Source organism: Schistocerca americana, chromosome 1, assembly GCF_021461395.2.
Source record: "Schistocerca americana isolate TAMUIC-IGC-003095 chromosome 1, iqSchAmer2.1, whole genome shotgun sequence".
Lineage (NCBI taxonomy): Eukaryota > Metazoa > Arthropoda > Insecta > Orthoptera > Acrididae > Schistocerca > Schistocerca americana.
Genome location: NC_060119.1, coordinates 1,071,093,801 through 1,071,382,158, shown reverse-complemented (window position 1 = coordinate 1,071,382,158; position 288,358 = coordinate 1,071,093,801). Strand labels below are relative to the sequence as shown.

General features: G+C 43.5%; 1 protein-coding gene across 1 annotated transcript; it reads left to right on the top strand.

Moving 5' to 3' along the window:
- The first annotated feature begins 141,419 nt into the window (after window positions 1-141,419).
- LOC124617337 (early growth response protein 4) lies at window positions 141,420-284,494 on the top strand. The gene is made up of 3 exons (XM_047145256.1): window positions 141,420-141,457; window positions 242,634-243,044; window positions 282,940-284,494. Exons 2-3 carry the CDS (start codon window positions 242,681-242,683, stop codon window positions 284,346-284,348), a joined length of 1,773 nt encoding a protein of 590 aa, XP_047001212.1. The 5' UTR covers window positions 141,420-141,457; window positions 242,634-242,680; the 3' UTR covers window positions 284,349-284,494.
- Window positions 284,495-288,358: the final 3,864 nt, after the last annotated feature.

Below are 288,358 nucleotides of genomic sequence, written 5' to 3'. Positions count from 1 at the left end.
AACCCTTTCTGTGCAGTACGCACTACACAATGCCGTAAAATGTGTTCATATCGTTCCGTATTTAACATTTTCTTAAGCACATTAACATAATCACACCCTAACCATGCCGTATACCACCTCTTCCGTACTTCGCTACTGGTGCTACACGTAATACTAGATACCGTTGTCCACCTCTGGACCACGTGGTCCCGGCATCGATTCCCGGCCGGGTTGGGGACTTTCTCTGGCAGGGGACTGAGTGTTTGTGTTGTCCTCATCACTTCATCATAATCATTTGTGGCAGTGCTTAGATTGGACCGTGAAAAAATTGGATTGTGTAACAACTGGGACTTTGTACGGGCGCTGAGGACCGTGCAGATGAGTGCCGCACAAACCAAACATCATCACCACCATAACGTTCTCCGGGCATTCACCAAACCCGAACTATCCCATTGGATTGCCTCTCGTACTGCGTGGTTCGCTGCTCCACAGTACTTATCACAGTCCGCTGGCTTCACTGTTTACACCACCTACAGCATCGCTTAGCGCTGAGCATACAAATGTCTGGTTTATGAGGAGCTGCTCTACAATTGTGTTCAAATGTTTCAAATGTGTGTTAAATCTTATGGGACTTAGTTGCTAAGGTCATCAGTCCCTACGCTTACACACTACTTAACCTAAATTATCCTAAGGACAAACACACACACCCATGCCCGACTACAATTGTGCCCCATTCTTTTGAACTCCCTACGCATAGCCAGTGTGTTAGCTGGACTGCTGTGGTAGTACTTTGAAACTCACGAGTGATTCCTTCGTTCATTCCATGCGATTATTTACAACTATCCTCCTCAACCTGTCCCTCAATACGTGAGGTATGCCTGGCCTTGCTTTTGCTGTGGTCGTTTCTTCTCGTTTCCACTTCAAAATCACATCACCATTAATCGACTTCGGCAGTTTTAGAAGGGTTGGAATGTCGCTGATGATTTTGTTACTCAGGTTCGAAACTAATTCTGGGGATAAATAAGAAAATAAAATGTTTGCATCAAGGCTTACTCACAATTCCCATATTGTTGTTTTTCTATGCAACCACGAACCAAATGGAAGAGTTCAAAGATAATGTTATTATTCTTCTGTTCAAATGGTTCAAATGGCTCTGAGCACTATGGGACTTAACATCTGAGGCCATCAGTCCCGTAGAACTCAGAACTACTTAAACCTAACTAACCTAAGGACATCACACATATCCCTGCTCGAGGCAGGATTCGAAGCTACGACCGTAGCGGTCGCGCGGTTCCAGACTGAAGCGCCTAGAACCGCCCGCCACAACGGCCGGCTTATTCTTCTGTCGTAGTGTATGTTCTTGTCTTCAAATGTAATGAAAGATATATTAAATAACTTAAACTTGTGGATTATCACTATCTTCCCCTGAGCCCTTCATATTAGTACCCTCTAGGATCTTCATTTAATTAACTACCCAATGTAACGTAGAAACTACACCCAAACCAACAGAAACATGAAACAAACTACGAAAAGTGCAGATGAAATTTTTAGAAACTAACTCAGAAGCGATAATAATAAAAAAATTAAATATCACTAGGTACGTCCTCTTCATCAGATGAAATCCGTCACCAAACCAGGTTAAAATTATGATCATCTTGATGACGAAGCTCTTTTGTCTGTGTTTGCTGTAACGTGAACATATGTTTTTGAGTGGGGTCCGCCTTTAACAAAACACAATTTTGTTTTTTGTCCCAGACATGTTTCACTGCAGTTGCAGCATCATCAGTGGTTTTTTTATTATTATGGCTGTTAAACATAAGGAATGTTCTTTACTGTTTGAATACATATAAATATTAGTTTCTAAACTGCAATCTTCAAAAAACCTGTAATTACGATTTATAAACTAATATTTATATGAATTTAAACAGTAAAGAACATTCCTTCTATTTAACAGCCATAACAATAAATAACCCCGTGATGATGCTGCAACTGCAGTGAAACATGTCTGCGACGAAAAACAAATGTGTCTTTTGCTAAAGGCAGACCCAACTCAAAAACATATGTTCACGTTAAAATGATTTAACCATATCAAAAGAAAGAACCGAAGGGACCTGGTAGTTTTTGGCCTAAGAAATAAATTTCGGGAATAAATGAATTTTGGGAATAAATTTGTCTAGCTACATATTTAAGTGATTAAAATTCCAGGATCACAGGTTAATGTAACAGTGAGACAAGCCTTTGCAAATGTTAAATGCTAGTACATTAGTAAGTGGTGTAATCGGTAGAATGTAGAATATAAGCATGTAAACGTGCGTGCATTATGTTGTAGATGTTGCAGAGGTACCGTACGTCACTTTATGAGATAGAGTTCCGCGCCTGTGACACTTGGTCGCTCAATACAGGGACGGCTAATGTTGTTTGTAGATGACGCTGGAGTTGACGCCCTATGATGTCCCATATGTTCTCGATTAAAGGCATATAGGGTGATCGAGCAGACCAAGACAACGTGTCGGCATTATGTAGAGCACGCTGGGTTACAACAACGGTATGTGGGCGAGCGTTATCGTGTTGGAAAATAACACCTGGAATGAAAGTTTCTGGCAGATTAAAACTGTTTGCCGGACCGAGACTCGAACTCGGAACCTTTGCCTCTCGCCGGCAAGTGCCGCGAGAGGCAAGGGTACCGAGTTCGAGTCTCGGTCCGGCAAACAGTTTTAATCTGCCAGGAAGTTCCATATAAGCGCGCACTCCGCTGCAGAGTGAAAATTTCATTCTGAAACCCTCTGGAATGCTGCTCATGAATTGCAGCACAACAGGTCGAATCGCCAGACCGACGCACAAATTTGCAATCAGGGTGCGTGGGAGTGCTTCTGCTTTCACACGAAATCAAACACCAGATCATATATCCATGTTTAGGTCCTGTGTGCCTAGCACCCAGACAGGTTGGTTGCAGGCCCTCCTTGTAACCAACACACACCCATCACTGGCACCGAGACGGGACCAGCTTTCATCAGAAAACGCCACAGACCCCTGCTCTGCCCTCCAATGAGGTCTCGCTTGGCACCACTGAAGTCGCAAATGGCGGTGGTTTGGAGTCGGTGGAATGCACCCTACAGGGCGTCTGGCTCGGAATTGTAACTGAAGTAACAGATTTGTAACAGTTCGTACCGTCACTGAGGTGCCAACTGCCACCCAAATTGCTGCTGTAGATACAGAACGAATCACCAGACGAACGCCGAATACGATGGTCTCCCCTCTCGGTAATGCCGTGCGGCCGCCCGGATCCCGGTCTTATTGCGAGCGTACATTCTCGTGACCACCACTGACAGCACTCATGTACAGTGGCTACATTCCGGCAGAGTTTTTCTGCTGTATCGCAGAAGGAACATCCAGATTCTCGGTTCAAACTTAGTGAGCTGCTGAAGTGGTGCTTTTCCGCCTTAAAGATATTCGTGACCAACATCAACTCACGTCCAATCTCAAAGTAAACTAAAGCTCACGACCGTTACAGCATGTATTTGCAGGCATACCTTATGTGCGACCTCATAGTACCGTAGAACCTGTATAGACATCGTCTATCATATGTAGAAACACGTCTACCAACTTTCCTTTATGTCGCACAACTCTTTCTTGGTTTTGCGATTTTTATCCGTCGGTATATAACCAGACAATAATACACTACCGGCCATTAAAACTGCTACACCAAGAAGAAATGGAGATGATAAACGGGTAGTCACTGGACAAATATATTATACTAGAACTGACATGTGATTACATTTCCACGCAATTTGGGTGCATAGGTCCTGAGAAATCCAGAACAACCACCTCTGGCCGTATTAACGCCCTTGATACGGCTGGGCATTGAGTCAAACAGAGCTTGGATGGCGTGTACAGGTACAGCTGCACATGCAGCTTCAACACGATACCACAGTTCATCAAGAATAGTGACTGGCGTATTGTGACGAGCCAGTTGCTCGGCCACCATTGACCAGACGTTTTCAGTTGGTGATTGATCTGAAGAATATGCTGCCCAGGGCAGCAGTCGAACGTTTTCTGTATCCAGAAAGGTCCGTACAGGACCTACAACATGCGGTCGTGCAATATCCTGCTGAAATGTAGCGTTTCGGAGGGATCGAATGAAGGGTAGCGCCACGGGTCGTAACACATCTGAAATGTAACGTGCACTGTTCAAAGTGCCGTCAATGCGAACACGAGGCGACAGAGACGCGTAACCAATGGCACCCCATACCATCACGCCGGGTTATACGCCAGTATGGCGATGACGAATACATGCTTCCAATGTGAGCTCACCGCGATGTCGCCAAACACGGGTGTGACCATCATGATGCTGTAAAGAGAACCTGGATTCATCCGAAAAAATGACGTTTTGCCATTCGTGCATCCAGGTTCATCGTTGAGTACATCACCGCAGGCGCTCCTGTCTGTGATGCAGCGTCGAGGGTAATCGCAGCCGTGGTCTCCCAGCTGATAGTCCATGCTCCTGCAACGTCGTCGAACTGTTCGTGCAGATGGTTGTTGTCTTACAAACGTCCCCATCTGTTGCCTCAGGGATCGAGACGTGGCTGCACGATCCGTTACAGCCATGCGGTTAAGATGCCTGTCATCTCGACTGCTAGTGATACGAGGCCGTTGGGATCCAGCACGGCGTTCCGTATTACCCTCCTGAACCTACCGATTCCATATTCTGCTAACAGTCATTGGGTCTCGACCAACGCGAGCAGCAATGTCGCGATTAAACCGCAATCGCGATAGGCTACAATCCGACCTTTATCAAAGTCGGAAACGTGATGGTACGCATTTCTCCTCCTTACATGAGGCACCGCAACAACGTTTCATCAGGCAACGCCGGTCAACTGCTGTTTGTGTATGAGAAATGGGTTGGAAACTTTCCTCATGTCAGCACGTTGTAGATGTCGCCACCGGCGCCAACCTTGTGTGCATACTCTGAAAAGCTAATCATTTGCATATCACAGTATCTTCTTCCCGTCGGTTAAATTTCGAGTCTGTAGCACATCATCTTCGTGGTGTAGCAGTTTTAATGGCCAGCAGTGTAGATTTGCAGTTTCTTTTTTTGGGGAATGTACCATCGCTCAGTGTGTCGTCTTGTTCAAAAGAACCGTGGGATCACCGCCACGAATTTCTGCCCCGCTGTTCCTAATGCGTTTGGCAGCGGACTGAAGCGCGGCGTAAGTAATGATCCCTGCGGTAGCGCGGTTTGCCACTGTGTCCGCGCCGCCAGCGCCATTAATACGCCGTCGCGCCGCGCCAGCCCGGTAAAGAGATAGCCAATCTGTCCTCTCAGCCGGCTGTCCCTCATTAGCCGCATTCCTCTGCGGTCGCGTAATGTGATAGCCACGAAGTACACACCTTCATAGTAAATACTGCGTTCTGCACTGTAGTGACAAAAGTCATGGGAGAGCTCCTAGCCTCCTACTGTCCGGCGTAGTTCAAATGGCTCTGAGCACTATGGGACTTAACATCTGACGTCATCAATCCCCTAGACCTTAGAACTACTGAAACCTAATTAACCTAAGGACATCACACACATCCATGCCCGAGGCAGGATTCGAACCTCCGACTGTAGCGGTCACGCGGTTCCAGACTGTAGCGCCTAGAACCACTCGTGCACCCCAGCGTAGTGCAGCTACTCGACGTAGCACGGACTCCACAACTCGTTGGAAGTCCCCTGAAGAAACATTGTCATAACTGCGGAAGTGTTGCCGGAACAAGATTCTGTGCACGTACTGAACTCTCTATTATGTCTCATAAATGTTCGATGGGACTCATGTGCGGTAATCTCAGTGACCAAATCATTCGCTGTCCAAAATGCTCTTCAAACCAGTCGCTGTCAGTTGTGGTCAGGTGGCATGGCGCATTGCCACCCATACAAATTACATCATTGTTCTGGAACATGAAGTCAAAAATGGTTCAAATGGCTCTGAGCAGTATGGGATTTAACTGCTGTGGTCATCAGTCCCCTAGAACTTAGAACCACTTAAACCTAACTAATCTAAGGACATCACACACATTCATGCCCGAGGCAGGATTCGAACCTGCGACCTTAGCGGTCGCGTGGTTCCAAATGTAGCGCTTAGAACCGCTCGCCCACTCCGGCCGGCCAACATGAAGTCCATGAATGGCTGCAAATGGTCTTCAAGTAGCCGATCATAACCATTTACAGTCAATGATTGGTTCAGTTGGACGAGGGGACGCACACTACCCTACGTAAACACAGCCCACACCAGTATGGACCCATCAGCAGCTCACACAGTGACTTCTTGACAACATTGGTCCATGACTTCGTGCGGTCCGCGTTACAGTCGCACCCTACCATCAGTTGAGTCATCCATCTTCTGAATGGTTTCGTGCGGCCCGCCACGTATTTCTCTCCTGTGACAACCTCTTTGTCTCACAGAAGCACTTCCAACCTACCTCCTCAATTATTTAGTGGCTGTATTCCAACCTCTGTCTTCGTCTACTGTTTTCGCCCTCTACAGCTTCCTCAAATATCATGGAAGTCATTTCCTGATGCCTTAACAGATACCCCATCATCCTGTCCCTTCTCCTCGTCAGTGTTTCTCACAGACTCGTTTCCTCTCCGATTCTGCGGAGAACCTCCCCATTCCTCACCTTATCAGTACACCTAATTTTCAACATTCGTGTCAAATGCTTCGATTCTCGTCTGTTCCGGTTTTTCCACACTCCATATTTCACTACTATACAACTTGTAATATTGTTGCATTAATTGGTTCTGAAAGCGGTGTTGATGTTCAAAGTAATAAAAGCGGGTTAAAAGCTGTGAGCTGTCTGGGGAAGTTAACCTTGCATTACTGAGCAACTGTTTCACCAGGTATCCAGTCTAGCTTACCAAATTCCCAACCAGACTAACATTAATTATAATCTTTTTAATCGTCATACGACAACCAATGATATATATATATATATATATATATATATATATATATATATATATATATATATATATATATATAAAGAGAATTTAAATAAAAATAAATAAATCAGTTTATATTTGGAAATTTATTTTAACATTTATCATTGAAATTTCAGCATATTAAACTTGATTCCTAACTAAACTGGTGCCTTATTTAGGATTGTGAAAATGTGAGTTTGTAATCTTACAGAACACGTCAAATATGGAGCCAAGATTGGGAGACTGCATACAACACTGCATTCATAAAATAACACACAAAGAACGTTGAAACATATGCAAGAGGAAATTAACCACAACCAACCGATTCAATTTTCACCCAAAGAAGTTACGTTCGTAGCGCAATCCTGTCCGTCATGTAATTACTGGTATACTAAATTCATACTAACTCTCTGTGAAATCTTTCCAAAAAGAATAGCTGAGGGCTACTTTGATGATTACACCACATGCTTCACTTGGTCAACTTGGTTTACACAAAGAGTGAAACTCCACAATAATTGTGATAATTAAAATAAATTAGATCGTAAAGCAATTTACAAAAGAAAAACCTCAAACTGGTTACTATCGTCTTACGATTAACCTGATGGGTCAAACAATTGTATAAGCACGTGGCACTGGTCTCACAAAGTGCACCCCACGTGGGTTGAACATAAAGAAAAGTTGCTATATTGAAAAATATTGTCAAGACGAGACATTATAATCTCACGCACATCCGCATTTAAGATTGATGATCTTAGTTAGAGTTACTGATCAACACGTTGTTCCACTTTCCTCACAAAGTAGTGACAAAGCAACTACTGGAAGATATTCTGAACTTCACACTCGAAATACACTGCGATGCAATTTAAGATAACATTAGATATTTTAGAGCTAAACCTGAAACAAAGGTGATTAAATTTTCAGTTAGGCTGAACTTAAGAAATCCATTGTCCTACGGACTTAGCAGACATGCGCTTAGCCGGAGACCATACCACTTTAGACGCTCGCCGCAGACAGACTGACCTGGGCTCCTACCGAGCGTGCTTAACAGATACAATAGGAGGTGACCAGAGCGGCAGCTTCCTATGCCAACATGACAAAGTAGGACCATACTAAGAATAGAAACCTCTCTGCTTTTAGAAAGCGTAGCTACCTGTTCCGACGTTGGTCCTACTGTTCTCTAGCAGACAGGCTTGTCTGCTACCATCAAGTGTAGTTGTGTGACAGATCGTTCTTGTTTATGTGTAAAAGTAACACGTTTCAGTGCTCAGTCTCCTCCCAGATAGTCAGAAACACCACAGGAAATTAAGAGTGGAATGTATGCCGTAAATGACAACAGATTTAAGAAACGAACATGAAAGGAATCCAACAGAGACCTTTCATAACCCCAACGCTCCGGGAAAAGACTGTGCAGGGAATTTTCTGGCCATGCTAGGGCATTCCCAAGCAGGCTTCTCACACCCAACTTAAACCAAAATGTAAAGAAAAGGCAAAAGGTCACCAGCTGTTTGCTAAGACACAATAACTTCAGCACATCTTTAGAACTTACCAATTTCAAAGAGAAAAACAACTCAATCTGAGACACCTCTTTAAAAGATCGTGTAGACCTAATTCGGTCAGCAAGTAAAAACAATGGTCCCTGTGTCATTAATATGAAAACAATTTCTTGTTGTTACCCTTATGGAGTTCACCAGTATTTGCTCATTGCAAGAGCCAACTGATCACTGGAAAATTTATGACTGTTTATTAACAAGTAAAATTTATGGAAATAGCAAAGGTGCCACAGCAATTAAAAAAAACATGAAAATAACATCAGTATTATAAAGCAGAACATTACAATGCACAATCTGCAAAAGCAAAAATATGATAAAAGAAAAAAAACATGTTTTACAAACTGGTTATCGCAAAAAAATTCTATATCTTATAAAACTAATAATTTGCAGAATTAAAATAACTTTGTGGCACTAATTTAATCACTCTACTATATTTCAGTTAGTTAGAAAACAATGATCACTGTGTCATTATATTGAAACTACAATTAATTATGTGATTGTTACCCTTATGGGGTTCCTCACTATAAATATGCCCCATGAAAAGGCTAATCGATCACAGTCCAATGAGAATGAATAGCTATCTGACTGATAAACGAAGCAATGCCACAGGAATGAATTTACGAAACAAAATATCACAAATCTAATACACCACACAAGAACAAACATTGATCAATAAAACAGCTCTGAAAGTACAATAGTCAACGTCTAAAAAAAAACACCATTAAATAAAACACCTGCAAAATACAAGAGTCAGTCTAATAAAAAAAAAAACACCAATAAATCTACCCCTGCAAAAAACACGATCAAAGTTTCTCTGAAAGAACACACGTATATGCATTGGACTAAGAACCGTATAATCACTGTTCACTGGCACACTCAGTAGTTCCACTGTTCCGAGGCACAATATAAGAGGAGAGCGGGGGGGGGGGGGGGGGGGGGGGTTCGTCGCCGCAGCTGTCAGTAGGGATTTTTGTCCATCTTTTGCGTGCAATCCCGCCCTCTCTGCTCTCTCATGAAGTTTCTCTTGGTGGCCCGTGTCACGTACATCTCGGTTTGGTTCCATGTTTGTGTTGTCAAATTCATGCAGTATCCTCGTTTGACACGCCAGGTTGATATTCCTGGGCAAGATGACACTTAATGGCTCTTCTTTGTGCCACCCTTAGCGACCAGAGAACATTGAACCATGATTTACTGTCGCTTGACAGTGGGCATCCGTCAGGAAATGTTGATAGGCGTCTTTGAAGTCTGCCAATTTCTCTGGATAGTACGTGTCAAAAGGCTCCACACCCCTTGTGTTGTTAAATTCTTGATTTATTCTCAATTGGCTCGCCGGTTTGATATTCCAGGGCAAGGATGACACTTAGTGGCTTTTCTTTGTGCCACCCTTAGCAACCAGAGAACACCGAACCATGATTTACTGTCGCTTGACAATGGGCTTCCGCCAAGAAATGTTGATAGTCGTCGTTGACGTCTGCAAGTTTCTCTGGACAGTACCTGTCAAAAGGCTCCACGCCCCTTTATCCCCTGTCTTCTGTTGTTTCACCGCGGCCGTCTCGTCACGGTCACATGCGTGTGGTGCGTTGCCATTTGATGGATTTTCAGCGGTGGACCGCTCGGCCATCTCAGGTCATCGCCTCCACGAAGGGTCGCACTGGTGTGGCCGGCCATTAGCTCTGGGTGCAAGGGAAAGTGTTTGCCGCGTACCCTTCTTTTGTTGTCGACCGCGCTCTGGAAGTGGCCCGGTTGACAGTATGTCCCGCTTGGAAACCCGCCTGTTTACAACTAGTCCTCCTCCTCGCTGCTCCCGCTGCCTCGTAAGAGTTTAGCCGGTTCGTTTTCACGTTCTCAACTGCATTCACAGAAATTGTTCATCATAGTTATGTGATTACAAAATGTCATACATCACACCACAATTTTTAAGAAAAAAAGTGAGACTTAATTTTTTTTAAATGAAATAGTTACATGAATCGACAATATAAAAATAAAAGTTAAATGACTTGACAATATAAAAAGAAATAAAAGTGAATTGACTTGACGGTATAAAAAAATTAAATGAACTGACAATATAATATTTAAATCCACATCACTAATGTGGTTCACTTACGTTTTAATAAATCAAATGCTACTTATTAATTCACTAAAATGAATAGGATTATGCCTTGTGCAAGTATAGGTCAGGAAAGCATAGGGTTCACATGTTATTTACACACACACATGCACACCAGTTGTCTATTCTATAAACTAACTACCCATAAACATGAACTACTCAAAATTTTACTTCAATCAATTACTAGTTAATCCAACAAACTACTTCAATGGGCTACTTCAACACAGTGTTTATACCACTACAACATTGTTCTCATTCGTCCTCTTCTTGACGCTCGCGGCATATGTCTTGTCACATGATAAATATGGAGAAACTTTCCTTAAACATACACAGTAGAAAGAAAAATGGTTATTTACACGCCAAAACATTTATACCAGTTGACACACCTGATAAGAGACTCGCAATTATACATTTATCATACTCATATGTTCATACATAAGACAGTAAGACAATTTCATCTAAGATTACGTTATCACAAGAATTAATCACACAGATGACTCTGAGAAGGGTAAAAATATTTTCATTATACAGGTTATACTACATTTTCTTACCCATTTTGCTCCAATTTCGTTCCTTCTTTAAGTTACCTATCGCTTCCAAATCAGTTATTTCGCCTGTGGTGGTTATTCTGGATTCATTTCTCATGAATGGCAAAATTGTGGTCTCCTCTATTCTGTAAAACAGCTTCATCTTAACATCCTATTGAACTTACAACTGACACAATAGATCCAAATCATCCTGTAGTTTAAATGACAAATGTTTTGCTTCATCCTTATTACGTTAAACCAAGCTTTCCTTCGGCCTCTTAGTCAAAATTATTTAATCTTCCTCTACCGTCAAGAGGGAAATTTCCTCAGTACAAATTATACAGGCTGCAGTGCATCCCGCACCAGCGAAAACAGCAAGCTGTAATGCTCACAGCATCAGTAAAACACATAAACGTCACTTTCCTACGACAAGTATTAACGCAGAGTAACTTTTCAGGCTCTGGCTCAACATCAATCAAGACTACAAAAAGCATCCATATTTTTGTTCCATTCTCCATTTGCTGGCAAACTGCTCGTCATTTGACTATCATAATAGTGTTTCAGGGCCACGTAAATTACACAAACCACAACTCTTCTTTGACCCTGAAGGGAGTCAATCTACTTACGAAATCCACAGACAGCACTTTACGTACTCAGCTATAAAGAACAAAAAAGACATATATCATCAGTATTAACATATTAGCACATATTGGGAAGCCATTGGTTAAACAATCGTATTACTGCATCCTGTTTTCAAGATTCCAAACTTACTCATTCCTTTCTCAGAGTTCTCCTAGCTTAAAATATTCATACAGCACGCATACTATAGTAAGAGATCCTCATTTATCCTGACAGATATAGAACAGTAATAGATAGATAGTTGCACTGAAAGCAGAAAATCGGAAACAAGGCTACTAACAGCTGGGGACCTGGGTTTTCCAGACCCATAATACCCACAGATCGGATATTCCCCTGAGTTTTGCATTAATTCGACACAGATCTTGCTTCTCTCAGGAGCGACTCTTTTCAATTTACACAAAAAAACCATAAACAGCATTTCACTCGTTCACAAAGAAACCTTTTATCTTCACATTTGAATCAAACTAAATCCTAATTGCACAAGGAAAGGAAAAAAAAACTAAAAACATCACTTCCATCAATCACATAGAAACATCTTTGTCATTATTTTTACCAACATATTATTCAAAATACATATGTCACAAATGTAAACCAATCAATTCATTCTCCTCTCTATACACCCTATGTACTCATTTGCCATGTCACTCATTTGTTCCGATTGGGCGCCTTCTGCGCTGATCATTTGTCATTGCCGGTTTTGTTCATTTCCATTTGCTGGGTTATGTCTTGGGTTAGCCGGCCGAATTTCAACATCATGTGGTGCTCCGCCTACAATGCTATTGCCACCGTGTTCACCGTAGTATCGATTCTGGTTGCCATAACTGTTGCGTTCACGATCCTGTCCACGTCCTCGATCATTTCCGTTGTTCCACCTGTGTTCGCGACTGTTACCCCAGTTTCTATACGGCCGGTCACGATTATTGTTCCGTTCGCGACGCGACGACCAGTCACGCCGTTGATTAGTACTACGGCCACGACTGCGATCGCGCTGCTGTGCCCCGTAATAGCTTCGTACCTGATTAGGCGGGCATTCTCCTGTATTGTATTCCAACTCTTAGAGAAGTGTCTTAAACGTTTCCACGTCCTCTTTGCATCGTCCCGCAAGAATGACGTGGCGCAAGTGCATCGGCAATTTGGTGATGCATATCCTAATTAGTTCCGCAGGCCCGTATGGGTCGTATAGAAATATGTTATTACTTTACGAAGCACAGTCTGGCGACTAGGTGAACAATGTGACTCCCGGTTGTACGCTCTAGTCGTGCGACTTCTCACCCAGTCTTCGCGCGCAGCCTAAATTAAACGGTGAGCGTGCAGCAGGCGCTGTCGGCAGTCGGCGCACGTGGCGGGGCTGCGCAGGTGTGCGCGGATCTGGTCGTGGCGCGCTTCTTGATTGAGCGCTCGCTTCGTCTGTCAGCGGCGGCCGGGCGACAAAAACGAGCCGAGGCGTCGCCTGCAGAATACCAAGCGGTCCGCAGCCCGGACCACACTCGCGGTGGCCACCGCTCAGCCCACGCAGCCCACACGTCACGTCCAGCGGCTCTGTGGAGGCTCGACGAGCAGCGTAAAAACGGCCGACTCGATCGTAAACAAAAGACTCGATACATAGATCAGCGGGACAGGCCACGTGACAAACAGTAGGGCGCTTGCGGATCGCAAAAAAGGCGATGGGCGCAGCTATTGCTGCGCTTTAACGCGACAGCAGAGGTGGCCACAGCTACCGGGACAATACTCTCTTTGTGTTTGAGGACTGATAGCAAACGAAATCATCCTAATAACTCTACCGTAAGCATCTAATAATAATACGCGCGACAGGAATTCGGTATGCGAGTAGTGTGTTTTTTGACGTGGTTCAAAATGGTTCAGATGGCTCTGAGCCGCCTGTTGAAAAGACACAAGATCAAATCAGTCTTCAGGCCTCCAACGAAAATTCGTCAATTGCTGAGACCAGTTAAAGACGCAGTAGGTCTCAGAACACCTGGAGTCTACGAAATACCTTGTGAGTGTGGCCAGAAGTACATCGGACAAACAGTGCGCACTGTGGAACAAAGCAGAAAAGAACATGAGAGGTATTATCGCCTACGCTGTCCAGAGAAATCTGCGTTAGCTGAGCATGCGTTAGAAAATGGTCACCACATAAAATTTGACGATACCTCTGTCGTGGCTCGCACTAACGGCTTCTGGGACAGTTTAATAAAGGAAGCTATTGAAATAAAAATTACCGCAAACACCCTGAATAGAGACGGTGGCTTGCAGCTCAGCGCTGTGTGGGATCCAGCGATCGCGCGGTTGAAGAGGGCAGCACATCAAACGCCGACTCATAACATGCCCTTATATGGCAATGTCACGGGCACCAGTGATGTCACAGCCGGCAGCTATCGTATATAAGGGCGCACCAACAGCCCACGGGCAGTCATAACACTTGGAAATGGCCAAGGAGTGCTTGGCCGAAAGCTTGTGAAGTTTTAAACAATTGACGCGGTTGGAAACCCGAGAACATTTTATTCTTTCATTTTACGTTTCATTCTATTTAAAGTAACACTGTGAAGCGTTTCGAACAAATTTTTCTCGTTTTCAGGAGTTTCTCCATACAGAATAGATGCTTATTTACATAAAATTTACATTCATACTGCCAAAGAATTTGTGCAGCTTCTGGACATTCTGATGTTGTGATCGGGAGGTTGGAAAAACAGACAGGTCCAATTACACCAACTTTTGTTGGAATGACGTAGACCCAGAAGGCTACGTCTTGTTACTTGTATGGTTGAACAACACATCCTGAAAGAGACTCGTGTAGACATTGTTGCGTCGTTTATTAAACTGCGAGAACCATGTGATACATACTTATTATGTCAGTTGTTTGACTTTCTATTTTGGTGCACCTAACCTTCATTCCTCTCGCATTTCTAGCTATAATCACTAGATTGTATGAATGCGTAGTGTCTGTTCTTTCGGACATGTCCTAAAAAAGACACCAAGCATTCACATAATTGATTCGCCTAGATAGGCAATGGAGCCACCTTCTTCAGTGCGGATGCCCACGTTCTTCCGACCTCCCGCGGCAATCTCATACTGTAATACTCCATACTGTAAATCACGCATTTTGATGCGCTTCAAATATGTTGTAGAGACACTTACCCTAAGTACCTGGCTATCTGTTTTTTTTTTTAGCGACGGGCATTGGTTTTTGAAAAAATAGATTTTGAAGTTCACTACGCCCTGTATATATCCGTAACATTAGATGTATTTCGACCAAGTCATCGTAGTGCAGCGGTAGAGGTTCACGTCCACCGCGCTCGCGTACTTTTTTTTTCAAAACCTACTAAATTTTTCAATTTCATTTCAAAGAATATCAAAAAACAGTGTAAGGTGTGCGAAATTATAAAGATATATACGGTTATTAATTTTTCAAATATTCATTCCGTTTGTGGTTCGCAGTTGTAGTTCCAAATGTTCGTACAATGGTCACTTCTTGTATTACCTGAACTCGATCTCTCGTCCCCTCTCCTGTGGGTATCGTTAGCCGTAACGGGAACCCCAGCTCCTAGTTGCGGCCAATGAGGATGCGAGTTGCATTGCTTTACGTTCGCATCTAACTACAGCGTCAGTTGCTCGCAAAGCGTCTCTAGTGCCGTGTGTTAGAAAAATTCTGTTAAATGGAAGAACCAAGTGCAGTAGTGCAGCTAGACCAAGATCCACAAGTAGAGGAGTTGAACGAATAATCAAAAAGCGAAATCACAAATGCCATTAAATACGCCGAAGATCTACTCCGCGAGCAGGATTCGAACACGGTACTTCCAGCGCGGTAGCCCTGAACCGTTACCGCTGCGCTACGCTTACTTGCTCGGAATATACGTAATGTTAGGGATATACAAAGCGCACAATGAACTTCAAAGTCGATTTTCGCAAAAACCAAGGCTCGTCGCTAAAAAACCGGATAACCATGTACTCAGGGTAAGTTCCTGTGCAATATATTTGAAGCGCATCAAATTCAGTGATTTACAGTATGGAGCGTGCCCTTGTCAGAGTGACGAGCATGGAGGAAACGGACGCGGACTGTGGGTAGGTGGTGCTCGATGACAATGTGGGTCGGCCGTGAGGCGCGCAGAGGTACTCCGTTCGGTTGCGATGAACACCATGTGGAACGGTTAACGCACCTGCTTACTAAGCAGGAGATCCCGGATTCGAATCCGGGACAGCCACACAATTTCACTAGTTACCGCTGATTCTGCGTAATGTCCCGATGCAGCTGACGTAAGTAACACCTTTCCTTTCTGCCCCTCCACCTTCAGTTTACATTTAAGGGATCACTAGAGCTTGGCGCTGAATTTTATGAATTTCGCTGCATGACACAATTATTTACTTTGTAGCTGGTTGTATTCTTTCATTCACTGGTTGTATACAATATGGCAGACACGCAGTTTGCGACAGGATACCGACTATCGATTCTGTCGTCATCGATACCTACAGTATCACAGCAGTGTCATCATCTGAGGAGAAATCGATATTTCTGCAAAGGTTGGTCACAAAACTTGGAGGGAAAAATCTAGGTGTTAGAAAGGTAACTGTGTAGAAATTGTAACAGAGGAAATACGTCACTTAATCACCGAAAGAAGGAAAGACAAAAATGTTCAGAAAAACAAGGAAATGAAGCAATATATTGCACTTACGAATGAAATCAATTGGAAAAGCAAGAAACCTAAAGTGGAATAGCTGCACGAGTGCTGTAAAGTCATAAGAAAGAAAATAGTCATAGCAAGAAGATATTCACCACAAAGAACGTAATTTAACGTTAAGAAAACAAAATACATCAGGATGATGCTGAAGAGAGAGTGGATATGTTACAAATACTCGATTCGGGGAACTTATGGGATTTAGTACTGGAGTTTGACAGAACTTTGGAAAACTTGCGGTCAAACAAGGTAGAATGAATAGCTGAAATCGTAGAGGAAAGTGACAGCCAAACGATTGCTGAAATCAGTCTCTAGAATCTTTGAGACGGGAGACGAATCATTAGGGTTTCGAAAGAATGTGATTCTGACATCCCAAAGATAGATAGATGTGGAAATTATGGCACAATTTTTGACTAGCAATTTATGTGAGTTGCTGACCAGTATAGTATACAAAAGAACGGAGAAGACAGTTAATCCTTTGTTAGGTTGCAGTTATTTTCGTTTTAGGCAGGATCGGTTCGTTAAATTTTACCATAGAAGCAACAGATCATTTACCCCTCCCCCGCTCCCAGCCTCGTCACCCCACACCGCCATCTTTCCACATAAGCGACTTATTATCTTTTGTTGGTGCCCCCTTCTTTCTCTTCCTCTCTCATACTAATCATTAGTTGCCTTTTCTTGGGCTTCTAGTAAATAAAAAGACAGCTAAACCTAGTAAGGGCCGAAATTCGCTGTTTTAATACTAATTGTTATGCTACGTGTGTACAAATTGAGTATTAGGAGCGCTCCTGGAGCCCCAAACAACCGCTTGTGTCACTTGGGCGTAGACCGTCTCTGATGTTAAAAAAGTTAAAGGCACGAAAGGTGTAGTCCTGATATTGCTGTTGATGAAGGAAGCAACACTTGAGAAAAAAAAATCTAGATACTTACAGTATTCGCCGGCCGGAGTGACCGAGCGGTTCTAGGCGCTACAGTCTGGAACCACGCGACCGCTATGGTCGAGGTTCGAATCCTGCCTCGGGCATGGATGTGTGTGATGTCCTTAGGTTAGTTAGGTTTAAGTAGTTCTAAGTTCTAGGGGACTGATGACCTCAGATGTTAAGTCCCATAGTGCTCAGAGCATTTGAACCATTTTTTTGAACTTACAGTATTCGTCGACCTGTAAAAGAAATTTGCGAATATAATATAAGCCAAAAGAAACAAAAAAAAACTACGCACCACAAATGAATTACGTGAATGGGACGGAAATCAGTAGATGTGATGTTCATGTACACAAAAATGATTACAATTTTAAAGACTGAGTTTATTCAAGAGAAAGAGGTTCAGTTCAGGAAGACAATAGCGCGTTAGTCCACCTGCGGTCCTTAAGTAAGCAGTTATTCTATTCAACATTGACTGATAGAGTTTTTGGATGTCCTCTTGACGGATATCGTGCCAAATTATGTCCAAGTGCCGGTCGTAGTGGCCGTGCGGTTCTAGGCGCTACAGTCTGGAGCCGAGCGACCGCTACGGTCGCAGGTTCGAATCCTGCCTCTGGCATGGATGTGTGTGATGTCCTTAGGTTAGTTAGGTTTAAGTAGTTCTAAGTTCTAGGGGACTGATGACCTCAGAAGTTAAGTCCCATAGTGCTCAGAGCCATTTTTTATGTCCAAGTGGCGACAGGATTCGAACCTACGACAGTAGGGATTGCGCAGTCCCAGACTGAAGCGCCTAGAACCGCTCGGCCAAACCGGCCGGCAAAATCCCGAGCTGATTGGAACGCCCTACCCATAAAGCTCAAAACGTGCTCAATTAGGGAGCGACCTGATGAACTTGCTGACCAAGGCAGGGTTTGGCAAGCACGAAGACAAGCGGTAGAAACTCTAGCCGCGTGCGGGCGTGCCTCATCTTTCTGAAATGTAATAAACAAAATTCATTGTATATGTTTATTAGTTTCAGAAATACAGACGTGCCAAATCGAATGATTCTCTTTGATACACCCTGTATATTAATGTAACTGAGACGGACGAAATAAAAAAAAAATCCAATTTCCTCAATCTGAAATGCTTACTGAGACAGGATAGTCACATTCTGCAGCAGTTTGGCCTCTGTCCACTTTTTTGTGTGTGTGTGTGTGTGTGTGTGTGTGTGTGTGTGTGTGAATATGTCTTGTATTAGTGCGTGCGTGTATGATCCTGTGAGAACACGTACGTGCACATTCTTTCTGTCAGTATAGCTAAGCCAGATTACATCGACCATAGTTTACGACTTCATTAACTGTAAATGTAATTAATAATAAAGAAGGAGCGCCTTACACATAGCTAGGGCTTCGCGTGTCACGCGGTTTCGATTTGCTGGCTCGGAAAACGGCCCCTCAGCCGGTGGCTGCAGCAGAGGAGGACGATATGTATGCAAATGGGCGGCCCCGCGCCTCGGGCAGCGTTTCTTATTCCGCGTAACGACCCGCCTAGAAATGCGTACGCACCGCCTGATGCGAATCTCCGGCATACTTACAGCGCGAATGAGACAGCCCCTTATGCGTAAGTCTCTTTCTAGGAAATCTGACTCTCACTTCGTTTGAATGTTCATCGATCACTTCACAATTAGAGGTTTCCTCAATTAGAGCCTGCGCAATTTGATTGTCATCTTTTAATCTGAAAATAACTGCTATTCGTAGAATGCTGTTACTTAAGTACTTGTTTAACGTTCGATTTATACTTCGTTGACTAACAACTTGATACGTCAGCTAGACACCGTGCAGGTGTCACATCCCACAGGCTATTTTTATAGAATTAACTGAACTTACGTACTCTTACTGATGTCTGCATTCGGAATATGTGATATATTATTTGTGCTAGATCTGTGAAGTGCTCAAAGTTGCCATCAAATAACCTCCAGTTCCAGAAATATTTTACAGTTCACTAAGACAGCAACACAGATCGTAGTGTGATCTTTTGGTGCTGTAAAGTTTAGACAACAACTTAATGCCCTTTCACATGCGCACATACGTTATGAAAGCTGAAAAGTACTTCTTGAAGTATCAGAAAATTTTAGTAAGTAGGTAATCAATAACATTTGCGTGATCATTATGAATTACGGCGTTCAACTAACTCCAGTGGCAAACGCTGAAATAGAGGCATTGGGCATCACGAAGACGTTTGTTTACTGTTGAAATTCCGATAACGTGCGCTGGAAGAAGAGTCACACAACATATGACTTACTCCCAGCTACGTCTGGCAAAATGACCACGAGAGAAACTCAGATAAATTAGAGCTCACGCAATGGTTTCCCGAATGTCGATCTTGCCAAGCAACATTCGCGAATGGAAGAGGCATGGGGAGAAGTGTGTGGTGATGCCAGAAGTACCCTCCGCAATGCACCATAACTTAGCACGCTGAGTAGAGATGTAGATGTAGACAGATTAAAACTGAGAATGGCGTTACTTGTCTGGCGATATACGTTCAAATGTGTTCCGAGTGATCTGCTACTGAGCACTTTGAACTAAAATAATTAAAGAGTCAGCTGGAATCTCGAACCGTTGCTTATAAGGAGCGAGGAATAACAGACAATCCAAAAATCGTGCACGAATGAAATAATCGATGTGCTGTTAACGGATTCTACTATCGGAAGATAACTGCAACGTACTCTTAAAACAGAGCAATGAACAACTCGAAATCAGCAGAAACGTGGACTGAAGCTATTAAAAACATAAATTTTTCAAGAGCGCCCCGTATTAAACTGTGAAAGGAAGCTCTGCCGCTCCCGAATAGTATCGTATGGCTACTGCAGCACGAAGTAAATACGAGTACACGGTTTTGGGTCCAAACCTCCCGACCCACACATGTGGTCCTGTTTACAGAACGCATCTCATCCTCATGTGAATTTCCGAAGCAGTCACAAACCTCACGGCACTCTTTGTTTTATAAAGAGAGTCATCAATGGTCGTACAGTACATTTCGGAAATAATTATCACACAAAGTTAACTTGAACTTTGTACATGTTTACCATCTTGGTTACTAAGTTCTGCGCTTGTTAATTTCATAACTAATTCTTATTTTACACATAAACAAGAATAAGTCTGTGTGTGTGTGTGTGTGTGTGTGTGTGTGTGTGTGTGTGTGAAATCTTATGGGACTTAACTGCTAAGGTCATCAGTCCCTAAGCTTACACACTACTTAACCTAAATTATCATAAGGACAAACACACACACCCATGCCCGAGGGGGATTCGAACCTCCTGCGGGACCAGAAGAATAAGTCTGTAAACTGTGCTAATTCAAATTTAATATTAGGTAACGCAAGTGAAGAGCCTCATATTGCAAGGGAAATGGACTCAGAAGAAATTGGTTTCAGCAGGAGAGACAAGTCTCCGTTTTGAACAGCATAAATGAAGCCAATCACGATCCGCCGTTACTCTTTTGGGACCACGCACATTGCTATGGTGGTACAAATGTCACGAAGAGCGTACCTATAAGAGCGTCTACGCTGCTATTGATGTATACGACACAAATAATACAGTTAAATGTGCAGATAGTGAGTTAATGTAAGATGCGCGCCCCTTCTTCATTAGTTGACTAAAGGAGTGACTTCTCTGTAAGCACTAACGGAGCAGTTACGTTGCCTCGGGGCCGGCTTAACCCAACGGAAATCGACGTGGAGAGAGGACAGAGTTCTGTTCCCATGCTGTGTATGCGTTCGAGCTTGTCAATCCAACGTCTACCGTCTTCGGTGATTTTACCTTCAATTCCTACATCATTATTGCACTATTGCACATATTATGAATGCCTGCATTGCCATGCTCCACACTACATAAAATTTTTCCGCACATCTTCCTAGCGGCATGAAATAATGATTAACGAAGAGTGAATCTGCATATCTCTCTTTCAGCGTAACGTTTCCCTATAGTAGAAGATGTTGTTTGCTTAGAAAAGACCGCTCTAATGTAGCCTTCAGCTAGCATCTAGATCAGAAAACTTCAATACTCTCTCCTGAACGTACGTGGATGTCGAAGATTAAGTAACTTCTACTTTCTAAAAGCTCATTCGGCTGTTCATCGTGCACTTCAAACCCTTCTGTATACAGAGAGTAAGAGTTGGTGTTCTTCAGCGTATGCAGCAAGTTTTCTCCACTAGTACAATAAGCACTTGAAATAAAAAAGGCCTACGTAAGTGTGAGGCGGGGATCAGAGAAACACCCTTCCCCATGCTCCCTTCCGCACCGCACTGGTCTGTGTTATTGGCCGCTGAAAAAATATTACGTCACTAGAATATTTCACTGGTACATTGTTCTCCGTTTAAGGTATCCCAGTATCCTCTTCTTGTTTGTGTACAGGGCCAGTGAGAAAGAGGAAAACTCTAGTGAAACCTGAATCCCGACTTCTCGTCCACATTGCAAGTAAGAAACCTACCATTGGAGCTATTTTAACTGAATAAAACGAAACATGTATCGTGACGAATAGACAACGTCTCAGTTGCACACAGAAGTTGGTACGTCAGCCAATTATTACACACATATGGGGAACTTAACCAAGATTTATTCGGAAGTATAGTCACAGTAAAGGAATGGGTCGATTTAATATCCATTGACAGAGATATAAAATGTTACACCATCAAGAGTAGCCAACGATCTTTGTGAACTGTCACAAGATGTGTTTCCAGAACGGCAAGAGATTCCTCAAGATGACATTCGCAGTTTGTTTGTTTCCATGCAACAATTGCAAGAGTAGAATATTACAGTTGTAACGACGTAATTAAAATCGAATAAACAATTGCAATGGAACTGTGGTATAAGGTCGTCGAGAATATACTGATGATGACCTTAAACTACGGGGTTTCCGCGTTTATTTCTTACAGCTGTATTATATCTTACATCTTTTGACGGTGCCTATCTTGTCTACAGATTATGTTTTATGTAACATTCTATGGTGAAAGCTATATCTGATGTCGATCATATGGATGGAAACCGAAAATGAAAGGAAAAAGACTTGTTTGATATTCTATATGTATTGCACAACAAGCCGCGGTATCCTCTATTGTGCTAACACCACATATCGTGAACAACACAAGAGTGTACACCATTCGTCCAAAAAATTTCGAGACTGATCTTATTTCTGACGTGTAAGTGATATCAGTGCGGCAACTAAGTTGGCAGCTTGAAGTAACCTCTGTAAACAGCATACATTCATTAGAACGATTAGTTGAGAGCAGCTAGTGTTAAGCAGTGGGCGGGTGGCCGCAGTGTGGCAATGTTGTTGTGTCACAAAACGCAGTGAAGCAACGAACTGAACCTCTCTAAACCATGTGTTCACAACATTGTCCAGAACGTCTGAAGAAGGGAAAGGGCAAAATTTGTCCTGTAGATCTGTAATCCCGACAAAAAACAACAAAACTCTGCCGCCTGTCGCTACTTGATTGAAATGCAAAACGCAGACAGTTTTTTCTGGTAAAAATCGCCTCTGGGACCGAGACTTGGTGTTACCAATACAAGCAGACTACAAAACAACAAAAGTGCTGAAACTCACTCAAAGGGTAAACGCTTTGACGACATAACCGAGCCGGCCGAAGTGGCCGTGCGGTTCTAGGCGCTGCAGTCTGGAACCGCGAGACCGCTACGGTCGCGGGTTCGAATCCTGCCTCGGGCATGGATGTGTGTGATGTCCTTAGGTTAGTTAGGTTTAACTAGTTATAAGTTCTAGGGGACTAATGACCTCAGCAGTTGAGTCCCATAGTGCTCAGAGCCATTTGAACCATTTGACATAACCGACACTCGAGAAAACTACGGTCGCAGGTTCGAATCCTGGCTCGGGCATGAATGTGTGTGATGTCCTTAGGTTAGTTAGGTTTAAGTAGTTCTAAGTTCTAGGGGACTGATGACCTCAGAAATTAAGTCCCATAGTGCTCAGAGTCATTTGAACAATTTCTGTGCTGGATGATGATGGCTGGTGGCGTACAGGTACAGATCTGGGTGAGTGGATTTTCTGTAGATGCTGTGGCCAAGGCACCTATTTCGTTTAGGTGGACAAGGTCGTCGAGGAAGTGCAATGCCTTATCTTTTCCCACCTCCATGGTGAACTGGATATTACTGTTGATGCCATTGAGGTATTCCAAAAACTCGTCTACTTTCTCGCGTCCGTGTGGCCAAATGACGGCATTCATACTGTAAAATGAAAGGTCCGGCAGCAGTGTAAGACAAATAACAGCTCTATGAAGTGACTGCGGCTGAGTCTCATCTTGTAAGCTGGTCATGGATTCTCAGCTGGCACCCGATCCGTGTAAGACAGTAGCGAACGTGGGACGGCGATCCGTAATTCTGACCTGCTCCGTATAATTAGAGGCTCGGGAATTCCACCTGTACTGGCGTGTGTGCTTCGACTAGAAATGCGGCGTGCCATGTCTCACGCAGCGACGTGTCACTCGGGCCGGACGGCCAAGAGAAACACGCGGTTGTCCGTGTAATCAAATTACATCCATATTTACGTCCGCGCGCCTCGAAGCGGACGGACACGACGTGGCTACTCGTTAGCGATCAGCTGTGGCGCGGGCGTTGTCCGTGCGGGCGGCTGCGCGCCGTTCGTTAACGTCGCCTTTGTCGTCCATTAAGCGGGGCCCGGGCCGCGCTCTACGTCTTATTAATTAGTCCGGGCCTCGGGAGTCCGCCTCCTTCCAGCGTGTACCGTGTCCGGAATTTTGTCTGTTTAAATGAGAGGAGATAAGTTAAGCGACGCGCCCGCTGCGGCTATCACTCGTGAAGTTCCATTTAGAGGTCCGGGCGTACCTCACTCCGACCCGGGCACGGCTGAAGTCGATCCACGTAAATGACGGCCAGTTTATTTTTCTCTCTCCTGTCCAGCGTGAGGTATCGCCGCGTCCCCTGTTTACATGTCGCCTGCGAAGCAGGAATTTTAGCGTAGTCTATTACGCTCTGTAATGGTAATCACGCCTGTAGCGTTCGGTGGTATGCGTTTAGATAGGTAGCCACTTAACTGTATCGGTTTCGAAAAATTTGCTTGCGATCTTCCTTGACTGCCTTAATCCACTGAAGTGCTGAGTGCTAGAGAGAAAGGATTTAAAATTGATGCGATTGCAGTCATTCTCGGAGTATTCCAATGATGAATTCTTCTCGGGTTATCAGCCGAGTGGTGGGTCGTCTTGTCACAACTTCGACAGAAGATGATGGATACGAAACTCATCGAAACGTTGCGACGAGACGACGCCACCACTCGGCTGATAACCCGAGAAGAATTCATCACAGAATTTAAAATTGATTCCATACTTTTAGAGTTTCAGAAATCTTTTGACACCGTATCTCACAAACCGTTTGTAATCAAATGGCGTGCACACGGAGCGTCGCCTCAGATATGCGACTGGATTCGTGACTTTCTGTCAGAGAGGTCACAGTTCGTAGTAACTGACGGAAAGTCATCGAGTAAAACAAAAGTGATTTCTGTCGTTTTCCTGGGTATCATTATAGGCCCTCTCAACGGGAAACCACCACTGGAATCACTTCCCTAGACGCTCATGCGGTGGACCTCCCTGACGAGGCTTCCCCCATGACCAGACCTGCCGTAAGGCAGAACAGAAAGTTTTTATAGGCCCTCTGTTGTTCCTTATCTATATAAACGATTTAGGAGACAATGTGAGCAGCCGTCTTAGGTTGTTTGCAGATGATACTGTTGTTTATTGTCTAGTAAAGCCATCAGAAGATCAAAACCAATTGCAAAACGATTTAGATAAAACATCTGTATGGTGCGAAAATTGGCAGTTGATCCTAAATAATGAAAAGTGTGAGGTCATCCACAAGAGTGCTAAAAGGAATCCGTTAAACTCCGGTTACACGATAAATCAGTCAAATCCAAAGGCCGTAAATTGAACCAAATATCTAGGGATCACAAATGCGAACAACTTAATATTGGAAAAAACACATAGAAAATGTTTTGGGGAAGGCGAATCAAAGACCACGATTTGTTGGCAGGACACTTACATGCTACAGATCTTCTAAAGAGACTGCCTACACTACGCTTGTCGTCCTCTTTCGGTATGCTGCTGCGCAGTGTGGGATTCTTACCAGACAGGATTAACGAAGTACATCGAGAAACTTCAGAGATGGGCAGCAAGTTTCGTATTATCGAGAAAAAAGGGGAGCGAGTGTCACAGACATGATACAGGATTTGAGGTGGACATCATCAAAACATAGCGTTTTTCTTTGCGGTGGTAATTTTCTCACGAAATTTAAGTCACCAACTTTGTAGCGAATGGAAAAATATGTTGTTCACGCCCACCTACATAGGGAGAAACGATCCTCATAATAAAATAAGGGAAATCAGAGCTCGCAAGGGTGGTTCGATGAATCCCCCTGCCAAGCACTTAAGTGAGATTTGCTGAGTAGCCATGCAGATGTATATGTAGTTGAAGGGTAGCCAGTTACGTACCAGACATACTCAAAAAATTTTAATAATGACTTCCAAAAATATAAAATTAAGGATTAATTTTTTGTTTGTTTGCGATTACATGTCTGCGGCCCTGATAACGCAGTGAAACACTCTCGCCACAGTAAGGTAACACGCCGGCATAGAAGCCGAAACAAGATAGTGCAACCCCATGATAAGATGGAGAATGGCTGAGATAAGTGGCTGGACTGACGCATTTCATGTTTTGTTGGCATAGTGTACTTTATTTATTTGGTTCTAGTTCAATTGAAGCTAGTTGGTGTCAGCTTAGGAAGCAACATTCAGTGACTGTGGAAATTAGAACGTCAATTAACATCTTACTTCTCTCTAAGTACGTATATAGCGCATACAAAATTTTCTGCCGTTTTTGTGAATAGAGGATCCCAGACCAAGGCACTGCCTGGGAATCTCTTTTTTCACGGCGAACCGAAGTCCCGTTCAGCACTCAGGAGTGACTGCCCTTCGCAGCTTAAAGGCCAGGTATTGGGAGCACAAATGCGGTCGGGTGTATAAATTGTTCTCTCTCCGTCTGACAAGTAACGCCCTAGGTGAGAGGTCGCAAAAGGCCAAAGATTTTTACGGGATACGACGCCCCACATATTGTCTACCATGCAGCTACTATATTGCCTGCTAATGGCAACAGGTGGCGGGGTTCGAGGTATCCAGTGGTGAGCACAGAATGAAGCTACGGTGCGTAGTTGAACTGCTTGTTCGACGAATAAGTAACATCAGCGCTACAGTGCTAGTGGTGTTGGTACAAAACAGAGTATTGGCACGACAAACAAAGCAAACATTGCATTATATCTAGAATAGCAGTTGACATTTCATCAGAAACGAACGCAAGGCATATCGTAGAGTGAGAAAGAAGTGGCAGATGAAATATTAGTGTTTCTGCAAGATGAATCAGCCGAACGTGTGGCGTTGTATACGCTCGACTATGCAGACAATGTACATGATGAGTACAACGATTACGATACGTGCTTAACAAGTGACAGTGATACTGAAACAGGTGTGTGTAGTTCATCGTCCTTGTGGAACAGGTAATCATAAATCCCGTCTATAGTGAAACGTAGCAAACGACAATCTTTGTCCAAGAAGTGGGCACTAAACATAATTACATACATGGAAGATCATCCGCGACATAGTAAAAAAAAATTAAAAAAAATTATGAACAGATTTCGAATAAATAGGCAGCAATATGCCCCTCTAGTGTATAAGAAAAACCAGGGGTGTTCAAGGCAGGAAAAGGCGAACTTATCCAAAAGCTGGTGTTCACGCGGCTCAAGGATGCTCTATAAAATTTACAGAATCTGAGTGATAGTGACCTACTGCGTTATGCACAAAAAATTGCGCGCGACACAGATTACAGTGGATTTAGGGGAATCAATGGGTGGTCACATAACTTCAAACAGTGCTACGGAATTGGAAGATGTAAGGCAACGAAATTTCAAGCAATGCATCAACTTGATGATGCACAGAAAACCGCGGAATCGGCCCGAAAATTTATAGATGAGATAAACGAACTTATCCCATCTTTCAGTAAGCAATATGTTTTCAACTCCGGTCTTTCAGGATTTGAAGAGGAACCCTGGAATTTAGAAGTACCAAGAGAGTTATAACAAGGTCAGCTAACATTGCTGCGAGAAGTTGGAGGTGCTCTGCCCTGCCCTCTACGATTCTTTCTCGTGTGCGTGATCTTGCAAAGGCAGTAGAGGATATTTATGTCACAGCAAGCGAGAGTGGGAAAAGGGCGTAAGAGAACTACAGTTATGGTATCAGCATTGCTTTTGGCCAGTAAATGGTCAAAAAACTTGCCTTTGCTTGATTCCTGATCTGTGTATAAAATCCTACTCCTTTAGAGCTAGCTATCCGTCCCGAAAAGTGTATGACATTGCAGTTTGTACCACCTGGAACCACTGGAAGAATCCAGCCTCTGGATGTTTGATATTTGTTTTTTTCCTTCCCTATCCAACATATTATCGCACTATCTGCAGCTACGCCTTAAAGGATAGCCAGTTTCAAGAAAAGCTCCACGACATACTGTGTCGCATTTAGTTTAATGACATCACATTCCACTAGTTCTCGACACACCTTTACACCAATATGATTCTGTATGCATTTCTTAAGAGTGGGTACTTAGCTGAACTCCTGCACGATTTGCAAATCACGAAGAGTTCGCCTTCGATCTTGATGGTGCGAACCTTTGTGATCAATGTGGCGCGCTGTTTTTCATTCTGTTTTCGTGGTCTAAGTTAACGGTTTGTTTTGAACATTTCCTGAATATCGAAGTCCATTTTGTGAAGTGTAATACAGACATCGCGTGGACTCATTATCTGTTGTCCTCCTGATGCATTTGGTTTGTCATTAGCAGTTAATATTTTTCCGTGATAACTGTTAACACAAAATTTTCAAATGAGCCTCACTAAAGACTGCTCACACAAGGGGTTCCTTGTGAGCCTGGCCCCCAGCCTGCAGTGAAACTCAATGAGCTCACCATAACATATTTCGCACTAGGTGCAGTCCAGATGGCTTCGCAGAAAATCAGATCAGAGGGCAGCCGAACACTTCATTTCGGCCGACTCGCCAAGCTTAGCAAGTAGGTGCAGCCAGGCATAACTGTTAGACAAAAGAATTATGTTATCAAATTGGAAAGTCCTTTTTTAAAATAAATTTTATCCATTCGGAACAGTTGAGTTGATTCACATGAGCTTATGAAAACCCACCAAACAGTAGGAGCTGCGGGACTTTATTACGGCTCCTTTAGTGGGTGGTACAATTCTGTGACGCGGGGATTTCAGTGTGTACTATGACGGCAGATATGTTCTGCAAACAGTTAATTACGGAACTATTTTTTGAGGAGATTATTAAAACCTTATGATTACCTTTCATAGTGTAAGTATTTTGTGAAGCATTTGAAAACGAAGAAAAGTCTGGAACAATTAATTTTGTATTGCACTGATAAATCAGTTTACTTAAAGTTAAGTCGCTTTTCGCTCATTTATTTGGAAGTTTATTCTTTCATTTGTGAAATATATATTGTACCATAAAATAGCGCCCAAGTAACGTATTCCTAGTTCTTGTAGCTAAATGTCTGACTTAAGTCGTTATAATTATTTACATTACACTCTTGACAACAGAGGGAATCTTTGGAGCCTTTTGGTGTAAAACTGTAGTGGTCCGTAAACGAGTAGTCAAGACCAAAACGTCTCTTAATGCGTATAGTGAAAATACTAATACCTGTAGTGAACAAAGAATATAGACAGTAACTACACTTCTGAGCTTTAAAATTGCAACAACATGAAGGCACAATGTTATGAAGATCAGATTGCTATGAAATGACGACAAGCATGATATGGCAAATGATTAGCACTTCAGTACATCCGCACAAAGGAGTAACGCCATCTACAATCTACGACAAAAGAAAAAGACAAACAAATGATCAGAATTACATAAAAATTGGATGATTTATTCAGGAGAAAGAGCTTCACAAATTCAGCAAGTCCAAAAAGCTCCGATCTACCTCTGGCTCTTATGCAAGCAGTTATTGGCATTGGTTGACAGAGTTTTCGGATGTCCTCGCGAGGGATATCGTGCCAAATTCTGTCCAACTGACGGGTTAGATCGTCAAACTCCCGAGCTGGTTGGAGTGGACAGCCAATACTGCTCCCAACGTCCTCGGTTGATGAGGGATGCGGCCACCTTGCTGCCCAAGGTAGGGTTTGTCAATCACAAAGTCAAGCATAAGGAACTCTCCCATTTGGAGGACAGCGTGACAGCAAGTTTTGCTCTCGTGTACAGGTTGGAACCATTAATGCCTTTCAAAACCATTCGACGAAAACTGAACGCGATTCGAAGCAGCAACGGATACTTACGCTTTGTCAGCCCAACTGCATTCCGCTGTCCTGTGGCATGTTCACGACGGAATGCAGCATAACTTGTGAGTGAATGGTACTGCAAAGGGTCCTTCGAATACCCTCCCACTTCGGAACACCCTCGGTGCCACATATGCAACTTCATCGAGCACGTCACATATATACCTGTCAGAAACTTCAACACCAATTCAGCCTGGCGACTTTTCAAGCATCTGAAGGATAGGCAACCCCTTCGACATCCCTTGGATGGGTTTTGCTTGCCTTGAGGCGCTAGAGCAGCAGCGAGGCTCAACTGGTTTCCAACAGGTACATTTGTAACGTGCTCAACAAAGTTGAACCGATCATTGACAGTAAATAATTACATTAAACTACTTGGAGACAATTTTCAGCCATTCATTTCATGTATGACAGTGCGCCATGTCACCAGGCTACAAATGCGCATGACTGGTAGAAGAACATTCTGGACAATTCAAGCGAATGATTTGCCGGCCAGATCGCCCGATAAGCACCGCATGAAATATTTATGGGACATAATCGAGAGGTCAGTTCATGCCCAAAATCCTGCACCCGCTACACTTCCTCAATCACGGAAGGCTGTAGAGGCAGCATGGCTAAACACTTCTGCAGGGGACTTCCAACGATTCGTTGCGTCCGTGGGTCATCGAGCTGCTGCACCAAGCCGGACAAAAGGAGGTATCCCATTACCTTTTGTCACTTCAATGTACAGATTGCTTGTTCCAATATTGTAAAATTTCTCAAATATTCTGCGAATCTTTTGCAAGTTCTTTCTATATTACTTTTCCACACGCTCTGATCAAAGGAGAGAGGACGAAAAGGCTATAAGGGGAAGAACGAGACACAAAAAGAGTGACTATAAAGCAGAAGCCTTGACGCTCAGTCCACAATCGGCACTAGGATTATTTCTGCTAGATATAGCTTCGTTAATTTCTGTCAATGCTATATACAGGGTGTCTCACCTAGCTCTGCCACCTCAAATATCTCTGGAACGGCAATAGATATTTAAAAACGGTTTTCACCAGCATTAACGTGTGACAGGGGCTTAGGAAATCAAATACTATGCGAAATTTTAAAACGTAAACAATACTGTTTTCAACACAAGCTTGTGTATTTTTAAATGGATAACCCCTATTATTTCGTATGCAATCAATAGCACGAAAAATCACAAAAATAATGGCGTTGGTTGCATTGCAATACGTCAATTACACCCAGAGAAATTGCGAAGCGAAGTTGACGCTTGAAATAAATGAAGGGCACAGCTAGCGCAGGTGCTGAGACTCTAGCGTGCACTTCACGCTGCCTCTGTGAGGGGCTCACACAATGGGAAGGTATGCACAATCCACAAGTAACACGTCAAACGCAAAGTTACGTTTTTCAAATTGTAAACGTATGTTTATTCTAGGAAATGACAACTAGAGATATAATTAGAGATAGCACACTTGAAATCACTTTGCTAAACACATTTACTAGTGGCCTGTCACCCACAGAAACTGTATTGTTGTGCATTACATCCAGCATAGAAAATAAACCCACGTCTTGACCAATGAAACTGTGTGACGCCAACATCTGTTCGAAGTGCCCTCCTTTTACATCAATACTCGTTTGCAGACGGGTATCGAGAGAGTGTTGCACAGGTAGTAGAGTTTCTACAGGTATTGCCGCACACGCCGCAGTAATACGATAATGCATATCCTCTGTTGTCGTTGGGGGTTCTTGATACACTCTGCCTCTCACTGCACCATAGATAAAGAAGTCTAATGGGGGACCCTGCTGGCCAACGCACAGTACAACCTCGCCCCATTCAGCTATGTGGAAATTTCGCATCTAGAACGTCTCTGGCAACTTTTTCCTTGTGTGTGGGACATCCATCATGTTGAAACCACACTGATAGACGAGTTTCCACTCCTAGTTCCTCCATGAGGAGCGCTAGTGTGTGTTGAAGAAATGATGCATATCGCTGTCCATTCAGTCTTCCACGGTAAAAATAGGGACCTACAATACAGTTATCAATGACACCGCACCAAACATTGACACTACACTGTCGTTGATGAGCAACTTGGCGAATCCAGTGGGGATTTTAGACGGACCACTAGTGCATGTTCCGCAGATTCACATTACCATGATTTGTAAATGAAGCCTCGTCCGTAAACAAAGTATTGCTTAGGAATACTGGAATACCTTGCATCTGCTCAAGTACAAAACGACAGAATGCAATGCGGGATTCAAAGTCATTCCCGTACAGTTCTTGGTACAGTGAGATATGGAACGGATGAAACCGATACCTACGCAAGATTCTGCACACACTACTGTGGCTTATACCTACACCTCCTGCAATTTCTAGTACACCCAACTGAGGGCTGTGCGCTACAGCAGCCAGAACAGCAATTTCGCTTCCATTGCCAGTCGCTGGCGTCCTACGTCGACGTTTTGTGGGAGCCCAACTTCCTGTTTCCGTGAGTGTCTTGCAGATGTTGCCAATGGTTCGACGTGACGGACACCACCGATCTGGGTAGCGTTCAGCATACAGTATCACAGCTGCTGTTGCATTTCTGTGACATCCGCCATAAATTAAAATAATATCTAGTTTTTCTTCATTACTGAAGTCCTGCATATCGACTAGATGACGGCAAATGTAACAAGCCACAAGAAAACAAGTTTTAATGTGGCAACGTATGTGAATTACGTTACAGTATGAGAGCAGTTGAGCACACCAGATTAGGAGACACTTGTACACTGAAAGCAGAGCGTGCCGTGGCGATATTGGTATGTTTGCCGCAGGATAGAGGCGCCAGGGCAGGCAACCCCTGCTCTGAGCACAGTACTACATGCGATGCATTACGTCAGAAACTGTGACGTCGTTGCAATCCTTTACAAGCCACATATTTCGGAATTTATGAGGTTTAGAAACGTGAAACCAAGTGTGTTACCACAACCTCTAGTTGTCATTTCGCTACAATAAACACTATGCGTAGGACAACCATCATTCTGATACCACATTATTTGACACATTATAAGAGGTGGACCGGTTCGAGTAAGGTACAGCTCAAGAAGGGGCTAAACTATCCCCCTTTAGGAGCTCCATCAATGAAATATGGGCCAATGCTGTGTTGTCACACGATACTACACCACACATTAACACTCCACTGACGTAGTTCGTCAATCACATCACGATCACCGGCAGCGTGAGGTGCACGCTTGAGCCTCAGGACGTGCGCTAGCTGTGCGCTTCATTTACTTCAAGCGTCAACTTCGCTTCGCAATTTCTCGGGATGTAACTGACGTATTGCGATGCAACCAACTCCATTATTTTTTGTGATTTTTCGTGCCATTGATTGCATTCGAAATAATAGGGGGTGTCCATTTAAAAATACACAAGTTTGTGTTGAAAATAGTATTTGTTTACGTTTTAAAATTTCGCATAGTATTTGGTTTCCCAAGCCCCTGCCGTACGTTCATTCTGTTGAAACCGTTTTCGAATATCTATTGTTGTTCCAGAGATATTTGAGGTGGCAGAGTAGGTGAGACATCCTACACACACACACACACACACATATATATATATATATATATATATATATATATATATATACTCCTGGAAATGGAAAAAAGAACACATTGACACCGGTGTGTCAGACCCACCATACTTGCTCCGGACACTGCGAGAGGGCTGTACAAGCAATGATCACACGCACGGCACAGCGGACACACCAGGAACCGCGGTGTTGGCCGTCGAATGGCGCTAGCTGCGCAGCATTTGTGCACCGCCGCCGTCAGTGTCAGCCAGTTTGCCGTCGAATACGGAGCTCCATCGCAGTCTTTAACACTGGTAGCATGCCGCGACAGCGTGGACGTGAACCGTATGTGTAGTTGACGGACTTTGAGCGAGGGCGTATAGTGGGCATGCGGGAGGCCGGGTGGACGTACCGCCGAATTGCTCAACACGTGGGGCGTGAGGTCTCCACAGTACATCGATGTTGTCGCCAGTGGTCGGCGGAAGGTGCACGTGCCCGTCGACCTGGGACCGGACCGCAGCGACGCACGGATGCACGCCAAGATCGTAGGATCCTACGCAGTGCCGTGGGGGACCTCACCGCCACTTCCCAGCAAATTAGGGACACTGTTGCTCCTGGGGTATCGGCGAGGACTATTCGTAACCGTCTCCATGAAGCTGGGCTACGGTCCCGCACACCGTTAGGCCGTCTTCCGCTCACGCCCCAACATCGTGCAGCCCGCCTCCAGTGGTGTCGCGACAGGCGTGAATGGAGGGACGAATGGAGACGTGTCGTCTTCAGCGATGAGAGTCGCTTCTGCCTTGGTGCCAATGATGGTCGTATGCGTGTTTGGCGCCGTGCAGGTGAGCGCCACAATCAGGACTGCATACGACCGAGGCACACAGGGCCAACACCCGGCATCATGGTGTGGGGAGCGATCTCCTACACTGGCCGTACACCACTGGTGATCGTCGAGGGGACACTGAATAGTGCACGGTACATCCAAACCGTCATCGAACCCATCGTTCTACCATTCATAGACCGGCAAGGGAACTTGCTGTTCCAACAGGACAATGTACGTCCGCATGTATCCCGTGCCACCCAACGTGCTCTAGAAGGTGTAAGTCAACTACCCTGGCCAGCAAGATTCCGGATCTGTCCCCCATTGAGCTTGTTTGGGACTGGATGAAGCGTCGTCTCACGCGGTCTGCACGTCCAGCACGAACGCTGGTCCAACTGAGGCCCCAGGTGGAAATGGCATGGCAAGCCGTTCCACAGGACTACATCCAGCATCTCTACGATCGTCTCCATGGGAGAATAGCAGCCTGCATTGCTGCGAAAGGTGGATATACACTGTACTAGTGCCGACATTGTGCATGCTCTGTTGCATGTGTCTATGTGCCTGTGGTTCTGTCAGTGTGATCATGTGATGTATCTGACCCCAGGAATGTGTCAATAAAGTTTCCCCTTCCTGGGACAATGAATTCACGGTGTTCTTATTTCAATTTCCAGGAGTGTATTATTGGTGTTTTGCCCCTAAAGAGCGCAGTTGGACTAAACTACATGGCCAATTCCTTTTGCTGCCTTCCTTGCTGCCCAAACTTCCCTCATTTGCTCGCTGTGCTTCTGTTTCCGGTCCTCTGTCCATGCTTCTTGTCGGCTTCGTGTCTTCGGCTTCATCTTGATTGCCTTTTTGGTTGCCCATATTTCTTTCATCTTCCGGCTGTGATCTTGCTTGCGTTCTTCGGTCCATTTTACGCCTGTTCGTTTGTCAGAGTGTATCTCATGTAGTCTGCTTTTCTTAATTATGTTTCTGAAATTTATTGTGTCTTTTATTGCGTCTGCTGTTATGTTGAGTTGGTTCAGGTCGTCTTTTACCTCTGCCACCCATTTGTTGTTTCTAGTGGTTACCCAGTCAAAGATCTGTTTGGTCAGTCTGTGTGATGGCATTCTGTATAGGTGTCCATAGAATTATAGTCTGCGTTTTCTAATCTTTTCTGTGATTGTCTCCGTATGTTTGTATAGTTCCTCTGTAGGTTTCTTGATCCATATTCCATTGTTGTTACTTGCGCCAAATATTTTCCTAAGTATTTTCCGTTCTACTTTTTCTAGTTGTCTGATACGTGTATGCCCTAGGATTACTGTGGTCTCTTCTGAATATAGTGCCTCGGGGAGCACCACCGTGTCGTAGTGGCGTTATTTGGCTTTTTGTGAGACTTCTTGTTGTAGTGATTCCACACTACTTTGTATGGCTTGTCCAGTTTACTTTTTCTTTCTTCTTTTGAGTCTTTGTTATGTCCGCTCATTTGCAGTGTTTCACCAAGGTATTTGAAGTTTGCCGTTTTGTAAATCGTGCCGTACTTTGTTTTCAGAGATAAGAGTTTGTTAGTGTTCATAAACTGTGTCTGTTCGTAAGAGATCTGTAGTCCAGTTTTGGAAGCGATTTCGTATAGTTTTTCAATAGTGTCTTTTGTTTCGTTTATACCTTTCGTGACAATTGCCAAATCGTCTGCAAAAGCCAGGCATTTAATCTATAGGTTCACTAGGGTTATACCCTGTTGTGATGTTTCCCATTCTTTTATTACCAGATTGAAAAGGAGAGGTGAGAGGCCATCGCCTTGTCGGACACCTGTGCGAATTTCAAAGGGCTCTCATAGTTCCCCACAGAACTTTACATTTGGAGGTCGTGTTGGTCAAGGTTTGCTCTATGATAGTCCGTGTTTGGTTGTCTACTTTGTATTCTGCTAGAATTTTGAAGAGAGTTTTCCGGTCGATAGAGTCCTACGCCTTTTTGACGTCGACAAAGGTAATGATCAGGGTCGGTTTGTGTTGTAAAATCATTTTCAGGTTCCAAATTTGTTCCGCACAAGACCGCCCAATACTGACGCCTGCTTGGTATTCCCCAATCAAGTGGTCGGTCTGGCATTCTAGTCTGTTTAGTAAAGCTTTAGAAAAGATCTTGTATGTGACCGGTAGTAGGGATATTCCTCTGTAGTTGTTCGGATCAGTCTTGTCACCTTTTTTGTGTAGTGGGTGTATCAGGGCAGTTTTCCAGTCGTCAGGAATTTTCATGGTCTTCCAGATATCTTCCAAGATGCTGTGGATGTCTTTGGTGAGTTCTGGGTCTTGTAAATTCCAGATTTCCGCAATGATACCGTCTTCTCCTGGTGCTCTACGATTCTTGAGTGACTTGATTATTTCTTTAACTTCTTCTAGAGTTGGAGGTTCAATATCTGAATTTTACGTGCTCGTTTCTGTCATCATTTCTTTCATAGGGGGCTCCGTGTTGAGGAGTTTTTCAAAGTACTTTGTCAGAATGTCACAATTGGTTTCTAGGGTTCTATCCGGTCATCTGAAGCACAAGTTGGGTGATTATATATATATATATATATATATATATATATATATATATATATATATATGTGTGTGTGTGTGTGTGTGTGTGTGTGTGTGTGTGTGTGTGTGTGTGTGTGTGAAAAATGCGAACTTGCACAGTAATTCGGAGTCCACATTAAATTGCGAGTCTTTAAATAAGTGATTCATTGAATCTTTTCAAAGGTAGGAGCGAAGCAAGAGTATATCACTTCTAACACGACCACTATGATGTTCAAAGCAACCTTCAAATTGAAGAGAATTTTAGCTACTTGAAGTAGTCATATCGGAAAGGTTCTATTAAGAAAACCGAAACGTAGAGAGGAAGGAAAGGGTGGCAGAACGCTTGAAATATGTGTGACGGAAAGACATCATTGTAAGTAAATAAGTTAATAAATTCAGTGGCCGTTTGAGGCAATATTTTTTGCCTTTTGATGGCTCCATAAAATAAACATGATGCTCTGTTACTCTTAGAGCAGAGCTAAATACGACATTCGATAGGTTACTGTTGGCCACCCGATACGATAACTGGTTTAGGGAGGAGTTCTGAACTCGAATTACAGATGGCGATCAGGGACACGATAATTGGAGGAGGAACCTGTCTCTGACCTGTATCCGAGCGCCTGGCGCCGCGGGCGACGCGCCATTTGTGCCGAATTTACATCTGATCTGGCATCTTACGACTGCCGAGTCAGGACTCACCTGCAGTTAGTGGACTGTGGCACCGGCAGAGACAGCTGCGGAACGGATAGCCGGGTAGTCCTGCTCTCCGCTGTACGCAGAGCTAACGAGCAATCATTACAGCTTGCGGCGCTGAGGTCCGGGTTTGGGGCCTTTTATAATCGGCGGTAATTCGCGGCTCTCTAGCGTGGAATACTGCGAGTAGAGTGCACGGTCGCTGCCCCGTGCAAGAGGCCCTCCGGAGTATCGTGTTTCCAGCTTCGGTGAGTCACTGGGAGGTCGCAATAGGCCTCATTGCGTCTAATAGAATAACGACCAAACTGGATTAGTGCCAGGAACGAGCGGAGTGACACAGGGTGAAGCCGACAGGTCCGCAAAAACAGCGACACAGGTCGACCTCGCGTTACTGGAGCAACGGGGCGACGCTGCGTGCGCAGTACAGTGCTGCGCCCTGTCGGCGGAGCCGCCAACCTGCCGCTGCTCCTTAACCGCTGTGAAGCGCGCAACACTAGCGCCAAACGGTGCACACGTCCTCTTTACGAAACACTTTTCTACGTCTGGTAGTCCTTACCTACTGGACTGGACACCAGAATTTATAGCGTGGGTCTTGGGCAGTTTGAGGGGGCTGATACATCCTGCCAGTTCTGTTCAATAACCAGTAAAGATCTTGACGAAAACTACGTTCTACGACCGAATATGCAGAGCCAGCAGCCAAATAACTGTAGCGACAGTTTTTCCTAGTTTGTGCAGAAATATAGACCAACGAGGTTGTAACCTCCCAACAGATAAATAACATTTATAATAACCTCCCAACAGTAAAAAATTTAAGTATATAATTCACATTCAGCGTAACCTCCCACAGATAAATTCCGTAACCTAGGAACAATAAAATGTGACTAATCCCCTAATAAAAAATGTGACTCATAGATAACCTTTCAATAACTGACTGTGAATTTAAACTGGTAAATTTTGGACGTCAGCAGTGCTGCGTCATGGCCCTGAAAGATCATACTGAATAAATTGAAAATTCTTACCTCAGTGAAGTTGCCGGATAACGCATATACAGTGTGTTACGAAAAGGTACGGCCAAACTTTCAGGAAACATTCCTCACACAAAAAGAAAGAAAATATGTTATGTGGACATGTGTCCGGAAACGCTTACTTTCCATGTTAGAGCTCATTTTATTACTTCTCTTCAAATCACATTAATCATGGAATGGAAACACACAGCAACAGAACGTACCAGCGTGACTTCAAACACTTTGTTACAGGAAATGTTCAAAATGTCCTCCGTTAGCGAGGATACATGCATCCACCATCCGTCGCATGGAATCCCTGATGCGCTGATGCAGCCCTGGAGAATGGCGTATTGTATCACAGCTGTCCACAATACGAGCACGAAGAGTCTCTACATTTGGTACCGGGGTTGCGTAGACAAGAGCTTTCAAATGCCCCCATAAATGAAAGTCAAGAGGGTTGAGGTCAGGAGAGCGTGGAGGCCATGGAATTGGTCCGCCTCTACCAATCCATCGGTCACCGAATCTGTTGTTGAGAAGCGTACGAACACTTCGACTAAAATGTGCAGGAACTCCATCTTGCATGAACGACATGTTGTGTCGTACTTGTAAAGGCACATATTCTAGCAGCACAGGTAGAGTATCCCGTATGAAATCATGATAACGTGCTCCATTGAGCGTAGGTGGATGAACATGGGGCCCAATCAAGACATCACCAACAATGCGTGTCCAAACGTTCTAGTACTGTAGAGCAATGAGTCGCATGTCAACACAAGCACCGAAGTCAACTTTACCTTCCTTCAAATGAGCCAACTGGCGGTGAATCGAGGAAGTACAGTACATACTGATGAAACTAAAATGAGCTCTAACATGGAAATTAAGCGTTTCCGGACACATGTCCACATAACATTTTTTCTTTATTTGTGTGTGAAGAATGTTTCCTGAAAGTTTGGCTGTACCTTTTTGTAACACCCTGTATATCTGCTCTAATAATAAATTTTTCTGGCGCAGCCCAGTGCAATGCTGGCCGATAGATTTGTCATGTATAGAACGAAACAACTGCTTTTTCTTTACAATAATCGGGATGTCCATGGATTGGAGAAATTAGTAAATTCTTTAAATTGAATGATTGTCAAAAGTTAATTTTTATAAAAAAAGATTATTATTAAGAGATTTTTTAAAAAACATTTATATGGGACTTGAGATAACAATACTACATGTGCGCGAGGCTGCTTTTTACCTTACACAATAATGCTCAGGCTCCGGCATCGCTGCACCACGACCGGCCCAGCCAACACGATACACCAGACAAGACTGCTCGCTAGCAACAACTTACTGCTACAGCTACACAGTTCCTAATGCAGTCAACACTGCTCTTTGGTCTCAGATTCTCTTATAGCTTACATATCGCAGGCAGCGCGTGAGCAATCCATCGAAATTACATCTGCTCGAGTGCGCTAGCAACAAATTCCTTAATCATGGACCTCTTACAAGGTCTTATTATCAACGTCTGAGTTAGAAATTAAAGGCGGTTGTAAAAGGCAGTGTTTCATGTTAACTCACAAAATTTTAGAGAGTGTAACGTTATGTCGAACTACTTTTCTTTTATTGACCTATATTTCAACAAAAGAAGTGTGGCCTCATACGCAAAACACATACATAACAACATCATTGAAACCCAAGGTACATACGTTGAATGCTTTATTTTTGAAGCATCTATAGATGTGCTTCAACATACCCATGTACATGTAATTACTAATGATGAAAAACTATGAAAAATGCACCATCAAATTCATTAAAGAGGCAACGGAAAAAGATGCATAACATTATTGACACAGTATACTAATAATTCCAGTTTGTGCTGTAAAGTAAAATTATACAGTAATTACACACAGAATCGTTTCATTCAACAGAGTTCGCGTGTTTTCGGCAGGAGCATATTTACGTTAGTTGAAGTTCGAACATGTAGAACAAATACATTAATTCAATTGTTTTTACGTTGTGCTTGGAAAGAAAATGGAATATGACTGCGGTACCGAAATATGCTAGTACATATCGTTTAAATATCAAAGATAAACGGCAATATCAAAAACTATCGTGTAAATATAAACATTGAAATAAAGAGAAATACACCGTCAAGGACTACTGGGAACGATAAATAAATTTTATATACCCAATGTCGCATAACCTGCATATCATAGTAGAAAGGTTACCGTAGACTTATATTATGTGCATAGACATTCAGAAACGACATTGTTAAATGTTTCCAGTAGAGTTCAAGCTGTCAGAAACACGAAGGGTGGGCACACCCCATACCAAAGTCCACTAATAGGCGTCCGGATACTTTGAATCAGATAGTGTACACTGGAGAGCGGATTACGAAAGAATTTAAGAGTTCCTTTTTATAAACAACGCAACCGCCTAAAAATGAGAAGAAAAAAAAAAAACTTTTCAGTACAGACATACTAGAGCCATTTTATGGATCCTGTTACAAGCTCATTGCGATCATTTACGACATGGACGACTATAGTCTCGTTGGCCATTCCGAGACGTAAGGAACTGTTATATAAAGATATTTATTAGCAGTGTAAAGTAAGGTGACAGTGTAAGATTTATTTCCTCGTGTAAGAGCATTTTATAGCAATACGCATACTGAAGCGTTTCTTTTTACGGGCTGGTTTTGTGAGGTGTAATTCCCAGTAAAGTATTTTCTTTTTGCTGGCGACGGGTGATCAGTGAAGCTGCAAGTACGGTCGTTTGTAGAGAGCAGCATTGATGGTCAAACAGCCGGGTACGTCAAGTACCGGACCTCTGACATAAAGAGGGAGGAGCTCAAAATGTTACTCATGCGTCGAGCGACGAAACAGAAACGAAATTTCTATGAGCGTCACTAATGTGACGAAGAAAAAGAAGAATTATAAACCAAGTGGAATTGATGGATTACAAGCAGAGTCATTTAAGAGCCTTGGGAGCAGTGGTGTGAAAGAGTTAACTTATCTATGTTTTAAGATATACAAAAAAGGCGAATGGCCCTATGACTTTCTCTCGGCAGTAGTGAAACAGATTGAGAAGAAAAGCAATGCCAAGAAATCTTAAGATTTTGGAACCGTAAGTCTGATGTCTGATGCAGCAAAACTTCTGTTAAGGATGACAAATAGAAGACTTCACGAAAGACTGGAAAAAGTATTGCAGAGGAACAGTAAGGATTTAGAAGAGCGAAATGTACGGGAGATACAATTGGACTGCTGAGAGTTATAGGTGAGAGATACATTGAAAGAGGAAGAGAAGTTTATATTGTTTTCATTGACTTGAGGAAAGCCGTTGGTAGAGTGCAGTGGAATAAATTAATGGACATTCTGAGGAAGAATGGTATCAACTGGAGGGATAGAAGGCTGGTTAAGAATCTGTACAAACAACAGAAAATACTGGTAAAACCGCGCTTGTCGACAACGTCACTCAGCTACATTTCCGTAAGTTATTTGAACATTGTGTACGCTGGATGAAACTAAGGTCTCAAGAATAGAAGCATTTGAGATGTGGATTTGAAGGAGGATGGAAGGAATGAAATGGGTAGAGAAAGTGAGAACGAGAAGGTGTGGAGAAGAGTGGGGGAAGACAGAGAAATTTTAAAGGTAATCAGGACGAAGAGACACATTGAATGAGAAAAGATCGTTTACTGATAGATGCTATGGAAGGAACGGTGAATGGATAAAGAAGAAGAGGATGCAGGAGCTACCAGATGGTGGACAGTATAAGGACGGGAAACAATTATGAGAAAAGCAAGTGACAGGACTGCATGGAGAGCTACATGAACAAGAGCAGAACACTGATGATGATAATGATGATGAATGTGATGTGAGATATGATTATCACGCGCTCAGTTTTCTTCATCCGCTCCCTGGTCACAGGAGTCTTCCTTAACTCCTCACATGTAAATACCAATCATCATTCCATAACTGCAATTTTAGATCGAATACGCTCGGCATCTTCGCTGAAACTTTCCATAACACTAAATCTTTCGCCATATCTTTCCTTATTTAAGCCGTATGACTCTGGAACAAATTATCCTGTAACTTATGTCTTATCCAGAACCACTCTCCATTCAAGAGAAGAATGAAGCTCTGCCTCTTATCATCGGCGTAGCCTCTCCCTTGCAGGATCTCAACTGTTTTCTTTCTATCCAACAGTGAATCTGTATCGCTGTTAAATTGTAAACTATCCGTGATTTTCACATCGCTGACCATTTCTGTTTTCTCCTTTCCAGCTCATCCACTGGTCTTACCTTATTAATTCTCGCACTTTTTCTGACCAGCCAACTTCTTCCTCATGTTTAAATTCCTTCTCTACTACAGGCATACATTTGTTTTAAATGTCGTTACTCAGATCCAGCAAGAACGCAATAAGGAATTCCCTATCACAAGAATAAGAAAACTAACCATTTTTCGTTACTATGTAACAATAAGTAAATAAATATATGAAGCAAAAAGCGCTTTGGAAGAGCCTAGTTTTCAAACTCATGTATCTGAGGGAGAAAATAGTGTTATAATTGTGTAGAAATTATAGATTCGATGAAATTCTGGTGGTGATCGGTATTCTCTGATTGTATGAGACGTCTTTATGGTAGCAGAGAAGGACATTCGTTCTACCCCTCATTGTTTGTTAGTTACATGTTGTGCCCTAATTACTATGTAAGGACTTAATTACAGAATGCCAAGATGGACGTTTAACACTGTCTGTTGCAAAAGCCGCCTGACAGTTGATTTCTTCCTTTTTTTTCGGGCTAGCGGAAATTTTATGTAAATTTCTACGAAGCGATTCCCGAGTTCAAACTAATGGCCTGGAGGTTTTAGGTTAAAAGAATGATGTTATGAAGATATGTCTTATTATGTATACCAGTAAGATGCCCAATAGAGTATCAAAGAAGTTTAAAATGACATAATTTTCTCCATCGGGTGTACTACTTATTTCAAAAATCACTACTGCAATTACACCTTAGGACATTTTCAAGGTGCTATCAAGACTTCAGTAGCCAACCGTCATAAATAGAATGAAAATGATGTCAACTGCTATGGCTCGTGTCTGTTTTTCCCACATACACCTTTGGTATGTGACAGAGGGAATAAAAACTCACGAGTGCATGGCGAGGGGTACTTCATACAAGTAGCGATTAGCGCTCTAGTCATCCATAAGTTCTTCTCATAATTCGTACATGAGATACACACTATCCGATAGAAAGTATGATAGGTGTTAGTCGACATTGATGTGTGTCCAATCTTCGCCTTTAAAATGGCTGGAACTCAGCTGGGAATACTTTCAATAAACTGTCTTAGCCTCTGTGGAAGAGCGGCAGCCATTTCCTTATCAAGGGCTAATATCACGGAAGGTAAACTGACGCTGGGGTCTGAACTAAGTTAACGTCATAACTCATCCCGAAAGTGTTCTATTGGGTTCAGGTCTGGACTCCGTGAAGGCCAGTCCATTTCAGGAATGCTTCTGTTCGCAGACTACTGACTCATAGGTGCTCATTTACAACATAGTGGATTATCATGCTGGTACAAATAGCATAACGCTTAGAAATAGAAGTGCCCACCGACAGACTGGCCAGCGTTCGTTTGTGGCTGGCTGAAGTAGATTTCTACCAGTGCGGCTCGTAAGACACATTTAGAATTGTTGTTGCGTTTAGTTGTGTTTCCTGATGCTAAAGAATTTTTTATCAAAAAGTAACAGTGGAGTAATATTTTAGTGTGTGTTTGTAGACTTTTTTCGCAACACTAATCCCAAATATTTTAGCGGCAGTGAACACACCGAACTATTCACGAGAGATACGAATACCGTAATGTATCAGATGCGCCCAACTCTACAATACCAAATAACTCACTCAGCAATGTTTCCCCTTCAAACAAAACATTAAGTGACTTTTACCAAGACATTTGCTAAGTGACCAAAACATTGGCTCTTCAGATGTGATGGCTGTAATTCTATGCGTAATCGCAAGCCTTCAGTTCGAACTCCGGAATCACTTCGAAGAACTTTACATAAAATTTCTGGTAGCCCGAAAAAAAAAAAGCCTTGTCAAGCGGATTTCTCAGCACACAGGTGACAAACATCTTGTTATTCTGTACTGAAGTCCTTACACCTGAAACTTTACCGCGTTTCATGTATTCTGGCACATCTTCCAAGGAGTGTTAAGTATTGTGAGTGGTTGCTTAAAATGATTGTCGATGTCGAACTTCACCCGATATAGAGTTTTATGAGAAATGGTCATTTGAATAGAAAGATAAATCGCTACTTGTCCACCGTAAATCCTCAAAATACGCATGAAACTTCTGTCGACGGAGACAAATTTTCGAGAATTTCCACTCTCATTTAAGGGAATATGAAAGAGAGCACTGGTTTTTCCTGTAAGATAGAGCTGCATGTTGCACATCACAAGAATCGCGTCTCGTATTTACGAATCCTTCACAGATGAACGCAGAATAAGCCTAGTTGGCAGCACTTGTCGGGTTGTGATTTTCACCTTTGCGGATATTTCAAAGGAAAAGTGTTGGAAAATCACCCTAAACCAACTGAAGAAAAACATATACCGCGACACTGAAATTATCGATATTACGATTCTGCGTAAAGTGGGCCTAAATGTGATTTCATGAGCACAAAAATGCACGGAGATGAAGGGTGATTACTGTCAATACATGTTGTAATTTTTAAATTGTTTTACTGTAGGAATTTCTAAAAGTGTTTGTGATTTCAAATAAAATTGTGTCTATGATTGTATGTGCGTATTGTCGACGCGAGGTCGCTTTCATCTTGGACGTACTGTACTCCAGAAGTAGCAAAATCCCTCCATCTCTTGAACAGTCTCTTCTCCAACATTTGATATTCCGCATGTATGCATGCACACACAACTACCTTAGGTTTATTTTTTTATGTGCGTATTATAGCCACTAGATGTTGCGCGTTCCATTTCAACTCAATTCCTATTAACTGTCAACGACCACTGCTACGACACCAACTAACGGTACTTTCTGTCCGCGACAAACAATTCGCCCATCAGGACAGTCCTTTACTTCTTAAATTGTGTTTCCACTACACAAATAATTGAGATGAAAAATTTTACATCTGTTTTTAGATATTATTAGTTGTATCGTCGACCTATAACTGTTGTTATATATTATTAGTAGTATAGGCGACCTCCAACTTCGCAGAGCGCGACACACTAAAAATGTAAATATTGAGCGGCATCCCCGACAAGTTTTGCGGCTGAGACAAGTGTCGAGTGCTGCTGGTTGCATACCCGCTCACTGCTCAGGGAGAGCGAGTGGCCCTTGCAAAACACACAGCACACGGCACCGAGTATATTTGGTAAGAGGAACGCACGGCACTCTCCTTCTATTCTAATCTTTTAACAAGAACCTTCGAAAAGAGCTGCCATATGTTGGGTTTTAGCATGTTCTCAAGCAAGAGGTGCAGTGTAGTGTTTTCTTCTATTCTTTTAACAAGTACCTCTGAACAGAACAGTCACATGTTGAGCTTTGTGTTCGCAAGCATGGGGCATTTTAATAAAGTTTCAATTGTGGCGTTGCTCAGTTTGGGTATTCTAGTGGGGACCAAGCACGTATCGTTTTGTACTTCATTTTGGTATATGTGTCACACGAACAGGCTTGGAGAGTAATGTCTATGACACGAATTTGTGGTGACTGACGTAATCACTACATATTCAATCAAGTAACCAATTTAGTAACAGTGTGAAATGCTAGCCGCTGCTATTGGAGTGGATCTGAGTGGGAACCGTTAGTGGAAGAGACACTGATTGTGTAACGTTGTACGAGAACACTGTATGATACTGACTAAAAGCTGGACAATGTATTATTAGTGTTGGAACTACCTGTGTCACAGTAATTTATCCCGCTCTTTCGTTCAAAAAACGAGTGAGAATGGAACATGTTCTTGTAGATGTCTACTACTGTAGCATGTGGTTTGTTTGCTTTCAGAGTTACTGTTTATTATCTACAAGCCATAGAATTCTATAAGGAACATTTAGGAACATACGTTTACAGTACAATTTGAGAAGTAACTGACAGTTCAAGGGAAAACCCGTAGAATTATAGAATACAGTAATGACTATAATTAAAGAACTATCGAATAGACATTATTCAGAATTGTGGTGGAAACATGTTAGAAGTGATGTTTAAGGAGTTACTTGTTTTAACTGGACTTCACTGACATATTCACAACGTACATAACCCATATGGTTTTAAAATAATAGCAACGCGCAAGGCTATAACTCTAGAAGAAGAAATTACCTTCGATACTCATTACTAATACTGTCAGTGTCCAGGAAGAAGTTGCTTGTGAAGCCATAAAAATATTTGGTTATGTGCGGCACAAACTTTGAGTCTAATTGCAAATAATTTCTGGTGAATTATGCCTATTCCATAAGCGAATATTTAGTGAGGTATCCTTTGTTGTTAAATCTGTGATTAAGGTGTAACGTGAGCAGCGGCAAAGATTAATGCGTTCATTTTTCTGTTAAATAAATTACTGTATTATTTAGTATCCTGTACAGAAACAAATTATGCATGCATGGCCCACAGATTAACTGTTTCCATATCATTCCAACGTAAATCATACTAACTAACGGGTATGTAAATGGTTAGAGCTGCCATTCTCTGTGTCAACTCGAACAGTTATATGGCTAGGCCTGATAAGGTTTATAAAGGGGCATAAACAGCGTTAGATGTTGATTAATCACACAGAGATGGTGCACACACGTGTGAGACAGAGTTATCAGCACCTAACACAGTTTCAAAGGGACGTCGTTGTGGGTCTCCAATTGGCCGACTGGTCGAATCGTTCAGCCCACTCTGGTGTGGTAAAAGAAGATAAACAAAAGGAAGGCTGAAGTTTTAATTTCCGCGTTTAAGAACTCACTAAGATCGTATAGACGTATCACCGTTTGACCGTCGCACAGACTTCCGTATGGAGGACATAGTAACAGGTATCCTTGGCGTAGAGGAACAACTGAAGGAGTTGAAAGCAAGTAAGTAGCCAAGTCGGGAGGGAATGACAATTCCGTTTTACAGAGAGCGTGGCATTGGCTTCTTACTTAGCTTGCATTGATCTCGGACCTTTCGCCTAGCACAAAGTCCCAAGTGACGGAAAAAGTGCAGAAGGCTCTTTGTACGTACTTACAGCTGCCTATACGAAACCAACTTGCGAGACTATGTGAAACTACCGAATCTGGATTTCCAATGTGTATAGTTGTGTATGCATTATACATATATATGAAACCTACCAATCTAACCTTCTAGGTGCGATTGCTGTGCAGTTACGTTGTCTTTATGCATAATCTTTTTATTTTAACTGATACAGAACATTTATACAATCTTTTAACTGTACAACTTCAATATGTGTGTTAATCAAATCAATGTTTACGTAGGTAGCTGTGCAAGACTCTTGCGTCATGACTGAAATAATCGTAGAATATAACGTGGAGCTGTCCATTGATATGACTAAAGACAACAATTTTTGTATTTTTATTTTTTTACCACAAGTGCTCTGAATACAATACTACGTTTGGCCTAACAAGTGTAATCAAAAGACTTACTAGATAAAATTGTGCTGTAGCTGAAGGTAATCCGGATCTGTGCAAAATGAGAAAAAACTTACTATTCCTCAAACACACAAAACAACGTCTGAACCTGGGTCTAAGAAGGATATCGCTTATCTGTGTAACAACGGAAACGTAGTTCTGTTCCACTGTGCATGCCTACGTTGGTTATAATCACCTGCAACAAGATGAGTTGGAAGAAATCCCGCTGCTTTTGATATTACATAAATAAATCTCTCTAGGTTCAATGTGAGAAAAGCAAGCGCCATTAAACCGTTCACTAATTATCGGATCTTTCGAGCTGCAATGCGTGTGCAGATTATGGTTCTTAGAAACTTTTGAAAAAACAAGTGGAATGTAAATGCTCAATAAAGAATAATTGGATTTGTGTGTGCATTAACCGTGTACGACTAACATGGACAGAATTAGAAGATATGAAAATTTCTACATTGATTATCATTGTCATTATCAACTATTGTAATTTGGATATAAAATAGAAAGCTCATGTAATGAACACTTATGACAAAACTACTTCTTAGAATTCATTACTTTGAAAAGAAGGGGATAAAAGGGGACGTGATGCTTTCAGGAGTTCATGCATATTATGAAGTGCCTAAAGCGACAATGGTTTAATAGTCAAAACACAAGTTACAGTATTGAAAAGTTTAGATTGGAAACGCTCCCTAAACACGACATACCGGATTCTGCAACATTAGCGGCCACGAATGCATAGCCAGATACTACACCATTCGATATGTTCCAAGCTGCAGCAGCTGCATTCCGAAATCAAGGCTCCATACCACCACAGCCAAGGAAAACGCATCTAGTTCTACCAACACTCAACACAGCAATGCTAATCAGAACCGACTGACTACACGACAACAATGTCATCAACGTAAGTATTGGTTTCCAAAGAGCGTCTTCTATACCTGTTATAAGGAAATACGCCCTCTATGGCAAGTATCACCAAAAAAACTGCCACTTTTCATAATATGGAAACCTTACGAAATGAAATGGGAAGATACGATGAACAAAGTAGTACTGTCCACCAGGGAATTCACAGGAATTTGCCGTGTATAGACTGGTGAAGATTTCATTTCAGAAAGGAATGAAAGTCACTGTTACAAATATTTTGCTCGTTGTGTGAGTAACGCAGTTCCACAATCAGGCCCCGAAGATTAAGCGATGCCGACCGGGCGCCGTCTTATCCGTTACCTTAAGACGTCATTTGGATGCAGAGCTCTCACAGTCTCTTTCAACCCCCCAACCGACTGAATCGATACTTCTCATTTAAATAGCTCTCCAGCTGGCATTACGAGACTTAGTGCATCACGTTCCAGTCCTCCCACGTAAGAAATATCCCTGGTGGCACCTGGAATTGAACCCAGGCCATTCACATGAGAGACACTCTGACTGCTCAGTTACGAAAATGGACATTTGGTCACTTAAAAAATGATATTCAATTCTGGATGGACCACAAAGATCAATTTAGAAGTAAATGTATACAGTTTCTTTTGGGAAGCTCATTCCCTGCCATAGAAAAAGTTTATTCAGAAACTTGTAGATTATTTAGTGCAAAAGTGCAATATAACTGCTTCATTTAAAAAGTAAATTATGTGTTGCTGTGTAAAGGTACCGGAAACTCAGTTCTGATATTGCGGTTAATAATGAAAGCAAGACTGAAGAAAAATCAGGACAGGTTCATAGGACTTGTCAACCTGGAAAAAGCGTCCTACAGCGTCAAATAGCGGAAGATGTTCGAAATTCTGAAAACAATAGGGGTAAGCTGCAGGAAAAGTCGGGTATTATGTGTATGAGGTACAAGAGGGAACAATAAGTCTGGAAAACCAAGAACAAGCACTCTGATGAAAAAGGGTGTAACACAATCATGTAGTCTTCCGTTCCTACTGTTCAGTCTATATATCGAAGAAACAATGACTAACATGAAAGAAAAGTTCAAGAGTTGACTTAAAATTCAAGGTGAAAGCACAGCATTGCATGATGACGAAACGTGGGCTGCAGGAAGACCGGAACAGAACCAGTATCGAAACACTAGAGATGCGGTGTTACAGAAGAATGTTGAAAATTAATTTGAATGGTAATATATGAAGGAAGAAGTTCTCCGCAGAATTGTCGAGGAAAGCAATAGGGCCGGCCGGAGTGGCCATGCGTTTCTAGGCGCTACAGTCTGGAATCGAGCGACCGCTACGGTCGCAGGTTCGAATCCTGCCTCGGGCATGGATGTGTGTGATGTCGTCAGGTTAGTCAGGTTTAAGTAGTTCTAAGTTCTAGGGGACTGATGACCTCAGAAGTTAAGTCCCATAGTGCTCAGAGCCATTTGAACCATTTTTTGAAAGCAATAGGAGGAAAACACTGACAAGAAGAAGAGACGAGATACTAGAACAATTGCTTGGACGTCAGGGAATGATTTTCACGGTTCTAGAGGGAGCTGTAGAGAGTAAAACTATAGAGGAATACAGAAACTGAAACATGTCCAGCAAATAATTGAGGGCGTAGATTGCAATTGCTACTCTGAGATGACTAGGTTGACACGGAAGAGGAATTAGTGGTGGGTCGCATCAAATCAGTTCGAAGACTGATGACTCAAGAACAGAAAATAAAAAGTAAATTTATCTGTAAACGTTCAGTAGCCAGTCACATTTAAAGATATATTAAGTTAATACCTGTAAAGTGGCTCTTTCCTTGTTGTTATATTGTGCGAGTGATCCTTGTAACTTCGAACTACATACCAAACTCTCAAAAGACATGCAGTGAACATTCCAACTGTGCCATATTTCATATTTATTAAACTAAACTAAACTGGGCACTGTATTCCTGGCGGGGCAGTTTCCTCTCAACAGACTGCTGCTACACCTTTTTGCTCTATCGCATCACTGAGCGTTTCTATTGGAAAGTCTTATTATCAGCACTGTGCTCTCCCGATGGCTAATATCAGCTTTCGAAATCGGAGCTGCTGCTTTTACTTCAAATGGATACTTGCTTGGCTTAGTACGAGGGTGTGCTGAAAAGTAGTCCCTCCGAATTTTTTATTTTGTGCTTTTCGGCTGCGTTTCGCTCCCCCTCCCCCTCCCTCTCCTCCTCCCCCTCTCCCTCTCGTCCCCACTCCCCCCCCCCCCCCCAACACCCCCCGGGAACGTCCCACACCAGACGAGCGTAACACCAATGTTTGCGTGGTAGAGTGAATTATGACGTACGCGTACGTGGATAAAGTGTTTGAGCAGCAATCGCCGACAAAGTGTAACTGATGCGGAATAAGGGGAACCATCCCGCATTCGCCGAGGCAGATTGAAAACCGCCTTAAAAACCATCTACAGGCTGGCCGGCACACCGGACCTTGACACTAATCCGCCGGGTGGATTAGTGCCGGGGACCGGCACGCCTTCCCGCCCGGAAAGCACTGCGTTAGACGGCAGGGCTAACCGAGTAGGTAAACAAAAGTTAGTAACCTTCTACACCTTTATTTTTCATGTCTGCATATCAGTAGCAGTCTGCCACTAGAGGGCTCTGAGTTGTAGCGTGTAACAAGGCGGTATTTAATATAACTATGTCGGTGCGTAAAAAAACAGCGTGGTAAATTCAAGTTTGGAATTCGGAGAGTTCGTCCACACATGGAGTACCCTGTCCTTCAGCATGGCAGTGCCCGACCACACACGAGCGCTGCGTCACCAGTAACAAACCGACGTCTTGGGTTCACTGTCATCGATCATCCTCTATGCAGTCCTGATTTGGCCCAATCCGATTTTCATCTTTTTCCAAATCTTTAAGAACATCTACGAGGACTTCAGTTTGATAGGCATCAACCGATGCAAGCAGAGATGAGGTCGTGCCTCCGTCAACGAAAAGCATTCTACAGCGACGGCATCGACAAACTGGTTTCTCCTTGGGAGAAATGAGTTTGTCTCCAGGGCGATTATGTCGAGAAATAAATATGAAGACATTAAGAATGAAGATATGATATGCAGTGTTAATAAAGTTTTTTTATTTAAAAAGCTTTAAAAATTTTCATATAGGAGTCCGGAAACATTACTTATCAACACACTCTCGCAGAATCTGAATCTGTTCGTACCACGAAGGAAAAACTCTTGGTGGTGCTTAGGATCTCTGGGTCAATTCTAGTGTCTCATTCGGTTTTGAGCAAAGACGTCATACCTAAGGCAGAGACTCTATGTTGAAGAAATCTTTTAAAGCAACTGATCATATTCGTAAACAAACGAATGTAGCATGCGATAAAGTCACATTTCAAGTCTTTATTTACTTAGTCACTAATTATATCGAAACCAATTGACGATAACGAAAATGATTAACAAGAAGAATCAAAAACACATTTTCATGTTTGATAAGAATTCTTGGCTCTGAGCACTACGGGACTTAACATATGAGGTCATCAGTCCCCTAGAACTTAGAACTACCAAAGCCTAACTAACCTAAGAACATCACACACATCCATGCCCGAGGCAGGATTCGCACCTGCGACCGTAGCGGTCGCTCGGCTCCAGACTGTAGCGCCTAGAACCGCACGGACACTCCGGCCGGCCATTACGTGTCTACTGGCTTTTCTTTAAGAATTTAATGTGTCGGTTTCTCCGCATTTCATGCTACTGTTTCGTATTTGTTGTCATTCATTTCGTTTCCCTGTTTTTCTCTGACATTTTAGTTTAGATGGTTGAGTTGGGGAAGGGGACCAAACAACGACGTCATCGGTCCCATCGGGCTTCCTCCCAAAACCTCCACTTTCCTGCGCTTCTCCCGTTACATTCAATAATTAATAGTAAAATTAACACTATTTTATAATAGTATGACATCATCATCACTTCATTATAATGCAATTTAGAGGTTTTCTGCGCTTTTCTTCTCACATAAATTACTAGAATAATTTTTATCAGACATGAAAATTTGTTTTTAATTCTTGTTCTTAATTATTTTCGTTATCTTCAATTCGTTTCGATATAATTCATGACTAAGTAAATAACGACGTGAAATGTGATTGTAATTTTATCGCATGCTACATTCGTTCATTTACGAGTATGATCCGTTGCTTTCATAAACTGCCTATAAGTAGCGTCTTTGCCTTACATATGACGTCATTGCTCAAAGCCGACGAGTGGAATCGCACACTAGAATTTATCCGGATCGCTTTTCAAACGTACGTCGTGCACTTGAGCGCTCAGCAGTGGTGGAGGGCTTGATTGTTCCGTTGAGTGAACAAATGATGTATAATCAATTCGTAGCTGGTAGGTACTTATTTTCCCTTTCATTTCCGGGAATAAACTAGGATGTAATGGTTGCTAATGGCAATTAGTCATATCTCTGTCTCCCTGCTGTTGCAGCACAGTGAGAGATAAGCAGCAGCGAAGTTTCCTGGTTGCTTTGCCTGCTGCGCCCACTGGACTTTCCTACTGTCGTTCTCCTATACGTCAGTCTTATGACATCACCACAGGGTTTGCGGTGCTCATAAAACCTATAAAACAAACGATCTTACGACTACTCTGGTGCCTAGGTAATCATCACGGTATAGCCGTTGTGAGATCTTCGTACGGTAATACCACAACATGTCTTGGCGTAAACGAGAAATTGTTTTATTACGTCCCCAGCAAGAATGAGCTCCTTACGTCCAAAATACTGTAAAGCTGTTACTGCATAGCACTGCTAGAATGCCTGTTGTTTCCAAATGTTTCAGTGTAAGGGAAGTACAACAGAAGTTGTTTGAGCCTCCTCAGTGTCTGCCGGCCGGAGTAGCCGCGCGGTTCTAGGCGCTACAGTCTGGAACCGAGCGACCGCTCCGGTCGCAGGTTCGAATCCTGCCTCGGGCATGGATGTGTGTGATGTCCTTAGGTTAGTTAGGTTTAATTAGTTCTAAGTTCTAGGCGACTGATGACCTCAGAAGTTAAGTCGCATAGTGCTCAGAGCCATTTGAACCTCAGTGTCTGTTAATGACAACATGCTGTACGCATATAATCATGGACCGTATGAGTTTCGTTGAATACTAACTTCCTCCAAATGATATCGTACTTCATATCTAACAAGGATACATCAAATCGCCGTCGGACAAAGTGGAATACTATCATTTCCGTAGTGATAACGCAGAAACGATAAGGGCAGCCCATAAAAAGAAATGGCTGGAAGCATTTTTTCTACTTTCCATCCGCCAATGCCAAAAGAAACTGTGTTGTTTTTCACGCATACTTCTTTTTAAGATTCCCTGGTGCCCTCTCATACAAAGCTAAGTAGCCATGAAGCGACTCACATATAATACTGTCAGAATCTTCATTCAATGAAATAAAAAATAAGAAGCAAAGTATTTATAGCTGAATGTGTGCAAAGAAATACCATATTACACACGGAACGCTCTAAAACATTGCGAGGTACTCCCGTATAAAAGAGAAGGAAAATGACTAATAGGAAGATTTCCAAGTTTTATTTAAAAACTTGCTGTAGGTCCACGGCAATTTCAAGCTGCAAAGTAGTGGGATTTCGGAAAATATTCCCTACGATATACGGGTACCAGCGATGTGCAAGTAACTAACGACGAAAATTTTACATTGTACAGTGTACACAAGTTACGGCAAAAATAGTGAATGTTTGATATTTGGAATCTACATTACTTTTTGCAGCCATATATGTGCCGAACATTTATGGCGAGGAGTCTGTCAAGTAATAGGCCCCACGGAGAAGTAATACAATGGAACAATGCTGTTTTACGATGAAATTACAACAGGCCAGAATGAATTAATGAGAACTCAACGCATGTGTCTGGTGCAGTTTAAAGGTATGAAATGATCATATGACATTGTTGGCCGGGAGGCCCCATGCGGGGGAAGTTCGGCCGCCGTATTGCAAGTTATTTTTAGCTGACGCCACTTCGGCGACTTGCGTGCGTCAATGATGATGAAGATCACACAACACCCAATCTCACGAGGCCGAGAAAGTCCCTGACCCCGCCGGGAATCGAACCCGGGACCCCGTGCGCGGGAAGCTAGAACGCTACCGCAAGACCACGTAGGTTTAAAGGTTCTAGATAACAACTGAAGTGGAGCGCGAAACTATCAAGACAGATTTGGGTGCCGCAACAGGTAACATAATGAATGTAGTTCATTTTTGCGGATATGAAATTGTTTCCTTTACATTGCATCCTTTAACAGTGTCTGATGTCATCTGAAACAATTTGGTTTGCAGTACGGAATTTCTTCAAAGGGCGTTCATCTTGAAGACTATACAGAAACAGTGTGGTACATCTGACGCATCATTTTCAGTGACGAATAGACACTTTGTGCCACAAAAGATAAAACACACTTTGTACACAGACCTCTGCGAACCCTTCTGATTTACGTACTAGTTACGTGCGAACAACATTAGCGTCTCTGTCCCATGCTCAGAATTAATATTCTTCAGGGAACTGTTATTCATGGTAACCTCATTGCCGATCAGGATCTGCATCGCATAAGGCCCGTATGTCATATTAACTTACATATCCAGACTGCAGTCTACAAAGCAGATGTGTTGCGACTATATTTTTTGGTAGCTCCTCAGTTGGCCTGCGATGGTGTTCAACTAAAACCCCACAGAGAATGCACAAACACCCAGTGACAGTAACGGTCATCGTAGAGTTCTCAGGACTCAGGAGAAGTTGGTATCGAACAACTTGGTGCTATCAGCATAGAACCGTTTATGTGACACAGCTCGTACTGGCTGTTGTTGGATCGAGTACTAGCCCAAATTTCGAACGAATCGTTTTCAATGCTGATATGAGCAATGGAGACTCAGACTAATAATTACCTAAAGAATGTTTACTTGTCCTTATTGTGCCTCCAAACATTGAGAACAGTTATGCTAATGATGCCTTATTAGTGACACATTCAAGAGCTGTTACACGAGAGAGGCTATGTTAAGCACAAGGCTAAATCAGAAATTCAATCATGATTTAAGTTTGCCGTGACACGCATTTCTGGGAAAGGCCAGTGTACGGTGTAGGAACACATGTATGGGGTAAATCCACTGCATAGGAACTATCATGAACATCTACTGCCTTGCAAGTGAGAATTGTGTCTACTTTCTGCTGATGCCATAAATGCGAGCAACTAAAGGAATTGTTAATATTGTTTTTCAAAAAATTGATAAATGGTTCTCTGGAAATGGAATCCTCGTTAATTTCGGAAAAACGTAGTGGATACCATTACGTAGAACGAATGGAATAACATCAACAGTAACTATAGCACAAAACGGTGTCAGTGTAAAGGGTAGTGTATTTTAATCACTTTGACATATACATGTACATATACGGACATATATATTCCAGAATTGAAAACAAACAAAATGATATCTTAACGTTCTTTCTATATACACTGATGAGTCAAAAAAACTGATACACCTACCTAATATTGTGTAGGGCCCCCGCGAATACGCAGAAGTGCCGCAGCACGACGTGGCATGCACTTGATTAATGTCTAAAGTAATGCTGGAGGGAACTGACACTACGAATCCTGCAGGGATGTCCATAAATCCGTAAGAGTACGAGGGGCTGGAGATCTCTTCTGAACAGCACGTTGCAAGGCATCCCATTCATGTTCAATGATGTTCATGTCTGGGGAGTTCGGTGGCCAGCCGAAGTGTTCAAACTCAGAAGAGTTTCCTGAGCCACTCTATAGCAATTCTGATGTGTCTTCGCTAAAAACCGTGAAGTTTCTTGGTTCAAATGGTTCAAATGGCTCTGAGCACTATGGGACTTAACTTCTGAGGTCATCAGTCCCCTAGAACTTAGAACTACTTAAACCTAACTAATCTAAGGACATCACACAACACCCAGTCATCACAAGGCAGAGAAAATCCCTGACCCCGCCGGGAATCGAACCCGGGAACCCGGGCGCGGGAAGCGAGAACGCTACCGCACGACCACGAGCTGCGGACGTGAAGTTTCTTCTCATATCTATATTTGTCAGAGAGATATCGGTATAAACTTCGCATTTTCCGATGTAACTGTAGTAAATTCTGCTGCAAGTACTGTAGTCCTAAAAGAGACGAATTCAAAGGCATTTCAGTCTCACAACATCCGATTACTTGATTCGGAGTATTTCAAATATTTCAAACTTACGATTTATCTGTTTGGACGATGAAAACGATTACTGTCTTATACGTAATTTCATATCTCCTCGGATGAGGAGGAAACAGAATTTCACACCGCCGCGGTACCTTTACAAAGGGTGAGCGGAGGAGACGGGTACTGGGTTCGTTCCTCAAACAAGGACCAACATGATTTTATCTTCGTTACTTGCCTGGATAGACCCGATTTTCGTTTCTAATGTTTTTGTTGATGTACTAAGTTATTCATATTCTACGGATCAAGCGCAAATAAGTCTCTGGTCTGTGAAAGAGGTCTAGGAAATTCATTTTATGTAAGTGTAATACAGTGACATGATTTAATATTATGAATTATTATTGTTTTAGTGGTAATTATAATTGTAAGCTAACCCAACTGATTAATTTTAAGTGTTTCTAAGAAGATACTCATCAGTGATGTAGAAAGTGCTGCGCAACAAAAAGTTTATTAACTTCACCACGTAAACTGTTAGATATTTAATATGCCATAACACGTTGTTCAATACCTATTTTGTCATGTATCTGGCCCCTTTGTCTTCTAAAGTTACGCGTTTGTAATCTTTGGCCCTAGTTTTATGGTCATGCTTTACTTTATTTTTTTGATAGGAGATCAGTATTGGGAACAACGAAGCACATTAATGAAAGTAAGTGAAACAGTTTTTGGAATATCGTTTTCAAGGTCTGTCAGCAGGATCTTCTGGATTCAAGCATTTTCTGTAGCACGCTCCTGAATTCTGAAAATACTGTTACTGCGGGGTATCCCAGGATGAATGATCAATGTTCAGTGATATGACAGGAACGATCATTCGAGGCCAAAAATTCTAGTAAACATGGGCTGTAATATGCAAAGCTTAAGAGGTATGAGCACTACTTCATCTTCGATACTGTAAAACAAATCTCATCTATTGGGAGATATTAGGTTTCCATATTTCCGGAGGAGGTAGTATGGATCACAACAAGAAAAAAATGTCTAGTAAACACGGGTTCTAAAATGCGTACTTTCAGAGTTATTAGCATTTGTTCATCTTCACTGCCTGGTGAAATATATCTCTTATGTTGAACAAGTTCTAATACTTCTTAAAGTATGCATTCTATAGCCCAATTTTACGGGACTTTTTTTCTTATTTTAGTCGATACCACTAACCCTCAAAGTACGGCAAGCAAAGAACTTTCAGTGGAAGAGATCTCTTTCAAAGTGAAGAAAATGTAGAAGTGCTCGTAGGTTTTAATGTATCCATTTTACATTCCATGTTTACTATACTTTTCTGCTTCCAATGATCGTTCCTGTTATCTCTCTGAATATCGACCCTCCTAGGACACACTGTATATTTGGCTCAGAATGTATTATGGAAGTTTTTTTAACATTTTCATTTAGGTAAGAAACGAGGTTTAAGTTAGTTCTGGCTATCTAATTTCGATTACTTTTCGAAGTGACCGAACTGCCCAGTTTCAATTACTTTTCAAGATCGCCATTCAAAGGTACACGAAAATAAGATTATTTCAGGATTTTTGGGGGTATAACGAATATGTAAGAGCCGTTTTATGTTCTTCCATAAACGATTCCTTAACTCATTAGTGAAAAAGTAGTTAAATTACCTACAGCATGAATCATTCATACTGCAGAAGTAGATGAACCGATTCGCTTCATTAATTCAGAGATGCATATTTTCAAATTCAGGAAATGACCGGTCCACATTTCCTACAGTGTATTTACTTGTCCTGGTTCATTGCTTTCATTGCTTGAGTAGATTTTTTTTAGTAGCTCGAGGAGTTCTGTGAAAAGTAACGCATTATATGTGCTACTTAGTGTGAAAATTTAATAGCAATGCGTTTGTCTTGAACCATGTGTTACTTTTTTCAAATATCCCATTAGATACGTTTTATATACACAGATTGGCGTAGTGTTTTATTCCGGCATCGGTTATATCAGGAAAAAGACAAAATATCCATGTTGTGATAATGCACGTGGTGCATAATGTACGCATTCGGATAACTAAAGGGAGCCCAAGATGAAATGATGTTGGCCACTTTCGTTTGATTAATTCAGATTTTGATTGCTGTGTGACTGACATCGAGCGAGCTGTCAGTCGTTCATGTTATGTTTCGCATCGTGAGAGTTCAACGAAACCGTGAGCAGTAATGCCTTGGCATCTACGTGTACATGGATACTCTGCAAATCAAATTTAAGTGCCTGGTAGAGGGGTCATCGAACCACATTCACAATTCTCTATTATTCCAATCTCGTAAAGCGCGCAGAAAGAATGAACACCTATATCTTTTCGCACGAGCTCTGATTTCCCTTATTTTATCGTGGTGATCGTTCCTCCCTGTGTAGGTCGGTGCCAAAAAGATATTTTCGCATTCGGAGGAGAAAGTTGGTGATTGCAATTTCGTGAGAAGATTCCGTTGCAACGAAAAGCGCCTTTATTTTAATGATGTCCAGCCCAAATCCTGTACCATTTCTGTTACATTCCTTCCCATATTTCGCGATAATACAAAACGTGCTGCCTTTCTTTGAACTTTTTCGATGTACTCCATCAGTCCTATCTGGTAAGGATCCCACACAGTGCAGCAGTATTCTAAAAGAGGACAGACAAGCGTAGTGTGGGCAGTCTCCTTAGTAGGTCTGTTACATTTTCTAAGTGTCCTTCCAATAAAACGCAGTCTTTGGTTAGCCTTCCCCACAACATTTTCTATGTGTTCCTTGCAATTTAAGATTGTTCGTAATTGTAATACCTAGGTATTTAGTTGAATTTACGGCTTTTAGGTTACACTGATTTATCGTGTGACCGAAGTTTAACGAGTTCCTTTTGGGACTCATGAGGATGACCTCACACTTTTCGTTATTTAGGGTCTACTTTTCGCTTCATTCAGATATCTTTTGTAAATCGTTTTGCAATTTCTTTTGATCTTCTGATGTCGTTATTAGTCGATAAACGACAGCGTCATCTGCAAACAACCGAAGACAGCTGCTCAGATTGTCTCCCAAATCATTTATATAGGTAAGGAACAGCAAAGGGCCTATAAAACTACCGTGGGGAACGCCAGAAATTACTTCTGTTTTACTCGATGACTTTCCGTCAGTTACTACGAACTGTGGCCTCTCTGACAGGAAATTACAAATCCAGTCACATAACTGAGACGATATTCCATAAGAAGGCAATTTCATTACGAGCCGCTTGTGTGGTACCGTGTCAAAAGCCTTCCGGAAATCCTGGAGTACGGAATCGATCTGAAATCCCTTGTCAATAGCAGTCAACACTTCACGTGAATAAACAGCTAGTTGTGTTTCATTAGAACGATGTTTTCTAAACCCATGTTGACTGTGTGTCAATAGACCGTTTTCTTCGAGGTAATTCATAATGTTTGAACACAACATATGTTCTAAAATCCTGCTGCATATCGACGTTAACGATGTGGGCCTGTAATTTAGTGGATAACTCCTACTCCCTCTCTTGAATATTGGTATGTTACAAAACTTGGTACTAGCGTACAAGACGAGTAACCACCACTATTATTAGGGTTGACTCCAGCACGGTTTTACTCTGCTTTTCGGGAAATGACTCCGAGCTCTATATCGGCGTGACTGAGTCGCCAGAACATGCCGGATTTGGAAGCGGCGTTCTTGCCAATACTTATTTCCGCACGACCTCCCCGCAAGGGCGAAAGCCCATAACCCGTTCCGCGAAAGCGTCCGCCCCGTCCCCCCGTCGCCGCTGGTGAATCCGCGACTCCCGAGTCCCGGCCAAGCGGACGTCCGCAGATGACGCCGGCTCGCAGATGGACACGGCAAAAAATAGCGTCCGGAAAGCTATTTGCGTCTCGGCGGGAACAAACGGGGAACAAAGGCCGTGACGGCCGGCGTGGGTGTCGGCCGACGCGCGCATCGCGTGAGACAACCGAAGCGCCGGACCCTCCGTCACACGGCCGGCGGGGACTCTGCGTGCGTCGCAAAAGTCTGCGCGACCGATATGACGCTGCGCTCCAGGCGTCACGGATGACACTCCGCTGGCGGCTCTGACGGTTTGTTGCTTCACGAAGCAAGTGTTGGTTCCGGGAACGTTGCTTTGCTTTCCTCTACAGTTCAACGCAATTATCAGCGACATTACACGCGGCCGGGAACGAAAGACTGCTCTTTTCTACTTTCATTTCTTTAAAAAAACTAGCTGGCTTTCTACAGTTTTAATGATATCCTCTATCGTCTTCTAGCTTAACCTACTCCCTTCCATCTGCAAGTTGTGTAGTTTAATGATTTTTCTGACTGGTTAGAAAAGACCCGCCACGAATTCGTCTCCTGCGCCAATCTCTTCATCCCCCCGTAGCATTTCAATCTTACCTCCTCAATTATTTACAATACTGGCCATTGAAATTGCTACACGAAGAAGAAATGCAGATGATAAACGGGTATTCATTGGACAAATATATTGTACTAGAAATGACATGTAATTACATTTTCACGCAATTTGAGTGCATAGATCCTGAGAAATCAGTGCCCAGAACAACCACCTCTGGCCGTAATAACGGCCTTGATACGCTTGGGCATCGAGTCAAACAGAGCTTGGATGGCGTGTACAGATACATCTGCCCATGCAGCTTCAACTCGATACCACAGTTCAGTACAGTGACTGGCGTATTCTGACGAGCCACTTGCTCGGCCACCATTGACCAGACGTTTTCAATTGGTGAGACATCTGGAGAATGTGCTGGCCAGGGCAGCAGTCGAACATTTTCTGTGTCCAGAAAGGCCCGTACAGGACCTGCAACATGCATCTAATGAAGGGTACAGCCACGGGTCGTAACACATCTGAAATGTAACGTCCACTGTTCAAAGTGCCGTCAATGCGAACAAGAGGTGACCGAGACGGCACCCCATACCATCTCGTCGGGTGATACGCCAGTATGGCGATGACGAATACATGCTTCCAATGTGCGTTCACCGCGATGTCGCCAAACACGAATGTGACCATCATGATGCTGTAAACAGAACCTGGATTCATCCGAAAAAATGACGCTTTGCCATTCGTGCACCCAGGTTCGTCGTTGAGTACACCATCGCAGGCGCTCCTGTCTGGGATGCAGCGTCAAGGGTAACCGCAGCCATGGCCTCCGAGCTGATAGTCCATGCAACTGCAAACGTCGTCGAACTGTTCGTGCAGATAGTTGTTGTCTTGCAAACGTCCCCAACTGTTGCCTCAGAGATCGAGACGTGGCTGCACGATCCGGTACAGCCATGCGGATAAGATGCCTGTCATCTCGACTGCTAGTGATACGACGCCGTTGGGATCCAGCACGGCGTTCCGTATTACCCTCCTGAACCCACCGGTTCCATATTCTGCTAACAGTCATTGGATCTCGACCAACGCGAGCAGCAATGTCGCGACACGATAAACCGCAATCGCGATAGGATACAATCCGACTTTTATCAAAGTCGGAAACGTGATGGTACGAATTTCTCCTCCTGACACAAGGCACCACAACAACGTTTCACCAGGCAACGCCGGTCAACTGCTGTTTGTGTATGAGAAACCGGTTGGAAACTTTCCTCATGTCAGCACGTTGTAGGTGTCACCACCGGAGCCAACCTTGTGTGAATGCACTGAAAAGCTTATCATTTGCATATCACAGCATCTTCTTCCTGTGGGCTAAATTTCGCGTCTGTAGCACGTGATCTTCTTGGTCTAGCAATTTTAATGGCCAGTGGTGTATTTGAAGTATTTAGATGTATTCCAATATCTATCTTCCTGTACAGTCTGCACCCTTTACAGCTTACTCTAGTACCATAGAAGTTAGTGCATGATGTCGTAAGAGATGTCTTATCATCCTGTCCCTTCTTCTCCTCATTGTTTTTCGTCTGTTCTTTTCTTCGCCGATTCTGTGAAGAACCCCTCATCCACTATCTTATCACTGCTGCCAGTTTTCAACATTCTGCAGCAAACTCTTCGATTTTCCTCTGTTTTGTTTGTCCCGGTGTCCATGATGCCCTGTCATACAACGCTGTGGTCCAAACGGATATTCTGAGAAACGTTTTCCTCAGATGAAGGTCTATGATTGATACCAGTAAACTGATCTTGGCCCCGAATGCCCTCTTTGCCTCTGCTGGTCTGCTTTTTAAGCCCTCCGTACTTCGACTGAAATGCAGTACTTTGCTTTCAAAGTAGCAGAGTTTCTGAACTTCATGTGCTTCTTGATCGCCAAATTTAATGTTAAGTTTCTCGATATTTCTCATTTCTGCCACTTTCCACTACTATCTCCCAATTCACTATTAACCCACATTCTGCACTCATTAGACTGTTCATTTCATTCAAAAGGGTTCTGTAATTCTTCTTCATTTTTACTGAAGATAGCATCTTCATCAGCGAATCTTACCATTTGCGTCCTTTCACCGTGACTTTTTAAGCCCTCTCTTGAACCTTTCTTTCATTTCCGTCATTGGTCCATTCATGTAGAGATAGAACACTACGACGGAAATATTTCATTCCTGCGTTACACCCATTTTAAACTGAACACTTCGTTCTTCATCTTCTATTCCTACTGTTCCTTCTTCTTTTTTGTAGATGTCCTATATTAGTCGTCTGTCCCTACAACTTACAGCTATTTCTCTCAGAATTTGGAACATCTTGCTCTATTTTACACTGTATGGCTCGACAAATCTTTAGAGCTTGTAATGATTTTTCTTCAGTCTTGTTTGGCCTATCAAGCTCAACGTCAGAAGTGTCTCCTTGACGCCTTTATCTGTCCTAGAACCAGAATGATAGTCATCTAACTGATTCTCAATTTTCTTTTGCACTCTTCCGTCTGTTATTATCGTCAGCAGCTTGGATCCATGAGCTATTAAACTGATTTGCGACAGTTTTCGCATATATCTGCCTTTTATATCTTCGGAATTGTGTTGGTGATGTTTTTGCAAACTTTGACGCTACGTCGCAATTCTTATAGATTCTACACATTCCCGCTCACAGACTACAGCCTCATATGACAGCTCCTCCCTGTGCAGCCACCCTATCCCCTGCATGCTTCCAGTCACCATATCTGCAACAGTGCACAGGAAAGCAAGTCACAATCTCTTACCTATATGCTAATTCTATCTGGCCCATGCTAATACAATGCACAATGCACAAAAATACTTCGCTACTAGTTGTGGCATAGAATTTGGATGGAGTAGGTTTTGGGCTAGGGGTTGCGCAATGTAACCCCAATTTTAAAAATAATTTATTATACATAAAATATTTTTCTTGACAACTGAAAAAAGAGGTCAAACAGAACTTCATCTATAGCCCAATACAGTTCTTGAAAGCAGGGCTCAACAAGAGAATAATGAAAATAATATTTAAATAGTTTTTGCCACACTAGATAGGGCAACTAGACAAATATTGCAGCCGAGCAGTTCTAGGAGCTTTATTCCGGAACCGCGCTGCTGCTCCGGGCGCAGGTTCGAATCCTGCCTCGGGCGTGAATGTGTGTGATGTCCTTAGGTTAGTTAGGTTTTTTAGTAGTTCTAAGTCTAGGGATCTGATGACCTCAGATGTTAAGTCCCATAGTTTGAACCATTTGAAAATATTAAAATTGGCCACTAAAGCAAACAATGTTGGCCACTAAAGCAAACAGTTTGTGCTCCTCTTGTAATAAAGAGGCCTCTGTCTGCGTCTTCACTGGAATCGTCCTCCTCTCGCCTGAGGAAAGACATAAACTGCCTCACTGGGTTGTTTGGTCCACAAAGTGGCCATGTCCCATACTGCCCGTTAGGGAGATTCTGTAGATAGTTGCTTGGTGTACCAGCTTGGAGAAGTCTTCCCGCTCTTGGCTCTCCACCAGCTGACTGCAATCCCTCCGCTACCCGAAGTGCTCCTCGAGCAAAAACCGGACAGCACGAACGGTCCTGCTCTCGGCGCACACAGCGTCAGAAACAGCCCCTGCTGTCCGCGAGACAACTCCTGGCGTCCAGCCTTTTCAGCCAAAGGAATGAAGTCCTGCGAGCCGTCACTCTCACTTCAACGTCTGATTGCTTCGCCCAGCTATCCCGCTGCTCAGTACAAGACACTGGCTTGAAGGCGGCCAGTCAAAGGCTGTCAGCTCCCATCTCGTCTTGCCTTATCCAGGCTCAAAGCTGCGCCTGTATCACCACAATCGCCGCCGGCCCGAGTGGCCGAGCGGTTCTAGGCGCTACAGTCTGGAACCGCGCGACCGCTACGGTCGCAGGTTCGAATCCTGTCCTGGGCATGGATGTGTGTTATGTCCTTAGGTTAGTTAGGTTTAAGTAGTTCTAAGTTCTAGGGGACCGATGACCTTAGAAGTTAAGTCCCATAGTGCTCAAAGCCATTTGAACCATTTTGAACCACAATCGCCACCAACCACTCCACCTGCCCAGTCACTAGCGTGAAAGCAGCGTTAACGCAGCCGGCTGGGCAACGTGTGGTACAAGAGGTGCCTTGGATTAAAAGTTCACTGCGTAACTTGAACTCGAAGAAAGCAGTTAGGCTTTTACCTACCGTCGACAGAGAGGACATTGAAGACTGCGCACAAGCTTAGATTTGTGAAGTACAGCGTAAAACGTCGGCATATTTAGATAACTCACGGAAATTCTAAATGTGCTTGGCGGAAAGGGGAATTGAATAGCTGTTCTCCTCTTAAATTCTTTATAATGATTTCTATATCAGATTGCGAAAAAAAGTATATCCCACTACAATGAAAGTCAATCAATTTCTATGGAAATGAGCGAATGTAGGAACCTGGTCTGTGAAGCTGGGTAAAGGCGTAGTGAAGGTGGTTTGCCGCTAACTTCCAGTGGCCTTTTTTAATTTGTATCTGCCTGTATCTATCATAAGTGTTTGGGCAAAGTGTTGTTGTGCTTGTGTTGCTATGGACGAGCTGGTGGGAGTTGCAGGGAGTGAAACCTGCTGGCGACACATAGCCACGGACCAAAAGGTTATGACCACCAGCCACAGCAAGACTAAATGCCGCCTGGTGGCTTTGGGGACACGGAGCGAAGTAAGGGAAGTACGTAAGCGCAGAAGAAACAATTGAGGAATCATACAGTGACGTTACGGGCGATAAGTGGAGAATTTCATTAGCATAAACGATTGTTGGTTGCTACTGTAATGAGCTTTTACGGAAAGCGGTTGGAAGACGGTGAAACCACGAGTTGGTAACAAGCTGTTGGAAGTGCACATCTCACCAGAAAACGTGGAGGTTGCAGGCTTGCCCGCTCGGTGAATTACGATAGGTGGCGATCATTTGCAGATATGGCTACAGATTACAATGCTGGCGTTGACACTAGTGTCTCAGAGCATACCGTTCGTGGAACGTTGTTGAACAAGGCGTCCACAAGGTGTTCCACGTGTTCTCACGATGAACAAACGATATCTTCAATGAAAAATGGAGTGGGTGTGTGAGACTGGACCTTCGATCAATGGAAACGTGTCGCCTGGTCAGATGAATCACGTTTCTTGTTATACGTGGTCGGTGGTCGTATCCGGATACACCATCATAAGTGCAGCAGATGCAGCCTAGTGGAGATAGTGTTGTGTTATGGGAAACATTCACCCGTGTTTCCGTGGCACCGGTAGCAGTAATCGAAGGTACCATCACTGTGAACTACGCGGACGTTACTGTAGACCAGTGTTATTGAAGCTGTAGGTGGTGACCCCCTAGGGGGGGGGGGGCAAGGCCTTGCTCAGGGGGTCGTGGTCGCAGAAGAAAACAGTTGCAGCCTGGCCGGTAACCTATATTTCATGACGATCATCTGCTATTGTATAAATGTCACATGGAAGTGACTAGGTTTTGTGAAAGGACCTTGCAAATTCGCTCACGTTCAGAACTGGTACTTATTTATAACAATGAATACGCGTTTAATTTAAACCTGTTGAAGAGTTCAAATACGAACACACTTGCAGCAGTGAGAAGCAACACGACATCTACCGCTTTCTTCCCACTTCTGCGAAATGGAACAAGGGCGGCGAGAGTCACGAAGTCTTGTACAGATATTATTTACCTCTGAGAGGTTTGCAGGGAGAGGGAAAGGACCACATCAGCTGTAACGGCGGTGCAGTGGCAGCGTCTTGCGTATTACTGACAACTCAGTTTACGTGACAATCATCTGCTGTGATAAAAGTATCACACGGAACAAGAACAATTCATGAAAGCGCGTTTGAAAGGTGCTCACGTTCAAATGTGATACAAAGTGGGTGCGACAACACGCACACAGCTCACGGGGAAGATTTGGCACCACGGTTACTAGAATGCATTTCAATAACAAGCTTCGAACCAAACAATGGATCAATAGATCTCTAGGATTGGCAGCAGTGAGACAAGGCACGAAGTACAGCAGTTTCTACACAGCGGATCTAAGATGCCTGAGCCCAACTAAGACTTTAATTCACACACTGCATGTTGACGTTGTTTCTATTTTCCTGGTTCTGTGGCTTCATCTGGATTCTCATAGAACCGTCGTGGCTGGTTACCTGGTTAATTTCTCATTTCTTTCGTGTAGTTAATTGTAATTATTGCCGTGAAGTGAATCATTGTTTTTTTATAGTACTTTATGAAATAGTTGAAAAAGATCTTACAAAAAATTAGAACCATCTTTTGTAAAAATATATACTACACATTCGCGCAATTAATTAAAAAGAAATGTTGTCTTCTTTTGAAACTGAATGAAAGTAAATGAAATAACCATCCTGCTGCATATCTCAAAACCAGCGGTTATGTAGAACTAAAACATAGGCCTATAGAAAATTATATTTACTTTTTATTAAAATTACGTAATTCGTTGTTTAACATCAATTGTTGAGCACAATGCAGATTGTTTTATAATAAATACAACGTGTTAACAATAAAGAAACGCTTTCTCGTTGACACTGGATACTTAAAATCAGTTGAAAAGTATTGTTAAATCAGAAAAACGAATAAAAAATCAAAAACATTAATACTATTTTAAATTAGCAAATGGTATTACTATTTTATTACCTGAATCACAGTAGTTTGCTGCTGGTTAAGTGTTTTCAGTTTCTTTCCGAAAAAATCTAACGGTTTATCAGCTTCCTTGGAAGGTTTAGTTGAGAGGTGACGCAGAAGCTTTGATGGTTTCATACTCTCACATGGCAATACTTCACCAAAAATTACACAATAAGGTTTATTGTTCGTGACGGTAAAACCGTACTTCAGACAATTGTCATCAGAAAGTCTATTTTTTTCGATTTTGATTCGCTTCCGTCACTGCCACTTGTACCAGACGTGGAGGGCTCCACAAATTTTTTAAGAAACTTGTCCATTTCATGCTCCCTCAGAGCGAAGCGCGAAGACAGTAATCGCGTCCGTACTTCCTGGCGTACTCGGACAACTGATTGTTGTTGTTGTTGGGGTCTTCAGTCCAGAGACTGGTTTGATGCAGCTCTCCATGCTACTTTATCCTGTGCAAGCTTCTTCATCTCCCAGTACCTACTGCACCCTACATCCATCTGAATCTGTTTACTGTATTCGTCTCTTGGTCCCCCTCTACGATTTTCACCCTCTACGCTGCCCTCCAATACTAAATTGGTGATCCCTTGATGCCTCAGAACATTTCCTACCAACCGATCCCTTCTTCTAGTCAAGTTGTGCCACAACCTCCTCTTCCCCCCAATTCTATTCAATACCTCCTCGTTAGTTATGTAATCTACCCATCTAATCTTCAGCATTCTTCTGTAGCACCACAATTCGAAAGCTTCTATTCTCCTCTTGTCTAAACTATTTATCGTGCACGTTTCACTTCCGTACTTGACTACACTCCATACAAATAATTTCAGAAACGACTTCCTCACTTTTAAATCTATACTCGATGTAAACAATTTTTTCTTCTTCAGAAACGCTTTCCTTGCCATTGTCAGTCTACATTTTATATCCTCTCTACTTTGACCATCATCAGTTATTTTGCTCCCCAAATAGCAAAACTCCTTGACTACTTTAAGTGTCTCATTTCCTAATCCAATTGCCTCAGCACCACCCGATTTAATTCGACTACATTCCATTATCCTCGTTTTGCTTTTGTTGATGTTCATCTTATATCCTCCTTTCAAGACACTCTCCATTCTGTTCAGCTGCTCTTCCATGTCCTTTGCTGTCTCTATAGTGATCGAAAACGCGCGATATGCCCTCGCTGACCCCCACTCACCCCCACGCATCTACCGCGGCAATGAACATAATTATATCTCTGTCCGGAAAGCACTGCGATCTCTTTTCACATTGCACTTGATTTCTCGATAATTATAGTATCAAGAGAAAAAAATTGAATACGTTGCATTTGAAATATCCTGACATACTTTTATTATGGTTCTGGGGGTCGCCAGAATATTTTTACTTGGAAAGGGGTTGCGAATTCAAAAAGGGTTGAAAAACACTACTGTAGACCATGTGTGTCCTTTTATGCTTAATATCTCCCCTACGGCGATGGCATCTTACAGCAGTAAGTCCGGCACCACGCGGCTGCTACGGTTGCAGGTTCGAATCCTGCCTCGGGCTTGGATGTGTGTGATGTCCTTAGGTTAGTTAGGTTTAAGCAGTTCTAAGTCTAGGGGACTGATGACCTCAGATGTTAAGTCCCTTAGTTCTTAGAGCCGTTTGAACATTATTTTCTTACAGCAGGATAACTTTCATGTCACAAGGCCGGAACGCTGCTACAGAGGTTTTGCTGAACATGATTGCGGACACTTGCTGTTGCCTTTGCAACCAAATTGGCTTGGTATGAATCAAACTGAACATTTCTGGGACACTTTTGGGCGCCAACTCCGATCGCACAAAGCACTGGCACGTAATTTGAGGCAGTTGCGTGACCTGTACGTAGAAATTTGATGCCTCACAACTCCGCAAACCTACCAAGAATTTGTAGATGTGAAACCTTCCCTTAGAAAAATTTGTGAATGATTGTGCTGGTAAACCCCTTACGTTATTTGATTTTCAAACAGCCGAGCATAACTGAACGTACTCAGACATTTCTCTCTTCACTTATTCTGATCAACACTACACCGACACAATATTTTTCGCGCAACGCAATCTGACTTTCAAAAATCCCTACAAAAGAATGGCCCTGACTAACAATAACCTATACCTTTCATGAATCACTTACCTCACAAAAATCTTCGTTACTCAAACTGCTGCAATACAGCGTGCGCCAATACTGCCAGCTGAAAAAAAGATTCTAACTACTGAAGGCACTAACTACTGATAGGCATAATTAGCAAATGAAAGGTTTTGATAGAGAACAAACAATGTGTTTACCTTAATCGTGTTCAAAAGTCATATATCAATCAGTTCATGACATCCAGTCTTACAAATTTACTGTCTCTGATGGACACACGTCCAGATCACCCGCTCTCAAAACTCCGCCATCTCTCTCCCCACATCCACCACTGCTGGCGGCTCACCTCCATCTGCCCAATGCTACGCGCTGTTAACAGCCAACTGCCCAACACTAAATCTACAATAGCGAATATTACAACAATGCCAACCAGCCACAGACTGCACACAGCACAGCCAGTGATTTTCATACAGAGCGCTACGTGGCGTTACCAATATAAAAACCTAAACAGCCTACTTACAGATGCATGCTATGCAAAATCGATGCTGCATTGTTTACCAAAAGTGGACCACCATGCTACTAAACAGGTGTCCTAACGGTCTGACTCACTAGTGTATATCCTCCTCCTCTTGAATAGCACGAGGGGGTAGCCGAGCTTAACGTCCCGATCCGCCGAATTCATGCGTCGAACAGTGGCACACGAGACACTGCTAGGAAGTTTGCATTTTTACCCGGGGATCTGGCACAGTCGTCGTTGACTCTAAACTTCACACCATTACCGACGAAATTCTGATGCTGAGACTTCTTTCCACCATCGGTATTCAAATCGGTTGCATCCGAGTTGAGCCCTAAGACACTGGGTTCTTAAGCGATCTCTGTTATGGGAGGAGGGGATGCAGATAAATAAAAATGTAATATCATCAATATACCGCTAGAGACTTTAGATAGTTCATATGTAACGATAAAGAAAAAATTTCACAGTAATAATGACTAGTCAGTTTTACTGTTTGTATGTCGAGTGAGAACGTCTTATCTGAGGTGTTATTTGCTAGCGTGCTGCGATCTAAGTAAACATTTTATTGTCACGTACTTCTGAACAGTGTTTCAAATTTAGACGAGACTAGAATGAGATTTTCACTCTGCAGCGGAGTGTGCGCTGATATGAAACTTCCTGGCAGATTAAAACTGTGTGCCCGACCGAGACTCGAACTCGGTCGGGCACACAGTTTTAATCTGCCAGGAAGTTTCATATCAGCGCACACTCCGCTGCAGAGTGAAAATCTCATTCTGGAAGCATCCCCCAGGCTGTGGCTAAGCCATGTCTCCGCAATATCCTTTCTTTCAGGAGTGCTAGTTCTGTAAGGTTCGCAGGAGAGCTTCTGTAAAGTTTGGAAGGTAGGAGACGAGGTACTGGCAGAAGTAAAGCTGTGAGTACCGGGCGTGAGTCGTGCTTCAGTAGCTCAGTTGGTAGAGCACTTGCCCGCGAAAGGAAATGGTCCCGAGTTCGAGTCTCGGTCGGGCACACAGTTTTAATTAGACGAGACTGATGGTCAAGGCGTGTGGCAGACGAGCACATGAAGGAAAAATATATTACCTTACTGGGTACTGCCAACGGCCATGCCACAGTGGTGGCACTGGTTCCAGTCGGATCACCGTAGTGCACTGCCGGGATGGGCTAGCACTGGGAAGGGTGATCGTCCGGTCTGCGGAGCGCTGTTGGCAAGCGGGGTGCACTCAGCCCTTGTGAGGCAAACTGAGGAGCTACTTGATCGAGGAGCAGCGGTTCCGGTCTCGTAAATTGACATACGGCTGGGAGACCAGTGTGCTGACCACAGGACCCTCCACACCCGCATCCAGAAACGCCTGTGGGCTGAGGATGATACAATGAAACGTGCTGTCTTCAGAGTACTAACTATGCCAGAATCTGACTGTACAAGTAAACTTCAATTTTTAAAAGTAATGCCAGTACTTAGTAACCAACATTTGGAAAGCAGTAATGGTGTCTAAATACATGAGAAAACAGTGTTACTGTTGTTAGAAGTCCAACACTACGTAAAATAAAATAATGTGTGTAGTGTCGGCAGCAATTTAATAACTACCAACACTGTGTATCACTGGCAAGGCAAGGAACGTGAATCTAAAAACTGTTAAGCAGTGCAAGAGTCACGTGTTAACTTTAACCTGAGTACGTACACTAACTTCAAAGTGTGTATGCGTATTAACTGTTAACCACCAAAGACTACCTGAGAACCACTTCATTCCTTCTCTGTAACGTACACTTTCAAACACTAAAACCAAAATATTACATATAATTTTAATTAATTAGTTATGTGTGCATTTGTCTTACATTTCATTAGCTTTAATAAACAGTAAACTAATCACTTTTACTGTAACGCATTCATGAAACTGAAACAACTGTATCTCTCAGATACTCTCAGCACAATTACTACTTTAATTGGAGTCTGAACAAGTAATGTATGTACGAAAATAGTTACTTCTGACTTTAATGGTTTTGAGTAAGTGTAATCATGCTACATGACTGAAGGCCTTTGACAGGTGAACCAGATGTATAAAGTATGTAGATATAATCACTTGGGAATTTGCACACTATTCTCACTCGCTGTGAAGCAGTACTACGATTTACTTCGTTATCTATGTATACAATATTCGTTGTAATCAAACACTGAGTTACTTGAACTGAAAACATTAACAGGGTAATTTTCATTAAATAACAAACGTTAATATCTTCAAGCTTTATATTGTTGAAATAAGCAGACCATTTTCTAATTTCATCCTGTTACACTACAACATACACAAGTTTTAGATCTTAACTTGCAGTATTCGTGGTCGACAAGTTGTGTGCTCAAACCGTAGCTGCTCTCAATAGCGGCTCCATTTTATAATGATTACGTACGAGTAAGCATGTTACCGTCTTGAGGTGCTAATTCGTTCTTTGGTACTCCCCTTGCTGTCTACGATATGAACAGTTTATCGGAGGCTAGTAATTGGTGCCTGCAGCAGAAAACCTCTCCGATGCCTCTACTCTACTATTGTCCATGGCTCAGACTATAGATAAACCACACTTTTACGATAGCGCACGTCACAGTACTTTTGACGAGTAAAGTTTAACTTTAGATACAAAACACGATTACAGAGCACAGCTCAGTCTTTCACTGAGATACTACATATCAAATATTCTGCTGTCGGACTACTAAATGCTCACTGCATTATGATCACGCTAACTAGATATTGCTTCATTTGATTTATCGCTGTACAATATCTATAGCAACAACGACAATAGTACACAGCTGTATATAATTTGAATTTACAAGTAAATATGTAAATAAAAAACAAAATGAAAACTTTCAAGCACACAAGAAAATTTTGGGTATATTTTGTCGTTGTTTCAATGGTAAATTAGTATTTATCTGGCACACCTGCCCACAATTATTTCAAATATAATCCAAAGAATGATAGCAAAGAAACGTCCCAATCATGCACTTAAGTAGCTGGATACAGTCATCAATTTCTCTTGGTCATTGTTACATATTCATTTCAAGTGTGACATTCTATTCAGTTCAAATTCACAATTCATACAAAAACAGAAACTACTTTTACAAAACATTAAATTTCATATTCCTTATGCTATCATTTATCTAGTGTAACTGCCATATGAAATCTCAGTCCATTGTGTTATATATCATATTAATGAATTTCTACTCTACGCACATTTTTTGCAAAGAAAAACAAATAATGTTTCCAATATTGATTTACTTTAATTTCTCAGCACGCACTCTTACTAACCTAACTCGTCTCACACTGGTTAAAGTCACAGTGCCAATTTCTTAATCATTCTAGCTACTACAGTGTCCGATTATGACTCATACTTGAATTTATTCGCACCGTGTCCAATATCATCTTTATATGTTCCATACTACATTGGTTCATTCACATTACCTGAAACTTAAAGGTAATGTTAGTTTTTAACATTATTACACACTTCTTTACAGTACATATTAATATTCAGACTTAAATATTTGTAAGCACTTAATTAATTTTGACACTATTTGCAGTATACTGACAAAAAAGAGAAGCACCCAGAAAAGATGGTAGGATGACAATGCTACTTAGTGCTCGTACACACCATCGTCGGCTATGTAAATAATTAGAGCTGCAGTTCTCTGTGATACGTAGAACGGCCATCAGACAGCATTAATGTGGTTAGTGTTCAATATTGTTTCCAGGCAAGGTATACACTGAAGAGAAAAAGAAACTGGTACACCTGCCTAATACCGTGTACGGCCCCAGCGAGTACGCTGAAGTGCCGCAATACGACGCGGCATATGTCTGAAGTAGTGCTGGAGGAAACTGACACCATTAATCCTGCAGGGCTGTCACAAATCCACAAGACTACGAGGGGGTGGAGATCTCTTCTCAACAGCATGTTACAAGTCATCCTAGATATGCTCAATTGGTTTGGTGGCCAGCGGAAGTGTCTTAACTCAGAAGAGTGTTCCTGTAGCCACACTGTAGCAATTCTGGACGTGTGGGGTGTCGCATTGTGCTGCTGAAATTGCCCAAATCTGTCGGAATGCACAATGGACATGAATGGATGCAGGCGATCAGACAGGATCATTACGTACGTGTCACCTGTCAGAGTCGTATTTACGGGTATCAGGGGTCCCGTATCATTCCAACTGCACACGCCCCACACCTTTACAGAGCCTCCAACTTCTTGAACAATCTCCGGCTGACATGCAGGGTCTCTGTATTCATGAGATTGTCTCCACACACGTACAAGTCCATTCACTCGATACAATCTGAGACGAGAGTCGCCCGACTAGGCAACAGTCCAATGCCGGTCTTGACGGTCCCAGGCGAGGCGTAAATATTTGTGTCGTGTAGTCATCAAGGGTATACGAGTGTGCGTTCGGCTCCGAAAGCCCATATCGATGATGTTTCATTGAATGGTTCGCACGCTGACACTTGTTGATAGTCCAGCGCTGAAATCTACTGCAATTTGCGGAAGGGTTGCACTTCTGTCATGTTGAACGATTCCCTTCAGTCGTCGTTGGTCCCGTTCTCGCAGGATCTTTTCTTTCGGCAGCGTAAATGTCAGAGATTTGATGTTTTACCGGATTCATGATATTCACGCTACACTCGTGAAATTGTCTTACGGGAAAATCCCCACTTCATTGCTAACTCGGAGATTCTTTGTCCCATTGTTCGTGCGCCGACTATAACGCCACGTTCAAACTCACTCAAATCTTGATAAGCTGTAGCAGCAGTAATCGATCTAACAACTGCGCCAGACACCTGTTGTCTTATAAGGACGTTGCCGACCGCAGCGCCGTATTCTGCATTTGAAGCCAACTGCAAAACGATTCTATTGTCACCAACGAGCATTTCGCATGAGGACCACGAAGATAATAGAAATTAGTGCTAATACGGTGTAGAACAGAATTGAAGATGGTCATTACTGACTGAAACCGGTCATCATCGAAGTACTTTATATTGTGATCAAGGACTGGAAAAAAAAAAACATTTGCTAAACGGAAGCATATAGACGCTCTGTTTTCCTCGCTCTTCTTGCGAGTGGAACAAGAAAGGAAATGACTAGTAGCGTTACAAGGTAGCCTCCTCCATGAAGCAGACGTTGGTTGGCGGATGTGAATGTAGATGTAGCTGCAGATGGAGCTCCGCATCAAAGGACATCTACGTATTTCTATATTAACCCTACGATATAGTCGGTCACTATTGCAGTGGGTACGCGATCTTCGAGGTCGGACCGTGCATCAATGGAAACGTGTCACCAGGTTGGATGAACCACATTCTTTCTACACTAGGTTGACAGCCGTGTCAGGATGCGCCACCTTTCAGGCGAACAGCTGCCCGAAACGCACGGCACGATGGTCGCATGGCATGGGGGCAGTATTATGCTTGGGGGTCAATCACTAGGGCATCCATGGAAAGTGTTCGTAAAGAAGTCACCATATAAGTGCTGGCCTAGGTGAATATTATTTCGGCGATATATCTCTTCATGCTTAGTGTCTTCCCTGACGTAGAAGCCATCTTATACCAGAATAATTGTGTGTGCCCCAATGCCAGAACGTGCTGCTGTGGTTTGAGAAGCACCATACTGAGCATATGCTTACGTTTTGGCCACGAAATTCAGCTGATCTGAATCCCATGGAACACATCGGTTATAGTACGGAGTTCCAGCTCCGCGACGAAAAACCACCGCCCCTTAATCTATGGGAGCTGTGAGGTGTGTTGTACAGACATCTGATGCTACATACCTCCAGAAACTTACCAAGGACTTATCGACTCCGTGTCACGTAAAATCGCTGCAGTATTATGTTCCAAAGGTAGATCAATACGCTAATGTTTGGCTCATCAGTGCATATTACGAGGGGAGTTCAGTAAAGTAATGCCACACATTTTTTTCTCGGCCGTTTGCGGTTGAAAAAATGCTGACTTTCTAGTTTCATGAAATTCCGATAGTCGGTGGCGCTATACATTACCTTCAAAATAGCGTCTGTAACGGAGGTGTTTTCCAAGCAGAGAGCTGTCATTAGGTTTCTTTCGGCGGAAGAACGGAACTACGCTTTGATAGTCATACGCCTTTGCAGAATGTGCACAGAGGCCTGGCAGTGAACAAAAGACACGGTGAGCCGTTGGGCGAGGCGTGTGTCATCATCGCAAAAATGTCGCACAAATCTGTCCTATCTCCCACGTGCTAGCCGGTCGCACACAGCTGCGACTCCTGCAGTGTTGAAACGTGCGGACACTCTCATTCGTGCTCAAGCGTGCAAGCGATAAATCCCTGCAGTCGCGCTATTCATCTGTGTCCTCGGTGGCTCAGATGGATAGAGCGTGTGCCATGTAAGCAGGAGATCCCAGCTTCGAGTCCCGGTCGGGACACACATTTTCGGCTGTCCCCATCGAGGTATATCAACAACACCTGTCGGCAGCTGAGGGTTTCAAGTAATTATCATTTATTCTAAGAGAAGCTGCACGGTCATCAGGGGGGGGGGGGTTATCTGTTCTTTCGAGAACAGTTACTGTCTTCATATATAGTTAAAGGTTACCCGGCCATTGACCTTCGTCCGTGCGAATGCGAACAGCTTGCCTGAACTCTTACGGGAATCATCACCTAGTTGGCGCGAGTAATGAGTGGATGGGCAAATATCTGTTAGGAACATCACGTATGTATCTAGAATGAAATTTCCACTCTATAGTGGAGTGTGCGCTGATATGAAACTTCCTGGCAGATTAAAACTGTGTGCCGGACCGAGACTCGAGCTCGGGATCTTTGCCTTTCTCGGGCAAGTGCTCTACCGAATGAGCTATCCAAGCACGACTGAAGTTCGCAGGAGAGCTTCCGTGAAGTTTGGAAGGTAGGGAGACGAGGTACTGGTGAAATTTAAGCTGTGAGGACGGGGCCCGAGTCGTGCTTGGGTAGCTCAGTCGGTAGAGCATTTGCGCGCGAAAGGCAAAGGTCCCGAGTTAGAGTCTCGGTCCGGCACGCAGTTTTAATATGCCAGGAAGTTTTATTATGTACGTAGATTGTGGACAGTTGGGAATGTGGATCACACGGGAAGCGTGCAAGGGATAAATCCCTGCAGTCGCGCTATTCATCTGTGTCTTCGGTGGCTCATATGGATAGAGCGTCTGCCATGTAAGCAGGAGATCCCGGGTTCGAGTCCCAGTCGAAGTACACATTTTCGGCTGTCCCCATCGAGGTATACCAACAACACCTGTCGGCAGCTGAGGGTTTCAAATGGCTCAAATGGCTCTGAACACTATGGGACTTAACATCTGAGGTCACCAGTCCCTTAGAACTTAGAACTACTTAAACCTAACTAACCTAAGGACATCACACACATCTATGCTCGAGGCAGGATTCGAACCAGCGACCGTAGCGGTCGCGCGGTTCCAGACTAAAGCGCCTAGAACCGCTCGGCTACACTAGCTGGCTGAGGGTTTCAATTAATTATCATTTACTCTCATTCGAGGTGGTCGACGGATCACAATCCAACACCTCGCTGCTCAACTGCTCAACTGTTTGTAGTGCTGACACACTCAGTTGGGATACTCAGAAGTCTGTGTCCACTGGGTCCCTCGCCGCCTAACAGAAGACCATGAAGAACAGCAGAGGATTATCCGCGCGGGTTATGCGGCTGATGGGGTCCATTTTTTGTCGTAGGCGATGAAACATGGGTTCATCACTTTGAACCGTAAACAAAACCGTAATCCGTGGAGTGGTACCACACCATCTCTCCACACCACACCAAAGCCGCACTCTTAGCCGGTACAGTCACGGCGACGGTCTTTTGCGACGATGGAGGGGTTATTCTGATTGATGTGCTCCCTCAAAGTGTAACGATCAACTATGAAGTGTGTTGTGCTACTCTCAGGAAATCGAAGAAACGACGTCAGTGTGTTCGACGCCACAAAAATGCAAGCGAACTTCTCGTTATTGATGACAACGCGAAACTCACACAACTCTGCGCACCCGACAGGAGTACACAATACGTCATTAGGCTGTTCTTCCTCATCCAATCAACAGCACGGGTCTCGCACCTTCCGACTTCCTTCTGTTCGGCCCAATGAAGGATGTACCCGGCGGGATGGTGCTCGACAGGTGATTGATGCTGCAAGATGTTAGCTTTGACGTCGACCAGTATGCGGGCATACAGATCATCCCCAGTAAGCTGGTCCCGCGTCCAGGCATCCTGATTTAGGTTTTCCGTGATTTCCCTAAGTCGCTCCAGGTAAATGCCGGGATGGTTCCTTTCAAAGGGCACGGCCGACTTCCTTCCCCATCCTTCCCTGATCCGATGAGACGGATGACCTCGCTGTCTGGTCTCCTCCCCCAAAACAACCCAAACCCCCAGTAAGCTGGTGTAAGACCGCCACATTGGACCCAGATTATGGCGAAAAATAGGGTTTTGTAACCAAAAAAGTGGGTAATAATATTATGTATTGGAATCCTGAATTAAATCAACTTGCTTTCCGAAAAAAATTGTGTTCCTTTTCTAGTTGAACGGCCCTCGTAGAAAAAAAAAGGATTCGTTAAATCCAGGATCGAGTACCGTGAGGATCCATATTAGGCGGAGCTCGTGTGAAATGCTTCTGGGCTCTGAGAGGACCAAGTGAGTACTACTTGTTTTGTGCACCCCGCTCAGGCAGTCCGGGTGCCGTAAGTGGCGGCCGGCGGTGTGGGGACGCGGACGCCTAGCGGGCAGCCGCCGGGACGCCGGGCGTCGCGCCAACAGCTGTCCGACAACAAGACACGTCACTGTGACGTCGCCGCGCGCTGCCCACGCGCGGCCGCAAATAGGCGAGAAAGAACCTTCGCGACGGCGCGGGCCGCTCTCGGCGCAGGCCGCTCCCCGCTGCCCGCTGCCGACCATAAATAATGGACTCGTCCAGCCACGAGACCCCGCGACCTTCTCCGCCGTCTTACAAGCGACCTCCCCTCACCCTGACTTTTTATGTACTTCTCGTCGGTCAAGGAAAACACTCGCACTGGAGTTACTAGAGTCTCCTACTAGTTGGAAGCGAATTACACGATAAACTACGAGGGCTATCCACAAAGTACATTACGTTTTGGAATTAAAAATAAATATAGTATTGGAAATTTTTTTTATTATATACAGATGAAAGCCACACTTAAATACTACTTTTCTACATAGTTGCCATTTAAATTAAGGCACTTGTCGGAGCGATTGAGGAGCTTGGAAATTCCTTCGTCGTAAAATTCGGCCGCCTGCGCCTTCAACCACGTGGTTACCTCTTTTGGGACAGAAAAGGTGCCATTTTTGTGGATTTCCTGGAAAGAGGCACTACAATAACTTCTCAAAGGTATTGCCAAACTCTGCACAACCTCAGAAGAGCAATACAAAACAAGCGCAGGGGAAAGTTGGGCTCAAAGATCTTGCTGATTCACGACAACGCCCGGGCCCACACGGCATATGCCACTCGTGAAGTTCTCGAATCTTTTAAGTGGGAGTTGTTTCCTCATCCGCCGTGCAGTCCCGACCTGGCACCGAGCGACTTCCACTTATTCCCAGCAATGAAGAAGTGGTTGGCTATGCAGCGTTTTGATGACGACGCACAGCTTCAAGAAGAGGTAACCACGTGGTTGAAGACGCAGGCGGCCGAATTTTGCGACGAAGGAAAGCTCGTCCATCGCTACGATAAGTGCCTTAATTTAAATGGCAACTATGTAGAAAAGTAGTATTTAAGTGTGGCTTTCACCTGTATATCATAAAAAAAATTTCCAATATTTTATTTATTTTTAATTCCAAAACATAATGTACTTTGTGGATAGCCCTCGTATAATTTTACCAGTAACTATTTAGCCCTTTGCTGAATACCATACGTAATGCTCCTGGTACATACAATAGAATCGGTGAAAGATGGTCCCTGACAGTTGGAAACACTGTTGCCAACTTTCAGCTACGAAGTGCTAATGGCTGCGGGCAGAAACAGAATCTACAGAGCTCTGTTAGGTATGGCACCCATCACGAAAATCGGTCATCTGAAGGTCATCTCACCGACCTGCAGCATTGGCAGTTGGTGAAAATTTCAACTGTTAATAAAACTTCCGAAAAAATGTGAAACGTCTCTTTTTTTTCAGTCTAGAAATGCAAATAGTAATTTTCAAAAGAAAATTCATGTTACTTCTAAAAGAAATAAAACTAACGTTACAAGAAATTTTGAAGAAAAATATATTGTTACTTCAATCCGTGGAAAAAACAGAACCGCTAACATATTTGGACTGAGAATAATACATGAACATTATCAAAGATTATAGATGCATGTGGTGTACATTTTATCGTGAAAACATAGAAGAATTTCGAGATCAAAGGTAAAACCCCGTAAGATGTGTGAAACTGTTCCGTCTCTGTAATGGGAATTGCCGTCGCTGATAAATTTGCGTTCTGTTGGACCTGGTAGAAACGTCCAGCGAGAAAGTTGTTAAGGAAACGATGAAAATAATTTTGGTAACATCTCAGTCATCATTATGGTATCGTGTCACATCCGAACGCACTTTATTTACGAGACTCTGTGCGTGACAGCGAGCGGGTACTAGTGAGTCGCCGTCAGGATTTTACTTTCGACGGATTTTACTTGATAAGACCGCGAATATTCCCTACCTTCCGAAAACTGTTTAAATGTGTCTGAAATCTTATGGGACTTAACTGCTAAGGTCATCAGTCCGTAAGCGTACACACTACTTAACCTAAAGTATCCTAAGAACAAGCAAACACACCCATGCCCGAGGGAGGACTCGAACCTCCGCCGGGACCAGCCGCACAGTCCATGACCGCAGCGCTTCAGACCGCTCGGGTAATCCCGCGCGGTTTCCGAAAACTTATTTGCAGCTCTTACTGACCCTTCCTCACTACACAGATCACTCAAATCGCTGATATACGCTGTACAAAAGTAACTGTAGGTAATTTCAGTCATACATTGCCGTTGAAGTATGGTTTTGTAGGACCTAAGTTTTATCGAAGTACACTACAAAACAATTGTTCTCAGCACACAGTAAGTGATTTTTATACAAAACTTCGTTTTCGTTACTGATATGCCTCAGCACTCCTTTAAAAATTTTTGTCCATCGTTATACTTCCTGAATCAATAACCAAAGTGAGCGGAGAACAAAAAGAACGGAGGTCTCTGAGCCAGACTAATTAATTTTTTTCACAGAGATCACTCAGTACTTATCTAGCTGTCGGATACTCCTCTCTGTCGCACAGTTAAAGCGCATTCCTACGCACTAACTTTTTGTCAGAATAGTCAAATTCCGTAATCGGTTCGGAAATACCGTAAGGTTTTGTTGTCATTTTATGAACTTGTGCAAAATTTACACGCATCAAAAAGAGTTTTTCATCGCCTCGGTTCCGAGAGTTCCGGAAACTCTATAGAAAACTGGAATAGAGAGCAACATAAACATCATTTCCGCCGTTTTTATTGCTCATGAAACCCACACATTGCATGTTGTACCACCATACAACGAGACCTTCAGAGGTGGTGGTCCAGATTGCTGTATAGACTTGTACCTCTAATACCCAGTAGCACATACCCTTGCACTGATGCATTCCTGTATTCGTCGTAGCATAGTATCCACAACTTCATCAACCCTTGCCAATACGTCGACATTTCTCAGACGATATATCGATACTTATTTTCGATATATGGCGTGCCGATATTGACATTTTGTTAATTATCAATGTATCGGATGCCAGATATTTTGAAAATATCAGTAGTACTAATGGAGACGACAATCAGACTGACTAAGATCGGCAGCATTATGACCGAAAATTACTCTGTGTACATTTTCGTCAACTTTCGTGGGTGACATATTTTACGACTCAATCCCCTCTTATTAATATCGAACTGCATTTACTACAGATTTCTATAGCAATGTGGCGTCTTTTTCAATTGCTATTGGTGCCTATCTGAATTTTGTTTCTTAATTGTGAAGTGCTTTATTCATATAGTTCGGACGCTGTGGGCGACTGTACTATTATGAGCAGCGACTCCTGCTACGTGGGCCGCCTGTGGCTACAGCAGCTGCTGTCTAGCAAGACATCGGCATCGAACGCTCATCCTTCGCGCGGTTTATAAACGACTTGATTGGTTGCAATGAAACCTAATACAAAATCTTTCAATAAAATTGATTGGATAGGAAAGGGTTGCTTCCTGATGGAAATGTCCGAAAAAGAGTTGATGAGAGATATAGAGCGATTGTTTACTATATGGACTGCATCGTTTCCACTTGAATAACTCCTCCTTGACGGGCTAGAAATGATGAAATTCTCGAAAAGAGATGTAACGAGGCTTTTCATTGACAAACGTATGCCACATTACGTAGTTTACCATGCCTAAATAAAAATTTTCAACGTAACTTACCAATGCTTGAATAGTAGAAATGTGTGGTAATCAATTTCAGTTTCATAACGACGGTATTGTGTATCGGCAGTGAATCGTTTATCACGCAGATACTATTTTAGCTTTACAAAGCGTTGGCGATCGGTAAGCTGAACAGAAGATGACCCATCATCTTCCAGCTGTAGCGTCGAAGCTACTCACTTCTCTTGCTCCTTCAGTGAGACACACAATCAATTCCATCACTCCGAATTACAGAAATAAGAAACGTTAGTCGATCTAGAAAGTTTTCGAAGTTTGACGCTAATCTCATCTACTAGATAATCAGATTGGTACCTACTATAATCTGGGAACATTTGTGGAAGACCGATCATATAAGTGACCTGGAACAGCGCTTACTGTAGTGTTGACAGATTGCCAACACTACGCACATTATTTAAGGGAGGCGGCCATTAAGCAAGCAGGCGGACTTGATGGTCTGAAACAGGATACTTATTGAATGATATAAAGAAAAGTACGTTGCTTTTGGAATACTTAACTTTAATCTATCCTTGTTGTATACAGCGTTCTTGATGAGACATTTCATACGATAACTATCAAACTATGTAAGGCTAATGGCGTCTTGCTAGGTCGTAGCCATGGACTTAGCTGAAGCCTATTCTAACTATCTGCTCGGCTAATGAGCGATGCTTCGTCAGTGTAGTCGCTAGCAATGTCGTCCGTACAACTGGGGCGAGTGCTCTTCCGTATCTCGAGACCTGCCTTGTGGTGGCGCTCGGTCTGCGATCACACTGTGGCGACACGCGGGTCCGACATGTACTAAATGGACCGCGGCCGATTTAAGCTACCACCTAGCAAGTGTGGTGTCTGGCGGTGACACCACATTCCTCCCCCGCAAATCGGCGAACGGTCGTGTTATAAGGCTTCCGCCCGCCGTGGGGAGGACCCCTTGTTGACGTATGCGATGAGGTGGGGAGCCTAACAACAGGCGAGGCTGTGCCACCCGCACCCGGCCATTCGGTCCGAGGGGAGCTAGGAAACGCCTGAAAACCTAGTCCAGGGTGCACGTCAACATGCGGTGTATGCGCACGTAAAGAGACAGGAGGGGCCGAAGGGTCGACCTCCATTGCGTCGGGGTACCCGACGCGCGAAGACGCCATGTGGTCCGGAGCGGGCCAGAGTTCCACGGCGGAGGACGGCTGGTCACGGGAAGCGATCGGCGGCGCGTGACCCAGGGAGGCGCTTGGCGGCTGCAGCGAAGCGTCGAATGCGGGCGGCGCCGGCGGGAGAACAGGCGGCGGCGGCGGCGGCTGCGGCGGCGCGTCGCCATGGGGCAAAATGGAAGGCATCGTCGGTAACACCTGGGGATGATGCGAGCCAGTAGATGGGTCCCCAGGGCGCTGACCTGACGGCACCGTCGCTGAAAGCAGACGGGGAGCGGCAGAACCCGTGCGAAGACAGAGGCGCAGCTGATTGAGATGCCGACGCACCTCACCAGAGGCCCCCAAAACCAAATACATCGCGCGGCCGAGGCAGCGAAGAATGCGCCCTGCGAGCCAACGCCGTGAACCGCGATAGTTGCGATAGAATATAACGTCGCCTAGAGCAAAAGCAGAAGTCTGCCGCTGCACAGGAACCTGATGCGGCGGATGCAGCAAAGACATCAAGGTTCGATGAGGACGACCGTGGAGCAACTCAGCCGGCGAGCGACCATCTCGGGGCTGAGAGCTATACGATGACAAAAAGAGCAACAACGCGTCCTCCCGAAAATGCGACTCGTTCAACTTCAACGTCTGTGACTTGAAAGTCCGGACCAATCGTTCAGCGGCACCGTTTGACTGAGGCGAAAACGGCGCGGATGTCAGATGGTGAATACCATTGGCCTGGCAGAATGACTGAAATTCGGCGGACATGAATTGTGGGCCATTGTTTGAAACAATAGTGTGCGGAAGACCTTCAATGCAAAAGATAGCAGACAACGCTTGGATGGTGGCAGAGGACGTCGTGGAAGACATCCGGACAACAAAAGGAAAATTACTGAAGGCATCTACCAGAACCAACCATCGAGCATTCCAGAATGGACCAGCAAAATCAATGTGCAAGCGTTGCCAAGGGGAAATGGCTTTTGGCCATGCAAAGACTTTCCGCGGCGGTGCGGATTGTTGTTCGGCACACGCCATGCAAGAAGAACACATATTCGTAATCGCAGCATCGATTCCGAACCAAGTACAGTGCTGACGAGCAAGTTGTTTCGTTCGCACTATACCCCAATGTCCTTGGTGAAGAAGCCGTAAAACAGAGGACTGTAACGAACGTGGGACCACGACTCTGGACTGATCATTATCATAACGCAACAACAAAACACCACGTCGAACAAAAAGTCTCTCCTTGTGAGCAAAACATCGGCGAAGCAACGGATCCTCGATCCGAGACTCAGACGAAGGCCATTGCGTAGCAACAAAACGCAAAACGGTAGCAAGGACAGGGTCAGCAGCTGTGGCTGTAGCCACACGACGAAAATCAATCGGAAACGATTCGACCACTGCATCAGTTTCCGCATCAATGAACATGCAAGCAAGTTCGGAAGAATTGAATGCTCTATCCTCAGCAACAGGCAAACGGGACAACGCATCGGCTTTTCCGTGCTTAGCAGTGGACCGATACAAGATATCGTAGCGGTACTGCGAGAGGAAAATAGACCAGCGAATGAAATTCTGCGCTGTACGCGGAGGTACAGGCTTGTTCGGATGAGAAAGCGACGTCAAAGGTTTGTGGTCTGTGATGAAGATAAAGTGATGACCATACAAGAAATCATGGAACTTAGTAACACCAAACACGAGAGCCAAAGCTTCTTTCTCTATCTGTGAATAATTTCTTTGCGCAGACGAGAGCAATTTGGACGCAATGGCAATAGGGCGATCATGCGATCCATCTTTGTGCGCAAGCACCGCACCGATCCCGAAATCCGATGCATCTACCATGAACAAAAGGGGTTTCTGGGGATCGAATGGCGTAAGGCAAGTATTAGAAAGCAACGCCGATTTCAACTGGCGAAAGGCGCGTTCGCATTCCGTCGTCTAGACGAACGGAACACCCTTACGGCGTAAGCTATGAAGCGGAGCTGAGATGGAAGAGGCATTGCACAGAAAGCGATGACAATAGCTAATTTTACCCAACACACTCTGTAGCTGCTGCATTCTGTGGCGAAGGCAAATCTTGTATGGCACGGAGGTGCTCTGGACTAGGATGTATGCCTTGGGCATTGATGACATGTCCCAGGTATGGTAAGTCACGAGCAAAAAACACACATTTGTCCTTCCGCAAGCGAAGACCATTTTGTCGCAATACCTGAAATAATGTTCGTAGGTGTGCTAAATGCTCGTCGGCTGTCTTTCCGGAGATCACAATATCGTCCAGATAGTTCGCAGCAGTAGGGACCGACGCACAAACAGTTTGTAAATATTGCTGAAACAATGCAGGGGCGGATGCACACCCGAATGGCAGTCTTTTGAATCGGTACAAACCAAGATGCGTGTTAACCACCAAGACGCGCTGGAATTCGGCGTCCACTGGGATTTGCAAGTACTCATCTGCTAGGTCCAACTTCGAAAAGTATTTACCCGGGCACAGTGTATCAAAAAGGTCTTCCGGGCGGGGTAAGGGAAAAGTTGCAATCACGAGTTGTGGATTAACTGTTGCCTTGAAGTCCACACAAAGTCTCAGTTTTCCGGAAGGTTTTGGCAAAATTACTATGGGTGAGGCCCAGAGAGAAGCTTGCACTCATTCAATTACACCTTGTGATTCTAAATCATTTAATATTCTTGCGACCTCTTCACGCAATGCATGAGGAACATTGCGCGCTCGGAAAAATTTCGGTGGCGCGTTTACTTTCAGTTCCAATTGTGCTTCATAGTTTTTACCGCAACCTAAGCCCGGTGCAAAAATGTCTGCAAATTCTTCACATAGCCGAGCAACACTGTCTGAAGGCACAGTCTGATTCACTGATAGGACCTGATTTACGATAGACATGTTAAACAATTGAAATAAATCTAAACCAAACAAGTTCACTGCAGTAGAAGAACGAAGAACGTAAAATGACACAAGTTTTGTTTGTCCCTTATATGTTGCAAGAAGGCTGCACTGTCCTAACACAGGGATAGGCTGTCCGGAATAACTATGTAACTTAACATTTGCGGCACACAACGGAGGTGTGCGCAGTTGTTTGTACGTGTCGTGATTGATCAATGAAACTGCAGCTCCGGTAACGAGCTGGAATGTGATCACGTTGCCATTAATGTCCAAGTCTACAAAAAGTTTATTGTCCTGCTGGCGACAAGAGCGACTGTCTCGTGCAACGTGAACAGACACTGGTACAGAATCACTCGCGACTTGACGTGATTTCTGTCGATGTCGACGCACACTTTTTGTGTGACGAACACAGTCACTGTTGGAGAAAGTGGCACTGAACGAAGTGGAATTAACTCCATGAATGTGCATGGGCGAAGGTTCACGAGCCTGAGTGTTCGCGGTTCGATTCCGGCGCGAAGCAAAGGGCCTGGAATGATTGTGATTGTCTGATCGGAGCTTTTTCTGGCAAACACTTTGAACACTGCCTTTCTTATTACAGAAAAAGCAAATAGCTTGGCGTGACGGGCAATTTTCACGCGAATGTCTAGTAGCACACCGCGGGCATGATTTCACTGCATTTGTATGCTGGCGCTTCACACCTGGTTTAGAGCGTGGCGGCAGCTGCGTGGACGTGCGCGAGGGCAGTTTACCGGGCCGCGCAGCGCCCGGCGGGCCGGTTAATGTTACACACGGCTGGCGAAGTTGCAAATGATTCCTGTGCAAAGTCAAGCGTGTCCTGTCTATCTAATATGTCTATCACTTGCTGAAGGGAGGGATTAACTAGTTTCAAAATCTGTTCCCGTATGCAAACATCAGAAACGTTCTGTGCAATTGCATCACGTACCATTGTATCTGAATAAGGGAGTCCACATTCACACTCAAAAGCACAATCCCTTGTAAGGCCTTGCAATGTTGCAACCCACTCCCTATTAGTCTGACCGGCCGTACGTTTTGTACGAAAGAAAGTATACCTTTTTGCAACGACATTGACTGTATCTTTGAAATAGGCGTTCAATGCCAACAAAATTTCATCGTAGGACAGAGTCGCGACGTCGCGTCGGGGAAATAATTTCACTATCACACGGTATGTTTGCATGCCGACACAAGACAATAAGTGAGGCTGCCGGTCGTTACCTTGAATTCTGTAGGCGGCGAGATGAAATCCAAATTGGCGTGACCACTCAGTCCATGTCTCTTGGGTTGGGTCAAACTTGCGAAACGGCGGTGCAACTGCGAGTTGTGGCTGCGGTAGCGGTGAAGTGGCGGCTGCCGCATCGGTTTGAATGGCACGTTGACCCTGGACGAGCTGTCCAAGGGCATCCAATAACGCCTGCGTCTGCTGATTCTGCAAGCGATAAAATTCGGACAGTACATCTGGAGATTGTGGCGAAGCCATGACACAAGTAAAACAATCAAAGAGAAAGAAGGCGGTTTGTAACGTCGCCAGAAATTAGAGCAATACGAACGCGAAATCCTCTTTTAATCCCATCCTCGTCGCCATTTGTAGTGTCGACAGATTGCCAACACTACGCACATTATTTAAGGGAGGCGGCCATTAAGCAAGCAGGCGGACTTGATGGTCTGAAACAGGATACTTATTGAATGATATAAAGAAAAGTACGTTGCTTTTGGAATACTTAACTTTAATCTATCCTTGTTGTATACAACGTTCTTGATGAGACATTTCATACAATAACTATCAAACTATGTAAGGCTAATGGCGCCTTGCTAGGTCGTAGCCATGGACTTAGCTGAAGGCTATTCTAACTATCTGCTCGGCTAATGAGCGATGCTTCGTCAGTGTAGTCGCTAGCAATGTCGTCCGTAACAACTGGGGCGAGTGCTCTTCCGTATCTCAAGACCTGCCTTGTGGTGGCGCTCGGTCTGCGATCACACAGTGGCGACACGCGGGTCCGACATGTACTAAATGGACCGCGGCCGATTTAAGCTACCACCTAGCAAGTGTGGTGTCTGGCGGTGACACCACACTTACGATATTATATAAAGTTCCGCAGTGGAATATCAGACGTGTTTGAATTTTCCTACCCCTTCCGTATCTCGTAATTACACTATCTTAACTGTGGTACGAAACTTCACTAATCACACTATCAGTGCACCATTTAATGATTACCGCTGAATAATTATGCGCTCTTCTGTTCAGCCTCGTCAGCCATTTGGTATCTACTGCAGGTTAAAATCCTCTCCGGGGTTTCTCCGTTAAATACGGGCATCACCTTCGAGTGTCCAGACTCTGCTTGCTACCTAGAGTCACCTAGCCACCCTTCATTACGTTATCACCTCTCTGTTTTGTTATCTCTGGGAATCCAGCAAAGGACTTCTTTAGTCTAGTGCCATCCACTCTCTTGCCTACAACTGCTGCCCATCAGGTCACTTTTCATGCTGCTTCGTCTCCATATTTCTCAACACTATCTGGTTCGTTTCACGATTTCTGTTTTTACAGGAGAGCATACTTTATATATTTCACTGTTATGTCGTGGCTCGTGGTATTGGAGGAAGAGGCGCATTCGAGCGTAACGCAAACACTCGTCGATAAACTTTGTTCCTCTAGGTGTTACATTAATACGTACCAAATGGTTCAAATGGCTCTGAGCACTATGGGGACTTAACATCTGAGATCACCAGTCCCCTAGAACTTAGACCTACTTAAACCTAACTGACGTAAGGACATTACAAACATCAATGCCCGAGGCAAGATTCGAACCTGGAACCGTAGCGGTCGCGCCGTTCCAGACTGAAGCACCTAGAAACGCTCGGCCACACCGACCGGCAATACGTACCATGACGCTAAGTCCATTGGCTATCGATGTAACCAAGGAATTAGTAGGAACATTTGTTTTTATCGATGCTTACGTAGAAGAAATACGCGTCATGACGAAGCAATTGCGTCCTCATCGTAGCGGTTTTGTTAATGTCCGTAGCAGTTGTGAATATCTAGATTGCTCTGATTTTCCGCTCTCCCCAAATACCCTTCGCCGTTTGCTTGCTGCCCTCCACCTATCCCCAAGCCCCTTGTCTTCCCCACCTTTCCAAAGGCGGCATGACTCTTTCGTTAAGTGAGCAACTACGCTCACGTAAGGCAAGAGTGAGTTTCAAATCGCAGACCGGGCATTCTGATTTATTTCTTTTGGGCTTTCTATGAATCACTTGATGTGATTTTTTTTAACCCAAGACACGGCAAATTTCTTTTCTCACTGTTAATAATAATGAGCGTATGGCATTGGTGGCCGGGAGACTCCTCGCGGGGCGGTTCGGCAGCCGCTCCACAAGTTCTTTAACGCCACTACGGCGACTTGCGAGTAAATAAGGATGAAATGATGACGAAAGACACACAACACCCAGTCATCTCGAGGCAGAGAAAATCCCTGGTCCCGCCGGGAATCTAACCCGGGACTCCGTGCGAGGGAAGCGAGAACGCTACCGCAAGACCACGAGCCACGGACTTCTCATTGTTAATAATTCAGAAAGTATCTGTATGTCTACGACATATAAGCTGTTATTTTCCACTCTTCCTCCGGAATTTTTCAACTGAATACGTCAGTAACGCCGTCAGATGTCCCACGTTGATGGCACAGTGGATACTTCAGAGGACGCATACCCGGAAAAAGCGAGATTCAAATTTCCGTATGGTCATCTTCGTTTACGTTTTCCGTGGTTTTCCCAACCACATGAAGCTCATGATGGGACGTTTCCTAATACAACACAGCTGTCATTTTCCAGCTCATCCTTGTAAAATAACTTTTTGTTCCTGTCCAGCGACAAGGATGCTCGTTGTGATGTACCTTCTTTTCCCTCTGCTAAACAGGTTGCGCACCGTCTCTAGGGTCTTCAGAGCCGATGGGACGCTACAATGCCGCCTTACTTCCTTCTTTTTCGTCAAATGTTCCAGCAGAGAGAAAACAAGATTCCGAAATACGTAACGGATTCTAGTCCGAATTTTCATAACCATACGAAGAGAAGTAAATGGACAAATGGTCCGTCAGATTGAAAAGATTGTATATTTTTTTAAGAAAAGGTCTACAATCTTCAAATTAATCATACTGATTAAAAAAACGTTATTATCGATTTGACAGAAATATTATCCGAATTTTCAGGCAAAAGTATGAAAATATTTTACTATTTCGCCTTTTGTTTGGAACTTCCCGGGTTCCTCACACTGCTGGTATTTACTGTGTTTGTTACACCAGCACCACCAATCACGAAAACTACATTAGAGTTTAGGCGTGGCACTGATCACCCGTGACACTTCCGTGATTTTAACAAAGAGGCATGACTTCTTTTGTTTTAAGTGACAGGCCAGCCGTTGCGGGCGAGCGGTTCTAGGCACTTCAGTCCGGAACCGCGCTGCTGCTACGGTCGCAGGTTAGAATCCTGCCTCGGGTATGGATGTGTGTGATGTCCTTAGGTTAGTTAGGTTTAAGTAGTTCTAAGTCTAGGGAACAGATGACCTCAGATGTTGAGTTCAAAAGTGCTCAAAGCCATTTGAACTAGTTTTTTAAGTGTCAGCGTTATCGTCAAGCTATTGCAGCTTTCATCGATGATCAAAGCACCACAAGTCCGAGGAAACGCCACCTTGATACACACTGCTATGCTACACTCCGCTCGCTAAGCATCACTGCAATAATCACGCCCTAACTTAACGACAACGATCGTTTACAGCTCGGTGTAACAAAACTGCTGCCTTTAAATACACGTACTCCTGTAGTAAATGAGACACGACCTTGTCATATTCACATGTAATATATGGTGACAAAGCGTTACCACAAGACATTTAGGCCCTTTGCTGTTACTTATCTGTATAAACGATTTCGGAGACAACCTGAGCAGCCCTCTTAGGTTGTTTGCAGATGACGCTGTCGTTTATCGACAAATAAAGTCATCAGAAGATCAAAACAAATTGCAAAACGATTTAGAAAAGATACCTGTATGGTGCGAAAATTGGCAATTGACCCTAAATAACGAAAAGTGTGAGGTCTTCCACATTAGTGCTAAACAGAATCCGTTAAACTTCAGTTCCACGATAAATCAGTCAAATCTAAAGGTTGTAAATTCAAATAAATACCTAGGAATTACAATTACGAAAAAAAATTGGAAGGGACACACAGAAAATGTTGTGCGGAAGGCTAACCAAAGACAGCGTTTTATTGGCAGGACACTTAGAAAATGTAACAGACCTCCTAAGGAGACTGCCTTCACTACTCTTGTCCGTCCTCTTTTAGACTACTGCTGCTCGGTGTGGGATCCATACCAGATAAGATTGACGGAGTACATCGAAAAAGTTCAAAGAATGGAAGCCCGTTTTGTATTATCGCGAAACAGGGGAGAGAGTGTCACGAAATGATACAGGATTTGGGGTGGTCGTCACTGAAACAAATGCGTTTTTCGTTGCGGCGGAGTCTTTTCACGAAATTCCAATCACCAAATTTCTCCTCCGAATGCGAAAATATTTTGTTGACACAGACCAACAGGGAAAAACAATCATCATGATAAAATAAGGGGAATCAGAACTTGTACGGAAAGATATAGGTGCTCGTTCTTTCCGCGCGCTGTACGAGATTGGAATGATAGAGAATTGTGATGGTGGTTCGATGAACCCTCTGCCAGGCACTTAAATACTACTTGCAGAGTATCCATGTCGATGTAGACGTAAATGTAGTGTCAAATTATTTGGACATACTAGGGACGACTGCAGTTCCTCGCAGTAGTTGTACAAGTCAAGTTGGTACGATGAAGAAGTGTCTTGCGCTTGTCATGCATAGAATAGATGTTCGTCTTCCTACTTTCAAAGTCAAGTCAGCTTTAAATGAAAACACTTTTAATGACATATAATAAATGAAACACCTTAACGTAGCAATGTGAGCAGTTCTGAAGCCAATATTTCAGACACACATGTAGAGAAGATAAAACGTGGTGGATACAACAGACAGTAAGGCCTTTTCAGCTATCTTAGTGACATCTGTGTAAGACATACTCGAGCTCTGTATCAGTCCGACTTGACGACATCACTGTATTCATGGTCAATTGCATTGTAATCATCCTCGCAGTCAGAGATAACTTTCTCCACAGCCACATAAACATCCAAGTTCGAACAACTCGCACTTGGCAACTCTTGATCCAAAGCAAATAAAAACATGTCGTAGTACCACAAAGCTGGTACATAAATGTCATCGAGAGACCTACCACCATAGTTACTGTCACAATCTTTCTTCAGTTCTTTTCTAAATGAGCCCCGTAAGCCTTTTATTTCTTTTACAATAAAGTCACGATTCGCTTCGGGGAAAACTGGTTTGCTAAACGCAACCAAGTTATCAGTAGCTTCCGTCTTTAATTTCCTATTTTTGTAGTCTTTGGATCTTATTTGCCACAAGCACTCTTGGGCTTTGTGCTTATTTATGAGCTGCGTCAAGAAATCCTTGGTGCAGCAACGGGAATCTGCCATGACAGCGTGGCTTACTGTTGTTTACTGACAAGAAGAATCTGCGGAAGAGCGAACAACTTTCGCGTCGCGCAGTGTAGGCAGTCTGAGGTAGATCTGCGAGAGAGCGTACAGCAGCATGTGTAAGAACGTCACACTTCAGGAATGGACATCTAAATCCGCTGGCGGGCTGGTGCGGACATCAGACCGGCGTCTTAACCTCACATCAGCCCCCGTAACAACACCGCGTTCACACGGGCGTTCTCGAGCGCGGAACTGCGTAGGCTGTCCTGAATCGCGCGGCTAAGAGTGGCCGTGTGTGGACATCTTATCTCTGCACCTGTCGGACTGATACAGAGCTCGAGTATGTCTTACACAGATGTCACTAAGATAGCTGAAAAGGCCTTACTGTCTGTTGTATCCACCACGTTTTACCTTCTCTACATGTGTGTCTGAAATATTGGCTTCAGAACTGCTCACATTGCTACGTTAAGGTGTTTCATTTATTATATGTCATTAAAAGTGTTTTCATTTAAAGCTGACTTGACTTTGAAAGTAGGAAGACGAACATCTATTCTATGCATGACAAGCGCAAGACACTTCTTCATTTCCCTCTAGAGGCCTGCTGGTAAAATATTAGGTCTACGATGTAGTTGATTTCTACGGAGATGATGGATGCCGTTCCAAAGATGTTGCAGCAGGGCGATTTCCAAACGAGATGGCGGTGGGTATCGATAGATGACGTCCAACAGACGACATTCCATAGGTGAACGAAATGGTTGGTTAGTATGGAGACAGTAGACGCTGATCACGGGTGGTTTTCATTGAAGCGGCCACAAACATCGATAAAGGAAGCTTAGTAGAGAACGCTCCAAGGATGTAGTCCCAGTGTGAAAACAAGTGATATCCGATAATGTAAGTATTGATCTATAGTAAGTAGTTGTTGATCGTAATATGTTACCAAATAACAAAATGGCTCTGAGCACTATGGGACTTGACATCTGAGGTCATCAGTCCCCTCGAACTTAGAACTACTTAAACCTAACTAACCTAAGGACATCACACACATCCATGCCCGAGGCAGGATTCGAACCTGCGACCGTAGCAGTAGCGCGGTTCCGGACTGAAGCGCCTAGAACCGCTTGGCCACCCGCGGCCGGCACCAATTAACAACAAAAATGGTAAATTAATGAATTAATTTTTGACATTACTTATTTTTTACTCTTGGGTCTGCATCTATAGAGTGCTCTCTGCTAAGCTTCATTTATCGACGTTCGTGGCCGGTTCAATGGAGACCGCCAGAAATCAGCATCTACTATCTTCATATTAGCTAATTACTTCGTATATCTATGACATTTCGTCTGCTGGATACTGATACTCAATGGCATCTCTTTGGAAATCACCTTGCTGCTTCATCTTGGAAATGGTGTGCACCATCTCCATAGAAGCCAACAACATCCAGTAATTAAGAAGTACCTACACTGCTGTCTCGAGTAGTTGACTATCATTATTCGGCGGTGCCTGCTCCTTGTACAGCTATTGTCCGTCTGTGTGGGTATACCTATATTTTGAAATTTATAGCTAATTTTAAGTTCTTTTTATGTATCCCTCTAATTTATATCCTGTATCACATTATAGTTTTGCAAAACAAGTCACCTTGTAATAAACGTGCCTTTGCCGTCTAGACTGTTTAATGATTGATATCAACTGAGATTCCGGAACCTGTACAGAGAATTGGAATAGAGATCAACATAAACATCATTTCTGCCCTTTTTATTGCTCAATAAAACCACACATTGCATGTTGTACCACCATACAGCGAGACCTTCTGAGGTGGTGGTTCAGATTGTTGTACACACCGTTACCTCGAATATACAGTAGCACGTCCTCTTGCGTTGATGCATGCCTGTATTCGTCGTGGCATACTATCCACAAGTTCATCAAGGAACTGTTGGTCCAAATTGTCCCACTCCTCAACGGCGATTGGATGTAGATCCCTCAGAGTGTTTGGTGGGTCACGTCGTCCATAAGCAGCCCTTTTCAATCTATCCCAGGCATGCTGGATAGGTTTCATGTCTCGGTAACATGCTGGCCACTCTAGTCGAGCGATGTCGTTATCCTAAACGACGTCATTCACAAGATTTGCACGATGGGGGCTCGAATTGTAGTCCATGAAGACGAATGCCTCGCCAATATGCTGCCGATATGGTTGCACTATCATTCTGACGATGGCATTCACGTATCGTACAGCCGTTACGACGCCTTCCATGACCATCTGCGGCGTACGTCGGCCCTACATAACACCACCCCAAAACAGCAGGGAACCTCCACCTTGCTGCACTCGCTGGACAGTGGGCCTAAGGCTTTCAGCCTCACCGGGTTGCGTCCAAAAATGTCTCCGACGATTGTGTGGTTGAAGGCATATGCGACACTCATCGGTGAAGGGAACGTGATCCCGATCCTGAGCGGTCCATTTGGCATGTTGTTGGGCCCATCTGTACCCCGCTGCATGGTTTTCGTGGTTGCAAAGATGGACCTCGCCATGGACGTCGGAAGTGAAGTTGCGCATCATGCAGCCTATTGCGCACAGTTTGAGTCGTAACACGAAATCCTGTGGCTGCAAGAAAAGCTTTATTCAGCATGGTGGCGTTGCTGTCACGGTTCCTCCGAGCCATAATCTGTAGGTAGAGGTCATCCACTGCAGTAGTAGCCCTTGGGCGGCCTGAGCGAGGTATGTCATCGATAGTTACTGTCTCTCCGTACCTCCTCCATGTCCGAACAACATCGCTTTGGTTCACTCCTAGACGCCTGGACACTTCTCTTGCAGGCAGCCCTTCCTGGCACAAAACAACAATGCGGCCGCGATCGAACCGCGGTATTGACCGCCTCGGCATGGTTGAACTACAGACAACACGAGCCTTGTACCTCCTTCCTGGTGGAATGACTGGAACTGATCGGCTGTCGGACCCCCTCCGTCTAATAGGCGCTTCTCGTGCATGGTTGATTACATCTATGGGCGGGTTTAGTGAGATCTCTGAACAGTCAAAGGGAATGTGTCTGTTATAAAGTCAACGTCTATCTTCAGCAGTTCTGGGAACCGAGGTGATGCAAAACTTTTTTTGATGAGTGTCTATATATGTTCATGCTCGCAGCTTAATACCTACTGCCGGAGCTACGATAGTAAAATATATTCCATTCGTTTTTGTACGAAACATGGCCACAATTATCGTACTCGCCACGCACGCGCCACGTAATATTTTGCAACTGCTGAAGCTCCACAGGCCACGCTTTCGTGCTTAACTGCACACGGGATTCGTCTTTTACACGCAGACGCTTGCGTGTTGCACTCCTGACCGCCGACTTGCGGGCGGGTAAGAACTTGACCCTAAACTTGTCTCCCTGCGCTTGAACGCCACGGCTCTGCGCACTTTCAGGCGCAAGCGCAGATGCGCCCCACTCAGTCGCGAGTTTAAAAACGTAACTGCTAGGGTCCCTTGTATTGACTTGTTTCATGAGTCACGCAAGCATCAAGGTTATATGAAATAATTAGAAACGGATCTCTGTGACATTATGCTAACAGCATATTGAGAAAAACGGAGACGCTCAGAACCTCTTCATTTTATAATGCGTCCTCCTGCAACAGACGGAGTCAAGAAGCGAACCTAGACAATCCATGCGGAAGAAAGTAAGGGAACTCAGAATTTAACTTCCTATGTACAACGAGACTATTAGGGACGGTAACTAAAGGCGGCAGTCACTTAGTTACGGACATTATTCCACAAAGTGATGTGCAATGTACACTCATTATCCATATTCATCATTGGTTTCTTTTGTTATAGAATGGCACTGAGAAGTTTGGTGGCGTGGATGGAGCAGGAACTGAATTTATATAACTACATTACTCCTCATCATATCCTGCCCCCCCCCCCCACCCCAACCATAGACCTTGCTGTGGTGGGATGGAACCGCGCGACCGCTACGGTCGCAGGTTCGAATCCTGCCTCGGGCATGGATGTGTGTGATGTCCTTAGGTTAGTTAGGTTTAAGTAGTTCTAAGTTCTACGGGACTGATGACCTCAGAAGTTAAGTCCCATAGTGTTCAGAGCCACTTGAACCATTTGGTGGGGTGCCTTGCTTGTCTGAGCGATACAGATGGCCGTACCATAAGTGCAACCACAACGGAGGGGTATCTGTTGACAGGCCAGACAAACTTGTGATTCCCGAAGAGGGGCAGCAGCCTTTTCAGTAGCTGCAGGGGCAACAGTCTGGATGATTGACTGATCTGGCCTTGTAACATTAGCCAAAACGGCCTTACTGTGCTGGTACCGCGAACGGCTGAAAGCGAGGCGAAACTACAGCAGTAATTTTTCCCGAGGACATGCGGGTCCACGGTATGGTTAAAGGATGATGGCGTCTTCTTGGATGAAATATTCGGGAGGTAAAATAGTTCCCTATTTGGATTTCCGGACGGACACTATTCAGGAGGATGTCGTAATCAGTAGATACAAAACTGGCGTTCTACGAATCGGAGCGTGGAATGTTAGATCCCTAAAATCGCGCACGTAGGTTCGAAAACTTAAAAATGGAAATGAACAGGTTGAGGTCGGTATAGTGGGAGTTAGTGAAGTTCGGTGGCAGGAGGAACAAGATTTCTGATCAGTGAACACAGGGTTACAAATACTAAATCAGATAGAGATAATGGAGGTGTAGATTTAGTAATGAATAAGAAAATAAGAATACGGCAAGCTACTATGAACAATATAGCGAACGCATTATCGTACAAGCCAACACCCACCACAGTAGTAGAAGTTTATACGCTCAATAGCTCCGCAGATGACGAAGAAACTGAACAAATGTATGATGAGATAAAAGAAATTATTCAGATATTTAAAGGATGGAGGACTGAAATTCGGTAGTACGAAAAGGAAGAGAAGTGAAATATTATATGGCTCTGGGCACTATGGGCCTTTACTTCTGAGGTCATCAGTCCCCTAGAACTTTGAACTACTTAAACCTAACTAACCTAAGGACATCATACACATCCATGCCCGAGGCAGGATTCGAGCCTGCGACCGTAGCGGTCGCGCGGTTCCAGACTATAGCGCCTAGAACCGCTCGGCCACTCGAAATATTATATGAATATGGCCTAGAGGAAGGGAATGTAAGAGAAGTCCCCTGGTAGAATTCTGGACAGAACGTAATTTAATCATCGCTACTACTTGGTTTAAGAATCATGAAAGACGGTGGAAAAGAACTGGATTTTCAGATTGTTTACATTATAGTAAGGCTGGGAAGGGAGTGAGACAGGGTTGTAACCTATCCCCAATGTTATTCAATCTGTATATTGAGCAAGCAGTAAAGGAAACAAAAGAAAAATTTGGAGTAGGAATTAATATCCATGGAGAAAAAATAAAAACTTTGAGGTTTTCCGATGACATTCTGATTCTGTCAGAGACAGCAAAGGACTTGGATGAGCAGTTGAACGGAATGGATAGTGACTTGAAAGGAGGATATAAGATGAACATCAACATAAGCAAACTGAGGATAATGGAATGTAGTCGAATGAAGTCGGGTGATGCTGAGGGAATTACATTAGGAAATGAGACACTTAAAGCAGTAAAGTTTTGCTATTTGGGGAGCAAAATAACTGATGATGGCCGAAGTAGAGAGGATATAAAATGTAGACTGGCAAAGGCAAGGAAAGCGTTTCTGAAGAAGAGAAATTTGTTTACATCGAGTATAGATTTAAGTGTCAGGAAGTCGTTTCTGAAAGTATTTGTATGGAAGTGAAACGTGGTCGATAAATAGTTTGGACAAGAAGAGAATACAAGCTTTCGGAATGTGGTGCTACAGAAGAATGCTGAAGATTAGATGGGTAGATCACGTAACTAATGAGGAGGTATTGAATAGAATTGGGGAGAAGAGAAGCTTGTGGCACAACTTGACTAGAAGAAGGGATCGGTTGGTAGGACATGTTCTGAGGCATCAAGGGATCACCAATTTAGTATTGGAGGGCAGCGTGGAGGGTAAAAGTCGTAGAGGGAGACCAAGAGAAGAATACACTAAGAAGATTCAGAAGGATGTAGGTTTCAGTAGGTACTGGGAGATAAAGAAGCTTGCACAGGATAGAGTAGCATGGAGAGCTGCATCAAACCAGTCTCAGGACTGAAGACCACAACAACAACAACAACAACATAGTAAGGCAGAAATTTCGGAACCAGATTTTGAATTGTAAGAAATTTCCAGTGGCATACCTGGATTCTGACATAATTTTGTCGGTTACGAATTGTAGATGAAAAGTAAAGTAACCGCAAAAAGTAAGGACATTGAGGAGATAGGAACGTGATAAGTTGAAAGAACCAGAGGTTGTTGAATGTGTCAGAAGGGCCATTAGGTAAAGGTTGTTTGAAACTGAGGAAAGGAATACGGCAGAAGACATATAGCTTGTTTTGAGAGTTGAAATAGTAAAGGCAGAGAAGAACACATAGGCAAAAAGATAAGGCCTAACAGAAATCCTTGGATATCACAGGAGATATTAAATTTAATTGAGGAAAGGATAAAATACAAAAACGCAGCAAATAAAGCAGGCGAATGGGAATACTAACGTTTAAAAATGATGTTGACAGGAAGCGAAAAATGGCTAAGAACGAATGGCTAGAGGAATAATGTAAGGCTGTAGAGGCGTATGTAACTAGGGAAGAGACAGATACCGCCTATAGAAAAATTAAAAAGGCATTTGGAGGAAAGGGTAGCAGTTGCATGGAAATCAAGAGCTCAGATGGAAAATCAGTACTAACGAAAGACGGGAAAGCTGAAAGATGGAAGAATTACATAGATGGTCTATACATGGAAATTAACTAGAAGGCCATATTATAGAAAGGAAAGATACGTAATAAGGATGAGATAATAGGTATGATACTGCGAGAAGAACACTGGAAGACCTAAGTCGAAACAAGGCACCCGGAGTAGACAACATTTCTTCAAAATTATTGGTATTCTTGGGAGAGCTATTTCACTTGGTGTAAAAGATGTATGAGACAAATTAAATACCTACAGAGTTCAAGATGAATGTAATAATTCCACTTACACAGAAAGTGCGTGCTGACATGTATGAATATTACCGAACTATCATGGCTGCAAAATACTAACACGAATTATTTACAGAAGAATGGAAAAACTGGTAGAAACCGACGTCGAGAATGCTCAGTTTGGTACCCGGAGAAAGACGAACACGTGAAGCAATACTATTCCTACGAATTATCTTAGGAAAAAGGTTAAGGAAAGGCAAACATACGTTTCTAACTTGTATATTTGGAGAAAGCTTTTTGCAAAGTTGAATGGAACAGTATTTTTGAAATTCTAAAGGTAACAGGGATAAAATACAGGAAGTGAAAGACTATTTACATCTTGTGTAGATATCAGATGGCAACTATCATAAGAGTGAATGCTCATCCCATTCCGTGCCGAATGACTGCCGGTTGACTTCTCTTATAGAGTTTAATTTCTGGGTCTTCACTCGATACTTCCGCTGACGTAGTTGCTAAGACTAGTAGCTCTTGAAGGTATGAGTAAATTTCCTGCGATATTGTGGCGTAGGACAGTTTCTGTGCGGAAAATGCACCACTACTAATTTATGGGAACCATGACTTTTAAAAGTTAGAAAAACTTGTAAGCTTCCGACTTTAGACTTGTTGTGTGGCGTTTGTGGCGTCAATTCTGCAGTCGTTATTTATTTCGGTCTAAGGAGAAAATCGTGTAGACGGGGACTCTTGAGGTTCCATTTGAGTAATCCTACATTTCTGGAAATAAAGGAGGCAGTTTAATACGTGTTTGTCTCGTTTCTGACCAAGTGAATATACAGTGTTCTTTTAAGTATCTAAGGAGGTTAGTTTCATGAAATACGAAGTTCTTCCCTAATTATAAAACGAACAGAAACGTTGAATGTATGATCTTTGTCCGTTCTGAAAGACCAGAAGTTGAGTAGTAACTCAGATGATACCAAAGTTGCTAGTTGCAATACTAAACCGACTTTTAGAATTAATACGAATAAAAATCTTAAAACAAACGCTATTTTTTGTGCGTTGTGTTATAAATACCGAGAGACAACTTACCCTGAACCGTTGGAGTTGTCTCTCACGCTAATAACAAACTTCTCAGCATCTGGCAAAGAGCAGCTAGCGTTTTAATTACCCGCTTTCCTCAGATGATTATCTTATCTCAAGATAAACTTTTAAATACCGCGCGGCTACATTTTTTCCAGGTTTCTGATATCTATCAAGGAATTTTCCAAGCTGTTTGGCGAAACAGTTGTTACACAAGCCAAAGACAGGGAACTAAGGTCTTCTTTTAAAACCCAATGTAATGGGCCAATAATAGTAAAACAAAAGGTAATTGTTGCGCGCTTTTGAATCTTCTATTTCTAGCCATGCCCGGAATCGCGGAAAGTTACGCCAAGGACGAGTTTGGTAAGAAACCTTATTTCTTTTTTGCCAAGTATATCCACGGCAGAAAAATGTTTGATAAGGGTATTTTTACATTTTGCAGCATTTGGTACGTAATATTAATAATTCAATGATATAGAAAAGAAATAAGCATAGACTGTGTCCAAAGAGGTCAAACCAAGTGGTGAATATTAACGGAAGAACTGTGGTAGAAAATCCTCGAGGTATGCTGGAATTACTACCTGCCTTTTTCTTTTGTTGTAAGCAGCTTTTCTCGTACGGTAAACCTGCCTAATTCCGTGATTGCGGACATATTCCCTTTGCTGAAGGATGCTACACTCTCTGCACTGGGTTGCGCCCGATATCAGTAAATGGCAGGAATGTCTTCACACGGGGAAGACATTCTGAGCGAAATAGGTCTCCGGATGCATGACAGGTAGTTTCTTAAATTCACTGTTTGCTGTGTGGAAGGAGGCGTGTTGTTTGCCGGGTTGATGCTGCAGTACAGGTTCATTGCGGTTAAGTTTTTCAAACAATTCTCCAGACACATCTAGGCGGTCATCAGAGTTGAATTTAAATATATTTGTACTGAAATAATCGCTTAGGAAAACGACAACGGCTCTTACGTTTAGTGTCCATTTCAGACACAATGGCTCCAGATCTAAGCAAATATATGAAGAAGGAAAGCAGGAGGTAGCAAAAAATAAATAAATTTTGTAATCAAATATATTCAACAGAAGACCTTCGGGAAGCACTTCAAATGGTTTTGTAGGGAAAATGGTGGATATTCAAAGCTGCATTCAATAAACAAGCACTTTCCCCTCTGAGTTCTTATGAAGTTCCCAATGAAATTCTCACTGCATCGGGATCCACTGCAAGAACTATGACATTTAGGCGGGAGGTGAGAAAACTTGGACTTCATGGTCGAGCGGATGTTCATAAGCCACACATCACACCGGTAAATGCCAAACGACGCCTCGCTTGGTGTAAGGAGCGTAAACATTGGACGATTGAACAGTGGAAAAACACTGTGTGGAGTGATGAATCAAGGTACACAATGTGGCGATCCGATGGGAGGGTGTGGGTATGGCGAGTGCCCGGTGAACTTCATCTGCCAGAGTGTGTAGTACCAGTAGTAAAATTCGGAGGCAGTGGTGTTACGGTGTGGTCGTGTTTTTCATGGAGAGGGCTTGCACCCATTGTTGTTTTGCGTGGCACTATCACAGCACAGGCCTACATTAATGTTTTGAGCTCCTTCTTGCTTCCCACTGTTGAAGAGCAATCCGAGGATGGCGATGGCATCTTTCAACAAGATCTATCACCTGTCCATAATGCACGGTCTGTGGCGAAGTGGTTACACGACAATAACATTCCTGTAATGGACTGGCCTGCACAGAGTCCTGATCTAAATCAAACAGAACATCTTTGGGATGTTTTGAAAAGCCGACTTCGTGCCAGGCCTCACCGACCGACATCGATACCTCTCCTCAGTGCAGCACTCCGTGAAGAATGAGCTGCCTTTCCCCAAGAAGCCTTCCAGCACCTGTCTGAACGAATGCCTGCGAAAGTGGAAGCTGTCATCAAGGCTAAGGGTGGGCCAACACCATATTGAATTCCAGAATAACCGATGGAGGGTGCCACGAACTCGTAAGTCATTTTCAGCCAGGTGTCCGGATACTTTTGATCACATAGAGTATGTATATAGGTAATTTAATTCATTCGATTTCTTCACTATTGATTCCCTTATAATTGAATCACAGCACCAGTTGCACTGAAATCTCTTGACTACCGGCGGGGAGCATCATGTCATTTCAAGGTCGTTACATCCGAGCAGTGGGAGCCCATCTGTCAGTTGGAGAGCACCAGACATTCGTTTAGTTTCAGTATATCTAATTCGGTACATGAGAGTATGGCTACAGACTCGTTTGTAGACATGCACAACAATCGTAAATGATAAAAAATAACGACCACAACAGAAGCAGCTATTAATTGTGCCTTCGTATAGTTTTAATCAATGCCAACGACCTTGCCACAGGGGTAACACCGGTTCCCGTGAGATCACCGAAGTTAAGCGCTGTCGAGCTGGGTTACCACTTGGATGGGTGACCAACCGGTCTGTCCAGCGCTGTTGGTGGGGTGCACTCAGCCCATGTGAGGCAAACTGAGAAGCTGCTTGATTGAGAAGTAGCGGCTCTGGTCTCGGAAACTGACATACGGCCAGGAGATCGGTGTGCTGACCACATGCCCCTCCATATCCGCATCCAGTAATGCCTGTGGGCTGAGGATGACTCGGCGGCCGGTCTTTACCGTTGGGCTTTCATAGCCTGTTCTGTCGGAGTTTAGTTTTAGTTTTAATCAATAGACCAATGAACTAAAGATAATGATAATCAGTAGAATAGGGAAAACTCCAGTATAAGAAAGCTAATATGGGAATGTTGTAGAACAGGAAAGAGAGCTTCAGAAATAGCGGCGTCCACTTCCGCATGGATTGCCTACGCCACTGACGTCCGGGCTTCTGACACAGCGGCTGCAGGATTCCCTTGCGGCTTCGGAAGTGACGAGCCAGCTTTAGCTTTCCGGCTGCTCCTTCCGCAAGCCGCCCGGACTACCAGCCCCGCGTCAGTTTCCTCGCAATATCCCCTTCCGCCTCCGGAACTGCCGATCGCGAACTCGTCGACAGTGACAGTATTAGAGCTCTAAAGATTCTCAGCACTTTGCGATGTGCAAGTCTGTCGAATCGAGTAGGTATGACGTGTTTCGGTAATTGCCTGCCAGGTGTGTCTGTGTTATTTTAGAAAGTACAAACTCAAATGATATCTAACATGGATATTCCACTTCAATTGCTTCTTCAGAAACACTTTCAGTCTGACCTTTCCTTACACGTTTGCTGTATTTGGGTAGAAATACATGGTGTTTCAAAAAGAACTGTACAACTTTAAAAGTTCATATAAATTACAAAATTTTAAACATGGCTGAAGGAGAAACTGTTGAAAATCTTCATGGTAAATGATAGCAGCCAAACAGTTGCATGATAGAGATTTGTTGAAATCATTGGCCATGGTTCCGGTATATTTACATATACCTTCGTCAAAAGCAAAAATACACCTGAACAGGAAAACACCTTCATTAGCAAAAAAAACTTAGCATCATTTTTTTTTTCCTTTATTGTAATTTTCAGCACCTCATACAAGGCGGGCTGGCAGTAGCTTAATACGCCGCTCTCCAGCCGTATGGGGTACAATAATATGAGATAGGTGACACAGAAAATACAAAAAATGGCGGGCAAAGAAAGTAGTTACAAAAAAACAAAAAAACAAGAAGCCGTTCACGTTGGACGATAAAAACACTAACACTTGTTGACACGGCGCACGAAACACGGAGAACTGCGACGGCACACGTGAACAGTTGAGTTGTAACTGCACTTAGCATCATAACACTTATATCTTTAAGTAACCGTGAACATTACCAAATTATTACAAGCACAGAAACTTTTAGTCACTTACTAAAATCACATCCTGCAGTGGAGATACATAAAACAATCGTACCAAAGGCATCGCCAGTAGTCAAAATTAAAATATCACTATCTGTACAGCATAATTATGAAGAGAAGGTCGATGCGAACACGGCACAGTATCAGTACTTAGCCTGTGAACTAGCGTGAGGAGGGTGTGGAAGCCACAGGACAGAGTTTCACCGAGAGAGGCCACTTGTGGTATGCGCGAGACATTAAAACCCAGGGATACATACTCATGCGCTCAAAATTTTAAAGGTTATGCTAATTCATACACTCAGTCTTAATAAATAAAACATATCAGAAACATTAATAACACCTACGTATAATAGAAAATATGGAACCAATTTGCCTGTGTCCTAGTGCCAAGCAGGTGAAGTTTGCGCTAAGGAACACATCTAACGAGTGAGGGCACTAGTGTTATGCGCGAGAATCTCGCGCAACTTAAAGACAAGGATACATACTAGCGAAAACGAACAAAATGTTGTAGCAAATCGCAACCGTCTGTCGTCGTAAGTAAAAAACATAACAGAATCATTTAAACCACACATACACATCGAAAACCGCGAACAACAAACTTAAAAAATACGTAAAATCCCAACAAGACTGGAAAGGAGCATCTCACCAGCATCAAAAGACAAGAAACAGACACTGAAAATCTACATCAAGCATTGCAACATGCTCGTGATAGTTCTAAACTGAGCTTTTTTTGTGCATCGAGCAAGAACAAAGTGTACGTCACATTTTTTTTCCATGAGAGAGTCATCAACAGGATAGTGTACCTGGACATGTTACTACAATTTTTGATACCACAGACCGATGAGGGTGATCAAGAACGAAATGCAAGATGGAGCACCACCCCACTACCTGGCTGATGACCGAGATTTTCTCAGTGACCGCTTTCCAGGTAAATAGATTGGCTGTGATGTGCCAACTGCATGGCTCCACGTTCCCCAGACGTGATACCACTCGATTTTTTTTATGAGGATTCATCAAGGATATCGTCTTTGAACCCTCTGTGCCGGCTTCTCTACCGGAACTTGAGAGCAAGAATTTACGCCGCCACTGAGCTAGTTACACCTGAAATGCTACAGCGAGTTTGGGAAGAAATTGTCTTCCAATGGCATGTGTGCAGGATAATCAACGAAAGCCACATACAACATCTTTAGTTTAAGATAAAAAAAAAACTTGATGTGTTTCCCTACAAAATAACAGTAACCCCAGCTCTATATCTTCTTTCAATAAATTTATATGAATTTTTAAAGTTTTAAAGTCCTTTTTCAAACACCCTGTACACACACAACTCTCGAGAAGATTGTTGCACGAAAGCTGTTGGGACAGTAAGGAAACGAAAGTGAAAATCCGCTTTAGCTTTGCACGGATGTGTTAGGCAGTCTCTCTATGTTGTCTGTCGATGGATGCCCAGAACAGTACTTTCTCCCCGCTATGTATGGTTGCCAGCTGCAAGGTTTCACCTGATTTCATGCAATCCCTGTAACGTACTTGTCATGTATTTCCTTCTTCATGACAATTCTCGGCCGCAAACTGCAGGGGCAATGAAGACGCCCCTACAGCGTTTACAGTGGGAAGTATTTGATCACCCACCATATAGCCCGCACTTGGCCCTCTCTGATGTTCATCCCTGCTCAGTTGAACCGCTAGCCATGAAGATAATAGTTTGGTGCAGACAACGAACTGCAGATCAGCGTAGAGAAATGACGGAAAGCACAGACAACTCCCTTCTATGACGAGGCTATTGGAAATTTGGTGCAACGCTACCACAGATGTCTAAGTCGAAGTGGCTACAATGTAGAGAAGTACATGGAAAGTGTAGCAAACTGTTACAAATAAAACATTTTCGGTTTTCACCGTCGTTTCCATTTTGCGACCGATTGGACCTTGCTTTCCGAATACTGGAAAGACCTCTGTGGCTTCGCGAAAGACGTGATTGTACCCCCATGACGAACATGACACTCCGCCATCATCGGCTCACACGAACTCCACAACTTTTAGCTGTTCAACATACTAATTCATCGACTTTCCCAAAATTGCCGTTACCACCAGCACTGTAACTCTGCAGCTAGCAACAGACCTGTGATTTTCAATTGGCCACCCTCTGCAACACATCAGTAAGTCATGTGCAGGTGTAGAGCATTGCTACACTCCTCCGTAGGCCACCTAACGGCATGTTGTGGTGGGTACTTCAGGTACCTCTAACTGATTCCCCTTTCCCTGTTACACTCTCGAATGGCACATGGAAAGAATGATTGTCGGTAAACCTGTGTGTTAGCTCTAACTTGTCGAATTTTCACTTGGCAGTCACTTCGCAAGAAGTGTGTGGGAGGAAGTAACACATTTTCCGACTCTTCTCGGAAAGTGCTCTCTCGAAATTTCAATAGTAAACCTATCCGTGATGCTCAACGCCTCTCTTGTAACGTCTGCCACTGTAGTTTGTTGAAAATCTCTGTAACGCTCTCGCACCGAATAAACGATCCCGTGACGAAACACGCCGTCCTTCGTCGGATCTTCTCTATTTCCTCCATCATTACTACCTGGTAAGGATACCACATTGATGAAAAATTTCCAAGAATTGGTCGAACAAGAGCCCTGCAAGTCACTCCCTTCGTGGATGAGTTAGATTTCCTTCCTTTGAATTTCAATCTGGCTTCTGTTTTCCTACTTCTTGTTTTATGTGGCCATTCCATTTAAGGTCGCTCTTGATAGTAACTCCTGAACATTTACGAGAGAATATTGTTCCTAGCAGTTTGTCATCAGTAGAGTAATTGTACAGCATTGGATTTCTTTCCTATCTACGTGCAGTGTGTCACTTTTTTTTCTTTACGTTGAGAGTCAACTGCCAAGACTGCAGCATTCATCCGTCCTCTGAAGGTCATCCTGCATATCGAGACTGCCTTCTAGCGTTGTTACTTTCCTATAGACAACCGCATTATCTGCGAACAGTCTTAAGGAGTTTCCTACACATTGTAATACACCCATGCTCATAAATTAAAGGTAATGCTGATACATGGTGAAACAACGTTCTGGTGGGCGGTTTGTGGGTTTAAATCACATCGGGGTATGACCATGAGGTGCGTCTGACCTGCGGTCGTCGCACGGTGACGCTAGCAGCAGTCCACATACGCACAGGTGCGTTGGTGCATATCAGAGTACGGTGCAGCGAGTAAGTGCGCAGACGTTTTCAGAGGTGCTAGTGGTGACTGTGTGTTGAAAATGGCTCAAAGAACACATATTGATGGCGTTATGAGGGGTAGAATACTAGGGTGACTTAAAGTTGGTCAAACACAGCAGGTTGTAGCATGGCCTCTCCGTGTGCCACAAAGTGTGATCTCAAGATTATGGCAACGATTCCAGCACACAGGAAACGTGTCAAAGTGCTACAGTATGGGACGTCAACAGTGTACAACACCACAAGAAGACCGATATCTCACAATCAGTGCACCTGACGGCCGCGGAGTACTGCAGGTAGCTTTGCTTGTGACCTTACTGCAGCCACTGAAACAGTTGTCTCCACACACACAGTCTACAGACAATTGAACAGACATGATTTATTGGCCTGGAGACCTGCAAGGTGTATTCCACTGACCCCTGGTCACAGGAGAGCCCGTAAAGCCTGGTGTCAAGAACACAGTACATGGTCATTGGAACAGTCCTCCCAGGTTATGTTCGCGGACGAGTCCAGGTATAGTCTGAACAGTGATTCTCGACGGGTTTTCACCTCGCGTTAACAAGGAACCAGATACCCACCTCCTGAATGTCCTTGAAAGGGACCTGTATGGAGGTCGTGGTTTGATGGTGTGGGGTGGGTTTATGATTGGTGCACGTACACCCCTGCATGTCTTTGACAGAGGAACTGTAACAGATCAGGTGAATCGGGACGTCATTTTGCACCCGTATGTCCGCCTTCTCAGGGGTGCAGTGGGTCCCACTTTCCTGCTGATGGATGATAACGCACGGCTCCACCGAGCTGCCATCGTGGAGGAGTACCTTGAAACAGAAGATATCAGGCGAATGGCGTGGCCTGCCGGTTCTACAGACCTAAACCCCATCGAGCACGTCTGGGATCCTCTCGGGTGACCTATCGCTGCAAGTCTTCAAACCCCTACGACACTTCAGGAGCTCCGACAGGCACTGGTGCAAGAATGGGAGGCTATACCCTAGCAGCTGCTCGACCACCTGATCCAGAGTATGCCAACCCGTTGTGCGGCCTGTGTACATGTGCATGGTGATCATATCCCACACTGATGTCGGGATACATGCGCAGGAAACAGTGGCGTTTTGTAGCACATATGTTTCGGGACGGTTTTCTCAACTTATCACGAATACCGTGAACTTACAGATCTGTGTCGTGTGTGTTCCCTCTGTGCCTATGCTATTTGCGCCAGTTTTGTGCAGTGCCACGTTGTGTGGCACCACATGCTGCAGTTATCCTTAATATATGAGCATGAGTGTAGATCAGTTATAAGCATTGTAAACAATAACGGTCCTATCACATTTCCTTGGGGCACTCCGGAAACTATCTTCACATCTGTCAATGCTGTTCCTCTAAGAGCGATGTGTTGAATTCTGTCTGCAAGGAAATCTTGAATCCAGTCGCAAATCCGGTCCAGTATTCGGTACTTTCGCATTTTTTTTTTCACTGAACGGCAATGCGGGACGGTACCAGATGTTTCCTGACGTCAAGAAACACTTCATCAACTTGAAGCCGTGGTTTACAGCACTATGGATCCCACGGAGGAACAGAGAGAGCTACGTTTCGCAAGATCTCTGATTGCGGAGGCAGAACTAAAATATGGAAACATCGCGAGAAATGCACGATTGAACATAAATGCATGTGCTAGTCAAGCCAGGTCAGACGTGGTCAAAGCACTGTTGTATGTAGTTGAGAATGAATTACATTGGAGATAAGTGATTCCAACGTGGGCAAATTGTTGATGCACGTGTGGTAGGTGGTTCCGTAAACAAGATAGACGAAGTGTTTGGTTTTTGAAGAGGCACCGTATCGAAGTTTTGTACAATATACAGGAAAAGCGGGAAAACATTGTCGGCTAAGTCGCATTGCGAACGAAAGCGTGTGTTGAGCGACTTTGAAGAGGACTGTGATGAGTGAAAAATGACAGGACCACAGCTTCAAGAGTCACTGAAATTAATTGTACGTCACATTGGCGAATTCTGTCAACATAGAAACAACAGGAAGGGAGCTCCATAGCTAGGGAACTGCAGGGCGACCTGAATTTCCAAAAACCAGCATCAGTGATGGAAATTCCCATAACAGGAAAACATGGTCTCGAAGCTATGCAACCAGGAACACGGAGCAATTGGAGTAAGTTATTTGATCAGATGACTCTCCGTTTCACACTGTTCCCAACTCCTGGAGGAGGTTGGTTGGGGGTTGGGTTGTTTGCGGGAGGAGACCATACAGCGAGGTCACCGGTCTCATCGGATTAGGGAAGGATGTCGGCCGCGCCCTTTCAAAGGAACTGAGGCGTACTGACGGTAGCACAGCCAGGATGGGGAAGGTGTAGGCACATTTATTTGGTCCAAGCCCTGGTGACACAAATTTATAATTTAACAATAATTGGTTATACATCCAAGTTAATACAATTGACAGTTTAAAGGAAATTTCAGCAATAGAAAAAAAATTTTTTTTCCTCCAGAAGAACATGCAGCCCCACTTTGAAACATTACATAAAGGTACTGTTAGTAAAAGGTATATCATGTGCAGTCATCAAGACCGCAAGAATACTGTTTTGGTTCAACATAAGGTGAAAACGCCAAAAATGCAAATCTTCAAAACAACTTCCAAATAAATAATTTAACGCATCACTCACAAAACTGCACGAATTATTTCACACATACAGTCTATTACGAGCTCAACATTCATTTCTGCCAGCTGTGTGATACCTAAATTTGATTAATACCGAATAAACACAGCTCAAAAGACTGATCTTCCAACATACTATAAAACAACTTTATAATAAAAGATGACTGCTTTTTTCCATTCAAATTTCTGCATAATAGTTTTTGTACTAACAAGCTACAACTGCTGCCTCTTACTTGCTACAGACAGACAAACACATCCGACAATAAATGGTTGATTAACGAGGATGCAATTCAGAGCTAGCAACTTCTTGTAACAACTGATTCTCAAATGCTGCCACGAAAAACATTCTGCAAAACAGAATCACACAAATTGAAGTTCCACTCACTACAAAATCCAACAAATCACGCAACATAAATAATGGCCACTTCGTAGCAATGGAACTGAAAAACATTACACACTCAAGTGTGCTTCTCACTCACAACAGTTCTTTTAAGCGCATACACAACACAGCTCAAAATCTATATCCCAAGCAATATCAGTAGAACTGGAAATTTGCTATTTAAGCGCACGAATTTTCAAATGGTTCAAATGGCTCTGAGCACTATGGGTCTTAACATCTGAGGTCATCAGTCCCCTAGAACTTGGAACTACTTAAACCTAACCAACCTAAGGACATCACACACATCCATGCCCGAGGCAGGATTCGAACCTGCGACCGTAGTGGTCGCGCGGTTCCAGACTGAAGCGCCAAGAAGCACCAGTTTTAACAAGATCTAATGTAATAATAATAAGTAATGATTATGAAAATTAATAAAAGTATGTGAAAATTTCGACCTTAGCCAGTTGACGAGAACCACACCAATGCAGTTTCCCTGTTACACTCGAGTGCTAGAGCTGGTCATGGAGAACCACGCTAAGCAAGCGAGCATTCCGTCCTCCCCACATGCTCGCAAACAGCCACACTCATCGTAGTCCTTAATCGGCAGGCACGAGTTAACTCGTCGCCGCTGCCATCCTGTCGCTCTTTTTCCGACAACCAGCCCACCGGTCGACCAACGGCCTTCCGTTTGCGTCGACCATGGCCCCCCGGCGCGTACTTGCACCGTGCGGACCTGCCTGCTGCTGACTGCCAACTCGTCCAACCGCGGAGTAACGACGAACCCGACTCAGTGCACAAGCCAACAGCGACTGAGGCTTAGAGCCGACCGACTAACATGCGAGTGTCTGCCTTCTGACCAGACTCGCCGAGGCTGACCGACCGATCCTCTCGCCATCTTCCGACCGAGCCGTCCTCCAAAAACTCTTCCTTCGCGCACCACCGCCAACAGCGCTCGGCGATCACGCCCCCTATCGCTGCGGCGAAAACAAGTGAATAATCTCGCGGGTAAATCAAATGAGCTGACCCGTTACACGGCTCAGGAACTATCCCGGGATTTACCTGGAGCGATTTAGGGAAATCACGGAAAACCTAAATCAGGATGGCCGGACGCGGGACTGAACCGTCGTCCTCCCGAATGCGAGTACAGTGCGATAGCCACTGCGCCACCTTGCTCTGTCTGGAGGAACTTACGACCCAAGAATGAAACATGGTGGGGGATAGGATGACGATTTTGGCACCCATATGGTGGTATTCCATGGGTGCCACGGTTGTGGCTGCTTTACAAGGATTATGTGACCGTTTTAGCTCATCGCGTCTATCCTGTAGTGCAGTGTTTGTTTCCCAATGGTGATGCTGTGTTCAGAGACGACACTGCCCCGGTTCACACAGCTCACATCGTGCAAGACTGGTTTTTTGAGTTCGAGGAAGAACTGTCACATCTCCTCTTGCCACCACAGTCAGCTCGGTATTACTGAACCGTTGTGGCCTACTTTAGGGAGAAGCGTGCCTAATCGTTGTCCACCTCCATTATCTCTACCTGTACTTGCCACTATTTGCAGAAGAATGGTATAAGATTCTCTTGAAAACAATAGAAGTCTTATGTTTATCCAGCCCGAGATGATTAGAAACTGTCTGATTGCCACCGGGTTTCCTCCACCGTATTAGATTTCATAGTTTCCATATTTTTGTTCATCCCCTGTGTATGAAGACGTTCACTATGCACTAATCTGTTCCACCATCTTGCTTTTGCCGACAAAAATGTCAACCACCTGAGATCACGTTTTGGTCCAAAATCGTTAAAGCAGACGATACTTAGTATTATGAGGATGAATCAGAAACATTTATGTCTAAATCTGTACTCTTGACAGTCACTTTACGGTACATCGCAAGAGTATTTCTGGTATCTCTGTCACTATCGCATTCTTTTTCGATATGCGTCTGACGCGCACGAGGATCGACTATAGGTAAGGCACAGTATGACCTCTGATTTCTCTCACTTTCCCATCAAGGTCAATTCACGAGATGTGTATGGGAGGAATAAATATGTTATCTAACTCTTCTTTTAAGGTAAGCCCTCGAAATTATAGTAGGAAATCTCTCTATGTTGCCCAGCGCCCCTGTTGTACCATTGCATGGGGGCTTACTTAAAAAAATTAATTAATAAATGCAATAATTTTAGTACCTGTGTGACCGGTTACGAAGTCTCGTAACCGGTTGACCCTGACTAGTATTAGCACGCAATCTGACTGCATAAAATAAAAATAAAGAATGACAAGGAATTTCCATTAACACAATTGATTAATTAAGTCCCCTGCAACTATAAAAGCTACTAAACAACAAAGCACAAGTGTAACTGTTCTCTGTGTGGTAGTGTGACTCAACGTACATGTATCTGGCTAACTTCTTTCTCAAAACGACAAAATATTTTAAACACCATTTACAATGAACTAATTGAAAAACCATAAATACTATAATTGCACATAGAAACCAGAATTACAAGTCTAATACATGAGCACGAGCCAGATGCTTTGTTGACTGTACCTGTGACCAAGAGGCATTGTCATTAAAGAAATCTGTAATACCTTTTTACCTCATTGACGAAAATTTTGCATTACACCAGCATCATAAATCAAAGCCCATCTCCTTCCTCAAATACACTGTGATAATTGCAACATCTTCCACCTATACCTTACACCAACCGAACAGCATCTACTCTCTCGGCCAACAGAACAACAACTGCCCTCGACATCCTCTCAAACTACCACTGCACCAGTGGAGGCGGTGGAACAATAATCTTTGGCGCAGTCTCTGGCGCTGAGACTCAGTGTAGCCACCTTTCACCATCTACTGCTGGAGCTTGTTGAGCATCTCTGCAACGCTCTTGCGCTTACTAAACGAACTCGTGACGAAATGTACCGCTCTTCTTTGGATCTTCTCTGTCTCCCCTATCCCACACATATCTGTTCTACATTTGTCCCCCTCCTGAGCTTAAACACTTCCGCTGGCCATCTGTCTACCCAGACATGAGCATTATTGAGGACATCTGGATGCCTTGCAACGTGCTGTTGAGAAGAGCTCTCCATCCCTCGGATTCTAACGGAATACTCGACAGTCCTGCAGGTTCATGGTGTCAGTTTCTTGCATCACTACTTCAGACATTAGTCGAGTCCATGCTACATCGTGTTGCGAATCGCGGGATCCCTACACGATATTAGGTAGGTGTACCAGTTTCATTCGCTCTTCAGTATATATATATATATATATATATATATATATATATATATATATATATATATGTGTGTGTGTGTGTGTGTGTGTGTGTGTGTGTGTGGTCCTCTTACTGCCCTTAATAACACTCTAAATGCGGATATATGTAAACACATATTATAGCATTGTGTTCTGCATAGAGAAAACATTGTTTCCCAAACTTTTTCCCAAACTGGTATTCCGCAGGGAGTCAATAATTGCTCCGCGAAAAATTGCTAGCAACATTGAGTTCCATTCGTCGACATTATAACGCTACTAATTATTTTTTTTAAACTTTCATTATGGTTTCTGTGTTGTTATGGTTTAAAATAGATGCAATCGCTGAATGAAACAAGTTTTTCTCATTTTTAAAAGTATCACTAACCTCTATAATGAAGGTCTTCCACCGATGTACCAGGATTGTCAAAGGGTTCCGTTCAGAGGAAAGGAGGAACCCATGCAGTACAGGAACAGTTTCGTGGATGATGACTGTACCGGGACGATAATGCACTCTGGCAAAAGGACCATTGTTAGGCAACAGTTTGTTGACGATAACATTCCTGAAATGGACTGATCTTCCGGAAGTACTGACCTGAACCAAATGGAGCGCATTTGGGATGAATTAGAAGGTCGACTTCGTTGCAGATCCCAGCGTACAATATAAATACCTTCTATAGTTTCGGTCCATGAGGAAGTATGGGCTGCATTTCTTGCACACACTCTCGGACATCTCACTGACGATGTCCCCAGCAGAACTGAAGTTCTCATAAAGACGTAGGGTGTTCACACACACGATATTAGTGTCCACTAATAGATCGGCGGACACTTTCGATAAAATAATTTCGATATTCGGACATGCAACAGCAGTCGTAGTTAAGCATCAGTTCAAATGGTTCTAATGGCTCTGAGCACTATGGGACTTAACATCTGAGGTCATCAGTCCCCTAGAACTTAGAACCACTTAAACCTAACTAACCTAAGGACATCACACACATCCATGCCCGAGGCAGGATTCGAACCTGCGACCGTAGCGGTCGCGCGGTTCCAGACTGTAGCGACTAGAACCGCTCGGCCACACTGGCCGGCGCATCAGTTCATTTACATCTATGGCGAACCATATGTGGGTTATAAAACTTTTAAGACGATTTCAGTATGTTAAAAACACTGTGTAGCGTTCTACCGATAAGAAACCACACAACAGCCCAGCCAGTGGAAGGCTGCTATACGATAGTTGGTAAACTCCACTATGAGTTTGTTGTTCAAGGTATTACAGTTGACCAGCATTACTACTATCAAGGGCCGAAACAATTATTTAATCTTAATACTCCAAACAAGTTTTTTTACAAAAGTTTCTGTGTTCCTAGTCCTTAATTGTGAACAGCACGGCGTGCAGCCTGGAGATTGCAAACGGACCTCATCTGCCTTTTGTCCGCAGCTCGTGGTCGTGCAGTAGTGTTCTCACTTCCCACGCCCGGGTTCCCGGGTTCGATTCCCGGCGGGGTTAGGGATTTTCTCTGCCTCGTGATGACTGGGTGTTGTGTGATGTCCTTAGGTTAGTTAAGTTTAAGTAGTTCTAAGTTCTAGGGGACTGATGACCGTAGATGTTAAGTCCCATAGTGCTCAGAGCCATTTGAACCATTTTCATCTGCCTTTTCTTCTTGTCACTGGAAAACCCAGAAACCTTACGCATTGGGAAAAGAATCATGCCGATGGAATGAACAAAAAATGAACTGAGGTGAAAAATCTGAAAAAGCGAATGTGCCTATTCACGTGATCTATGATACGAATATTCCTCATACCACCTATTGGCGAAATGGGCACATGATCATGGACGACACTAAGCACACAGCTCAATTATCACTGCCAGCAAAACATAAGCAGCTCAAAAACGTATTGTATCAAAATAGTATAATAATAGATTCTCTGTTCTACTCTCTTTTAGAAGGTAGCGACGAAAGGAAGATGGGGGAGAACTCACCACAATGAAACAGCATTACAATGATTACGTGAAGCACTCTGGTAAAAAGCTGCCTGCACAGTGACGAAGAGAAGGTTGGCTCCTCGCACAGATTTGAGTAACAACGTCGAAGTGATCAAAAACAAAATGAAGTGACATCTAAAAATGAAGCATTCTCATAACTTAAGAGAGATAAAACAAAAATCGTCAACACTAAACCACTCCGATGTAAACAGTGCCTCTGCACGCACGGAGATTGCTCTACGAATTCAAAACAGCGTTTAATAGAGGCAACTAGTGGGACAAGCTGCCAATAGCAATTCTCCACGCTTAGTTCTAACTGTTTTTACTCCCCCTCATATCGTCAGTAACACAATATCTCAGAAATGCCTAGGAACGTATGAGAGTTTATTTTTAAAATCAAGAAAAGATTGTTGTCAGTCTGGCTAACTTTTTTTCTCCGTCTGATAGCCTATCTGTTTGGTTCCCAGCTTTGTTGCTTAGCAACGCACTACAGTCTATGTTGTTGTTGTTGTGGTCTTCAGTCCTGAGACTGGTTTGATGCAGCTCTCCTTGGTACTCTATCCTGTGCAAGCTTCTTCATCTCCTAGTACTTACTGCAACCTACATCCTTCTGAATCTGCTTAGTGTATTCATCTTTTGGTCTCCCTCTACAATTTTTACACTACACGTTACCCTCCAGTACTAAATTGCTGATCCCTTGATGCCTCAGAACATGTCGTACCAACCGATCCCTTCTTTTAGTCAAGCTGTGCCACAAACTCCTCTTCTCCCCAATTCTGTTCAATACCTCCACATTAGTTATGTGATCTATCCATCTAATCTTCAGCATTCTTCTGTAGTACCATATTTTGAAAGCTTGTATTCTCTTATTTTCCAAACTATTTATTGTCCATGTTTCACTTCCATTCAAGGCTCCACTCCATACAAATACTTTCAGAAACGACTTCCTGACATTTAAATCTATACTCGATGTAAACAAATTTCTCTTCTTCAGAAACGCTTTCCTTGTCATTGCCAGTCTACATTTTATATACTCTCTACTTTGACCACCATCAGTTATTTTGCTCCCCAAACAGCAAAACTCCTTTACTACTTTAAGTGTCTCATTTCCTAATCTAATTCCCTCAGCATCACCCGACTTAATTCGACTACATTCCATCATCCTCGTTTTGCTTTTGTTGATGTTCATCTTATACCCTCCTTTCAAGACGCTGTCCATTCCGTTCAACTGCTCTTCCAAGTCTTTTGCTGTCTCTGACAGAATTACAACGTCATCGACGAACCTCAAAGTTTTTATTTCTTCTCCATGGATTTTAATACCTACTCCGAATGTTTCTTTGTTTCCTTTACTGCTTGCTCAATATACAGATTGAATAACATCGGGGAAAGGCTACAACCCTGTCTCACTCCCTTCCCAACCACTGCTTCCCTTTCGTGCCCCTCGACTCTTATAACTGCCATCTGGTTTCTGTACAAATTGTAAATAGTCTTTCGCTCCCTGTCTACAGTCTATATGGAGTCAAAATGCACATTTCCTACAGAACGTTGAATATGCTGAGTGAATTGTTTTTGATTCCTACGGTGAGTGAATCAACTTAGATGATAACGCAAACAGAGTCTAAGATTCGATACTGAAAATGGAACTATTTTAAAGATTCCACTTATTTCTGTGCAACTCTCTGAAAGCTGTGTCTGCAGCTCTTGGTCTAGGGGCTAGCGTTTCTGCCTCTGGATCACGGGGTCCCGGGTTCGATTCCCGGCCGGGTTGTGGATTTTCTCTGCCCGGGGACTGGGTGTTTGTGTTGTCCTCATCATTTCATCATCATCATTTGTGAGAGTGACTAGATTGGATTGTGAAAAGAAAATGGACAGGGTGAAAATTGGGACTTTGTAGGGGCGCTGATGACTGCGCAGTTGAGCGCCCCACAAACCAAACATCATGTGGAAGCTGTCACAGTGCTTTCACTTCATCTGCTGCTTTAGAAGTACCCTGCAGCACCAGACTCAATTTAGTTTGATTTATGTTTTGTATATGGAATTAGAACTCTACCCTATACTGGTAGCAATATTATGTTACCCATGAAAAAGTGATTGAATAGCACTCACTTACTGAAATCAATTTGCTGCTGTGAATTAGACTTTTCTTAAAATAAGACGCTCCAGTTTCTATATAAGCGGCACTTCTTTTCAGTCACTCTAGACACAGGCACGAATCATACTCAAGTACCAGCGAGAGCTCTTTCACCCAGTAACACTTTATCACGTACAATAACAGCGTTGCTGTCTCTAGATCGTGGGTTCGACTCCCAGAAATTTTCTCCGCTAAGGGACTAGGTCTATACATTGTCCTTATAATTTCATATCATTACTGGCGCGCTTGTTACCGAAGTGGCGTCAAATATAAAGTCGAAATGCCCCAGACGCGATGAGTGAAGATCTTTGCATAGAAAGTAAATAAGTCACGTGAGAGGGCAAAGCGATACACTTGTTAAGCAAAGTCCGAATTATTAATGTTATTGACATAAGTAAAGAGAATATTCTAAATACCACCTATTCTTTTTTTGCCTGTACTCACGACGAATGATGATATAAACTCAGTAAACATCTTTTTAATATTTACTTTAATTTCCATGACCTATGCAGCATCTGTTGTAGAAGTACCCAGTTTAACACACGTACCAGTTGTAAAATCGGGATTTATGGACCGTCACCGAAACGAATAATAGATTTATTGAAAGGAACTGAAAAACAACGCGATCGGACTTCACATTTTTCGAGTTTAGTTTTAAGATTGAGAAAAATTGACGTCTTGAAATTTAAGTAAAAACAGGCTTGACGGCAATAAAATATTAATTGGCAATGGTAACCGGTTTCGTCAAAATGTGAGCATCTTCGGACGATACATATTATGATAGCAGGAGGTGGTGGAGGTGAACGGAGCAGGTATCATGGGTCCACGAACGTCAGCTGCAGTCGAGATTGTTTTTAATTCAATTTTAAAATATTTTATCGAGACCACTGATATCCTGCACGAGAAGTGCTGTCAAAAATTAGTAATTCACGTTTTATTCTGTGAGCTCTTCGTACTAACTCTGAAATGGAGAGCCTGAGAAATTCTGATGGACAATATTGACCTGTTCTTCAAAATAGAAAACAATAACTTCCAGCCAGTGCTTTAGAAAGAGACTGTGGCAGATTATACCTTATAGCTATGTGGAAAGGCATCCGTTTTATGTGATTACGAGTGAGACTGAATTTTTCTTTCCATTCCCATAAAGTAATTAACAAGCTCCGTTTCTACAACGATTGTCACCGCTAATTGCATTCCTAGCCTCTATCTTTCTGCCACAGTCACTTCATTTACCGCTTCTTTATTTCTAATGAAGTTCTCCGAATAGTTTACTATTGTACTCGAAAGGCTTTTGTTTTCAGCTGTCAACGTTCCCAGTTCATTATCCTGAGCAACTCAAGCTATAACATGAAGATTTGATATAGAAATTGTCTGTATTCTTTTTATAACTCACCATCTTCTGAGCCATAAATTTAAAAAAACAATTGAGGTAAAACTACTTAAAAACTGAAGGATATGTGTTAGGGAATGCATAAGTTCGAAGCGTTTTTGTTTTGGATGTTGGTTTTCCGACTGCTATGGGTATATTTATCGATTTTCATTTTTATTTGTAGTTCGCAGTTACTATTTCAGTTCACACATTGTAGTTTTATCATTTGGAGATAGCGGGTGGAGCTGTGGCCGCTATAAAATGGAACGCCATGTGGAGAAATCGGTACATTTCCGACATATTCTTCTGTTTGTGTTCAACTGAGGAGTGACAATAGCGGAGGCAGTCAGACACGTTTGCTCCGTTTATGGGGATAATACCAATGGACAGAGCACGGCAAGAAAATGGTTTGCTCATTTTAAGGAGGATTTAGGAAGACCTTCGAGGTTTGATGGAAATCGTTTGAACACATTAATCAACAATGATCCACGTTAGTATACTAACTGGCAAAAGTGATGAACTGTGATCGTTCCAACGTCGTGCGGTATTTGCATGCAGTGGGAAAAGTCCAAAAATCGGGTGTACGGGTACCACCGCATGCTCTAAGCCAAACTCACAAAAATCTGCGGTTGATCATATTTTCTCGTCATCATGTGGCTCGTGAACAAAACAGATCATTCGTATCCCGTACCGATACGTTGACGAGAAATGGTGTCTTTATTCTAACATAAGGAGAAGAATGGGATGGATGAGCTCAAACAACGCAGCAATTCCCCGTACAAAGACATGCTCGCATCCACAAGAAATGATGCATCTGATGGGACAGCGACGTCGTGGTGTACTACGAATTACTTCCCCGAGGTGTGACCGTCGCTGCTAACTTTTAATGTCAACAACTGAGACATCTTACAGACGCAATATAAGAACGATGACCAGGAAGATTGGGTGAAGTGTTATTACTCCACGACAACTGCCGCCCGGTTCTGCCAGACTGACAAGAAACATATACAGAAGTTAGTTTCAGAAGTCATTCCGCACCCACCTTATTCATCTGCTCTTGTGCGCCTAGATTTTCACCTTTTCCGCTATCTATCGAACAATCTTCAGTGAACTTACTTTCCAGATGAAAATGAGCTCTGAACATGGCTCTACGAGGTCTTCGCCTCAAAATCCAACTGACTTCTACAATCGCGGAATCGAGAAGTTACCCCAGTGTTGGCAGACTGTTGTAAATAGTGAAGGAGAATACATTATTGACGACTAAAGTCTGTGTTATGAGTATCTGCTGTGATTATTGAACTCACGGAAAGACGCTAACCCAATGTCAACACAATGGGTGTTGTTGCTATGGTCTTCGGCCTGAAGACTAGTGTGATGCAAGACTCCACGTTAGTCAATTCCCAACAAGCCTCTTCGCCTCCTAGTAACTACTGTAACCTTCATCCATTTAAGCCTACTTTCTGCAGTGAGACCTTGGTCTCGCTACATACTTCTCTCCATTACCAAATAGACGATTTCTTGATGCCACGTAAAACGTTACTATTGAATTAATTTTGATTAAAGTTAAAATACTCATCGTAGCTGGCGATCTGTCGCTGCAGAAGTCCTAAATTCTCAGTAACTGTAAAAATTTCAACTTCGGAAAAGTTAAAATTAAAAATCAATCTTGTATTATGTTTTAGTATATTTATTATACTTTCAAAACAAAATTAAAGTATTATTACAAAAGGTGACAATACTTACAATACAAAAGGAGCAGCTACATGCTCACTGCTCAAAAACCAAAACCAGACTGACCTCCTATGTCAATATGCCTGTAACTATTTGTACTTTCGTAACAATCCCAAAAAATCCTCGGCTTTGTTTAAAATGATTTTTTAATTAAGTAACAATTAAAATTAACATATAAAAACTGAAAATACATGTATAAACTTATGTTTGCTCCAGAACAGCAAGTACATTTCTCTATTAATTTGTGTCCGTTATTTCATTCGAGTATCACTTCTCGAATACGAAATTACAATAATCCGGTTTCATATTTTATTAATTACTAGAATTTATCGTCATGGAAAATGTTCCCTTCGTTTACAGAGCTTCTACACATTAGTGTAATTAAGATTACATAATTACTTTCATCATAACTTTTCCACAAGTGCGTATTTCCATACACCTCTGTGTCAGAAATTACTGTTTACGGTTAAAATTTACGTGTTTAAATGGGTTTCAATTAGACTGTTACGTTTCACACGTGACGTGCGGTGTAGATGTCCCTAAAATTGTCTGTAGACGATACTAGGCACATGTCGATGGGCTACTATTTCCACTGTGTCCTCATTTTAGCATTGCTTGAAATGGTGATCACAGAGAGAAGATTGAGTGCAGATACGTTATCGTTTCCCAGCCGGAACGTGAGTAAAAAATGATAAGATTACAAAAATTCCAACTCTGTCATTACCTTTACCACCGATTATAATCTCTATGTTAACGGCATTCCAAGCTCAAAGCCGATCATAAGAAATCAAAATCGTCGTGTATACTGTCTTGGGAACAGGTGCGCGCATTATGAGATTAAAGACAATGTTTGGGACACTCACCATAGGCACCTTAAATCAATAGATGGATGATTAGACAGAGATGGATACTGTATTCGAGTCCTTAGTTTATAGAAGGCATAGTAGATGCAATAAAAACTATTCTTTAGAGTTCCTTCTCAAAGAAGGAGAATCTCTCGACTTGCGAAAACGTTCGAACGAATGATTCCTTATGCTTCAGATGGACATCGAAGCACAGAGGAGCGCCAAAATCGAACGGAAAGAACCGTATAATGCTCTGCGAGTGCGAGGGCTGGGGAAGAGGTCTGTACCAGGGCACATAGTAATTCAAGGAAAGTAGGTAGGCGTGTTTCTACATCTAAAAAATGATATTAATTCAACTTACGAGCCAGTCGCTTAAGAATGGCACTAGTAGCGCTACTCCGAGGATATAGATCAGGTTTGCTTTAAATAAAAGCTGTAACGATCTTGAGCGTTAGTTAGCTTTGAGATTGGACGCGGTAAGCGGATGTTAGTCAAGAATGCTTTTATGGCGACGAAGACATCATTATCAACATCTCATAAGTTTGAACGAGGTCGTTTAATAGCGCTAGGAGGAGCTAGCTGTTCCCTCTACGATATTCCAGAAAGGTTTGGCAGAAATGTGGCCTCTGTACACGAATGCTGGCAGCACTGGTTACGAGAATGTTCGCTCGCAAGAAGACCGGGCTTCAGACGGCCACGTGGCACTGCTGAAAGGGAAGACCATCGTCTTCGGCGTATGGCTCTGGCGCATCGTACTGCATCCCCAGCAAAAATTGGCACCACACTGATCCAACGAAGTGTTACAAATCGCAGCTAGAAGCCCTCTGACATGCAACCCCAAACCGTTATTCACGACTTCAGTGGTGCCAAACGAGAGCCCATTGGAGGACAGGCTGGATGGCTGTTACATTTCTTGATGAAAGCTGGTTCTGCTTCGGTGCCAGTGATGATCGTGTGTTGGTTAGAAGGGGCCAGTTGAAGACCCGCAACCAACCTCTCAGCTTACCAGACACATTGGACCTGCACCTTAAGTCATGGGCTTGGACGCGATTTCGTATGACAGCGGGAGCACTCTCGTGGTTATCCCACAAACCGCGACTCCAAATTTGTACGTCAGTCTGGTGACTGAGGTGCTTTCCAACAAACTGGTCGCCCACATACCTCTGATGTAACGCTACATGCTCTGCAGAGAGTCAACATGTGGCCTTGGCTTGGTCGATCACCAGATCTGTCTTCAATCGAGCACATATGGGGCATCATCGGACGACAATTCCAGAGTAGTCCACAAACAGCATTAACCGTCCCTGCATTGGCCGATCAAGTACAACAGGCATCGAACTCCATCCCACAATCTGACATCCGGCATCTGTACAAACAACGCATGCACGTTTGCACGCTTGCTTTCAACATTCTGTCGGTTGACCGGTTGTTAATGTACTAGCATTTCATATTTGCAATGGCTTATCTCGCACTTATGTTAACCTGTGGTCTTGCAATGTCAATCACTTAAATATCGTACCTAGACAAAGGCATTCCCGAAATTTTATTACTCTACATTAATAATTTTTTTTTCCCATCCCTTACAATCTTATCTCGCTGTTGGCGTCATGCCTCGATGCGGCGAATAACAGCTTACTAGAATACGGAGAGGTCATAGTCCAGTGACGCATGGTATCCTACTACCGTGACAGAACCCACCTAGGTTCGATGCTCGTAGCGTACAGATTTTAAGATGCCATATATTAATAGAATGTATTTTATCTTCATATGAGAAGTCAGAAGACAAATGTCAAACTTATCTCCAAGCTGACGACGAGAAGAATGTCTTAAGATTTTTAAAGTATTTAGAGATGTCTGATTTACTCTGCAAATTAGCAGGGAGGCAATTTTGATGTGTCATCAGGATGCCTGACAAACCCAGGTATTTTTGAATGTGATCAGTCAGCCACACTTTATTTCAGCTGTTATTCTACTGTCGAATACGGACATTACCAGTGCATTTTTACATCGATATTGTTACAGTCTGCATCATCAAGTATGGCTGGGTAGTTAAATGTTTGTGATAATGGGAAAAACTGATTGTTATCTTAGGTGAGTTTGTATTTCATGTTCTTTTTGTTTTATCCATTTTAAGCATATTCATCTCAGACTGTTTCTGCAAGTCACTAATAATTTCATTGTTTAGTCATTGTTTAGTCCCATAAATTCACAAACAAATACTCCAATGAACTTACGATATGCATCGACTCGGCTTCACACACAGTGTTAACTTTTTGTAAAGTACGCAAGCGGCAAGACGCAGTCAATACCTTCTCTGCGCAGTGCCGCTGGTACTGTTACCGACGACTGTGCCGCTAAAGCGGAGTTATTGAACGCAGTTTTCCAAAATTCCTTCACCAGGGAAGACGAATGGAATATTCCAGAATTTGAAACACGAACAGCTGCTAGCATGAGTTTCTTAGAAGTAGATACCTTAGGGGTTGAGAAGCAACTCAAATCGCTTGATACGGGCAAGTCTTCAGGTCCAGATTGTATACCGATTAGGTTCCTTTCAGATTACGCTGATACTTAGCAATCATATACAACCGCTCGCTCACCGATAGATCTATACCTGCAGATTGGAAAATTGCGCAGGTCGCACCAGTGTTTAAGAAGGGTAGTAGGAGTAATCCATCGAACTACAGACCTATATCATTGACGTCGGTTTGCAGTAGGGTTTTGGAGTATATACTGTATTCAAACATTATGAATCACCTCGAAGGGAACGATCTATTGATACTTAATCAGCATGGTTTCAGAAAACATCGTTCTTGTGCAACGCACGAAGTAATGGCCGCTATAGACAGGGGATCTCAAGTTGATTCCGTATTTCTAGATTTCCGGAAAGCTTTTGACACCGTTCCTCACAAGCGATTTCTAATCAAGCTGCGGGCCTATGGGGTATCGTCTCAGTTGTGCGACTGGATTCGTGATTTCCTGTCAGGAAGGTCGCAGTTCGTAGTAATAGACGGCAAATCATCGAGTAAAACTGAAGTGATATCAGGTGTTCCCCAGGGAAGCGTCCTGGGACCTCTGCTGTTCCTGATCTATATAAATTACCTGGGTGACAATCTGAGCAGTTCTCCTAGACTGTTCGCAGATGATGCTGTAATTTACCGTCTGGTAAGGTCATCCGAAGACCAGTATCAGTTGCAAAGCGATTTAGAAAAGATTGCTGTATGGTGTGGCAGGTGGCAGTTGACGCCAAATAACGAAAAGTGTGAGGTGATCCACATGAGTTCCAACAGAAATCCGTTGGAATTCAATTACTCGATAAATAGTACAATTCTCAAGGCTGTCAATTCAACTAAGTACCTGGGTGTAAAAATTACTAACAACTTCAGTTGGATAGACCACATAGATAATATTGTGGGGAAGGCGAACCAAAGGTTGCGTTTCATTGGCAGGACACTTCGAAGATGCAAGAAGTCCACTAAAGAGACAGCTTACACTACTCTCGTTCGTCCTCTGTTAGAATATTGCTGCGCTGTGTTGGATCCTTACCAGGTGGGATTGACGGAGGACATCGAAAGGGTGCAAAAAAAGGGCAGCTCGTTTTGTATTATCACGTAGTAGAGGAGAGAGTGTGGCAGATATGATACGCGAGTTGGAAATGGAAGTCATTAAAGCAAAGACTTTTTCGTCGCGGCGAGATCTATTTACGAAATTTCAGTCACCAACTTTCTCTTCCGAATGCGAAAATATTTTGTTGAGCCCAACCTACATAGGGAGAAATGATCATCAAAATAAAAAAGAGAAATCAGAGCTATAACAGAAAGGTTTAGGTGTTCGTTTTTCCCGCGCGCTGTTCGGGAGTGGAATGATAGGGAGATAGTATGATTGTAATTCGATGAACCCTCTGCCAAGCACTTAAATGTGAATTGCAGAGTAATCATGTAGATGTAGATATATTTGGAATATGGGTTTCTTGCTATATAAACCATAGTCCAGACATTGGAAAAGGATATGTTCCTTAAGTAACTTAATCCTCTAGTACCATGGAACTTATTCCTTGGTCTATTAGCAGATGCCCTAGCATCTTCTCCCTTCTTCTTGTCAGTGTTTGACACGTATTCCTTTCCTCATCGATTTTGTAGAGAACCTCCTCATCCACTACCTTACCAACCCACGTAATTTTCAACACTCTAACACTCTTTTGTTGCACCACATCTCAAATGTTTCGATTCTCTTCTGTTCCGGTTTTCTCTCAGCCCACGTTTCGCTACCACACAATGCTGTGATACAAACGTACATTCTAAGAAATTTATCCCTGAAATTAATATCTATGTTTGACACTAGTAGACTTCTCTTGGACATGAATGTCCTTTTGCCAGAGCTAGTCTGCTTTTTATGTGCTCCTTATTCCGCCCATCATTGGGTGTTTTCCTCCCTAGGTAGCAGAATTCCCTAACTTCATGGTCTTCGTGATCCCAATTTCTTATTATAAGTTTCTCGCTGCTCTCAGTTCTGATATGTCTCTTTACTTCCGTCTTTCTCCGATTCACTTTCTGTCCATGTTCTGTTCACATTAGACTGTTCAGCCCATTCAACAGATCCTCTGATTCTTCTTCACTTTCACTCACGATGCAATCTCATCAGCAAATGTTATCACTGATATCCTTTCACATTGAATTGTAATTCCACTCTTGAAGCTTTTTTTCCGGCATTGTCTCTTAGGCATATAGATTTGTCAGCAGGGGCAAGAGACTATATCTCTGTCTTACGCCCTTGTAGTCCGAGCACTTCGTTCTTGGTCTTCCAGTCTCATTGTTCCCTCTTGTTTCTTGTACATACTGTATATTTCCCGTCTTCCCCTATAGCTTCCCCCTATTTTTCTCAGGATTTCGAACATCTTGCACAACTTAATATTGTCTATCACTTTTTCCAAGTCGACAGACCCGATGAACAGGCCTTGATTTTTCTTCAGTCTTGGTTCCATTATCAACCGCGACGTCATTATTGCCTCTCTGGTGTCTTTACCATTCCCAAATACAAACTGGTCGTCATCTAACAGGTCCTAAATTTTCTTCTTTATTCTTATGTACGTGGGTTGGAACTTAAATAGTGGCAACCATTCATTCGCAACCGATAAAAAAGAGTTACATGTTTGCACCTGTTACTGCCTTTCAAAGTAGTCACCAGCGTTGTGTAGAACCCGTTGCCAGCGATGTGGAAGGCGTAGTACACCGTTAGCACAGAGCCTGTTCTATTGATGGTGCGAATGGAGCGGTCTACTGCCTGTCGAATCTCTGGAACAGTTCTGAAGCGAATGCCACGAAATGATTCCTTCATCTTCGAAATCAAATCAAAGTCACAAGGACTTAAGTCCGGGGAGTATGGTGGATGGTACAGTACTTCGCCGTCCCATCAACCGAACAGAGCAGCCACAGCTTGCGCTGTATGCACCCGCGCATTGTCGTGCAAAATGATTGGTGGGTTGCGCAGAAAGTGTCACCGCTTCCTTCGCAAAGCTGGTCGCAAGTGATACTCAAAAAACGAACAGTAATACTGTGCATTGACGATCTGCCGTGGAAGAACGTAATGCGTTAGTATAACACCATCATAGTCGTACACGAGAATCACCATAACTTTAGACCGCTCCATTCGCACTATCAACAGAACAGGCTCTGCTAACGGTATACTACGTCTTTCACATCGCTGGCAACAGGTTCTGCACAACGCTGGTGACTACTTTGAAGCACAGTAAGAGGTGCAAACATGTAACTCTTTTGTATCGGTTATGAATAAATAGTTGCCACTATTTAAGTTCCAACCCTCGTATATTGTTCTTGTCAGCAAATTGGATTCATGAGCTTTGAAGCTGCATGTGCGACGGACCTAATGATGGCGGGATTTACCGACTAGTGGCGAGAATGGCCGAGTCCGGGACCACACTCGTGCAGCACGTTGACGAGTGGAGTTTTGCACACGGCGGCTGGCTCTGCTGTCGGCGGTGAGCGGCAACAGACCAACTACGCGACGCCCCGCCCACAGATCTAAGCGGCAATGTTCACTGGCGGATCTGGATTAACTCTCTCTATCGCTACACATGTAAAAATAAGATTCACCAGCTTCACTTTTACCCGTGAGACAGGGTTAAACCTCTTACAACACCGAAGTCAACAGCTGAAAGTCATGTAAGTAGAAACGTAACTACTTTCAGGAAAGGAACCGAGCTCTGACCACTGTTGTGGAATACATTCACCAATAACAGTTCAGTGCACCACCCTCAACTGGCCCCTAGTAGCTCTCGACTATAATCACAACAACAAAACAGAGATACACTTCAAAATCAGTTGGGGAGTGTCACACAATAAAACGTCGCTTTCAGATTTTAATGGAACGAAATTAAATTCATTGGTACGAATTAAGCAGTGAAAACTCCGTCAGTCTTATATCCAACTCCACCCCAAGCTAGCTTATGGTTCCGCACTCTGCTGTGAAATCTTTCTTTTCATCGAACAAGCTCACCCTCATTAATCCGCAACACATGTCGGGAGAAACAGGAAAAGGCCTAAGGAGAATTCAACGACCTTGCAGCGGAATGCACTTCCGGATGCTTTGTAAGCTTTCCGTGCTGGAAAAGTAGCTTCGCTGATCAGAAAGGATCGCTAACTCCAGTCTTCCGGGACGATAACCACTGCAAAACGCAAACTTTGCCCCAGGTGGCCCACGACTTGCCATCTCAACCTCACAAGGGCTGCCTGGTGACCACTCGATTTCGCGAGCACGAAAAAACCGCTCCACGAAGCTATGTACCACAAAAGCCCTTCAGGCAGCCAGAGTCACAGGCAAAATCGGCCTTATCATTAGCCACTTCGTGCTCCCGCCTACAGCGCCTGTTTAAATTGCAGCCTTCCTGCGAGATCTTAAGAACTCTTTGTGCAAAGTATGTTGGAAGCAATGGCTGTCATGGAGAAGTTACTCGCTCTCAAAATCAGCCCAGTCGGCTCCGAGATCCATCCATTCAGAAAAGATCAGGAAGAGTCTAGTCCATCAACTTCACCAGGGACTGCTCCTACACGTCATCGCCGATTTCGTTCAACTTTATAGTATATTCAGGGCTACGTCAGAAACAAAGTGACAGAAGTAGGAGCTCCAGGTGGCCAAGCATTTGGAAAAAATAGCATTTTTGGTGCGCATCGGGCGAACATACTCTGAGAAAAAAAAAGTGATGCATCACGAAGAAATTATCCGAATGCTACTACTGAACATTTGAATGATTTATTCAACAGAAAACGCTTCACAAACTGAGCAAGTCAATAACGCGTTGGTCCACCTATGGCCCTTATGCAAACTGTTATCGAGCTCTGCATTTATTGGTAGACTTGTTGGATCTCCTCCTGAGGGACATCGAGCCGGATTCTGTCCAATTGGCATCTTGGATCGTCAAAATACCGAGATTGTTGGAGGGTGCTGCCCACAATACGTCTAGCGTTCTCGGTTGGGGAGAGATTCGGCGACCTTGCTGGCCAAGGTATGGTTTGTAAAGAAGCAGAAACACTCGCCGTGCGCGGGCGGGCATTATCTTGCTGAAATGTAAGCTCAGGATGGCTTACGATGAAGGGCAACGAAATGGGGAGTCGAAATTGTATTTTCCTCTAAGGCAGGCATGAATAACAGCGAAAGTAGCCCTTTGCCCTCCTTCTCGTATCATTAATGAAAATATTTATAAATACAGTATATTGAGCATTATTTGTGGCCGAGCGGTTCTAGACGCTTCAGCCCGGAACCGCGCGAGTGCTACGGTCGCAGGTTCGAATCCTGCCTCGGGCATGGATGTGTGTGATGTCCTAAAGGTAGTTAGGTTTAAGTACCGGGTGATCAAAAAGTCAGTATAAATTTGAAAACTGAATAAATCACGGAATAATGTAGATAGAGAGGTACAAATTGACACACATGCTTGGAATGACATGGGGTTTTATTAGAACAAAAAAATGCAAAAGTTCAAAAAATGTCCGACAGATGGGCCTTCATCTGATCAGAATAACAATAATTAGCATAACAAAGTAAGACAAAGCAAAAATGATGTTCTTTACAGGAAATGCTCAATGTGTCCATCATCATTCCTCAACAATATCTGTATTCGAGGAATAATGTGAACAGCACTGTAAAGCATGTCCGGAGTTATGTTGAGGCATTGGCGTCGGATGTTGTCTTTCAGCATCCCTAGAGATGTCGGTCGATCACGATACACTTGCGACTTCAGGTAACCCCAAAGCCAATAATCGCACGGACTGAGGTCTGGGGACCTGGGAGGCCAAGCATGACGAAAGTGGCGGCTGAACACACGATCATCACCAAACGACGCGCGCAAGAGATCTTTCACGCGTCTAGCAATATGGGGTGGAGCGCCATCCTGCATAAACATCGTACGTTCCAGCAGGTGTTTATCAGCCAGGCTGGGGATGATGCGATGCTGTAACATATCGGCGTACCTATCATCTGTCACGGTAGCAGTTACAAAACCAGAATCACGCATTTCCTCGAAGAAAAAAGGCCCGATAACGGTAGATGTGGTAAATCCAATCAACACCGTGACTTTCTCGTCGTGCAATGGAGTTTCCACGACAGTTCTAGGATTTTCGGTAGCCCGAATTCTGCAGTTGTGGGCGTTGACAACACGTTACTCAACCAATCGTCATCTTCCGCCATCTTTTGAAACGCCCACACCGCAAATGCCCTCCGCTTCACTAAATCGCCAGGTAACAGTTCATGATGCCGATGGATTTTGTACGGATAACATCGGAGGGTACGCCTCAGTGCCAACCAAACAGTAGTGTAAGGAATGCCGAAGCGACGTGCGACTGCACGAGCGCTAACTTCCCCGTGCATAGACGAACCCGCTACAGTCTCCATTTCTTCCTGAATTGTCTCAGCAGCGCTACGCCTTGTGCTCGGTCGGCCACTACGGAGTCTATTGTCTAAAAAACCCGTGGCTTCGAACTTCGAAATCATTCTCGCCACAGCTGCATTTGTCAACGGACTTCTACCCGTTCGAATCCCCTTCCTATGGCGATAGGAGCGTAACGCTCAACTAGCACATTACCATTTTGATAATACAGCTTCACTAAAAGCGCCTTTTCAGGTAGCGTCATCATGCTGCTACTGCTGGCCCATCTGATTCTCTCTCTCTCATTACAGCTCCTTTTATACACGATTGTCATGCGCAGTCACTGACGTTATGCTGTCCAGCGCCATCTGTTGGACATTTTGTGAAGTTTTTTTTTTTTTTGTTCTAATAAAACCCCATGTCATTCCAAGCATGTGTGTCAATTTTTACCTCTCTATCTACCTTATTCCGTGGTTTATTAAGTTTTCAAATTTATACTGACTTTTTGGTCACCCGGTAGTTCTAAGTTCTAGGGGACTGATGACCTCAGATGTTAAGTCCCATAGTGCTCAGAGCCATTTGAACCATTTTTGAACCATTTGAGCATTATTTCAGTCTATTTGCAGGGCAAGTAATAAATAAATAAATAAAGCATGTCCGGAGTTATGTTGAGGCATTGGCGTCGGATGTTGTCTTTCAGCATCCCTAGAGATGTCGGTCGATCACGATACACTTGCGACTTCAGGTAACCCCAAAGCCAATAATCGCACGGACTGAGGTCTGTAATTTTCGCGTATAATCGATGCACATCCTTGGATTAGCGTTCTGTGCCCCTTCCGCTTCGCCAAGCGAAACAAGTTGCTCATGTCTCTCCCAACCCGAGTCGAAAATGCTATTTTTTCTAAGCGCTTCGCCTCCTGAAGCTTCCACTTACGTCACTTTCATTTCTGGCTAAGCCCTCCATATATCATAAATCAATACGAAATCGGTGATGACAAGTAGAAGCTGTCTTCTTGTCATCCCGAACAAAATCCCACCTCAACTACTAAACGGAAACTAGACACTCGTAGCCGGTTATATCTAACACTCACGGGTGGCAGATAAGAGATATGTTACAAACTCCTTCGGAGACAGGCAGCTAAGCACGATATCCTGAGAAGAGTAGATTCGAGTACAAATTTAGGAGTCTTGCATTGGTAATACGGTTTATTTCTGCACAGTAGTAAACAAGTGTTTAAGCTTCTTATATGTCCACTGTCCGAGAGCAAGGTACCGACTGGAGGGGTAATCGCGCCGAGAGCTCGTAAAGTGTAGCGGCGGCGTGCCGTGGCGTCACGCGGGCTGCAGATCCGGCTCGCGAGACCCCGAATACGGCAGCAGCAAGCGGCTTAGCGCTCAGCAACACTCCGCCACGTAAACACCGCCGGCCGCGGGGTGGGGGCAGCCGCCTCGTCCCACACTTGCTCTTGAGTCGTCCAAGTTCGAGGACTGCAGAGTGACCGCATCTCCGAGGGCAACGTGGAAATCTCCGAGGCCTACAACAAGCGAAAGACTCACCAGAGGAATAGATGAGGGTCCCAACAACTTGCACTTCGAATACATTATGGGAGTGGCAGTGATCAATGTCTTACAAATATTTACTATTGAAAACAGTCTTTATCACGATTTATTTATCAAGGTGACCGGTTTCGACCACTACTGTGGTCATCTTCAGAACTACAAGTTGTATACAAAGCTTTAATTAGAGGGCTACATACCGGGTGATCAAAAAGTCAGTATAAATTTGAAAACTGAATAAATCACGGATAATGTAGATACAGAGGTACAAATTGACACACATGCTTGGAATGACATGGGGTTTTCTTAGAACCAAAAAATACAAAAGTTCAAAAAATGTCCGACAGATAGCGCTTGATCTGATCAGAATAGCAATAATAAGGATAACAAAGTAAGACAAAGCAAAGATGATGTTCGTTACAGTAAATGCTCAATATGTCCACCATCATTCCTCAACAATAGCTGTAGTCGAGTAATAATGTTGTGAACAGCACTGTAAAGCATGTCCGGAGTTATGGCGAGGCATTGGCGTCGGATGTTGTCTCTCAGCATCCCTAGAGATGTCGGTCGATCACGATACACTCGCGACTTTAGGTAACCCCAAAGACAATAATCGCACAGACTGAGATCTGGGGACCTGGGAGGCCAAGCATGACGAAAGTGGCGGCTGAGCACACGATCATCACTAAATGACGCGGCAAGAGAGCTTCACGCGTCTAGCAATATGGGGTGGTTCTAATAAAACCCCATGTCATTCCAAGCATGTGTGTCAATTTTTACCTCTCTATCTATATTATTCCGTGGTTTATTACGTTTTCAAATTTATACCGACTTTTTGATCACCCGGTACATTAAAGAAAATACATAAAGTTCTAAAGCTATAAAACGATGAATTACCATTGAGGAGGAACCTCTTTCTGTTAGGGAATCACTACTGGAGAAACCAGTGCACGTCTTACTATATATAATGGAGGCTCCGCCCATTTCTGACGGTATGATGTCATTACTAACCAATGAGTTATAAGTCGAATAACAATCTAAAATTTCTTAGTTAAAAGAACATTGTCAAGAATAAAAATAAATACACACTAAACTTAGCTTATTAAACAGCTATTGTCAATTAATAAGCGTTAAAAATATTTAAATATGTAGCATAAATGAACTTCGGTTTGGCAGTACATGGGTTGCCCTCTCAAGGCCTTCTGAAGAAGGTGTAGTTATCTACGCCGAAACCTAGGTTAACACTAGGTACTTTTTTCGCAATTGAGGCGGGTTTCTAGTTTTTAATATATTAACCAACGATTGCTGACGCGCTGCGATGTTGAAGGTTCTTTTTCATAGATCTTCAATACTTCGTTAACTTGAAACGGCATACTTTCATAATATGCAAGTTAAAAATCAAATGGCTCTAAGCTCTATGAGACTTAACATCTGAGAAGGTCATCAGTCCCCTAGACTTAGGACTACTTAAACCTAACTAATCTAAGGACATCACACACATCCATGCCCGAAGCAGGATTCGAACCTGCGACAGCAGCAGCAGGGCGGGTCCGGACTGAAGCGCCTAGAACCACTCGGCCACAGCGGCCGGCTATGCAAGTTAAAATAATTCTTTAACCACCAATAAGACGATTCCCAGAATTTTATTACAACAATTCGTTCAATTAAAGATGGATTTTTCGAGAGATCCTCAGTTTGCTGGTGCTTAGAAATGTCATATACAGGGTGAACATTAATAAAACCGACAAACGGCAAGGACGGATTTCTGACTCGAAATGGAGGAAACAAAAGTCCCATGAACATGGGTCCAGAAATGAACGGGGTGCGTGCAACGACAATAAAAAGTCCCGGAATTCAGCATAGAGCTGCACCGCATCAACGCCACAACGACTGTTCAAAGTGGCTTCCATGAGATGCAATGCACGCAGGATGAACATAATCGTTCTTTTGCTTACATCATGTTGCGGACCACCTGCCTGAAGCTTGTATTAGGGTTAGTCTCAATATCTTTCAGAGCCCGGTCCTCCAAATCCGGTGTGCCCGCATCTCGTGGTCGTGCGGTAGCGTTCTCGCTTCCCACGCCCGGGTTCCCGGGTTCGATTCCCGGCGGGGTCAGGGATTTTCTCTGCCTCGTGATGGCTGGGTGTTGTGTGATGTCCTTAGGTTAGTTAGGTTTAAGTAGTTCTAAGTTCTAGGGGACTGATGACCATAGATGTTAAGTCCCATAGTGCTCAGAGCCATTCCAAATCCGGTGTACGAGCAGGACGCCGCCTCCCTGGATGTTCGTCTGTTTGAAAGGACCCGTGATGATACATAAGCCCAACAAAGGGCTTGAAATGCTGTTTGATGTGGTTGGTGTCAGTGAGGTTACTTGTTTCGGTGTAGGCCTCGACCGTTGCCATCTGCTTGGCTACACACAAACACCATCTCGGCTTGTTTCTGACACGAATACCGGACCATTCTGCTGTTTACAGTACGCTGCGTCAATCACACAGCCTGCAACACACAAGGAGCACATGGTTCGTGATCAGAGGAACTTTCATTCGTCAGTGGCATCTACCGTGGTAACTATGCCTTTCTGGATCTATTTTCCTCCATTTCCAGTCAGAGATCCGTTCCTGGAGTTTGGAGGTTTTATTGCCGTTCACCCCATATACTAAACGTAGGCTTCAATAGTAAGGCAAAATGGCGCTTCACGACTCTGTACTGATGAGAAAAGGCGTCATCTGACTGAAGGTGACTTCAGGGATTTATTTCAGTCCCTTGTGTTGGCAGTCAACGAGTTCTTGGAATTGTATACTAACTTCCAGGTCGGACTTGGATCCGCCATGCGCAGCTCGTTACCGATGAGATGACAGTGCACTACGGTCTGCGTTGTCAACACGTCTTTTCACCAGTTGCGATAAAACAAGGAAGATGCATGGAATATGATCTCAGAGATGCAGCCAATGCCATTGTCAGTGTCTCGAGCGCTTACAGAAAGGATAATTAAGATCACATTGCTGGAAAGAAAATTAGTACACTTGGAAAGATGACGTCGATTTCGATACGATGATACCATTTGCTATCTGGCGTGTAATGGATGTATTGATAATGGTTTCACGTCGACCGCCAACGGATGGCATAGTGGTATAGCTATCAGAGCGCGATTTTATCTACCCTCTCATAGAGAATGCTAACAGCGGGAACGTTTGAAGCAAGCAGGTAACCATGTCACGGAGGCGCATTAGTGCTTCCTACAGTCAACAGAGGGAACTTGAAAGGGGTCAAATTGCTGCCATCCGAGTGCCGCAGTGGTCCTTTCGGAGGACTGCCACAAAAGTTAGACGTGCTGCGTTACCTGAGCAAAGAAGCCGGTTTCAATGGGCACGCGAACATTTTCACACCCGTAGACAGGATTCTGGACGTCCACGCAACAAAGACGCCAGCCCTAACGGTCATACTGTAAGGGTAGCAGTGGCAGATCGCACGCTTTTTTTTTCTCTAGCTGCTTATATTTTATGACCCACCGTCTAATTTCTTATGGTGGGTCGTATGTTGCCACTTAGCCGCTGTGACTGGGTCCGGGGTCCGGAGTGACTGAAAGTTAACACCACTCCGGCTCCCGTCCCCACTCACACCGTTGCCCGTGTCCCGCCACGTGGAGGGGGGCTCTATTTGTTTACATCCATTTGAGATCTTTTTTTGTGTACCATTAGAAAAACTTATAACTAATACAAAATCAAGTGAGATATTAATAAAAAAACGAAATTAAATATTTAGAAAGAAGGAAGGAAGAGAACTGAATAGGGAAGAGATAGGTATAATATTGCCCGTCACCTGGTTGTGGGCGGCGGCCCGGGTCTTGGAATGACCCTCAAGTCACTGGCCGTCGCTCACATGCTTTTAACATCTACCATCCTAAAAACTAATTAACTAGAAGAGATTAGGGTACGTTAAAGCTAGAAACTAAGACTAAGACCTCCATGTCCAGCCTGCTAAACTATTTACGATATACATTAGAGAGGTAACTGCTTGGCTCAAAGTTGCTAATGAAAGGGTACTTGTGGTAAAAGTAATAAGGTAATGACGCTAACGGTTTGTGTTGAGCCTACAAGGCTCCTAGTAGAGTACATCAGGCGCAAGCACCTCCCGGCCCCGCCGACAACACGACCTGAACGGTGGTTTTCCCCGATCTACCATAGGTATCCGTCGGGTTGGGCTCAAAAGAGAGGAACCATAATTAAGATCCTTCCATTCAGGCCGTACGCCGCCTCTTACCAGGGGGCGTAGGTCCCTTGAAGAGGTGCCTAACTTAAAGCTTCAGATCAGAAGTTGTTAGTGTAGTGGAGGTTGAGGTATAGGCTGTGTAGGTTGGTTGTACAAACAATTCACGCTGAGCCAATGAGACTTAACAATGATACGTGGTGTGGCAGTTAGCACCTTCCGGCCCCGCCAGCAACACAGCCTGAACGGTGGTTTTCCCCGATCTACCATAGGTATCCGTCGGGTTGGGCTCAAAAGAGAGGGACCACAATTAAGATCCTTCCATCCAGACTGTGCGCTGCCTCTTAACGGAAGGCGTAGGTCCCTTGAAGAGGTACAGCTATCACAGCCAGATATGAGAGCTTATAAACTCAGCCGAGTCAAACGAACTGTTGTGGAACGTTACTAGCAGTGCGACTATGGCCACGCACACCTATAGCCTGCCTTCCACTCACGCCACATCATCGACGTGCACGGCTCGCGTTTATCCCATTTATTGTCATCTTCTATTACGGTATTGCCGCCTCGTGTTCTTATTCCATTTACTGCCGTCACTAACTTCCTGCCTTACTTGCCCGTGAGCGGCAGTAGCAGCGCTTATTGATAAGTGCACTGTCGTACCATCTCTGGAGCGACCGGTAGTATTTCCGGGTCATCGTGTGTCTGGCAGTCAGTTGGAGATGGACCAAGAGTGCAGTCGGGACACAGCAGTGAAGTCGGGGACGGAACGCCGGTGAGGCGCCGACAGCCAGTGCTCGCCGACCGCTGGCGACACACGTGAACTGTCCGACGGAGGGAGATTGGAACGGGACGACCGTTGGTTCGTCGTTCGGTTAGTCGTCTCATCGGCCGACATATATTTGGTCCTTTCACCGTTTCCGGGCCGGGATCTGGTCGGTTGGCGTGGAGCAGCGTGGCATTCTTCCGTCATTGGCCCAATTGAAGGAAGGTAATGTTGACTTCGGTGCTTGTGTTCACATGCGACTCATTGCTCTACAGTACAAACGGACGTACAGAATATTTCTGACATCCTGTACAGGGTGTTACAAAAAGGTACGGCCAAACTTTCAGGAATCGTTCCTCACACACAAATAAGGAAAAGATGTTATGTGGACATGTGTCCGGAAACGCTTAATTTCCATGTTAGAGCTCATTTTAGTTTCGTCAGTATGTACTGTACTTCCTCGATTCACCGCCAGTTGGCCCAATTGAAGGAAGGTAATGTTGACTTCGGTTGGTTGGTTGGTTTGGGGAAGGAGACCAGACAACGTGGTCATCGGTCTCATCGGATTAGGGAAGGATTGGGAAGGAAGTCGGCCGTGCCCTTTCAGAGGAACCATCCCGGCATTTACCTGGAGCGATTTAGGGAAATCACGGAAAACCTAAATCAGGATGGCCGGACGCGGGATTGAACCGTCGTCCTCCCGAATGCGAGTCCAGTGTCTAACCACTGCGCCACCCCGCTCGGTTTGACTTCGGTGCTTGTGTTCACATGCGACTCATTGCTCTACAGTACTAGCATCAAGCACATCAGTACGTAGCATCAACAGGTTAGTGTTCATCACGAACGTGGTTTTGCAGTCAGTGCAATGTTTACAATTGCGGAGTTGGCAGATGCTCATTTGATGTATGGATTACCACGGCGCAATAGCCGTGGCGCGGTACGTTTGTATCGAGACAGATTTCCAGAACGAAGGTTGTCCCGACAGGAAGACGTTCGAAGCAATTGATCGGCGTCTTAGGGAGCACGGAACATTCCAGCCTACGATTCGCGACTGGGGAAGACCTAGAACGACGAGGACACCTGCAATGGACGAGGCAATTCTTCGTGCAGTTGACGATAACCCTAATGTCAGCGTCAGAGAAGCTGCTGCTGTACAAGGTAACGTTGACCACGTCACTGTATGGAGAGTGCTACGGGAGAACCAGTTGTTTCCGTACCATGTACAGCGTGTGCAGGCACTATCAGCAGCTGATTGTCCTCCACGGGTACACTTCTGCGAATGGTTCACACAACAATGTGTCAATCCTCATTTCAGTGCAAATGTTCTCTTTATGGATGAGGCTTTATTCCAATGTGATCAAATTGTAAATTTTCACAATCAACATGTGTGGGCTGACGAGAATCCGCACGCAGTTGTGCAATCACGTCATCAACACAGATTTTCTGTGAACGTTTGGGCAGGCATTGTTGGTGATGTCTTGTTTGGGCCCCATGTTGTTCCACCTACGCTCAATGGAGCACGTTATCATGATTTCATACGGGATACTCTACCTGTGCTGCTAGAAGATGTGCCTTTACAAGTACGACACAACATGTGGTTCATGCACGATGGAGCTCCTGCACATTTCAGTCGAAGTGTTCGTACGCTTCTCAACAACAGATTCGGTGACCGATGGATTGGTAGAGGCGGACCAATTCCATGGCCTCCACGCTCTCCTGACCTCAACCCTCTTGACTTTCATTTATGAGGGCATTTGAAAGCTCTTGTCTACGCAACCCCGGTACCAAAAGTAGAGACTCTTCGTGCTCGTATTGTGGACGGCTGTGATACAATACGCCATTCTCCAGGGCCGCATCAGCGCATCAGGGATTCCATGCGACGGATGGTGGGTGCATGTATCCTCGCTAACGGAGGACATTTTGAACATTTCCTGTAACAAAGTGTTTGAAGTCACGCTGGTACGTTCTGTTGCTGTGTGTTTCCATTCCATGATTAATGTGATTTGAAGAGAAGTAATAAAATGAGCTCTGACATGGAAAGTAAGCGTTTCCGGACACATGTCCACATAATATATTTTCTTTCTTTGTGTGTGAGGAATGTTTCCTGAAAGTTTGGCCGTACCTTTTTGCAACACCCTGTATACTGCCTTACACGTTCGGAAAGACTCCCGAACGTGGTTTCTCGACGCTCTGATGTCGGGAGCTCGGCACCTTCAGTGCCCATCGTTCGGAGCACGGTCCGTATACCAACTGCATAAGAGACCCATATAGCGCCGAGAGGTTGCTGCAGCCTATGTTATCCGTTAGCGTACCCCTGACCTACTTAGGAAAACATTGCTCGGCGGCATAACGACTGGCGCTGCCCACGCCGACAAGCTGGCGTCCTTCCTGGCCGGGTAAGGCCTCCGCGAGGGACGCGCGCGCCTCGACCCTGGCCTAGCGCCTCGCACCCAACGCGTCACGCCGTCTCGCCTCACGTCGCAGCAGCGCTCGCAATTAGCGAAACAATGGCGCTGCCAGAGCCGAGGTGCGACTGCGGTCCTTACCGGGAATGCCTACCTGCCGCCGAGCCGCGCCGCGCGCCGTGACGTCACCGGGCCGAGCTCCCGGCACGTCGCCGCCAAAAACTGCGGACGGCGGTGGTGGGGATCGGGCGAGCGAGGAGAGGTGCGAGATTTAAAAAGACGTTGCATCAGGAGCCGGGGCACGGTGGTGGGGGGCGCGCAGGGCCGGGGGAGGGGGCAGCGGCGGGTGGGGGCCGGAGAAGGGCACCGCGTGTCATGACGCGCCGCCCGTGCCAGCGGCCTTCCTGCCGCCCGAGCTAGTCTCGGCCCGGAGCCGTCGGCGAGCGTCGCGCCGAGCTCCCCGCGCACCCCATCTTTCCATCGTATTCCGCCCCCCTCCCCGCCGACTGCCTACGCGAGCGGCGGCCGCAGTCCGAGGTGCTCTGCCGCCGGCTTCCAGGCGCTGGCGATGACGCCGGGCGCGTGACGTCACCAATGGTGGCGCCGCCGGGGGACGCCGCGGCAGCGCCGGGAAATGCGTCGGTGTCGCCGGTGAGTAGCTGTCACGCACACACGCTCGGCCCGCGGTCGCCCCCTCCTCCGCGGCTCCTCCTCCCATTCAGAAACGCGGCGCGCGCGGCCCGGCTTGCGCCAGTGTCAGCTGGCCGCTGCTCTCGGCCGGTCGCTCCGACGGCCTCGTCCTCGCTCGGTGCGCGTCAACCCGGTGGTGGCCGCGCTAGTCGCCGTGGTGGTGGTGCTCCACAGTGCTCGACCGACCTCCGATTACTACGACCTATTTTTTTTTTTTCGTTCTTTCGACTCGCGCGCTGTGCGTTATTTGTGCTGGTGGGGGAGGTATTATGTGCTGCTGAGCTGGCATGGGTGGCGCGAGCAGCCGCCGAGGGGCCAGCGGGCGCCATGCCGGCTGCGACGATGAGAAGGCTGCGGCCCAACGACGAAGACTCGGCCAGTGACTCGTCGGAGGAGTTCGTAGACATCCTGCAGGTGCAGCAGCTGCTGCTGGGGGCGGCGGCGGCGGCCGCGGCCGGCGGGGGTGGCGCCGGGGGTGGAGCCGACCCGCCCGCACCAGCGGTCGCGCCGCACCTCCATGCGCCCAGCGTCGACGATCTGCTGGCGCTCTGGCTCGTGCCTCCAGGTGCGCCTATACTTCTCACTATCACTGTGCCATCGGCGAAGGTAAAATCTGTGGGTGAATAGGTCGCGTCACGTTACTCTTCAAACTACAATACTCGACTGCCTCCATCTGATACGGTACCACAATCGTACAAAAAGTGTAACTTCCAATATTAGTTAATTTCGACTGTTATGCCATTGTCAAGCGGTAGCTGTCGCGTGCCGCGCGGGATTAGCCGAGCGGTCTGAGGCGCTGCAGTCATAGACTGTGCGGCGGGTCCCGGTGGAGGTTCGAGTCCTCCCTCGGGCATGGGTGTGTGTGTGTTTGTCCTTAGGCTAATTCAGGTTAAGTAGTGTGTCGGCTTAGGGACTGATGACCTTAGCAGTTAAGTCCCATAAGATTTCACACACATTTGAACATTTTTTGGTAGCCGTCGTGCATGTGGACTGCCCACCACGCTGTCCAACCAAAGCCAAATGGCGGGCAAACATAAAGCTTACGACCTGATGTACCAACTCACTGCTTGTAAGTCTTACTGCTGCCCACCATACATTGCTAGGTGGACAGCCTGGTACCCATATACCGCTTGACAATGCTGCAGTAGCCGAAACTAGCCAACAGTGGAAAATAAACAATAATTATTGTCATTTCAACACTCGACGTTTCGACCCCTCTGCTGGGATCATCTTCAAGTGTCCTCTGGTATCCCCTGTTGGCTGAACCCGACGCGACCCACTCACCCTAATGATGTTACCTTCAAAGACGACGGGCACGACTTATGCAATAATGCGCAGGTATGCAGCCATAGGTGGTGTGTTTGATTCCTGTCTAGTTTCGCTCATTTGATGCGTTGGCAAAAAATTAAGGTTTTGAAGCACATCTTGACATCGTCGTCAACGCAGAGTAATGTTATTTGGAATTGCTGGATCTGCAGAGTGATGTGATGTAGGAATGTGATCGACTCTTGAAAAACCACGACTTCCTAAGCCATTCTTATCAAGCGACATTGTCAACACAAACGTAACATTAATAGTGATTAAATGAAGCTCTTCTACAGATATAGTACCTAACATGCGCAACAGTGCCAGTTTCCATCATATAAATCGAAATTGTCCATTACATTCTTATTTTGTAGTAAGGTTAGAGTTGTAAACGTGGTGTCTCACGATCAGCCTGCATTTCTTAGTGTATATACTCTGAATTAGACCCAATTTTTAATAATGTTCCCAGTTACATGATTTATAGATTGTCGCAGAGGCAGTCACTTTCTACAATACCGGGAATGAAAACGCGGTCGTTAGACTGACGTTGCTCTGGCTTCTGTTACGATTAGGCATCGAGACTGTCATTCAAGCAGTGCGGGAAAATGAGTGATTTATAATCTTTTGGCGCTGCAGTGTCGTCATATGCTTGCTATTTACCGCCATCTGATGCTTTAAAGCTTTTTTTATTGCTATCAATTTCGATTGTAACAAATAATCATAATCGTTAGGGACAAGATCGATTTGAGTCACAGAATCTGTCTCTATATGCACATCGTGTTCCAACTATATATAAAGCCTTTGAGCCTCTTGGCAATGTCTGTTTCACTGTTTTTACATTACGTACAGTGGAGTGTGACATCATATATGCAGCTGCATACATACCGTGACTGAAAAATTTCGTGCGCTCGATGATGATTTGGAAGAATGGGAACTGGTAACGATAGTGTTTTCAAAGTAACTGATGTAGTTCTGTAGAATTTTCAATAAAGTCTGCAAGCTCTGGGGCACGAAATACTGAAACTGTTTAAAAAATTGTGACAGGGGGCAATTGTAAATGATGCCTTGCCGATAGAACTCTCATGTCCTGTTTCGCGGCTCTGGAAGTATTATGTATTTTGATTTTGGCTCAGTTATCACTTGAGACTGCAGTGCATTCTTCAGAACAAGTGTTTCGATATTGAAAACGTAGCTTAGCGCCGTCGACGTTTCAGCCAGTGCACTATTCTTCAGCATACTGAAACTATAATATGTTTAGGTACATTGCTGTGGTTTAGTTTAAGTAGTGATCAGTGTCTGTATTGAGTAAATGAAAATAATTTTGAGACGTTACAAGCGATAATTTTATATGACTCGTCAGTTGCCTGAAGTGATTAGTGCTGCTAACTGGAACAGTCTCAAGCTGTGTACCAGTACAGTTTTCGTCCGATCCATTATCTCCTATGAACACCCAAACTTCCATTAACATGGACTCGCCTTGTTGTGATAGGAACTGGGTCATACAACGTTTTATTGCTTCAGAGATAGGGTTGTATCGTGGTATTCTGAGAGCTCTATTAGAGATATTCGAAAATGATATAGGTTTGTATTAGTTCACATTTAATTTAACAATTAATGTGACGGATTTCACCATATCATTTTCAGTTTCAGCTACCAACGTTAGTGCTTAAGCTGCGGAAGTTCGCGTTTCGTGTCACTTCGCTATTTTTAGTTAAGCGTGGTGTTTAATGCACATTTTCTCTCTACCTCTGAATCAAAACACTGTCAAAAACGATAAACTAACAACTACTAAACGTGAATGTTATGGGCAGATTATCTCCGTGTTTCCGAATCAGTTATAACAAATAGTCACAATAACGTGACTTCCTTTGTCGGCTTATTATGTAGATGTAAAGCAAGTAAGATGCAGACGTCATTCCTCGCACATTCATATCGTTGCCGGTAGCATCTCTGACCTTAGACCGTCTGGAAAATGAGTCACATTTAGAGGTCGCCGGCTGCGAGTTGAGTCACGTTGTGTCTGTGCGACAGGTTGACATTGCAGAAAGCCTTGCCCGCCACCAAAGCCGCGAGGAGTCTCGTCTGCGACGGGATCGGTTCTAATAGTCGGCGTTTCTCCCGCTTCTGCTGCAATTGGCGCGCCTGCTGTGTGAGTCGACTGTGACGTAGCGCCGGCGTACCGTTAGCCGTACCGCGCAGCCTCTCTGGCCGCTGCCAACTGCCTTTTATGATTCATTTCGCTTCCTCGCAATCAACTGCTCTTCGAGAAACGTGTTCTTCCAGTATATTTCGCAGTTAGTGAGATGGAAACTTCTGCAGTGCAAAGATTACGCTATTTCGCCGAGGACATCTTTATTCGCTGCATTTACTTTGATTCTTAGTCACCAGTATTTCGACTGGCTTGTAAGCGTCCTAGATCACTTCCTTTCTTAGGCTACCTTTCTCGTCTCTGCATACCTACTAAACTCAAAGCCTCTTTTACAGTTTTCCCATCTCTGTCCACACCTACTACATTAACCTTTTCAGTTCCCTCTGTTCAGAGACGGTGAAGGATCAACGAAAAAGCGGTGTCCTCAAGAGTAGTCACACACTCGCGTGGAAACAATTTACTTAGAATATCACAGTTCGGATTTCAGAAAGGTTGCTCGACTGAAAATGTTGTTCACATATATTTACTCATCAATTAGCAAAAGCCTTAAATAGTAATATGTCGCCAATTGGTATTTTCTTTGGTCTGTCCAAGGCGTTTGAGTGCGTTGAACATATTACTCTCCTAGAAAAACTCAAGTTTTATGGAATTGATTCCTTTACACACCACTGCTTTGAATCATACTTAACAAATAGCTAAAAGTTGTGCTAAATAATTCAGACGATGTCAGAAAGAAAGAAAACTTCAGTGACTAGGGAAAATGGAGTCCCACAGAGTTGAATAATGGCTCCACTCTTTCCTTGAATATGTGAATGACCTTCCACATAAAATTCAACAAGCAAAATTAGAACATTTTGCAGATGATACTAATGTTATAATAAATCCCATAAAAGGGAAAGCAACAGAAGAGTTAGTAAATAATATTTTCCGAAGAATTATAAAGAGGTTCTCAGAAAATGGACTCTTCCTAAATTTTATTAAAACACATAACATTCAGTTCTGCACAACAAAACAGAATCATACCAACAACTGATGTAACACATGAACAGGAGTCAGTAAATAGTGCAGAATTCAGAAAATTTTTGAGTGTACATATTGATGAAAACCTGAGCTGGAGGAAGCATATTACTGAGCTTCTCAAAAAGTTCATCTACTTTGCTCTTCATATAATTGCTAATCTTAGAAACAAACTTACCAACCTGTTTTGCATATTTCACTCACTAATATCTTACGGAATAGTTTTCTGGGGTAACTCATAAAATAGAAAGAAAGTATTGATTGCACAAAAGCGAGCTGTAAGAATAATACGTGGTGTTCACCCACGGACTTCATGTAGGTACCTCTTCAACGAGCCAAGCATTTTGACTGCACTGTCACAATATATTCGCTAACGAAATTCGTCGTGTACTGTATAATCCTTCACAGTTCGAGAAGACCAGTGATGTCCATGCCTAGAACACTAGGCATGGCAAATCTGTTAGTAGTTGAGAAAGGAATTGAATACGATGCAAAAAAAGTTTATCGTTTGCCCAACAACATAAAATGTCTAACAGGTAGCGAAGCAAGTTTTAAATCCAATTTAAAGCATTTTTCCTGGACAGCTCTTTCTGTTCCGTTGACGAATTTGTTGTTAAAAACTGGTAGTCATTAAAAAAGAAGTAGTAATTAAGAATATTTACATGAGTAGGACGAAAAATAATAATTTGTTCATTAGCGTTAACATTACATAAATATCGTATAGTCTGACTCTTTGCACGTCAACTCGATAAAGGATCCGTTCAAATGTTCTATAGAACATGGAACTAACCAACTAAATTAAAACGAAGCTAATGGAATATAATCAGCTTAAAACAGGTAATTCTGAAGGGATTATTTCGGAAATAAGACGCTAAAAGTAGTAGATTAGTTTTACTATTTGGGCAGCAAAATAAGTGATGCCAGTCGAAGTAGGGAGGAAATAAAATAAGGCTGGCAATAGCAATAAAATCATTTCTTGGAAAGTCCGCAGCTCGTGGTCGTGCGGCAGCGTTCTCGCTTCCCGCGCCCGGGTTCCCGGGTTCGGTTCCCGGCGGGCTCAGGGATTTTCTCTGCCTCGTGATGACTGGGTGTTGTCTGATGTCCTTAGGTTAGTTAGGTTTAAGTAGTTCTAAGTTCTAGGGGACTGATGACCATAGCTGTTAAGTCCCATAGTGCTCAGAGCCATTTGAACCAGTTTCTTGGAAAAGAGAAATATGTTAGTGCCGAATGTAAATTTAAGTGTTAGGAAGCCTTTCTGAATGTATCGATGTGGAGTGTAGCAGTGTGCGCAAGTAAACGTAAGAGAATCGGAGCCACTGAATTGAAATTCTACAAATAATGCTGAAATTTGCTTGGGTACATCGTATAACAAATGACGAGATACTGAATCGAACTAGGAAAAACGGAAGTTTATGGCACAATCTGACTACACTAATGGAGTAGGCAATTTGGTAATAGAGGGATGCGTGAGGGATTAAAATTTTAGAGGCAGACCAAGTCTAAAATACAGTATGTGGATTTGAATGAATGTGGGTTTCAGTAGTTACGGAAGGATGAACAGATTTCAACTAGATACATTGGTGTGGAGAGCTACGTCGAAACAGTCTTCGAACTGCACATCACCACCACCACCACTACTATCACTACCACAACAACAACAACAACAACAGTTCCGTTCAGTGCCAGTGATTCTTTTATACGACACGTCCCTTCCATTCTTTTACGTTCTTTCTAGGAGTTACACATTTCTTATTTAACCTGCGTAGTTGATATTTATCTTCCTCCTGCCTCACTACCTCATTTTACATACTATCAACTTCTACCTCCAAAGTTTTCCACGTTTCACTCGAATGCACTGCCTTTATGCAGATGTACACACTCAAAACTTCCTCAGGGCTTATTAGTAATCGATATCAACAAGCCACTTATGCCGAAGGTAGCCAGCATCAATCTGTCCCTGAATTCTCCCTTACTCTGGCCAGATTAAGTTATCTTGCTTGCTGACTAACAGAATTGTTTGACTTCTTCTATGCCTTACGAAGGTTAGCGGATGACCATTCTCCGTTCTATTCCTGTTTATCACTGTCGTCTTTATTTAGATATTTCTCAAACTAATTCCTCTCTTACTTTCTCGCTCATTTTACCCGTTCGTTATCTTTTTATACCTAGGGTGAAAAGGAATGTCATATTTGGGGCCTCTAGTAATGCTAAGAATGTTTCTTCCGCTTCATTTATTGTTTCTTACACTTTAAAATTAAACAACAATGGCAGTAAGCTGTAATCTTAACTTACGCTCGCAACTCGAACTTTTTCCTTTGATATATCGCTTTCTAACACAACTTCATTTTGATTGACATTCTTAACAGTCTTCAACTTCTGTACTTTTTCTTGGTAGGATCCAGAACATCTCAGTAACTTCAGTAGTTAGGACTATTTCCTTCCTCATCCCTTAGGAAACAAATGCTCCATATACGGCAGAATCAACATTACGCAAAAGTCGTTTATCATAGGAAAAAGCTAACCTCCGTCCAAACAGGCCTTGAAGGCTCAAAGGTACCGACCGACCGGCGTGTCATTTCCAGCTCAAAGGCGTCACTGGATCCCGATATGGAGGAGCATGTGGTCAGCACACCGCTCTCACGGCCGTTGTATTTATTATAGACGTTTCTCAATTTTTTTTAAATTACGAAGTGATGCCACTGTGAAACCGTGACTGCGCTGAAATTTATTGCAGGGTGTCAATCCCTGTAGATCAAACAATAGTTTTATTTATCATTGGTTTCCACTGTCATCTGAAGAAAACAGTTTGCGAGATTAATAACCGTTAATAAGAAAAATGTGCGATCTAAACCGCCTATTTCCCCGTAGTATGTTTATCAATCTTCCGTCATATGCATAATACTGTTAAGTATTCATGTACTACGAATAAATATCTGATAATATTCAGCGACTAGCAACCTTTCGATGTGTTAAACATTAAACACTAATGAGTGTAACATCAGAATTGTCACTAATCACTTACAGATGTACAACTGCACATTCGCTATTGCCCGACGCAGAAGTACAATAAGTATTAACTGTAAACTAACTTTCTATCGATTGTTATCTTTTGATTCTATCTTCTCATTTCATCAGTAACGACTTCACTTAAACTCCACAATAACTGTTTTCAGATGATGTTTCTTTCCTTTGTACGTAATTATTTCCTATTCATACTAAAGGTAGTGTCCCGCTGACTGTTACTGGATTGTGCGTCAGATGCATCTCTCGTTTTGCAGTGGAGTTATTCTATACTGCCCACTCTTCCATGCCATGTGCTATACATAGTCGCCGTCACATTACAGATGACAGCCGTTGTAGTAGGATATCACTGGACACTTGGCATGTCCACTCTCTCCCAGCTGAGAACCAGAGTGACGTCATGCTTAGTGGATTGCACCACTTTTGGGGCCTAAACACTGACAGCGTGCGTCACCTGTTAGCTACACTTACGACACACGACCTAGCCAAGCGCCGAGCGCCACCTCTGGACTACCTTGACAGAGAATGATGTCGTCTTTTACAAGTGCTGGTAACCCAGCATTAACCCAAACATTAAAATAAACTGGTATAGTGTAGTGAGTGGTTGTTCCACCGAAAAGAGTATTTGCTGGTTTCTAAATCGTTTACTAGACCTAGACTGTCATCGATTTAACTGCGTGTATTATAAAAGAGTGTTGTGGACTAGATCTGAAAAATGACCCTAAATATACGGGGCGTAAACCAACTACATATAAAAAAATTTAGATTGTTTGGAGCAGATAAAAAGAAACATTTTTCTTATGTGACAGGTGCATCTTTTCTGCGCTAGAGTGTCATGGAAGTTTGGACAGTAGTGATGTTCTGACTTCTGTGTGATAAATGTTGTTTTAGGGTGCTTTGGGAAATGTTACCTGTCAGCATTAATGCACAACAGGCATCTGCATGCTAAATGACTGTCTAATATCCTCAAAATAACTACGTCTCGCGAATAATGGCCACAGCTGCAGCTAAAAGGGCAGTCTGCTCGTCTGGAGTGCCTGTAGGTGTCTTGTTCACAAGACGTTTCTTCTCCGTTCACAGAAAGAAATCCGTAAGGGGTCAGCAAAATCTTTAAAACACTGTCAACCTCACTGCAGTTTGAGCACCGTCTCTGGACATTACTAGAGTAAAAACCTTCATAGACCCAGAGCGGGAAAGCAGGGCACCTGTGACATTTTTGTCACATATGAAAATCTCCTCTAAACGTCTAAAGTTTTGTATACGGAATTTTCTTACAACCTGCGTGTTCTGCGCTATTGAATTTGGTAACTGGAGTAAGGGTTGCCGCAAAGATTTAAAAAAAATATAAATAATTTCCTACCCAGACGACCAGAACGGGAGAAATCCCAGTAAACTATAAGTGGAACAATGTGATTTACAGGTGGAAATGTCTGACAGGGGTTGCTGGCTGATACTCCAAACCCGGACAGTGGAATGACTTGTAATTTCCTTTTAGGTCAGTGTTGTCCACTCTGGGAGCCAAACGTCTATGTGCACTACTAGAGAAATAGAGAATCTAGCATGTGAAGAATATCCCTGGAAGTTCGACTACAAAAAGAAAACTAAGCTTAGATACATAACTTTCTTTGAATTAGTTAGCTTATATCATCTGCCTTCCCTCAGTTATTTCGAAATGTTTCAGTGACCATGCTCCTTGTTGTAAATCACGGTGGCTCGTATTAAGTCAATATTCATAACTTCATGTGCTACGTTATGGGAAGAGCATTTCGATTTTCAGCACTTGCTTGGAATTTTCGGAGCTAGTGAATCTGTTCCACTCGACTCTGAGAATCTAGCAAACGAGATTTTTGACACAAGAAGTGAAAAAAACGTGAAGCAGCGCAGTGTTCTGGAAACAAATCACTCGAAAGCAGCAGCGAAGCAACAACTGAGAACGAAACAAAGATTCGTGCGATAGGCCGCCATAAATTCGACCTGCTACACGGTCAACGTGGAGAACTTCAACAGAAGTGAGACAGAAATGGCACAGGGTTCACTGAACGGGCATCTTGGGCAATCCCATGTACTGATTGTCAGTGAAGTCATTCATTCGCAACAGCGGCGTTAAGGCTTTTTGCTGTTTCCGCTTCTCCTATTAAAACAGGCAAACGCGAAGAACTCTTTCGGATATAGTGTTTCACTTGTTTCTAGAAAATCCTCTGGATTTCGAACAGGGCTGGCTACTCTGTCAACACCAAGAGATAGCGAAGCATTACTGAATTCTCTACTTAAATTAGTTGTATTTGTAACAGCATCTGTTTCTTTCCTTGTCACCATATACAATACATTCTTTGTTGAACTACAAAAAAAAAAAAAAAAAAAAAAAAAAAAAAAAAAAAAATTCCATCATCAATACCGTGAAACGATTATGTATTTTCCATTAAAATGTCCTGGAGAGTAGATAACCACAAACAGCAAACATGCAGGGAAAGCCTAAGATAACTTGTGACGCAGTAACTAGATTTTCATGTCCACGCGTTAGTACTGTTCCAATGTTGTAATTCGCACATCACTTACCAGTTCCCTCCCCTGGTCAGCTTTAAGAGTAGTTTATTACTCTGAATCAATTCGCGTCATTTCTGCAAGGCTTTGCTCACTGGGTTACGGAGAAATCAAGTGATTTTTGGAAGCCTGCTCTTTGGTGTAGTAAGTTCATTGCACCATGAGACCCTCATGTAATGATACGGAGGCCACTGCTGCTAATATTGTGTGAAAATTTCAAGTAGTTCAACAGTGGAGCATGAGGATGCCAACGAATTCACTCTGCACAATTCTTCCTTCTTTTTGTATAGTACTGCGCACTTTATTCTTAATGAAGGACCCAAAAATTCTCGAAATAGATAGAGTTCCTGCACTTTGTATAGAACGACGGGACACAAGATCACACAGCAATGTAGAATGTTTTCTGTTCTATCGAAAGAAGACTGCAACAGGACGCTTTTTTTCTGTTTCTTCCTCCTATGTGACTTTCAATATCTTCATACTTCATTGGCGCTGTTTTTGTTTATTTTTTGTTTTAAGGATTCTTATGATACTAGGATATAGAAGTATGTAACGATTTATTTATTCTGAACTGTAATTGAAATTGTATGACAGCTGATTATATCAGAGATGTGAATTTTTCGCTGTTCTGTTGAATTCTAATGGAACTGGAAGTATTAATGTAAAAGATCATCAATATGTAAACATAGATATTATTAATCTAAAAACATCAGTACGCAAACACAGAAGGCCCCGTCTTTCGTTAGTACCAGTTTCGTATTAATTTGCTGTTCCTTTGGTTCTTGGTAGAGTATTTTATACATTGTAAATGAGAAAACACACAACACTGGCATAATTTTCTACAATGTACATACGTCCCATTTTTCTATTATTTCAGTTAGTGTGGTTTCAGTTATCCTGTTAAAATTTTACTTTGTATGATTACATATGTTTCACTTGCCTGTTTAGTCTCACTTGTAATATTTTATCTGTTTGTAATAGTTGTTATATTGGGACAAGATTATCTTCTTCAGTCAACCTGACGCAACACGTTGCCAAAGTTTACTATGTATTGTTCAACTAATTTTTCTCCTCAGAACAAACTGCTGTAATTTGTCATGTGGTGCATTATTTTAAGTGGTACAGAAAAACTGTTTCACATCTCATTTTACTGAAATAATTCGTCTCGATCTTGTCTGAAATCCAATATTAACATTTGTCACATTTGAAAACCAAATGAGATTCACTTCAGATCCAAGTAGTTTAAAATTTTTGATTCTAAAAAATATCACAGGCACAAATATTCATCTTAGTACGTGAAGATAGTGTAACAGCCGAAAACCGAGCTGTACAACTATAAATACTGTAGAATATTATACCAGTGTTGCGTGTTTTTTCATTCCCAAAGTCCCGATTTTGTTAAAATTTTCAAAATCGGTGAATCCTAAACAGTGGTAGTTCATAAACATTTCTCGTTGTTATAAATTCGTTTACAAGTTGGAAATTATCTACCTAGTTGTTATAAATTCGTTTACAAGTTGGAAATTATCTACCTAGTTAGTTTTGAAGCCAGTTGGCTCTCCTGCTTGATTAAAATATGATGCTTTTCCCCCTTTGTGATTAGTTATGATTTTAGCGAATATCTTGAACATTACGGAGCGAATAATTATAAAGTTTTTACGTCTTGTCGGCCTCCTCTCTTCTGAAGTATTACAGGTGCAGTATTGTTTCGGTTTTGGGGAATCGTTTCCATTCTCAGAATTTATGTTAATAATGTTGTGCAAATTCGTTTTGTATGTGAACATAAAGATGCTAATTTTGTATTTCTGGTAGATTTTGGAAATCGCTTAAACATCACGCAACTGGGATACATCAGGCGTAGTGGACGAATTCTACGCTTAGATCCACATCAGAGATCTCGGATACGCTACACTCTTTGAACATTTTAGTTCAACACTGGCGCTCTCCGACACCTTTGAGAAAGCGAGCCGTACACCCACGCACACTTTGCATCGTACGAGTTTCCAATATGGCGGGGCTGTATCGTCAGCAGAGATTAGCTGCTAGAGACACGCTGTCTACTTATCTCTGGGCAGTGAGTGCGGCGTAAAATTTAAACAATAGCTGATAAAGAAACGGGATCATAGTTTTTGTCCTGACGTACACGCAGTAACTCAACCAGCGCAACTGGCGAAACTTCATTGTCGCACGCATAAGGTAACATTAGTCTTGCTCTCTAAATTAATGGCACGAAATCATGTCTACGGTGTGCACACGCGCCTACCAATGAGCGATACGCCGAAAAACATTCACCTACCCAGCTGCGTCATGAGTCAAGATCCACGTGTGAATGGCGCGTTTGGGAGCCCAAGTGCTTGGGGAAAGAAAGAAGTGAAAATTTGTTTGTCTGGTCGCGATTATAATATTTTCACTGATGTTATGAGACACATAAAGGGTATTCTGAGGCACAGTACCGCGAAGAGCTACATGGTGGCTTCTCATCATTGGTAAAAATAGACTATACATCAGAGTCTGTTTCACAAGCGACTTTTTTTATTTAACAGAATTTTCAGAGCATGAGTGGCTACGGAACTTGTCTGTGTCAATTCCTGCGGTAGCGTGATGACAGAAGTCGTTTTCATGGTAATTTCCAGCACAGCCTTACGTCATGTTTCTGCGGGTACAGCGGTGACACCGTTAGCAGAAGACGGAAGACAGAAGGCAACGGTTTTACGTGATGGGTATCATTGTCTTTTGTGCCCTGACATTTCCTTAAGATGTAGCAAAAGGCCAACGAACCTATTAAATTTGCAGGATGAAGCTAGTGCAGCTGAAGTATGCTGGAGCATAAATACCTCCAAATTATACCAACACATTCTTTTATTTGGCACTGTATGTGATGTAACAGTTTTCATCACTTCTCAGTACAGTTTTTTTCTTTGTGGTTTCGTTAAAAACCATTTTACAGGATGGCAAATATTTCGACCGCTCTTACCAGTTTTATGCCCTCAAGTATTTGTTACCCCGATGTTAACAAAGCTTGTTCTTCAAGTTCGTCAAATTTCCTGTTGAACACGTTTTTTCCTTAGCGTGGATAAAGAAAGTCAGTATATTTCCGGAATTGTTCTACGAATATCCTCTACAGCTACCGGACTTTTTAGTTTTTATGAACGAAAACTGCAAACAGGGGATGCTTAACTTAGCCGTACCCTCATCGAAGAATATAAATGCAGGTATTCTTTATTATTACTTTTGTTCTTTCACATAATATATATGTAACTTAAATATACTTCTGACATCAATAGTGCATGCGCGAAATCGTATCTACTGATAGTTGAACCCTGAATACCAATGTAATTAAGAGGAGGTAAAGTACAGGGGAGAGTCTTTTACTATGGTACAAGTTTCAGTTTCACCTCCAGTCAGCACTGTAATAGACGTTAGAAAATATATTAAATGTACAACATTGTTATGTTCCTATTAAATTGGAATTTAAAAGCGTTCCAGTCGAGAAAATCTTGTCAGCATTCTACTTAATATTTCATCTGTTACATTATTAATCTACCACACACAAACCATTGGTGTGTGAAATCAAATTAAGCAGAAGTATTAACAAAGACTAATTAGAAATTAAAAACGTTTTGAAATAGAATCTGTTGGAAATAACACAAATTTCCATTTCCGTGACAGGTAATACTGTTAAGGCGTTAAAGAAGTTCATTTCATTTTCAGGTATCACATATTCCACGATAAAAGACCTTCTATTTCAAGATGCAGGAAGGCACCCGACTGGCGAAGTATAGCTTATTTATCCACATGTTATATAAATAGTTCCAAACGTATGTAGCATTTTACTCGCTGTAAAATTCTGCACCTGAGGAATTAACAGTATATTCCGTATAGCTTTAATATATCATATAACGCTTAAATGTCTATAACGAGAAATATTTTCCGATTCTGCGCAAAACACAACCTAGTCTCAAATAACAACAAAAATTGTTGGAAATGGCGGAAACTGCTTATGGTGGCCTCTAGCGCGTAATTCAAGTGTGTAATTTTGAAATCAATCACTAGACTGAAGTACTGACCAAAAACCATCGCGTTTTCCTTTTTTTAAATAATTGGAGTCTGTTATTTATTTTTAGGTCGAAATAAAAGAGTAATCTGAAAAAAAATGCTCTTAATAAGAGAAAGAATTATTGCTGATTTCAGAATGAGGCATAGTCCACTTCTGAATCACATAAAATTCACAAAATAAAGAGAAATAAAGAGATCCAATCAGTCCGCACTGTGCTGTCATTGAGTTTAATATATATATATATATATATGCGAAATTTTACTTCATTCTGCTTTTACAAATAAAAGTTTTTAATAAGACTTTGAAGAAAAAGCTTAGCTTGCTAAAACACATATTTTTAAAATTAGTATCTACGTTGTGTTATCATATCTGATATATTTCACATTTAGGAATTTGTTCATAAACAGGTTCAGCTTTCAGAAATTAAGGGGGGCGGGGGAGCTAGCAGTTGAGCGTACTCTTTGTTTTTGACGTATTTTAAACATACAACTTAAGACTGGCAAAGTGGGATTCCATTTATTTGTTGACTCTCTCCGTGGTAGTTAGATAACCTTTGCAGAACGTTTAAAGCGTGTTCCTAAAAACGTTCATCACGGATATGATGAACAGTTTCAACAACCAAAGAGTTCAACGTATACCATACTTTTAACGTATGTCAAGCTCATCCTGCCGTCTCCATAACGCTGCAAAGCAGTTTCACATGAAGACAAAGGTAAACATGACTACCTACTGCTTCGTACATCATGCGAAATTAATTTTTTTATTTTCCTACAGTTTCTTACTTTTAGTTGTTGATTCTGTATGATTCAAATTAGAGACTAATAATTTTCCTTCCTTTGTCTTCCATCTACTGTTCTGCTTTTGCTGCTTGTATAAACCTTTGAAGTGACAGATTCGTGTTTCGTTGGGATTTTGTTGCTGCTACTATGTGATCTCTAATTTTAACAATATTTTGTAGTTAAATAATAGTGCTACTGCTTGCCTTCTGTAATATTCATAGAGTTTTTCATCATTGGTTTTCTTAAAGACAAGATTTAATGCTGTTTTTTCGAAGTACATCTATCTCTAGTATTTCGTGGAGTTTGATTCTATCTCTTGCAGAACTCATCTGATTTTTGCATCTCTTGGATAACAAAGATTTTATTTCCTGTCTACTGTCTTCAGAGAATCACTTCCGTAGTTTTCGTTCATTTATGGGTACCAAAGTCCCATAACGGACAGTGTTTTGTCGTCATGGTTTATAATGGTTCAGTATTTTTTTTTTCATTTTTAGTTGGAAATGATGACCTAACGTTTGGCCGTACAGAAAAACCCAAAAAGACCAGAGTCACATGGTAAGAACAGGAATAAAAACTTTTCTGAGGAATGAAACTAATATAGGTGGAACCGAAAGACTAAAAGCAGGTGCTGCAATGTTCTCAGTTATACTTTGTGCGGTCCAGTAGGGACCAAACGTTAATAACAGGATTAATATACAGCCTCTGACAGTGATAAGGTCTACCAAAAATTTGTAAAATATGGGAGGTGACAGCAAACTAAAGATAAATATGTTTTGTACATCTATACCAGGAGAAAGAGAACAGCTTAACCAAACAAATAATAGGGTATTTTTGGAACTAGAAATTCATTACAGCCAGAGTAGCGAAATAAAAAAGGAACTGGAAAAATAAATCACACCACAGAATAAAAAACAACATACACATACTGTTTTGGAGCGAAGATCCTCGGTTGAAAATGCTATCGATGGTGAGAAAAAAATAATTGAACAACATACAGACAAAGAAAAAGAAAAGCAATATGGGGAGATGACGCAATATTAAAGAAAAGGGAACGTCAGGAAATAAGACTGAAATTTTTAGGTGATCCTAGTTGGTAAATATAAGGGCTACTCAAAGACTTTCAATTACCACCTCAAAAAGTAAAGTTACATAATTTGTTGCTTATTTGTTAGCAGATATATATTTGCAGTCCTTGTACGCACTGAAATTCCGTCACCATAGTGTCGTAGTACAATAAGAGGAAAGACAAACCAATATGGTGTAGTACATTTCCGTTTTATCAATGGGCTGCTCAGTTTTGTTCTGATGTCCCTAGTGACGTCCTTGTAAAGGAGAGTGAGTTCCAGAATTACAGATATGTAACTGCAAACAGTGAAAAAAATAATTACGTAGCTGTTTTTCGTGGGTGTTAATTACAACATTGTAATTACGCGTATACAAATGTAAGAGAAAGCAGCTCGAAAAGTACTCGAACCTGTTTCTTAAACATTAAGAATGACTTACGTTAGCAGGTAATAAATGCGCAGTTGTGAAGCAAGCCCGCTGAAAGATCCGTATAAACGTGATTCAATAGCTGTATGTTGATTTTCAAAAGTGTAAAATATAGCCCTCCCCTTTGATATAACCGAGTATTGAACTCTGCAATTGCGAGTTCGGCGCATGCACCCTCGATGCACATTGCGTCAGCACGGATGCAATGCTGCTGCGTAGAACGGAAGATGTGGCTGCTCCACGGTCAGGGTGACCGGGCCGCGTCGATAAAGCGCACCTTCCAGAAGCCATCACTCTGATGGACGGCCCCTTCCTTAGCGTTGACCACGTGAGTAATCTTGAGGTGAGACAAAGAAGTGCATACTACTGATAATCGCCGCTCTAGGATGGGGCCCTCTGGGCTAGCAGACTGACCTGCGCAATTCGGGGCTCAGGCTGGGTTCGACGCCTGACCACTCGGCTGATGCAAGCGTCGTTTAAGCGCCGGACGTCCGCTGACACAGGAATTATTCGCAAGAAATGCACTCGCTCATACAGTATGTCTTCCACGAGGCAAATACGTTTCCCCTGTTTGTACTTTATGTCCAATAATATTATATTTTACACACTGTGGTTTCATCATCTTCGCGACACACATTTCATCTTAGAATCGTTTCTGTTTTCTCCCCTTCATCTCTTATTTTCATCTTCAGCCGCCCAACAAAACATGAAAATTTTTTCCGTAATGTTAATATGACCGTTCATGAAAACTATAAGATCCTAAGGGAAGTTAAAACAGATAATTTTGTTTTAAAATTTACTGGCTTAGTGTCTATGTGGATATGTGACGCAGTAGCTTAGGATTCTTTTTCTGTCACCTGTCACTTATTTTACGTCTGGTAATGAGTTTTTAATGTGAAAAATGACAATTTTCAACCTTTGTCGGAGTCCACTTTAAAATGTAGCTGCCCCTACAAGTGGCTGTGTGTATCAGTTCAAAGGTTGGAGGAAGATAGGGGCTTACCACCTCCTATAAGCACATTTACCTAGTAAACTCTGAGATGTTGTCACCAAACTCCGTCTTAACGACGTATTTAGTAACGTAGAAATTCAGTTTTTACTTCTCTTGAGTGTAAGGTTGCCAATAAAACTTCTATGTTTAAAATAGCCACTAATATTGATCATAGCTACCATGTGACTGGAGGCATCCACACAGCACTTTCAGAAGAAGTAATGAAGTTTAGTGATCTGGGTCTTGTGGATATCAAAATTATTAAAACACCAACTGGGAAGGAACGGGCCTAGTAACGCCGTGTGTATCGAAACCAAATCGAGTGTCTCACATACTGCTCCATCATATTCGATTTCATCTTTATTGGTCGTTGTACTACCACTGACCAGAAAATCTTGTTCTTAGATTCCATTCTCTGTTACCAGTAAAACTAAAAATCGAAAATCCGTGTGAAAAATTAGGATACACTCTCCGACAGCCTCTCGTACATAAATACTACTGGCGACTCTAAGCAGAGTCGTCTCTTTCTCGTGCATTTTTTCTGGTCTTACGCATCATCAAATGAGGTACCACGGGGCAACATATCATATGATGTTAAAACTAGACAAGCTAAGACCAAGAAGTTTAAAATTCCAGCCATAATTTTCGTACAGCACACATCGGACGCCGCACAATTAGAAAATATGGCATATGGCAAAAATCCATGTGAAACATCTGGATACGCTTTCTGACAACCTCTCGCACATAAATACTGTAGGCAACTTAAAACAGCGTTGTCTCTCCCTCGTGTTTTTTTTTTTTCCTGTCGTAACGCATCATTAAATGAGATACCACAGGGCAACGTAAGAAATGGAGTTGAAAATAGACTAGCCAAGACCAAGAAGATTCAAATTTCAACCTATTTTGTACGCAGAATTCGTCGAACGCCGCAGTGTCGGTAGTGTCATCTTTCATCGTATCCCCTGCGATGCGTTTCGGTCCCTCGAAATGACACTATTACACTCACAAGAGTAGATACTAAAACTCGGTATTAGTATTCTAAATGATGAACCAAAAGAGAACCAGTCGACAAGACTAATAGACTAGCTTTACTAATCGCGGATTTTCCTTGTGAAAAATCTGAGCCCAAAAAAAAAAAAAAAGACACAAAATGCTACTCTGGATCGTCTCAGTACAGTAACTTGCCATTCGTATTACCAAGCAAATAAAGAGGGATTTCAGTACTATAAAGGTAACTCGTTTTTACTTTGGGAAAAACGGCTCGTAAATGCTTTTAGCTTACAGAAAAGAGCTTTACAAACTAAACTACGAATGTGTTGTTATTGACAGCAAATTTCTTCCTTATGCACGTATTGTATCGATATCTGTACACTTATCACAGTAGTTTGATAAGGAGTGAATCATCGTGCAGTAGGTAGTCTTGAAAGAGGAACCAACCTGTTGATTCTACGTTTTCATCACATTCGCTACGATATGTACTGGTTTCTTAAAATGACACCATTATACTTCCAAGAGTAGGTGCTAAAATTCTATATTAATATTCTAAATACTGAATCTAAAGGGAACCACACATATACACATTTATTAATTAATTAGCACTGTTTTATGCATATATTACCAGTGCTTATGTTTACACGACATAATTTCTCAACTGTTTTTATTTAGTTAATTTATTAGCTTTAGCTGGACCATGAGAGCCAAAGCTACTTTGTCAAGAATCGACCTTGTGTACTGTTTACAAAATGCTAATTAGCAAAATTATGGACAAAAGAAGTGAATAATAAATGAAACACTAAACAAATGATGATAGAGTATACGACTAAATAACATATTACGTAAAACAGTTCTCAACTATAGAGAATCTCTTGTACTGAATAGAAGCAGTGTGCCACAAGATAACTTTTTAACTTAAATGTGAAGACTTGGGGTTTTTTGTCTTTTTCTTTTTCGGTGCGGGTGGAGGCCCACACAAAATCAAACCAGCCTAGTAGTGGACACCGTTCTATGCAACGCTTAAAGAAGTATTATCCAAGCGCTAATCGTTTTTCCGTGTAGCGTGAGTGAATGTTGCAGTTTCTTCTGATTTGGTCAACAACAGATTCCATGGTAGGGAACATATAGGGGGATAGCAGAGTTAGAATGCGAGACACCTAAACAACTGCCTACATGAAGTTCGCTATCTGTTATCGCATATCAGTCTTACTATAAGACTTGCGAAGCGGAAACAACTTTTTTCTGGCCTGTGATGCGAAACTTGTTACGCAATATGTAAGGTACTTGTGAAATTTAGCAATTTACAGCTGTTTAGTTGTATTGAAAAGTAGTTATAAGTTGATCAATAGTCAGGAAGCTTCTCATAGACTAGCTCCATTCTTCTCAAAATTATGTTAATGTCCCCATACCAGTATCTCTTCATGCTAATAAAACGTTATTAAAATTAAGAAAAGGGAGATGAGAATCGTTTTTGTGCCTGTTTTGCTAAATTTTGGGGCAAATGAAGTGCAGTCGATGATAAGCATTACTCCACTCAACATAATTTCCTTTAATTTATTGCAGGAATACGATCATTCTCAGTAAGGGAGCCATACGACAGTGTGTGATAATTAAAGATTCTAATATCACGTGGAATATAATGCGATTGCTATCGCCTATCTCTAGGTTAGCAACGCCCCGAACGATATGTATCAGATAATCATTTTATCTTTCTAAGCGACTGCTGCTCTGCTAACATAAACAATAATATGCTAGAGTCACGTGGGCTTTAGCACGTACAAATGACTAAGACTACTGGACATAACTGTTACTGGAAAAATACAATTCGAGTAATGATTTTGAAACAATACTCGTAGTGTATTTCTAACACTTCTTAGGTATCATTGTTAGTGGTTCTTTAAAGATGTTGAATAATATAACACAGCATAAGGGATAGTTCCAAGAAAGTAACCATAGTCGTTGGGAGACCTTGCCACGTTTCACATAGAGTGAACCAAATATGTACACTGTTATCAACAATGTTTCAGCTGTAGTCTGATGTGACGCTACTAGTGAAACTATTTTGCAATCAATATTAGAACAACCTTATATATTATCCGATACAATGAAGTGAAACACTTTATTGACATAAACTGAACCATTTCACTTTTCTTCGTAAAAGGTAGTAATGTCCAATTCATAGAGTCTTATTTATGCACCCCGCCGATGTGCTCTTGGCCTCCTGCATTGCTCTCCATAACAGGTGGACACAACAGTTTCGTCTTCATTGCCTTGGTTCTGTTAATCCAGTGGATCAATGTAGTGCTCTTGGAGTCCACCGTATGACACCAAATGGGATGAAATAGTTAACATAAACGTCCCACACAATCATCTTCGATTATTGCACTGTCAATTGCTGTGAAATTGCAGAAAATTGTGCAACAGCGACGAAAGATTGCATTATCTAAGAATGTCATACTCAACTGACAATCTTTCTGGGTCGCTCTTCGTTTTCAAAAATGTAATATCATTGTGAAGAACTGCACACGTTACTGTCACGCTGCAGCAACGTAAATGTGGTTCACAGAGTGTATTTTGGATTGCTGCCTACCCAACAAGAACCATTCTTCTCGTTCATGTCACTGTAAGATCAAAACGCACTCATTTGTAACCAAATGGCTCTCCAGAGACTCATCGTCTTCGAAATTTTTGTTTCATTTCCAAGCAAAATGTTAATGGCATTTGAAATTTGTTATATCCCCGTTATAAGAGAATCTTCAGTTTCTGCGGATGAAAATTTAAATCAACATGAATCAGTGAACACTATCTGCAGACGTCATCGCAACAGCTTGCTTCTGGGCGTCATCTTGTGCTCGGAGTGACTGATGGGCATAGTCTCGAAACCATGAGTCCCCTCGTCGATTTCTTTTTCAAAGTCGTTACTGTCACTTCGGAGATTGTAATCCACTTGTTTATTGCACCTATCGAGGGAACCTTCCTAATTAGAAATAAATTACGCAGCGCTCTTGGGTCAGATTTCCAACTATAATTGTTTTAGTAAAATATTTTTAAGGCAAAAGCAGGTGTAGTCTGTTTCGGCGCTCTATAATTACGAAATAGTGGTGTTATCTGTGGTTCAAATCCCCCAAGTGCTTCCATGCTGCACATGTTTACCGCAACGTATTTCCCAAGCTTTCCTGTAGTTCTTGATTTTACGACTTAGATACGCTTTTGTCCTAGTCAAGTAGCCTCTTCCCTAGCTTACGGTCTTTGGCATTTTCTTCCCCTGCTCCAAGTATCTGAAGATTCTTGGCCACGTGGTCTCCCCATCTTAGCCAACCTGGTCGCCGCGCGCGCAAATTCAAGCAGCTTGCCAGAGAGAGAGTCGCCAATAGAGCTCTTAGTTTGTTTTCCTCGAACCGACGAAACGTAGCTTTTGCTCACATAGCTGAAATTTATCACATCCGAGAAAGGCACATTTTTAACTGGTAACGTGGATCCGAACCAGATGTAACTCACGGGCCCACAGATGTCTGTGAATTGCCCCGCTTTAGCGCGTACAAGAATTCGAATTTGCGCGCATTACAACATGATTGGCTAACATCAATGCTAATTAAATCGGAAATGGCGCAACATATTATTTTTTCTTAAAATTTATTTTTCCGCACAATCTACCCTAAAATACCTTTATAATACTTTCAGAGTGTTTCTCACCAGCCTGTATATTGCCCAGGACCTCCCAGCTCGAAATTTGCCACTGAAGGAAACACCGGCCGTGAAAACTCTATGTACGCATATACAAAGAATTTTCCCTATTCCAAGACGTGACCATTGTTAAGAAGACAGCTTCGTGTTGAATTAATTTTTTATGAGTGCAGTACACAGCGGAATGCAATGAACTGCTGTTCATTATGTTCGAATCAGGCGTCAGTTCGAAGCAGGAAGTACTCCTTTGCTATACAGAAAACCCAAATCCGGCTTGAAGGAAATCTTAATGGTCATTGACAGTGACTGCTTACCTTTCCTTTCTATATTTTTGGCTGTTCGTGTCACTATTACTGATTTCCGCTCCGTATTGTGACATTTTTCAACTAAATACCTAAGTATTACAATTATGAACAATTTAAATTGGAAGGAACACATAGAAAATATTGTGAGGAAGGCTAACCAAAGACTGTGTTTTATTGGCAAGACACTTAGAAAATGTAACAGATATACTAAGAAGACTGCCTACACTACGCTTGTCCATCCTCTTTTAGAATACTGCTGAGCGGTGTGGGATCCTTACCAGATAGCACTGACGGAGTACATCGCTAAAGTTCAAAGAAAGGCAGAACGTTTTGTATTATCGCGAAATATGGGGGAGTTATTGTTGTGGTCTTCAGTCCTGAGACTGGTTTGATGCAGCTCTCCATGCTAATCCATCCTGTGCAAGCTCCTTCATCTCCCAGTACCTACTGCAACCTACATCCTTCTGAATCTGCTTAGTGTATTCATCTCTTGGTCTCCCTCTACGATTTTTACCCTCCACGCTGCCTTCCAATGCTAAATTTGTGATCCCTTGAAGCCTCAGAACATGTCCTACCAACCGATCCCTTCTTCTAGTCAAGTTGTGCCACAAACGTCTCTTCTCCCCAATCCTATTCAATACCTCCTCATTAGTTATGTGATCTACCCACCTAATCTTCAACATTCTTCTGTAGCACCACATTTCGAAAGCTTCTATTGTCTTCTTATCCAAACTATTTATTGTCCATGTTCCACTTCCATACATGGCTACACTCCATACAAATACTTTCAGAAACGACTTCCTGACAGTTAAATCTATACTCGATGTTAACAAATTTATCTTCCTCAGAAACGCTTTCCTCGCCATTGGCAGTCTACATTTTATATTCTCCCTACTTCGACCATCATCAGTTAATTTGCTCCCAAAATAGCAAAACTCCTTTATACACTCCTGGAAATTGAAATAAGAACACCGTGAATTCATTGTCCCAGGAAGGGGAAACTTTATTGACACATTCCTGGGGTCAGATACATCACATGATCACACTGACAGAACCACAGGCACATAGACACAGGCAACAGAGCATGCACAATATCGGCACTAGTACAGTGTATATCCACCTTTCGCAGCAATGCAGGCTGCTATTCTCCCATGGAGACGATCGTAGAGATGCTGGATGTAGTCCTGTGGAACGGCATGCCATGCCATTTCCACCTGGCGCCTCAGTTGGACCAGCGTTCGTGCTGGACGTGCAGACCGCGTGAGACGACGCTTCATCCAGTCCCAAACATGCTCAATGGGGGACAGATCCGGAGATCTTGCTGGCCAGGGTAGTTGACTTACACCTTCTAGAGCACGTTGGGTGGCACGGGATACATGCGGACGTGCATTGTCCTGTTGGAACAGCAAGTTCCCTTGCCGGTCTATGAATGGTAGAACGATGGGTTCGATGACAGTTTGGATGTACCGTGCACTATTCAGTGTCCCCTCGACGATCACCAGTGGTGTACGGCCAGTGTAGGAGATCGCTCCCCACACCATGATGCCGGGTGTTGGCCCTGTGTGCCTCGGTCGTATGCAGTCCTGATTGTGGCGCTCACCTGCACGGCGCCAAACACGCATACGACCATCATTGGCACCAAGGCAGAAGCGACTCTCATCGCTGAAGACGACACGTCTCCATTCATCCCTCCATTCACGCCTGTCGCGACACCACTGGAGGCGGGTTGCACGATGTTGGGGCGTGAGCGGAAGACAGCCTAACGGTGTGCGGGACCGTAGCCCAGCTTCATGGAGACCGTTGCGAATGGTCCTCGCCGATACCCCAGGAGCAACAGTGTCCCTAATTTGCTGGGAAGTGGCGGTGCGGTCCCCTACGGCACTGCGTAGGATCCTACGGTCTTGGCGTGCATCCGTGCGTCGCTGCGGTCCGGTCCCAGGTCGACGGGCACGTGCACCTTCCGCCGACCACTGGCGACAACATCGATGTACTGTGGAGACCTCACGCCCCACGTGTTGAGCAATTCGGCGGTACGTCCACCCGGCCTCCCGCATGCCCACTATACGCCCTCGCTCAAAGTCCGTCAACTGCACATACGGTTCACGTCCACGCTGTCGCGGCATGCTACCAGCGTTAGAGACTGCGATGGAGCTCCGTATGCCACGGCAAACTGGCTGACACTGACGACGGCGGTGCACAAATGCTGCGCAGCTAGCGCCATTCGACGGCCAACACCGCGGTCCCTGGTGTGTCCGCTGTGCCGTGCGTGTGATCATTGCTTGTACAGCCCTCTCGCAGTGTCCGGAGCAAGTATGGTGGGTCTGACACACCGGTGTCAATGTGTTCTTTTTTCCATTTCCAGGAGTGTACATGAGGGAGAGTGTCACAGAAATAATACAGGATTTGGGCTGCAAATTATTAAAAGAAAGGCGTTTTTCGTTGCGACGGAATCTTCTCACAAAATTCCGATCACCAACTTTCTCCTCCGAATGCGAAATTATTTTGTTGACACCGACCTACTTAGGGAGAAACGATCACTACGATAAAATAAGGGAAATAAGAGCTCGTACGGAAATATATAGGTGTTCATTCCTTCCGCGTGCTGTACGAGACTAGAATAATAGAGAATTGTGATGGTGGTTCGATGAACCCTCTGCCAGGCACTTGAATGTGATTCGCAGAGTATCCATGTAGATGTAGATGTAGACTTTTGTGTTTTGGACAGTAATGTAATTTTCACGTATTTAATCCCTAATGGATGCAGCTGAACGCCGTGACTGTATATTTGTAGAATAATAAACATTACCAGTCAGAACAGGAGGTGAGTTTGTTTAACACACTCCGGTTTCGGTTTACGCTCATCTTCAGGTGGTTTACATTCACGTACATGTTCCACACTCAGTGTTGGAAATCACTATATAAATCAAAAATAAATAAAGTGATGTTGACCAAGTAGATACAAATGAAACATCCGGAAGTAGCTAAGCGACATGTATTACAAAATACTGTAGTACGTACATAAAACTAGTATATCAGTATCGTTATCATATTTCTGTAAAAAATAACGTTAACTGTGTATTAGTCACAATGCTAATTATTGGTGCCTCCATATTATGTCTTTGGTAAAGTAGTGGCACTTCAGATATTGGTACATTCAGACGCACAAGCAGTAACAACATTCATCTTATTTACATATTTTGAAAAACAAAGATGATGGTCAGAGAGCTTATGTCAAGGAAGTCCAGAGAAGATACACATGTAGATACAAAAAATATCACAAATTATGAAAATAAAGTTGTTGTATCATTGTAAACCAAATCCTAATTTCGAGGCCCCCCTCACAACTATCAAATTTGGATAAAAATACAAAAACTATATTTACCATTATTAATTTACAGTACCCACTCAAGATGTTATAAATGACTGTGAGGTTCCACAATCATGTAACTGCTTCATTTTTATAGTTTGTAATATGTTATGTACCTGTTTGTGCAAAATATCAGTACTTCTTGGAATTAAGCTGTCTGCCAATACCTCTGTTTTCCAAGTCTAATACGTTGGATGTTTTGATTTTATGTGTGCCTGAAGTTACCAACATCTAACGTGTCATTACTTTACCAAAGGCTAAATATGGAAGCATCAATAATTAGCACAGTGGCTAATACACAGTTAACATGCGATAAACGAAATATTTTTATACAGTAAAGTGATAAATGTAATGTGAAAACGATATAGCTACACCAGATATATGTAAGTATTATAGTATTTTGCAGCACATGTCACGTAGCCACTTCCAAATGTTTCATTTGTATCTATTTAGTGACCATCACATTACATGGTTTTTTATTACTATTAGTTGAAAACAGTCTTGGTTGCAATTTTAGTCTTTTATTTATCAACTACGCGTTTCACCTTATTTAGGCATCTTCAGGCTGATCATAATTTGGTATTTCTTAGGACGATCATTTAGACAGTATAGCTAAAGGGCATCGCTATACTGTCTACATGATCGTCCTAAGAAATACCATATTAAGATCAGCCTGAAGATGCCTAAATAAGGTGAAACGCCTAGTTGATAAATAAAAAAACTAAAGTTGCAACCAAAACTGTTTTCAACTAGAACTATTAAACACTGGTTTCCTGATTCATGCCACATATGGATTGAAAGAGTTTCTGATGTTTTTTATTCAAACAGCGATCTCCAACGCACCCCCCTCAGATTTAGTTATAAGTTGGCACAGTGGATAGGCCTTGAAAAACTGAACACAGATCAATCGAGAAAACAGGAGGAAGCTGTGTGGAACTATGAAAAAAATAAGCAAAATATACAAACTGAATAGTCCATGTGCAAGATAAGTAACATCACGGTTAATCTGAGCTCAGGAGCACCGTGGTCCCGTGGTCAGCGTGAGCAGCTGCGGAACGAGAGGTTCAAGTCTTCCCTCGAGTGAAAAGTTTATTTTTTTATTTTCAGACAATTATTATCTGTCCGTCCGTCCGTCCGATGCGACTGTGAAACTGTTGCATTCATTTGTTGCAGTTTATGTGACAAACTCTTATGTTTTCATCACTTTTTTGGGAGTGATTATCACATCCACAAGTAAACCTAAATCGGGCAAGGTAGAAGAATCTTCTTACCCATTCGCCAAGTGTACATGTTAGGTGGGTCGACAACATATTCCTGTCATGTGACGCACATGCCGTCACGAGTGTCGTATAGAATATACAGGGTGATTCAAAAAGAATACCACAACTTTAGGAATGTAGAACTCTGCAACGAAAAAAGGCAGAGCTAAGCACTATCTGTCGGCGAATTAAGGGAGCTATCAAGTTTCATTTAGTTGTACATTTGTTCGCTTGAGGCGCTGTTGACTAGGCGTCAGCGTCAGTTGATGCTAAGATGGCGACCACTCAACAGAAAGCTTTTTGTGTTATTGAGTACGGCAGAAGTGAATCGACGACAGTTGTTCAGCGTGCATTTCGAACGAAGTATGGTGTTAAACCTCCTGATAGGTAGTGTACTAAACGTTGGTATAAACAGTTTACAGAGTATGGGTGTTTGTGCAAAGGGAAAAGTTCTGGACAGCCGAGAACGAGTGATGAAAATGTAGCACGCATCCAGCAAGCATTTGTTCGCAGCCCAGGAAAATCAACTCGCAGAGCTAGTAGAGAGCTGCAAATTCCACAATCAACTGTATGGAGAGTCCTACGAAAAAGGTTAGTTATGAAACCTTATCGTCTGAAATTGGTTCAAGCACTGTCTGCAGCTGATAAGATTAAAAGAATCGATTTCTGTGATTTTATCCTTGCTCAAATGGAAACAGATGAATCTTTCGTTTCAAAGATTGTGTTTAGTGATGAAGCAACTTTCCACACTAACGGGAATGTCAACCGTCACAATGTCTGTATATGGGGCACTGAGAATCCGCGGGAAACAACTCAGTACGACTGATATGCTCCAGAGAGTGTGGAACGAGTTGGAGTATCGGGTTGATATTGCTCGAGTGTCTGGAGGGGGCCATATTGAACATCTCTGAACTTGTTTCTGAGTGAAAAAAAAACCTTTTTAAATACTCTTTGTAATGATGTATAACAGAAGGTTATATTATGTTTCTTTCATTAAATACACATTTTTAAAGTTGTGGTGTTCTTTTTGAATCACCCTGTATAAGACGTTTTTTCCTGTGGAGGAATCGGTTGACCTATGACCTTGCGATCGTATGTTCTCGGTTCCCATTGGAGAGGCACGTCCTTTCGTCTACTAATCGCACGGTTTTGCGGTGCGGTCGCAAAACACAGACACTAAACTTATTACAGTGAACAGAGATGTCAATGAACGAACGGACAGGTCATAACTTTGCGAAAATAAAGAAAGTAGACTTTTCACTCGAGGGAAAACTTGAACCAAGGACCTCTCGTTCCGCAGCTGCTCACGCTAACCACGGAACCACGGAGCACCTGAGCTCACACTTTCCTTGATGTTGCTTATCTTGCGCATGGACTACTGGCTGGCTGGCTCTGAGCACTATGGGACTCAACTGCTGTGGTCATAAGTCCCCTAGAACTTAGAACTACTTAAACCTAACTAACCTAAGTACATCACACACATCCATGCCCGAGGCAGGATTCGAACCTGCGACCGTAGCGGTCGTGCGGTTCCAGACTGTAGCGCCTTTAACCGCTCGGCCACTCCGGCCGGCATGGACTACTCAGTTTGTATATTTTGCTTATTTTTTTCATAGTTCCACACAACTTCTTTCTGTTTTCTCGATTGATCTGTGTTCAGTTTTTCAAGGCCTATCCACTGTGGCAACTTATAACTAAATCTGAGGGGGGTGCGATGGGGAGGTTCCCTTGTGAGTATGGAAACATGAACCTGAATGTAAACCGCTTGAAGATGGGCATAAGACCGAAACCGGTCGTGTGTTAAATGAAATCACTTTCTATTGTGGCTGCTAGCGGATATTATTCTACGCTCCAGTGCAGTTTTCAACTAACCTAGAGGGAAGTAACAAGACGGGAGAAGGAATGAAGGTGCGCAGGTTTGTGTGTTCGCCACGAGTCGCTGGCGGCGCTCCGAGTGTTTGTCAGATCCCGGCGTCGGCAAGGGCCGTGTCACAGGTTTATTGGTCACGACGGCCCGTTAACAGGTCCAGCCAGGCCCTCGACACGCTCCAGCCGTCCCCTGCAGGCAACGTGCCTCCACTACACGCTTACACCTCCGTAGCCGCTGCGAGTTATTTGCTCGCTGACGGAAAGATATTTGCTCCACTACGGATAAGCAAGCCTGAACGAGGACGTTGCCGTTTGTTATGCTACAGCTCCACCTTCAAAGGCAGTCCCTGTTACTGATACTGTTCCTATATCATGTCGAACGGCGCGAGTATTTTATTGTGGTGCTTATAACTGTGGTAGCCTCCTTTACCACAGCTGGCTATGGTTATGGCGAATGCAAATTCCATTCCCGCTGTCTGTGCTGCATGTTGCAGAGAACGTCAAGGAAAGAGCCAGTCCAGTCCGAGACCAACCGCAGAGATTTTTCGTAAAGTGGCTGTACCAGAGAATTGACTTGCTTATCACAAATGGCTCTGAGCACTATGGGACTTAACTGCTGTGGTCATCAGTCCCCTAGAACTTATAACTACCTAAACCTAACTAACCTAAGGACATCACACACATCCATGCCCGATGCAGGATTCGAACCTGCGACCATAGCGGTCGCGCGGTTCCAGACTGTAGCGCCTAGAACCGCTCGGCCACTCCGGCCGGCCTTGCTCATCACATGAACTGTGCTAGGGCAACAGTGAAACCAGCACAACATGTCGGGGTACTGGGTTCCACCGCTGTTCGTCGAATGTGCGCCTTTCCGTGACACGTCAAGAAATTAAAGCTCGAATAAAACGTACAAATGTGTGTGAAATCTTATGGGACTTAACTGCTAAGGTCATCAGTCCCTAAGCTTACACAATACTTAACCTAAATTATCCTAAGGACGAATACACACACACATACTCATGCCCGAGGGAGGACTGAAACCTCTGCCAGGACCAGCCCCACAGTACATGACTACAGCTCCTTAGACCGCTCGGCTAATCCAGCGCGGCAAAGCTCGAATAGATGAGCATAGTACTTAACCTGTAACCGTGGTACAATATTGACTGATCCACTTAAATTTCATTTTTGTTTTTCTCGGGGTCCGCAGCCTTTCAATACTTAAAAAATGGTCCAAATGGCTCTGAGCACTATAGGACTTAACTGCTGAGGTCATCAGTCCCATTGAACTTAGAACTACTTAAACCTAACTAACCTAGGGACATCACACACATCCATGCCCGAGGCAAGATTCGAACCGGCGACCGTAGCGGTCACGCGGTTCCAGACTGTAGCGCCTAGAACCGCTCGTCCACTCCGGCCGGCTTAAATACTTAACAAATGAAAACATGCTCCCTCTAGGCTCTAACGTAGCTCTAGGCTCTAACGATATACATAAATCGTGCGGTTAGCTAATTTTAGAGCTGCCTGAAAATGACAAGTCGTCGAAATTAGCTAAGCGCACGAAATAAAGATCGTCTACATTACAGCCTACTACGGATCATGTTTTCTTTTACTTTATTAACCGGTTATGTCATTTACTCATATTTCTTGTTTCTAAAGACGGTCGGTGCTGGAGACATTGTCTCACAACAAGTCAGTGCTCTAAGATACTTCACCGAGCGAGGTGGCGCAGTGCTTAGCACACTGGACTCGCATTCGGGAGGACGACGGTTCAATCCCGTCTCCGGCCATCCTGATTTAGGTTTTCCGTGATTTCCCTAAATCGCTTCAGACAAATGCCGGGATGGTTCCTTTGAAAGGGCACGGCCGATTTCCTTCCCCATCCTTCCCTTACCCGAGCTTGCGCTCCGTCTCTAATGACCTCGTTGTCGACGGGACGTTAAACACTAATATCCTCTTCCTCCTCCTCTCTAAGATACTTCAAACAATAAACTGTACCAGCTTAACAGCATCAAGCACAAAATAAACGGATGTAATTATACAGGTGTCGGCGTAAAAGATTTTGGAGTTGATTATGTTTAAAATAGTAGTTACTATAAAACACAGTAGTAGTGCGTTGTGGAAGGAGATACGCCCCAGGAAAGCCCACACAGAGCGCAAACAATTTTTCACAATCATGTAAATTTCAGTTTACACATGATAATTGGAGTATTTATTACCGCCGCCCATTGTGGCCGAGCGGTTCTAGGCACTTCAGTCCGAAACCACGCTGCTGCTACGGTCGCAGGTTCGAATCCTGCCTCGGGCATGGATGTGTGTGATGTCCTTGGGTTAGTTAGGTTTACGTAGTTCTAAGTCTAGGGGACTGATGTCCTCACCAGTTAAGTCCCATAGTACTTAGAGCCATTTGAACCATTTATTACGGACTGACACTCAGTGCATACTTCCTTAAAACCTTCAAAAATAAACAATTTCATAATGTTGTAGCATCACTCATATATTCTACACACATTTATTGTCGGTTTATCGTGGACATAACAGTTTACATACACATCAGTAGCAAGCACATGAAGTTTCTCAATGGTCACGGAATGGAGCTGTACGCTCATTTTGTGATGTTACAAGCAACTGCTAGCGACAACCAACTGCTAGTTCTACCTGTCCAGTTGTGTTATGTAACACTGGACATGTAATCTGTTGTCGAGACAATTTACCGAATGCTATGCGGTAAGATTGTTCTTTCTAAGTCGAAGAGATACCAACAGAACGACCGGTAGATGTTCAACACAGTCCCGAATGGAACAAAAACTGATATTCATTAAAGAGCCAAACACAAAATGTAAATCAGTTACACTAGTTGAAAAAGCAGTAATAATATCGTAATTACCAGCACCACCGATATGGTAATCAAGTCACTTCATAAGTAGTTAGACGATAAATGCAGTTGAAGTATTCCTTGAAAAGCATAGCTTAAAAATTTTGTTTGTAGAATTCACCAGAAATGTTAGCAAGTGACAAAAACAAGGTAACATTCTGTCTCCAAACTCTGATGGGAAAGAAAAGTTAGTTACCACATTCAGTTGTGGAAAATGTCAGGAAGTATGGTAATAACATACAGTATGAGAACCAAAACCTTTTTATGTTGAAAATTGTAAACCAGAGAAACTCCACCAATAACTAAATTACTGTCGTCTGCGTTGGACGATTATTCAGTAACCGAAATATGTCTAAAAACACTAATAATATTCACTGCACAAGATTTTGGGCCACTATCATAAAGGATTTGTGTTCGAAAAGTCGGCTTTGTCCTATTAGAATGATAGCAAGAAACACTAACAACCCACAATTCCGTCGAGGTTAGGGCGGCGTTTTCGCAGTCATCTCGTCAGCGAGACAGTTACGCAGCTATGGAACGATTGGGGGTAAACAAAATGCATACTTGGGTTTCCTTTAATTGTGTTTCCTGGCAGCCATAAAGGAGAGTTTTTAAAGATTAATAATTATGTTGTTTTTTCTATACTGTTATGGTATTTCGGTAAGAACGCATACATTTTCACCTCTACGGCTGATGTGAGAAATCAACCATAAGTGCTTGTATTCATGACACAGGGGGCTTGCAGTTCAGCATTATAATAAGAGACAGATGTTACGCCCATCACTTACTGATATGATTTCGAAAGACTGTTAGTAAAAAATTTTACGAGAGCTCATGAAACATGATGATTAAGTCGAAAAGCCACGACAGAGTTCCACCATTGTATCTCCCTTAAATCTATGATTTGCATAATGCTTTCTGATTAGTCTTTCTCATTCTCAGAACTGCTGCTGCCTCATGAATGAGTTTCCCATTTGCATTCATTAACTCGAGTAATGACAAGATTCTGACTTTGAGATAATTCAAGTTTGGCATGTGCGTTACTTTAGAACACTTGAACACATCGATGTTGATAACTGAAGAGTGTGTTACACACACTGGAGTATAAAACTATGAACTTATACTGGTTTTCCTTCCCTGTAAGTAGTTTGTGAGATAGGTGCTTTTGTATGTAAACAAAATATAGCTGTAATTACTTTCCGCCCTCGTTTATTATATGAATGATTTAAAGACAAGATAGACGAATGCAATTCATGTTTTCGGTGAAATTTATGAAACATTAAAAATTAGGGAATTATAGTAATTGATAGAACGTAACTCAGTGGCTTTGAAAATCCTTTTACGTTGTAACAGAGGTACCTATAAATATCATTACTTCTCTAAATCAATTAGCCAGTTTCTAGTTCTCGTGAATGTGACTATCGCTAAAAATATTCGACACTCTACCCCCAAAGGCACTAATTTAAGCACTAGAATCCAGAGGTGACGAAGATTAACACAGAAAAATATGTGATTTTAGGGCAGAAATTAGAAATTTAGTACAGATATTATACGAGAGCAGATATGGAGACCAAAAGTAGAAAGTTAAAAATATCTCGTCTTCCATGCCTTTGTTGTAATATGAGATATTTAGAGCTTCTTCTTTTCACAGAGTTTGAGTAAGCTTCCTCAGTCCTTAAACAAGGTTGTTTCGCCCGACACTAAGCAGAATAATTTGACAGGAAGAAAGAATTTTTATCCTCTCCTGTACTCCCAGGTCATTAGAGACGGTACAGTACGTGAGTTAGACGAGGCTAGAGAAGGAAACCACCCTTAGTCTTTCTGGATAATCTTTTTCTCCAATTTTCATAGCTGATTTCAGGAATCAGGACATCTTAAAACCCGGACAGTGAATGAAATCGGTTCCTACATTTCGCGTGTCTATGGCCTGTACCGACGCGCAATCTTACTCGGACCGGAATATAGGAAGTAACTGATACAGGAAAAAAGTTCTTTCTTCTTGTACATAGATCACATGTAGCGGACCTCCTAGAGCAAAATCATTTAACTGGACACAGAAAAAATTCTTAAAAAGGGCATCAGGCAAGCAAGTAAGGGTGCGGCCGGCCGAAGTGGCCGAGCAGTTCTAGGCGCTTCAGTCTGGAACCACGCGACCGCTACGGTCGCAGGTTCGAATCCTGCCTCGGGCATGGATGTGTGTGATGTCCTTAGGTTAGTTAGGTTTAAGTAGTTCTAAGTTCTAGGGAACTGATGACCTCAGACGCTAAGTCCCATAGTGCTCAGAGCCATTTGAACCTTTGATAAGGGTGCTGTAGATTCGCAATGCTGCCCCAATCGATTGTGACGATGTCGCACTGATAAAACGATGATTATTCCTGTTTTGTAACGTAAACCGACTAACGTTTATTGCAGCAAAAATTCATCGTTATTTCTTTCGTTTCAACTCTGCTTTATTAAAAAGAATCTTCAGTGACCGTTAATAATTGAGATTGTTGTAATATTTGATTCTCTGCTGTTTTCATACCAGTGCAAATGAAAAAGTTTACAATGCCCTCATTTTTCTTTGTTCTTTTTCCTCCAGTTCATTTCAGTATACGTTTAATAATCTTATCATCTACACCAGTATTTTAAATTTTAGGTAGTTGTTATTTTCCAAAACAATTAAAAGTAAAAGATCACTAACACTACAGCTTTTAATCACAACAGAATAGAGAGCCAAGGATAGTTTTTGTAAGATTAATAACACAGTTAGTTCTACAAAAACTGAATAATTTCAGCAGCTGTTGTTTAAAGATAACCGAAGTATTGTCATATCGATAATTGAGCGTTTGCTACAAAACGTTCACACGGAGTAATGCTGTCAGCCGTACAGCGTAAGACATGGGCAGTAAACTGATTATTCCACATCAATACAGTCACTTCAGAGAAGCGATTTTGTTCTTTTTATAGACGGCTGCTGGGTTGCTGCATCGCTGCTGTGCATAGCCAGAATAAAACTTCCCTGGCACCTTGCACCTCATGGCGTAAGAAGTGCACGCGAAATCCGATAGATGGTAGCACGCATCCAGTCACGAGTCTTCCCAGATTCCTCTAGCGGGATGTGAAGTACCTCCGGCATTAGCAAATTTGAGACAACTACCATTTTCTGCTGCAGGTTCCTTTCTTTCGTATCTCATAAACAGCGACGTTTCTCGTAGTCTCTTAACTCCGTAGTCATATTCAGGTGTCACAGATAACGAGTGGTAAGGTAGGGACATTCATCAAATAATCTGGAATGATTCTCATGGTTTTATGAAACTTACACCATTATTGAAAAGAAAATAGATCAGACATGTATCTGATAACAATTGTCGTTCGTACACTTTCCTTCTCTGAGTTTGGCCAAGGAAATATTAGATGAACAGTTTTTCGTTTCCATTGGTTGATAAACCACAATTGGAGAAAACTTTCGTTTTCGAATTTGTTACAGTTGAATAGAAAATAATTACTAATTTCATTGATGAGTGATTTATTATCGTACAAACTACTCAAAGTGTCCCGCGTATAAACGGATTAGAGTAACTGCAACATAATTTGTCCAAACAGAAACAAGTACGAGCGATATGAGGTAAGCTTTTCAGGTCATTCAGCTATGTGTAACCGTAAATGTAGGAATCATCTCGTACATTTTGGGAATTTTTACTAAATAAGGCATTTCAGTCTCCTTTCCAAGAGCGCTCTTTAACATCATTCAATTGACATAACTTTGTAGTTACACATCTATATATTTGTTTTTTTTTTTTTTTTTTTTTGTTATTTCAGCATGACTCGAATAGTTTTAGTGTGTACACCATACTCAGAACATTTTGGAAAATTATTTCTGAGTGTGTTCACTTCACGTTTCCTGCTAGCATGCATTATTTATTGACTAGAAATATAACGAAACGTCACTCTCACAACTATTAACGATACACTGGAAACGTGCTCACGCTACTCAGTCATTCCACAAATCTCGACAAATACTTTTTACATTCCTTACCAATGTGGGAACTGTCGATTTCCATATATCATTTACAAAATCTTTTAGTGCCGCATAGAACAGACCACGATAATTTTATTTACGCCCATGACAGCAGATAATAATTATTACGTTATTCCACGGCGTGTGTGCAACTGCCAGACGAACAAGGCCACGTTAACTTTGACTTTGTTACACCGAATAAGAGGTCTTTTTGTCCATAAGAAAAAGATCCGCTAATGAACGTCCTCGGGCCTTGTGGAAGTACACGTCTTAGGTTTCGCCTTAAGTGATTCAGAGAAAACGCGAAAAATTTGAATCGGAAAATTCGTTCTGAGAGCAACAACAGTAAAACGCTGGACTCTAATACGCGAGGGCGGCGTCTCGTATCACCTCCTGACCATGCACAATTTGGAATTCCGTGTTTTCCCTAAACAGTCAAGTCAAAAAAAGACGTGTCTGATCTGAATTACTTCTCCGTTCGGAACTCGTGCTCTGATATCTAATCATCTCGTCTTCAGTGGACGCTAAACCGTAATCTTCCTTCGTTAGAGCTGAAACTAGAACTGCGGTACGGGATAGTAGCATTTTAGCAACGCGGCCACTGGTTTGTTAAAGGAATAGCTACGAAGGAACTAGATGAATAGTATAGCATGAAATTTCAAGCGGGAAGAAGAGTAATGACTAGCTGAAATAGTATCGATTAGAGGCGTCGCGATTTTCTTTGATGTGGTGTGAACGAGGAGCGGGAAGATGTTCGTCCTTGCAATGTCAAAGTACTGCCAGAGGAAAGTTTCAGTGGCGTCACGAATGGAATTAGACGTAAAAACAATACAAAAGTGAGGGAAGACGTGTAGCCTGGTGACTCACGTTTCTGGAACGATGACGCTGCCTCGAGGTCTGATGTAGTGACGCCACAGTGCCTGCGAAGCAAAGTGATAAGTCTGCTGACAGTTGCTGATTACGAGAAAGCAAATTTAGAGCTTGCGATTTCGAGGTCAGGGGGCGAGACTACATCTCGGAGAAGAGGCCACAAACGCTCAAATATCAGTGACGGAACTGTAGACGAAATCGTTCCGCTTACGTAATCCAACTGTTACGATGAAGCATCTGCACACTTGTTATAAACGATCATCTAGGGTATCATAAAAAAAAGAAGTATTTAAGGGGCTGAGAGTACAAGTCCTTGCTGAAGCACACCGAGTAAGTGACAGCCACAGCTAAATGGCTATTTATAAACCATGTACGTTACCATCCAAACATCAGACATTTTTTCCTGATTGTCAGTTATTATGTTACGGATAGAGGTATGCTTAGAGACTGCAGAGCACGTGCATAATTTTTAATATAAAAATACTTGCACTCCTTGCCACTTAAAACTTTTTAAACAGGTACAAGTACTGTGCTATATTTCGAAGATTAATTGGTATAACGCGCATTGTATTCATAGTACGACACTTGTACGTTATAAAACACGGATATTTGAGTAATTAAACCGAAATTAATATAAAAAGCTGAAAAATAATAGGTAAATAGCAAACAAACATTGAAATACCAAAATGAAAATATGTTGGCGTTCCAACACATACTAAGAGATATTTGATAAGCACTGTGTATAATCCCCTCACAGTCGGTGTCGAGAATCATAATCATTTCTTTCTATGGTAGCTCTTGACGAATGCCTATAACAAAATGAGTTCTATAACAAAACACAGCATCCCCAGTCAGTAGTTACCACGGGTGTAAGAAGAGAGAGTGGAGAACGTAGAAGACGTGTCCAAAAAAGGGGACGAGGAAGATGTAAAAATGCACAAGTCAGTGGTACAGAGTCAAGAGTATTACCCGGGAAGGACATCCGTCAAGAGCTCCCACAGAAAGAAATCATTATGATTCTCGACACTGACTGTGAGGGGGTTATAGACAGTACTTATCAATTACCTCTAGTATGTTTTGAAACCACGCCAATATATTTTCATTTTGGTATTTTAATTTTTGTTTGCTATTTACCCATTATTTTTGCAAATATTGCATTTAGGCAATTTTCTTGTGGGATGCCACTTGTACTCTCAGTCCTTCAATCCATTGCATTTGTTGTGGATGACTATTAGCAACTAATTTAAACTGGCGGTTCGTGTATGATTGATATGCAACAAATCTCTCTTTGAATTTGATACGATTAATCGTACCATTGAATCCTTATCCAGCCTTTTCAGGCTCATAATCAGATGGACGTGTTACAGAAGCATAATTTTCTGGACCGTGTGCAGCTAGACGCTAGATTCCTGAAGCTAGCAAAATTATTAGAAATTTGGACACAAGTTAACTAAACTTTACGAAACGAGAAGTTCATTATGTGCTGGGATACTTACATTGCGCGACCTCGAGGTATCCTAGATACTATCGGATTGATATTGTCCAGGATTAGGTTTCGAACCGATTGTTCGATATTTCTCGTGTTTCACTCTCGCGGCTATTTCGGCATTATAGGGCTAATGTTTTCAAAAATATAAGTATTAAATGCACACAAATGGAGGAGTTTTCATGGTAATTGCGTGGAACAGTGACGCATTACGTAGAACCATGACAGCTCAATAGTTCGTCAGACTCTTGTTCACCATCATTGGTAGAATTCACAGAATTAGTTAAGGGAAAAGTCTGAAATAACAATCAAATATTTATTTTAATATGTAATTGTAGTTCATCGGTAGACTACAAAATTTCATGAACATCTATGAGTTATGAGACGCACAAAGTAATGTATTCAAAAACGGTAATCTTTTAATACAGTTTCGACAAACTCGAAACTTTCTGTTAGCTTTATCACATATTATTCTGTATACATTGGCAACAGTTTACCAACTACCTTTCTTCAGAGTGCGGTCTCCTTTAGTATTCAGGTTGTTTCTAAGTCTTTGCATTAATGGTCTAATGGTGATAGATCACGTGATGGGGAACAACTTTTGTTAGAAAGAAAACGTTCTCTGAAGCTTCCTGGCGAAGCTAGACGCGTTGTGCAACTGCCCCTGAGAGGCAGCATGGCTTAGGTATTCGAAGGCGTTTCAATGTAGTGTGTGTTGCTTACAACCGTCATGTGCTTCGCGCGAAAGAGGGTGGGCCGAATTTCTGAAACATCTTTCCCTCCTTAGAGACACACGTTCTAAAGTTTTTCTTGCTGAAACACCCTGTTTATAACTTCGCGGGCTTTGTACATACAGCCTACCCTGTTCCGTACTTCGGACGTAGTTGTATCGCCATTATGAAGTTCGGGCTCTTTCGTTTGTCTCCTTCTCTGTTCCTGTAGGCGACAAACAAATTGAGTACCTCTACATATGCTCGCCGACTTTTGAACTGATTACGTGACTCGGATCCAAAGCACTGTCAGTATGAGGAAGAGGAAGAAAGGTTGAGAGTGAGAGGGAAGCGCTTACAAAGACGGATGTTGAAGTATTCCGGCCATGCGAAATATTCTCCATCCTGTGCGGACAACACCGGAAACCTCGGCCTCATCTCGGCAACTATTTGCAACAGCAATATTGCCGGGCCATACGATAATATTATCACGCATTGAAGCCAAATTCCAGCAATATTGACAGCAACATTACTGCGGCCACATCTTGTCATAAAATGCAGCCAGCGTAAAAGTACCTTTAGGATATGAATGTAGAAAATTCGTAAAGAAAGACGGGACAAGTTAGGCAAGAATGTGAAAGGCATAGGTAACTTGGCACTGGGTGGACGGTGCATCAAAGTTGGGAAATCACTGTACGAGCGAATATTAGACAGCAGATGTTCGTGCCAGCTTTAGCTCAAAGGATCAACCGTAAACCAGTCGGTCTTGTGAATTTACTCCTGTGTGAAACATCCACTCGCTTATCGCCCTTATCATTCTGTCGCAACGAACTATGATCGTGCTATATATCGCAAGAGCACTACCTGCAGACATGCTTCTTATCACAACGAACCGTCGCCAAGTACGCGTCCTTAGCGAAGATTGTCACGTCGCAGCGTCTTTTATCACGGAAACGAAGACCACTCGACGTTCGACCTTTCAGATTACAGTCGTTGGAATGTGGGTGTTTATCTCTGATGAATGTTTATTTCTTACGGTTTTCGCGCCAGTTCCACTTCACAATCTTTTGACATCTTCAAATATTACAAATTACTAAGGAGGCACCACGTGTGTCGAGATGCCACAGACACTGAATAAGATCTTTTCTCCACTTAGCTGCATTTAAACTTTTAGCTGTAACTGGTTAACACTATCTTTATGTTTCTGATTTCGGTGTTTGTACAACAGACACGATAAATGTGTTACATTGAAAAATCAGGAGTAGCTTCTCTTTGTACATCACAGAAGAAGTTTATTAAAAATAGCTTATCGTTGTACTGCAGCCAGAATTTCTATACTTCAGTGAATGTAAAATTTTTTACAACACTTTTATGAGTTAGTAAATAATTATAATATATGATGAAGTCTCGTGCCGTATGATAACAGATACCACGAAATACGGTATTACAATTTCTTGGAGTCTACTCATGACGCTTTTTTCTTTTAATTTGTGAAATCAGTTAATCACTATTGCATGTATTACGTGTATCTTAAACATCATCATCTACTTACATAATATACATATCTGAATATGAATGCAAAAATTTGCTTACAAAATAGGAAAAATATGACTATTCAGTTAAACTTATTTTTTCAATTATCGAATACCGTCGATTACTCATAGTAGATAAAATAATAATAAAAAATTTAGTTCCATAGAATTAGAACAGATGACTCACAAAATGAACTAACATTTTTAACATCACATTAATGTTTTGACAAGAATCAACTGATAAATTTTACAGTAGTTGTTTTATCAGACTTTCGGATTACTTTAAGAATTTAATCTCCCATTTAGAGAAAAATTTACACATAAAATCTTCACTAAACAGAAACATTAATGAATAACGGACATAAAATCTTCACGAAACAAAAACAATTATGAATAGCGGAGAAAACGCTTGTTAATTTCAAAGTAAAACTTTAAATTCAAGTAGTTATTAACTCTATATTTATTTGATATATTCAACATAGTAATTCTTCGTTTGAAAACCGTTATCTTGAACCTATTCCAAAAAAATGGTTCAAATGGCTCTGAGCACTATGGGAGGTCTTCAGAACTTTGAACTACTGAAACCTAACTAACCTAAGGACATCACACACATCCATGCCAGAGGCAGGATTCGAACCTGCGACTGTTGTGGTCGGGCGGTTCCAGACTGAAGCGCCTAGAACCGCTCGGCCACTTCGGCCGGCTGAACCTATTCCACGCTGTCGTGAGTCTAAACGTCTCCAGATAAACTGTAACGTGTTTTCTAACGAAAGCGTTCCTTCGGCAATGACGTTTGGAATTATGGTTGGACAGTATCTCACATATACTATGTAATATATGAATTATTCTTGTTTTCAGTTTTTTTCCTTATCTGCAGCAAATTATTTATAGTGAATAGTGACATTGCTAATGAAATGTTGTCTTCTTGAATCCAAACAGGGTCATTTTTTCTTATGACTTTCTTGTTGTCATATGGGATAAATTGTTTATTATATAAATGCAAAGGACTAACGTTTGCTTTTGGAATAATATTTTGAATTGACGTTTTAATTGCCCAGAAAGTTGAAAAAATATTATTCTTTAAACATTTAGTAGATGTATTGTTAAGTCAGTTACATTTGTCTTGAATTTCTGCATGGTCAGTGCGAAGATTCAATGTCCGTGGACATCACATATTGCTGCTGGTTTCATTGATTAAAAATCCTGGACTGAAAAAATGGCAAGACGTATTTATCTGATGTCACAAACGAAATATCTTTTTCAGACTTTAACATGATACCTTTGCGATAGGACACTTTACACAGCTTAGATGAACGTAAACGTCAGAAAGGAACAAGAGTAAATTATCATTACGTCTTCATTTTCAAAATAATCGACCCGCAGAGATGAAGAAAACCCATGCAACATACCGTTAGCTCTATGCCTTCCTCTCTAGGCAATGGCAACAGTGTCAAGTGACGAAAGCAAATTTCCTCACACACTTGAAATTACCTTGTGTTGCGGGGGCCTCAGAGAACTAGTCTTTACTCATCTTTGATTACGCTTCTGTGTCACGATATCTTCATCTGAGAAGATGGATGTCAATTCACCATCTGCAAGCATGACCTCTGCGTTCTTTTAAAAAGGTCACATTCCTACCAGGAGATCCGTTACAGGTTTTTTTTTTTTTTTTTTGCTTTCTTTCCAAAATGGGGACGAGCTGCCACCGTCACAAGATTTTTTTCAAAAACCTACAGTAATATTTACAATATTATAATGCGTTTAAAATATAGGATTAAAATATTTAAAATGTGTCGATGAATGTGGTGACGTTCACGACGTGATGGGGGTGCACTGCTGGTGAATGAGTAGCTCCTCGCAGTAATAATAAATGGGTGGATCAGCTGGTAGGTGAAATGTGTAGTGATAGTGGTGATGCTGAAGGAATTAGGATAGGAAATGAGACATAAAGAGTTGCAGATGAGATTTACCATTACGGCAGCAAAGTAACTGATGATGAGGCAAGTAGAAAGGATACCAAATGCTGACTGACTAAACAACAAAAAGCATTTCTAATAAAGAGGAAATTTTAACAAGTAGTATAAATTTAAATGTTAGGAAGTCTTCTCTGAAGATATTTGTCTGGAGAGCAGCCTTTTACAGAAAAAATTTCGATCATAAGCAGTTCAGAAAGTAAGAGAATAAAGGCGTAAGAAATGTGGTGTTACAAAATGGCTCTGAGCACTATGGAACTTAACTACTGTGGTCATCAATCCCCTAGAACTTAGAACTACTTAAACCTAACTAACCTAAGGACATCACACACATCCATGCCCGAGGCAGGATTCGAACCTGCGACCGTAGCAGTCGCGCGGGGTGTTACAAAAGAATGTTTAAGATTACATGGGTAGACCCAGTAATTAATGAGGAGGTACTGAATCAAATTGAAGCAAAAAAGAAGTTTGTGGCACAATTTGACTGAAAGAAGCACTCAGTTGATATGACACTTCCTCAGGCATGAAGGGATAATCAGTTTTATAAAGGAGGGAAGGGTGGACGGGTGAATATCGAAGACCGAGGAGCGAATACAGTTAACAGATTCAGTACAATGGATGTAGGTTGCAACAGTTATTCGAAGAAGAGCAGGCCGGCACGTGGTAGAGTAGCATGGAAAGAGGTATCAAACTTGTCTATGGACTGACTGTCATAACAATAACAGTAATGGCGATAGCAGGTGTTTGGTGTGGCATTTGTGAATGGATTTTAATCTCTGAAGTCACGCAATTGATAAGGCTTTTCGTTTGACTGCACAAGAAGAACTCAAATGCAGTCAGATCACGTAAACCTGTTGGATTCTCAAACAGGTCTTTTTCTCTTCACCTATCAGAGAACGTCTGATTGTGATTGTGGTGTTTACTAGTAATGTATACAAAGTGAACTGTAACTGTAAGTTGTTTTCACTACACACGTGTACGAAGATCTAGCGGCACTTCTTGTCTCCTCCCCTCATGTTGTATGCAAACATGTTGATCGGGTTTTCCCGTCCTACAATGTTAGCAACTGCATGCATAATAAGTCAATTTATTATATCGTATTTCACTTTCGACTTGCAGATCGGGATTCCTCTCCGCAAAGTAACGCAGCCTATTAGCCCTTCTACATACATACATATATACACACAATCTCTGCAAATCACCATAGATTGCATGGTTTATGATACCTTATACCACTACTATACTTTAACAATAACAGTAATACTGAGAGCGGGGTGCTTGGTCATTTACTGTTTTTTTCCAGTCGCAAACGAAGCGACGGGAAACTGAGTTTCTATATGGCTCTGTACGAGCCCCAGTTCACTTGAAACGGTACAGTAGTTTCCGCTCCGTAAGTAGCAGGTTTCGCTGCTCGCTCGCACCGAGAAATACAAACGGAGGCGGCTCCGTCGCCAATTTTATTGTACGATGCAGCCGACCGCGGGTGCAACAGAACCCATGTGGACGGGTGGAAAGAAATGTGTCAGGCTTCATAACACGTATTTATATATGTCGTGTATTATGGATTTCTTGTACGTGAATGTGAATCTGCAATTGAACTTTCCTAATCCTCCTCACACTTTCCCATAAAACGTGGCCAAATCTTAGTTGGGAAGTTGTTCTGTAGTATAGTAGTGCCAAACTTACTCCTGGGTAGGTGATAAGAGAGACAGCACAGGCAGGTCAAAGTCAGAGACTTTCCAGTGTCAAAAGATTTGGCGTGGAGAGGTTGGTCACGGCCAAGTGGTTCGACCATCCCCTCCACCGGGGCCCAGGAAGACCTCCGGGTGCCCCCGATATTCTGGGAGTGTTACAGAAGACGGGTAAGTGAGCAGGCATGCCCTCAGTGCGTCTGTCTCGATGTTCACGCGTGGAAGAGAGGTATTTGAATATTTGCACTAATTCTTTTATTTCCAGCTTCGAATTGTGTAAGGAAATGAATGTTCTCGTTTAATTTCGGAAATTTGACCCGCTGTGTTAATGTATCTGGTCCCCAGGTTGCCCGTTATTCTTCTCACATAGTGGATGTCCCATGTAAAATATTGGGAGACTTTGGTGGCATACATTTGGCCAACGCAATTGCGCTTTGCCCGTAGAAATGTGCGTGCAGATTAGTATATAATATAGCCGAGCTGTAAGTTGTAAAATTGTAATATCTGTAAACTGTAACAATTGCTGCAATCGCTGTAAAGTCGAGTGATAATGTTTAAAATAAATAGGTAACCAATTGTCATTAATATTTAACATACCCTAAAAATCACGAAGGAGTCAAGTTAAAGGAATTCATTTAAAATAAAAGATACAGAATGCAGGGACCCACACATCAGCGTGAGCCCTCCAGCCCCTTGCCCAGTATCGTACAGAAAGGGCACGCTCTCTAGGTAGCGCTCTCAAACTCCCCTCCCCAGTGCGCAATTTTCATTCAGGGCATGACGACATCAACTTTCATCTGGCATCCCTAGGCAAGGAGGTTTGACGGTAATCTTTCACACTTATCCTGTCTTTACAGTCCTTATTCGAAGCATATATTGGCAACAGTAGAATCGTTCTGATGTCAGCCGCAAATGCTTGTTCTCTAAATTTTCTTAATATTGTTTCACGAAAAGAACGTCGTCTTCCTTCCAGGTATTTTCATGTAAGTTCACGGACCATTGACGTAACGCTCTCATGTTGATCAGATCTGCCGGCAACAAATCTAGCAGCAAGTCTCTGAATTGATTCGAAGTCTTTCTTCAGTCGGACCTTGTCTGGCTCCCAAACACCCGAGCAGTACTCAAGAACCGAAGTCGGCCGTTGGTCTTCACCACTACTGACCCTACGTGCTCGTTCCATTTCATATCGCTTTGTAACGTCATGGCTAAATCATCGACGTGACTACTTCAAACAGCACTTTACTAGTACTGTATTCGAACACTACGGGTTTGTTTTTCGCACTCATGTGCATTAACTTACAGTTTTGTAGATTTAGAGCTGGCTGCCCTTCATTGCAACACATCGTAATTACCTTTAAGTCATCCTGCGTCCTCCTACAGTGACTCAACGACGACACTTACTCGTGCACCACGGCTTTATCATCAAACAGTCGCAGAGTACTGCGCATTCTATCCGCCGGATCGTTTATGTGTATACTGAATAAAAGCTGACCTGTCAGACTCCTCTGTGGCCCTCCTGGCGATACTCTCCACTCTGACGAACATGCATTGTCCAGGTGAACATACTGAGTTTTATTACTTATGAAGTTTTCAAGCCACTCACTTATCTGGGAAGCTAGTCAGTATGCTGTGTCAAACACTTTCTGGAAACCTAGGAAAATGGAATCTGCCTGTTTCCATTCATCCATAATTCGTATGATATCGTGCTAAAATAGGGAAAGCTGAGATTCGCACGAACAACTGTTTCTAAATCGCTTCTGATCAGTACACAGATAGCTTCACCATTATCCCTAAAATATTCTATTATCATCGCGAAGAGATGTGCGTATCGCAGGAAGGAACAGCGAGTATGCTAGAAAGCGCCAGCGCTTAATTCTGTAGTAAACTGTCACCACAATCGTCTGAGGCCCGAGTATAAGCCTTTGTCCTTTGATACACGTTCAGCCGCTCGTCTTCGTCCAGCTAATCTCGTTCTTTTTTTTTTGTCATCAGTTTATTGACTGGTTTGATGCGGCCCGCCACGAATTCCTTTCCTGTGCTAACCTCTTCATCTCAGAGTAGCACTTGCAACCTACGTCCTCAATTATTTGCTTGACGTATTCCAATCTCTGTCTTCCTCTACAGTTTTTGCCCTCTACAGCTCCCTCTAGTACCATGGAAGTCATTCCCTCATGTCTTAGCAGATGTCCTGTCATCCTGTCCCTTCTCCTTATCAGTGTTTTCCACATATTCCTTTCCTCTCCGATTCTGCGTAGAACCTCCTCATTCCTTACCTTATCAGTCCAACTAATTTTCAACATTCGTCTATAGCACCACATCTCAAATGCTTCGATTCTCTTCTGTTCCCATTTTCCCACTGTCCATGTTTCACTACCATACAATGCTGTACTCCAGACGCACATCCTCAGAAATTTCTTCCTCAAATTAAGGCCGGTATTTGATATTAGTAGACTTCTCTTGGCCAGAAATGCCTTTTTTGCCATAGCGAGTCTGCTTTTGATGTCCTCCTTGATCCGTCCGTCATTAGTTATTTTACTGCCTAGGTAGCAGAATTCCTTAACTTCATTGACTTCGTGACCATCAATCCTGATGTTAAGTTTCTCGCTGTTCTCATTTCTACTACTTCTCATTACCTTCGTCTTTCTCCGATTTACTCCCAAACCATACTGTGTACTCGTTAGAGTCTTCATTCCGTTCAGCAGATCATTTAATTCTTCTTCACTTTCACTCAGGATAGCAATGTCATCAGCGAATCGTATCATTGATATACTTTCACCTTGTATTTTAATTCCACTCCTGAACTTTTCTTTTATTTCCATCATTGCTTCCTCGATGTACAGATTGAAGAGTAGGGGCGAAAGGCTACAGCCTTGTCTTACACCCTTCTTAATAGGAGCACTTAGTTCTTGATCGTCCACTCTTATTATTCCCTCTTGGTTGTTGTACATATTGTATATGACCCGTCTCTCCCTATAGCTTACCCCTACTTTTTTCAGAATCTCGAACAGCTTGCACCATTTTATATTGTCGAACACTTTTTCCAGGTCGACAAATCCTGTGAAAGTGTCTTGATTTTTCTCTAGCCTTGCTTCCATTATTAGCCGTAACGTCAGAACTGCCTCTCTCGTCCCTTTACTTTTCCTAAAGCCAAACTGATCGTTACCTAGCGCATTCTCAATTTTCTTTTCCATTCTTCTGTATATTATTCTTGTAAGCAGCTTTGATGCATGAGCTGTTAAGCTGATTGTGCGATAATTCTCGCACTTGTTAGCTCTTGCCGTCTTCGGAATTGTGTGGATGATGCTTTTCCGAAAGTCAGATGATATGTCGCCAGACTCATATATTCTACACACCAACGTGAATAGTCGTTTTGTTGCCACTTCCCCCAATGATTTTAGAAATTCTGATGGAATGTTATCTATCCCTTCTGCCTTATTTGACCGTAAGTCCTCCAAAGCTCTTTCAAATTCCGATTCTAATACTGGATCTCCTGTCTCTTCTAAATCGACTCCTGTTTCTTCTTCTATCACATCAGACAAATCTTCACCCTCATAGAGGCTTTCAATGTATTCTTTTCACCTATCTGCTCTCTCCTCTGCATTTAACAGTGGAATTCCCGTTGCACTCTTAATGTTACCACCGTTGCTTTTAATGTCACCAAAGGTTGTTTTGACTTTCCTGTATGCTGAGTCTGTCCTTCCGACAATCATATCTTTTTCGATGTCTTCACATTTTTCCCGCAGCCATTTCGTCTTAGCTTCCCTGCACTTCCTATTTATTTCATTCCTCAGCGACTTGTATTTCTGTATTCCTGATTTTCCCGGAACATGTTTGTACTTCCTCCTTTCATCAATCAACTGAAGTATTTCTTCTGTTACCCATGGTTTCTTCGCAGCTACCTTCTTTGTACCTATGTTTTCCTTCCCAACTTCTGTGATGGCCCTTTTTAGAGATGTCCATTCCTCTTCAAGTGTACTGCCTACTGCGCTATTCCTTATTGCTGTATCTATAGGGTTAGAGAACTTCAAACGTATCTCGTCATTCCTTAGTACTTCCGTATCCCACTTCTTTGCGTATTGATTCTTCCTGACTAATGTCTTGAACTTCAGCCTACTCTTCATCACTACTATATTGTGATCTGAGTCTATATCTGCTCCTGGGTACGCCTTACAATCCAGTATGTGATTTCGGAATCTCTGTCTGACCACGATGTAATCTAATTGAAATCTTCCCGTATCTCCCGGCCGATTCCAAGTATACCTCCTCCTCTTGTGATTCTTGAACAGGGTATTCGCTATTACTAGCTGAAACTTGTTACAGAACTCAATTAGTCTTTCTCCTCTTTCATTCCTTGTCCCAAGCCCATATTCTCCTGTAACCTTTTCTTCTACTCCTTCCCCTACAACCGCATTCCAGTCGCCCATGACTATTAGATTTTCGTCCCCCTTTGCATAGTGCATTACCCTTTCAATATCCTCATACACTTTCTCTATCTGTTCATCTTCAGCTTGCGACGTGGGCATGTATACCTGAACTATCGTTGTCGGTGTTGGTCTGCTGTCGATTCTGATTAGAACAACCCGGTCACTGAACTGTTCACAGTAACACACCCTCTGCCCTACCTTCCTATTCATAACGAATCCTACACCTGTTATACCATTTTCTGCTTCTGTTAATATTACCCGATACTCATCTGACCAGAAATCCTTGTCTTCCTTCCACTTCACTTCACTGACCCCTACTATATCTAGATTGAGCCTTTGCATTTCCCTTTTCAGATTTTCTAGTTTCCCTACCACGTTCAAGCTTCTGACATTCCACGCCCCGACTCGTAGAACGTTATCCTTTCGTTGATTATTCAATCTTTCTCTCATGGTAACCTCCCCCTTGGCAGTCCCCTCCCGGAGATCCGAATGGGGGACTATTCCGGAATCTTTTGCCAATGGAGAGTTCATCATGACACTTCTTCAATTACAGGCCACATGTCCTGTGGATACACGTTACGTGTCTTTAATGCAGTGGTTTCCATTGCCTTCTGCATCCTCATGTCGTTGATCATTGCTGATTCTTCCGCCTTTAGGGGCAATTTCCCACCCCTAGGACAAGAGAGTGCCCTGAACTTCTATCCGCTCCTCCGCCCTCTTTGACAAGGCCGTTGGCAGAATGAGGCTGATTTCTTATGCCGGAAGTCTTCGGCCGCCAATGCTGATTATTTATCAAAATTTAGGCAGTGGCGGGGATCGAACCCGAGACCGAAGACGTTTTGATTATGAATCAAAGACGCTACCCCTAGACCACAGGTCTCCAATCACGTACTCTCCATTTAATTACATCGATGTCGACGGCGCGCTGATCTGTAAACGTCGTTCCTTCGGTACAGATCCTGTGCCGTGCTGCGCGATTAGTCAGCGAGTCACTGAGCGTTAAATCTCGTTTTCTACAGAACTCACAGTGATTTTAACAATAGGCACTAGACTTAGAGGAATCACAGTATGAATGGCATTGGACTAGTATTCTGATCAGTATGGCTTCAAAGCCCGTGCCGATGTTTTTTGTCGTGTTCACACCGGTATGATACAGCCATGACTTCCTCTCCGATGTCAAGCTCTCCATTTCCGAGTAGAATGTCCTCGATTACATGCTGTATACAATCCAACCTCTGTCTTCCTTTATAGATTTTGCTCACTGCAACTCCCTCTAGTAGCTTGGAAGTAAGTCCATGATAACTTAACAAATGTCCTATCGTCGTACCCCTTCCCCTAGCCAGTATTTTCTGCGAATTCCGTTATCTTCCGACTCTGTAGAGAACCTCATCGTTATTAATATTAGCAGTAGTTTTCAGCAGTAAGGACACATCCGAAACGCTTCGATTCTCATCTTTTTCCTCTTAGTTTCTCGCAATTAATTGAGGCGCGTTTGCAGACGGTCACTTCGAAATAAGGCCACGATCGAATCCTCCTCCAGCTGAGCTGGTGAAATTGTCTGTAATGGTAGCAACTTTGACGATTACTAATTGTAACTTTCTTGCCATCATACACTAAAGTAAGACGTATTATAAAAAAGCACTCCGTCTTCAGGGCACGAGTGGCCTACCGGGACCATCCGACCGCCGTGTCATCCTCAGACGAGGATGCGGATAGGAGGGGCGTGGGATCAGCACACCGCTCTCCCAGTCGTCTTGATGGAATTCTTGACCGAAGCCGCTATAATTCGGTCGAGTAGCTCCTCAATTGGCATCACGAGGCTGAGTGCACCCCGAAAAATGTCAACAGCGCATGGCGGCTGGATGGTCACCCATCCAAGTGCCGGCCCCGCCCAATAGAGCTTGACTTCGGTGATCTCACGGGAACCGGTGTATCCACTGCGGCAAGGCAGTTGCCAAGACGTATTGTAGGTATGTTGCAAACGTTTCGCACCCGTCATAAAGTAGAAACGTGTGCCCGATGCAATGAGCCGGCCGAGGTGGCTGAACGGTTCTAGGCGCTTCAGTCTGGAACCGCACGACCGCTACCGTCGCACGTTCGAATCCTGCCTTGGACATGGATGTGGGTGATTTGTATTCAGGTGATTCACGTGAAAAGGTTTCTGACGTGATTATGGCCACACAACGGGAATTAGGAGATTTGAACACGAAATAGAAGTTTGAGTTGGACGCATGGAATATTCCATTTCGGAAATCGTTAGGGAATTCATTATTTCCAGACCTACAGTGTCAAGGCTGTGCCAAGAATACCAAATTCCAGGCATTACCTCTCACCACGGACAACTCTATGGCCGATGGCTTTCACTTAACGAGCGAGAGCAGCGATGTTTGAGTAGATATGTCAGTGCTAACAGACAAGAAAAAATGCAGGAAATGGAAATTAACGGTAGTAATCAATGTGGGATATACGACAAACGTATCCGTTAGGATAGTGAGCTGAAAGTCGGGGTAAGTGGGCTATGGCAGTAGACGAAGACGCGGGAGCCCTTGTTAACAGTACAACATCGCCTGCAGCGCCCCTCCTGGGCTCGTAACCATATTAGTTGGACATTAGACTATTGGAAAACCGTGGCCTGGTCAGGTGAGTCCCGATTTCAGTTGGTAAGAGCTGATGGTAGGGTTCGAGTGTGGCGCAGATCTCATGAAGCCATGGACCCAGTTTGTCAGAATGATACTGTGCAAGCTGGTGGCGGCTCCATAACGATGGGCGCTGCGTTTACATGGAACGGACTGTAAGCGTTCTGTCATATCGCTGGGTTGGTTGCGGAGTATCTTTGTGGGTAGCCGCGTCTGTTGAGTCGAGCACGGGATACAAAACTGTTATGTTGTGTTGTGGGTAGCTCTGCATGTGAGAGGCATGGTTAGTATGGAAGTTAAAGTGTTGCTACAAGTGCTATTACAGTAAAATGATAAAATATGCAAATGATTCAGAGGAAAGTGCGTCAAGAAGTAATTTAAAAATGAGCAGTGCTGCTGATAACGTATTTGTGTATCCTCTCGTTGCGTGTCGTACCGTACAGTATGAATCATCCGCGCCGTGTTTGGTCTCCCAGAATGAGCTAATGTAATCTGAAAAAAAAATTAGCTACCATAAAAGAGTGCAGTCAAGTGCCAGTGTCTTGTAGCGAGCGTGAGGACGTGCGTTCGGTCATCGCGTTCCGCATTATCAACAATCAGCCGCGCCACGACGGTTACAAGCACGCTCGTACAAGTGAAAACTGAGAACTGAAAAATTAACTTTACAAACAGTGTTATATCATTACTAGTGTCAAGGAGGACTGGTACCAAATATCTGTGTATGCGTGACGAGCGTAAGAACTTTCGTGCGATCATTCGGCTTCCGCATCATCAACAATCATCCGCGTCGTGTCGGTTACGCGTACGCTCGTTCGAAGATATTGTGGACTGTTAAACATCCATTAATTGGGATAACACTTCTGATTTAGTATGTAAACAGTGCAACCTACGACTTTTTTATCGCCTCCTAATATAGTTGTTCATACCAGACGTAGAACAGTGTTGTGTTTTGACGTTCAGCGGCTCCCCTAACTCGTTTGAGTATTTCGATAGATAATTTCAGGCAACCCAGCTGTGGAGCAGAATAGTACGACCACCGCGGGATTATAGGGTACGTGGTGTGAACAGGGCATACGGTCCCGAAGTGAGAAGGCAGGTTTAGAATTCCACCCCACCCAATTGCACTCCCGGGCGTGTTGCAGAACTCGGTCCTCTAGCCCAAATAAACCAATCGTTGACCGGTAATGTTTGTCTTCGGCTACTTGGAGACCATTTGCAGCCATCCGTGGACTTCATGTTCCCAAACAACGATGGAATTTTTATAGACGACAATGCGCCATGCCACCGAGCCACAGTTGTCTGCAACTGGTTTGATGAACATCCTCGACAATTTGCGAACATTTATGGGACATAATCGACTGTTTGTGCACAAAATCCTGCATCGGCAAAACTTTCACAATTTTGACAACTGAAGAGGCAGTATGACTCAGTGTTCGTGCAGAGGGCTTCCAACTGCTTGTTGAGTACATGCCACGTCGAGACGCTGCACTACGCCGGCAAAAGGAGGTCCGACACGATATTGGGTGGTGTCCCACGCCTTTTGTCACCTCAGAGTGTTTACGGTGTTAACCTCTGCTACACAGGAAAGTCTTTTTCCCGCATTCCCTAAGTCGTTCATCATTATCTGTGTCCCCTAACGGTGACCACGATTCCAACGAAATTTTTCCTGAAGGAAAGCCACAGACTCTTCTCTTCCTCGTAGTGATTAAAATTCATCTGGGTATTATGCCGCGTCATTGCTAAAAACTAACAGCAATAACAAACTAAAACTGAAGTTTCGGCCGAATTGTAACGGCCTTCCTCAGGACACCGATTTTTCGAAGCAATCACAGGATCCACGAAATGATAGGTTCCACCAAGGAACACTGCAGGTGTTTACGAACTACGGTGTGAGTGCAGAGCTGCCTACATACCAGGTGTACCGGTATGAAATGAGCGTTAAGATACAAATGTGTCGATAGGAAACATTTGTTGTGAACGAGCCTTAATTTTTTTTGTTGGTATGACATTTGTCAAAGATATTTTGTATACATCAAGTCATGGAAAAAACAACATCATATGTTTTCATCGTGTTAACAATATCGAATTTCATTTGAAAAAAAGTGCTGCACAGTCCCATCGAATGCTTGTCGAGACATATGGTGATCATGCTCGATCAGAAGCAACATGCAAAAGATGGTTTCAACGGTTCAGAAATAATGATTTTGATGTAAAAAATGAAGAATGTGGAAGACCACCAAAAAAGTTCTAAGACGCTGAATTGCAAGCAATATTGGATGAAGATGACACTTTGAGTCAGAATCAAGTGGCAGCAATGCTAAATGTTGCACAACAAACAATTTCTGACCGTTTGAAAGCTATGGGAAAGGTCCAAAAGTGTAGAAAATGGGTGCCACATGGAATGAAAGACAGATGAAAAACCGAAAAACCATTTGTCAAATTTTGCTTCAAAGACATGAAAGAAAATCAATTTTGCATCGAATTGTTACTGGTGATGAAAAATGGATTTATTTTAAGAATCCCAAACGGGAAAAATCATGGGTTAATCCGGGACAACCATCAACACAGACTGCAAAACCAGATCGATTCGGCAAGAAGACAATGCTCTGTGTGTGGTAGGATCAGAAAGGTGTGGTGTATCATGAGCTTCTAAAACCCGGTGAAACTGTGAATACTAATCGCTACAGACAACTAATGATCAATTTGAACTATGCATTGATCGAGAAAAGACCAGAATGGGCCAGAAGATATTGGCAAAGTAATTTTTTTACACGACGATGCACCTGTGCACAAAGTAAAACTGGTTCAGAATACAATCAAAACACTTGGCTGAGAGCTGCTACCCCACGCGCTGTATTCACCAGACTTGGCCCCTTCCGACTACCAGGGTTCGAACCTGCGACCGTAGCGGTCGCACGGTTCCAGACTGTAGCGCCTAGAACTGCTCGGCCACACCGGCCGGCACATGGGCATCCACGAATAGCCTCTTTCTTTCCATCTTCCCTTACGTCATGACTAGCCAATCATATTAGAGGGACAATTAAAAGTTTCACAACAGTGACGTCAGACATCGATAGCCTGTAATAAATATACTCACCTATGCCCACGCAAAACCAGTAGCGCCCTGAGGAACGCCGTTGCAATTCGGCCGAAACGTCGGTTTTAGTTTATTATTGTTGTTAGTTTTTAGCAATGACGCGGCGTAATACCCAGTAGAATTTTAATCACTATGAAACCGGCCGCGGAAGCCTACGTTCTTATGTCTTCTCTTCCTCGTTCGCGAGGGATTCACGACTGAATTCGCGCGCGAATGGCGTCCGGAGAAATCTCGCGGACGCTGGTTGTGGATCCTCTGGAGAGCAGGAGGGCAAACCGGCGAGCCGGCAGCTGTCGCCAACACGGCGGTGCTGGCTGCCGGCCGGAACCAGAAAGCGGTCGTCCGTGCCCGCCGAGCTGACGAACGCTAACAGCGCTAACTGGCCGCCAAAGCGCCGCGCAGCCTCAAAGCGGCCGCCCCTCACACGCCTCCAGCTCCCGCACAACGGCCCGGCGCTCACTCACCACAAGCTCGCTGTCTAAAAAATGAACGACCGTGCAGGGCCACAGTAACAGTCTGCGCCTACTTTGAAAGTTAGTGTCGCGCACCAAAACACACCACAACCCTTCAAAGTTATGTAAAATACACTACTGGCCATTAAAATTGCTACACCACGAAGATGACGTGCTACAGACGCGAAATTTAACCGACAGGAAGAAGATGCTGTGATATGCAAATGATTAGCTTTTCAGAGCATTCACACAAGGTTGGCGCCGGTGGCAACATGAGGAAAGTTTCCAATCGATTTCTCATACACAAACAGCAGTTGACCGGCTTTGCTGGTGAAACGTTGTTGTGATGCTTCGTGTAAGGAGGAGAAATGCGTACCATCACGTTTCCGACTTTGATAAAGGTCGGATTGTAGCCTATCGCGATTGCGGTTCATCGTATCGCGACATTGCTGCTCGCGTTGGTCGAGATCCAACAACTGTTAGCGGAATATGGAATCGGTGGGTTGAGGAGGGTAATACGGAACGCCGTGCTGGATCCCAAAGGCCTCTTATCACTAGCAGTCGAGATGACAGGCATGTTATCCGCATGGCAGATCGTGCAGCCACGTCTCGATCCCTGAGTCAACAGATGGGGACGTTTGGAAGACAACAACCATCTGCACGAACAGTTCGACGACGTTTGCAGCAGCATGGATTCTCAGCTCGGAGACCGTGGCTGCGGTTACCCTTGACGCTGCATGACAGACAGGAGCGTCTGCGATGGTGTACTCAATGACTAACCTGGGTGCACGAATGGCAATGGCAATCGGATGAATTCAGCTTCTATTTACAGCATCATGATGGTCGCATCCATGTTTGGCGAAATCGCGGTGAACGCACATTGGAAGCGTGTATTCGTCATCGCCATACTGTCGTATCACCCGGCGTGATGGAAGGGGTGCCATTGGTTACACGTCTCGGTCACCTCTTGTTCGCATTGACGGCACTTAGAACAGTGGACGTTACATTTCAGATTTGTTACGACCCGTGGCTCTACCCCTCATTCGATCCCTGCGAAACCCTACATTTCAGGAGGATAACGCACGACCGCATGTTGCAGGTCCTGTACGGGCCTTTCGGGACACAGAAAATGTTCGACCGCTGCCCTGGCCAGCACATTCTCCAGATCTCTCACCAAGTGAAAACGTCTGGTCAATGGTGGCCGAGCAACTGACTCGTCACAAGATGCCAGTCACTACTCTTGATGAACTGTCGTATCGTGTTGAAGCTGCATGGGCAGCTGTACCTGTACAACCGGCCGGAATGGCCGTGCGGTTCTAGGCGCGTGACCGCTGCGGTCGCAGGTTCGAATCCTGGCTCGGGCATGGATGTGTGTGCTGTCTTTAGGTTAGTTAGGTCTAAGTTGTTCTAAGTTCTACGGGACTGATGACCACAGCAGTTAATTCCCATAGCGCTCAGAGCCATTTGAACCAATTTGTACCTGTACACGCCATCCAAGCTCTGTTTCACTCAATGCCCAGGCTTATCAAGGCCATTATTATGGCCAGAGGTGGTTGTTCTGGGTACTGATTTCTCAGGATCGATGCATCCAAATTGAGTGAAAATGTAATCATATGTCAGTTCTAGTATAATATACTTGTCCAATGAATACCCGTTTATCATCTGCGTGTCTTCTTGGTGTAGCAATTTTAATTGCCAGTAGTGTACTACTTAAAGCAGTTTAGAAGGAAATACTGGAGTGTCCACTAGATGAACAGCAACTTCGCTTAGGAAATATCGAAACACTGAGACGTCTCCTACTCCTTGTAAAAGATAATTACTTGCACGTTCCTTAAAGTGATGGGTACGGGGTCGACTCTGTTTACAGACTTGTACGAGGGTTGCCCGGAAAGGAATGCACCTCATTACTTTTCCTCAGCAGAAAACAATGCTACGAATGCGAAACGCTACGTATGTATTATTTGAAGTCTCCTGTGTGAGCGCACCAAGTTTCCGTCACTTCCGACGGATAGCGTAGCTGCTGGACAGTTTCAAAAATGGATCTGTAGGTGGTGCACATTACAAGCAGCGTGCCGTTATTGAATTTCTCACTGCAGAGAAAGAAACTGTGGGGAATATTCACAAACCCTTGTGCAAAGTCTGTGGAGCAGCTGCTGTCGGTAGAAGTACAGTTAGTAGATGGTCACGGAGGGAGGGGTCACCAGAAGGCGGTAGGCGGTTCGGCGGAGCTCCACGATTTACAGCGGTCGGTGAGACTATTCACGGCTGTCACACCTGATATGCTGCAGCGAGCAGTCTGGAACCGCGAGACCGCTACGGTCGCAGGTTCGAATCCTGCCTCGGGCATGGATGTTTGTGATGTCCTTAGGTTAGTTAGGTTTAACTAGTTCTAAGTTCTAGGGGACTAATGACCTCAGCAGTTGAGTCCCATAGTGCTCAGAGCCATTTGCTGCAGCGAATTGGTGTTGTCATACGCGAGGACAGACGCATTACTACTCGGCAGTTGGCGCTGCTTCTGTCAGTCTGGAAAGGAAGTGTGGATGCAATTATCCGCACTCTTGGATATTCAAAAGTGTGGGCAAGATGGGTCCCGCGGTGTCTAACGCTGGATCACAAATCGCACAGAAGAAACATCTGTCTTGATTTGTTGCCACGTTTTGAAGCTGAAGGGGAGGCCTTCTTGTCCCGGATTGTGGCAGTTGATGAAACGTGGGTACACCATTTTGAGCCCGAAACAAGACGACAGTCGATGGAAAGGCGCCATTCCCACTCCCCACAGCAGAAAAAATTCAAAGCATCTGCTTCTGCCGGTAAGGCCATGATCACCGCATTGTGTGACTGTGAATGTGTGATTCTCATTGACATAATGTCAAGTGGCGGTACCATTAATTCTAAAGCATATGTCAACCCATTAACAAAACTCAAGACGCGTTTCCGCCGACTTCGGCGCCACAGAAACCCAGATGTTTAGCTGCAACATGATAACGCTCGGCCTTACACAAATCTGAAGACTGCTACTGCAAAGCGGCATCTTCAAACCCATAACATACATTAATTTAGTGCCAATGTATGTGGTACACTGTCATCTAGTCCTGTATGTGTATTTTACACACCTGTTTCGGAGCATCCCAGCTTCCGTAACAATGCAAACAATTGATTTCGGGTTGTGCAAATAGCGTATACTATGATAAAAAGTCTGCATTCGCCAAAAAGAATATAAACAGTCGAAATACACAGGGCCAATTCCCACTATTCTGGAGACAGAAAATTGTTACACGAACACAAAAACACAGAGGTGCCCGCCAGCGCTGACGATGTCGCAGCGGCACGTCTGTAGACTAATAGTTTGCGGGTAATGAGCGGGAGAATATGAAAAACTCAAAAAAATGGTTCAAATGGCTCTGAGCACTATGGGACTCAACTGCTGAGGTCATTAGTCCCCTAGAACTTAGAACTAGTTAAACCTAACTAACCTAAGGACATCACAAACATCCATGCCCGAGGCAGGATTCGAACCTGCGACCGTAGCGGTCTTGCGGTTCCAGACTGCAGCGCCTTTAACCGCACGGCCACTTCGGCCGGCTGAAAAACTCACATGTGGTTTTTGAAGGCTTTGCAGGTATCGCAAAACCCACATGTGGGAGGAGCTTTGTCACCCTATACATGTGGAACCATTCGCAATGCATTTAAAAATAACACTATACGAGAAACTAGAGCAACATTTTATTAAAATATGGCTTTTCCAGCAAGTCGTGATGGCAGTGAATGCTGGGTACCAACAAGAAGAACGTTATGTGAAATACAAACCGCTGAAATGGAATTTCTAAGAACAAAAAGCTACTCAAGAATAGACCACAGAAGAAACGAAAGAGCACAAGAACTGATAGTAGAACCAGCTGAAAGTGGAATAACCAAATATCGCAGCACCTTGTAAAAACACGTACAAAGAATGGACAATAAACAACTTCCCAGAATAGCCTTAGGGTACAAACCGGCAGAAGAAGGGATGTTGGAATACCTAAGAAGCGATGGAGAGACAAGTTTTGAAGACGGAACAGACTCAACGCCTAACCCATGAAGCGTAGGAGGAGGAGGAGGAGGAGGAGGAGAAGACCTAATGTTGAGGAGTGCCATTTAGCCCTCGCCGTTACTGCTCGCCCGCGCTGTCAACAACACACACCGAATCCAGGGACACCGTCTGTTCATGCTCAGCAGGAGTCGGGGGCAAACAAACATTTTACAGGGAAGCGCCATCTCTTCAAGAGCGCTGTTTACCGAGTGGACTCATTCACTCATCGGCAGGATCCTGCTGACACACGAACGGTGGACACGCCAGCGGCGTATTTTACACCGTGAATCAGACTCGCGTCACAAACAAACGAATGGTTGTCAGCATCGTTAGGACGCGCGAGCCAAGTACTGCCGTGTCGGTTAGCTGATCGTGCGTGTTGGTACTCAGCGTGTCAACGGTAACGATTAAAATTTGTTGATTAAATATTCTACCTGTGTTTCTAAGTAGAGATGCGCACCATTTAATGTAGTGAAACTTCGATGGCTTTTTTATTTTTTCTTTTTTTTTTACATTTTAATGCATTTGACAAGTCTCCTACAACCAGCGCTAGCTCTAACTGATAAAACAGTGCAGCTGAAAGATATTTTACGGTTTGTTAACAATCTGTCACAGAATTTTATACACTTCAATACTGTCTGTAGATTAAAATCGAAAGTCAGAATTGATTTACGCAGTCGAAAAACGTTTGGTTGGTGTAGTCCTCTTCACCAAACACACGCGGCAGTGCCATTGTAAGACAAGGGGCCGTGAAAGTCCTTTTCTTCAGAAAGACGTGACTTAAGCTTCCTGACTGTTGGAAGTTGTCCTACGAATGACGCAATGGTAACGGAGGGCCAATATGTGCGTGAACCCTTCCTCCCCATCTTCAGGATTACTGCCATTTTATGATTCTGTCTTTATGTGGGATTTCAGAATAAATATCGATCGCATGTAAATGCCATAAATGAAACATCTACCATTCCGTTTCCGTTAATGCGCCAACTACCCATCATCCAACAAGGGCTGTCGTATGCAACGTGTTTATGGCTTCTTCTGTAGTGTAAATAAAAATGTTCAAATGTGTGTGAAATCTTATAGGACTTAACTGCTAAGGTCATCAGTCCCTAAGCTTACACACTACTTAACCTAAATTATCCTAAGGACAAACACACACACATACGCACACACCCATGCCCGAAGGAGGACTCGAACCTTCGCCGGGATCAGCCGCACAATCCATGACTGCAGCGCCTGAGACCGCTCAGCTAATCCCGCGCGGCGTAGTGTAAATATTTCTGGAAATTAAGCGCGCACTTGAATCCTATTCACTCGTCAACAGACATAAAATTGCACTACGCTGCCAGCCTTATTTCTCTCATTTTGTATATTTCCGGAAAAGCTTTTTGCCAAGTGTTGTTAATAAACATTATAACAATCTTATCCTCCTTCGTCTCTCGCATAATATCAAAAAGTAAAACACGACCCACAAAGGAAATAAAAGATAAGGAAAGAGAAGGGAAAGGAAAGAAAAATACTTAAATACTTCAGTATATATTAGGGCAACGCGTATTAACCAAACAGACAAGTATGTGCAACAGGTTATGATATTGTGAGGAGTTCGTTAGGTTGGACATTCTGTATTTTTCTCTGTTGATAGACCATTGTCAGTAACACTCTTTTCTATCATGAAATTGATACTTTTGTAATTTTATTTTAGCATTGTACACAACTGGCAGATAAGCGTGGAGAGCTATCAAAGCAAGTAATAACCGCTAGAATGGCGCTAAAAATGTCCGCCCAATCACCCAAAAGACCCCACGTCTACGAGATGCAAAACGCTTATCTTCTTTCATTTTCTAAAGGGAACTGATGCACTTACTTCTGTTACTTCCACTCAAATTTATCCACCCGCTTCATTACTTTCCAGAGGTAGAGTGAAAGGGGTGTTACACATATAATCCGTGGAAGATGCTGTGGTTATCAGACCTGAAACACACTACGTTAGGAGAAGACGAAGGAACCGGTGAATGGAAAACATTCGCTTACCGTAAATAAGGATACCTGTACAAGACTGTGGAACTTGCTGCTTTAGAATACACATCTTACCTCCCTTCTAAAGGATTATAAGGAAGGAAGATTACGTTTTAACGTCTAGTCGGCATCAGGGTCACTGGAGATGGAGCACAAGCTCGGAGTGTGTGTGTGTGTGTGTGTATGTGTGTGTGTGTGTGTGTGTGTGTAATAAATATAAAAACACGTTTAAATTAAATGTTCAGCATGTAGCTATATTTACAAATTAAATCGTTCAAATTGCTCTGAGCACTATGGGACTTAACTTCTGAGGTCATCAGTACCCTAGAACATAGAACTACTTAAACCTAATTAACCTAAGGACATCACACACATCCATGCCCGAGGCAGAATTCGAACCTGCGACCGTAGCGGTCGCGCGGCTCCAGACTGTAGCGCCTAGAATCGCTCGGCCACTCCGACCGGCACCGGCTATATAAATTAACTAACAATGAGAATGTAAAATGGCACATTTCACATCGTTAAGTTTTATCGTGTGATTGATCTATGGAACATGAAAGTAAGAAAGCAACAGTATTCCTCCGGAATGCGAACCCAGATTAGTAACGACTACCCCGCCTCGCTCGGTAAGCAAATAGGGCGAACTCTTTGGAGTCTCTTTCCTGCCTTATTACCTGTAGCAGACTATTCATAGTTTCAAAGCTTCTTGATTATATCCCTAAAGGTAACAAAAAAAAAATTTTAGGTTCCTCTAGAGCGATTTAATTGCACGTTTCCATCTTCTAAGAACGCAGTTCACTCCGGTTAACAGAGAACTCATCTTGTTGATAAAACGCCCCTCTACGCTCTCTTTGATCTTTTCTGAGCGGGAAAATTAGTTTTTATTGCCTACTACGATTCACAGGTCTGAAAGTCACCCCATCAACTCTATTACGAAACTGAAGGAACTCGGTTATTTCACGGTAGCGCGCAGTATAAACCTTTCACTCCTCCACTTCGTACCGAGAAATCAACGGAAAATAAATACTAAGGGGATACGTCCTCCGCCAGGCTGTACGGGGGCTCGTCCCCAGAAGAGGCGAAGCAAACAAGCTGATGAAGAGGTTATTTTAATCTGTGTAGAGCTCCCATTCCGCTCGCCCGACACGAGTTCAAAAGCACCGAACGCGCTCGCTGCTTCGCCGTGGGGCCGAATTACAGAAAGAATGCCTCGGAGTGCTCAGTTATCTCGGCGACGACTACATGAGGATGTAACGCAATCTATTTGTTAGGCGTTAAGCACTTCATATAGACCCCCAAATTTTGTTTATGGAAAATTACAGAGTGGCGGCGGTGGAGAATTTCCATAAATTTTCCGCGCCGCCCCTCCCTCTCGCTGTGTTTCCTGTCTGCCCGGACGTACCGCCCCCACCGTGCCCACGCCCTCGCAGGCCAATGGGGCCTGGGTGCGGTTCACAATAATTATGATTCCCTCCTGAATGCGGCCATATATAGCCTTACATAATACGCGTTGCACGCACACCAACACGCGGCAGCACGCGCACACACGCACGCCAGAGTTTATGCCGTATAAGTTAGACGCAGCGCTAGCTCACACACACACGCACGCCGGACACACGGACACGCCAACGCTCCGGAGACGTCATACGGGGACTACACCCATGGAACCGGTTTGAGCGTCACCTCGCCTCTTTGTTCGGTCCACCACTCCCAATATATCTAGGCGTGCACGTCCCGCCGCCCATGCAACCGAAGCGGCGTCACATCGGGCGCTAACTGTCACCTTCACAGACTACGCCCCCACCGCTCTACGCCTTCGCTAATCCATCTGACACGTCCTCACCTCCTTTCGTACCGTATGGCAGGGAACGGCATTGCGTAATTAACAGTACACACAACCGCTACTGTGGCAATATTTGTTCGCATGACACTAGTTAAGAACCGTTCACGTCTATTCACGTCTGTATCTACATTAATGCACGATCGCGCAGTATCTTTATTGTGTTCATCGCGTACGATAACATCGTTGAACAGAGGTGATCAGACATATATGTAATTTTTTAACGAAACCGTAATGGTTTCACGTGACACATAAATATGTTTCTTACTTTCTCTTTCTCATCATCATCATTTAAGACTGATTATGCCTTTCAGCGTTCAGTCTCGAGCATACTCCCCCTTGTAAAATTCCTCCATGATCCCCAATTCAGTGCTAACATTGGTGCCTCTTCTGATGGTAAGCCTATTACTTCAAAATCATTCTTAACCGAATCCAGGTACCTTCTCCTTGGTCTGCCCCGTCTCCTCCTACCCTCTACTGCTGAACCCATGAGCCGGCCGTGGTGGCCGTGCGGTTCTAGGCACTTCAGTCCGGAACCGCGTGACTGCTACGGTCGAAGGTTCGAATCCTGCCTCGGGCATGGATGTGTGTGATGTCCTTAGGTTAGTTAGGTTTAAGTAGTTCTAAGTTCTAGGGGACTGATGAACTCAGATGTTGAGTCCCATAGTGCTCAGAGCCATTTTTTTTTTTTTTAACCCATGTGTCTCTTGGGTAACCTTGATTCTCCCATGCATGTAACATGACCCCACCATCTAAGCCTGTTCGCCCTGACTCGTACATCTACAGATTTTATTCCCAGTTTTTCTTCGATTTCCTCATTCTGGACACCCTCCTGCCATTGTTCCCATCTACTGGTACCTGCAATCATCCTAGCTACCTTCATATCCGTAACCTCAACCTTATTGATAAGGTAACCTGAATCCACCCAGCTTTCGCTCCCACACAACAAAGTTGGTCGAAAGATTGAACGGTGCACAGATAACTTAGTCTTGGTGCTGACTTCCTTCTTGCAGAAGAGAGTAGATCGTAGCTGACCGCTCACTGCATTAGCTTTGCTACACCTCGCTTACAGTTCTTTCACTATGTTGCCATCCTATGAGAATATGCATCCTAAATACTTGAAACCTAAGTACTTGAAACCGTCCACCTGTTCTAACTTTGTTCCTCCTATTTGGCATCCAATCCGTTATCTCTTTCCCACTGACATTAAAAAATGGTTCAAATGGCTCTGAGCACTATGGGACTTTAACTTCTGAGGTCAGCAGTCCCCTAGAACTTAGAACTACTTAAACCTAACTAACTTAAGGACATCACACACATCCATGCCCGAGGCAGGATTCGAACCTGCGACCGTAGCCACTGACATTACTTTCGTTTTGGAGATGCTAATCTTCATACCATAGTCCTTACATTTCTGATCTAGCTCTGAAATATTACTTTGCAAGCTTTCAATCGAATCTGCCGTCACAACTGTCATCCGCATATGCGAGACTGCTTATTTTGTGTTCACATATCTTAATCTCACCCAGCCAGTTTATTGTTTTCAACATATGATCCATAAATAATATGAACAACAGTGGAGACAGGTTGCAGCCTTGTCTTACCCCTAAAACTACTCTGAACCATGAACTCAATTTACCGTCAACTCTAAGAGCTGCCTGACTATCTATGTAAAGACATTTAATTGCTTGCGAAAGTTTGCCTCCTATTCCATAATCTCGTAGAACAGACAATAACTTCCTCCTAGGAACTCGGTCATATTCCTTTTCTAGATCTATAAAGCATAGATACAATTCCCTGTTCCACTCGTAACACTTCTCCTTTATTTTTCACAAATAAAGTAAACCGTCTTTTGATTGTATTTTTCTTCTGTACTGTCTACACTTAGGCTTTTATGCCATTATCGAGCACAGTGCCAAAAATTCTTTGACTTATCGTAGGGTTAGTCTTCTTTACCTGCTTTGGTCTTACTGTGCCAGATATGACGTGTTAATGGTCTAAGCACTTTTAGCATTGGACTAGATAATGCCCAAAAGCCAAAATGTAGAAGCTACAGAAGAAAAATACAACAATATATAATCAAATGGCCGTTTATTCTTTCAAAAATATCGCGTGACTGTCGATCAGCAGCATCGAATTTTTTTTACGTAGAGAAGTGATGTACACGAGGTGATCATGAACGAGGACAAACTGCAGAAAAGTATCCCAGATAGGATAAAGAACAAAAAAGTTCATACGGATATATAGCTGGAAATGCGTTCCAAGTGACGCAAACGTATCTTTTATTGTTCTCATTTTAGGAACGCATTTTGTGTTTAAAGATTTACTCTGTTCTCTTTCAAGCACTACACCTCTAATGTTCCCCGGTCCGTTTTCAGCATTTCTTCTATTGCCTTCAGTCATACGCGTCTCGAAGGAATACACAAAAAAAAGAAAAACTTCGCCTCTCTTACTGTATGTGTAACATCTCCAGACTTTCTCTACAGTTATTTCTGTCGAGTGACAAGTAATATTTTTAAACGCATTATCTATATTTTCGATAGATCTGCCCGTAATTGTTATGTTCAACGTTAAAAAAAACTGTAGCGTAAGCATTTGTATCGTGTAATCTGACGCTAATCTATATCCATTGCAGTAACAGGGCAATATGTATGCAGTGTATTGAATGAAGACACTCTTGCCGTGCAAGTGATTGCGGTGGTGTCAAATTGCCTTTCTTTCACGTCCTTTTTCTGACGAAAATATCCAAGGGATGAAATTTTGTTGTAAACATTGTTGACTGTTGGCATGAAAGGAGTCTGCCTGCTGGCTATATTTTTTCCATTATCTATTTCGGAGCAAAAGCTCCACCATCAGAGTTTTCAACATTCACATGAGGCTTTCTGCTAAATGCAGACAGCCGTCGACGTTCTTTTATTCAGTATATGTATATGTCAGATACGAACAGAAGCACTATGAAATCGCTTGCTTAAGACGCTGTTGTCCGTTTGGCGTAATGAATGGCAGCTCTCTCTGATTAATAGGTAAATGCAAGATAACTGAGAGAGACCCAGACAGTAACGAGTCGTCACATAGAACAAATATTCAGTGGAAATAATAAGAAACGATATCAAATGGGACGAACACGCAAAATCAGATTTAACAAAGCTGAATGGAGGGCTTACATTTTTCATAATCCTATCCAGTTTTTTGCGAAGCTGTATTCCATTTCCAGATCCATAGCTGATGAAGTATTTACTTTTTATTATATTTACTTGCAGTTGATTTATTTGCGAGTAGTTTCTGGGTCGCAGCTTAGAATTGTTGGAAGGGTTTTAAATACAAGACGCTAAAGTATCCAGTGATGCTGCTTCGACGTTTGGGTCCCTTGTCTATTAAACAAGACAACATGCATCAAAAGAATTCAAAGAGGCACTTCTACGTTCATAATAGTCCCGTGAAGCCATTACGAAAAATGTGGCACAAATGCTAAGGGAACTTAAATGGGAATCCTTGTAAGAATGGCAAAGTAGTTCTCGCTGTTGGATAAGTTCAGGGAGGCTGTATTTGCTGCAGACTGTGCTGCCTCACCAATTCAGTTAGACCGGTGATGCTGCATTGTAACATATCACAGAAAAAAAAAAAATGTTGGTCTGTCCCACCACCGCGTACTTCACAGTGGCTTGTAGTACATAAACTTCCGGAAGAAGCTTAACTCCATCACAAATAAGACTGAGTTCCTATGCATTACTTAGTGCACTTGCGACTGCCTAGCGGAATACTTGACCTATACAAGGAACATGTTAAGCAGCACAGTTTTCTATAATTTGAGAATAATGGCGGACGTTTGAAACAAAGATGCTGTTTTGTCGCGACTTTTTGGTTACGTTCTTTGCAATGACTAAATCAGAAGATCAAATCGCCTGTTACTCCTCGCGGGCATGCCCGATCAATAAGTCAGCCAAATTTTAGAAAGATATATTTACCAGTATGCCCGCAGTCCAGTCCTTCAGTTGGAAATACAGAAGTGATTAAAATACGATAACATACAAAACACAGCTCGCACTAGGTACAGACAAACGGCGCAAACTGCTTCCGTCCATTACGTTACCTTGTCGACTGTGATAACAGGAAGCTCTTCCGGGCAAAAAGGTAAATAATGATATAAAATTTGGCAAATCGCGAAAAAGCGGACTCACCACGAATATTCTTAAGCCAGAAAAGAACGATCTGACTGATCTCCTTCTGTCAGTTCGCGAAATGTGTGCAGGTCGCTGTTCAGTTGTTTCCGAATTTTACTTTGCCATTCCCATTGCATAATGGGACTTTTTTTTTTGGTAATACCGACTCACTCAGAGGAAAATACAATATTCATTCACTGGACACGAGACGGGAAAATGATTTGCACTTGACTTCCATTTCCTTAAGCACTATATAGAATGACGTGTACTGTTCAGCAGGTCTAATTTTTCATAGGCTTCCAGCAGCAATGGAAAAAATTATTGGTAAATCCCGAGTGTTCAAATCTAATTTGAAAGGTTTACTCGCCACACGCTCCTATTCTGCAAAGGGAATTTCTCTCATGATTTTTTTCGTATTTTATAAATTCGTTACTATCTTTTTTTATAAGTTTTCCAGCAAGCATTACGTAAACTATGTAAGAAAAGCAAGTAGTTCTCGCTGCTGGGAAAAATCACAGATGCTGTATTTGCTGCAGACAGTGCTGTTGCTCTGGCCCACCACCGTGCAATGCGCGGTGACCAAACAGCTTTGGTTCGCCTGGTACCACAGAACCTGCTAGATCCACACATATTACAAAAATAAAAATAAAAAATGGATGTTTGTGTGTGTTTTCCAAATTTCCTCCTAAACCATTGGACCGATTTGAACTAAACTTGGTACACGTGTCCCTTATTGTCAGGCGACAATAAGGGTAACCACCAAACCGTCAAAGTTCAGGAGATATGATGTCATAAAGAATGATATGCGTGAAAACTTCCTCATAAAGCAGACGCTTATATTTATTACCACTAATTCTATTCGCCATAAATTTCTCACACAGTATTCACATACACCACTAAATGCTCCTTAAAAAATTATATCATTGTACTATACATAGTTCAGGAGCTATGACGTCATTAACCATGAAATGCGTGAAAAACTGCCGCATTGTGCATGACGTTTAAATTTATTACTTCTTTGCTACTAATTTACTCTCAACACATTTTGCAGGCAATGTCTACATGTGCCGCTGAATGGACACATACAAATATATCATTGTAAGACACACTGTTGAAGACATATGACGTCATAAACACTGAAATGCATGAAAAAATGCCGCATCATGCATGAAGTTTTAATACATTTATTCTTTACTATCAAGACACTCCTACAGAGTGGAGAAAACATAAGGAAATCCCTGACACCTGGCAGCGCTTGTGACAGCTTTCAAATGCGAAGCGCTAATAGCCGTAGGCGAAAACAATAGCTGTTAAAGAGGCGTTGCCATACAGACGTGTACAAAATCGTGTTGTGGCTACGCGAGACGGCTGCACTAAGCGTACAGAAACTGTACATTCCTAATAGAAAATTGGCGAAATGAATGCTCGGCAATGCCGCATTTCTCAGATAGTGTACAAAAATAAATAAATAAAACATTCACTTAATAATTTATAAAAATGGCGGTGTCTTAATACTGTGCATGCATATTTTATAAATGCTCTCCTCTAATGAAGGAAAACTACTGGGTCAGTATAAATTTGAAAACTGAATAAATCACGGAATAATGTAGATAGAGAGGGACAAATTGACACACGTGCTTGGAATGACATGAGGTTTTATTAGAACAAAAAAATACAAAAGTTCAAAAAATGTCCGACAGATGGCACTTCATCTAATCAGAATAGTAATAATTAGCATAACAAAGTAAGACAAAGCAAAGATGATGTTCTTTACAGGAAATGCTCAATATGTCCACCATCATTCCTCAACAATAGCTGTAGTCGAGGAATAATGTTGTGAACAGCACTGTAAAGCATGTCCGGAGTTATGGTGAGGCATTGACGTCGAATGTTGTCTTTCAGCATCCCTAGAGATGTCGGTCGATCACGATACACTTGCGACTTCAGGTAACCCCAAAGCCAATAATCGCACGGACTGACGTCTGGGGAACTGGGAGGCCAAGCATGACGAAAGTGGCGGCTGAGCACACGATCATCACCAAACGACGCGCGCAAGAGATCTTTCACGCGTCTAGTAATACTTTTTTTTGTTGTAATAAAACCCCATGTCATTCCAAGCATATGTGTCAATTTTCACCTCTCTATCTACATTATTCCGTGGTTTGTTAAGTTTTCAAATTTACACTGACTTTTTGATCACCCGGTACATTCGCCAGGCCAGCCTCGCTCTGGAACGGAATAATAAAAAAGAAAAAAAAGACAGGGATCCCCTGTCTCCATTATCACAATAGGACGTCGCCCCTGTCTCCATTATCACAATAGGACGTCGCACACATTGGTAGAACGCCAAACATTCTTCGATGGTTATTTTGATCCGCCTTGTCACTTTTACGACCAGATGTTGCCGCCTATATTTTTCAACAGTTATTTTTTTGTTGACACTTAAAGCGTCGCAACGATGATTCGAGACTTACTTTACGACTTGACGGAGGCATATCTCTCTCACCCGTGTGCGTGTGGGTATTTTGAGAGCGAATCATCCTCTGCCTGGATGCTTCGCGGCTCTTAGCCTAGTTACTGCGGGGGGGTATCACGTTGCCATCTTGTACAAGAGCGAGACGAGGAGCACGGAATTAAACGAGGAACGCGGTAGCGCGACGCCGGGACACGGGGGGCCCGCTTATTACGTGACGTTTCGTAGAGGACAACGTGCGGTTATTTATAAGTCCAGGGGAAACAGCCAACGACGTGCCGGGCCCGTTCTGTGTGGATGGATAAATTTAATACGGGGTCGTAGCCGCGGCATTCCTCACGGCTGCAGCAGCGCACTCGGGTGTGTAGCTCGTCGCTGTTCTCTCCGCGGTCTCTCCAGTAACGGGTAACGACCCTGACAGCGCACCTACACTACTGGCCATTAAAACTGCTACACCAAGAAGAAATGCAGATGATAAACGGGTATTCATTGGACAAATATATTATACTAGAGCTGAAATGTGATTTCATTTTCACGCAATTCGAGTGCATAGATCCTGAGAAATCAGTAGCCAGAACAACCACCTCTGGCCGTAATAACGGCCTTGATACGCGTGGGCATTGAGTCAAACAGAGCTTGGATGGCGCGTACAGTTACAGCTGCCCATGCAGCTTTAACACGATCCCACAGTTCATCAAGAGTAGTGAGTGGCGTATTGTGACGAGCCAGTTGCTCGGCCACCATTGACCAGACCTTCTCAATTGGTGAGAGATCTGGAGAATGTGCTCGCCAGGGCAGCAGTCGAATATTTTCTGTATCCAGAAAGGCCCGTACAGGACCTGCAACATGCGGTCGTGCATTATCCTGCTGAAATGTAGGGTTTCGCAGGGATCGAATGAAGGGTAGAGCCACGGGTCGTTCACATCTGAAATGTAACGTCCACTGTTCAAAGTGCCCTCAACGCGAACAAGAGGTGACCGAGACGTGTAACCAATGGCACCCCATACCATCACGCTGGGTGATACGACAGTATGGCAAAGACGAATACACGCTTCCAATGTGCGTTCACCGCGATGTCGCCAAACACGCATGCAACCATCTTGATGCTGTAAACAGAACCTGGATTCATCCGAAAAAATGACGTTTTGCCATTCGTGCAACCAGCTTCATCGTTGAGTACACCATTGTAGGCGCTCCTGTCTGTGATGCAGCGTCGAGGGTAACCGCAGCCACTGTCTCTGAGCTGATAGTCCATGCTGCTGCAAACGTCGTCGAATTGTTAGTGCAGATGGTTGTTGTCTTGCAAACGTCCACATCTGTTGACTCAGGGATCGAGACGTGGCTGCACGATCCGTTACAGCCATGCGGATAAGATGCGTGTCATCTCGACTGCTAGTGATACTAGGCCGTTGGGATCCAGCACGGCGTTTCGTATTACCCTCCTGAACCCACCGATTCCATATTCTGCTAACAGTCATTGGATCGCAACCAATTCGAGCAGCAATGTCGCGATACGATAAACCGCAATCGCGATAGGCTACAATCCGACCTTTATCAAAGTCGGAAATGTGGTGGTACTCATTTCTCCTCCTTTCACGAGGCATCACAACAACGTTTCACCAGGCAACGCCGGTCAACTGCTGTTTGTGTATGAGAAATCGGTTGGAAACTTTCCTCATGTCAGCACGTTGTTGGTGTCGCCACCGGCGCCAACCTTGTGTGAATGCTCTGAAAAGCTAATCATTTGCATATCACAGCATCTTTATTCCTGTCGGTTAAATTTCGCGTCTGTAGCATGTCATCTTCGTGGTGTAGCAATTTTAACGGCTAGTAGTGTAAAAAGTCTCGCACGTTAGCAGTCAGGTGGCTCGTACACAACTGCAGGAGAAAGAACTTTTTGGCGGGTAGGTCGCTCTGGACAGGAAATCACCATTGCAAATAGGAGTGACGACGGCCGTCTACCACAGGCTGAGAGAGTAGGTAACACCACTGCTTAAAATCAAAAATATGGGTGAAATACACTAGCTTATCAAAAGTACCCGGACACATATTAGTAGTTTAGGTGGGGTCGCTGGGAAATCCAGTCCGTTTCAGGAATTTTACTGTCCACAAACCATTGCCTCAGAGGGAGCATTGTGATCATGCAAACAATCATTACCTCGGAATTTTTCCTCTACTGTGCGCATTACAAAGAGCTGGAAATAGTGTTTGTATCCTTCCGCGTTTAGGGTTTTCTTAAGCTCAATAAGAGGTCACACCATTACCACGAAAAACACTCCCACTGTAACACTACTTCCATCGTACTTCACTGTTGGCACCACACATTTATTTATTATCTTTTTTGTATATAGCTACCAACTGGTGAGTTTTGCAAGCGTCATAGCATTTTTATACAATTTTTGTACAAACAATAGGAATTTGCAATTCACATGTATAAGAATCCATTTACGGGTGATGCACTTCGCAATATATGGTACAGTACTTCATAATGCAACATACAGTTGTTACATAGTATAGGTATTTAAATTTACAGCATGTTGTTACAATATATATATATATATATATATATATATATATATATATATATATATATAGTTCATTCAGTGAGTACAAACATTGGAGAGTTAAGAATGATTTTAATTCCCTTTTGAATACTTCACCTCTGTGACATCTTATAGCACTTGGCAGTTCGTTAAACCATATCTGGCCATTAATCCAAGGACTATTATCTGTTGTCTTTAGTTTCGTTCTGTTTCTGAAGAGGCAATCTTTTTGTCTTGTGTTATGGGTATGCACATCAGAGTACTTAGTTTCATTATTTTTATGGTCCACAAAGAATGTTATTAATTTGTACAGATACAAGGAATATACTGTTAGATATTTATGTTGTACAAAGGTTTCCCTACAAAGGTTTCTCTGTATCTTAGTCGATGCATGGTCCTGATTCCTCTTTTCTGCAGTGTTAGGATTCTGTTCATGTGTTTATCAGCAGCACATCCCTACCTCTATTCCATTATTAATATACGCAAATATTGTCCTGTAATGAGCAGTTTTTAATATTTGTTCAGAGACTAATATTCATAGTAAGCTATTTAAGTGCAGTGAACTGCTGATTGTATTGGATACAAAATGCAATTGCCTACCTATCTAAGATTTTTGTCTAGGTATATCCCCAAAAATTTACATTTGTGTCTACTTTTTTGATGCCACTTATATTATCAATACTGATTTGGTAATGGTAATAGCTGGGATTTGCTAATATTGACTTTTAGACCTTGATCATGGAAGTAAGTAGTTATTTGACTTAAACCATCAGTTGCAGCCAATGTCAAGTCATTAGTTTGTTTGCCGAAGAACAAAAGTGACGTATCATCTGCATAACGTACTAATTAGGAGTACAGAGGTGCCTCAAAATCATTAATGTAGACCAGGAAAGAAAAGGGCCCAATACGGAGCCCTGAGGTACATGATGGCAGGTAACGTTCTCCATGCAGTCGTCAAATCCATGCCCTTCCATTGTATTGATTGGTTGATTTGGGGGAGGGGACCAAGCAGCGAGGTCATCGGTCCCATCGGATTAGGGAAGAATAGGGAAGGAAGTCGACCGTGTCCTTTCAAAAGAACCATCCCGGCATTTGCCAGGAAGCGATTTAGGGAAATCACGGAAAATGTAACTCAGGATGGGTGGACGTGGGTCTGAACCGTCGTCCTCCCGAATGCGAGTCCAGTGTGCTAACCACCGCGCCACCTCGCTCGGCCCCATCGGATTGCCACAGGGTATAACGTGATTCATTACTCCAAAACACTCGTCTGCAGTCACCCATTATCCAGTTGGACCGCTCTTTATACCACCTCGAGCATCGCTTAGCATTTACTACAGAAAAGTGTCGCTTGTGAAGGGATGTTCGACTGTTGTACCCCACTGATTTTAATTCTGAAAATACAGTCTTAGCGCTAGATGGATAACTGGTAGTAGTTTAGAACTCACGTGGGCTTCCTTCCTTTGATTCATGCGATCACAACCACTCCCCACAATCCTCGATGGTCCACGTCCGTCAGTACCTGAGGTCCGCCTGGTCTTGGTTAAAGTTTGCACTTCAGTGTGACAACAGTCGACTTGGTCAGCTTTTGAAGGGTTGTAATGTCCCTGATGGATTTTATTACTCACGGTACTCACGGTACGTCCAATGCCTAATCCACGTTCGAAGTCACTGATCTCCTCTAACGATCTATTTTTTTGTTAACTGCTGCACTATTGACAACACAAATCTTCCTGTTCCCTTTTACATTTGCTGGTTCACCTCTCCTGGCATCTGGTGGTCAAATCCACAATACATAGCCTTGTGCGGGTACTTTTGATCACACAGTGTATAGTCTCTTTCAGTGCATTTCGCACTCTCTGGATGAAACGCCTGGTTAAATCCTCAGGACAGAACAAGTAGCTGGAACTGTGGAAAGGGGCCAAAAACGAGCGGCTGTCGGTTACACTCGAACTTTATTTAGCTGCCCAAACATTACAGCGCAAATTTCCGATATTAACCATCAACCACAACTAAAAAAAAAAAAAAGATGAGTGGCACGTAAAAAAGAATCGATCCACGAAATTTTGGATTTGGAGTTTGTTGCTAGTCCACCAACCACAACTGACTCACACTTGAATTATTGGCGACCGTTATTCCATTGTGTTAAATGGCTGATACAATGTTTCTCATCACTTCCTCTTCTTGCCTTCCTTTTCCTCCACATTATTTTATTTCATCTATAACACCACGTTTACAAAGTGGTTTGTACTAGTCTGGATCGCCGAAGAGCAATGGAATCAATGTAAACAAACAAATGACTTATGAAACGTGTTGTATAACACAAGACATGCTTATTTGTAACTGAAGTCAGTTTTTTATTTACGCTTACTCCTTGTACTTGATATTTTGATTTAACCTGTTATTTATGTAAGCAAATTCACATGTAATTAATAAGTAATAAAGGTACCTTCACATTTACGATGAAAGATTGAGATAAACACGCAGAGAAAACAGGGACTGCTGGAATGAGTGGCAACAGATGCAAATTAAGACACATCATCAGACGAAAAGCACGGATGGTGTATAGATCATATTGAGGATAAGCGATATGATGTGGAACGTGGCATACTTATTAATAAAAATAATGTACAGTTGCCTGCAAGTTCCCCATTTTCAGGTATATAACCGACTAATTGCTTCTGTTTAAGGAGTCGCTTATAGTACAGAGCAAATAACTTTATACTGCATTTAAGAAAATTTCCGTTGCCTGTCAGACGATTTTTATTTCTGTAGGTAGATTATCAAGAGTTTTGCGGCTTTATACTTCCACGTTGTATAAACGTTAGATTCAGTAGTAGATAGTGTACATCAGTTTTTTTGTTTCTTGACATCGTGCAATACTATACAGCTAAGAGCGACTCCGCTTCGTAAGCAACGCGTAATTTTACTGATTCATGCTAGCCCTACCTTATGATGATGCCGTAGTTGCCAATGTTACTTGTTTCTTGATAGTGTTGCGAGTGTTTTTTCGTTAATTTCTCAGATATTCGTGTAAAGCATGCAGTATTCCGTGAATGAAAGGGTATGTGTAGTTGAAGCTTACCTCCGAATCGGTTCATTTAAAAGACTCGCGAAAATTTTGTGAACAACTCACGAACTCCAATGTTCCTGCAAAATGTAGATTCCACATTTTTATTTATTTATTTGTACATGTCCAAAATACAACGTTGCTAGATAATATTAGTAGACAGAGAAATTCAGTGAGTTTTGCCATGGGTTCGTTCATTATGTGCGAGAGAGTTATAGAGATGTTGTACACTCCATTGGCAGACGCTACAAGAGAGTTGTTGTGCATCGCGTAGAGAGTTGTAACCTCCCTATATTTTGTTGATTTTTAATTGAAACTAAACTATTGTTGATTCTTAATTGAAACTAAACTTTGCAATACCGTTTGGCAAACTACGCAACTTCCAGAAGACTTAAGGCGTGGCATTATTGTTAACCTACCGAAGAAAGGAAATCTACAAATTGGAGATGTATCTCTCTGTGCCACACAAAGACGTGGGCTAGTTCTTCTAAAAAGGATATAAGAAGGAGAAAACAACAAACTACGAGAAGAGTAGGCTGGCTTTCACTGTGGGAGATGCTGCTGCGAACAAATGTTTGTTCTGCAAAACGTAATAACATCATAATGAAAGCTGTACACGATAGCTGCCGTTTTGTGAAAGGATATGCAAATTAAGACCCTTTCTTTCATTTTCAATTGTTTGGAAAGTTTATACAATTAATAATTCATTTACTCTGATGATACTTTAATTTTATTGTGTGTAATATTTTCATCAGTATAGTTACTATAAGTAATATTTTTCAATAATGATCCAATTTTTAAACCTACTTACAAAATTAGAAATGTGATGAATGTGATAGCAGAAAAAAAACGATGGTTTTACGAGGGGGGGGGGGGGGGAGGCGAGCGGTGAAGGAGGGGGGGGGCGGATTTGCTACTTTGGTAGTTGTGCCAGGAGAGCAGGATTTCTTCAGTTCGGTTCTGACTCGACTGCTTATAACGGTTGCACGCGAAACCCAAAGACATGTCGACGGCAGCGATTGGGCATTGTTGAACGCAATGGTAAGAAATGCCTCCTGCTGGAATAGGCGTGTTTGCCTCCGAATGCTTCAGAGAATCTGCGATTCGTAAGTGGTACGAGTGGCTACACCATACCACTGTCGACAGCATTACCTCTTAAGGCACCGGGTCGTTATACACTGAAGAGCCAAAGTGGTACACCTGCCTAATATCGTGCAGGGCCCCAGCGAGCACGTAAAAGTGCCACAGTACGACGTGGCATGGACTCGTCTAATGTCTGAAGCAGTGCAGGAGGGAACTGACACCACGAATCCTCAGGACTGTCCATAAATCCGTAACAGTACGAGGGTGTGGACTTCTCCTCTGAACAGCACGTTGCAAGGCATCGCAGGTATGCTCAATAATATTCGTGTCTGGGGAAGTTGAATGCCAGAAGAATTGTTTAAACTCAGAGGAGTGTTCCTGGATCCATTCTGTAGCAATTCTAGACTTGTGGGGTGTCACATTGTCCTGTTGAAATTGCTCAAGTCATTCGGAATGCACACTGGACATGAATGGATGCAGGAGATCACACAGGATGCTTACGTGCTACTCACCTGTCAGATTCGTATCTAGACCTATCAGGTGTCCCATATCACTCCAACTGCACACGTCCTATACCATCACAGAGCCTCCATCAGCTTACTGACATGCAGGGTCCATGGATTCATGAGGTTGTTTCCATACACGTACACTTCCATCCGCTCGATACAAATCGAAATGAAACTCTTCCGACCAGGCAACGTGTTTCCAGTCATCAACAGTTCAATGTCGGTGCAGACGGTCTCAAGCGAGGCGTAAAACTTTGTGTCGTGCAGTCATCAAGGTTACGCGAGTGGGTCTTCGGCTCCGAAAGCCCATATCGATGATGTTTCTTTCAATGGTTCGCACGCTGACAATTGTTGATGTTCCAGCACTGAAATCTGCAGCAATTTGCGGAAGGATTGCACTTCCATCACATTGAACGATTCTCACCCGTCATTGATGGTCCCATTCTTGCAGGTTTTATTTCCCCGGCCGCAGCTATGTGGGAGATTTGATGTTTTACCGGATTCCCGATATTCACGGTACACTCATGAAATGGTCGTACGGAAAGATCCCCACTTCATCGCTACCTCGCAGATGCTGTGTTCCATCGCTCGTGCGCCGACAAGAATTGCACGTTAAGACTCACTTAAATCTTGATAACCTGCTATTGTAGTAATGGTAACCGGTCTAATAACTGCGCCAGATACTTGTTCTCTCATATAGGCGTTGCCGACCGCAGCGCTGTATTCTGCCTGTTTACGTTATCTCTGTATTCGAATACGCATTTCTATATCAGATTCTTAGGCGCTTCAGTGTAATTAAAGTGCAACTACTCACTGAGGTCCGATGTGGGTTGTAATTATTGCATGGCAGTGTAACATGGTAGATATTCTAATGCGTTAAAGCGTCCACGCTGGAAAAAATTAGTTCCAATTTTGGCCACCACTGACGCTGTGAATGCAAGGAAGACGTATAGAAATGTTTCCATATGTAACTGATCAGGAACGGTACTAGGGCAGGTATGGTCACACGAGTGATAAAGGCACAATCTTGATGATATTATTAACTGCCGCTTACACAGTTTATCCAGTATGAGCAGTGAGGACATCGACGAGATGCTGTACAGCCAGATTTGGACCTGGAGGCCAAAATTGTAACTAATTTTTTTCCATCGTAAATCGGTTCCGCATTAACGCATTAGTATATTACGAGGGCTCTTCAGAAAGTATGGTCCGGTCAGTCGCGAAATGAAAACCACAGTGAAAATCAAAAATTTTTTATTCACAACAGTTAGCCACACCTTGCAGCTACCTCTCTAAATAGTCGCCGCTCCGACTTAGACATTTGTCGTGGCGTTGTACTAACTTTCCATTACGCTCGTCACAGAAAGCAGCCGCCTGTGCTTTCCACCAATTGTCTTCGCTGATCTGCCTTTCGTTGTTTGTGCCAAAATGTTGACTCCATAGCGAGCGGTTCACGTGAGCAGAGAGGAACAGCAGAGGGAGCCAATTAAATGCTGTATTGTGGATCATCAAACACTTCCCATGGAAAACGCTGCAGGAACGTCTTCATTGCCCCCGCAGAACGCGGCTGAAAATTGTCTTGAAGAAAGAAACGCAAGACATTTAAGTTATGTGGGCTGCATAGATTCAGGCGAAATCTCTCACCAGATCCATTTGCTTGGCGGGAGACACTGTTGTTGTAGGCATTTCTACGTGATCACTTTGCGCTCTGAACTGGAAAGAGCGACGCGAAGCGATCGACAGACACTGCCCAACTCATCTGTGCAAAGTTCCACAGTGGTTTCCATTTCGCGCCTAATCTGACCTTGCTTTCCGAATATGCTTCGCACCATGTTTCGCTGCTATACGATAATTATGGCCCACAATGGACCTCTGTGAGTAGCTGCACTTTAATCATAAGCACGCAGTATTATTGTTAAAATCCCGAAATTGAACTAAGAGTACCCCGCATGTACCATTTGATGATGTCGGAAAAATCAGAAAAGTTCGAAATTTTAGAGAACCTATCCGCAGTTGTTTTTCTCACGTACAACTTTCCAAACGAACAGTAAACGAGGGAGAATGTTAGTGGTCTACCAAGGAGCCTCCACGAAACGCCGTAAGATGGCTTATCAGTGTAGCTTTTGATGTAGATATCGCAAATTCATTGTCCGCCCCTGGAAGCTGAGTGGTCAGCGCGACGGAATGTCATACCTAACGGCCCGGGTTCGATTCCCGGCTGGCTCGGAGATTTCTCCACTCAGGGATTGGGTGTTGTGTCCTAATCATCATCATTTCATCTCCATCGACACGCAAATCGCTGAAGTGACGTCAACTCGAAAGACTTGCACCAGGCGGATTACCCGACGGGAGGCCCTAGCCACACGGCATTTCCATTTCCATTGTGAGTAGCGCAATTTATTTACATGAGCCACATTAAGTAATGTCCTATAAATACAACCTAATATCATTTTTTTCCACCATAGAGAGGTTATTGTGCGTCCTGTTGACTTAAAAAGTGCTGAGTAACGGTGAAATGGAACTATGGACTCAATGATAAAGGAATTAGCCCTCAGCGAGACTCTGTGTTTGCCGGAGATTAATATTACCACCTGTTGTCTAACAGCTCTCTGCAGGGTCTACATAACCAGACGCAAGATTCAGAGTCCTAAAGACACTTGGGATGTTGCTCTCATCCCCTATTACTAAGCAATTTTGGGTTCAGATATTCCATAGTTACATAGTATTTGGTTGCTGATAACGCTCAACGGCTGATTTGATTTCTAAATTTCGGAATTACAAGTTCTGCATCAAAAGAATTCGAAACAGTGTGATTTGTTTTCATTGGTAAAAAGTGAAAATATCGAAAGTAAAAACTGATCTCTATCTTGCAGATATATTAACAATAATGTGTTTGTCGTATCACCTAGACCCTCGAACAAATGGATCTACCCTCACTCATCCCTGTTGTGTCCTGAAATAACGGAACGGAGATAACATCAGCGGCACTGCAAAACTGGGTCGGCCCTGCCACCGTGAGTGGACGACCTGTTTAAACCGACTGTTCCCTTTCGAATTCCGAACTGGCACGAATTCTTAACTGTCACGGAAGTTGAATAATACAAAACTTCTGTTGTCAGTACTTCAGGAGAAACAAGAAAAGAATATTGAAGAACAAGTGGCTTACCTACTGGAACTCCTATTTTAAAATAAAACGAAATTCTGTGTGAAGAGCACCCTTGACAAGTAAGCGATCCGGATGTAAATAACTAAAACGTTTTTATTTAATTTTTTAAAGCGAGGTTACAATTTCGTACCCTATCGCCATCAAGCTTATTAGTGATGAAGTCTAAGGCAGCTGCATAGCAGATCAACCGGCCGCGGTTTTCTCGAAGGAAACATCGCCACATTCACCTGAAGTGACATACAGAAATCACGCGAAACCTAAATCAGGAGACCAGGAATTTAAATTACGCCTCTTGCGAACGGTCCCTCTGTCTTATATAACGTTTGTCGTTCCCAAAGAAATTCACAGATTTCCGGAGAAAAGAGAAAAAATTTGAATATTAGTAGAGGTACGTAGGCAGTAGGTATGATTTACCTAGTAGACTTCCAATCTGAATACCTTGTTTCGCTTAGCAAGAAGCAGCTCTCACAATCTGATATAAGTTAACGTCAGATTTAAGTAACAAAGTACAAACATTATTCCATATTGAACAAAGCAACAAGTTAACTGTTACCAGCCACTGTTAATTTTTCTGTACGACGCGTTTCAGAGGTGTTAACCTCCATCGCCAGGTGGATTTACATTTGTTGGTACGACGTATGTTTGTGTGTGTGTTGTATTATGTTACGATTTTTGGAGGAACATGTGGCACTGACTAGTGGGAGAAACAAAACACTGTTTCAGAACATGGTTTTCGGTTTCTTTTGACAAAAAACTAAACGCATATCTAACGGTAAAAATAAAATAAGTAAAATAGAGTACCTCCAGTGGCCACTAGAGGTATCTATTTTACTTATTTTATTTTTACCGTTGGATATGCGTTTAGTTTCTTGTCAAAAGAAACCGAAAACCATGTTTTGAAATAGTGCATTATTTCTCCCATTAGACAGTGCCATGGTTTCTCCAAAAAGTCGTAACACACGTCATACTAACAAATGTAAGTCAACCTGATGATGGAGGTTTAAACCACGAAACGCATCGTGGAGATAAATAAAATAGTGACTGGTAACAGTAAACTTGTTTGTCATTTAATGTCAACAACAGTACGGTAGAGCTTAACCTAAAATATTCACATTTAAAATGATTCCATTTGATCCTCTTGTGTATCTTATAAGAATTCAATTCTGCATTTACGTTTAAATCAATGTAGTTGGATATTCCAGCACCGTTGTTAATGGATACTCTGCGAACGTAACTGTGTAGCATTCTTTCCATACGGCCCACAGGTATTGATTCAAGTACTGCACTGCTTCATTAGGTATGGTCGTGATGATAATACATCGCCTGGAAAAAAAAGAAGGGGACCCGTCCAGAAGGTGAGAAGGAAACAGAATGAAAATTCACGGGTTGAGATGCTACCTGATGTAACTCAGTGATTAAAAAATCGAGTCAAATTTACGAAGAAGTTAGCAGTAGAGGCCATTTATCAATATGTTTTGCACCCCATCTAGACTAAATGCATGCCGTGACTCAGTTGGGAACGGTGTCATAGAGATTTTGTACCCTCTCATGAAGAAAACTGGTCCACACCGGCTGTAGCTGGTTCTGGATAGTGGCACTGAGACAGATTTGGCGCCCAGTCTGATCCCACCACGTATGTTCTGTTGAGGGCATATCTGGGGATCTTATTGGCTACGGAAGAACCTCGACATCACGCAGAGAGTTCATAGAGACTCGTGTCATGTGTGGACGAGAATTGTCCTGTTGAAAAATGGAACCACGATATTGTAACGTGGGAGGTAACACATGAGCATGCAGGATGTCCACGGCGCACCTTTGTACCGTCAAAGTTGTCTCAGTCATTACCATCTCTCCACACCATGGGGCCAGGAGTATCATCTCTGTGCCGCTCTGAAACTCTGCAAGGACAAAACCGCTTCCCAGGCACCTGGAAGACACGCCGCCTATGGTCATTCAGAGTGGTGCAGAACCGTTATTCATTGCTGAACCAAATGCGACGCCATTCGTCAGCAGTACACCCTTCCCTGTCGCTGCACCACTCGCAGGCGTTTCTGTTGAGCCGTTAACGGCAGCCTACCAGTGGGACAGTAATTCTCTGCAGCTGATCTCCAGTCAAAAGTGCGGGATTTGTTAAACCTATGTACCTTCGTACCAAGGTATGATTTATACTTATGTATGCTATGAATTGTCAATACCAACTATTGTGTAACTTTTGCATTGGTGATTTGGGTTATAGGCGCCGCGCGGGATTAGCCGAGCGGTCTGAGGCGCTGCAGTCATGGACTGTGCGTCTGATCCCGGCGGAGGTTCGAGTCCTCCCTCGGACATGGGTGTGTGTGTTTGTCCTTAGGATAATTTAGGTTAAGTAGTGTGTCAGCTTAGGGACTGATGACCTTAGCAGTTAAGTCCCATAAGATTTCACAGTCATTTGAACATTTCGGTTATGGGCGCGTTCCGAAAGCCAATAAATTAAAAAAAAAAGAGAGAAAAAAGATCGGGATGACACACAATGTTACAGGCAGTCCGGCGGCCGCTGCGGCCGAGCGGTTCTAGGCGCTTCAGTCTGGAACCAAGCGACCTCTACGGTCGCAGGTTCGAATCCTGCCTCGGGCATGGATGTGTGTGATGTCCTTAGGTTAGTTAGGTTTACGTAGTTCTAAGTCTAGGGGATTGATGACCTCAGATGTTAGGCCCCATAGTGCTCCGAATCATTTGAACCATTTTGTTACAGGAAATCCATTACTTGTTCTCGTGGCTGGGTGTTGTGTGCTGTCCTTAGGTTAGTTAGGTTTAAGTAGTTCTAAGTTCTAGGGGACTGATGACCATAGATGTTAAGTCCCATAGTGCTCAGAGCCATTTGAACCATTTGAACTTGTTCTCGGATGTCAGGCACGGGTATGACAGTGGTTACAATGTGATCAGAATCTCAATGATGAACCTGCCTGTCTACACATTCCCATGCAGTCCAACATCGGCCCACTGTCACATCCGAATGCTCCACAACTCTAGGTACTGCACGACTCGACCAGCTGACCAAATGGAGGCCCACAATGAAGCCTCTTTCAAACTCTGCGAGGTGCTCATAATGCTATCTTACACGAGTCGCAGCATTTCTATGTCTTTCGCAATGGTGACTCAAAATCTGACGCTGTTCACGCTACTTATGTACAGGGTGCGGCGATTAAATCCAGGCAAATTTCAATTTGTATTTTCCACCATATCGTACTTTTTCCGGAGGTCGCGATTGGCGTTCCTGAAAGCCATAGGCATCTAGTAAATCGTTAGAACCTCAGAATGACCTAGATGTTACGGCCAAGTGCGGAGTAAAATCGAAGAGCCGCGATTATCGAAGGTCTTCGCGCTGGGCGTTCGCCCACTGAAATAGTTCGACCCTTAGAGTATCCGAGATCAACTGTTTACGATATTTTGGCCATGTATAGTGCTTCGGAGAAGTCTGGTTTTCGCGTCCTAGATATTGTGTCCAGTGAGGGTGACATCATAACACTTCTTTGAAAAGAGACAAACTGTCACAAAAGAAGTTTCCAGAATGAAATTTTCGCTCTGCAGCGGAGTGTGCGCTGATATGAAACTTCCTGGCAGATTAAAACTGTGTGCCGGACCGAGACTCGAACTCGGGACCTTGGCTAAGCCATGTCTCCGCAATATCCTTTCTTTCAGGAGTGCTAGTTCTGCAATGGTTCGCAGGAGAGCTTCTGTAAAGTTTGGAAGGTAGGAGACGAAGTACTGGCGGAAGTAAAGCTGTGAGGACGGGGCGTGAGTCGTACTTGGGTAGCTCATTTGGTAGAGCAATTGCCCGCGTTAGGCAAAGGTCCCGAGTTCGAGTCTCCGTCCGGCACACTGTTTTAATCTGCCAGGAAGTCTCACAAAAGAAGTTTATCTGCAAGTTTTGACGAATGTCGTGAAACCGTGAATGCTAAGTGTAGCCTCGAGGAGACTAGATATTTTTGAACAGGACGTTTAGTCCAAAACTGACTCTCGGATGACGTTGACATGTTTTGGTCAAAGGAGTACCGGCCCCCGAATAGCCCGGATTTGAGCCCCTTTGGCTACTATGTTTGGAGCGTAATCGAAAGAGTTACCAATAAGACGAGGCACCCTCGGTCGCATCTCCACGCACCGCCGTAGAAACAGCATTCGCGAATATGAGCAGTGCTGTTCTAAAGAGTGCGTGCGACAGCTACAGGACAAGATTGGAGGCGGTCTTTGCGGCTGAAGGGGGTTATATCTAGTAATGTTCCTCTTGTAAGATACCAGTACTTATATGTAAAAGCATTTGCAATTTCATTTGTATATTGTTTTAATAAATTTGCTTTAAAAAAGTTTCATTTGTCCAAATTTAAGCGCTGCACCCTGTACCTATGTACTATGTACTAATAACACCCTTTGTTATTGTTAACTCTTTCGATTACACTGCAAACATAGTAGCCGAGCCGACCGCGGTGGTCTAGCGGTTCTAGGCGCTCAGTCCGGAACCGCGCGACTGCTACGGTCGCAGGTTCGAATCCTGCCTCGGGCATGGATGTGTGTGATGTCCTTAGGTTAGTTAGGTTTAAGTAGTTCTAAGTTCTAGGGGACTGATGATCACAGATGTTAAGTCCCATAGTGCTCAGAGCCATAGTAGCCGAGGGGGCTCAAATCCGGGCTGTTCGGGGGCCAATACTCCTTTGACCCTTTCCACCTATCAAAGAATATTGTAATTGTAATTATAAACACCCACTGATGGTGTGTGTACGCGTACAAAGTTACATTGAAATCTGACTATGTCTTCTGGGTACTTCATGCTTTGTCAGGCAGTATACTATGATTTCGCCTTACTCTAAATTGGAAGCAACGTAGCTTGCAGGTTATAGAGGTATGTACAGTTCAACAGGGAATATGAAAAATGCAAGGTTGGATTTTTAGACCTGCATAATGAGCAGCAAGAAGTTAAAGTCATGTTAACCGAAACAAAAAAATCGTTAACACCATGTGATTGAACCCCCGAACTTTTCGACTGCAGTGGGACAGTTGCTCGCGCGGTACAAGATGAGACACGGAGTTGATACTAAACTTACGGAAACACGAATGGAGGAAGTGCTCTGGAAATAAAGATCATTGCCATAGAAAACTGATTGCACAGTCTACAGAAAATGCTGATTCACTGTCGCTTTTCATGCTGGTTACAACACCTCTTAGCAAGCTAGTCTGCTCTGAAAAACAAGGATTGTGCATCGCCTCATGTTGCTACAGTCTGTCAGAGAGTGCTCTGTTGTCGCAGAGAAACAATGGAAAAGAGATTTTGTCATCCGAAGCGAGTCGGAGCTGTCAACAAACAGAACTCACACGAGAGGTGACGCGGTTGAATAAACGAGACGGCAGGAAGCGCCCAAATCCAGCGAATAGACCCGGCACGCACCGGTACCGAGGACATACGCAACGACGTCGCCGTTGCGTCATGGGGTGTCGACCGTTATCTGGAGCGTTAGGTATTGGTGAGATGTGCGACTGCGCACTGATTACGTTCATTACGTCACCGTACCAGGGTGCATATCTCTCACCTTTTCCCTGAAAATGTAGAATAGAAAGGAGACACGTTGCGTCTCTTAGGTTCTTATCAGCATCCTCGAAGAATGAGATTCCCATCTAATCTTTCACAACGGACACTGTGTAGAATACTGAAGCAAAACACACTAATCTTGCCGTTCCTTGTTGCTCTCTCTCTCTCCTACTGTGTGCGTGTTTGGGTGGCGGGTGGGGCGGGGGATGTGGATAGGGAGAGGGAGGCTGTGTGACCAGTTATTCAAAGATTTGAAACCAACTTCTGCTTTCCTCTGGTGGAAGACTCTTCAGGTTTCCACACTTCTCAGTAATGCTTGTTTCAGCTAGACAGCTTATTGACCCAAAAGCTAATGAATTCTACTACCCTTGATATCGCATAGCCTGCTTTCCTCACCCGTTATTACTCACAGTTCGTCAATAATTATTCCACCTACCCCTTAAATTTCTAGCATTATTCTGAATTCCTATGGAATGTTGTCTACTTCGGGGGCCCTTGTTTCGACTTACATCTTTCAGTGCTCTGTCAAACTCTTCACGCAGTATCATATCTCCCATTTCATCTTCATCTACATCCTCTTCCATATCCATAATATTGTCCTCAAGTACATCACCGACCTCGGGTAAGATCAGTTTGGATTCCGTAGAAATGTTGGAATACGTGAGGCAATACTGATCTTACGACTTATCTTAGAAGAAAGATTAAGGAAAGGCAAACCTACGTTTCTAGCATTTCTGGACTTAGAGAAAGCTTTTGACAATGTTAATTGGAATACTCTCTTTCAAATTCTGAAGGTGGCACGGGTAAAATACAGGGAGCGAAAGGCTATTTACAATTTGTACAGAAACCAGATGGCAGTTATAAGAGTCGAAGGGTATGAAAGGGAAGCAGTGGTTGGGAAGGGAGTGCGACAGGGTTGTAGCCTATACCCGATGCTATTCAATCTTTATATTGAGCAAGCAGTAAAGGAAAAAAAGGAAAGTTCGAAGTAGGTATTAAAATCCATGGAAAGAGAAATAAAAACTTTGAGGTTCGCGGATGACATTGTAATTCTGTCAGAGGCAGCAAAGGACTTGGAAGAGCAGGTGAACGGAATGGACAGTGTCTTGAAAGGAGGGCATAAGATGAACATCAACAAAAGCAAAACGAGGATAATGGAATGTAGTCGAATTAAGTCGGGCGATGCTGAGGGAATTAGAATAGGAAATGAGACACTTAAATTAGTAAAGGAGTTTTGCTATTTGGGGAGCAGAATAGCTGATGATGGTCGAAGTAGAGAGGATATAAAATGTAGACTGGCAGTGGCAAGGAAAGCATTTCTGAAGAAGAGAAATTTGTTAACATCGAGTATAGATTTAAGTGTCAGTAAGTCGTTTCTGAAAGTATTTGTGTGGAGTGTAGCCATGTATGGAAGTGAAACATGGACGATAAATAGTTTGGACAAGAAGAGAATAAAAGATTTCGAAATGTGGTGCTACAGAAGAATGCTAAAGATTAGATGGGTAGATCACATAACTAATGAGGAGGTATTGAATAGGACTGGGGAGAAGAGAAGTTTGTGGCACAACTTGACTAGAAGAAGAGTTCGGTTGGTACGACATGTTCTGAGACATCGAAGGATCACCAATTTAGCATTGGAGGGCAGCGTGGAGGATAAAAATCGTAGAGGGAGGCCAAGAGATGAATACACTAAGCAGATTCAGAAGGCTGTAGGCTGCAGTAGGTACTGGGAGATGAAGATGGTTGCACAGGATAGAGTAGCATGGAGAGCTGCACCAAGCCAGTCTCAGGACTGAAGACCACAACAACAACAACAACAACAATGGCTCAAATGGCTCTGAGCGCTATGGGACTTAACATCTGAGGTCATCAGTCCCTTAGAACTTAGAACTACTTAAACCTGACTAACCTAAGGACATCACACACATCCATGCGCGAGGCAGGATTCGAACCTGCGACCGTAGCAGTCGCGCGGTTCCGGACTGAGCGCCTAGAGCCGACGTCGTTCCTTTCTGCTTACCTCGTATTATCTTAACCTACTGCCTGCTCAGGGGACACCTCAATTCTTCCATTTCTCATAATGTAATTTCTCCAGTTTTTATATCCATTACTTGACTTTATGAAACCTCTTATCATCTTTCACTGTCACTATCTCACTCCCATTTCTGAGGTTTATCGTCTATACTTCCTATTTGACATTCCTTTCTTTGCAGCCTTAAGAAGAATATAATTTATACACCTTAATATTATAACCTGTGCCCTTTACTCGTTAATTGCTGTGCTGAACTTTCCTTCCCTTTTTTGCTGTTTTTATTGCATTTCAGTTAAGCAGCAATAACAATGAATTGCATTCCTGTCTTACTGTTTTATCTGTCTGACATTTCACTTTCTTTTTTTCATCTTTTGTAGGTGTTACAGTAACTTAATTCTTACTGTAGCTAAATGAACATCTTATTTCAATTTATGACACCAGAGATAGTCATTTAGTTATCTGTATTATTTCTTTGAACTCTAAATTCAGTTGGATTTATCCTCATAGACATCTGTCATATAGCTGCCTGTCCTGCGTACACCTTATTCGTATCTTAATTTCTCGTGATCCATTCCTTCCTTTTTCAATTCGCTGTACTTGTACTTTCTTGCGTCATCCAGAAGCCGAAACCTTTCCATTTTGCTTTTCTTTTTTTCTGCACATACCCCTCTAGAACTTTATTTGTGATTTAACTTTTCCTTTAGCATCCCCCAAATCATTTTTCCTTTCTTTTTTCTGCATTTATTGCATGATTACTTCCAGTCACCTTATTACCTATTCATATTTCATCTTGTCTATCCACTTTATCTTTTCCATTCTCCGCAGCATCAACATCTCGAATGTCCTCAGCGATCTGGTGTCCTCTTTCCTCAGAATTCAAATTTCTGCACCGTGTAATAGAACACTCCATAGAAAACGTTTGATCAGTCGCTTCCCTTGTTGACGTCAACATTCCTACTAAATATCGTCCTGTTCTTTCTTCTTAATTTCTGTTGTTTGTGTTTTTATTTCATGAGCACACCTTTCAATCAATCTTTATTTTACTTCATAAATATTTTGGCTCTTTAACGTACACCAGCTTTACTCCATTCAACAATGTTTTTGACTTGTTTTGCTACTCCTGTTCGTGTAACTGTTGATTTCTTTGCGTTGACTTTCATTCCGTAAGCATTCCCAAAAGACTACATTGTTTCACTACTTGCTGAAGCTCTTTACCATTTTTCATGTGTCCATATATATTGCGTACTCGACCACGTATGATACGATGAGTGCTCACGCTAACACTACGTTATCGTCAGCAATATTTTAAGCTGTCAATATATTTCAGTAACCGCTTGATTGCTCTATGCCTCCAAATAGTTCTGTACCTTTTACTAAAATATAATTTGTTCATTGATGGCTTACAACGATTCAAAACGTAAGTCCGTGAGTTACAAAGTGCAGAAAAAATGATCTAAAATGACTCTTCAGCAACAAAGTAAATCTTGAATATTCAAATGAGGAAGGAACAACTTGAAGGGTAGCGCGTGTCCGTTTTTATATATAGATGTTCTGAATTTCCTGTTTGCAGAATTTTTCTCTACTAGAATCCTAACCAACTTAGAGTTAAAAACCGCGCGCGGCCGCTGCGGTCGCAGGTTCGAATCCTGCCTTGGGCATGGATGTGTGTGATGTCCTTAGGTTAGTAAGGTTTAAGTAGTTCTAAGTTCTAGGGGACTGATGACCTCAGAAGTTAAGTCCCATAGTGCTCAGAGCCATTTGAGCCATTTTTTAGAGTTAAAATGGCCCGATTTATCTCACAGCTCAAGCGAAATAATTTTTTACATGGTTATCGGTTGATTTATTTTACATCTACATACATGCATACTCCATAAGCCGTTGTATGGTTCATGGGGGCGGTCCCACTACTAAGAACTTCCTTTCCAGTTTCTCATACAAAAGGTTCTGTAAATTTGCTCAACCATGTTCCGCGAAACGAAAATGGTATTCCGTCCAGGGATTCCCTTTTGAGTTTACGAAACATGTGCATAAAACTCGCCTGTCGACGGGACCTACCGGTAACAATTTTAGCAATTCGCTTCTCGATTGGTTTCTTTAATCCGACATGACAGGTATCCCAAACACTTGAGCAATACTCAAGAATGGGTCGTACTGGTGTTCTGTTCACGGTCTCCTTTTCAGCTGAATCACACTTCCATAAAATTCTCGCAACCGTTCCATTTCACATAGCTTTGCAACTTTACGCCTATATATTTAATAGACGTGACTGTGCCGAGCAGCACTCTACTAATGCTGTGCTCTAACATTACATGATTGTTTTTCCTACTCATCTGCATGAACTCATATTTTTATACGTTTAGAGCTAACTGCCATTCGTCACACCAACTGAAGTTTTGTCTACGTCGCGACACCTCATCGTCATCAACAGACAGCCGCAAACTGCTGTCCGTCAAATCATTTAAGTGTATGGAGCATAAGAGCGACCCTGTGACAGTTTCCTGTGGCACTCGTAACGCTAACCTTGTGTCTGATGAACACTCGCCGACGAGGACAACGTACTGAGTTCTATTAAGAAATCATCGATCTACTCCCATACCTACCGGCCGGAGTGGCCGCGCGGTTAAAGGCGCTTCAGTCTGGAACCGCGCGACCGCTACGATCGCAGGTTCGAATCCTGCCTCGGGCATGGATGTGTGTGATGTCCTTACGTTAGTTAGGTTTAAGTAGTTCTAAGTTCTAGGGGACTTATGACCACAGCAGTTGAGTCCCATAGTGCTCAGAGCCATTTTTTATTACTCCCATACCTCGGAACCGATTCCGTATGCTCGTATCTTTGTTAACAGTCTGCACTGGGCACTATCTCCAACACTTTCCGGAAATCTGGGAATACGGAATCTACTTGTTCGCTTCATGCATGTTTCGCAGTATATAATGTGAGAAAACGGCAGGCTGAGTTTCGCACGAGCTATGTTTTCTAAATCTGTGCTGATTTGTGGGCGGAAGCTTTACCCTCTCAAGAAAACTTTATATTCGAACTGAGAATATGTTCACGCATTCTGCAGCAAACCAATGTTAAGGATCTTGGTCTGTAATTTTGCGGATCCGTTTCTTTACCCTTCTCATATGCAGGAGTCACCCGCGCTTTTCCAGCCGCTTGTGACTTTGAGCTGGGCTATAGTTTCGCGAAGTAAGGGTCCATTTCCGTTAATCCCGACCTAGCGACTTGTTTCATCTCTTTCAGTTGCTTCTCTGCGTCAAGGATGTCTGTTACTATGTGATCCACACGGGAATCTGTGTGACGATCAATCGAAGACAAGTTTGTACGATCTACGTGATCTCTTAACACTCCTTTATATGTGTCATCCGATCGAACATCGGTACACGCCTGGCATCTGTGAGATACAGATTTAGTTAACTGAAAAATGTAATGTTGCGGTTTTTCCAGGTGAAGAAGTACATATGCAACATCAAACTGGGAACGTTACTTGTTAAATAAACTATGTCTAAACTTTTTGTATAAATTAGCTCATGGAAGTTCCGTCAAACGAATGAAACATGGTTAGTACCACTAGGACTAGTAAAAAGAAACAAACAAAAAAATCGTCCCCAGTCCCCCCCACCCCCATAGGCCAGACCGTATTTTGTTGACAAGGTGTCTATGAGAGTAACATCACTGAACCAGTTGTCAGCTATTATATTATGACCTTATTTAATAACAGGGCACAGGCGTGAACGACATCCACGGATTTATTACTAACCTGGAGAGGGCTAACAGATTGCTTGCCTGCGTAAATTTCCATGTTGCGCGTACGATACACGCTTGAATCGACGGCAGCTAATATTTTAACTCCATATTTACCCTGCTTCGAAGATCTATATTCAATAAAGTGGCAGCTATCCCTAAAAGCCTCCAATTTCTCATCCATGGTGACGTCTTCTCCTATACAATGACTCTTTATACAGTTCTTAATGAATTTCTCAAAAAATACCCCTGATAGGGGCAATGCGATCGAGAGCATTTTGTTCTTCTCTAGTTTGCCTGTCATGAAATCTCAGAGTTTGAAGTAAGAAACGAGACGAAATATCTCAATCCCGAATCCATCATTAGCCCATAAATATGAAGGGTTACGTTTTCCTGCTTTGTAAGTTCCAGCAATCCAGAGAAGGGCAGTGAACGCTTTTATCTCGGTTTTGTCGGTCTTTTTAGCGGCTCTGACACGCGAATAATTATGTTGGATGCTATCATTATATTGTTTAGTGAACATTACATTCTTTTCTAACATACTGCCATCAAATAAACAGAGCCAACTTTCCAGAACTGTCTGTGACTCTTTTGCCCTTCCGACTGGGCCTGGGAGTTGTCTGATGGGTTTGTGTTTACGCCTACTCTTACGTGGGTAAGGTGTTTTTCTCATGAAACTGAATCTAATATTTTTCTTTCTTGCATTTTGAGACATACTTAAGAGGTGTCGTCGTCTTCACAATCAGGTGGTATGTCTTTGTTCAGTGTCAGTGTTCTCTTCACGTTCTTGAACCTCCTATTCTGCATCAGCGTCAACTTCCTCTTACGGAGCCTCTGGGGTGAAGTTTGACGTTCCTTCAGCAGCTGAAGCTAATGAAAGTACACTTTCTTCGTCATCACTCTGGTCAAAACCATCAAGTAGAAGTCGTGAATTTGTACTTTTTTTGTCGCCGTTTTGAACATATCACTGAAAAATACTGGGTTTTGGGAAAACAAATTACGTACGAATAACTTGGACAAAATAAAGTTACTCAGAAGGTTTGGAACAGTTAAACTAACATAAATGCACGGGTTGTATAAGAGAGATACATGAGTACGTATTAGGTACGCAAATCCATTTTCACAAAAATAATTATAATCGCAAGGTATAACAACGTTTGCTAAAACTAAAATTGAAGAGTAAAATAAAAAATGAAACATTTAAAAAACTTAACTTTAAAACACGTGGCGTATCTGCAAACACAGAAATAAATTAATCGCATCTCGAGCGTGGGACGCGCGACAACGTTCGACTAACCCGTTGAGGAACTACGTGCTTGAGGAATAGGAAAGAGGAATACAACGTCGCTCTCGCGCGGCTAAACCTGTCATCAAACACTCAAGCATGTACCTGTCAGATACATAGCGTGTAGTGGAGTGTAAAACGCGAAATTTTATACTTCAGCTTTCGTTTCGCTGTATTCTGTTTTCACATCAGACTGGTGAACGAATGACCGCCCATGGCTTCATTTCAGAACATTTGTCAGTTTTGGTAAGGAAATGTAACAACATTTTTAGTAGTTTTCTCTTTAATGTAATGTGGATCTGTCCTTTGTACGGGAACATAGCTTCTGCGCAAGAAGTTTGCTTAATTAGGTATTTGTCGCATTCGGGAGGACGACGGTTCAATCCCGCATCCGGCCATCCTGATTTAGGTTTTCCGTGATTTCCCTAAATCACTCCAGGCAAATGCCGGCATGGTTCCTCTGAAAGGGCACGGCCGACATCCTTCCCCATCCTTCCCTAATCCGATGAGACCGATGACCACGCTGTCTGGTCTCCTTCCCCAAACAACCAAACCAAACCAATTAGGTATTTGTTTTAGGGTGAGTTGCATTCCAGCGACGAAACGTGTTCTCACCAGTTCGCTTAATTAGGTCTTTGTTTTAGAGTGAGGTGCTTTCCAGCGACGAAACGTGTTCTCTATTGGTGATAACCCAAAATTGAAACGCTCGTTCGACTCAAACTTTGCTGCGGAACCAAGCGTATGATTATTAGATAGAAATGCAATACTTATTTTCTTTCTTTCCAAGATAAGGGACAACGAAGAACTGAAACTAATTAACGATATGGATTCCAACAACTGACAGGTTGTTTAAAGTTGAATGCGTTGTAGACGCTTGAAATTCTTCAGGGAGTAATGCCACTGTGAAATGGTTCATGTTGCGCCTGTCCGGAACGTCTGTTACAAACAAACTTGCTCCTCATCAAATATTTTATTTTGGCTTGTGATAGAGCCAGCTGCGTTTTTGGTGATTTCTAAACAACCAGAACCTGGAGTTTCTAGCTACTCTATCGAAATGTGTACACCTATCGCTCAATGATATTTATGTAGGAAAGGAAAACAAGCTAGAGTCTCATGACATTGTTGACTTGGAGACCACGTGGGGCAGGTCAGCCGATTAATACGACCTATCTTCGTGGTGTTTGACAGTTCTGTCGTTCAGTGTATAAGTTGACTGTAGGTGACTGCGTATGATGTTTAAGAAGGTTAATCATAAAGTTTTAATTATTACCTCGAAAAAACCAAATTATATAATTATTTTTGTTTGTATCAGGTACAAGTCAGCAGTCGTGCTACGCGCTGAAATCCCCGTACCATATTACCGTGGCACTCTGCTACGGGATCCATAACAAAATGGACGAGCTCAATCATGAAGTGTAGCATCGTACAGCGATTCATTGGCAGCAGCTTTAGAAATGTTTCAGCTGTGTGCGGTGGCTTCTTTAGCACGCATTTAGCTTTGGATCCCCCAACGGCGTGCTGGCGTAAAATTCAGTGTGAAGTATTAGTATCTCTTTCTTTCGTAACTGAACTCGAAGGAAAAAAATACTGGTTTTTGTAAATATACTGCTTCGCATAAATAACAATGCATCTTCCACGTCGTCTTCGCAATTAAATCTGCTGCCAGTAACTGTGTGCATCTCAATATGGATGTCAGATAAAATCGGTGTGACCGACGAGATTTTGCAGGTCTCAAGATTTCTTGCGCGCTCCAAAAACTCACTCATATATGCGGCTAGTTCTTCCCTTCCACCTCCAATGCTATGTGACCCCAAGAACAGATAGTACGTTATCTGTGTCCCCTGTCTACGTATTCAATATTAGCGGCATACTGATTTCCTCGCAAGGTATTCAACGTAGCGTAGTTGTACGAAAAAGTTGCTCGTAACAGAGACGCACCCTGACCACGCTGGGAACCACCGGGCATACTGGGGCGCTGCTGTCGCGGCAGGGAGTAGGGGCAGGTGGTGGGGGGTGGCCGATGGTGGGGGTGTGGTGGGGGTGGGCTGGCCGTGACCTTGCGCTCGGGGGTCGCCGCCGCTGCCGCTCGATCGAACGGCCTGCGCGCTCTGCCGCACCGTGAATGAAGCGTGACGTCACGCGCTGTGCGGCTATCAGCTGGGCTAATAATACCGCAGCCCGAGGCGGTGCGGCGCGCCGCGATAACGCCCGAGCCCCGCAGATGGGTCCGGCGCGTAGTCGACGTCCTCGTCATCTTCATCGTCTCTTTCCAAGACACTTCCATATGTCTACATCTGCACTCGGCAAGCCAGATTACGGTGGGCGGCGGAGTGTAATTTTTATTTCGTAGCCACTCCCCCCCCCCCCCCCCCCCCAAGTTCCCCCACCCTCCGTTTTTCCTGTTGCAGATGGAAACAGTGCACTAGAAGAACGATTGTTAGCAAATCTCCGTACGGGCATGAATCTCTCCAATTCCGTCTCTAATGACCTCGATGTCGACCGGACGTTAAACCCTACTCTTACTTTTATCCTCTAATTTTACCTTCGAGGTCTTCTAACAGCATATACGTAGGGGATGCAGTAGATCAGTTGACTGTTTCCATGGAAGGTCGCCGATTTACATAGTAAACCACAGCGTGATGCACAACGCCGTTCTTGTAGCGTCTCCACTGGACTTTCCTGAGCATATCCGAGACGTTTCTGCGCTTACTAAATGAAAAAGTAACAAACTGCATTCTTTTTCTTAGGGTTTTTTCTATGAAGCCTGTATGATACGGACTCTAGACTGATGAGCAATATTTAAGTACTGGGCAAACGATGGTTTTGTAAGCTACCTCCTTTGTGATTGGGCTACATTTCCAGAGGATTCTATCAATCAGTCTGAATGGAATTTCCGTTACCTGCCATTAAGAGCGCTCATACCTAGAGGCAAGAGGGGAAGGAGGGGGGGGGGGGGGGGGCGGGGATGGCCATCCCTCTCTAGGAAAGAAAAAATTATTGTGTAGTCCGGTGCTTTTCTTTCATGAAAATTATTTAGGAGTAGAAATTACACACGTTTTTAACAGACACGTAACTGAAACCTTTTTATGGTTACTTAAAAGTCACCGTTCGCCCTCCAAAATGTTAAAAAATACTCCTTACGCACATGTCCAGGCCCCTCCCCCCCCCCCCCCCCCCCCCCCTGCAAAATAAAATATTGTACGGGAGCCTTACCTGTCATTTATTTTTTCGTGATCGTTCGATTTAGAATCGCTCTGTATCCACACACGTAGACGTTTTAAGCATGTAACTGCTTGGAGTGAGCCGGCTGTTGTGGCCGAGCGGTTCTAGGCGCTACATTCTGGAACCGCGAGACCGCTATGATCGCAGGTTCGAATCCTGCCTCGGGCATAGATGTGTGTGATGTCCTTTGGTTAGTTACGTTTAAGTAGTTCTAAGTTCTAGGGGACTTATGACCTCAGACGTTAAGTCCCATAGTGCTCAGAGCCATTTGAACCATTTGCTTGGAGTGATTTTTCTGCAATCGTGTAATCGTACAATAATGGATCTTCCTTCCCATTTATGCACAACAGGTCACAATTGCATATTTTGAGCACCAGTTGCCAGTCACTCCATCAAGCGCCGATCATCTTCAGAGCTTCCTGCGTTTCGGTACAATTTTCTACCACCTCGGCTTCTCTGCATACAACAGCATTATCCGCGAAAAGCCTCGTGTAACTTCCGCTACATCAGTTACACATTCTGTAAAGAGTAATGGTCGTACGGGAATGTGCTGAAAAGTGATGTCTCCAAATTTTTATTTGAAACTCTTAAGGATTTTTAAATAAAAATAACTTCATTAGCATTTTACGTCTCTTCTGTCCACATAGTTACTCCTCGCCACAGTCACCTTGCCGACGAACACATTTCTCCCAACGAGAGACCACTTCGTTGATACTGTGACTGTAGAATATTTGACTTTGTTGACGGAACCTCTACGTCACCTCTGTTTGCACCGCTTCATCAATGTCAAAATGAATTCCTTGAAGGTGTTCTTTAAGTTTAGAACAGAGAATCGGATGGGGCTAAGTCGTGCTGAAGGAGAGGTTGTCCCATGTTTGGACGAACTCCTCAAATTCTGAACTCAGTTACAGCACACCGTTTCTCACGCACCGACAAAATTACGTTACATACGGCCATTTTTCACCCTACAGATAGGAGCCCTCTAGCTGCAGATGGCTGCAAATATGTAGACATCAAGAATAAAGATGAAGAATGTTAACAGCGTTTGTTTTATTTAAAAAACGCCTTGCGGAAGCCAAGCAACACGACATCATTATGCCTCCTGATGTTCTTGAACCGTGAACATCCTATAGAAATGCAAACAATTTTTCCTGCCCGTTGTGAATTAAATTCTAAAAACACAAATCCCTCCCACCTCAGACTTGCCCAGCAGCACGACAGCATCCAACAAATGATGACTACCAATACGGAGCTTCTGCGAGTCCTGATATATACATTTCAAACTATTGTGAAGTACATGGCAGAAAGTACTTATCAATGTACGAAGTGTTAAGGTTTCCTTCTCTTCCATTCGCGGTATGTTGAGCAATGAAGATGTCTCTGTCTTTGCTGTAATTTGTGTACTTTGCTTCGCGGTCGCTACAGGAGCGAGACATTGGGACTGTGGTTATAATTAAAGTGCGGTTACTTACCGAGTTCCAGTGCCAGTTGAAATTATCGTATGGCAGCGAAACGTAGTAGATATTCTAATGCGTTAATGCGAAATCGATTTACGCTGCAAAACAATTAGTTCCAATTTTCGGCTACCAGGTGCTAACCTCGCTCTGTTAATGCAAGAAAGACGTACAAAAATATTTCAATATGTAATGGATTGTATTGTATTGAAATGGGGACCTAGAAACGACGGAGAGGCTTCGTCCTCGCCGTAGCTCTCAGTGGTTGACGACCCCACAAGAGGCTACAGCAGTCCACCCACCCCACCGCCGCCCGACACCGAACCCAGGGTTATTGTGCTGTTCGGGCCCCAGCTTGGGTTTTTGCATTATGTCTAAAATTACCAATTCTAATCAATAAAAAATCTCAGTACCGACTTATTGTTGCACTCTTAAACAGCGTGTTCTATCGCTCATGACGGAAAATAAAACAAAAGAAAGAATGAAATTCTTCAGCTGTTACGACTGGATGATTCTAATTAACAATAACACAACCTTCAGGATTAAACAGAATGAAGGATTATTAGGGTTTAACGATCCGTCGACGTCTGTGTCACTAATGACGGACCACAAGCGCGGAATATTTCAAGAATGGGGAAGGAAATAGGCTGTGCTCTTTCAAAGGAACCATCCCGGCATTTGGCCGGAGCGATTTATAGATCTCACGGGCCATCTAAATCTGGATCAGAGGAAGCTGATTTGAAGCGTAGTAGTCTGGTTTAGTACCCACTGAGACACTTCGGTCGGGACTTACACGCAAGAGCAGAAGAGCTGTTGTGCAGTAGCTATATCATTTAAATAAGAAGGCGTGCAGGAAGTTTACACATTTCCTTTTTTCTGCAGAAATACTCTTCAGCGCTCTTATTGGAAACATCATGCTGAAATATTAAGGGTATCACCCGAGCACATCTATAACCATTCCATTTATAAATGAGCCGTATATATATATGTGTGTGTGTGTGTGTGTGTGTGTGTGTGTGTGTGTGTGTGTGTATGTGCGTGTGTGTAAGTGCGTATGTGTTTACCGCGCTCGTTCGTTTAAAGCTAATAATACGTTCGTGGCCTCCTCCGAGGCTGTAAGGATTTCTAATCCTATTAGATGCACATTATCTTTGTATTATAACTAAGTACATACATCGTTATTATTATATTTTGTCGCTCCACTCAGTCTAATTTTGTATGGCTCCAAACATTATAGTATCCAAGTCTGGTTCAAACGACGAAACAATGTCTCATTAAGGTACGAGCTTCCCGCTGTAATTGTTTACATTGCTGATTGTCTTTTCAGCAAGGATTTGTTTTCTCGTATGTTTCCCCGTTTATCGCAAAAACATACTCACTAAACTACTTAAATATACCAAACTTTATCAACACCAGCCTCAAAAGGCTCCCGATAACATTAACCGTGTAATTTTTTCTTACTATAAACATGTAAACACCATTAAGAACACTACCAGTAATGAAAACCTGTCAGGTAGTGAGCTCCGTACACAAATGCGTTGTTTATTTTATGATAGTGTCATCTTTATCGTAGACTTTTTGGAAGGAAACCAGGAAACTGCAAAGTTTCAAATTATTTTTGTCTGAACATCGCAAGCTAACGTACTTCATTACTAATATCCGCAAACATTCTGAGATAGTTTACTGTGGCTTTTACGCATACTGTAAAGCGAAAATATTTCCTTGATAACGATAAATGGAACACATTATTAAGATCGTTTATTCCGGCAACAACTTTTTTTTTTTTTTTTTTTTTTTTTACAAATCTTGAATTTTCATTTTTGGGAGAAAAATTGCCCAGAAATCAATAGTTCTTAAGACAGTCAAAGCAAATGGCTTGCCAACTTCGTAAAACGAATCAGTTAATTACGTCCACGGGTATGTCATATTAAACTCTGTCCACTAGAAATTCTTCAGTTACGTCATATTCCAAAGTAACATACTGTTTAGTAACTTACAGCTGCCTGTTTCAATGGAACAACTTTTAGAAAAAGTGCCATTTAGCTAAGGACTATTTGAGCAATGCAAACGGCCGGCGCAGTTGACTACTTTCTGAGTATCAGGCAACTACCGTCTGTGTTTAGTGCTTTTCGTGAATAGCTAGGCGAGTAATAGTGTTGTCGTACTTTGAGATACATCCAATGATGCACGCTCTTCTGGTATCACATCCCAACAGAAAAAAATGGAGTACTATTGTTAGCCCTTTAATATCTGAAAAAAATACTACGTGGAAGAAAAAAATAAAATATTATGCCCTTCTAGAAGTACCTAAGACACCCAGGAGATGGCAGCACGCGTCAGAAGCATTTACAGCAGCTTGTGGAATCTGCACTACCAACACTTGAGTTCAATCGCAGTTAACATTCCATTTATTAGCGTCCCATTCGTATGATGCGAATTAGCGACTCTTGGTATTAAGGCGTTAGGAGACCGTCAATACGGTTCTAGGCGCTACAGTCTGGAACCTCGCGACCGCTACGGTCGCAGGTTCGAATCCTGCCTCGGGCTGGATGTGTGTGATGTCCTTAGGTTAAATAGGTTTAAGTAGTTTTAAGTTCTAGGGGACTGATGACCTGAGAAGTCAAGTCCCATAGTCCTCAGAGCCATTTGAACAAACCAACCGTCAATACGATCTATTTGGCAAACAAATACTGCGTTTGTTTACTAATCTATAGTGCAGAATCTTAAAAAGATTTTACGGAAATGAAAACAGTCTGATTTCTAAAGAATTTCTGGCAGAGTCCAGCAACAGATTAGCCTCCTTCGTCGGGCAGGCCAGTCGAACAGCACTGAACTGCCCGAACATCTTGCCGACTTCTGTGCGGCAGGAATGTGACAGCCGGCAGTGGCGAGGAACCGCTGCCAGCGGCAGCGGCCGTGACGTGGAGACGTGACGTGTCGCTCGCCGTGTTTACGTGTACTTGTAAGGGGGCGGAGGAGGCCCGGCCGCCTACGCGATGCCGCCGCACCGGCTAAATATACCGCGCGCTGCTATCTTTGCGTCCACTTGGCACACGACGCCCCTATTTCTAATTCCTCGCCGATGGTGTCATCGGTACGTAACGGTAGCGCGCGCTCTGCCCGCCGCACCGGCTGACCGCTTACATAACAGCACGTCACACGCTTGCTGGCCGGTTTATTTGAGGCTTGACTCACGGCTGGGGCCTTGGACGCCCTTCAAAAATGGAATCGCGGTCGTCGCCGGCTCGCATTCTGCCAACCGGCGTCGTATGCTTCGGAGCACCGCTATCGAGGAAACGGCGGCGCTATTGTGGCAGCGCTGCAGTGCGACTGTCGCAGGAGGCGCGCGTCTGCGAGGGGAAGAGAGAGCTCTGGCGGGAATACGCGCGAGAACAGCTGTACTGTTCGCGCAAGCCGAAGCGGCGGTGTTGGTATCACTGCCGCCTCCCGAGCGTCGGCGAAACGTGCCGAGTCCGGCTGGCATTCCTCCGCCCGTGACGTCGAATTCGCGAGCTCTCGGCAGCGTTCGGCCCTTTCCGATCACCTTAAAAGGAGACGCCGCTGCGCAGCACTACAGAAGACTCCTCACAGTGCGCAGCATTGTTGCAGAGGCAAAGGACTTGGGCGAGATGTGCGGCGCGGCCGTCGCTAGCGCAGAGCGTGCGCCGCCGCGAGAGCGGCGCTGCTATATCTGTTCGATTACGTCACCTTGACGTCACCGTTACGCGGCGCCGTGGAGGGGATGGCGGCGCCCGCCGAGTGACTGACGCCGCCGCGTGGTGGGGATGGCGCTCGGTGGGGGGAAGCGGAGGGAGGGGCCGCGTGCCGCCGCACTCTCATTGGCTGGCCGGCCCCGTCGCGACTTCCAAATATGGGACACGAGCTTCATTCATAAAACTGGTGACGGAGCCCGGCGGCGCGCTAGTGCTAGAGCAGACGCCGAGGAGGGAGGACGGCCGTCACACTAAGTGCGCGTGTGTTTGCGTGCGTGCCTGCGCGGGTGACCGATAAGCGGCTTTTGACAGCCGAAGGTGACGCGAGTACCTCGACCCCTCGCGTGGGAGGGACGCGACGTGCGACGACAACAACAACAACAACAACACAACAACCCTGTCGGCTACCGGTTGCGTGTTGGTGCTCCCCCTCCCCCAGTCACCCACATCCTGGACGTGCCACCTATTCGCCGCCGCCTCGGATTCGACGACGTCCGACTCGGCGAGAGGAACTGACGCACCGCCACCGCCGACCACTCCGCCAGCCTCGCAGCAGCAGCAGGAGGAGGAGCAGGCAGGGCTAGCCGTGCCGGGCGGACCTGCAGACACCGACACGCTGGTCTCTGACTGTCCAACAGGAGGAGGCGCCGCCACCGCGCCCGCCAGCACCTGCTCGCCGCCGACAATGATCATGGACGGCGTCGAGACGCTGGCGCCGCACCCGCCCCTGCTGCACCCGCACCCGCTCTTCCTGCCGGCCGAGAGCGCGGCCGCCGCCGCCGTGGCCGCAGCCGCCCACCACTTCAACGTGCTCAGCTTCGACTGCCTGTACTCCAGCAAAGACGCGGTCGCGGGCGCGGCCGGCTCGCCTTCCAGCCCGGCCACCGCCGCCTCCGCCGCCGCCTCCTCCACCGTCCCCGCGCCGCTCGCGGCGGAGCCGGCCGCCCCCGAGCCGCAACCCGGAGACCTAAACACGCCCGTCACCACCTCCGGGGACATTCCGTCCTTCTTCGGACCGTCCACCGTAGTCGAGCCACCTCCCATTACAGGTAGGGCGGCACCCTTCTCACTCGCGATAATAATCCCCGCGACCGGCGCCAACTCGCTTCGTGTCCCTGTGTAACAGCGGCTCCCACACCTCTAACACACACGCACCAGACGCAGTCGAGTACCGGAAATATAGCCCGCTTTACGCTTGTGTATACTGTCGCTTATCGCTCCTGGCTTCCAAACACGCTCATGGAGTGACAATCTCCCCATTTGTTTATAATGCGTTAGCGTCAAGCTGACGCTCTCCAATAGCACACCTCTGCCTTTTAAGTTGTTTATGTTTTTCTTATGCCATGTAAACATCGTGATCCTGCTGATATCTGCTACAATGATCGAAATGTTGCTTTATTTTAGAACAAATACAGTATTCTTATTTATTCAATCAGCTTCTCATTTTGGCCTCACGAGGCTCAGTGGACTCGGTTCTAGTCTCTTCTCCCCCAAAAATAGGGTGGTTACTGAGAACTGAAGTCGAGAAAGGCGAAAACTGCTAGGCCACGAAGACAATGCTGTGCTGGAGACACGTAAAAGCCACCGGTCACTGCCATCGTCAGTACAGAATGTTCATTCTGTTACTCGAAGTCGATCAAAAAATACATGTAATTGTACATTTTATGTTGTTTTATGTTCTTCTCATACCGTCTAATTGTAGCCACCCTGACGGTGGTTACCAACAGTAACGACCGATACGTTGCGAAATTTCAGAATAAATACCGTCACGCAGACAGCTACCTGGCCAGACTACACTCAGGTATTCCGCTATTTGCGCAGAATTTTGTGCAAACTGTACGTCTCGCCGACGCCGAAGAGCGCGCAACGCTAGCGGACGCAGCCGACAACCGGCAAGCGGCTGGTGACTTGTTGCGTGTGGCAAGCACTGACTCATCTCCGGGCAATGAGTCCCGCTGGCGCTCAGAAGCACGTGCCTGCTGCGCCGTTGGCAGCGTCGCGGCGAGCGATTCAGGAGCGCCGAGAACGCAAGCCGGCAGTGCCAGCGGCAAATGCGTCTTGTGCGGACGCTGCGCTCTGATGTGTCAACCGCCGTTGTACACTGAGCTCGAAAACTAAATGTACTTTTCAACCGCTGTGTGTCTCGATTCTGGCCTTTTGGGACTCCTCAGACTGTAACTACTGTGCCCCTTCCTTATGATTTGACAGTGCACTGTCAGTCTTGTAGTTAATCAACACGACTTCAGTAAACACTGATATGTTTATAAATAAAACTTACTGAGGAGATTTCCCATATGTTTCTGGCGTAAGATAAATTCCGACCACTAGCTTATTGAACCACGATTATCGTATAATTTTTAGCTAACGTGTCTGTCTTTCAAAACTACCTGGCTTTTTCTTATGTGACACGATTGTATTACTGTATTTTATTCAGCGTAGGCAAGTCGTCCATTAAACTTACGCCAGCCCAGTAATTATTTTGTATTTAAATATTTATTATATTCCTATCAAAATATTTATCACTTTCAAGAGAGTTTGTCTGTCGCGCAGTTTGAGACGCTTCCTGCTCTAGGAGCCTCTCCTGATTTGAGCTTATAACGCCAAATACGTTGTAAATACGACGTTTGATCAGCGATGATAAGCAACAGAAAAAAAAATATAAACAGTGGACACAGTGATTCAAGTCTTACGCTTCTCGTTGATTCTTCTCAGCAAGTGCTGCATCAAATTGCTAGTCTAGCGAATTGAAATAAAAATTATGAGAACTATATTCCCTTACAGAATAACCCTTTCCCAGGTACAGATGTCTGGATCAGCAGTGCGAGTTGCAATAATCAAGAAGGGACCATATGCGTCTCCCTCCTTTTCCGCTTTATTAATCGTGTTGTGAAGTCTAGCGTCTGCTCAGTAGCCACAGAGTTCGCTAAAGCGCCGACAGGCAGCGCTAGTTGCACCAGACGCCGAGGGCGCTCGGATAGCCTACCCCTGCTGGCATCTGAGGAGCGCAACACTCGAATTTTGCGTTAAATACTCTTGTTCAGTTTCCTAATCAGAGAGCTCATTTGCATTGTGTTTCTATCCATTGTTTCCTCAACTTCGACCCTTCCCCTCTGTGGCCTGTCTTCCCTCCTTGACACTTCCCCCCCCCCCCTCCTTTCCCCCAAATGGACGCTACCAATAAATCGTAAATATGAGTACTTATAGCTTCATCTAATATTCAATTTCCCAATGACATTTCATGCATTTATGAATTAAGCTGTACATGTATACACATTCCAGCTGTGTTTAGAATCGTGGTGTCTGACAATATGCCAACAGCATTACAGCCACAAGGAATTTTATACGTTGAACGAAATCCAGTCACATTGTGTAATTTGTTCGTCAGAGAAACCACATATTGATAATAAGCAAATTTTAACAGGACCGTGGTTTTGATTGCTTTGTTATCCAGTATGAATTTTTTGTATTACCATCACTATCAGATGTATTGATTTTCTAGAAGCTGATTCAGTTCCAACGGAGAACAATCACACACGTTTGAATCTTTGAAAGAAGAAAGAATTATTGAAGATGAATCATTCTTAGCATTTTCTACAGTATTTTTCTACACCTTCATTGATACTGTATACTAAAATGACACTGTAAGAACACGATATTAAATCAACATTTTAAATACCCAGCCTCATACTAGACAAAAGTGAAATTAAAAAAATTTAAAAATGTTTTAACACGTTTTGACGCTGTATTAGTTTAGATTATTCACGTGACAGGGAGATGGAATGACATTACAATATGTGCTATCAATATATTAAAATGGTTATTGATGTCTTGGTGATTTTTCACCTATTTTATACTTCATTCCGTTCAGCGCACCACTGCTAGAGAAATTTTTTTCCTTGTTGTGTGCTCAAACGAATGTTTGCTAAAGAACGTCATTTATGGCAGTGGAAGGTTTTATTCTGCTGTTTGCAATTTTGGCGTTATGCCACTGTCAATCATTGAGAGTAGCAGAATAGAAAATTCTACAGCCATAAGTTGAACATAACACCTCTTAAAAAATCCATACAAGCTGCAAACACAATCTGAAAGATTTTAATGAATTCCACTTCCATTTAACGAATGATTTTTGTAGTTTGTTTGAAATAAAATGTAGTTTAGTAAGGAGACAAGCTCTAAATTTTCCCTTCAGTATTGCTCTTTACTAATAAGTTCTAGAGGCATCAGCGTTCTTCACAGTAACCGACTCACTGACGAAGTAAAAACTGAAGAATGCTACTGCTAGAATCGTTGTGGATGCTGTACGTAATGTCGAGCATATTTTGAGCAGCTGACTGTCGACTGCCACAGTTTTTGAGTGAGGACCTTTATTATCTGCCAGGAAAAGACTAGTCCTTAATCAATGGTTTCTGTAGTTTTACTTTTACTTTCCCCTTAAATATTACTCTCTAGTACTAAGTTCTAGCTATACCAGCGTTACTCATACTTGAATGATAAAATGGAAACTGGAGAAATGACACTCTCATGTTGCATTGTGGATGCGGTACAGGCCGCTGAGTTCACTTCGCGCAGGTTACCGCCGATTATTAGTGAAGGTACAGGAGCACCGCCCACGCACCGGCGGCGCCCCGTCAGCTGATCCGGCGCCCGGGGCCTGGCCGATCAATACGCGACGTCCATTCATGAAGTCGCAGCGGCGCGCCGCCCTCCAGAACTTTCACGCGTTGACCTAGCCCTGTCAGCCCATTCACAAAGCCTGCATCCCTCGACACTCCGTAGAGAACGCCTATTTGCCGGTGCCGCGCGAGCTACGATCGTATTGCAACATTGTGCGCCGATTCAAGGTCTTGTTTTGTCTCCTGTTGCTTATGTAATCAGAGTCAATATGCTGGTGTTATTCTGTCTTTCACTTTTGTGAACCGATCCAGTTACCATCTGTATTACATTGATCAAATTTAAAAAAATTTAAATGTTGACACAATCTACCCATTAAGAGTTACGATCTTATGGTAAAGGTTTAACGCGATAAGTCAAATATTACACTCTGAAGCTGTGTATAACTCTTGATGCATGGCGCGCAAGTGACCCAGACTATAGTCGTTCATTATTTGAGAATGTGAGCACTTAGGAATTTCCAACTGATTTACACATAATTTCTAACCTTTACGAAACTTTTTCTCGCTGATGGTCCCCACCACACCCAACCCCGATAAAATCACGAAAAGAAATAAGTTCATCGATTACCACGTTTCCACTGTTCCTACAGTAAGACTGCAGCATCAGACATTCATATTCATTTATTATTTCTTCACTACTTATTATACTCGCAACAAATTTTGTAGACAGTATTCACATATATCGCTGAATGTACCTGCGAAATAGTGTCATCGTGAGACGCATAGTTCGAGAAATACGTTTTATACATGAGATGGGGATTTAAGGCTCAGTCTAGGAGTGTTCCTTTGAAAAGGACAGAGCAGATTATATTAAAGAAGTCACTGTTTTGGTGTCTTCAGACCGGCTTAGGTCAAGCTGCTACTGTTCGCTTTTTTCCTGCGGCAGGGGCTCTTGTATAAATCTGAAAAGCAGTCTATTCACTGACTCGTAAAAGCGACTGTAAATTTTATGTTGTGTTGTTATTGTTATTACTATCCACGTTCAATAAGTAATGCAACACTTTTTTTTCTCAGCCAGTTTGAAAACTATACGGAATTCGTTGTGGGAATCGTGGAATATTCCTGCTTCATCCCCTTTAGTTACATGAAGTTCCAACAGGTAGCAGCGCTATACGATGGCCTCAAAATGGCGTCTGCAACAGAGGTGCGTTCCAAGCAAAGTGCTATCATTGAGTTTCTTTCGGAGTGAAGCCAGAGCATCGCAGATTCACAGATGCTTGGTCTACGGAGACGGGGCAGTGAACAAAAGCGCGGTGAGTCGTTGAGTGACACGACTGCCATCATCGCAACAAGATTGTGCAAACCTGCCCTATCTCCCGGGTACCGGCTGGCCGCACACAGCTCTGGTTTCTGCAGTGTTGGATCGTTCGGACACTCTCGTTGGAAGTGGGCGATAGATGGAAACGAACTTCTTCTTCCCCATGACAACACAAGACCAAAAAAATGTCTGCGTATCCGAGAGGAGCTAACGAAACTCCATTGGACTGTTCTTCCTCAAAGAAGGATGCACTCTGCATGAAGCACTACTTGGAAGACTGGGAAGTCATTGATGCAGCGTGACGTTGACTCGGTCGCCCACTTGTAGAGTGGTACCATGTGTGCATACAGGCCAGTAAGATTGCTTAAGGTCTTCACACTGAACGGAGATTACGTTGAAAAATAGGCTTTTGCAGCCAAAAGAATGGGAAAATATGGTGTACTGGAATGTTGAATAAAGCCAGAAAGAGTGTGTTACATTAGTTACTGAACGGCTCTCGTATATTCCGTTTAGGCCTACATCGTACCACGTACTTACTGCTTTTGGCGAGCTTTCCTCTTAGCCCAATAGTCTCTCATCCTTCCGCTATGGGTGTTTTTCCGTTCCTGGGTTCATTTCAGTCCAGTTTCTGGATGCAGTTTACTTCTGTTAGAGACCGGAGAGGATCTGATGTTCTGATGAGCGTTCTGTACTGATCTCTGCCTTGAATGTCGTTGTGGTCAACGTCTTTCCCAACCACCTCTGCCCTCTTTGCCCGAAGATCCTTCATTTATTTACTTGTCGTGCGTGATCTTAAAATTCGTGGGAATGAAAAGTGAAAAAGACAACATTGCCTTTTGGGCCTGAATTATTTTTCTTGAATTCTGTCCACTTTTTACAGAACGATTCATCCACTGCGCAGCTTTCCTTGTATATCGAGTGTGAAAGATTTCGGCATCGATCCCCTGAAGTCTATTCCGAATAACATGGTGGCATGACTTGCGACTTCTTTTGTTTCAAAGTTGAACAGCGAGGACATTAGATATTTTGACACAGACTGGGCGGGGATTTGGGCGTTACTTTGCATTAGTAATAACACCAGCGATTCCGGTCTCCATTGTTTGCTGCCTCTGATGTCTACTATGGCGTATTCTCTGGGTTCTGTTCCCGGTAACTGCTTTAGATTGCAACGTTTTGTCAGACTTGCTGAGAATAATGGAATTTTCCGTTATTTATAGCGCTGTGAGAGCTCGCAATCGAGAATGCTGGATGTAATCCTCGCCCGCCATCAAGATGTATCTTTTCTAAGGCTTAGTTCCTTTGAAAAGAACACAGCAGATTATACCATAAAAGTCAGTGTTTTGGTGTCTTCAGACCGGCTTGGGTCAAGCTGCTACTGTTCAGCTTCGTTTTTTTCCTGCAGCAGGGGCTCCTGTATAAATCTGAAAAGCAGTTGCAAAGATGAGAGGCGAAATACTAACTCGACTCAAATGGAACGAGTCTTCTCGCTTCACTAAGGTGCCATATGTTATATCGTACTGGTGCAACCGTTTTTCAGACTTGAGCTGTGTCTAAACTTTTATCAGAATGGAGCAAGTACACCGCAGTGGACAATCAGTATAATATAGACATCAGTACAACTGCCCGTCTTGATCGCTAATCTATGGTACAAGAGTACATCATCTCTCATACAAGATACAGTGCTTCGAAAATTTAAATGTTATTTTGAGAATGGCTGCGGCCGAAACACGTTGACGTGAAAAAAAGAAAAAAAAAACACATTGAAGGTGGGCAGTTATATTTAGTAGTGACAATGATCACAGAGTCGAACAGTGATTCCATGTCATTTACACGTAATATAGACGTCAGCATTGAAGTAACGTTTCAGAATACTCCAGAGTAGCCTTCAGTACGTACAGACACTATCAATAAGACACGTAGGCAGAAAACAAGCGAATGGCCTCCCAATATATTTAGCCGTGCGTTGCTGGTGCTTCGATTCTACAGCAGCTGCTGCCGTTGGGAAAACAGTTTTCCCGAGGAAAGCTGCACCGGGATTCTCAACGAGCATCCAACTGCGTCATCCCGGCGCTTACGTATGAGGAAGGAAACAACGCCACAGGCTGTCTGCGAGAATCCCTGTCTTTCCTTGAAGCAGCTACAGGAAAAATTATGCGCTCGAGAGCACTCGCTGTCAAGGGAAGCACCAGATGGCTTGCGAGTCATTCTGCGGGGACATTTTCGCGACATGATTTAGGACTGAGAGCCAGGTAAAACCTTTAAAAATGTCGACTCTCGGGGGCAGTTTTAACTTTTTCTCCAAAAATACCGTCAGTGTAACGTGCACGTAGTAAATACAAATTAACCTCTCCATCGTTCACAGTGTCGCTAGAAAAATTTTGTTCCTGTGTTGTTAAGATAACTGCTTTGCATCTTCTACCAGAGCTTTCCGACACGCTTTCCGACACTCATAGAAGGTGCATCAAGAGAGCTCTTGTGTTTTTCTCACCTGACGAGAGCTTCAGAAAAAAAAACATTTTCTCGGCATAGACTTGTGTGACTGGAAGCTGCTGAAACTATGCTGTGATTCCATTCTGGTTTTCACCTTTTGCACCCGTCAAAGATGAGGTGCACCAGATTTCAGTACAATTTGCTTTTCACGCCCGGGTTCCCGGGTTCGATTCCCGGCGGTGTTAGGGATTTTCTCTGCCTCGTGATGACTGGGTGTTGTGTGCTGTCCTTAGGTTAGTTAGGTTTAAGTAGTTCTAAGTTCTAGGGGACTGAAGACCATAGCTGTTAAGTTCCATAGTGCTCAGAGCCATTTAAACCATTCGAACAAGTTGCTTTTAGTGACACATGTATGTCAACATAAACATTTTGAGGACGGAATCAAAGAATGGGTCCATCGTCGAATACAGTCAATTACTAAATCAGCCCTTGAGTAAATGCGAAACACGGTCTCACTCTGCGAGCGTAAATTGCGAAAGCTAAGCAAAATAGTTCAAATGGCTCTGAGCACTATGGGACTTAACATCTGTGGTCATCAGTCCCCTAGAACTTAGAACTACTTAAACCTAACTAACCTAAGGACCTCACACACATCCATAACCGAGGCAGGATTCGAACCTGCGACCGTAGCAATCGCGCGGAAGCTAAGCAAGATACGAAGCAGATAGGTTTAATGAAATTCACGTGCACAAAAAGAGTTGCTGCCTTCGTAATTAAGTGCTAATTATGTAATTGCTGCCAGCCGTGGTGGCCGAACGGTTCTAGGCGCTTCAGTCCGGAACCGCGCGACTGCTACGGTCGCAGGTTCGAATCCTGCCTCGGGCATGGATGTGTGTGATGTCCTGAGGTTAGTTAGGTTTAAGTAGTTTAAGGGACTCATGACCTCAGATGTTAAGTCCCATAGTGCTCAGAGCCATTTGAACCATTTGTAATTTCGGTATCGAGGACTGTGTTTAATTCTAGGTACTACGAAGGAAGTGACGAGTGAGAGGAATGAAACGATGTCTACTCATTCACTCCACGACGACTGTATAGTTATTTGACGGGTAGTAGCTGCGGTTTCAGTTGCCTGCATTAGCAGCTGGGAGAGCTTACAGGGTTCAGTAGCGAGCCCGAGTGTGTGGGTTAGCGGGATTAGAGCATTTTTTTTTGTCTACTAAGAGAGTGAGTAGCATTTTTATGTACTACAGCCTCTGTCATTGAAACCTACGTGGAACACTTCAACTCATTATAGGGGTGTTCTTCGTTTCATCGAACTCCTGCCTGTCCCTTAAGTGCTTGGCTGGGAACTGAATAGCTCTCGTGGCGCAGCTTCTAAGGAACGGAGAGAGTATAAAACTTTTTCTGTTTGGAGAGCTGTGCAGCTGCAAAGCATTTAAGGAACGGCATTATGGAACCACCAAAAACTACTGTAAAAATATTTATTCATAGGCAATTAGTTTCGATCAAGTGACCATCTTTAAGTCACGGACTAATACTACGCCAAATTTAAGGAAAATCCCTTAGCGTCAAACACATAACTGTTTTTAGTCATTACGTCTACCCCACAGATGCACATATGTATCAGAGATGCTGAAACTGAAAGCAATCATGAATTTTACTCCAAAGAATCTTCCTTAAAATTGATTTAGTGTCAATCGGTGACTTGAAGATTATCACTTGATCGTGAGTAGTGAATGGTACAACAGTTCTCAACTATTCCGCGACGCCGTTCTTTGAATACAGCACAGACCGAATAAGAAGTTGAATAGTGAAAAAAATCCCACGTTCCTTTCCATTTTTCATCAGTGTCAGCTTCCTGTAAAGGTCTGTCTACATTCTTATTACAGAGAGAAGCGTTAATGCACTTGCGAAGGAAAGACACGCACTGTAGTATTTGGAGTACTAGAAGATTCGGTAAGAGCTCCCTTAACGTGTTTGAAACACTTGCTCTTCTCTCGAGTACCAGCCTGCCTTCCGGCGGAGTGACGCCACGGAGGCTGTGGCGTTGGCGCCGTACGAGAAATCAATAGCGCCAGCCGCCGAGGCGCGCAACGAGTGTGGCGGCGCTCCGTGGACGGGATGGCGATTGCACGGTGACGCAGTTCCCTCATCTCGCGAAAGGACCACGCCTACCAGAGACGGTGCTAAAATTCCTGAAAGACATTTCACATTTGTAATACGTGCAGCACGTTGACTCGGATCGGTCCAGATTTCGACTCTTGTGTGGATCCAGGAAAGTTTTTCAGTCCAGAATAAAATTTTCACTCTGAAGCGGAGTGTGCGCTGGTATGAAACTTCTTGGCAGTTTAAGACTGTGTGCCGGACCGAGATTCGAACTCGGGAACTTTGCCTCTAGTGGGCAATTGCTCTACCGACTGAGCCACATAAGCACGACTCACAACCCGACCTCTCAGCTTCTGCACGGGTTTCCACCAACCATTTATTTTTCCCATGTACACCGAAGAACATGGCGGATTTTAGAAATAAATAATTCAAATATGAAATACCTTGGATGAGGGTACAAACAAATTATATGTTTTACCTTCAAGCGAACACCCAATCCTATTCACTATCTGTCGAATACAGCTATACATTTTTCCTCCAGTGAGACTTTGTCAATAAGCAAGAATGGAGTGGCTACGTATCCCTGTAACTATTCTGGTTGACTTGTATTTATTCATCAAACGTGCAGCACTTGGGCGCGAAAGGGAAATTTTCCGAGTTCGAGTCTCCGACCGGCAAACAGTTTTAACTAGCTAGGAAGTTTCACGTTTTTCAATGTTAAAAAGACTACATAATCCACAGTTTCGATTCCATCTTAAATTATAGTTCTCCCCCTTGCTAGTTGGCTGAGATGGTAGAGGATTAGTGTTTCAGTTCGCGTCGATGGCGAGGTGGTTGGAGATGAAGTTGAAGCTCAGAGAAAATGCGGACGGAAACCTCCCGCATCGCTTTCGGAGGAACCATCCGGTTCAAATAGCTCAAATGGCTCTGAGCACTATGGGAGTCAACATCTGAGGTCATCGGTCCCCTAGAACTTAGAACTACTTAAACCTAACTCACCTAAGGACATCACACACATCCATTCCCGAGGCAGGATTCGAACCTGCGACCGTAGCGGTCGCGCGGTTCCAGACAGAAGCGCCTAGAACCGCTCGGACACCCCGGCCGGCAGAACCGCCAGGGAAAAACTTTTAGAGATATGATTTGAGGTGAAGTAAAGGTATGGAATATCACATTTCGTGCGACCATGCCTAGGAGAAATAGCCTTCGAACTGACAGCTGCTTTCAACTAACAATGTATCCACCTTAGATTTTAACGAGTAAGACTCTGCATAACAATATCGTGTAGTGTTTGGGACACTTCCGTACGACCAGCTCTAGCCGAAGTGCAGGGTGTCCCAGAAATGAGGCGATAAACTTCGAGGGTGTCTTGAGGAACAAATCGAGGTTAGGATCCCGTGTCCAGAGATGTCATCCAGTGACGCTACAGACCACCTCTTCGCCAGTAAACTTAACTTTGCACGATGACGTATCGCCGGCGGAACGCCTAGCAATGTTGTCCACGATCACCAGTGGAGAAAGGTGGAGCTAGCTGCTGTATAGACAGCCCTTGTCTACTATGAATGCGAAGCTCTGTTGCTTCGGTGGACGACGGTTTCGCACACGGCTTTCCATCTGCAATTTATTTTTCCCACTTAGACCGAAAAACATTGGAGATTTATAAATAAATAATTCAAATATGAAATAGTTTGGATGAAGATACAAACAAATTAGTTGTTTTACCATGAAGCGAACACCCACTTCTGTTCACTACCTGTCGAATGCAACTTATACAGTCGGCCGCTGTGACCTAGCGGTTCTAGGCGCTTCAGTCCGGAACCGCGCTGCTGCTACGGTCGCAGGTTCGAATCCTGCCTTGGGCATAGGTTAGTTAGGTTTAAGTAGTTCTAAGTCTAGGGGACTGATGACCTCAGATGTTAAGTCCCATAGTGCTTAGAGCCGTTTGAACGATTTTTGCAACTATACAGTTGTTCTCCAGTGTGACTTTCTGAATAAACAGCAGTAGATTGGCTACATATCCCTCTAGCTGTTTTGTTTGACTTGTATTTATTCATCAAACGAGGAATCCAGGATGCAATTGCCGCAAAAAGATGGAAGGGGATGAGGGATAGTGGACTAATACAGAATTTGTCTCTTATCACATGTGTTCAAGTATTTTATCCAAGCCTTGAACGTGGAAGTGTCACCTCTCTTCTGTCCATGGAAAGAGAATATTAAATACAGAGGAAATGTATTTTATCCATAATGGATGGGGCTGAATTGCGGGACTGTTTTTTAATAGGGTGTAGAATAATAATGGCTACCAGTCATAATAGAAAATGATTTTATTGAACACCCAACCGGTTTGGGGGTTGTGCCCTTATTCAGTTGGTTTACATTCATGATTTGATGATGATCACATCATTCGTTTTTAATCTAAACAGTGATCTCCAACATTATGTAAACATGCATCTGAATGTAAACCATCTGAAGATGGGCACAAGTCCGAATCGGTCGTTTGTTAAATAAAATCACCTTATTTTGTGACTGGTAGCAGTTATTATTCTACATTCTTTTAAATAAAGGTGTCTCTAAACTGTTGATCGGGGAGAAAGAAGCTATGTAATCGTACTGTGTTTCACCCTCTCACATTTCCCACCGCCATCAGCACACTAGATAGGAATGGTACTGATGTATGTTGAACGGTTACCTTTAAGGTAAGGCATTCACATTTGGCCAAAGGAAAGGAGCCCATGAGCGTGGGTGAAGAAGAATCTTCCAATTACGCACATGAACCAAACCACGAGGTATTCCAGCAGTCTTCCAAATTGCATACCCAATCTCCTTTCCCCAATCTGAGCGCCTGTTTCGTCCCTAATGACGTCATCAACGAAGGGGCATGACGAGGTATTCCAGCAGTCTTCCAAAGGGCATACCCGATCTCCTTTCCCCAATCTCAGCGCCTGTTTCGTCCCTAATGATGTCATCAACGACGGGGCATGAAACTCTAGCCCTCCGGCCATCACCAGCCGCTCATAAGCTTGGAGTACGTTTCGCCCACGCCCCCCGAAGCGCCTCCGAGAGCAGATGCCTCGCGTGCGGTACCGGAAGAGCGCGAGCCGCGGCCGAAGCTGGCCCGGAATGAGGTCGCGCGGCTCTCGCGCTTGTCGGGTCTCGAACCGGTGACCTTCCTGACAGCGACCGTTAAGCCGGGACAATAAAGCGTGTTAATAGGCGGCGCGGCGGGCTCGCAGCTGGCCCGGCAGCCGGCGCGACCGCATAGCTGCGTTAGGCGGGGCGCCTGACCCATATGCGCCAGTTGTCACCGCGGGCTGACCCCGTTGGCTCCAGCGCGGAGCACCTCTTTGTTCCCCTCGGCGCGCGCTGCTCTGCTGGATAATCTGCCACAGCATCCAGCCGCTTGAACCCTGCTGCTGCTCCTGCTGCCGCGGCCAGCAACATCGACTCCAGTTCTCAACAGTCACACTCTGCACACGGAGGCAGTGATCGGAGCACCTGATCCGTTTTGAAAAATAGTTTTTTATTCAAAATTGTTAATATCTCTCTATACATAAAACTACTCTGCAATTCACACTTAGGTGCTTCTTGGCATTTTATGTCCTATATGACAGTTAAATAGTTATGACTGTTGTCAGTCATCACCTGAACCACTACCTTGTTACCAAAGCAACAAGTCAGAAGATCAACCAGGGCCCATTGTGCTAACTTAAATCGTCGATCAGTTCGTAAGTAACCACAATGGGCGCTATATGACCATCCGACGTGTTACTATCGTAAAAAGGTACTCAGTGATAGTGTATAAATAACAAACGCATTTCTGTATGGTACATAACTGCAAATTTTTTAGTCTAGTGACGTCCTGGAGGAATAATGGTTTTTTGATTTTATTAATTTTTTTTCTTTTTTTTTCCTTTCAACGTAACTGGAATAGACATGGAAACCGGATTACACTGATACGACAGAGATGCAACATTCTTTCATTCTTAAAAAAAAAGTAAATAAACAGTGACTCTTTTCACTATAGATGCATAGAATGCATAGCTTTCGCCTCAAAAATGGTTCAAATGGCTCTAAGCACTATAGGACTTAACTTCTGAGGTCATCAGTCCCCTAGAACTTAGATCTACGTAAACCTAACTAACCTAAGGACATCACACACATCCATGCCCGAGGCAGGATTCGAACCAGCGACCGTAGCGGTCACGCGGTTCCAGACTGTAGCGCCTAGAACCGCTCGGCCACACCGGCCGGCAACTTTCACCTCAACTCCTAAATAGTGCCCTTCGGTAGCTGTGATGTCAGCCCGGCAGATTGCTACCCAAAGAGTCCTCACTTCGATTCCTGGTCGGGTTGTAGATTTACTCTGCTCTGGGACTAGGAGTTGTGTTCTCCTTATCTACGTATCGTCATAACTAACATGATAGCCGTCTGCATTGCTTCACATGACAAGTCTAAGCCTATATAACTTCATACCAGGATACGACTTCACCTTAACGAATGTTCTGAATTGTCGACACACACTGTCCTATCGACATTTCACTTTTGAGGTGGCTGTGTGGGCATTTAAAAAAAGACAGACAAACATTGCATAACAAGCTAAAAACTACGCTCTTCCGGAATATTTCCCAGTTACATTTAGTACAACATTTGACTGAAAACAAAATTACCTGTGCTACGCATATAGTTTATTCGGGGAAATATGTGCCTTTTTGAATTGTATCACTTGCGAAGTGACGTATTTCAGCCTTAATATATTTTCATAAATTGATCATGTACTTAATAATAAGGAGTAATTTTTTCTGTGTGCTACTCTACTGAAAAATATGCACGTTATGTTGAGTTTCTGTCATTATGAACCAGTATAATTGCATTCCTAAGATTATTAACATTGATGTATATTACATCGAGTTATTTGTAATTATTTGAATTAAGAGCTCTGATAGTTGTGAAAAGGGGAACCCCAGTGCTTGTTTTCGTGTAGCTTTTTTAACATAAAATGGAAAGTGTTTCTTTCTTAAAAACTGGAACAAAAAGGTGGTGAAGAACCACCCTCATTTCTCACTCCCGGTCTGTCTGTGGCGTTACGTTTCGATGATTCCATTGGAGGATTATATTATATGTGTCAAGATGATAGTTGTTGCAATGGTTCTTCTATTGAGAGCCCATTGCTTTGATTTTTAACTCTGTTTTCTAATTCGTTGCGAATTCCTCCGGCAGATTATCCCTGAAATTTCCTGCATCGCTGCCAAAGTAGGCCACAATACATAGAAAGTTATAACACATAAATACGATTGATTTAAAAAGAAAAGTTATTCTAGTATTGTTTGTTAAAAGTCTGTTGTCGCCTCAATAATAACCGGTCTCGTTCGTGTTCTGAATGTTTTCAGATCTCTTAAAACATATTAAATGCACAACAAGTTTTGATCTCATATAAGTAATCTGAAACATATGTATAATTACTAATGTAAGATCGGAACCTTAGCGTATCTTTTATTTATTTTGACTTGTGAGTAAATGTTCAGAATATGAACGAAACTTGTTATCATTTTTAAAGACAAATGCGACGGTAGGCTGTAATAAGAATATAATAATTCTGTTATAGTGAATTTATCTCCAGTTAACAGGAAGTCAAGCTTCCATAAAGAAAAGTCTTGAAAAGACTGTCAAAACTAGTCCACAATGAACTATTGGTACTCACACAGATTAATAGAAAAGTTATTCTAGTAAACGCAGATAACTGTAACACAGCTGCAATCATGTATCAAAGAAACTGCAATAACAAAACACCGTTTTTTGTCGTGGGATAAAATGACAGTGCAACCTCTGTGGAACCAATAAATTTCTGTGTGACACTAACGTCAATCTGGTGCGCCCTGAGCGTCATAGATCCAAACTGGCTGACGCCGCATCCATACAGACTGCACTACGGTTGCCGGCCAGAGAAGCGAGACGGCGAGAGCGACGGACCGCCAGCGCCGCGGCCCAAGGAGGCTGTGAGGTCGCGCGGGGGCACGCCGAATCTCAGCGAAATCGCCGCACGCTCCACATTCAGGGCCATGATTCACAGGACTTGTCGGCGGGGGCACCGTTAATCGCTGGTCTACTTACTCATAACCAACATCTCACACCGGCGGCGCGCCGCAGCGCCCTCAGTCCACAGCACGCGCCACACCCTCCATCAACTATGGGACTCCTCCAGCCCTGCTCACTCCAATGATCTGTTCTGCCCGCGTCGCTGTGCTAATCAAAAAGCCTACCACTGAACACCAGTTTCAAGGTATACCTGCAAATTTGCTGCCCGAATACACCTCGTCGTACTTTCAGTAATACCTACATTACCGCCGGCCGGTGTGGCCGAGCGGTTCTAGGCGTGTCAGTCTGGACCCGCGCAACTGCTATGGTCGCAGGTTCGAATCCTGCCACGGAAATGGGTGTGTGTGATGTCCATAGGATAGTTAGGTTTAAGTAGTTCTAAGTTCTGGGGGAGAGTTGGCCTCAGAAGTTAAGTCCCATAGTGCTCAGAGACATTTGAACCATTTGAACCTACATTACCAGTCCTCTCGAGTGAAACTTCCTGGCAGATTAAAACTGTGTGCCGGACCGAGAATCGAACTCGGGACCTTTCCATATCAGCGCACACTCCGCTTAGAGCGAAAATTTCATTCTAGAAACATCCCCCAGGCTGTGGCTAAGCCATGTCTGCGCAATATCCTTTCTTCCAGGAGTGCTAGTTCTGCAAGGTTCACAGGAGAGCTTCTGTAAAGTTTGGAAGGTAGGAGACGAGGTACTGGCGGAATTAAAACTGTAAGGACGGGGCGTGAGTCGTGCTTGGGTAGCTCAGTTAGTAGAGCACTTGCCCGCGAAAGGCAAAGGTGCCGAGTTCGAGTCTCGGTGCGGCACAGAGTTTTAATCTGCCAGGAAGTGTCATATCAGCCCACACTCCGCTGTAGAGTGAAAATTTCATTCTAGTCCTCTTGAGTGTTTGTACTGCTGGAGGTGGCGCAATTGTTTGCCGTACGTGACTGGTACATCGAGGGAACGGGGTATATATCCTTGTCTGGCTATGGAAAATAAGATTTTATCGTTTGACAGAATGAATTATTCTACATATTCCGGGTGGGGGGGATTTCCTCCGATAAACATGGCCGTTTGCGTTTCTTATACCTGCCCAACTAAACTTGACTTCCTTCCTCTATTGTTTGTATGGTATGTACAAAAGTTTCATCGGGGCTCCTCTCAAAGTAAGCTTGAAGCGAATGTACCAATAAAGTAAATAAATTTCCTTAGCGATCATTGTGAATTTCTGGAAATAAAGCTGTCTAGATAACGTATTACGAATAAAGAAATATATGGCAGCGTGCTGGAAAATAATGCCTCCGAATTTCTCAAGTGAAAACTCTTAAAGCTTTTTAAATAAAACAAACGTTATTAACATTCTGCATATTTACTCTTCATGTGTATGTACTTGCAGCCCTCTGCCGCTTGAGCACTGGAAATTGCAGCGTGTAACATGGTGGTATGTAACGGGTGTCGGTGCGTGAGAAACAGCGAGCTGTAGTCGAGTTTCGAATTCGAAAAGTTCGCCCACACACACAGCGCTCTCACCTTCATGGCAGACCCCAAACGTGCGCTCAGACATCTGCAACAATCCGACACCTTCGGTTCACCGTCATCGACCATTCTCCATACAGTTCTGTCTTGGGCCCATTCCATTTTCTTCTACTTCCCAAATTTAAAGAATATCTTTGAGGTGATCACTTCGATAGAGATGAAGCGTTGCAAGCAGAGGTGAGTCTGCGGCTCTGTCAACAAACACATACATCCTACAATGGTGGTATCAACAAACTGGATTTTCGTTGGGAGAATCCAGTTACTAAGTTCGCAAATAAATATGTAGACATGAAGGATAAAGATGGTGAACTTTAACAACGTCTGCTTTATGTAAAACGCTTTAAGAGTTTTCACACAAAAAAATTCAAGAGGCATTACTTTTCAGCACGCCCTCGTGTTAAGCTATATAGATGGATTTATTTACACAAAAACGAAAGCACTTGACATTTTATGAAGGAAAGCGGAGCAGATTCTTACCCAAACCCCGCAGTAAGAGAAGTTAGTACTGATGAATACAAAGCGCTGCGGATAAGTCATATAGTGACGACATAGTTCAGGTGTGAACAGCCAGATTTCAGTGACCAAGGAGCATTATATTTAGGCGTGCTACCTCATTGTCATCACATGGCGCTCTGACGAACATTTCATCAGCTCTACAGACGATAGCAGCAGGATAGCTTGCTGAAATATTGTGTCCTTTGGACATTAACATCCTATTGTTAAGACGTGAATTATTTCGTCACGAATTTCGCCGCGAGAAGTTTAAGAATCACAAGTCCAACGGTGGCTAATTTCTGGAACATGATGTTTCTGGGGGATTTTTATACACGTAAGAACTTTGTCATGCTTTACGTCCAGCTTGATTCGTTAGTCTCGTCGGTATGGTTGTGTGAACTGGAAGCACTTCGAAATTACACCTCGGAAGCTTTTGGTCTGCAGAGAGCTATAGGAAAACCGTCCGCCTTTCACAGTACGTTCGTCACATCGAGCTGTTGCCTTTCCCACGAAAAATAAATGACCGTAGAGACTAGCACTGTGGCGACGACACAGCAGGAAGTCGTACTGCATCGTCGGTCAAACGTATTTCCCAGTACGCTTAAGTGTTAAGCAGAAGTTTGTCTGATCATTTCCTTTCCTCCTCCTGTTATATCGAGGTCCCTACGATAGGGTCACCAACGAAAACCAGTGAACAGTAGAATAATCAGTCAGTGGTTACACTCAGTGGACATCTCAACATGTAAGGGGCTAGGATTAACAACAGGGTGGAAGATACGTATAAAATGAACGATTGTAGATTCAGATAATGACACTTTCAGCAGTGTCACTCGTTTAATTATCTGCTAAGGTTAGTAGCTGTGGGACGAGTGACTCGTATGCTGAAGTACCCAGTTTGAGAGCTGCCCTACATCTTTTGAAGTAAGCGTTTTGGGTCTTCGCAACAAGGTCAATCGCAATAACGCCACATGGTTATAGAGCTCTCCGCCTCGCCACTGAAACAACACAACTTTTGTGTTGTGTTCCAGAGGATATGATATCCCATTTTACAATAACGCTCCGGTAGTATACATAATTTTAAAATCTTAAGTGTGTCAGGTGATGACATAAATAGCAGAAACAAGTTGCAGCATAATGTTTTAGCAGCTTTGTTGCGATATACATAAAAATGTCTTTTATAAATCTGTCGAGCACTAACTAAAGAAGATTTTAAGCATTCTTCTTCATTTAAAATAAGGAAACGCACCACTACAGCCGTATCATCAAAGAAATTTGTGAAGTGACTAGTTTGGGCGCAACACTTACGGCATATTCAGGTGCGCTATGAATCAAAATGGTACTTTTATTCCTTAGCCCATCTGTCGTAGAACCCATATAAGCCAATTATCGTGGACTGTATACATAAGGAGTATTAGTCTACAACGTGTTGTCACTACTGTAATCACATGGACATGATGTCCATGTAAGGTATACACACTTAATGTATGCAATTCGCAACTAGTATTATATGGCTTTTACTATACATGGGCCACGGAATGAAAGTACTCTTTGGTTTATAGTGGACCTGAAGATGGTGTAAGGGCTACGCAGGGACTAGTCGTTTGATATAAATTTGTTTCATGATACGTCCGTCGTGTTTCGTTTTCTTTATTTATATCATCAGGTGTTGTCCCACGTTTCCGAGAAAGATGGACATTCACAATACTTCTCAATTTCGTTAACACTTTTTATTGCCGTTTTCGCCGTTCCTATTTTCTTCGCAATTTAAGGTACTGTCGATGTCTATTGACTAGGAAAGCAGGAATATCTTTCCAGGAGCGTCTTGATATTGTCTGTAGCGATTCTGAAGAATCTTGACGAACCAACATCAGAATAGTTAGTCCAGTCAAGGATCTAAGACCGACGTCTTTCGAGTGGAAAGTCTGATGTCTTAAACAGTGTTTCACGTTGCTCTTGCAGTTCCAGAAGTTTATCACCAACTCTACAGACTCAACGTAGATGTTACATTCACTACCGTACGTGACTGCAGCATTAGCAGATGACACAGTTCGTGCTCCGTGCGCGTACTTTCATTCCGGCACAGCCGCCCTTCACCGTAGAGACGAGCAGGGGTCGGCCAGGTGATGGCAAGACGAATGTCAGGGTGTTTGCTACTGACCGGCCGCTGTCGACGTCCCACGCTCCTGCAGGGCCAAGGCCGCAGCCGTGACGTCACCTAGACCAGCTGGGCTCGCTCGCCGCGTGGTGTACTGGCGCACGGCTGCGCGGACGGCATACGGAATGCCGCCGGGCGCCTGGAGCGTTCCTTACATCAGTGTCCCGAGAAAGACACGCCGCTGATGTCACGGCGTCCGCCGTTAGTCACGCGGGAGAGCTTCTGGGCCCAGGTCCGTCGGCAAGGCGCAAGGCGCCTGCCGAACTCCTGAGTCACGGGCAAAAAACGACCGTACCGCGAAGGAGCGGCGGTAATATTTGCCTGCCAATTATTATTCTGCGTCTCGCGTCGTGCGCGCTTCGGGCGAAGCGTGAAAAGGCAATAAGGGGACGGCGTCGGCCCCATCGTGCGTAACTGTGGAGTGGGTAATATGTGTGTTCTCAGTATTACCTACAGATGAATCAGTTCGTTTGTCTAATACATGCGAAGGACGCTCAAGTATAGTCTTTGGAGATGTTAGAACACTACTTTGCAGTTCGCTGGAGGATCTATTCACTGAAGGAACTGCAATATCTCCACACTCTGAGTTCACTAGTTGTCACGGATACGAAATGGAAAAAGACAGAAAGTAACAGCAACATTTTCGTGATCAGAATGGGTGAGAAGATAAATTGTTGTACTTTTGACTGGAATTTTGCTAGCTGCTTATAGTGTGAATGCCATTAAAAACTGGGTACTCATTAGTTTGATAAGTAAACTGGTCTGGAGAAACAGCCGCCTTAAGACAGTACCTAAACTATAAGTTTTCCTACAGTGGCCTGTGACGGTATAGCCAAGTGATGATCGAGTGGGATACAGAGAGAGAGAGAGAGAGAGAGAGAGAGAGAGAGAGAGATAGAGAAGAGAGGTAGCGAGAGAGAGGGGGAGAGGGGGGGAGGAGGAGAGGGAGAGAGAATGTCAACAAACATCCCACGTGTCCATGTTGCTGTACTAGCATAAGGAAGCCCCTCTTATTAATGGGTGTTTCTTGCTTATTTTAGAGTATTAGACGACTGGAAAGGGGAATGTAGGATATTATTGATATTCATACGACAAACCCACTTAACAAATGTAGCGGCGAAACAAAGCTACCTTGCGAAGATAGACTCGAAACGCAATACTGAAGAACGTAATAGGTATTAACCTTCGTAGGCTAATATTCGTCACTTTTCTGATATCTCACGCTTGCAACAAAACAGGGACCTACAACGTCACCACAATGGCTAACGGTGACCAAAATACACTAACTCTCTGAGCGGTCCAAAACTGACGCTGTGCAGTAAAGTTATATTACTCCTGTATCTTTTGTGAATGGAAATAAAGACAAATAACTATCTCTGTTCTTCTCGAAGGATCTCCAGTCCACTTAATTTAGCACTTGTGGTAGCTGAGCAAGATACTCCATTGACGAATGATAATATGTTTGCACCCTCTGTCAAGTAATAATAGCTTTGTGGCAATGTGGAAAAATGCCATATTACCTGTCCAAAGGTACATCAATGTTTTTCTGTCACACGTCGTCTCTTTCACCTCTGCCCTTGACTCGTTAATGTGAAGAAAGCTAAGTTGCACTCTAGTTCGGAGTCCACTCTAAACTGTAGGCCCTTGTGTAGCTGCTAGGTAAGCCAGTTTAAAGGTAGGAGGAAGACAAAAGCATCGTACTTTCTGCACGACGATGCCTAGTAAAACACTTTAGTCTTCAGACCAACATTCGGCTTGACGACAGCTTTGCTTTGCTAATGAAACTCAAAGAATTTCGGCAGGAGAATATTATCTTCTTTCTTCTGATAGTTACGTATGTTTCCAAGCGCCTCTATGAAAACTCTTCAGCTGTAATTTATCCTTTGTGGGTAATAGTAAACGATGTCGCTGCTACAAAATACATTCAAAGCGGAAAGCATTTTATCGCTTATATTTACTGTCCCTGGCTGGCTCGGAGCACTATGGGACTTAACAGCTATGGTCATCAGTCCCCTGGAACTTAGAACTACTTAAACCTAACTAACCTAAGGACATCACACAACACCCAGTCATCACGAGGCAGAGAAAATCCCTGACCCCGCCGGGAATCGAACACGGGAACCCGGGCGTGGGAAGCGAGAACGCTACCGCACGACCACGAGCTGCGGACTACTGTTCCTGTTTCCATAAAATTTAGTCTAGAGATCGTTATTGGGAATGAACATTTAAACATTCGGTGTAAGCCGTCAGGAGCCTCCGCCACTTAGTCTAGTGGTACACCGCCAAATTTCTGCGCAGCTGGCAAGTCCATCTCTGGCGCTAAGACAGAAAGCCGTCACAGGAGTGGAAGCGCCACTTCCTTCTCAGCAACATCTGGCAATCAGCTCGGGCTACCACCTGCTCGGCAGTGCCACAGGCCCCGTCTCCCCCTTGCAAGCTGTTTGGAGATAAGACAGCTCCCGACAGTGTGTCAAATTATCTGTTTCCCCTCTGGTATCTCTCCTCCAACAGTGGAGTTCGGCTGCATCTGTGACGTCACTGATATTCGCACGAAAACATGCTTATCTGTGTATCAGCTTTTACGACCTCAAATACCTCAAAGATATATACTGACGTATCAGTTCCGTAAGTCATTTCAGTGAGTCTTAAACACAATGGCATAAGTAGGGGACGGCAGCCGTAAAGCGTGTTCTCAGTGGCAGTTCCATAGAGGTGCGTTTTTGTGACAGGTGAGAAAATGAGGAAGAGCAGAGGAAAAGAGGAAGAGAAAGAACGAAGTAGGAGCAGGAAGAAGAAGGAAAAATGAAACAGAAATAAGAAGAAAAGAATGGACTGGAAAGCTGGAGATACATGAGTCCTGAGGAGATTTGGACTGGACTGCGTTGCGTAATAGTTCCACCAAACTTTCATTTCCCTAGTAAGGAGATGCTTGTTTCTTCTTGTCTAGAGGAACCCTTGTCGTTCCGCCAAGCGAACCAACGTAACGAAAGTATAAAGAGTATATAATGCGTTTGTTGTTTCAGTGGAACAATGAGAAAAGATAGCAGTATTCTTCTAAGAAGTGCTACATTGGAGGGTGAGTTAGTGTGTGTGTTGTATGATAAAAAAAGAATTATTGAAATGTAAACTTTTCACCTTATTTTTAAGTCTTGTTAGTCGCAGTAAACGAATGAACAGGCTTAGCAGCGATGTGAACTTAGAAAAAAAGGGGCCATATCGATAGGGTGGGAAGGGGGGGGGGCGGGGAACCGGGGTGCACGAAGTTGTAGTTTACCTTCGCTCCAATTATGCTAGTTACGCCACTACCTAAACACAAGACTGTAGAACAAAGTGATTTTTTTTCTCTGAAAACCTGTAGATTTGGAGAGAGATAGAGGGAACCGAATTCCTGGCTGGCTGGCTGGCTCTGAGCACTATGGGACTTAACATCTGAGGTCATCAGTCCCCTAGATCTTAGAACTACTTAAACCTAACTAACCTAAGGACATCACACACATCCATGCCTGAGGCAGGATTCGAACCTGCGACCGTAGCAGTCGCTCGGTTCCAGACTGAAGCGCCTAGAACCGCTCGGCCACCGCGGCCGGCGAACCGAATTCCTGTGACGTGAAGGAATATAGTAGCGTTTCGTAACATTTCATCCAAGGAACGAGATTTTCTTACGGGTCGAGGAATGAAGATGCGGTCTATTTAGAAAGTAGTTGTTTGTTTGACTCGGATACATAGATAATGCCTCTATGCAGCCACCGTAGCAAACAAGCAAATTCGTTCTTCGGCACTGTGGCCAATTTTAGTCCAAAAAATGTTATCATTTGTTCCTTGCGCTGCTCAGATTATTTCTTGCTGCCAAGTTTTCTGAAACTGCGCAAGAGCTCCACTGATTTTGCATTCCATCAGAGCTCATGGACAGGTCTATACTAAACTGCTCGTCTGCTACGACTGCCTGTGAGCTGATTGTTCTCAAGGACACTACCCAAAGCCGAGTACCAGCCGCGCAAAAACACGTTGCAACAAGTGCATTCATAGTAATGGGAATGTTTTCGTTTTTTTATTTTTTGTTTATTTTTCTGTGACTCGTTGCGTGTAAGTCATTAAACAAAAGAAATGATTTCATCGTTGAAGTTCTGCCAAAACTTGGCCAACACAAGTTATCTGAAAATTTCTTGAGAAATGCATCTTAAAACGATGGAGGATTGTTTACATTAAACAAAATTACTAAATGGCTCTGAGCACTATGGGACTTACCTGCTGAGGTCATCAGTCCCCTAAAACTTAGAACTACTTAAACCTAACTAACCTAAAGACATCACATACATCCATGCCCGAGGCAGGATTCGAACCTGCGACCGTAGCGGTCGCGCAGTTCCAGACTGAAGTGCCTAGAACCGCTCGGCCACACCGGCCGGCAAACAAAATTACTCCTCAAGTATTTCGGTCATAGTTTACACCGTAGTTGCCTGTTGGGATACATTACTTACAGCAACCTGCAGTCCATTATTTAACTTTATTCACTTCAGCAAATTATTCTTGGTAACTCCCAGAATTTGTAGGAAGTTCTATGACTGCTTTCTACAATACATGATTTATGTTTCAGTTTCTTCATTGAGGTGTATCTTTCATGGCATTTTCAGAACACTACTTTTGTTCAGCCGCCAATGATTCCGTTCTGCGTCTCTACGAGACAAAGTGGCATCCCCACCATTATCGGCGCTTGCTCGAACGCCGCCTTCCTCCTTCAGACCACACTGAGAAATTTCGCGGCTCATTGGTAAAACTATTCGCACAGGGAAAACGCGTCACTGGTTATCCCAGGTGCCACTTGTCCATTCAGCAGCATGACGCCAGTGTCCGAGCGTCGCAACAGTTTTCACCGGGCGCCGCCGCGTGATTCGGGCTTTCGCTGAGAGGGCAATAGCGCGCAGCCAGCCGGCCGAGCCGTAAAGCTTGCGGGGGCCTTGAGCTCTACTGCGGCCGGATGGACTTTCTCGTCTTGTGAAACGTCTTCAGCAATAACCTGTCGTTTCCTGCTGCTGCTTCACTGAGCTGGTTAGCTCATCTACGTCACAAAACTACATACTTACCCCTGGTTTGAGACTTCTCCGGTGGCCATGTCTGGTTATATGCAGCTCGTCTTTTGGTATTGAAGGTGGTTCAGCCACCCCTACCTATTGGTTTTATGCAACCCGAAATTCCGTCAAAAACGCATGTGACATTTTCATATTATCACCCGCGCTGTGTGCAGACTACTAGTCCTACAGAAAGAAATGAACATGACCATTTTATAATATATTTAAGATAGTTAAATTTTGTAATGTAATATGTTTCCGATGGAGGCCACTGTTTTCGAGTTATTCAAGAAAAACGCGTTTGAAGGACGCTTTTGTACATTTTCCTTGAATAATTCTAAATTTACGGCCTCTAGCGAAAACATATCCTGGTAAAAAATGTGGCTACATCAAGTTTACTACAAAAAGAGCCCGTTCATTTTTCTGTAGGTGGCTCTGAGCACTATGGGACTTGACATCTGAGCTCATCAGTGCCCTAGAACTTAGAACTACTTAGACCTAACTAACCTAAGGACATCACACACATCCATGCCCGAGGCAGAATTCGAATCCAGACTGAAGCGCCTAGAACCGCTCGGCCACACCGGCCGGCTTTCTGTAGGTCTAATAGTTTGCATTTAGCTAGAGATAGAATCTGGAAATCTTGCTCATGGTATCAGAATGCGTTGTGGGTTGCAAAACACCCGCAGACAGGGGCAGATGAACCACTCCGTATAGGGCACACGAGCGTTTATATGGATCTGAACATTGATAGTCTGACCTTTCTGTATCAAGCACTATATCTGCACTAACAAGCAGACCTCATAGAAATCTGGTGCAAGGCTTCCCAAAGGTAGCCCCCCTTTATAAAATGCCACTAGGAAATTAATAGTATATGCCGGCGGTCACAAAGGGATGTGTTATTCTCTGTAGCCTCCGTAAGCCAGTGCAGGATCTGTAATGAGGATGTTTGCAACAACTCTCTCTGTAGCAGCTCAGGTACCTTATCACTGGAATGCAGCTGCACTTAAGAGGTAAATAAATGTCTTTACAACTCACTTCTCCAACATCTTGCTCACCATTTCATCCCACAACGGATTACAGCAACGTACTGCTGCACAGCGGAAGGCACAATTACCAGGGCGCTCCGTAACCGCTAACAACTTGTCGTTTACTAGATATATTATCATAATCGTGTTTTGAATGACAGAGTAACGAATAGATGGGTATAGCCGTCTTCTGTCACCACCCATTCTCGCTACCGACTTACCCCTCTCCGCACCCCCGCTCCCCCCCCCCCCCCCCCTTCCTATTTCCCTATCCAGTTGGCCTCAGATCTACATTTTCAGCCTGCAGTTTCATTATATGTAGTCAGGGTTTTAGACTTCCTCATGCTTCACAACAGGTGAAGAAATCAGTCTCGCTGAGCAATGGCGAGTCACTTTTGCATGTACACTACACGACACGACCAAAGAACACCTGTAGAAGGGGAATTATAAGAGCATTTTCTCTTTAGTTGCAGCAACAGCGTTGGTTGTTGACTACAGTGGCCCTACTACAATATATATATATATGCTAACGACAATGTCACCACTAGCGCGCACACATCCCTGAATGGTTCCCCTTCAACTCAGCAGTTACGCCTGCCACTACTGATTACTGCCAGTCATTCACGCTAAAGAGTCACTACGTGTGAAAGCCGAAGCAGAGGAGAAACACGAATCATCAATAAACGTGAATGTCATTGTCCTGTTGCGGAGCGTCACTCAGGTTTCCGGAACGGCCTCTGAGAGCTGGACACACTGATAAAATGTCAAACTCCACGTCCGCGTCCAGCGTGGAGGAGAAAGACAAGGTCGATACTGCATTCTGGGAAACCCGAGACGGTACACCGCGACCGTGCTGCGGGTCGCCGTTAACAGAGATGTGTCGGGCACGGAGGAGCCGCACGCTCCGGGGTCCGCGCTCACATTCCGGCGCTCGACGGGCCCAAGGCCGTGAACAATGGCGCATAAAGGCGCTGCGCTTACCAGCCATTCACACGAGCCGCGCACGCGGATACGCTCTGTAGGTCGACACCTAATGTCATCCAGCGAGCACGTGCGTGGGGCGCCCCACGCTAGATCTCTCACTCCCGAAGGTGGTCCGTGTGGACGTGTGATCAACTCTAAGTCAACGTGTTCTTCTCTGGACTTTTTGCGCCTTTCGTAACTCTCTCAAGTGAATAATGAACTAAAACCTGAAAGGAATAACACAGATGCCACATTTCTTGAGTTTCCATGTCATTTAACAGCACTGCACTGAAGGAAGACTTCCCTGTAGAATCCCGACGACGAAGAGGTAATTGGAGTTGATGCACACGCTTTGTGTGTTCAAAAGAACCATCCAGACATTCCCCAGATCGTTTTAGAAAAACCACGGAATGGGATACTAATTTTCTCTCAAATGCGAGTCCATTCGGCTGCAATCGCGTTATCTCACTCGTTCTGTACCGTCAATCCGTGAACTGAAAAGTCCGCAATTCGCTTCCTTGTTGGTACTTGCGAGATATATCTAGTAGGTGAACGACTTTTACATCTGCTAACACATTCAGTAAGGAAAAAAGTTACATCTTCGCCCCTTTTCCAAAATAAACTGTAACGGCGCTGGTTGGATGAAACACTTCTCAGGTAGAAGAAAGGCAAAGGATATACCTCCAATTTGATCGTAAATATCAATCTTCGTGAATAGCTGTACTCCAACAGAAATCCGTATATTTTAAGTGCATGTACGTGTATCGAGCTCCGGTAATACTGGAGTATTCCATAAATCTAGAATCATCTGGAGCTGATTAATAACACCATTTCTGGTATTTCAAGCTAATTATCGAAAATTTCTGCAATGCTATTAATTGTATGAGAAAATTAGTCTAACAAGTAAAGTCAGTTTTCATCAAAAGTGAATAACATTGTCTTATTTACCAATTAAAATGTTGAAGGAAGGAGAGAGGCTCAGAGTTTATCGACGCATTGATGTCGATGTAACAGATCGAGCACGAAGAAAAGATATACTTATCCAGTTAGCAAATATCAACCGATTCGGTTTTCGTAAGGACACTTTTCAAATATCTCTCTTAATGTTCCTACAAAGAGAATATACTAAGTTGCCTCATCAGCTTTGTCTTTTACTGAACACAGTTTTGGGGGTTGTGCTTTTGGAATGCTGCAATTTCCCATCAGTACTGAATTGTAGCGCTGGAGGAAGTTGATGGAAGAAGAAACGGACTATGACTTTGTTGTTGTTGTTGTGGTCTTTAGTCCAAAGACTGGTTTGCTGCAGCTCTGCACACCACTATGTCCTATGCAGATCTCTTCATCTCTGCATATATACCGCAATCTACATTTATTGGAATCTACTTACTGTATTCAAGTTTCCATCCTCTTCTTACCTCCACTGTTAATCGTCAATGTTTCTCTTCCGTACAAGACTGCACTCCAGATCACTATCAGAAATGACTACCTAACATTTTAATTAATATCTGATTAAAAAAAATTTCTCGCTGTAGCCAGTCTGCCTTTCGAATGCTCTCCATTTCGGCCATCGTCACTCTTCTTGCTGCTAGATAGGAAAAAACCATCTATTACTTGTAGTGTTTCTTTTTCTGATATAATTCCCTCAGCATTGCCATTCCCTAATCCTTATTTTACTTTCTTTGATTGTTGTAATTCCTATTTTTGTGCGTAGCTGTTTGTCGGAAGCACTAAATGCTCGAGGCAGAATTAAATACCTCCCTTTCCGAATTGAGTCAGTGGCTCAGTGGTACCTTCGGTGCAACTATCACGATCTTAAATCTGGACTTACGAAGGGTGGTACAGTGTAATACGAGCTGAGACTTAATATGTCATGTGTACAGTAAATTTGCTCACCCTGCAAACACGTGTTTCTAGCGACCTAAGCGCTACAGGCCGCACCCAGCAACCAGTGTGAGGGGTGAAGGCGGCGACTGTTGTGAGGGTAGCGACGCGCCGCCTGGGCTGAAGGTCGACCCTCGGCCCAGATGAGCCACCGATCGATAGGGGTCGATGTCCCTCGCTGCCCTAACCCCGCCACCAGCCGAGCCGCCCCCGCAACGCTCCGTAAAGCCTCTCCCTCTCATTCCGCTGCTAATTTCTACATCCTCTAACTACAACTTTCTCATCCCTCTTCAAACAACTCTAATACTCCCTCTGACTTAAGCAACAGCTCAGTTTATGCCGTTTTTTGCTTATCTATATTACTAAAGAGCTAACCCAGGGTACGATCCCAGCTACAAGTTCGTTTACAAAAGGCCTCTATGGGCCATAATAATTAGCTTCTTAATATCTCATACAACATACAGGTGGCAGTGGTAAAATACAGGGAGCGAAAGGCTATTTACAATTTGTGCAGATGGCAGTTATAAGAGTCGAGGGGCATGAAAGGGAAGCAGTGGTTGGGAAGGGAGTGAGACAGGGTTGTAGCCTATCCCCGATGCTACTCAAACTGTATATTGAGCAAGCAGTAAAGGAAACATAAGAAAAATTCGGAGTAGTAATTAAACTCTATGGAGAAGAAATAAAAACTTTTAGGTTCGCCGATGACACTGTAATTCGGTCAGAGACAGCAAAGGACCTGGAAGAGCAGCTGAACGGAATGGAAGTGTCTTGAAAGGAGGATATAAGATGAACATCAACAAAATCAAAACGAGGATAATGGAATGTAGTCGAATTAAATCGGGTGATGCTGCGGGAATTAGATTAGGAAATGAGACGCTTAAAGTAATAAATGAGTTTTGCTATTTGGGGAGCAAAATAACTGATAATAGTCGACGTAGAGAGGATATAAAATGTAGACTAACAATGGCAAGGAAGCCTTTCTGAAGAAGAGAAAATTGTTAACATCTAGTATAGATTTAAGTATCAGGAAGTCTTTTCTGAAAGTATTTGTAAGGAGTGTAGCCATGTATTGAAGTGAAACGTGGACAATAAATAGTTTAGACAAAAAGAGAAAAGAAGCTTTCGAAATGTGGTGCTACAGAAGAATGCTGAAGATTAGATGGGTAGATCACATAACTAATGACGAGGTATTGAATAGAACTGGGGAGAAGAGAAATTTGTGTCATAACTTGACTAGGAGAAGAGATCGGTTGGTAGGACATATTCTGAGGCATCAAGGGAGCACCAATTTAGTAAATTTAGTATTGGAGGGCAGCGCGGAGGGTAAAAATCTAAGAGGGAGACCAAGAGATTAATACACTAAGCAGATTCAGAAGGATGTAGGTTGCAGTAGGTACTGGGAGATGAAGAGGTTTGCACAGGATAGAGCAGCATGGAGAGCTGCAGAAAACCAGTCTTCGGACTGAAGACCACAACAACAACAACAAAACCACAGTGAATATCAAATATTACGGAGAAACTATGTATATTTCCTGATAAAGCATAACACATGGCGCGCAAACTACCCAGACTGTATTCGTCCGTTATTTGAGAATGAGGGCACTTAGCGATTGAAGCAAATATTTCACGCTGACACCCCCACTAAATAATGAAAGGAAAAACGATTATCTCTTGCTTCATTTTAGCTATTCGTGCGGTAAAACTTCGGCTTCAGACACGACGTTCTAACTGATTACTAATTTTATTCGCAACACAGTTTTCAGACAGTATCCACATATACCAATGAATGTGCCTGCAGACTTATATTATTATAAGGCACATAGTTCGGTAGATATGGCGTTTTCTACGTGGGAGATCGATTCTTTAAAGAATCTGCCGTAAGGGTTTACTGATCAAGAGTAATGGAAACCTAGTCTCTGTCAGTATTCTATATCTCGACGCTTATCCTCCGCTAGCTACTGAAATGCGCTAAAAAACAGAACACAAACTAAAGCAGAGTGCTGGTTCGGCATTCATGCCTGCACTCTTCTTCTTTCGTTGGCAAAGGACTGAGCTCGTATGGCACCGTGCTCAGCCCAATCAAAGCTTCACTCAGCCAGTATTTCACCTCCTACGTTATAAAATGCTACTACTATTAGTGAAATTGCATGCGGAGTTCTTGTGTTTGATTCCAGGTACTGTCAAGTATTTTTCCTTGTTGGACTAGAACGGGATGCACGGCTTCGTTAATAGTGAAGTTTCTTGAATGAAGAGTAGCGGACGCTAGGTGGGGAGTCCGAAAGAGTGGTATGCTGACCACATACCTCTCTACATTGTGTCCAAAAACGCCGTAGGTAGAACAAGACACGGCAGGCGGTCAGTTAACTTTTAATGACTTGCAATGTTTGGTACTGCAACGTGAATTCATGTATGAAACTGTACTTCCATTAATTTTGAAACGCTGACATTTCACATGGTAGGACATGCGCTAAGACATTAGGGAATAATTTCTGAGCCGTCCGCTGTGGTCGAGAGGTTCGAGGCGCTTCAGTCCGGAACCACACGGCTACTACGGTCGCAGGTTCGAATCCTGCCTCGGGCATGGGTGTGTGTGATGTCCTTAGGTTAGTTAGGTTTAAGTAGTTCTAAGTCTGCGGGACTGATGACCTCAGATGTTAAGTCCCATAGTGCTTAGAGCCATTTGAACCAATAATTTCTGTGGTACTATAGGAAGTTGTAGAGAGTAATGTGTAAGAGAAGGCAGAGATCAGAATATATCCAATAAATAATTGAAGAAGTTAGGTGGAAATGCTTCTCCGAGATGAAGAGGTTGGCCCACGAGAGAAAATCGTGGCAGACTGTATCACACTAAGACAGTTGAAACGAACAAAAAGTGTTAGAGTCTTACAATAAAGCAGGACACTGTTCTACCAAACGTTGTCACATCTCGATCTAGTAACCGCTACTTCTCGTTCAAGAGCCTTCTCGATAAACGAGATCATGAATCGAGTGCACCAAGGAAAAATACTTGTCTGTACTGTTTTTATTGCGCATTTCAGTAGCTAGAGGAGGATGAAGCGTCAAGAAACAGAATAATAGGAGAGAGTAGATCTTCACTAGAGCGGATAAACAACAAACAGCTTGGGTCGAGTTTTTGCACCAGTCACAGGGAGCATTAGAATGGTTGAAATGGAGCGGGGAAAACTGTAGTGCTATAAAATGGGAGGCAAGACTAAACAGATTGGCAAAAGAAGAAGTCTTAATAGCTCGAAGATGTACAGTTTGTGTATATGTATAGCAAGACAGAACTAAGTAGACGCCACAAATAGGAATCATGTGTATTCAGGAAATACAAAGCTACTACATCATTATGAGCCATGGAATCTTATTTACCATCTTAGCGTGAAATCCTGTACTTTGCCATCCTCAAAGCTGCGGCCAGTTCTACTGCTTGTAAAGGAACTTCTGTTGAAATGTTAATAGTCTTCAAGTAACCTACAGCCGCTGATGAGTCGTAAAAAAAGCTTCTAAAAGCGGTTTCATAGTCGCGAAACAGGCACTCACCGTTCGCCTGCAATAGCACGCTACACGCCTAGGTCATGATATCCGCCAGCTGCGATAACCCTGCCGCAGTCCTGCCGTGTCACTGCGAGGTAGGGGGAAGGGAAACTATTTTGGATCCGTGATGCAATTAAAGCACACACACATACAGGCACAGAGTTCACTGATAAAAAGTTACGTAGCGGTTTACGTCACTATTCTTGGCGAAGCCGCAAGAAGTCAGCCGGAGGAGATAAGAGAGAGGAACGTTGAGCTGTTCTAATGTCACGCCAAGGACACCCGTGCCAGTAGTTATCTGAGCGGCAACGGGGCGTCTCAAGAAAGCGTGGATCACTACTCTTCCCCGAGATCTCGCGGGCGTTGGTTCTACCGCAGGACGTTCGAGACCTTCCTCTGACAAGTTTAGCCGACTAATATAAGCCAATGTGTCTGAAAACGTACCTACCCTTGATCTCCTCCGTCGAATTCTGGGATGGTCACCTCAAACAGGCCGAGGCACAATTTCTAGTTTATCTTTGTATACGTTGATTAGCGTTCTCTTTCGGCGAATTTTACGCCAATTTTTAAGTTCGACTCTTCTATACAATATGTTACAGCAGACTGTGAGTGAATACACAGATTTGTTGCAAAAATGAATAACGAAGATATTGCTTCCCATAATTTCAGCCAGTTTCAGATACACTTTCTTTAGCCGTCAGTGGCGCCTTAAGAAATACATCTTGATACAGCTGGCAGTGAAAGTGAGAAATTCCTTGCGTATCCTTTTTTTTTTTTTTTTTTTTTTTTTGGGGGTAAGCCAGTACTGCACACGAAAGTGATTCAAACGAGTGGTTATATAAGGGATACTCGCTCCTTGTTTATTTCGTTACGCGCGGAAAATTATGAAAGTCTCATATCAACTGTCGGTTCGACATTGTGTTGCGACAAAAAGCTGTGCTTTACTTGCCTTGATGAGTATCGAACGCCCCTCTTTCCTTCTTTAGAAGGAGACCGCGCGCGCCTGAGTGTGTGTGTGTGTGTGTGTGTGTGTGTGTGTGTGTGTGTGTGTGACGATCACTTTCACAGTTTTGGGATGGTACGACGGGCGAGTTAACAAGAAAGGCAAAACTGCCGTAGTCGTAGGACGGGTTATGCAACGAAAAGATATATTTGATCTACAAATGCAGAGATAAGCCTTTTAAGTGCCCCGTGGGGAGCGAAAGGTTGTAGAGTAACAGGTAATAGATGTTTAAAGAAAGTATTTTTCACGTAACAGTAAGAGGCCCTAATAAATGAAACCATTATATGCTAGCCCGCTAGTTTCGATCGAAACGATCGGCACAGGCAACATAAAACTGTTATAGCAGCTTATATGGCATTACTTCCGTTGTGGCGTAAATAAAAAAAGTGATGGCAAACAGGCTGCTATAAGGATTTTGTGTTACTTGAAAGCGATCAGTGCGACAGATGGCTCTGAGCACTATGGGACTTAACATCTATGGTCATAAGTCCCCTAGAACTTAGAACTACTTAAACCTAACTAACCTAAGGATATCACACAACACCCAGTCATCACGAGGCAGAGAAAATCCCTGACCCCGCCGGGAATCAGTGCGACAGAAACCGGTGGCTTGTTTTATTATTAGCTCTTGGTGTTGTATAAAAATAAAGTTCTTGAAATATTTACGAGCTTCGGGGCAACACGTGCAAGGTATAAACACGTAATGGGGTTCATTGTAACAAGGTGTCGAAATAAAATATGTTTTCTCCTAATACACATGAATTTGCTGCACGATTTTCTCCAGTGAAAGGGAAAGCTGTGCTATATGAGGTATCTGTGAGATCGTGATATCGACAGCGGGGCACAGGCCATGTAGGGAACGTAAAGAGAAGGAAGGCTGTGTAGCTGTGGCCTTTGCAGCTTTCCTCTGGTTTGTGCGGGCCACCTGGACTGACGGCGCTGCGAAGCGCGAACCGTTGGCCCGCCAGAGGCAGCCTTAGTCATCAGCGTTTCCTCAGAGCCGCCAGAGCGGCGACGTCACGCCGTTTCATAACCACCGCCCATTATCGTTCGCGCGGGAAGACGAGCCGAAATCCCAGCGAGGCGCGAGTTCGCGGAACAATCTGCCGACCAGCTAGGTCACTCGCGAGTGTGTCCGTCTACGGCAGGCCCCTCTACAGAGCAGAGGGAAGGCTACTTCGTGGCATTTGTTAATCAGTTGCATCTATTCTAATCGACAGCATAACGGAGCGGGAGAGTCGGTACACTTTTATGTGCACACTGATGATCGCTATTGTTTCTTCTCGGGTCTTATGCAAAATACAGAATGTAGGAACTGTTCTCGTTTCTTCGCAGTAGAAAAAGAAACGTTGCGATTAGGCCCTAAAGACTACGCGATGCCTACCCGCTACCGTGTCACATAAGCCAAGTCGACTGGGTGACTTATGAGGAGCATATGGGTGTAATAATGCTAATCCGCCGTTCTCAGCTCTCCGAATTTGGCAGCCGATGCTTCTTTTCCAAATGACTAATTTTTCGTCACTAGGATTCGCAGTCATATAGAACTTCTTAAATATGCATCACCGTTGCCTTAAGCTGATAAAGTATTTACTCACAGATGTCAGATATTTTTAAAATTTTAACATTTTTTTTTCTGGACACAACTGCCGAAAAGATACTGATACACTGTGGAGCATGGCCAAAAGAAAATTTCGTTCACATCGCGTAAACTATAATCTACATCTCAAGGTAAGATGTGGTGATAAGATAGCTACGTCCAGGAATCTGCTTGTCGTGATAAAGGGATTACACTACAAGGATAGTACCGAAGAAGTGTTTCTGGTTTTTCTCGTCAGAATGCTACTTCAAGCTTTCGAATTCAACTATATGGTGAGTTATGTGGCGTCAAGTTATTCCTGAGTTACAGGTCTTCAAATTCGCTATTTCTTTGGTAGATGATTTGTCGGTATGTGCATTTATTACTAACACACGAGTGTATTTTATTTATAGTACAAGGACTTTCTTCTCAGTGACAAACACCGCGAGTATCTTCCTTAATATTATTTGTCTTTATTTTTATTGCAATGGTGGGCGTACCAGATCGAGCAGCACAGAAGTAAATGCACTTCCCAGTGCCTCTAGGCACGAATACATTTATGTCGACTGTGAGTACTCTGATTTGCAGTGTGAAGAAAGTAATTGAATCTCACATGCGTCATTCCACCATCATTTGCCTGGCGGATCTAATGTGATATAGTGTAGTACCACGCTTCTTAAAGAAGATCGCTTCTATTATCGTATGTATGTAAATTCCTATTTACCGCGGATTTCGTGTCTAGGAAAGCGGGTGTTCGAGTAAGACACATAAAAACTACCCCGAGCTTCATTATTTTGAATTCAGAAATCCGTACTAAACAACAATGAGAACTTATGACAAAATCTTCTGCACACTGAACAGTGACTTCCGAAGCAATTTTAGTCACTTTGTCTTCTCGAAATCAGATCATCCCTCATGACTGATTTAGTGTATTAGTTGATGGCAAAGGTAAAGATGCCCTCAGTCCGGAGACTGTTGTAAACACCTCTGTACTTTACTATCCTTGGACCTTGGTCAACTGTGACCTTTGAACGGCTTCACACTAGTTATAGAGGAATCTACCGTTTAACGAACACCCCGAATATTGAATGTTTTCACTTATACAAATCGTTTTCAGAGGTAAAATCGCTATACAACAGAAAATATACTAGGTCTGACTCACAACTGAACCAGAACCTTTCAATTTGTGACCTGGTATTCATTTTGCCACCATGTCACAGACGACTTATTGATGAGATATTTACCTCGATTTTGCGTCACCCACTCTCCCCTGTGAAGAGTTCATACTGCACGTGAAGACATTTCTAAAAAAAGTATCTCATTATTTTATGGTCATCACTCTGTAAAGTCACAGAAAAAGTGCAGCACGTAAGGTTTTTGACTGACCGAGTTTCTCAAAAAGTCTTGCTAATGTATTTCGTAGGCTGCGGCGGTAACCAGTATTGACATTTAGCCCGTTACGCTTAAGTGATGCGACGTGTCAGTTTGTGTATCTCTGTGAAAGAATGCTAAGAGCCTTCCAATAAGTGTCTCCGAATGGAGGAATGGCCTGGCCGTTGCGCCAGGCTAACTACTGTTGACCTCTGACTTCAAATTAAGGCACTTTATGACCCAAGGCTGAGCTATAAGGCGCGTCCCAGAGGCGTGCAGGCGCAGAGATGGGACATGCCGGCTGAACAAGACAGCACCCGCCTCAAACTGCGCTTTGTGTACCTGCTGGGTCGAAAATTAATGAGACCCTGCATAAATCGCCTTCCGTAGTGGTTATGTCCCGGCACGCGCAGCTAACACGCCGGGGATTTGCATATGAATGCTTCCAGGTTGCATAAACTGTAATGTGTGGGTACGACCGACGAGCGAATACAATAAACCGATGCTACATTCAACAGGAATGGCTATTCAGCAAGTGCGCTTGTTGTATTCACCTTATGGAAGGTGCACACATGCACACGCCATTTCATCGCTTAGGAATCACAGCACGGCCTGGAGATAATAACACCAGTGACACACGTTCGTTACAAAGTCGGCGTGCAGCAGACATTACAGGGGAAGGTCCGGGTTCGAATCCAGCTCTGGAAGTTTTATTGCTGCATACACTTTGCTGAAGAGGGAAAGATTAATTTTATGTGAAACCCCTCGAGCTGTGGCTGAGCCGTCCTCTTCCATATCATTTGTAAGAGTTCCTGCGAAGTGTGAGACGTATTCCCACATTACAGTTTTGTTTGACGAAGACTCATTTTCGGAAGGTTCGGCTAGTACTAGCGTTCTCATGGAGAGGCGAAAGCCATGGTTCCAGTCCCTAGACAGCACACATTTTTTAACTTCTAAATACTCTCATTATGGGAAGAAATTTCTCAATTATTGGGCACCCATTTTCATCATCACTCTTTAAAGCTAATTTATTTTTCCAATACTGAAGGCAGGAAGTTAGGAAGTTCTTTTGTTAACGCACTATGGCTGTAATGTGTCGAAAGATTATTACTTTCCGACTGTCGTAGAACATCAGGAGATGTGAAAAAAGCAATAGTAAACAAAAAGAATCGTAAAGTCCAGCTGACACTCGGCTTTCGTTTTTGATTAGGGGCAAAATATTGCTAACAGACTGTTCAAAAATGGCTCTGAGCACTATGGGACTTAACATCTGTGGTCATCAGTCCCCTAGAACTTAGAACTACTTAAACCTAACTAATCTAAGGACATCACACACATCCAAGCCTGAGGCAGGATTCGAACCTGCAACCGTAGCCGTCGCGCTGTTCCAGACTGAAGCGCCTAGAACCGCTTGGCCACAGCGGCCGGCCGCTAACAGACTGTCCTCTGGAGTCCACAAGGTAATCGTTTAATCGTCTGCAGGCTTTCCACATATTTTCGAAGTATCATCATGATGATTATCAGCTTGTGCGCCCTTCACTGCAACCATTTTTCTTTGATTTATGCTGTCATCAGTTCTCGTTAATTTATGAATTATTTTTTCCGTCAGTATATTCTATTTTGTTTCTTTGCCTCACCTTGTGTTTATTTCCCAAATATTTTTGCTGTCTAGCATATTACTTAAAAACTTAATTTGTCTGACTAAACGTCTGAATAGTTTCGTTTCTTTCTTTTTAATGTTTGGTATGATGTTTCTTCGCTGGTTAATCTCTTTCAAAACATCTCATTCGATTCCGATTCTATCCGGACGGTCCTCGATTGCCATCTCCAAAGCCAAATTTCCGTCTCTTCTAAGCGCTTTCTGTTTTCAACAGTGTCCAGCTTTCACTTTTTCCAAACTTACGTATTCACAAAATATCGCCTTTTCTGTACTGAATCTTTTCGTTTTATGTAGAAACAACATCGGAGTTGAGGTACTTTATTTTTATTTTAGGGTTCAGTGAGTAATCGAGCCTGACGAGTCACCTAGCAACAAGAGCAGCGTAAGGAATAAATATTGATTAAATTCACCAGACCCCTAGGAGATAACTGTTACCCAGTTCCAGTGGTCAGTGCAGGTACCGGGCTCCGACATATCTAAAGCACACTATTTCTCGCAACGGAGTGACCGGCTCTTTACACCACTGTTGCACTCTTGTAGTCCCCGGAGCGCTTTTGGGGCGAGGAGGGTCAGTGATCCTGGAGGGCAGAGCCCGGTAGCCGAGCAGCCTGGCGGCTGAGCGTCCCGCGCCGCGTCACTCGCGGATCTGACGCCAAGGTCGGCGCGTCACGGCTGGTGGCTGCGGCCCGCGGCCCAGTTCCGCATCCCCTTCACCCGCTTACCGGCAGCCCGACCGTCTGGCTGGTTGGCACTCTGTTTTCGAGACACCACCAGTGACGGAAGTTCACATGTGCCGCAGGTCGGAACTAAGACGCTTGGGCTCCTAACCAACAGCAGAGGTGCTGACCCGATATTTTCTTCTCCTGGAACCACAGTTTTGTTTTGATATTGAGACCACCTCCGTAACCGAATGGCGCGGAAACCGCCGGGTTCGATTCTCGGTACCTCCTCGGATTTTTCTGGTATAGGGAGGTCTGGGACGAAGTCTACTCAGACTTGTCGGGCCAAATGAGGAGCTGCTTGAGTAATAAAAGCCGCGACATCATCTGGATTCAACTACTGGTAATACTGGATGGAAGGACTGGCAACATACTTATCAAATTTCCCACGATCACAGATCGCCTCAAGTACCACCTTGTAGACAGCAGCTGGTCAGTCGGAACAGGCCTAAGACCTAATGGCGTTCACGTGTACATCACTGGGACAGCACTAAAATGGATGAGTAGGATGTTGAGTCCCGTCGATGACGAGATCCTTAGAGATTGAGCGTCAATTCTCACTGTGGAAGAGTGAAGGCGAAAACCGGCCGTCTTTCATCGAAATGAAGTATCCAGCGTTCAGCGGTAACGGAATTAGGGAAACAATGGAGAACTCAAGTCAAAATTCAAAATCCTGTCCTCCCGAAAGCGTGGCCAGTGCCGTAATCACTGCACCACCTCGCTCGGTAGTCATTAGATATGTTACCAGTTTCGCTTTCCACAACTTAATTAATTTTTCTGACGAAGTGGCCTGATCGTCTGAAGATGGCAAGAAGTCGTCTTGCCGAAATATCGCACCTTTTGGACGACGCTACCCGGCTGAATACCCAAGAAATTTTCAATATATTATAGTGAAAAGAGATCGGTGGCAGAGGGGAAACTTTACACAGAAAACTAATTTTACTTCACAGAAAGGAATACACTAAGGAACCAGTGAGGGAATATTTCAACAGTGAAGAAATGCGTTATTTACTTTCTAGTAAAACATTACGGTTCCGTTATAGCAACCGAGACATGTATAGCTGCCCAATCACATTTATGACGCTCGCACGCCATCTCAGGACGGAATGTAAACAACTCGTCGTCCACTCTACAACAGTATTCCTTTCATCATACGTTGCTGTAGACTAGTTCTTAAACCTGCACATTGCCTGCCACTTAACATCTTTATTTATAATCAATGTTCGCAGTTTTTCTTCTCCAATTCAATGCTGTTTTCCGAAACTCGTCGTCGACTTTACGTTAAACCTTCTTCCTTTTTCTAAAGACAGCAGTATCGGTTACAGTACTGAACGAAAAGATATCGCCGAATGTTAATAATGGCGACGGCAAGAGAGGCAGTAAGCTAATGGCGCGTCTCCGTTGTGCTGTTGCAGGTTCGTTGGACCCCGAGGAGCTGTCGCTGGAACCCTCCGCTGCTGGAACGCCGTCAGCCGCGACCGCGAGTCCCGCCCTCGTCGACGCCAAGCCGGAGGCGCGCCTCAGCCCGGAGCCGGGCACGAGCGCCGCCCCCGCGCCCTCCTCCGCCCCCGCCTCCGCCTCCGCCGCCACGCCGGACGAAGAGTCGAGCAACACCGCCGGCAGCACCATGTACCCCGGATCACAGGGCAGGGTCAGCTACAGGGGCATCTTCACGGCCACCGCGAGCGACCAGTGGCTGACCGACAAGCTGGCGCAGCAGCAGCAGCAACAGCAGCAACAACAGCAGCAGCAGCAGCAGTTCTTCGGCCTGGCGCCGCCGCAGTCGTACCCCGGCAGCCCGGCCAGCGGCGCGTACGAAGATGTGCGGACCCAGCAGCAGCAGCAAGCGGAGCTGCTGGGGCTGTCCATGGACAACCTACCGCTGAAGCAGCCGCCCGGCTACCCCAGCTGCGTCAGCGACGTCTCGCAGCAGCCCGAGCTGTACGGCCGGCCGTCGGGCAAGTACCCCTGGCTGGAGCAGCAGGAGTACGCCGCGGCGGCAGCGGCGGCGGGACCCTCCGGGCTCGTCCCCAAGCAGGAGCCGCCCACCTCCGCCGCCGCCGCGGTGGTCGCCGCCGCCGCGGCCGCCGTCTTCGGCGGCGACGTCCAACAGCCGCCGTCGGCGCAGGGCAACGGCGGCGAGCAGACGCAGCGCCCGTCGCAGGCGTATTCCCCTCAGGTGCAGCTCGCCGAGTACAACCCGTCCACCAGCAAGGGCCACGAGATCCTGTCGCAGGTGTACCAGCAGTCGAACGTACCGCTCAAGCTGGTGCCGGTGAAGCCGAGGAAGTACCCCAACCGGCCGAGCAAAACGCCGGTGCACGAGCGGCCGTACGCGTGCCCCGTCGAGAACTGCGACCGACGCTTCTCGCGGTCCGACGAGCTGACGAGGCACATCCGCATCCACACGGGGCAGAAGCCGTTCCAGTGCCGCATCTGCATGCGCTCCTTCTCGCGCTCCGACCACCTCACGACGCACATCCGCACGCACACGGGGGAGAAGCCCTTCAGCTGCGACGTCTGCGGCCGCAAGTTCGCGCGCTCCGACGAGAAGAAGCGGCACGCCAAGGTGCACCTCAAGCAGCGCATGAAGAAGGAGAGCAAGCTGGTGACGAGCACGTCGACGGCGCAGCAGCAGCAGCAGCAGCAGCAACAGCAGCAGCAGCAGCAGCAGCAGCAGGCGCTGCACCACCACCACCACCTGTCGCACCACCACCACGGCCACCCGCACGGCCACCACCCCCACGCACACGGCCACGCGTCGACGAGCGGCATGCAGCAGGTGGAGGACGCTCTGGCGCTGCCGGTCACGACGTCACTTTGAGCCCCACCTGCCGGCTCTGCAGCCGGGCCACCACCACCACCGCCACCATCACGAGCCGACGGCGAAGTCGAGGCCGAGGCCGAGATCGACTCCGAACCCGAACACGAATCCGAACCCGGAGCCGAAACCGAAGGCGACCCCGAACCGAGGGCGGAGCCCGCCGCCCGCCTGTCGCCGGTTCCCACCGACACCCCCGCCCCTCGTCTCGTCTCTTCGCCCTCTGCGTCCGTGATCCACCTCTTCTCCGACTCCGTCAACCACTTGTGGGTGTACAGGTTCAGGAGCGTCATTCTCATCGTTCTCGTCGTCGACTTGGCGGCCGACGACAACGGAAATGAGACTGAGGACGCAAACGGCGCCGCAGACGCTTAAAAATAAACGCGAGAATCTTTTCCCACCCCTTAAGCGCCCCCCGAAAGTGTCGGAACCATACAAACACCTTACCGCGTTGTAATGGAGCGAACTACGCTACTCCGGAAATTCCGTGTGTAACAAACAGTTCACTCGCTTCTTTTCGTCAATTTGGAGAGAAGAAAATATATCTGAATTGATGTTGTTGTAAATGTGTGTGTACGTGTAAACTATTATTGTTGTCGTTTCATATATGTAATGTCTATACAAGAGACTCGATGACTGTGGAGAAGTTTCCCCCTTCTTCGACGAAAACAGAGAGAGATGGGCTCGACGGAAGGCGCTGTGCTGCATTTTTTTTTTCTTTTCCTTCTCGGAAGAACCCTGTGGCTGTGTGTGTGTGCAAAAATCGCGCCCTGCCACGGCAGTCCTATTTTTGTACAAGTTTCATTTGCTAATCGGATCTTTACAGTTTCTGACATGCCGTGTGTAATAATCCGTGCTTTAAGTTGTTTTAATGCCAGCCGGTTTGCGGCTTTAACATGTATAGAGAGAGAGAGAAACAAAATAACAAAATGGCTTTAATTAATTGAGTAAGGTGAACAAGTAAGAAAAAGAAGAATAAGCTGTTGTATTTACATTTTTGTAACTGTTACATACTTGAAGTGTTGCCAAATAACAAATGTTTTATCACAAAACAACATTCCGTAAATTAGATTTTTTTACACAAAAGGAAATTAGTGTCCTTTTTTATTTTAAAGAAACAGTTGGCTAAGTGTGTATAAAAAAAGAGGTTGTTCAAATTACCTGTGGTTGTAAATTTTTTAAAAGTCTAAATTAATGTTGATGTGGTCGTTTTTACTAGCTACAGTCATACACGCACAGATGGTGGAGAAAGACGCATTGTTTTTTGCGAACAGGCCGGCGTAGCCGGGAACTTGCCTTATTAAAATTCTGCATTCATATCCAGAGTGTTTAGCATCAGTAGCGAGCCAAACTGTCCCCAGTCCGTGGCCACAGAGATTTTCAACTAGCGCTGTCAATGTTGTAACTAGGAAAGGCTCTCTGTGTTTCTATCAGAATTTACCATTCCACGAGAGTTACTGATCTTGTAGAGAAAACACCTACAGGTTCCATGCATACCGTTAGTAGTTTGGCTCCAGTACATTGGGCTATTCACTGTTGTAAAATACATTCATTCACTTCATTTAGCTGTGCAGGTAACGTTAAGTGTTAATGATCAATTTATCACCCTTTCTTACGCTATGTAATTAGTGCGGTACCGATCCTTCTTCCGTGTCTGAGCGTCACCTATTGGAAAGTCTTCATGGTGCCTCTCAGCTACAGTGGCTAGTTACCGTTCTGTGGTCACGGACGTGCACTGCAAAATATTTCCGATCTCGTTTAGTTGGTGCATCAAACCTGAGAGAGTCGTGCATAAGTGTGTGTGAACTAGCTTGCTCCATCTGCCCCAGTCTCACAATACATGTTCGAGATGAATAACTTTCTGTTTCCACTCTGACAACAAATTGTAGCTGAAATTCTTACACTCTATTTCCCTTTCTAAAGACTGCCGTAGGTTGGCAATAGCGAGCTTTAATTTGCCCCGTGTGGTTTCTGGATTAATTCATACTTGTACGAATGTGCGTCATGCGTGTAAACAGTTTCATGTCAATTTGCACCCCTTCACAAGCTCATGTGTGTGTTGATGAAGCTTTAACCAAAGTCGCGATGGATCTCTGCTTCTTCTCATCCCAAACACAACGATGCTAAGCAGACTGGCTATTAAAAAGAGTACAGGATAGAAGGTTAGATAGAAAAGAAAGTTTTTCGTATCGTGTTGCAGTTGTTATGGTGGAACTTTAACCACCCGAAAAAAAGAAGTGTACAAATTTTAGGCCTAAAATGCCATAGTAGCCAAATAAAAGGGATTAAAATCGTCGAAATGTGTATATATATATACATATACTAAAACTGAACTGTAAATAAATTATCTCTTTAAAAGTGTAATATTGTTGACCTATTTCTTCTGACTGCTGTTACTATTGCCACACTTGGCCTCCACTACCCGTGTTTCTAACTGTTGTACAGAAAAAATCATATATTAATTCCGCGTTACGTGGTTTAATTGTTAACATGTGCTTAGTGAAGATGATGTATTTTCGTGAAAGAAATTGTGAAACTTAATATTTTAAATGTGAACAGTGTTTTATTGTCACAACACACCGAAAAATTTATGCTGCAGAAACCTCGATCCTCCTTGTCAAATAATTCTGTTACTCGTCACAATCTATGCAGGTTACTGAAATCTCTCGTGAGGCTGTTTTTATAAATGTGATATTTGGAAACGAAAGAATTGATGAATTTAAAATGAACATGTATCTATTATAAATAGTGAAACACTCACTCAAAATATTTATTTGTACATTCTCCTGTCTCTGAGCATTAGATGTACAAGTTGATGTTTTCTATATGATCACTTTAAATGGCTGTAATGTGTTGTTACAATGCGATGGGAGAATATGTTGTCAAATTTAAAAAAATGAATATAAATGCTGAACTAAAAATATTTTCCTTGTATTCTTAATACCCCTTAACTCCCTAAACCTCTCAGTAAAAGTTAAAAAGTTCTGATTAGCGACATTACATGGAACAACAATGAGAACTGTGGCAAAAAAAGAGTGAATCAAAATAAATAGGGTAGGCTATAAACTGTAGAGAAACATACAAGTAAACATCTCAGATATAACATAATTTGTACTCATTGATTTAAAGTCACATATCACAGTAAAAGCTGCGACGTACCTGATCAAAAAACGTATCACATTTCATTAAAAAAATGTTTACTTTATTGCTATAGACAGACGTAAGATAAAATAGTGTTTCACTCGGTGGCTACACACACACACACACACACACACACACACACACACACACACACACACAAACACACACAGAGCGTATGGTAGCGACTCAATAGCCAACATGTGCAGGACACGTTAGGAGAAAATAATTAACATTAAATTATCCATCAAGAATCAGTATGTAATGATTATTAGCTGTTAGTGGAAGGAAGATTACACTTTTACATCCAATTGACGTTAAGATCATAAGAGTCGAAACACAAGTATGGATGACTCAAGCTGAGAGAAATGAACCGGCAGTCTTCTTTTCAAAAGAACAGTGGCACCATTCAGCTTTCTCAATTCGGAGAAACTACAAAATCTGTATTTTTGGTCGGGACTTTGAACCTCTATTCTCCCATACGAACATCACACTGTAATACCAGGCGTTGCGAGACAACAGCCACAGCTGTATCATTCAATAGCACTGTGTCATCCAAACGCCGACTAAAAACCGATGTGTATGCCACACTACACAGGAAACACAAAATACTACCAACTGAACTGGAACACAAAGAGTGAACAAGCGTTATGAGAGTTCAAAATCTGCAAAATGATTCGGAAGTTCAAACTCAGACGAATTGCGGAACAATATTCAATCATAACCAAAACTTTGTATTAAAAACAACCAATCAAACAAACCCTCAACAGCTCGAACATTTCGTTCAAAGTTTCAAGTCTATTCGTGCAATATTGTTTTAAAAAGCAGTATCGATCAATAACAAGTTGCAATAGAGACAACCACCACGCAATGCA

Bases quoted from the DNA above. Each gene is read 5' to 3' on its own strand.
- LOC124617337 (XM_047145256.1), top strand. From the start codon at position 242,681: ATGATCATGGACGGCGTCGAGACGCTGGCGCCGCACCCGCCCCTGCTG. The intron at 243,045-282,939 runs GTAGGGCGGCAC...GTGCTGTTGCAG, and splicing joins CGAGCCACCTCCCATTACAG to GTTCGTTGGACCCCGAGGAG.